The 288,358-nt window shown below is 43.0% G+C and overlaps 3 protein-coding genes across 5 annotated transcripts; 1 reads left to right on the plus strand and 2 right to left on the minus strand.

The window, feature by feature from the left end:
* Nucleotides 1-8,476: 8,476 nt before the first annotated feature.
* On the minus strand, nt 8,477-44,458 carry ZNF475 (zinc finger protein 475). Of its 3 annotated transcripts, XM_025187653.3 has the most exons (6): nt 44,315-44,415; nt 44,084-44,215; nt 34,217-34,331; nt 30,887-31,851; nt 24,618-24,798; nt 8,484-14,073 (listed from the first exon to the last, which is right to left on the minus strand). In XM_025187653.3, exons 4-6 carry the CDS (start codon nt 31,604-31,606, stop codon nt 13,922-13,924), a joined length of 1,053 nt encoding a protein of 350 aa, XP_025043438.2. In that variant the 5' UTR covers nt 31,607-31,851; nt 34,217-34,331; nt 44,084-44,215; nt 44,315-44,415; the 3' UTR covers nt 8,484-13,921. The 3 variants fall into 3 exon arrangements, with proteins under 3 accessions (XP_075788067.1, XP_025043438.2, XP_014431926.2); XM_075931952.2 differs by lacking the exon at nt 44,084-44,215 and having other exon boundaries at nt 8,477-14,073; nt 31,454-31,851; nt 44,315-44,457; XM_014576440.4 differs by lacking the exon at nt 44,084-44,215 and having other exon boundaries at nt 44,315-44,458.
* A 42,155-nt stretch (nt 44,459-86,613) lies between these two features.
* On the plus strand, nt 86,614-102,173 carry LOX (lysyl oxidase). The gene is made up of 7 exons (XM_075931955.2): nt 86,614-87,711; nt 88,127-88,235; nt 89,759-89,896; nt 92,347-92,503; nt 94,795-94,890; nt 94,995-95,110; nt 97,954-102,173. Exons 1-7 carry the CDS (start codon nt 87,051-87,053, stop codon nt 97,958-97,960), a joined length of 1,284 nt encoding a protein of 427 aa, XP_075788070.1. The 5' UTR covers nt 86,614-87,050; the 3' UTR covers nt 97,961-102,173.
* Nucleotides 102,174-106,719: 4,546 nt separating this feature from the next.
* Nucleotides 106,720-220,138, minus strand: SRFBP1 (serum response factor binding protein 1). The gene is made up of 8 exons (XM_006128882.3): nt 219,940-220,138; nt 166,729-166,817; nt 166,071-166,143; nt 131,445-131,516; nt 114,102-114,183; nt 111,356-112,097; nt 110,838-110,875; nt 106,720-107,923 (listed from the first exon to the last, which is right to left on the minus strand). The coding sequence occupies exons 1-8, from the start codon at nt 219,967-219,969 to the stop codon at nt 107,733-107,735; spliced, it is 1,317 nt and encodes a 438-aa protein (XP_006128944.2). The 5' UTR covers nt 219,970-220,138; the 3' UTR covers nt 106,720-107,732.
* Nucleotides 220,139-288,358: the final 68,220 nt, after the last annotated feature.

Here is a 288,358-nt window from a genome sequence, read left to right on the forward strand (position 1 = left end):
CAGTATGTTTAGTATGGAAAATAGAAGATTGAGTGGGGACATGACAACAGTTTCCAAGTACATAAGGTTAACAAGGATGAGAGAGAACAAATGTTCTTCTTAACCTCTGATGATAGGACAAGAATCAGTGGGTTTAAATTGCAGCAATGGAAGTTTATATAGGAGATTAAGAAAAATGTCCTGTCAGGGAGGTTAAGCACTGGAACAAATTGCCAATGGAGGTTGTAGAATCTCCTTCACTGGAGATTTTTAAGAACATGTAGACAAATGCTGGTCAGGGATGGTGCAGATAAAAATTAGTCCTGCCATGAGTGCAGGGGACTGGACTAGATGACCTCTTGATGTCCCTTCCCGGCCTATGCTTCTATGAATTTATGCCTAGAGGGAAGTAGCAGTGCACATGCCCACAGGCAAAGATGACATCTTACTTTAAAAATGTTGGCACCAAGTAAATGTATGCATCTACATATTTCAGAGGGAGTTATATGGGTCACAATGGAGCCAAAACTGGAACATAGTTGCCTAAATTAAGATTTATGCTTGTAAATAACTTTGTGGATCTGGACCTTAGATACTATCATTATGAATGCCATCAGGGCTTCTCATTCTTAAGAATAATCAAAGGATACAATTATTTACTGTGGGAACCTAACACCCTGTTCAAGTGATCACATAGGAGCACAGATGCCAATTCTGTATACTAAAGTATCTATTTAGGTCCCAAACTTGCAATGCTTTGCACATGTGTAGGACCGTACATCCACAGAGAACCAGGATCATTTTAGTAGGGCACTTGAGGGGTACAGGAATCTAACTGCATGCAACTCGTTGCAGAATTAGGCCTTAGTGCTAAAATGTGGGATTTCAACTCATAGTTTGGGCTGTATAGTTTGAAAATTAAGATTACAATTTCTCCCTGCAGGGTCCCATTCAAACAAGCAGTAGAGCTTTGTATTGTGAGGGAGCAGGGTCCAGTGTTGAGAGGACATGATTAGGCAGCATGTAAGTTGGGCTGTGTTGCTGGCTCTAGTATCCACTTGACATGACCTATGGCAAGTCAATTAACTTTTCTGGACCTCAGTTTCCTTCATTTTAAAACAGAGTGAATAAGACGTGCCTGGAAAGGACTATTAACCTAGTGCCATGGTCACCAACAGGTCGATCGCAAGGCCTCGACCAGTTGATCGCGAGGCATCCAGGTTCCCCCCACCTACCCCCGAGAAGCCCCAGTACTTACCGCCAGTGAAAATGGAGGTAGTGCCGGCTTCCCGCGGGTGCACTGAAGTCCCGCAGCTTAGCGCCACTAGCAGGAGTTCTGGAAGTACACTAGCTGCTTTGCCAGGTGCGCTGCGGGAGGGGGCCCTGGCTCTGGAAGAGAAGCATGGTGACTTCCCTGCACCGGTGCAGGAGGCATGAGTTGTCCCCAGGACGGGCGTGCACAGGGTTTTCCTGCGCCGTGAGGGGGGGAGAGGTGTTGGCCCCAGGGCAGGCACAGACAGGGGTTTTGGGCCCGGAGCAGGCGCGCGTGGGGGAGGTCGCCTGAGTTGGCTTCCCTGCTCAGTGGGAGGGGGTGATCAGGCCCGGCAAAGGCACACAATGGGGCTTCCTTCCTTCACGGGGGGGGGGGAAGGAGGGTCGGCCCCAGAGGGAGCGCGGGACTAAGGCTTCCCTCCATGGCTGGTGTAGGGGACTCCCTGCCCCCGAATCTTGTTCCCTTTCCCCTACCCCAAACCTGTCCCCCGCCCTCCTGCCCCCCTGTTCCCTCTCCCCTGGAAGCCTGCCCCCCCCCCCGCAGAAACCAGTTCCCTCTGGCACCCTGTCCACTACTGCAGAAACCTGTCCCCCTGCCTTCCCCACTACAGAAACCTGTCCCCCTGTTCCCCTCTGTAGAAACCTGTCCCCCCTCTCCCCCAGCACCCTGTCCCCTGCTGAAGAAATCTGTCCTTCTAGAACCCTGTTCCCTGCCCCAGAACCCACTAGCACCCCTCCCCAGTACTGTGTCCCCTGTTCCCGACTGATTTTTCTATGGGTCAGTGACCCCGACTCAAGGCAGATTCCCTGCCAGTCTCATAAATAAAGACAATGCAGAAACTTTTTGTGTTCGACATAGTATTTTATTTAAAAATGAAGCCTGGCCAACAAACCCCCAACTGGGGCCAAGCCCCCATCTGGCCACAACCACTCCTGCACTCCCCCTTCCCCAGACCCTAAATCTGAGCCTATCATACACTGGAACCCCCTGCCCTGAGCCCCTCACATATCCCAACCCAAATTCCTGCACCCTCACATCCACAAGCCTGTGTCTTGTTTAGTACCCCACCACTGCCCAGCCTGGAGCACCCTTCCCAAGCCAGTGTCCCCTTCTCCACCTCCTCCTGCATCCAGATTTCCTCCCAGAGCTTGCACCTCTCACCCCTTCCCACATCCAAATCCCTCATTACCACCCATAGGCATGTGCAGCACATTTCATTAGGGTGTGCACTCAAAGAATTTTTTTAAAATGTACTCTTTGACCCCCATTAGCCACACCCCCGACCCCAATTAACCACGCCTCTGGAGGTAATATTTTGGGGGCAATTTGGACACATGACCAGAAATAAAAGGTGTCATGTGACCCCCCCCCCCCCAGGACTTTTCCCACCATCCTCTTACCAACAGGGATTAGTTTGGCCGTCACCAACCCCCGCCCCCATGCAACTATCCTGCAATTCCTTTAACCCAATGTGTGTGACATTAACACGGGGGGTGGAGAGGCTGGGGGAAGTATCCCCTCTAAGAGTTTCCTCCCATGAGCACAATAAATTTTGTGCTGTGCACCAGTACTGAGTTTGTGGCTTGTTTGGATGTGCCACTGTGGCACCCAAGTTATTAATAAGTATCTTATAAACCTCTACCTTTTCCCTCTGCTGCCATATCTCCTCCCCTTGCTCCATCAGCGCCTCTGGCGCCTGCTGCCTCCCACCCCAAACCTCTCCTAACACCTTCCACTACACACCTGCCCTGCCTCTCTCCTCTGGTGCTGGTCCCTCCCCTGCAGGTGTCTGCCCGTCTGCTTCACCCCCAGAATCCCCTGGCACCTGCACCTTCCCTTAGCCCTGCACCTTCCTGGTGCCTCCCCCTTCTCTCACTGTTCCTGCCCCCTTTGCCCTCTTTTTCTCTGATGCCCACCCCCTCACCACCCTCTGCCCCCGTTCCCCTCATTCCCCTGTGCCCTCACACATGCCTTGCTCCATCCCTGCCTTCCTCATGCCCACCCCTTCTTTCAAGCCTTCTCCCGGCACCTCCCCTTCTCCCCTCTAGCCCCCCAAAGCCCTTCCTCTCTCCTCTCCCAGCATCATCCTGTCCCCCCTCCCACTGACACTTCCCCTCCTGCCCTTTTCCTCATTGTCTCCACTTGGCTCCCTGGCATTTGTCTCTCTCCTCACTCTGTCCCTTGGTGCCTTCTCCTTTCTTCTCCTGACCTGCTCACCTCCCCTCAGCACAAGCCCCTTCCTCTCTGACCCTTTCCCCCTATTTTTCCCTCCTCCTTCAGCAGCCGCCAGGAAGGGAGGGTGGGAAGCAGAGCTGGTGGGGGGTCAGGAGCCGCAGGGCTGGCTGTGAGGAAGGGGGGGCTGGGAGAAAGAAGGTGCAGGAAGCAGAGCTGGGGGGGTGTCAAGGAACATGTGGTTGGCAGGGAAGAGGAGGGGGGGCTGAGAGGCTGGAGAGATGGGAAGCATCTCTGAGGGGGCCGGGGGCCGCCGCTCTGCTCCTGACCCCTCCCTCCCTGGACCAGCCACGCTGCCCCCTCCCTAGGCCAGCCTCGTTGCCCTGACCCAGCTGCGCTGCCCCCAACCCTTCGAGCCGGGCCAGGCCAGGCCAGGCCAGCCATATTGCCCCAGACCCCAGGCCAGGCCAGGCCAGACACGCTGTCCCTGCCCCCGACCCCGGCCCTGACCCCGGGTCCCTGATCCCAGCCGCACTGCTCCTATCCCCTGCCCGGAAGCGGGCACAGCCCCCTCCCCCCGCCTTCCCGCCCGGGGATTAAATTTACCTCGCTTGCTGGGGAGGCAGGGTGACGATTCTGCTCCCTCCCGCCTGTTTCCGTGGGGTCCTAATATCTACCAGTTTTAGCCACGCATGCGTGGCAAACGCTGCTCAGTGTCCATTCCCCAGCGCACCAGGGTGGCCCTTTGAAACATTAGGATGTGCCTGGGCACACCTGGCACTCTCCGAGGGCACGCCAGTGTTCCCACCCCAGAGACTATACATCCTGTCTCAATCCAGCGAGGGTCCTGCTAGACTGCAGAAGTTTTTCAGGATTCTGGAGATATCCCAGAAAAACTCTTCTGCATCCAGGGTTGCGTTTGTTCTTTGGCTTTTTTTAGTGGAAGAGCAAACATGATCTTTCAGTCACCCCCTATATTCCTCTTTCCACGAGGAATAAGGGAGCTTCCAGAAGAAGGGTTTATTCCTGACATTTGGTCCAGTCTAGACAGGCCAAATGTTGGAAAAACCTCTTCCTACAGAAGAATTTTTTTTTAAAGCAGCAGTATAAGGATTGGGGATAGCAAGTGATGGAGAGAAGGAGAATAGAGAGGGTGGGGCTTCAAGGAAGAGGAGGGGGTTTCAAGGAAGGGGCGAGGCGGTAGATCTTGGCTTGGTCTGTCATTTAAAAAGTGATCTTGGCTGTAAAAAGGTTGGAGACCACTGATCTAGTGGATGGTCATAAAGCACGTTGAGAGTCTTGAATGGAAGATACTATGGAAGTATTGTTACTAGATACAGACTGTCAGATCTCTTAACAGAGCTATCAAGATTCCAGAGGCTCTCCAGCATCCTTGGTTCTTAATTTCACCCCAAGAGACTCTCCAGTTACTTCAATACCCAGAAGCCTGGAAGAAACTTTCATATTCATTGGGCTCATTTTTTCTCTGTATATCCCTGAGCACAAAAATATACAGAACTTCAGATCACTGCTAAAATTGTCTTCCATAAGTATATGCTGTGTTATATGCTTACTCCTTTTCCTTTGGACTCTCTGACTGGTTAAAAAAATATATCCAGGCCCTACCCATCTTTAAACAAATGATAATACTACAAATAATTAGTGATCAGTTGACTAATCAGGAGACCTTACTCCAGAATCAAACTGAGCTTTTGAAGAATGGTTGATTAATTAAGGACAGAACATGCCTGTTTGAAATCTTATCTGGATGAGAATATTTGCTTAGGCAGGTCAAATGTAAAATCCATTAACAGCAGTACTTCAAGACAAAGCTCTGATCAGAGCTAACTCTGTTAGCCTTCAAAAGGCCATTTAATAAAGAAAAACTGTGGGATGTTTTTCCAGATGTACTGTGCACTTCTGAAATGGAAAGAAACTTCGTCCCAATCCAGGTTAACAAAACAATATGTGGTAACTCCCCCTCCCCCAATATACTTATGGCAAGAAGGATAAAGTGGTGTAAATAACGCCAAACCCTAACACACGGAATTTGCATTATTTTAGTGAATAAAATCACTGTCAGTGTTGAGACTTTTATTTTCCATGTGAGAGATACAGCCACATGTGACTAGAATTATATTTTTCTTAAATCTTCTTAATATTATTGGACGACATGAGTTCAATGATTTCAGAGTACGACAAGTGCCTATATTGCCACCTGCTGGGCTTTGTTGATTCATCAACATCAAAACCAACTGCTGTTTTTCAAACACATGCTGGTTTTGGGTTGGTTTTTTATTCGTTTGTTTTTTTTTAAATACCACTTGCACTTGTCAGTGTTTGGTTTCAGGTTGGCTGTGTCTACATTGGCACCCCTTTCCGGAAAAGGGATGCTAATGAGACACTTCGGAATTGCAAATCCGCGGGGGATTTAAATATCCCCCCGCGGCATTTGCATTTACATGGCTGACGCTTTTTTCCGGCTCGGGGTTTTCGCCGGAGAAAAGTGCCAGTGTAGACGCGATTTTCCGGAAAATAAAGCAGGAATAAGGGATCTCCCGGAAAAGGGCTTATTTTCTGGAAAATCGCGTCTACACTGGCGCTTTTCTCCGGCAAAAACCCCAAGCCGGAAAAAAGCGGTAGCCATGTAAATGCAAATGCTGCGGGGGATATTTAAATCCCCCGTGGATTTGCAATTCCAAAGTGTCTCATTAGCATCCCTTTTCCGGAAAGGGGTGCCAATGTAGACACAGCCGTTGGCTATACCTACATGGATTTTAATTTACCCACAAATTGCTTGCAGTATTTTAAACTTAAACCACAAAAATGTAACCCCTTCTTCATTAAACTAATTTACCTTAAACTATGCTTTTAATTTAGATTTAAGTGAAATATTTTTTTAGGATCCACTTTTGAGGAGTATTATTAGCAACATACCCTGGTAAAAGCTCAAATGGGACAAAGTACAGAAAAGAGGTCACTGAAAAGTGCTGCTTTTCTGCTCCATTGCAATATTCATTAATAGAAGAGACTGCATAATACCAAATATTTTGATTTCCAGCCTTGATCACATTGGGATTTCTAGGCACTGGTGCAGCTACACTAGTGCAAAGTCCTAGAGTAGTTCACATGCTACACTGGTGTAAACCATGATTGGTACCAATGTAGGTCATATTATTTCAAACTGGAATAATCTGAACTAATGCAAGTCTCATCTTGTCTATACTACTAGGTAGATCGATGCCGTAGTGATCAATCCTCCACCATTGGTGGTTGATTTAGCTGGTCTTATCAGCTGATTGCTCTCCCATTGACTCCAGTACTCCATTGGAAGGAGAAGAGTAAGGGAAGTCAGCAGGAGAGTTTCTCCTATCGACCCAGCGCAATGTAGACCCTATAGGAAGTAGATCTAAGCTACATTGACTTGAATTACTCTACTAATGTAACACAAATTGCATAGTTTAGATCAACATTTCACAGTACTGTGTATCCGGCTTACACAAGTGCAGTACATCTGTACTTGGCATTTTCACAAATGCAGCTACATTGGCATAAATACACTTGGGTTAAACATCCACCAACTGACAAGGACTTGGTGAAAGGTAGTACATTTCATACATCCCTTATGTTGTATGTGTTACACTTTACAGTACTTTAGACTTCAAAGTTTACAAGGTTTGGGGATTAGTGAGAAATGACTGAATATTTATATGATTTTGACCTTCAAATGTCAAAGGTATTGTAATAATGGTGGATTAATTCTTCATCATGCCTTTTGACAGGAAACAGGGTTTTTTTTAGATGAACATTTTAATGGAAAAAATATTTTTAATTTTTTTTTCCGAACCTTTAGAGTAAATAAAAAGAGGAAAGAAAATGTTGACACTTACTGCCAATAATTGGGTTGGGTGGGTGGGTGTTTTTTCCCATTTCCTCTCCCCTTATCATCTTTATTTTTGTATACCATTTCACAAATGAAAAAGAGAGCAAAAGGAAAAAATAAGAGAAAAATTAAGAAATCCCCAAAATAACCGCCCCTTAATCTACAATGTTCACTTTTTTGTAGTGTTTGGATTTGGTGCTGATTTTTCATTTTGGTCTTTGAAAAAAAAAAAGAAAAAAAAAAAGACCAGAACATTCAAAAAAGTATCAAAAACTTTGAAAAATACATATGAAAGCATGAAACATATTTTTGTTCAATGTATTGTAGAGTTTGCTTCTGCTTTGAGGGTATTTTAAGTACATGTCCTGTAAGGGTTCAGAATTAGGCCAAAGTGTGTAGAAAGTATAATTTCTACATTGTGATCAGTTTATTTCTGGTCTGTAAGGTATAGAGCAAGCTTACAATGAAATTACCTAACATTGTATAATAAATATTTTTACTCTTTCCATCACAAAGAGCTTCTTCAAGGATTATGAGGGGAATAGATTGCATATAAAATAAAAAGACAAAAAGAAACTATAAGCTTTCTATTTCTATATAAAGTTTATTTACAAATAAATGATTTAGTAATTTTTTGTATATAAAATAAACTGATTTTTGCAGATAAAATGTTTACTAGAAAAGATTTGAAATGAAATAATTTTGGCAAAACATTGATGTGTATATAAAAGTGTTCTTTCCATGTACATGAACAAAATGAATTATTGGACTGCCACATTTTCTCCTTCATAGGCTATTGTCATACGCATCATATATATAGTAGCCCAGTGTCTGAGAGTCTGTAACGAAATGCTGACTGTTCCTTCTAGGTGATGCTGTTGCCGGAAATGCTGGCTGTTCCCTCTGGGTGGCGCTGTTGCCCGAAATACTGGCTGTTTCCTCTGGGCGGCCCGTGCTGCATGGGGAGTGCGGGGCCCAAACGGCCACTTGCGTCGCTCGCTCCCCCGCGGCGGCCTGGCTGAGCGGCGCAGAAGTCAGCCGAGCTCTACGGCGGGAGGCGAAAGGGGGCAGGGCAGTGACATGTGGTGTGACATGTGGTGTGGCCCTGCCCCCTGGCCATGAATGTCACTGCCCCGCCCCCCTTTGCCTCCCGCCATGGCGTTTGGCTGATTTCTGCGCTGCTCAGCCAGGCCGCCGCGTGGGAGCAAGTGGCGCAAGTGACCGTTTGGGCTCCACATCCCTTATGCAGCATGGGCATGACCATTTGGCCATGCAGCATGGCCATTTGGGCTCCGCGGTCTCCTGAGTGAGAGGCAGGAGGGGGAAGAGAAGAGAAAGAGAGAGACAGAGAGAGAGGCAGGAGACGGAGGAGAGCTGAGGGGGGGGGGGAGGCAGTAGGAGCAGGAGAAGAGAGAGAGAGAGAGAGATGGAGCGAGAGACCGGAGGCTCAGGAGAGAAGACCGACATGGAGGGGAGACCTGAAAATCACATTTTATGATGGGCTAATCGGCTAGTTCAGTAAGAAAGTTGAGTACATAGTAAAGAAGTCATGCCCTAGATTGTTTTGATCATTTCCAAAATGAGCTTTGCCCCTAGCATTTGAGAGAGTGAGGGTATGTCTACCCTGCAGAGTTTTTCCAGAAAAACAACTGTTTTTCTGGAAAAACTACCCTTACTTCCACACTGCTATTGCATTCTTTTGTCGGAAAATCAAAAAATGGAGGGGATTTCCGACAGCAGTAAACCTCTTTCTACAAGGAAGGAGCCTTTTTCTGAAAAAGCTTTTTCAGAAAAAGACGTGTGTGGATGCAATAGAGAGGTGTGTGGGGTTTTTTTGTTTTTTGTTTTTTGTTTTTTTTTTTTGTTTTTTGTTTTTTAAAGAAGAGGCCTCCAGGAAAAAGCACAGGTGCCCTGGTGGCCACTCCATCAATAGTAATCACAACTGAAAGGCAAGATACCATCCAATCAATGTGGACGTTATCTTTTGAAAAAGCACATCACTTTTTCATTGTGCTTTTGCTGCATAGACGCTCTCTTTCGAAAAAAGATTTTCCAGAAGATCTCTTTGGGAAAAGCTTCTTCCAAAAGAAGCTTTCAGTCTAGATGTAGCCTTAGAGATCTTGTGCAAGTAAAGTTCTCATAGCTATTAATATCATATAATTAATATAATGTGTCACTCTGAAACTAGACACAAACATTTTAGAAACATTATTCATTTGCAATTGATCTTTTTTTCTTTTCTTGTTAGGCCAATATTGAAGTCCATTCCGCAGAGAATGGAGGATTTACTTGAGTAGTGACTTTGGGATTCCTTTCCCGGAGTGAAGATTTTCATTGCCTGAATGGACATAATGCTCCAGCTCTTGACCTATGTTTTTCAAAATAAGTTTGTTTAAAGGACATTTATTCTCTTTGCATGTTCTGAGACTTGAATGTGGATCAGTAATATTGTAGATTTTCTATAAGCTTTGCCTAATTATGTTTTTAGCTGCAATCAGCTCAGTCATAGCAAACCCAATGGATTTTCTGTGTTTCTTTAAAATGCAGGAAAATATTTTTCCGGTCTTTAGAAAAGTTGTGTGTTGGGTCAGCAGAAATATGGGATTGTTACATTATTTGCTTTTTTGTTTCCTGTTTCCTCTTCTAAAAGAAAGTTGAAAGATGAATTCCAAGCAAATATGGAAAATGCTGGACAGATCACAGCATTGTGCTGCTGAAAAAGGAATTAAATTGAGAAATGAGTTGATGGCATTAATGTAGAGGTCACTGGAAAAGTGCTGACATTAAAGTCGCCACTGCACTTGGCAGAGATCTAGTATCTTTGCTGGCAGTCTCAGCAGAGAGGCCAGTTACAAAGATTAGAGAGTTATCCTCTCCAGCATCACTTTTGAGGCAGATTGCTTGGATTGTTTGAAGAATCCTGCCATGCTACTGCCTATTAGGGATACAAAGGGTTAACCACTGCCTTACTGTTTTGCTTACTGGGGAAGCTTCCCCCCTGCAGCGAGAGTAGGGGGTGCTCCAGCCCAGCTGGGCCCACTGTGACATGCCAATTAGATGATTAAACATATAATTTAACCAGTTAACATTTTAAACGGGAGTTTACATCCCAACTGCCTTTGCTGTACCTCATATATGGATAAAAAGAGGACTGTAGTCTCTAATAATGTCGGTGTGCGCGCACCTGCACACACACACACAGACACGCACATATATAATCAGCAAAAATGGTCAAAAGATCCATGGCATTCCTCACCCATGCCCCTCTCAGATGCTTTCAGTTTCTTTTCTGGGGAATAGACCCTTCCCCATCTATGCCTTTTTATTCTGCTTATCACACTGAGAAAGGGGGGCACAAAGGTAGTTTGAAGACACTTTGCCAGTTCCTCCAGTCCCGATGGTGTTTTGCACAGGGCCAGTCACCAGAGTAAAATAGAATAGCTTTCAGGCTGCCAACAAACTCTGGGAGTGGACCTTACACTTACAGTTGGCTGGGGCATGGGAACATCCTAGCCAAGCCCTCCTTCCTCTTGTTACACTCCCTCCATTAATCCCAGGGAGGAGAGGTGAAATAGCCAGGTCCACTGCTGGGGGAGGGAGAAAGGGGCTTATTTTCCCCAGGGCCTGGCAATTCCCAAGGGCCTGGGGCTCCCAACCACTGCTGCAGGAGCAATGGTGGCTGGAGACCTGAGCCCTTTAATTTGCTGCTGGAAAACCATGCAGTATGCTCTGGGAGACTCTCAGGGCTGACTAGGGGTAGAAGGGCAGCATGGTGTGTTGCAGGCAGCACAGAAGGCAGTCTGCCTCTACCTCCACCCCTTCTGCCTGAGGTCCCACCTCTTTTAGGAGTGTGGAACTACCCCACTGCACCTTGCCCAAGGAACCTGCAAGCCTGTCAGCCCCCCCAGGAAATACAGGTTGAAACTCTCTTAACCAGGATTCTCTGGTCCAGCAACATCCATGATCTGGCAGGGGTGTTGCAGGACCAGAGTTGGAGGACCAGCAGCAAGGATCCGTGCTGGCCCACCCAGCGCATGGCAGCGGGGATGCCCAGCTGGGTTGGAAGACCCTGCGCATTGCTGCCCAGCACGTCTGGGAGCTGCAGTAGCTTGGTGGAACAGAGATCTGCAGCATGCAGCTTCCCGGTGAGTCCCAGAGCTCCATTGTGGCCAGTAGGCTGGGCCACGGAGGCCAGTGGCAGGGGTCCAGAAATGACCTCCCTTGTTCTGGCAAAATCCCTCATCTGGGACCGCACAGATCCCCAGGGTCCCAGACAAGGGACATCCAATCTGTAGGTCTAATGCCACCCAAGAATTCCATACAATGCAGTGGAGATCCTGAAGGGGCTGATTCTGTTGGGTTTATGAAACTTTGCATTGCAGAGCAAGAACTGGCTTCAGGAAGTATGTAACAAGAGATAAAAAAAAACCTTCCCTCCTGGAGATGAAAGGGCTGCTGAGGTGCTTGATAGTTTTGGAAATTATTTTCAGCAAAGAATGCTAATACCTCTCCCAGTTCACATTAACTTTGGATATTCCCTTAGTAGTGGAACAATAATACTATTTCTTGTTGGCTTACATGGCACATTGTGCAGCCTGATAGCTTTGGGGAAGGGGAAAGGTAGTTAAAGCCCATCCGTCATTTCAGAGTACATAAAGACATCCAGTTCCTTACGTCTGATTTTTATAAATGCAACAGTATGTGCAAATACTCTAGGTATAGACATATTTTGTCACAGGATACGCACAACCAGCTTAATGGTATTGAAACTGAAGGTGAAAACTTATAGGTTTCTTTCTGCAGTTCAGGAAGTTTGTCTGATTGCTTAACAACATGCATTGGATTTTGTCATAAATTTCCCAGTAACCTCCCTGGCCACTTAATAAAACACTTTAGAGTAAGGTTTTTAAAAAAGCGCTCTCTGCTGTAATTCTGTTTGAGTGTATATTACTTCCTTCCCATGTTTAACTCTTTCACGGGTGTTCTTTTACTCTGATTCTGCTCTGGAATACAATAGCATTCCTTGAAATGTTGGCTGCAAGAAACATTTCTGGATCTGCCTATATCTTGTGCTGGCTCTTTGATCCTGAACCACTGAAGTCAACGGAAGTGTAGTCATTGACTGCAATAAGCATTATGCCCCTACCACAGACCACCATTATGGTGTGGAATAGGGCAAAACACACCTTCATCTACACTCACATACCCATCCTGTGGTAGATATTGCTGGCCAGCCTCTCCCTTTGCACCTAGCAGCACTTTGTCACCCGATTGGGGATGCTTCCTCCATGGTTGCAATGGATGGGGACAGTAAGTGCCTGTGTTTTTTGGTTCTGATCCAATCCCATTGAAGTCAATGGGTGTCTTTCTCATTGATGGTGGAAGCGTACTTTAGGTTGGGTGCTAAATACTTAGGCCAAGGTAAAATGGGCTAAGTAGCTTTGTCTTACAGTGTCATTTAAAATTGTGGGTTTATGGTAGGCTGCAAACGAGTTCTGTGTTTTTTCCGTTTTAATGGAGAACGGGCTTAATTCAGCATAATATACCCATGTCCTCCAAAGCCATATAAACTACATGAGCCCAAGGTGCTGGAACTGCTGCAGGCCGATTTATTTATTATTCCTAGGAAAAAGAGCAATCTGCTACAAAGGAACCAGCAAAGCTTCAGGAGAGGGAGTAATATTGCTGCTGATGTGAAGGGAGGTTACTGTGTTCTGCTAAACTTTATGCTCAGCCTACAGTTGGCTCCGCTAGCTGGCTCCTGCCCACTAAGACTACTAAGCCTTGTGACTCATCCTTCTTCTGACACCCCTCCACAAGCCACAGCGAGGAAGCTTTATAGTCCCTGTCAGAGCTTAGCTATTTAGTAATTTACATGCATCAGGGAAACACAGCCCATCTACCATCAGTGAACTCATCATTATCTCTATTGATAGATGATGTATTTGGGTGCTTCTCTTCTGATTCCTGGGGTATTTTTCTCTAGAACGAAAGGTAAGCTTTACCTTTTATCTGTCTCTCTTCTATAGGGCCACCCATTGCCACAGTACCTGAACTCCTTCTATGTAAAACCAGAGGCAACTGTGAAGTCCGAAGTGGATTTCATGGAGTGTTTTTTGCAGGCACTACGGAAACTTCCCTTTCAAGCCACTTGCAAATCCCTAGCATAGGTAGTAGGTCAGAGCGGGTGCTGGGGAGCATACCAGTGGCAGGGCTGTACTATTTAGTGCACTATGGCTCATAGTACAGCACAGAGATGCTTCAGTAATTGAGTCCCTCCAGCATCCTGAGAATCGCCCAGGCTTAGGGGGTGAAAGGGTGGCTTAAAGTTACTTTATGGGCACCCCTGAATGTCAGTGGTGAGCTGCACCTCCCAGAGCACAGAAATGATGAGGTATGTCTTCCATTCTTATAATGGGCCTGCTAAAAATCACTGTATTCGGCCTATATTATAGTCAGTGGCTACTGTTAATTTTACCTAGGAGATGATCTGAACATGTTTCTACTACATCACTGTGATTTTACAGAGCCCCTGAGCTATGCCTTTTGCTTCCAAGAACGATTTTATTCCTTTAATGCATTGGCTGGAAGGTGTGTCCTGGGAGGGGGGTGCTTTACTTTGCCGGTTTCGGTTTACAGGACCGCTGGTGGACAATCAGTCTGTCTGGCAGGAAAGTGCGTCCACAAATATCACATGGAACTAACTGACTCTGGGCGCTGTTCCAGGCAGCCTCATTTAGAGAATCAAGATCATAGAAACCTTTGGCTGGAAAATTAAAAAAGAAAGCATCAGTTTTCATTCTGGAGAACCTTATTCAGCTCTTTATGGAAAATATTTTCAGGAAATACCTGTTGACTGAGCCTTTCAGTCTTAACCAAATCAGACTGCTTTCACAAGAAAAAAAATGCCTTGCTTACCGTCCCAAGGGTTGAATAAAGTGAGCTACAAACTCAATCATTCTATATTGTATTAAAGGAGAAAACATAGCACTAAGTGTTATGGTATGCATTCTTAACTAATTATTAACATCTTTGCATACACATTATTATAAGCAAATTTTGCTGTCCTGCTTAATGAATCTGTATTATCTGACCACAGGGATGAGAGGAAATGTATGTTTGATATGTCTCATCTGTGCAATTCTGAGCAAAAGACCCAGTTATTCTCCAATTTAAGTCAATCAGAGTATTACCATTGACTTGAATAGGAGTGAAATTAGCCCAAAAACTCTTATAGACCAAGCCTGCAAGTTTTACTCAAGGAAAGCTTCCACTTAGGTCATTGAGACTGATCCTGCAGTCCTGGCCTACACACGTGTCACATCTTGTTCAACTTTTACTCACAGTAATTTCAGTGTGGAGTTTGCCTGCAGTAAGACTACAGGATCAGACTCCCAAGAGCTAGCTGAGGTGTATTTCAGCTACTTAATTTGAATCATAAAACCTTGTTTTCTGTCACCTTGAAATAAATGATTATTTAAACACATTTCCAAGCAGCACAGCAAGGTTGTTTAACAACTGGTTTAGTCTTTGCATCTAAATCCCATTTGAAGGGCAGGAGGAAAAAAGTAATATGGCTTAATTTCAAATGCATGGGTTTCAACCTAACCAGAAGTTATGACGGATAGTGGCTATAAGGGACTAAATACATTTTGTCTTCAAACTGTGAGCATCAGTCTATTTAGAAAAGGTCCCATGCATTTTTTAAATATTCTATGGTTTCTGTCACTGGCACTGTATGGATCTCTTCATTAAGAGCCTATGCAGTTTTAATATGATTCATATCCAACAGTTCACATAACCACAATAAGCCTTAGATCTCTTACTACGCCTGTTCCTAATGTTCTTTTTGTTAGATGAGCAACCAATTGGTGTTTCTTTCTTTGGCTGAGGCAAAAACTCCTTTCATTTGCAGGAAAAGAATGTGTATTTTCTGTACTTTGGAAAGCGTATTAAATAAAAAGAGAGAGACAAGGAAAGGAGGCGATTTTCTCCATACTGGCATGTGTGCTGCATTCAGAAAATAAAACAAAACAAAATACAAAAATCCAGTAATCAATCCAGTGGTTCTCTCTAGTCATACTTATTTTTAAAAATATGAAACTGAACAACATTTTATTTATACAGATCTCATTTCTGTACCTCTTTTGATTTAGAAAATTGATTGTTCCATTTACTGAAAAGGATTACCCACCCCCACCTTTATAAAGTTCTGACACACATGGTGTATCTATGTAGTTAGGGAGTAGTGAGCATTTCCTGGATGAAAGGAATTGTCTTAGAAAAAAGGACTAAAAAGAAGATAATTTTCTTGGTAACAGGGCAGTGGGGAACACATAGTTTTTGCTCAAACACACAGCAGCTGATACTTAGGACCATATTGTTGAAGCTGTTAAGGGCCTCCACAGGAACTGTGGGCACACAGCACGGCACCTCTCAACACCTTAAAGAGCTGCACAGGAGTGAGGCAATATGTAGATTCATAGCTAGGTTTCACAGCTCTGTAGTGCTGTTTTCTTTAAGAGTAGATAACTTGCTTTCCTCCCACTTCTCAAGACATCTAGTGGCCAGGAATGATGCTGTTCTGCAAAACCTGGAAGACTATCCTTCTTTTACCCACACAGTCCTCCTCTGTCAGATCTAGTTCCTCTCCCCTCCCTCCCCGCATTTTCACTCCCATTATGTGGTAGTAAACGTAGCTATCATAAAAAGAGCTAATGAAATGAAAATGCTTTCTCAGAGCATGGCTTCACTGCAGAATTAATTCAGGTAATCGCCTCTCAGGTTCACCTAGCCTGGGTGAGAGCAGCTACACTGCAAAACTGTACTTGAGTTACTATGTTCTCACTGTTGCTCCACTCACCTGCATGCGTTCCTGAGAGTTCTGGAGGGTGTAACCTATGGTTCATTATGCTGTAATCAGCAGAGTCACTCTCCAGGGGAAAATGAGGAAGGCACTGGAGGATTACTAGCACTTGAATAAGTTAACCTATATTCTCACGGCTAACCAGCTCCAGTGAAAACAGAATCATGGCTGTAACCTCCACCTGGGCATGCCAGCAAACCCAGGCTGAAAGCATCACTGATCATTAGAAAGAGGGTTTCATGTGTGGACAGGAGGGAAGTTACAGGCAACACTCAAATAACAGTGAAAGCTAATATTGCTGTGAAGCAAAAAGCAAGGAATCAGATAGCAACTTCAAGATTAACAAATTTATTAGGGCATAAATATTCATGAGATACAACTCACTTCATCAGAAGCTTGAAGAAAGAGGTAGAGATATATAAATGAGTGTGACATCACTGCTAATTAAATCAGGGTGGATGTGGCTTGCCTCCAGCAGTGAGGAGAGGGTGACAGTATCTGATGGGGAAATTAAAAACTTCAAAAACAGACAGCAAAACAAAACTCCCAAGTTGGAATTCATATGCAAATTTGATACTGCCAGAAGGGATCTGAATAGAGCAGTGGTTCCCAATCCTTTTTTTACACCAGGGACCAGCAAACACATTAATAACCCTTTGGCAGACTGATAACATTTTATTTTCATACTTGCATATTAATTATGCAACTAATGAATATGCAAATATGAAAATAAAATGTTACTGGTCTGCCAAAAGCCCCAAAGCCATTGCAAACTGCTGGCTTCAAGTCCCCCATTCCTCCACACTTTAGAGCCCCCCAAGTACCAGCCTCCTGTTTCAGGCCTCACAGCTTTGCGGCTCCAATCCCCGGTGGCAACTGCCACCTGCCATGCAGCTGCAGCCATGACCCCAGCAGCAGCCACCCCACAACGAAGCCCCATGTCCAGCCCCATCCCCAACCCCATCTGCCACATAGCCCAACCCCCAGGAGAAGCTGGGGCTGGGAACATGGTACCAGCTCCGGTCCCGGTACATGGGGTATTCTGCCCTGTGGGCTAAGCCGAGAGGCAGGGTTGCAGTGCTATTTTTAGTACTGCAGTCCAGCCCCAGAAGCTGCGGGCCCAGCTGCTCCGGGGGGCAGAGCAATGCAGAAAGGGTGGGAGCTAGGAGTGGAGCCACGGTGCTATTTTTAGAGCTGTGCAGCTCCACTGAGGGGGTGGGTGGTGGAACCCTGACCCAAACCCCAAGAGTTCCCATGGCCCAGCAACGGGCCACAGCCTGGTGGTTGGAAACTGCTGGAATAGAGACATGGAAAGGTTCTCTTATTTCAATAAGTAATTTCCCACAGGTATTTCCACCTTCTATCACTGTTGGAGGTGAGCCATGTCCACCCTGATTTAATTAGCACTGATGTTACAGAGATAGGAGTGTATCTCTGCCTTTCTTTCTCTTCAAGCATCTGAGTAAGTGAGTTGTATCTCACAAAAAGCTTATGCTATAATACATTTGTTAGTCTCTAAAGTGCCACCAGACTCCTTACTGTTTTTGCTGAAACAGACTAGCATAGCTACCTCTCTGAAATCTGCCATGAAGATGTACCCACAGAGTAAATATATGGGTCCAATCCTGCAAGGCATTGATTTGGAGAGGTGAAGTGAGGAAAGTCCACACCTTATAGAATTGAGCCCAAAATTACAATAATTGAGTAACTGAGCAGAGATAAACATTTATTTTATATCATAGATAGTATTTTCCACTGCAGTTAGACTTCTATGCATCACAAATAAACATCCCAGTGTGTTAAGCTATTAGGGTTTAGAGACTGTAGAAAGATTGTATCAACTGTCTTATTACATAAGGTATATATAACGAAAAGCAACTTGCTGTACTGTAGTGTTCACAGTAGCTACTTTTAAAATGTGAACACCAACTACTATTTATTACATAGTTAGCATTGAAGCAAAATGCAGGACAATGTAGCACTTTAAAGACTAACAAGATGGTTTATTAGATGATGAGCTTTCGTGGGCCAGACCCACTTCCTCAGATCAAATAGTGGAAGAAAGTAGTCACAACCATATATACCAAAGGATACAATTAAAAAAATGAACAAATATGAAAAGGACAAATCACATTGCAGAACAGAAGGGGGATGCGGGGGGGGGGGGGGGGGGAGGGGGAGGAAGGAAGGTAAGTGTCTGTGAATTGATGATATTAAAGGTAGAGAGAGTGGGATGTTTGTGAGTTAATGGTATTACAGGTGATAATTGGGGAAACTGTCTTGGTAATGGGTGAGATAGTTCAAATTCTTGTTAAGTCCTTGTTGGCAAGTGTCGAATTTTAACATGAATGACAATTCAGAGGATTCCCTTTCAAGTGCAGATGTAAAAGGTCTTTGTAGCAGAATGCAGGTGGCTAAGTCATTTAGAGAGTGTCCTTTCTGGTTAAAGGGGCAAGAAACTGTTTTCTCTTTGTGATCTTGTCTGATATCTGTTTTGTGGGTGACTTAGGTGACTTAGCCACCTGCAATAAATTTTCTAACCTGCTCCATACCACTGGCTACAACAGCAACTGCCTCAACCCACCGGATAATATTGTTAACCTCTCCAGCTACAAACTCAATCCAGCAGAAGAGTCTGTCTTGTCCCGGGGTCTCTCTTTCTGCCCCATGTCCCCCACAAACTGGATACAATTTTGTGGTGACCTTGAGGCTTTTTTTCGCCGCCTCTGTCTCCGAGAATATTTCCAAACCACCACTGAACATCAATCTGACCTACCAGATCCCCCCTACCAACACCAAAGGAAAAATAATTCTATATGGACTCCCCCTGGCGGTCGGAATTACAATCTGGATTTCTATATACACAGCTTCCGCAACAACGCACAGACTGACATTATTCGCAAACGACAACAAGTGACACACAATCTTAGCCGTGCTGAACACCATGCCATCCAGAGTCTCAAAAACAACCTGGACATTGTAATCAAACCAGCTGACAAAAGGGGTGCTGTGGTCATTATGAATAAGGCCGACTATAACCAGGAGGCAACCAGACAACTCTCGAACACCACATTTTACAAACCTCTCCCCTCTGATCCCACCTTGGACTACCAAAAGAAACTACACTGTCTCCTTAAAAGCCTCCCCACAGCTACTTGGGAACAAATCCTCACAGAATCACCTTCTGACCCCCGACCAGGATTGTTCTATCTACTTCCCAAGATCCATAAACCTGGGCACCCCGGACGTCCCATCATCTCTGGTATTGGCACGCTCACTACTGGTCTATCCAGCTATGTAGACACTCTTCTCAAACCCTTTGTAACCACTACCCCCAGCTATCTCCGAGACACTACTGACTTCCTAAGGAAACTACAAAACATCGATAACCTCCCCAATAATACCATCCTTGCCACCATGGATGTAGAAGCTCTATATACCAACATCCCACATGAAGACGGATTACAAGCAATTAGAAACACTATCCCAGAGGACACTACTGCCAACCTGATAGCAGACCTATGTAACTTTGTTCTCACCCACAATTATTTCCAGTTTGAGAACAACTTATACCTCCAGATCAGTGGCACAGCCATGGGTACACGCATGGCCCCACAGTATGCTAACATCTTTATGGCTGACCTAGAACAACGTTTCCTCAACTCCCGTCCCCTTTCACCCCTCCTCTACCTACGGTACATCGATGACATCTTTATGATCTGGACGCATGGCCAAGAAACACTGGAGATATTCCACAGAGATTTCAACAACCTACACCCCACCATCAACCTCAGCCTGGACCATTCTACACGAGAGATCCACTTCCTGGACACCACCGTACAAATCAACAATGGAAAATTAGACACCACTCTCTACAGAAAACCCACCGACTCATACAGTTACCTACATGCATCCAGCTCCCATCCAGAACACACCACGCGATCCATCGTCTATAGCCAAGCCCTTTGATACAACCGCATCTGCTCTAATCCCACTGACAGAGACCAGAAGCTTCAGGATCTCTACCAAGCATTTATAAATCTCAACTACCCACCCAGAGAAATAAAAAAGCAAATTGAAAGAGCCAGACGAATACCTAGAAACCATCTACTTCAAGACAGACCCAAGAAAACCAACAATAGAACACCACTTGTCATCACCTACAACCCCCAACTTAAACCTGTCCAACACATTATCAATAAACTACAGCCTATATTGGAACAGGATACCATACTCAAAGAGGCTCTGGGAGACAGACCCTTAGTCTCTTATAGACAACCACCTAACCTCAAGATGATTCTTACCAACCACCACAGGACATACCACACTAATACCAACCCTGGTACCTTCCCTTGCAACAAACCCCGTTGCCAGCTTTGTCCACATATTCATTCTGCTGATACCATTATTGGACCTAACCAAGTGAGTTATAAGATCAAGAACACATATTCCTGCGCATCCAGAAATATAATCTATGCTATCATGTGCCGAAAGTGTCCGTCTGCTATGTACATTGGACAAACATCTCAGACACTTCGCCAAATGATTAATGCCCACAAAACAGATATCAGACAAGATCACAAAGAGAAAACAGTTTCTTGCCACTTTAACCAGAAAGGACACTCTCTAAATGACTTAGCCACCTGCATTCTGCTACAAAGACCTTTTACATCTGCACTTGAAAGGGAATCCTCTGAACTGTCATTCATGTTAAAATTCGACACTTGCCAACAAGGACTTAACAAGAATTTGAACTATCTCACCCATTACCAAGACAGTTTCCCCAATTATCAGCTGTAATACCATTAACTCACAAACATCCCACTCTCCCTACCTTTAATATCATCAATTCACAGACACTTACCTTCCTTCCTCCCCCTCCCTCCCCCCCGCACCCCTCTTCTGTTCTGCAATGTGATTTGTCCTTTTCATATTTGTTCATTTTTTTAATTGTATCCTTTGGTATATATGGTTGTGACTACTTTCTTCCACTATTTGATCTGAGGAAGTGGGTCTGGCCCACGAAAGCTCATATCTAATAAACCATCTTGTTAGTCTTTAAAGTGCTACATTGTCCTGCATTTTGCTTCAACTACCCCAGACTAACAAGGCTACATTTCTATCACTATAGTTAGCATTGGTATTTCTAGTAGGGTAGGGTTAAAACTCCACTATCCCAGAACCCATTTTGTGATCACCATTGGCAAATGTTAGTTTTTTTCTTAATAGCCAACATTATAGGTGTAAAACCTGGCTGAGGTACCAGTCCCCAAGCTGTTCTTGCCTGTGGATATTCTGTTCTGATGAATGCACATGTGAATGTAACACTAAGTGCCCCAATGTATTCACATCCTACATACTGTAGTAATGCCCTTTGTACAAAATATGCCTTGTGAGGTATCATTTGAAAACTGACTGATCATTTATATTCCTGTGGTGTCCAGTGGGTACTAAAAAGTTATGGAAATATGGTTAGAATTATGACTAAAGAATGTTTAAATCAAATCTGCCAGGAAGAGTTGATAAACAGGTCTATCCTAAACAAAGAAAAGTGCATTTGCCTTGGTTTACATACAAGCAGTAAACAGGATCATCAAGACAGCAGGGGGAAGAGAGGGCAGGAAACCAAACAATTTGCATTTTAGTAAACACAAGTGGGGGAGGAAAGAACATGTAGTTCTTTCTTTCCCCCACCAGATTCTATGTTGCCTTCCTCACAGCTTGAATAAGTTTTACTCTGATAGGTAACCCTCAGAAAAAAATAATTTCAGAGGTTTATTGGCCTATAAAGACAAGTAGTGAACCCCAAATGATAAGCAATTGAATCAACTGATTGTATACAATATTACTGTATTACTACAATGTATAGAGCAAGGTCTTTTCTCAAAGCTAATTACACACTCATGATTTATATGATTGTGAAATGTCTGTTTTAACACTATACGAGGAATTACAGAGACTCACTCAAAATCTGTGCCCAAACAGGGAAAAACAAATTCCTTTCCAGAGAGGAGAGAAGGCAACACCTGTCTCTGATGTATACTTGTTGGAAAACACTTTAACCTGCCCTGGCACTCATTAATGGATCTCCAAGTCATTGCCTTGTTTCAGGCCAATTCCACAAGTCAAATACACAGGGAAGGGTTGGAACTTAACTTCATTTATAAGTTTGATTCTTATCAGAATGGACTGAACAGAGACATTGGCTGGCTTGCCCACTACCTTCCACATCCTAATGACTTAACACACCAACCAAACAATGGATGTGCTAATTGTTCTTATCAGCCTCTTGTAACTGCTTTAACAATCTATTCACTGTCTTTTTTTCTCCTTTTTTCCCTCCTCCTTCTCCCCTTTCCCTTTTTTATTCTTGGATCTGGACTTTTAATACTTCTGTCATCTGATGAAGTGGGTTTTGCCCACGAAAGCTCATGATACCATCGACATGTTTTGTTAGTCTTTAAGGTGCTACTAGACTATTCGTTGTTTTTAAGTTTTTCCTATATAAGTAAGCAAGGTGAAATCAAAACATCACAAGTTTGTGATGTGTCATGTTCCCCATGTAACCGAAGGGGATACTGCAGGTCACAGGGGCCAGTTAAGCTGCAAACTGGAGGATATGTAGACTGAGAGGAAAGCCATAATAAAGGGAAATTTATCTGTTCAGGAAAGGTAGAGCTTTTATAAAGCTGAGGGAGTTGGTAGTAGAAAGGAGGCTGCAGGGAGAAGAGCTGTAGAGATCCAAAATCAACCTTAAGGGCATATTAGAGAAGTATTGAAATGGTAAAGAGGGCCACTGTAGATAGTTATCAAAGCCATGTTAGAGTAAATTATTTGAAATGTAAACCTGTATTGTTAGAGAGTTAAAGAAGATACTAATTGTATTTGTCTGTGTTTACTTTTATCTTGTTAGACATGAACAATGTAACCATATTAGCTTGCGGACGATAAACAGCTGTTCCTATCTTACTTTATTCTATGGATTCAGAGATCAAAGGGAACACTGACATTAAGAAATAGTAACAACAAAATGAAAGTTGTGATGTAACATCATTCTCTTTATGTCTCTTTGAAGTTTGTCACATAACTACCTATGAATTGCTTGAATGCATAATTACCTTATGCTAATGAATGCAGCTACTTGCCCCTCTGTGTCTAGTAAATAGAGATTTATTTCAAAGCACTTGTGCCCAGGGGCAGATGACAGTTTTGCGGGGCCCCGGGCAGCATAAGTCCGTGGGGCCCCCCCTTTGCCACGGCACATGCGCAGCGGCACCACGGCGCATGCACGGGGCTTTTTGAAGCGCGGGGCCCGGGGCGGCTGCTCCGTTCGCCCTGCCCTATATCCGCCCCTGCTGATGCCTATTGCCTATTCTTCATTCAAGGAATGTCTGCAGCGTTATCTGCTGTTAAAAGGCTATCCTAGCCTGCTAGAGGACTGTAAAAGAGCTTTAGGGTTGATCCTTGTCATCCCAGTTCTGCTTAAATTTTGTCAGGGGATACTCAAGCCAAACACTGAGCTCTCCAGGTACCCTGGATTGTCCCTGCGCATTTTTATGGAAGAATTGAGGCAACCTCCATACATATACTGCCTATTGTTAAACTGATTCTGGAATGCGTTTTTGCAAATCAGCAGCTCACCATCTTTGCTATGAAACTGGCCCAAGAACTTTATTAATATCTGTATTTATAATCTTTCAATTGCAGCAACTCTTCTTTACTTTTAAACTAATCTAAAATGTATGTAATAAGAATTGGCCATAAGTGTATATCTGGGTTAAATCTGATATAGTCATTGACCTCATGGTTATGTGTCTGATCTCTTGGGATTAGTAGAACTCTATATATGGTGAATAAGATTTTTTTAAAGCAGACCTTACCATGTTTGACTTGGCTGTCTAGCTGCGAGCTAAAGGCTAGATTGCTTAAGGGGAACTGCATTATAGCTTTTTGGTAAATAGTAAGGTGTTACATAAATTGTTTTGTGACTAGTTTGGTGACTATAATAAGACTAAACCATCAGTTTGGGGGACTGGCCCTATTCTTTGCAGTTTGTCCTAACTGAAAATTCTCAGTGTGGCCCCTCCATTGATCAGTCGCACCTTCACTGGTCTGATTTCACCTCATACCCTATAGCAATTGAACTTACTTTTATTGCTTTTGGATGAGCTGTCTTGATTAGAAAAGTAATCCCAGTGAAGGGCTTACTAAGGAAGTAGATGTCTAGTTTTAGATTCAGAAGAGATTGACACAATGTCCTGTTACATAAGAGGCACAGAGCACCCTTAACTGACACTGATTTGACAAAAGCAAAAATAGACTGCTTAAAACAAATTAAACTGTATCATGAATAGATTGTTTGTTTCATGTAGATCACTTAGCTGTCTTTAAAACTTACATTCGTCTTTTTTTTTTTTTTTTTTTTTTTTTGGTTCACAGTTTACCTTGTAAGGATCTGACTTCTGGCTTTTTAGGTTCAGGTCTTCGTAAATGTTTGGGTAGCATGTCATTCTCATTATGCCATTTTTTCAGACATTGTGGTTCATGGATGCTAATAGATTTAGTTCCAAACTCACGGCCACATATGTAACAAACAACGGTGGGTGGCCGTCTGATCGCTGGTGGCTGCAAACAACAATTACAGTAAAGAAGCATTATTGTTTTCAGAATTCATTTTAGAGAGTAGTATGGAAAATTATATTGGATCTGATCCAAAGTTAATGAAAACCAATGGGAGTCTTTCTATTGTCTTCAGTGGGCTTTGGTTCAGGCCCTAAGAGCCCATAAAGAGCCCTCCTTTCTTAAATGGCCACTTGAGCTGAGAGGTTGAAAATTCACGGATGTTAGTCCATTATTCTATGACTGACTGGTTAGTACATCAAAAGTAAGCACGTGACTAAACAGAAAAAGAGTAGTTTGACTCAGGAGAAAATAAGATCCCTCTAGTGATATAGGGGAGGAACACAAAAGGGTCTACATTGTAGTACATAGCTTTTTCTTTTTAAAAATGTTTTCCCGGAGAAATGATGTGCCCAGATCCACCACACTTTCATTCTGAAGTGACTGACTGTCATTACCATTGGATGGAGACCAGATGAGTGAAGTAATACTTCTTAATGGACCAACTTCTGTTGGTGGAAGGCAGAAGCCTTCAGACTACACAGAACTACCACATTGCAAAAACTTGTCTGTAGATGGCTGCTTGGTGGCTTACGTGACAATGAGTTAGCAAGTCTCTTTGGGTGATGGTGAGTTTTAAAGCCGCTGGTATTTAATTTTCATTTCTATTCCCCCTTAAACTCTCCTGCCCAAATGTCACATCTGGAATGATCATTGTATGGAAGTAAAATATTTTTGGAAATCATCAGATCCCAGTCAAGGAATTTTCCAAGACAGACTAGTCACAGGACAGTGACTAAACAGTCTGCTACTTACTGTTCAAGGTTTTGTTTTTCACTTGTAAAAAAAGTGATCATATTAATGGCCAGTGTCATGAGGAAATATGCCCTCATAAAAATAGCTACAAATTCCTGAAAAAGTTGTTCAGACTTTCTTCCCATGAGTGTCCTTTTTTTACACTGCTCTGACCATGTATTAATTCCAGCTGAGAAATATGGTTTATATATGTGGTAATGAAAACATATTTAATTATTGAACTCAAAGGCTATACATTTGTAGCAATGAACAAAATATGTAATTTCTTTTTCCCAGCCTGTTTGTAGAACATGGTGCTAACTTTAGTGGTATATTTTTGGTTTGTTATGGTGTGTTCAGTATGACTGAATTGCAAACTTCTCCTAAGAGCATAATGATTTATCATCTAGGACTAGAAGAGACAATAATTCCCATTCATAAAATTATCTACCTAACTGAATGTCAGGAGACCAGAATTCTGACCAGCACTGCTCACATATGAACAACAGAGCAGATGAAGACGTATAAAAGATTAAAAGCACAATCAGACTCCAGTAAAGCAGAGTTTTTTCATCCATCCCAACCCATCCGACAGTTAAGGACATTAGCGTAAGGGATGGAAGTCTCTTTTATGAATCTTACTAGTATCAGATTGTCTCTTTGTCACACCCTCTCATAATGACCTCAGTCAGGGATTGGCCATAATGACAGAAATGTTATAGAAAAGAAGCCAGAACTGACTCCTATATTTATCTAGTTGAGTGTAGTGTAGTGTTTGACGGCATAGATAAATACATGTGTAACCATATGGGAATTATCTGAGTTTTCCATTTCACTCTAAAACTTCTGACTCCTTAAAACTCAGAAGTGAAGGGCTCAATGCTTATGTGGAGAGGGGAACCTCCACACCTACCATGCTGATATTTCTTAGTAAAACTAATTCAAATATTTTGTTAATTTGTATCTACCCTTTTGTATTTCCTCCTCTTGTTTTTGTGAACTACCTTCTAACAGTGTCCAAATTGGCTCCTATTGAAATTAATGGAAAGTCTGTCATTGACTTCAACGAGAGCAGATACAGGTTCATGTTGTTTGGAAATCTATGCTATTTGAAAAAGTTCTAATTCTCTGAACCGATTACACTGTTCACCTGATCTTACACAAAACTATGTAAAGATTTTGCTTGTGTACAGCAAGTTTTCAAGACTGGCTCTGTGTTAAGATGCATAAAAAGAGGAGACTAACATTTTTATTTTGTGGGTAAGGTATTACAATAGGAAATAGACAGCAGATGGCAGCACCAGATGCTAGAGATCCAGCTGTAAGGATTCTAGGATTAAAGTCGTCACCATCTGTTGCCAAAGAAAGAAGAAAAAAAACATTTGTAGCACTTAATTAATGTCAATCTGCATAGGAAGTAGCAACCAGGTTTTTTTTTCTAAGAGTAGTGCATTCTCTTTAGTACAGGACTGGATTTAAAGAATATAATTACGTGACTTGCAGTATCTAATGAATCACTATAATCCAATGAAGTCCAAGAAGAAGGATTTCTGAATGGATATAATTCCTGAAAGTCAATTAAGCATACCTTATTGTGTGGTTTATACACAATCAGACTTGATTAATACAGAGTCCATAGTTTCTATTAAAATTCATACTTCGGTTTAAAAAAGCAACTTTGGGCTAACAAACCAGTAATACATTAACTAGCTATCTCCACAACTGGCCAAATGATTTGATTGAGGATTAGAAGAAAATCAGAGCTAACAAAAACAATGGTCCAGATCCTTTGATCCCTGTGGTTGCTTTGGTGGCAAAAGGAAGCCCTAGAGCTGCTTTAACCAGCTGATTCAGGATTTCCCCATGTGGTAGAACCCCCAAGTGGCACAGAATTTGTATAGCTCTCTCTGCCTCACCCTATGATCCAACTACCTTCCTTCATTTCAGTGGCCCTCAGATGCCATAACAGCTCCGTTAGAACTAGGGATGTTAAATATCGGTTAATTCAATAGTCGATTAACCTCATGAATTCTTATCAGTTATTTGACTATTCTATAGTCCCCAGGGGCAAGGCCAAGCAGCCAGTGTACTCTGGCCTCACTCCGGAGTAGCCCCCCACCCACTCTGTGCTACTGCCTCCGTATCAGAGGCAGCAGTGCAAGGTGCCAAGCGGGAAGCTGGTCTGCAAGCGGAGCCAATTTAAAAACCAGCCCCTGTTCAGGGTGGGGATGGGGGGTTGAGCTCCTGGACCCATCAGAAGCCGGAACTGAGATGGGCTGCTTGTCCACCTGGCTCCTAACACATTTTAAATGCAGAGCCACAGTGGGGGTAGGCCTGGACCCAGTACAAGCCAGAACTGAGCTGGGCTGCTGGCCAGCCTTCTAAAAAATGTACTGGCAGGTGGAAGGGGAAAATTAGAGCAGCCCATGAGATTCTTCTCACCAGTTCTGCCCTGGAACTGGGATTTGTAGGTTTATGCACATAGGTGTGTAAAAACACTATACAGCCACCTTTGCCTTTCCCCTCAAGCTGAGCCAAACATAGCTTGGCTACAACCCTGGATGTGGGCCAGTGAGTTCATTTTCTATATTCAGAGTAGAGAATGGGACTTGGAGTTTTGATGGTCTTTGATGATAGATGCTGAGGTAGAGAGGCTCTCATGTATATATAATTACAAAGTAGTCATAAAAGGCCTTGGTTCAGCAAGGTTTTAAACATGTGTTTAACTGACTTGCTGATTCTGGAATGAAATGCCATTTGGATAAACATAAATAGATGCTCTAGGATTATTTCCTCCACCAAGAAGTCTGCTATTAATGTTTTGTGATCTCTCTCCTGTCCATCAAATGACATGCTCTGAAGTAATATTCCTTCAGATGAACAGGACTGGCATGTAGCTCTTTCTACTTTGCATCAGCCAAGCATGATTGCTTGTTGTACTTTCTGACCTACTCCTGCCACCAGTCCAGCACTTTCCTTCTATATAACAAAGCTGTTTGCTATAACTTAATTAGCCATTATTTATTTTTAATAGATTACACATTAGTAAACCCTTGTATAGCTGACAAAGTGAACAATATTTGTAAATATTTGCTGGAAAAAAACAGTGAAAATTAAGCTCCACCGATGTTTCTTGTGTGGTCTTTACGCTGCTCAGAGGATTGGGTTGATGTTCCCATTATGATTCTCTCTCTCTCTCTTTCCACTATTATCTCTGCTTTTAAAGTGCAGGTCTACACAAAAAAGAGGATCTGAAAATGTAAAAATGCAGTGTGTGGTTCCTTGAAGAACTTCCATACTAGATATGTTCAGTTTACCCGTGATGGGATTTATTTTCTAGTGGCTAGCGCTGAGAACTCAGTTTCAGACCTAGAAATCAAGGTAGAGTCTTTCCTCTTGTGCATCATCATGAATATTAGGGCTCCCTGGGACAAATTACACTGTCAGTCATAGGCTATATTGCCTTTGTTAGTGGACTAAATAGGTGTAACTGACTGGAATTAAGTAAACAAGCCTGGTGATGAAACATAAGAAATAATAGAATCCAGATCACATCATCTTGGATGTACTGGCTGTGCAGTATGAAGAGGAGTAAAAAACAATTGTAACATATTTTTGCCAATCTAGTCAGCAGATGTGACTGAATGTACACCACACATCTGTTGAGTAAGAGGATAACAGTTTTACAAAGTCACTTTTCCTGTAGAATCTTTTCTGTGCATGACTATAGTTATGGACTTGTAGTTTTAAAAAAAAATATTTTCTCAATGTTTCTTTAGTAAACATGAAATTATATACAGAGAGCAACTAACTCCTCCCTTCACTCATATAGATTATGATATTATTTAATTGTATAATTGCACTTACATAATGATAAAATGTAATTGCTTGATAATACAATGTAACAATACAAGGTTAATGCATTTTTCTAACACCATAGATTCTCTCTCTCTCTCTCTCTCATATTTTACATTACTTCATATATCCTATGCCTGTGAACATGTGGTGAAGAACCTATTGTAATACTTAGATAAAGGGAATTAGGCCCATCTATCTTCTATGCTTATATAGCTGCTAGTAGTATCTGAGTGACTTTCAATCTTTAATTTATTTGTCCTCACAGCACTCGTGTGAGTTTGAGAAGTATTATTATAGCCTCCTTCACACATACACTGTTTTAAACAGATGGGGAAACTGAGACTCGGAGATAATAAGGCCCAGATTTGTAAAGGTATTTAGATATTATCCCACTCAGCACCACAATGCCTAAGTAACTTTGTTGGCTAAGTCCCATTGTCAAAAGTGACTAAAATGGGACTTAGGCACTGCAATGTTGCTGAGCAGGGCAACAACTAAATATGTCTAAAAATTGGTGCCTATGTGACTTGATATCTTAGGAAATCTGTGGCAGAATAAGGGCATGAATGTGGGGCTCCCAATTGCTAGGTTCATGTGCTAACCACTAGATGCATGTTCCTTTTGTATAGGAATGTGACTCTTAAAATCAAATGAAGTTGGATGCTCAGCACTTCTAAAAATCAAGCTGCACATTTGGGCACCTAATTATGGAACTAGTTGCTTAACTTTAAACGTTTTTTCTAAAATCTAGGTCAAAATAAAGTACCATTCCAAAGCTGGTACAGAAACAAAAAAAATATAGGCTATTTTTTTTTAATGTTCATGTAGCTTCTTACATATAGAACAGGTCCCATTAATCTGGGCTCCTTCATCAAATTAAGTGGAAAAACTATGTAGTCTGTTGACTTATTTCATTGTATTCTGAGTTGCTGACTTTGAGCATGCAAACCCCAATGATTTTATTCATGGATAAGTATAACATTTAAAAAAATCTAAATCTCTGGAATGATTAACGCATAAAGAAACATCATGGTTTGTGTTAATTAAATACAAACATCTGAGGTCTGTTAAACCATACTAGGAAAATGTAAAGTCTGCTTAAGCAGCTTGACATAATCTTTTAATGACCTATAGCACAAAATGGCCTCTTCTGAGGATACATGTCCTCCAGGAACATGAGAAATTATAACTCAAATTTCTCCTTTCAACAAGAAAGATCAAAGAAACAGGGATAAATAGGATTAGAAAAATTTATGCTTCCCTTCTGAATGCATTATCCACCCTTGCTCAACTGGGAAGAGTGTGTGTGGTGCAAAAAAACATATTTGAAAGTAGGCCTTGAAATTTAAGATTTGGTGAAAGTTCACTCATCTCTAGACTCTGGGGTATCTATATCAAAACAATCACGTCTCGGTCAGAGCCCATATGCATAATAATTTACCTTGTCTGGTATGGCTGGAGCAGCCCCACTTTTTTGTTGACCTTTACTAGATTGATCAGTACGTGCTGCAGATACTAGCCCAAAGTTAGGGCCTTTAACAGATTTAGGTGGGTTAATGTTTGAAGGGCCGAGGCCACCATCCTTTGGTCTGCAACTCCTTTGGTGCACTGGGAGGCGATCAGGAAGGAAAGTGCGGCCACAGTTTTCACAGGGCAAGAGCTGAGCTTGAGCACTCTGATAAGCTCCCTCATTCATAGCTTTAGTATCATAGGAGCCACCAATAAGGGACTGAGGTTTAGAAGGCTCTGCTCTTCTGAGATGCTTTGGTAATTTGCCATTTTCAATATGCCACTTCTCTAGGCATTGGGGTTCGTGTATGGCAAGGGATTGTGACCCAAATTCTCTGCCACAGATATAGCACACTTTAAAGCCAGGTCTTTTTGGTGGAATGACTGGTCGAGTCAACTGACTCTGAGACATGTTTGCAGCATTTGACCGTTTTGATATTGTTACAGTGCCTGGTCTCCTTTTCCCAGGACTTGCTTTTACTATGGAATCTAAACTCACTGTTTCTGGCAAAGCTGTGGGAAGATCTGACACACTGGATGTTGCAATCTGTTTTGAAGGCAGGATGGTAGAGAGATTAGCAGGGGCCTTTCCAGTACTTGGCAGAGTTTTATTATGCTTGCTCAAACTCTTTTTCTTTACAGTTGTTTCCATGAAGAATACAATGTTCCATGAATGTTCTCTCTACTTTACTTTACTTGAGGTGGCCTTTTTTTCAATGTGATGCTCATTTTTGTTGACTTTGCTTCTCAGGGCAGAAGTTACCAGCGTGTTTTAAGGGCTGCATTGAGTTGAGGCGTATTTGCAGCAATCCGACAGTGAAGTTTCAGTGTCAAGGGTTTGGATTTTTTTTTTTGCAGTTTTTTCGTTTGCCTTTTTGTTTCTTTGTTTTTTTTATCCTGAAACAAATTATATAAAAAGAAATTTTAATAAACTCTATCTCTTGTAAATGTTGGCAACCTGGGGTAAAGTAGATTCCATTTACCCTATTAAGTTGCTATGTTGTCAAGTCCCATACAAGTAGGCAATGATATATAAGATGGTCAGCCCATAATTTCATCTGCTAAATTATTTTATTTAGAGTTCTGAATTTAAGAATTATATAATTCATGGAGTGCATTTTTCTGGATATCTAATATATAAAGGAGAATATTTGTACGTTTGTGTGCTAATAACTTGGACACTATAAGAGCTACTGCAACCAAACTTTGCATGGGATAACCTTTCATCCAGGAGAAGGTTTTAAGGTACTTTTAGACCCAATCGGGCCTGAGCTCAAGCTGTAAAAATAAAAAAGTAGTCCACAACGCTGCGCTGCAGGGGCTGCCCCGCCCACCCTAGGTCCCATGACCACTACCTGCGGCCCCCAGCGCTGTCCGGGACTCTCCTCCTCCCACCCATGAGGTTACATAAATGACCCTCTTTCCCCCTCCACACTGGCACACAGTGCCCCGACCCCTACACTGCTCAGGCACCCGCTCTGCCCCCCGCAGCACCTGCTGTCCTGGGCACAAGCTGGGGCGCCCCTCCCGCGTGTAACCTCCCCTCCACCCAGAGTTGCACGCTCCCCGCTCCGGGGATGATGCGGACCTACATTTTAATCCCTATAGAAATCAATGCAACTTTTCTACCATTCAAAAAAAAGATAATGGGCTACTGTTTTTCAACATTTTGTTCCTCTGGTTTCCCGAGCAACACTGGGTAACTCCAGCTAATTTTCTATATCTAGAAGCAAAACATGGATTAAAAAGGTTTGTATGAATGACCTCGGATAAATCAAAACTTCTGAGCCTCACAAAACTGTAAATATAACTCAGAATTTGTTACTTTCATTCCTGACCAAAATGATACTTCACGAAATTTCCCAGTGCTAGTGCACAATCATCATCAGCAGAGTCCACCCTTCAGCCCATGACCCTGTATCCCCTGTAGCTCTGTGTAGATTCAGGGAGGAGTGTGGGATTGATTGACAGTTTAGGGAGACATGCATCCTGTCCTCTTCCATTCCATGTAACTTTAAAACGATCTAACTCATTACTAAATTCCTTTTCTGTAGGGCTCCCTCAGTAGTGGGAGGTGTATTTCCTTGAAACATAGCTTACTGGAACCAGGTTCCAGATAATGGAAAGGGGCCCTCAGAATCAAAGCGAGGCACAAAAGCTCTGTTCAGAAGGCTTCCTATGGAAAACTGCCTTCTCTTCTCCAAAGAAACAACGTGAAGTAACTCCATAGGATTTCCCTTATAGATTTTTTTTCTCCTGAAGTTCCTTGTGAAAGGAACAATCTGGCCCTCACTCATTTTCCTCAGAGGTACAAGTTGGTATCTCTCCTGTTTTTATCTTTATTCTCCTGTGAAATAATACTTTATACTTCTATAGCACCTGCAATGAAATGAATCTCAAAGTGCTCTCTCTCTCTGTCTCTCTCTCTCTATATATATATATTTGTTAATACAGCATCCTTGTGCTCCACATGGAATTATTAATCTTATTTTACAGAGAAAGACTTGCACAGAGAATCAAGTTCAGAAGTGCTACAAATGGGTACACTCTATTGACCTAACTACTTATAGCTGATTTGAGTTTAACCCAAAGAGATTAAGTGGCCACACAGCAAGCAGATAGGGTGAGATCAGAACACAAATCTCCTGTTTCACAATCTATTCATCCTGTTGGGCAGTTTGGTCATGAAAGATTACCATACTTTACCCAATTATAATAAACAAACAATAATACTACCAATGACTTTTAAGTTTAATAAACAGAAACTCTAGAAGTCACACTATGTCTGAAACTATGCATATCAGCCAGGAGCAGCCCTAAACGAGCTGCTGGCACTGGTGCCCTAGGCAAAACGCGCAATCGGCGTGCGGTCAGCGCCCCTGCCTCCAAAGCGCTCAATGGCTGTTTATCTTGGAGCCCTAGGCAACTGTGATCGCTTGTATTGACAGGCCACCACTGATAACAACGCAAGGTCAAAGGGTCCTCTCACTTACACTAGTCTGTGAAGTAACTCTGTGGTAGTCAGTAAAATTATATTGATGTAAAGCTAGTAAGCAAGAGGAAAATCAAGCCCCTGCAATCCAAAAGGAACATAAAAATAATGAAAAATTTGACCTGTCATAAAATCAGTTTTGGAAGTCAACCATGGTAGAAATACTATGTTCCTCATCTCAAGAAAGCACAGGAAATATTGACCATTCCATCTGATCTAATATTTGTATTTTATATGTAACATTTAAACTAATGTCTTGCTGTAAATTACTTTTTATCTCCATGACACCATTCTTCTGATTTAGTGTTGACTTGAAGACACATTTATGGACACAGATGTAACAAACTTGAAAATCCAGACAGCATTCTGGCAGATGAAGGTGATTCTGCATGAAAGAAAAGAATGCAAGACTTGTAACTGGTAGACTAGATAAAACCATTAATATGAAGTTTTGAATTAGGTGAATTTCTTCAATTGAACTTTAAATTCACCATCAAACTGGGGAATAAAATTAACAACGAAGTTTGGACTGTAACACTTCTTTGAGCATGCAACAAAAACTACACAGCCTTTGATACAAGATATTAGGCTGTAATTTTAGCAAGGGTTTCTGGGGGCAAATAAATAAAAAATAAACACAACCATATGTTTTGTTCATTTTATTTAATATAGAATGATTGAATACCAATAAAATACAGATTCCTGCTGGAATTGTAATTTTTAATTTAATCACTTATGATACTGCTTGAGTCCAATTTTCAAATATGGTTTCCTAAAAGTGAACTTTCCAGTGAAAGTTTGTGGAAATGGAATTGTAATGACAAAAAACACCTTTTTAAATAATTTGTTCCTGTTAGCAACTCTCCTGTTGTGATGTTGTGTGCTGGATTCTCCTCTAAGTTCCATATCATCAAAAAAAAAAATTGCAAACCGGGTTCTAGTAGCAGGGCCTAATTTGGCTCTCAGCTATGCTTGAGCATGGAAGATTAACTTAATTAATGGGAGTGATATGTAAGCAGGATAAACTTAATTTTTTTTTATCTTAAGTGGAACTTGCAAGTTTTACTTGTAAACTGAATATGCAAGAAACAGAGGCATTAAAAACAAGGAAGAACAAAAAACCAGAGATACATGAGGCTTTTTTATGGAGTCACTGAGTAAAACTACACTGTGTAAGCTACACTGTCAAGCACCCTCAGCATTCCCTATGGTCATGCCTACAAAGCAGGGCTAAAGTCAAATTAAGCTATGCAACTTCAGCTATGTCAATTGTGTAGCTGAAGTTGAAATAGCAGAATTCAGCTTTTGGTGCTGTCTACACAACAGGAAGTTGAAGAACACTCTTCCTTTGACTTCCCTTACTCCTCATGAAATGAGGGTTACCATGAGTTGGAGTAAGAAGTCCTTCATCTCGACATTATTTTGAAATAAAGGATTGTAGTGTAGACATGCACCATGTTATTTTGGAATAACATAGTTATTCCAAAATAATGCTGCTGTGTAGATGTACCCTATATTATCAAGAGTTCAGAGACCTCAGAGCTGCACATGAAATGACTCGTGTGATCAGAATTATTATTAGGATAGCCAAAGACCACATTTGGATACTCAGGTAGACATTTAAATGTATACAACAGGCATGTTCTAAGAAGACAGTTAGATTCTGATGAAATTACCAATTTTCCATGCCTAAGTGCTGATTTGAGCTTTCAGATATAGGTGTGGGTTACCCTGTTTATTAATGTGATCATTTATATTGCAACCATTGCAAAATATATTGCTAACAGTTGGACATAAGAGACCATTCCCTTCTATTATCAATACCAAACACAATAAACATCACAGCAGCTTTTAGAATGCTACTTAGCCTTTATATCTAATTTCATTTTGCTTCACAATTTTATTAACTGGTTGAAAGCTAAGCTTTACTGTCCCAATATTACAGATAGGGAAACCGATGAAAAGATGTTAAGTGACTTGGCCAAAGCTTCAGAGTGTAAGAAGAATAGCCAAGTTTTGAACTGTGTACTTCTAACTACTAGTCTGTGAAAATCAGCAAAATGCCATCTTTGGAAATGCGTCTTCTGCTCCGTCTACATATATAACCAACATAATATTTTATAGCTTTATAGTACTTGACGTTAGATGATCGCAACACCTTTTACAAACATGAATGAACTAAGCTTCATAACAAGCATGTAGGATAAGTAGTTATCCTGTTTAAACAGATGAAGAAACTGAAGCATAGAGAAGTTAAGAGACTAACAGGAGACCTCATTGCATATCTCTGGCAGTGCAGGAATAAAATCTAGCTCTTTCAATTATGTGACCATGCTCCCTCTTAATGACCCTGGAGTCAGGCTTCAGCCAGTCCTGGGAGGGAGCAAACGGAGCCATGTAGTCTAGACACATCCTAGGTGTCCTTGCCATTAACTAGTAACAGAAACACATAAATGACAAAAACCACCATAGAATAACTATTTTTTTAAAACATTACCGTTAGCATTATACAGGGACGTAGTTCAGCCCAGATGTTTCTCACAAACTATTTGCTTGGACTTTTGCTTCAGGCACTTGGGTTTTGCAATTTACTATTTATACTGGCAGTGATATTCACTCCCAAGTGAAAGGTGAAGACAACACTTTTGCATCACTCAAGTCTTTCAGGGTAACTAACGCAGAGCATAGGCCTTCTGCAGGTGTACTGTATATGGATAAATTTAGCACAGATTGTAACCTCTTTGGTGCAGGGACTGTCTTTCAATTGCCTGTTTGTACAATGCAGAGCACACTGGGCCTTAATTGCTACTTTAGGCCTCATGTGGCCAGTGTAAAATACATACAAAGTAATAAAATATGAGTTATCACCAGAGTCATATGTTATTCTTTTTGTTGCCAGCCCCACAAAAAGCTGTCAAGTTGGTTGTACTATCACTGCTGGCATGAATTGTGGCTGTGTATCCCCAGAATATTGTGATCCTTTCTCATTTTGATAAACTCAAATTGGCTTGTTGACAGGTTTGTGGAAAGTGAATATAAGGGAGTGTGAATGCCATCAAAGCAAATCTATAATTTTTATAAGGACAAGTGTCATGAATAACTGTTTTGTATTATGCAGGCAGCTCTTCTGCAAACACAGGAAAGAAAATATGCTGCGTAGCATTCTGAGTTTAACATCATCCTCTCTAAAATTCTAATGTATCATTACTGCTCATATAATGACACTGTAAAGTACAAGATTGTAAAAGCCTGTAATTTCTGAGACTATATTGGTATTGTAGATACATATGCACATTAAAATACATTACTGTGATTTTTTGTGTGCAGTATCAAAGGGTTTCTAGCCAGCATACACCAATTCATCACAATGTGAAACTGTGAATGTCCAATGAAAAAAAAAACTTTCTACCAAGTGATGACCATATAATGGTCTTAAGCAGATTAATTCCAGATACTATAGTAATCAACAATAAACAAGAAGCTTAGTGGTTTTGCAATATGTCTGGTCCTTTTTAGAGAAAGAACTTTCACTATGGAAAACATCTACTTCACTCTCTGCCACTATCTAGCATAGGACAAAAGCTGACTGTATAATGAGTCTCAGGCTCTGTCTAGACTACGGGGTTTGTCTCAGCTGACTGTATAATGAGTCTCCTATGTCTAGACTATCAGGAAATGCATCTGCTCTTCTGCTTTTTTTTGTTGAAGAGCAGACGTGCTCTTTCAGAAGCCCTGTCTTTCTCCTTCTACGAGGAATAAGGGCTCTTCCGAAAGAGGACGTTTTTCCAAAATTTAGACCAGTGTAGATGGGCCAAATTTCAGAAAAGCCTCTTCTGACAAAACTATCAGAAAAAGATATGCAAATTGCAGAGCACAATTTGCATATCTTTTTCTGATAAAACCTTGTATTCTAGACATAGCCTCAGAGGGGTAGCTGTGTTAGTCTGTAACTTTAAAAACAAGTAATCCTGTGGCACCTATGTGGGGAAAACTCATAAGATAAAGTGCATTTTGCCCACAAAAGCTCATGATACGATATATATTTTTGTTAGTTCTAAAATGTCACAGGACTACGTACTATATAATGAGTGTGCAAGCCCCTTCCCTTTCATAAGAATCTGAATTTTCTGGCCTGCACTTCCCTGGGTTTCAATTCTTCACCTCACAAATGACTAGTGTCTGTACATGAGCTGGGGTGCACTCCACAAAAGGTGCACATGGTTCCAGAACATGTGAAATTTGAATTCACTGGCTGACACAGCCTAGCAGTAAGGCTAACTACATGGCCCTTTCAAATAGTGGAATGGGATTCCGAGGAGGAGGTCCTATTGAATACAAGTTGGAAGGTAGCCAAAGCTTTTTAGCAGGACGAAGGGAATGAAAACACTAACCGGTCATGTAGAAGGAAGAGATGCAGCTTTTTGGAGGGTCATGCATAGTGAATGTCAGAAAGTTCAGCTAAGTTTCAGAGGACCTTTGAACCTAGTGAGGTTGTACTCATCACTGATTTTTGTCAGATTGATTATTACATTACCTGAAAGGATTTTAAAGGAACATCAAATACACTGATTCTCACATAAAGAATGTTGGGTGACTCAAGCTATGTTATTATTAAAATGAATCAAACAATAAAAGAAGCTTTAAACAACCTATTAACAATATAACTTATTGTTGGATTTCCAAACTTTATGTTGAAATGCTTACAGAATTATTCCTCCATATGGGGATTTATTCCAGTTGGGGATTACACCATTTGGTCTATACTTCTTCCTGCCAAATTGGCTATTGTTTGTTAGAAAGTACAAAACCCCTTTTCTCTAGCTTAAATCATAAAATGCATTGATTTCATTCAGGTTTTGGAATTAATGTTTGTGTGTAAAAGATCCATCTTTTTTATCTTTTCTAACTGATACAGTATTGGAAACCAGTTATGGTTTGTGATCTAATATAGTTCTATTAGCCAATAATAGAGCCCCCCCTGTAATTCCCACTGAGTGCAGCAATTTTTAAAATAATGAACTGCAGGTTGTCCCCAGTCAAGGAATCTGCCAGACCAGGCGACATCAATACCAGCCCCTCTGCTGCTGTCTGCTGCCATTCTGCTCTGAGCCAGCATTGACTGAGTGAAGACTGGGGGGGTTGGAAGGGACGTTCAGGGGAAGAGACGCTCAGGGGAAGGGTGGCTGCAGAGCCCCATGGCTGGGGGCCAGAGTTCAGTGCCTTGGGAGTACACCAAACCCAAGTGCTCCCAGACAGTGCTCCTAGCCCACAGCCACAGGAGTCTGCAGCTATCCTTCCTTTCCCCGCAAGCGCCTCTCCTCAGTGCCTGCTCAGTTAATGCTGACCCCTCTGCTGCCACTAGCAGCTGAGTGGCGACTGGGGCAAGCACTTGGGGAAGATGCAGTGTGACTATGGTGCACAATACCACACGGCTCTGCAGCCATCTAAGTGCTCTTTCAAAAAAAGGCGCTATGTAATGCAAACTGCTTTTTCGAAAGAAAGCATCCAGACTGCCTGAGTGCTCTCTTTCGAAAAAGTGGCTTGCCTTTTTGAAAGTACTGGTTGTAGTCTAGATGCTTTTTTTCGAAAGAGGCTTTTTCAAAAGTATATTTTGAAAAAGCCTCTTTCGAAAGAGGCTTGCAGTCTAGATGGAGCCATAATGTTGCCAGGAGGTCCGTCACATGAGGAATTAATATTATTATAATTAATTATTCATATTACAGTAGCAATTAGAGGACAAGGACAAGATCAGGGCCCCAAATATGCAGAGCAATATATGAATAGGTAAGAGACAATATCTGCTTTGAAGAGTTTATAATATAAATTGGGGTGGGCAAAATATAGCCTACCAAGCCACTGGATCCAGCCTGCAGGAACCTCAGCCAAGCTTCCTTCCTGCCCTGTTCCCACATGCTTCTCAGAGTAGCTCTCTGAACATTGTGAGCCCAGAGGGAGGGAGGGAGAGGCTTCACATGCTGCTCCCACTCCCAACCCAATCTCACAGCTCCCATTGGCCAGTTTCAACTACACATGGCCCTTGCAGTCAGTGCAGAAGGCTAGAAGGCAGGGATCTGGGCTGAGGAACCTGCTGGGCTGCTGGCTGGGAGCTGCTTAGGTGTCTCTTGCCCACAGCCTGCCACTGGCACCTGAACTCCCTTCCAGACCTTGCACCTCAGTCCTCTGAACTCCCTCCTGCACCCCTGACCAAGGACACAACCACCTCCCAAACTTTGCACCCCTCCTGCATCCCAATCTCTTACCTCAAACTCCCTTCTGCACCCAACTTCCATCATACACCCTGCATCTACTCCATTAATATAATGTGGCCTTTGACCACTTACCAAATTCTTGGAATGCCCCCCCCCCCTAAAAATTATTGCCCACCCCTGCTCTAAACGGACAAAACATACAAAAAGTTGGAGGGGAAAAGCAGTCGAGAGATGTGATTTGCACAAGGTCATACAGTAGATCAGTTGCAGAGTCAGGAATTGGCATATCTAATGATAGAATAACCACCATTTTGGAGTGAGTGTGCCCTGTGACTCACTGAGAAAAGGTAATACAGAGAGTACCCCACAGGACTGATGCCAGGAGACCAGAGACCCACCATGCTCCAAGAGGACAAAGCCAGAGTCCCCAGTGCACCCACGGCAGCTGAAGCCTGGAGCCCTGCCCCCCCTCCTCTGACCCCTAGAATTTTTACAGTATGTTTTGGGAAGAAAGAAAACAGTTGAGTACCCCTGGATTAAATGGTTTTATCCAACATGGCAGTGGCTGTGTTCCAAAATAGGATATCCCTGCTCTTAAAATCAAAGATAATCTGTCTTTAATAGTGTACAGAAACATCAAGCAACAATTTTGGGAAGAAAATGAAGATGAACAGCATATTGATTTGAAGCTTCAGAGGAAATTGAGGCAGGCAGATGTTTACCTGCAGTGTAATATGTCTAGGCCAGAAGATTTAACACCCTATATTTTATTTAAAATGTTGTGATTCTTTATCAATACAAATGGCGCAAAGTGCACTTTCGCATCTCATCTGAACCAACAACAGAGCACTCTCTAAAGCCCTGCTGGGACACTGGTATTATAGAAGGAAGAGTCCTCCCACTATAAGTAAACAGTGTTTAGGAGACTAACATTCAAATATTAATCCAGCCAGGTGCCACATGAACTTTAGCAGGATTGCAGTTCAAGATCATATGGTCATAGATAGCAGATCAGTCATTCATGAGAGGTCCTACCTGGTAAGTAAGTCCTTTAACGCAGGATTTCCTAAAATTTTATTTTTTATTGTTTTTAAAAACTGGGCTTCTGCACCAAGCACAGTGCAGTCTTTTTGCTATGAAGTTGATATTTTTGATGGCTGTGGCAGTGACCAATGTGGGATGCCACAGATTAGCTCTACTGGATTGAGTCCTTACTTGCTCCCTTGTGGCTTGGTGATGTCCCAGTTTTCAACTGTGGACTTTCCTTTCTCCTCATTTTCTTCCTTTCTCTGTGTTTAAAGTTGTTTCATTTATTTATTTACATTATCAAACTTCCTGTTTTATAATTCTTCAGATATAAGGGCTTTTCTAAATTTCAGGAGCCTAAGAAAAACTTACATTTCCTCTTTGCAGTCAAATCGCAGGTCACTGGATTAATGAAAATGCCAATTGGATTAAAAAATTGGTAATTTTCCATTAAAGACAACTATACTAAATTATTTGGGAAACATTCCATCAGATATAATCTTAGAAGGGATTTTTTTTATGTACATCTGGATATATTTAGTGCGCTTAAGGAATTTTAAAACGAGGAGCGCATATATGTACCTTTATTTTTGTTTCTATATTAATCATTTTTGCCTTCTAGAGAAAACTTATCAGCATCTTACATATATACAGCTGATAAACAGAACTGCAAGATCCTTAATATGATCTGGTGCAATCAATTTATGTGTCAGTGATGGCTATCCTTTTATCTACACTCTAGGTAACATTTCTATTTCTAACTTTCAATGTTCACTTGCACACACCACCTAAAGCTTTTTTAAGGATACTTATCCAGGTGAGCTGCACAAAATAAATACACTGCTTTCCCAGTAGGTAAGCCACATGCCTAATTATCACCAATTAAGTAATTTTTTGGGAATAACCACCAAAATCTTCCCCCATCACCACTCAACAAACTGAGAAATCTGTAGGAATCTTTCCCACTGGATTACTTGGGCTTGATATGCTGGGCTGAGGGCTTAATTAATTGATTTTTACAACATTTGTGTGAGTTAGGGAAGTATTATTACCTGAGTCTGAACTTGTGAAACAGAGGCACAGGCTTGACTAAGTGATTCACCCAACGCTACATAACCAGACAGTAGTAGAGATGGGATTAAAACTCAGGTATTCCTAATTGTTGGGCCTACATTCAGTTTGCTATATAACACAGCTTCCTTGAAGATTAGTGAGATGGAGGATCACAAAGTACATTAAAAGATTGTTACAAGGAAGATGGAGAAAAAAATATTCTTCTTAGCTTCTGATGATAGGCTAAGAAGCAATGGGTTTAAACTGCAGTAAGGGTGTTTAAATTGAAAGTTAAGGAATGACCTGGACAAATTGGAGAAATGGTCTGAAGTAAATAGGATGAAGTTTAATAAAGACAAATGCAAAGTGCTCCACTTAGGAAGGAACAATCAGTTTCATACATACAGAATGGGAAGCGACTGTCTGGGAAGGAGTATGGGAGAAAGGGATCTAGGGGTTATAGTGGACCACAAGTTGAATATGAGTCAGCAGTGTGATGCTGTTGCAAAGAAAGCAAACATGATTCTGGGATGCATTAACAGGTGTGTTGTGAGCAAGACACGGGAAGTCATTCTTCCGCTCTACTCTGCGCTGGTTAGGCCTCAGTTGGAGTATTGTGTCCAGTTCTGGGCACCGCATTTCAAGAAAGTTGGAGAAATTGGAGAGGGTCCAGAGAAGAGCAACGAGAATGATTAAAGGTCTAGAGAACATGACCTATGAGGGAAGACTGAAGGAATTGGGTTTGTTTAGTTTAGAAAAGAGAAGATTGAGGGGGGACATAATAGCAGTTTTCAGGTATCTAAAAGAGTGTCATAAGGAGGAGGGAGAAAACTTGTTCATCTTGGCCTCTGAGGATAGAACAAGAAGCAATGGGCTTAAACTGCAGCAAGGGAGGTTTAGGTTGGACATTTGGAAAAAGTTCCTAACTGTCAGGGTAGTCAGACACTGGAATAAATTGTCCAGGGAGGTTGTGGAATCTCCATCTCTGGAGATATTTAAGAGTAGGTTAGATAAATGTCTATCAGGGATGGTCTAGACAGTATTTGGTCCTGCCATGAGGGCAGGGGACTGGACTCGATGACTTCTCGAGGTCCCTTCCAGTCCTAGTATTCTATGATTCTATGAAAACTTCCTAACTGTAAATATGATAAAGCACTGTAATAAATTGCCAAGAAAGGCTCTGAAATCTGTATCTTTGGAGATTATTAAGGGTAAGTTAGACAAATTCCTGTCAGGAATAATACAGGCAGTCCCCAGGTTATGTACAAGATAGGGACTGTAGGTTTGTTCTTAAGTTGAATTTGTATGTAAGTCGGAACTGGTACATATTGTAGGGGAAACTCTAGCCAAACATTTCTCCAGAGCTCAGTTTTATTCTCCCACACCTCACTTCCCTCAGTCCTTTATTCTCAAGCTGAGGTGACTGTTGAGAAAAGCTGCTCCGCGTCTCCCTGGTCTGCTGGGGGGGGGAGGAGTTGCTAGCTTCGCATCTCCCTGGTCTGCTGGGGGGAAGCAGCTAGTGCGGGGTTGCCTCACCCAGTTTGTAAGTAGGGATCCGATGTAAGTCGGATCCATGTAACCCGGGGACTGCCTGTATTTAGTCCTGCCATGAATGTATGGAACTGGGCAAACTGACTTCTCAAAGTCCCTTCCAGTCCTATGATTCTAATGCCCCTTAACTGTCTGCAAGTGTCACAAGCAGGAATGTATTTTTGCTTTGCTCTGTGGGTGATTGGAAACTTCACTCCCCCTCTTCCCCTCCTCCCCTCCCCAGTTTCTCTTGCTGCCTTAAAGAAAGCAGCAGAATTAGCTGAACCAAAGGTCAGAAGGGGCTGGATGAAATACAAACCTTGTAATGAAACAAACCTATCAATGACTTTATTCTAAATACTTATTGTGATTTAAAGGGGCGTGCTGCAAAGTTTGGATCCAGATCCCAACTTTCCCAAGACTAGGAGTTTTCTGATCCTCAGGTTTATCTCTGTAAAAGAGAAAAAACCATGCAACTTAAACAGCAGATTTAGAACACAAAACAAAACACCCTTTTCCTGCTCGGCATGGGTAATTTTTTCACACTTACCTTGTGATTTCAGCACCTAATCCCCCACATACTGATCCCCCCTGTGGGCATTCAGGAACTGGCAAAGAACTAGCAGCAGCACAGCCCCTTCTCTCTTTCTGGGCTTGAAAGGTTAGCATTTTCTGTTGCTATGGTAATGGGAGTTTCCCTTTTGTCTTCCAGAGGTTGCTCAGCAACATGTCAACAAATGTAAATGTACAGAGCTCCTCAGAAGCTCATTGGCCAGCTTTATTGTTTGGCTAAAAAAAAGAACGAGGAGGTGTGTTTAGGAAAAAAGAACAATGGGGAAGTTTTTGCAGTCCCCATAAGCATCATCAGTGGAGTGGGAAGCCATGGAGCAGCAACTGGAATTCCCAGTTTCCCACTTGCTGCTCAGTCACTGACCTAAACCAGGTAAAGAGGAGGGGACAGAACTCTCCCCACTCTGCAAATACTCCATAATCACTGACAGGCATGAAGGAAGAGTGGGGCGGATGCAGGAAGAGCTGCTTTAGGAGAACCCATCCACACCAGCTGTAGTTATAACATGTAGGATGTTAGTGTGTGGTAAGAGATGTAGATGGATATGCTTAAATTATGTAATCAGCCAACAGTGCCTGTGTCATGACTTGTCCTTCTTGGGCACACACATTCTTCAACGCTGATTTGTCTGGGCTGCTAGGACAGCATTTTATCCCTCTAATCTTCTTTATGGGACACTTGCCTATAAATGTTAGGGATCTTGACTGCTTTATCTTGAGAGCCCTGCAGATCTCCTCAAAACCCACTGACTGACTATGCCTCTGATATCTTGGTTTGACAGAACACTAAACTTTTACTTTACCTGAGTAAACATAAAAACAAACATAATCACGGGCATTCAATACTTTGCCAAATAGTTGAAATTTTTCTTTGAAAATAAGGAATTTTCCCCTGCAAAAATAGGTTTATCGCAGTATATGAACAATTATAATAATGCTGAGGGCTTATACATGAGTGCTGAGTGCTATAGTTATTTCCTTACTTTATTAATAAAAAACAAATTTGAAACATTTCAAATAATATTTAATAGATACTATTTGATTAAGATATTTGCAAGAACAATGTTTTGTGTTCTCCTAGGCATTAAACATCTGATGCAAACAAGCCCATGAATCAAAACTGTGTTGAAATGATCCGTGATATGCTGCTAACAAGGAAGCAAAAAGAATAATGAAGTCAGTTTTTACAATATTACCCTCTCTTGCTATGCACCGTGAGTGTGTATAATTACTTAAATTAGAAGAGCAATTACCAATGATAAATTAGAATACCAATTACCAAACCAATTAAAATATTACTTCCCAATTACAGTACCATTAACCAGTCAGAATACCGATTTTAAAATCAACTTCCAATTTGTAATATAAAATAAAAATGAATTATAAGTCAATTATTTCAACTATTATGTCATTTATACATCTAAGCCTTTCAGAATTTTTATTATGATATACATTATGTTGTAATGTAAAAGCTAAGCTGATAAAGTTAAACCATGATTTTTAATTTATCCCAGATAAACATTTTCAAAAGGTTGAAATGAAATGCTGTTTTCCAAAACAAAACTTTTGAATTTTATACCATGGAAAATTTTTTTTTTTTCGGTTCTCATTTTGGAATAAAAAAAAATCAAAATACCTGAATTTCTCATGGAACAAGAATTCTAGATTCCAATCAGCTCTAGAAGTAAGCATTGGATACCCACCTTTGTTACTCCCCTGCAAACACCCCTTATGGCTTATGGTTCTATTCTTTTTCTGTGTGGCATGCAATCTGTGACATTCACATTAAAACAGTTTCAAAGCCTCATTTCCCATATTATAAACAAATGTTGCTGTGCTGATGTTAGAAGAAACGGAGTTTACCTTTACCTTTTTTAATTGAAAATTGTGTGGAACAGTGAAAATGGCAATGAAAGCTGAGGGTACTCAGCACTTTGCAGGTCCCTGGAGAGTTAAAACTCAAAACAAGACTTCCATATTTTCTTTCCAGGGCCATCTCTCCAAATAGCCTTTTTCTGATGGTCGACTTGCATCAAGGCATCCATTCTCTTATTCACATCATAATCCTCTTCCTCCAATGTTGCATAAATACAATTTTAGCTGTGGATAAGGCAATGCTAAATTTTAATTGTAGAGCCAATTATATACAGGTAGTCCCCGAGTTATGAACGCATCAATTTATGACCGTTCGTCCTTATGACCAACCTCCCATTAAGCATGTCCCCAAGTTACGAATGCGCGATCTGTGCTTACGAACAGCGCAATCACATGTAAATGAATGGGGTCCGACTTACGAACAGATCGAGTTACGACCAATTGCTTGATATGTGACTTGTTCGTAAGTTGGGGACTATCTGTTAAAGGTATTTATTATAACTCGCTAAATGAATTTAGGATGGATCACTGATACTGCAAACTCATTGATAAAGAAAACTTTACACATATTTACAACATCTGTAGTGTCCAACCACAACAATCCTGAACTTTGGAATTCATTAGCTCAAAACAACTTTCATGAAGCCACCAATTTATATGGAACAGAAATCACTGTTCTGTGCATGTATTTTATATATTTTTCCTGTAATCCAAAGCATACAGTGAATACTGTAAAAGGACCACTTAATGTCATTTCACATTATGGACCAAGCTATCAGGAGCTATACTATGTTCTCAAAATGCTTCTCTACTTTATTCTTATTATACAATATGCACTGATAACTTATACACATTGGAATAAGACTGACATTTTCTTTGTATTCAAATAGATTAACAAATCATTCTAATCTTAAAATCTTAGTCAACTAATGGAGCAAAATTAGTAATTTATGTTAATTAATGCCTGTATTGTAAATGTTTATAGACATGAGTCCTAGGAATGCAAGTGGTGTCCAGCCCATCAAAGATAATTGATGTCTCATTATATACATTTTGAAGGATCATAATCCCTATTTGTTCCCATAAAGAGGTGCCCTGAAGAGCCTCCAGCAATTACAGGCTATGGATTAAATCCAATATGGCTATTTTACAGATTTGTTTAAGAATTAGGTCCAGATGCCAGTAAATGCATTAGAAACGATGCTATTTTATAATTTCCTTGACTTTAGCTTTCATCAACATGTTGAGGACACTTTTGGAATCATAACATTTAAGAAACTCCTGAGCCAAATTAAAGAGGAAATTCCTATCCTCTGTAACCAAGAGACTAGAAATTGCTTTTGTGAAACTCACTAGTAGAATTTTGAAGAGTACAATGCAAGGCTGCCTCTGTCTGATTGCATGACAAGTGCCTCAGTGTTTTATGCAAAATGCAGGACAATGTAGCACTTTAAAGACTAACAAGATGGTTTATTAGATGATGAGCTTTCGTGGGCCAGACCCACTTCCTCAGATCAAAATGATTTTGATCTGAGGAAGTGGGTCTGGCCCACGAAAGCTCATCATCTAATAAACCATCTTGTTAGTCTTTAAAGTGCTACATTGTCCTGCATTTTGCTTCAACTACCCCAGACTAACACGGCTACATTTCTATCACTAATCTTCAGTGTTTTATAGCTGTTGAAAAGTTATTGCAAGACTAACCCATTTAATTAATTATTTTTCAAAGCAAAACTATTACAGCAAATTTTATGGTAAACATTTTATTAGACTCCTTTAAAAAGTTTGTAGTTAACATCATATGTAATTTACTGTATTTATTATTTCTTTTGATCAAACCAGTGATTGTTATATTTTCTAGCAAGGAGAATCAGGAAGTTTTTTCTGTGTTCACCAATGTATTGTTATCATCATTCTCCTTAGCACGTCCAATGATTGGTGCTATTTTTGGTATTGCTGGAGTAGAGACAACATCCATGTTTTGCCCTCAGATATATACAGTGATGGTCAATAGTATAAAAGCCTAATATAAAAAGTATATTTTCAGCTGCAACTATGAAGTGCAAATGAAGGTCAATACATGCCTAACTGTTTGTAGTACTGAGACCTTATCTATTTCTGGTTGGCAAGGGGGTACCGGAGGGAACCTTTTCCTTTGCTTTAAGGCTCTGAGATATTCATCAATACATTATTTATATGTATGCAGGACAATACTGGTCACAATTAATTGATTTTATAAAAGTATGTATATCTGTCTTTCTGTATAACAATTCACAGTTGCCATGTTTTGAAGTGAAAGCTGATCTAGAGGACCACTTGGGACAAAAAAAAGCTAGAATCATGGAACAATCTTAAAAAGAAGCAAGGACAGGGAAAGGAGAGAGGTCTTTATTTACTAAGACTCCGCTATTTTTACTACTTGTTACTGTTTATTGCCCATGGAGGAAGGCATATTGTAAATATGCGAAGAGAATATTATGTGATGCACCATTCTTGGTTTCTTCATTGCTTCATTCATAACTAGCATTTACCTGGCTTTGCTCAGGTCCTTAAGTAGGGGGCTTGGTTATGTGGGAAAAGGTGCAGGAGTCAGGAATAGGGTAGGAGGAGGGGCTCTGGGCAGGGGAGTATGTGTGTGTCTATGTGTAGTAAAAGGGTGGGGAAAGCAGTGGGGCAGAAGTCCCTTGTCCCCTGAGATTTGTACCAGGCCTGCGTGCTCTCTTCCCCTTCCTGTCCCTGTCAGGGAGTGAAAGCAAAATACACAGCTCATCTGCTCCCTCGGCTTCCCAGCTAGAGAGAGAAATGCAGCAAACTATGCACTTTTCCCTCACGCTATGATGAAGGGGAACAACCAGCAATGTCCCAGTATGAATCTGGGAGGAAAGCTTCAGCCCTCCCTTCTTAAAGGGTACCTGAGGGTTGGGAGGTTCAGGGTTGGGGCAGTCCCAGATGGGAGGGGAGCACCCCCAGCTAGCCCATTTCACCTGACTGGTGATTCTGTCTCTTTTTTTTATATGGTTTTATGAGAAGCAATCCCATTCCAGGCACATCGCATTTGCCTGGCATAACCAAACCTTTGCCTTGTTTTAAGTTATGAAAAGAGGAGGCTATATACTGAATCTAGTAGTCCTAGCTCTTACCATTTATGAGGCGTTCTTGAACAGATACACAAACTTTCTCAAATATATAGTAGATCTGCTCTCCCATTTAGCAATTTATTTATTATGTATTGCACATCATTACTGGACTCAATTGTGTTTAATACAACGATTTTGGATGGATGAATATGTAAGAGTTTGACTTTTCTTGTCATAAAATACAAACCTATACTATAGGCTTGTAGCCTTGAAGGCAATAGTTGTAAGAATTTTCTTTTGCTTCCACTGCCTTATATATGTACCCCTCAGTGCTTTATCCTACAGATTGGAACATAGATACTATTGCAAAAGGTGCATTCAGTGTATTTCGATATACAGAGCTTTATTATTCTCCATTGGAGTTAATGTTGAAGGAGTAGCTGTCATTTACAGAGTAAGGGGAACACATGTCACTGCGGTTGAGTGTACACTGAGTAGGAGTTTAATTACTATTTCTCATGAGGAGTCCGCAGATACAAAAGATCACATTGCTACTAAAAACACAGTTCAAATGTGCACCACCCACATTCTCCTTTGAAACTGGCAAGCTTCCTAGGGAGATGAATGTGGCTGCAGCTGAAGAAACAATAACTTTTCAAACAGTGAAATACTGTCAAGCGTTCCAAGTCCTGGACTTCACCAACCAAATTACACAATACTGTGAATGTGATTCCATTGTTGTGATCAACTGAAAATACCTGGTGCTTATTTTAATCTTTATTTATAATGATACAGTTACACTTATATAGACTCTTGTATCCAAACTGAAGAGTAAGGGTAATAGCTCAGAATACTCATGATTTCAGTCACCAGTAATACAAACACATAACAGCTGGTGGAAGAGAGAAGATGTCATTACCATTGGTATAATTGAGAACAGAATAAAAGAGTAGATTTGAGAAGGAATTAAAATGAAGAGAATCAGAAAAAAAAATGGAGGAAAAAAATGCCAGAGAGGAGGGCTAGAAAAGAAGAGGCCCAGTCTTTAAAAAAGAGTAATAGAAGAATAAGTCACAGTAGGAAGATTGTGAGAAGATGAACTTTGTAGAAATACATCTTTAATGATTTTTTAATTAAACCAGAACTTCTCAGACTTGGCAAGCAAGGGTAAAGCATTACTTATAAGTGACATCCATAAACAAATATTTCTCATCCACTGCCCTGGACATCACTCATAGTGTCAGAACTGCTCATTCCACCATAGTTTAGGCTGTCCTCACCCACGTACTACTCTGAGTTCAGACTCACTTCCCTGGAATGCTGCAGCACTGCACTCTAACCCTCCATTTACTTGGCCTCCAACTACAGCTGTTTAGGCTTGTTGCTCTCCAGAGCAGAGAGCTTTTGCCTGGAAGAATTTCCTCTCACAGACTTCCAGAAACATTCAACAAATTGAATTTCCACAAATTGGAAGCTACTGGACTTATTTTTATGGCAGCCTGAGGATCTTGTGTCCTCAGTCTGCATTCCTTCTAGCTTTCTCAGAGAGGGTGTGTTTGTGCTGCCTGACTTAACCTGCCATTTTACTCCATTTCTCAGTGACTTTCCTCACCAATGCAACTGCCTCTACCTGCAGCCCCTGTTACCAAAAGCCCATCCAAAGTGATGGAATCACTAGAAAAAGATAACTGTGAATTTCCCTTCTCCCAGGTTACTCCATGTTGTCACCATAGCAGTCTGGCCTAGCCTGCTATCTTCTTGGACTAGCTGGCAATTGTTGCAAGGACACTGTAGAAAAGTGATCTAGTAGCCCATACCTTTAGCTTACCAACGTCCACAAACAAATATCTGAAATCTTTGTGGGAGAGGTGCCAATTGTGAGGGCACAAGTGTTGGGGAGGAGTGCTGAGGTTTTTTTTAATATGTGCTCCATTTTGTATCCTCTGCCCTCCATTTTGTGTTCTCTCTTTAAGATGGCAGCTAGCTTCTTGGTCACCATCTCCTGTCAGGAGGAAGGTAGAGGCAGGGGAAACTGGGCACGTGACTCTAATCAGCCCAGCAACCAAAGCATTTATAGGAGGCGCTCACCCTCCCTTCAGGGCTCTCTGCGTGCATGTCAGCAGCACAGCTAAATGGTGCTAGGGTGACAGGTATCAACTGTCAGGCCTTGAAGGCCTCTGAGACAGAAGCCAGTCAGCATTGCTAGGGCAGCAGCCAGCAGACTGCTTGGTCTTTTAGGATGCTTGAGCAAAGCAGTGCTAGGGTGATAGCCAGTAGGCTGTTTGGCCTTTTAGATTGCTTAGGCAGAAGTCAGTTGTATTTTATATCCAGCGTAGTGACTGTTGGCATGGGGTTTAGTTTGTTAGTTTGGGGTTCATAATGAGACGAGTCTTACACGCATGCACACTATCCATTTGGTTGAGGGTCCACATACCACACTCAGGACGGAGTGTCAAGAATAGAAGACTGAAGATCAAGGAAGAGGGCCCCTGTAGCCCGTTCCTGCCTCCGCTGCAGTTTTTCAGTCCGAAGGCATCCACTTACCTTTCCAGCTCCAACGTTGGGATGGTAGTAGGGTTGTTCTGTTACGGGGTTCTGGTTTTTCAGCCTTGATTTTATGACAACTAGATTTAATTTATGTTTGTTCCTTAGATTTATAAATAAACCACTTAGTTTAATTTTCATTTGTCTGTCTTGACTAGATACATGGTGATACAGATACAGAGCAGGTGGAGGACCTGTGTTTAGTAATCAGGACCCAGTCTTGGTCTAACACCAGTGTAATGCCACTGCAATAGAGCTTATCTGGACATGTTGCATTTTAGAATGAGTAATGCTTCCTAAGCACTAGTGCTCCTGTCCATTCCTTCTAGTGTCCCATAATTTCAAACTCTGCTTTGGAAGATGCTATTCTTCTGTTCCTAATATTTTTCAGCTCTAACCAATATCTTTCACTTCATAAGTACCACCACAGGGAGAAAGTCATGGGCATGAACATTATCTACCCATGCTCATTACTCACTCCACAAAAAACACACACATATCTATCGGCCCACATAGGCCCATGTACCACCACTTACTGGGACCTTCTTTTCTGGATTCTACACCCACCCCACCCATACCCTTTCTGGGATAGTAAGAACTCTCCAAATACCCCTGGGTCTCCCAAGACCCAGTTCCTTTTTGAATTTTCATGAGCTATCCCATAACCTCTTTCTTGTTCTCTGAGCCCTCCCTCATAGGCCTTTCGGTGCATCTCTTATTCCATTTTCTGGGCATTTCTGTAAGATACACACACATACAACTCCCTGCCCGATGGCCCTCAGAGTCTCTCTGTTTCATCACCCACCCCATAAGGCTACTATATGGACCTCTTTAGTCCTCTTCTCAGGCCCCCTTATCCCATATACCTGTCATGCTCTCTTTGAGCGGGCCACATCCTCACTGGCCTTTTCCACATAGGCCTGTACTCATTCCATAATTCTTTCACTGCAGTGGCCATGGGCAGGAGTAGGATACCTGCTATGGGAGGCATCTCTGATCTGCAGGGCAGGATGAGAAAGTACAGGAGCAGCACCTTCTTCTTTGTTACAGTCTGTGATTGATCTGGAGGAGGCAGGAGAAATTTGGATGCTGACCAGGTAAAAGGGGTTGGCCAGTCCAGAAGCTGGGAAATGGAAGGGCCCAGGAGAAAGCAGCAAAGAACTTTCAGAGCCTGGAGTGGAACAGCTGCTGCCGAAGGCCAAACTCTAGCAGTTCAAAGTCTGGAGAACTTTAGAAAACTTGGCCCTTTTTTTACATTAGCTGCAGGAGGGGGGAGGTTTTGCAAGCTATGGAACTCATTTGATTCACCCATGACAAAAAGGCTAAAATCACCATAATTCAGTATAGTGATGATGAGATTTATCTTTTACCCAGTTTCTCCTCTGAAGACCTTTTCAGCTATGTCTAAACTTCACTTACATCCACACTATAATCGAGTTCTTTTGAAAAAAAAAATCAAAAGAACAGAGAGGTTTTGCCAACATTTCTGAAAGAGCTCTTTCGGAAAAAGGTGTGTGTGGATGGAGAAGAGGGAGTTCCTTTGAAAGAAGAGGAAGAAAAAGCACAGGTGCCCTGGTGGCCACTCCATCCATAGTAATCACAGCTTAAATGCGAGATAGTGACCATTCAGTGTGGACGCTATCTTTTGAAAAAGCAGATCACTTTTTCGATGCACTTTGGTAGTGTGGATGCTCTCTTTTGGAAGAAGTTTTTTCAGAAGAGCTCTTCCGGAAAAGCTTCTTCTGAAAAAACCCTGCAGTCTAGACATAGCCTCTGGCTGTGTCTAGACTGGCAAGTTTTTCTGCAAAAGCAGTTGCTTTTGCAGAAAAACTTGCCAGCTGTCTACACTGGCTGCTTGAATTTCCGCAAGAACACTGATGATCTCATGTAAGAAATCAGTGCTTCTTGTGGAAATACTATGCTGCTCCCGTTCGGGCAAAAGTCCTTTTGTGCAAAAGCTTTTGCGCAAAAGGGCCAGTGTAGACAGCTCAGATTTGTTTTGCGCAAAAAAGCCCCGATCGCGAAAATGGCGATCGGGGCTTTTTTGCGCAAAAGCGCATCTAGATTGGCCATGGACGCTTTTCTGCAAAAAGTGCTTGTGCAGAAAAGCGTCCGTGCCAATCTAGATGCTCTTTTCCGCAAATGCTTTTAACGGAAAATTTTTCCGTTAAAAGCATTTGCGGAAAATCATGCCAGTCTAGATGTAGCCTCTCTGTCCCCTAGTATTTTCCCACCTCCAATCCCTATCAGTTTTCCTCTTTTCTGTTTTTTGAAGCACTTGCTCTGTTCTTTAAGCCTGGAAGATTTCCACAATCCTCCCATGTCCTACAGAATGCAAATATACTGGGCAAGCACCCAGCACAGACGTTTGCTCATCTGGCCTGCCTTTCTACCATTGTGTGGCTCTGAAGGATTATGCAAGTAAGAGACCAGAGAAATTCATTCAGAAACAGGATCTGGCAATTCCAATCCCACGCTGGACATCACAGAGCCACACAAACAGTCAGAATCCATGATCACATTAAATAAATATTGTCAGGTAAGTTCATTCTCTTTCCTCCATTTGCTTCCTTTCCTCAAGCTCCTTGACCATTGTGACCTTCACTGGCTACTCCAGAGTCCATCAGCACCATTACTAACTTTGGCTATTGCATGCCATGAATTGCTTCTTCCCCCAGCAGTGAAGCACTCATATAAAAAACAAGCACAAGACAGATCAACACTGAAAGGAGCATTCCATTCCATACTGCAGTGTTGGTTCTCTCTACTGAGGGGTAAAGGAAAGGTGGGGAGGTGGGCAGGAATGATGGTATTTCCAAATATTTTCCCCCAAAGCATTGGAAAGAGTTGCAGGAGGGAAACACAAATAGTAGTAATACAGAAACAAAGGATTTAGAACAATATTTTATTCCACTTTGCTGGGGGTTGTTTTTTAGGTCTTGGCTCCAGTCTGCATATATCCCTGTGGACCTATCAACATCTGGTACCTGTAGTACTGTTTGCTGTTCTGAGCAGGAGTTTATAGGTTTCATTTCATGAATCATTCACAAGCTGCATGGATGCCAAAGTTATTTATCTCTTTATCCTTTCCCAGTATTCTTCTCTGTCAGACTACGGCAGAAATGCTGAGCAATACTAATAAGACATGATCTAATACATGATCTAATTCCCTTCTGCATTTCAGTAGTTCCTTCAGGTTCCAAAACAGCCCTGCTACCTGAATTATACATGAATTTATATGAGTGATTAGGGAAAGAGTGATAGCAAAAATATCAGATAGAAACACAAACATACATGGGATTTCTGACACGTAGAATGACAGTGTAAAGTAGGACATCCCCTACTTTCCCACACTTCCAGGTAAGTAAAACTCTAACATCTATTAAATCTTCTGACAGCAAGAAGCACCAAAGCTTTATTCTTCCACTTAACCAACACAGTTTTCCCATGCCCACAAAGTGAAGTTGTGTTTGAATTCTAGTTTATCCATGAGCAGGACTTTGTCACCATCATATTTCTGAAAATAGCAGAAAGCCCAGCATGACTATTAGAAGTTTTCATATAGCTCCTGAAGCAGTGAGTAAAACATTTCCAAACCCAAGCATATTAAAAAATTCCAGACCCAAGTACATTAAAAAGTATATTACTAGATACAAATAACCCCTCAAAGAAAGAACAATTTACATTTGGCATGACATGTGCTATGTAATAAATTCATTTAATCTTGATTTATATGTAATTTGCTATTTACTAAAAGTAACTTTAAAAACAACCAGATTCATTCATCATGACAAGTACTATTTACTAGAACTTTGAAACTGGCTCCATTTGTATGAGGATGGCACAATTTACTGGGGGTTATTACACCTTTGGAAATACATGGTACAACATGTTTCTCATCACTTATCACTGACTCTCATATGCTGGCCATTTTATTTCCCCACAGAGTTATGACATTTATATTGGATATTTTTATTGAGATGAGTGATGCAGCCATAAGGACTAAAACAAGGCTTCTGGGTTATTATTTTTAGAGGACATTGTAATTATTTTTAAATAACATTGTATGGTAAAGTACTTTAAAAAGGGTTATTCTCTATTGTTTGGAAAGCCTTCTTAAGAGCCTGAAAATGAACTCTTTGCCTATAATTTCTTTTTCTTATGGCTCATATTCTTTTTGTTTGTTTCTTTTGGTTTGCTATGTTACTAAAGAAACTTGAAATGTAGAACATAATCTCTTTACTACCAATGTACAAGAATTTTTCAGAGGGTTATATTTTAGGAACAAATGGACTGGCAGTGACCCTCTAAAGGTCCATGTCAGTGTTGATAAAATGCAAGGTAATGTACATTGGAAAACATATTCTTAACTATACATAGAAAATGATGTGGTTTGTGGTGGGACGATTGCTCAACACTGGCCAAAAGGGGGTAAAGCAGGCAGGAGGGAGCCTGTGCAGAGCCCGGGCCAATCAGGGAGAGGGTTTCAAAGAGCCCCTCAGGGTGTAGCTTGCAGGGGCAGCCCTGTATAAAAGGAGCTGCTCAGTACAGAGTTGGCAGTTGAGTCCTGACCAGAGAGGGTGTAGGACTGGTTCCCTCAGAGAAGGCACTTTTGATAGAGCAGTACTGGGCGGGATCAGTGGAGCTAGAGAGGAAAGCTGCTACCTGATACCTGCCAGGCTGCTGGCCTTGCTACTAGGGCCAGGAGCTGCAAAGGGTTATAGGGGAAGTGGCCCAGGAAACAGAGGCAGTGAAGAGGAATGGAGGAGGGCAGGACAAGGCTGCTGCCAGAGGGTACCTGGGTTAGGACGAGGCAAGTTAAATATTGGTTAATTGAATAGTCGAGTAACCTTATGAATTCTTATCGGTTAATTGACTATTCAATAGTTACCGGGGGTGGGGCTGGCAACCAGTGTGCTCCGGCCCCACTCCCGAGGAGCCCCCTGCCACTCCACACTGCTGCTTCTGTATCCCTTCAAGGAGCTTCACTGTGTTTAAGCTATCTCTTTCATATTCACGTTCTCTGCCTGTCAGCAACTTCTTAGAGATATAAGAACATGTCTGCCCAATGGTCTTTCTGACACTGACCTGTGCCAGCTGCTTCAGAGGAAATGAAAAGAACAGGGCAATTTCAAGTGATTCATATGTTGTCTAGACCCCGCTTCTGGCAGTTCAAGGTGTAGAGAAACCCAGAACATGGAGTTTAATCCCTGATCTCGTCTTAGCTAATAGCCATAAATTGACCTATCCTCTATTAAATTGTCTAATTTTTTTTAACCCAGTGTACATTTGGCCTACACAAAATCCCATGCCAATGAGCTCTCTAAGGGTACGTCTAGACTACATGCCACTGTCGCCAGAGGCATGTAGATTAGGCTACCCGACATAGTAAAATGAAGCGGCGATTTAAATAATCGCCGCTTCATTTAAATTTACATGGCTGCCGCGCTGAGCCGACAAACAGCTGATCGGCTCTTTGTTGGCTCAGCGCGATAGTCTGGATGCGCGGGTGTCGACATCAAAGGTATTTGTCGACCACCCAGGTAAACCTCCCGGGATGAGGTTTACCTGGGTGGTCGACAAATACCTTTGATGTCGACACCCGCGCATCCAGACTATCGCGCTGAGCCGACAAACAGCTGATCAGCTGTTTGTCGGCTCAGCGCGGCAGCCATGTAAATTTAAATGAAGCGGCGATTATTTAAATCGCTGCTTCATTTTACTATATCGGGTAGCCTAATCTACATGCCTCTGTCGCCAGAGGCATGTAGTCTAGATGTACCCTAAATTGATGGTGCATTGTTTGAAATACTTCCGTCTGCTTGTTTTTAACCTCCTGCACTAAATTTCATCGAGTGACTTCTGATTCTTTGTGTTATGTGAAAGGGCAGACATCACTTTTCTAATCACTTTCTCCATACCAATAAGGAGCGTATACACTGCTATTGGATGCCCCATAGTTATCTCTTTTTTAAATGAACAGTTGCAGTCTTTTTAATCTCTCCTCATAAGCAAGCTATTCTATACCACTATACATTTTGTTGTCATTCTCTGTGCCTTTTCCATTTCATTCCTATATATTTTAATGGGGCGAGAGGAACTGCACACAGTATTCCGGGTATGGGCAAACTGAACATTTATATAATGGCATTAGGCTGTTTTTTCTTATTATTGAATGGTTCCTTTCCTAATGGTTCCTAACAGTCTCTCATTTTTTTTTTACTGTCCCTGCACAGAGTCTGTTTGTAGAGAACACACTGAAACAACAATAACTGCAAAATCTCTAGAGTTGTAACAGCTAATTTAGACACCATCATTTTGTTTAAGTGGGATTTATTTTTTCATTGTGTATTACTTTGCACTTATCAAAGTTGAATTTAATTAGCCATTTTAGTGAGAGCCCTTTTTAACTCTTCAGTCAGCTTTGGACTTAATTATATTGAGTAATTTTATATTGTCTGCAAATGTTGCCACTTTATCCGTTGTTCTGATCATTTATGAATATGTCAACAGCATGGATGCCAGTTCAAATCTTTGGGAGGAGCCCACTATTTTCTTCTCCACTGTGAAAACTGATCACTTACTCCTAGCCTTTGTTTCCTTTTAACTAGTTTCTGATCAACAAAAGGCCCTGCCCACTTAGCTCATACCTACTGCTGAAAAGAAGAGTACACCAAATCAACTGATCTCCCATATCCATGTTTGTAGACACTTTTAAAGATTCTAGTAGATTGGTGAGGAACGATAAAGCCATATTGTCTCTTATCCAACATACCACGTTCATCTATGTGTCTGATAATTTTGTTCTTTACTAATTTCGACCAAGTTACCTGATACTGAAGTTAGGCTTAGTGACCTGTAATTGCCAGGACAGCCTCTGACGCCTTTTTTAAAAATCAGCATTACTTTAATTAACCCCCCACCTTAGCCAACTTTTACAGAAGCTGATTTGAATGGCAAGTTACATACTAAAGTTAATAGTTCTGCAATTTCATGTTGAGTTTCTTCTGAACTCTTTGAGCACCAGTTGGTCCTATTGACTTACTATTGTTTAATTTATCAGTTTGTTCCAGAACCTCCTCTAGAGCCACCTCAGTCTGTGACAGTTCCTCATAGTTGTTACCTAAAAAGAACATCTCAGATATGGGGCTCACCCCCACATTCTTTGCAGTGAAGAGGAATACAAAGAAATCATTTAGCTTTTCAGATGATCTTGTCTCCTTTGAATGCCCCTTTAGCACCTCCATCATGCCGTGGCCCCCTTACTGTTTGGCAGGCTTCCTGCTTCTGAGGTACTACTCAAAATAATATGTGCTGTTAGATTTTGGTCTTTCAGTCATTACTCTTCATATTCTTTCTTGGTCTGCCTTACTATACTTTTACACATGATCTACCAGAGTTTTTAAAGGATGCCTTTTGCCTCCAACAGTCTCTTTTACTCTGTTTGACCATGGTAGCATTTTTTGCTCTTACTTTTTTTAATTTGGGGTATGGTGTTTAAACAGAGTCTATGCAGTTTGTAACTGTTCCTTTTAATTTCCATTTAACTAGCTTCCTCATTTTTGTGTAGCTCCCCTTTTTGAAATATGAAGATATTTAAGGCTCAGTCTTTTGAAAAATGCTCTTTCAACTTTTTTCTCTATCCCTCTTCTTCCAGAAGAGCATTATGTGAACCCATTGGTCTGGAATGGTGTGAAGACTGAGCAGAAGGGAAATTCATAGAGACGAAAATAAATGTCTCATTTACTGCAATCTTGTGGTCTAAACAGAGGAAACCACAGCCAGATGTCAGTGTTTGTGTGCAGGGAAGGGGGATAACATGAGGACTTTTGCATTCCTGAGATTACAGAGCACTGCAGACATTCAAAGTGTACAACTCTTATCTATGGCAAAGGGAGGCTTTCAGAAGTACAGAAGCTAAGTTTGCACAGTAGGTACCTGTCTGTTACTCATTCTTTCAAATTATATTTAGAGCATCCATCCATTGCTCTGTTTACGTGCCAAACCTGGCAGGAACTTAAATTATCCCTTTCTTTTACCTTTAAGAGTTGTACTCTATTCAGCTGGGGATTGCAGTGTATGGTGTCAGTTCTTGGACTGAAAACAAGCAATCTGCTGTGGATGGTGGTGTTTAAAGAATATCTTATTGAATATAATGCAGTACATCATAGAGAAATCGACATCTGTTCAACATTAAATCTATAATAAACATTCTAAGGAAAGGAATATTGAAGGCAAATACATACTTTAAAGCAAATTTTTGAGCTCTTGGGACTAGTAATCCTTCCAGTAATAGCCCCCTAATGCTTACTGGCTTGGTCTTTACAGAAAGTGCAAGTAACAAAACGCATGGTATCATGATGGTAAGGAAGCATCAGATTCTGCTGTTGGGAAGCTGATGAAAGCTAAAACTTATATATTTAACATACAGACATTATGCGGTTATATGAATACCAACCTTCATATGGTGCAATGAATTCAGAAATAAGGATATCACATTTCATTTCACTTTTTGAAGTATATTGTTGCTTTTATAAAATATGTTATCAGTCTCAAACTGTTTGGTTACATCCAGGCCCAGTGAAGGGGGGAGGGAAGGGGACAACTCCCTGGGGCCTGGCAATTCAAAAGGGTCCGAGGCTCCAGGCAGCTGAGCTCTTTAAATCACTGCCAAAACCTTGCATGACACGCTCTGACCGGCTCTTAGGTCTGACTGGGGGCGGGAAGGGGGGGAGGTACGACCCACTCTGAATGACGCTGAGGGCTGGCTGTGTCTAAATCCATCCCTTCCACCCAAAGCCCTTCCCCATCTGGGAGCACAGAACCACATCCTCCCTTATCCAAGGCCCCTTGGTTACATAAGATATCTTCCAATCAGCAGATTTATTTCATAATACCAGTTTTTCTTGCTGTTTTCCATACTCAATTCTCCTATGCTTAGATAAGGAGGACTGGTAATGGCATATGGATTCTTTAAACCTACAGGCTACAAGTTCAAATCTAATGCAAGCTGGGGCCACTCGAAATTGGTTGCTCTCTCACAGTATCTTGCTGGTCTGTGTGAACTGTGCAATGCCACAATGAGTATGCGCATAACATAAAACTAGTCTCTCCTGTGGCACTAACTGACATGCACATAGGGAGTCACAGAAAGGCTCAAGTGAGTTCACTATGAAGGAAGTATTCATTCACCTCTAGAGATGGTCCCTAAAGGTCAGAGCTGAGGCAAACTGGCTCGGTAGTGAAGGGAAACCTGCTTTGGTATGTGGTGGATCCATTATGTGGATGAAGACAGAACCTCAATTTCAGGGCTCTCTCTCAGTTTTTTACGGTGCTATCTGTTTAGGTTGTACCTCTAAAACCCGGCACTCTCTGATCTGACAACACCTGTCATCTGGCAGGACCATGGATGTTCCTGGACTAGAGATCCCAGGAGCCTAAGGGCAGGAGGGCCAGCTTGGCTGGGGCAACAGGACCGGCAACCCGACCGGGAGCAATTTGAGACCGGAGCCAGAGCCCGGAGGAAACCTCCAGTAGCCTGTGGCAGTGCGGGGCCATGCTGGAGTCTTTCAGCAGCACGGGTTGGCATTGGGCTGGAGCCCTGTAGCAGCTCTGGAGCCTGTGCCAGCGCTCGGGAGTTCTAGGCTGAGGCCAGAGTCCTCCAGCCACATTTTGGAGCATGGGGCTGGGGCAGGAGCCCCGCAGTAGTCCCCTGGAGCACAAGGTCAGAGCACTGCAGCAGCCTCTGGGACTGTTGGGCTGGAGTGGATCCCTGTAGCAGCATGGGGTTGGGGCTGAACCCCTGCAGCAGCCCTCTGGAGTGCAGGGCCAGGGCCCCATGGATGCCCCCGGATACACAGGGCTAGAGCGCAGTAGCAGGAGTCGGAGCCTCTGCTGCCCAGGAAGCTGGCAGCAGCTGGGCAAGTAGCCCAGCCAAGTTGAGAGTGGGGTAAGGGTGAGGCAGAGTGCCTGCTGGGACAGCCTGCTAGCAGCAGGTGATGGGCTTGGGAACCGGTGGCAAGAGACCTCCCCTGGTCTTGCGAATTCTCTCGTTCAGGAGAGGACCAGTCACGTCCCGATGGTGCCAGACCAAGGAGGTCCAACCTGTAATTCCCCTCTCCGAAAGAATCTTTAGACTGAAAGAAATGTTACTTATATCTGCTTAAAAATTAACTTACATTTCTTAAAATAAGTAATTTGTAGAAATATTTAGAAATTCATACTAATGGCTAGATATTAACTAAATTACACAGTATTGCTGCCTAATTAGTTAAAAATCATGAATTATGAAATATTACTTTCAGAACATTGGTTTCTCTTTGAGAGATAGGGCATGTCATCTTCTCCAGGCTCTGATACTTCCCATTCTCTCCCTCTCCTCTCCCCCCCCCCCCACAGAGACACTTTTACCAGCAGTCCTGCTATGACACCTCCTGTTTCTCTTTCTTCAAGCTTGTAATCCTAATTTGCAAGGAGGTAGACATACCGTGGTTGTTCAAGAAGGCCATGTTCTGTCGGACCAGAGAATAAGGCTGTATCCTGATTGGCTGGAGGTTGTTTGCTGTCTGCTTTGGCATTTCCATCTTTAAAGGCAGCTGGATGGAGGGTTTCCCTCCCAATTTTTGTATTTCTGATAATGGTTCTGGGAGGAGCTGTAAGGTATAAGCTGGGCAGGACAATAGGGGGTACTCAAAGTAAAGCGCAACATCAAATAGAATCACTAATACCACCCACTACAGCATTTTACAGGAAGATTCACTTTCAGATCCCCCATCAATCATAAACCAGTGAGGCCGAAGCCAACCCTAACTTGTGAGCACCAACAATATCACAGTACAAAGAAGCATTACTGTACTCCCAAACCTGTTTTCTACAGAGCACACTTGATTTTGCTTCTTATTCCATTTTTTAAATCTTACCAATTAATTTTTGGGTGTGGAACATTGTAGATTATTTTTAATCTTGGTATTCTACAGCTATTGATTTTCATGTCACTGTTATGTTCTCAACAAATCCCAGAAAACTGATTAAGTATGACATAAATGCATGTGGACTATCTGTTTTCCAGTTATCCTACAACCAAATTACTTTGGATAATTACCAAAACAATCTCAACAGCTTTACACATCATGCTGTACAGTGTTTCTGAAAGTGTCCTGCGGAATCACTTGCAGAAACACGTTAACTGGCTACCCCAGTTTGTTTATTTACCGGTGCCGTGGCCACAGAGCCTCGTGGCTCCTATTGGCTCCATTTTGCATTTTGCAGCCAAGAGGAGCATCAGGAAGCAGTGGCCCGGCCTACACCTATTCCCGCGGCTCTCCTTGGCTGCAAAGGATGAAATGGAGCCAGTGGGAGCTGTGAGGCTCCGTGGCCCCGGTACTGGTAAATAAACAAACCGGGGCAGCCAGTTAATGTGTTTGTCAAAGTGATTCCGCGGAACACTTTCAGAAACAGGGCTCTACAACGTCCTATTTAGCTCAACTTATTTTTTTAAGAAATAAAATTTTTGCCCATTTCAAAGCCTCAATAATGTTTTTTAATCTAATTAAGTATGTGTTGGTTTCCAGGATTTCTTTGTCATCAACAGATAAGCAAGGTGTGTTTACAAGCACTTATCTTTACTGAATTTAATGTTGTTGATTTCAGACCAGTTCTCCAATTTGTCAGGGTAATTCTGATTTTCACTTCTATCCGCTGAAGTGCTTGCAACCCCTCCCAATTTGTTATTGTCTACAAACTCTCTACTCCATTGTTCATTAATTAAATTGCTGAATAGTACAGGTTGTACTGGCATCCTTAGGTCTGGCATCCTTAGGACCTGATTGGGCCAGAACCAGGTAATTTGCTGGACCAGAGGAGATCAATGCAGTGGTGGGGGAAGTTCCACTTTCCCCTGGCCCCACAGGGGTTCTGTTTCTCACCAGGCAGCTCCACTGCCACCCAGGACTCTGCTTTCCCCACAGTGCCGGGTGAAGAGAACTCTACTTTCCTACCACGGCTTAGCTGCCACTTGGAGCTCCACTCCCCTGCCAGGACGCCGCTTTACCCACAGTGGCTGGGACTCCACTGTCATCTTGTACTCCACTCTCTGGTGGCTTTGCTGCCACCCGGAGCTCTGTGCTCCCGCTGGTGGCCAGGGGCTCCTCTTTGTCAACAGCAGCTCTGTCACTGGGGACTCCGCTACTGCCCACCGGCACCACACTCCCACCAGCAGCCCTGCTGCCACTTAGCAGTTCTGCACTCCACCACGCAGTTCTGCTGCCACTTGAGGGGCTCTGTGCTCCTTTTAGCATTTCGTCTCCCCTCTCCTCCACCCCAGCATGCCAATATGGCCGAGCCATGCTCATGCCCGCCACCATGACAGGGAGTTATGCTCCCCCTACTCCCCAGGGACTGGTGGCTCCACATTCCCCCCAGCAGCCATTTGTGCATCCTTCTTATAGTAATTTCATTTGAAAAACATTTCCCTAGTTTGCTTATGAGACTGTGTCCTGTCTACTGCTTCCCTCGTCATCTACCAGGCCAATAATCCTGTCAAAAAGGAAATTAGGTTGATTTGACATGATTTTGTTCTTGACAAATCTATGTTGGCTATTATTTCTTAATCTGTTATCTTCTAGATGCCTATAAATTAAATTTTAAATCATTTGATTCCAATTATCTTTCCAAATATTGAAGCTAGGCTGACTGGCCTATAATTCCTTAAGTCCTCTTTGTTCACCTAGTTGCAGGAAATTAGTGTGTATCAGATAATGGGGAGAGGAGCAGACAATAACTGAACGACCATAGATGCTGATATTTAGGAATGAACAGTGTACAGTGGTGGAATATAAAAGATTTGTCAACCTCAGTGGGTTGGACAGTGGTGTGCTCGAAGCAGATCTAACTGAACACTGAATCAACCAAACAGTTGTGGGAGGAGATGATATCCTCTCTATTCCCTAAGAAGTCAGTACCAAAAGGAAAAAGGCCAGATTCTTAAAAGCAGGTCTTCTCTTTATGCTCACAGTTATGTGCAGGTGCACTTTATGTCAGTTGCTACATCTGATTAGTAAGCAAAATGTAGCCAACATGCCAATTATTTGCACTCACAAAACTACATATTTAAAAAGTGTTTATGAGATACTAACAATGATCTTAAATATCATGTCCTGAAAGTATCTCTCCCAGATGTAAAATTATATCAAGTTTTGAATTTTAGAGCCTCCATTCCATCTTGTTTTACCACCATAACTATAACAAACACTCTCCACTGTACGGAGGTTCTTTACAGTGCTATTTCTAGTTTCTACTGCAGCACTGCAAGTTATGTGACTGCCTACAGCAATGATATCCACCCAACCAGTGTTTTTTGGACCCTCCTCCAACCCTAGGAAGAAACATCAAAAGCCTTATTAAACAGCCTAATTAAACAAAAATAAAATCTGTGTAGAAAAATAGAAATGGAAATAACTTCCCTGGATATTTTAAAACTTCCATATTTAGTCCAAGTTTCTATCAAAGTTAGTATAGCCAATATCTTCGTGGAATTCACCAGGAAGAGATTTGAGTCTGTTACCCAGCTCCTGACCCACACCATGTAACCTACTACTTTATACCAATAGGCTGGAGTTTCTGGTCATCATGGTGGTAACCCTAAACAAGACGGTGATTTTCTCTCCAAACCAGGCATAACTGGCTCAGCTTCTGTTTCCAGCACTCTGATGAGAGACTACTCATACATTCTGCTGTTGCCAGGTAGCATGGACCAGCACCTGAAAAATATGCTTACCAAGCAACCCCCTGACTGGGCTAGAGAAAGTGTCAGGGAAATGAGTAACATTCTTAGGAGACCTCAGTCATACATTTCAAACCTGAAAATTACCAGCTGAGACCAGGAGAGGGCAACAAGGACATATAATGTTGATGATGGTTAGGGAAGACTAAGTTACGGAATGGTATGATGGTTTTCCTCTTTTTACTCCAAAGTCAATATTTATTTACCCACCTTATTTGATTCTGATGAGAGAGACTGGTAGACACCAGTAATATATTTGTGACAGCTCTAAATTATCTCAGAAACATATGTGCATGGAAGGAAAGTTTCCAGATAAAACTTGCAATTGTAAACCACTCTCCACCCCCACCCCCATTCAGATTTTTCTGTGGACAGTTTGCTCTTGAGCAGGAGGAAAGCATGTGTTTAATGGGACAGGCTCCCATTATTCCACTGAAATTTACATTAAGTAAAAACTAATAATCATTTCAAGGTGGGACAAGGGTTGCAAAGAACTTCTGTTTTTAGGAATTGCTTTCATAACACTGATGCACATATAAACACTCTCTCTTTTTTCCTGATCTAAGCTTTTATAAATAGCATGTTTACTCCAATTGGGGTTCTCTGAGAGTATTTACCTTTGGGTGAACTCCAGGGGAATAAAAACAATCCACCCATTAACAAAATGGGTACACTATTTGTTAGTGTCCCCCCCCCCCCCTCAGAAAATAAGCACAGTGCTGTTTATGTTTCTTCTAGGACCACTGTAGACATAAACAACAATAAACTGTTCTACTAGATTCAGGCATGTAATTTTCTTTGTTTTCCTTTAAGAGGAAACTCCCTTTAGAAAGACGGGATAACTTAATTTTAAAGACCTTATGATACAAAATAAAGCGAGGTTACTTTGGTTAAAGCAAAAATAACCTTTTCCAAATGCAACTGAATGAGTACATCATTGTCTTCAGGTGTAAATGTGCAGTTTGAAACTCAAGACTGACATTTCCCTTTCAGGAGCTTTTTATAGTTGGAATGGAAATATATTTGGTACATGATCAGGCAAAAACCTGAGTACTGAACTTTTTATTATTACCCTTCCTTCCCCCATAGTCTGGTTGGCATTTATTGGATTCTGTTTTGTCTCAAATGTATTAGTTTAACATTTTATATACATAACATTTGAAGCCCTTCTGAAGAATTCAGAATAACTTCTGTACCAATAGGGGCAAACACATACATATTACTCACATATCTAAGAGTCTGGTGGTTTACCATAGCAAGAAATTCCCCACTGTATATTATGGTTTAACCTCAGTGATGAGAGTTTATTCATGAGTTCAAATGAGCTTAGCTTGCTTTTGCCCAAGGAAATTATTGCTTCACATTTACGGGATTATTTTGTTCACTGCTGGGATATATTGCCATGTATAAAATATGTAAAATATTTCTATTGTATAGTAAAATAATGCTCTCATTTCATAAGAACAGTGACTCATTCATTTTCAGCCTCTCTCTGGTTATTGAATTAAGTCATTCATCTTGCAAGAGCTCAACATTAGCCTCTGTTAGCCAGTACAGGCAGTCCCCGGGTTACGTACAAGATAGGGACTGTAGGTTTGTTCTTAAGTTGAATCTGTATGTAAGTCGGAACTGGCGTCCAGATTCAGCCGCTGCTGAAACTGATCAGTTTCAACAGTGGCTGAATCTGGACGCCAGTTCTGACTTACATACAGATTCAACTTAAGAACCCCAGACATCCCCAAGTCAGCTGCTGCTGAAACTGATCAGCGGCTGATTCCAGGAAGCCCGGGGCAGGGGCTTCCTGTAGTCAGCCACTGGTCATTTTCAGCAGCTGCTGACTAGGGGACACCTGGGGCAGAGCAGCTGGGGTGCTGCTGGGTTGGTCCAGTGGCACCCAGAGCGGCGCTACGGGACCAACCGGCAGCGCCCCAGCTGCTGTACCACAGGCGTCCGGAGCAAAACCGCGGAGCACGGGGGCAGCGGGACAGCCCAGACGCGCCGCGGCTATCCTGCTGCCCTCGGGCTCCGTGGCTTTGCTCTGCTTTGCTCCCGGTCCCCCAGGTCTGCAGACCAGGGGGACGGGGAGCAGAGTAGAGCAGAGCGGCGGAACGCGCGGCCAGCTGACAGCCCAGACGCGTCTGGGCTGTCAGCTGGCCGCGTGCTCCGCTCTGCTTCCCCCCCCCCCATGGTTTGCAGACCAGGGGGAGGGGGAGCAGAGCGGAGCGGAGCAGAGCAGAGCGGCAGAACGCGCGGCCAGCTGACAGCCCAGACGCGTCTGGGCTGTCAGCTGGCTGCGCGTTCCGCCGCTCTGCTCTGCTCCGCTCTGCTCCCCCTCCCCCTGGTCTGCAGAGGGGGGGGGGAGCAGAGCGGAGCGCGCGGCCAGCTGACAGCCCAGACGCGTCTGGGCTGTCAGCTGGCCGCGCGTTCCGCCGCCGCTTTCCTTCCTCTCCCTGGTCTGCTCGAGACCAGGGAGAGGAAGTGCCCCGTTCGTAACTGCGGATCCGACGTAAGTCGGATCCACGTAACTCGGGGACTGCCTGTACCTAAGAATGAGCAACAGCGAATGGATCACGTGATGGTTACCTGTTCTGTTCATTCTCTCTGGGGCATCTGACACTGGCCACTGTTGGAAGACAGGATTCTGGGCTAGATGGAACTTTAGTCTGACCCAATATGGCCATTCTTATGTAAACTGGTTTATTAAATTACTATTTACAATTTGTATAGGAACACTCTATTTATTATTTAAAATAAATTTAATTTATTAAATTATTACTTACTATTTATATAGGGCCAGAAGCTCTAGAGATAAGAATGAAGGCTAATCCCAGTTTGGAATATTTTTAGAGCATAAATAGAACAAAAGTAACCCAAAGATGGTATCTGAGAAGTAACAATCAACTGATGGTTCAAGGGAGAAGAGATGTGTGTCTTATTAGTCTCATGTATGTTTGTATGTTTTTGAAGTAATATGTCTTAATTGGGAATTTAAAGGAAGAGAAAATGGAGGTCAGTTTGAGTCAGGAAGGAGGCTCCAGATGTAAGGGATTGGATGGAAGAATATGGAGAGGACACAAAGGCCTAGTCTACACTAGCCTGCCCCCACATCGATCTGAGATACGCAACTTCAATTACATGAAGACCTTACTATGGGGTCTTCCACACAGTAAGGTCAGCAGGGGCTGCTTTCCTGCTGGAGTATAAGAGTCAATGGGAGAGCACTCGGAGGTCGATCCATCGTGTAGTGCAGATAAACCCAAAGAGTGGGTTAAACTAGCTACTCTGGATGCTCCATGCAAATATAACACAGACAGATCTGTTAGTTTCTCCTCTGTAATTTAAGCATGTCCAGAAAGTCATAATTGGAGAGAGACGAATAAATACAGTGTCCTTCCTATGCCCAATTATCATCAGGCTTCTCTTGAACAAGCAGAGACTTGTGGCAACTGTGCTTTTGTTTTGCAGTGTAGATCTTGACTTTACAGGGTAGGAGCCTGGTTTTTAGCAACAGCATATAGGGCTAGATAATAATCTGTGTTCAGACCATAAACTTCTTGTGGTTAAGAAAATTAAATCTTTTCAACCTTGTAACGGGGTCGTGACTCACTACCTTGGCACCTCCTGCTGATCACTCAGGGAATCAGCTCTTCAGCACTGGAGCGGCTTCTACTGGCTGGTGTTCGCCCTTAGTTATCTGTCTCCCACACTCTGGGGTCCTCCCTCCCAGAGAACCTCAATCCCTTAAACCCACCCTGCCTCACTGACCCCACTACCAGTCATCATCTTGTCCCTGCTTCATTGCAATTTGAAATGGCTACTAATCATTGGCAAGGGTGTGGACCTGTTGCCTTCTTCCACCCTGGCTGCCTCTCCACAGCCTTAGTGCCCTCAAGCCTTGAGAGCAAGGCCTCAGCTTGGGTGTTTACCAGGCCAGAACTCCCCAGCTCTACCTGCCCTTCCCAGCACTACTCTGTCTCAGGAAGCTTATGTAGCTTCCCTGGCAGCCAGACCCCACCTGCTCCACAGCTGGAATAAGAGTGCCTTTACCTCCCCTCCAGGAGCCCCTATTTATACTACCACAGCTGGGCCTTAATTGTCTTCTGCATGTCGCAGCTGTGGGCACCACAATCTCAGCCCTCTCCCAGAGGTGGGTTTAATTCTTGTTAGGCCAGTACAGGGCAGCCACCCCCTCTCAAACCTGCATAGGATTCATTCTGATCACAGTGTTTAGAAACAAATCATACAAAAGATGAAATGCCTAATTATTTCCTTCCCCTTGTCTCCATGACCGTTCCAGTTTGTTTGTGACTATCAGAAGATGGGGTTATTTTGGGTTTATGTTTGGATTTGAGAGCCTCCAGGAAAACTCAGATGCTATAGGAAGTGGTGTTCAGGTATCAGGAACTGGCACTCGTCCCATGGAGGCACCCGAGCACTGCATTGCCTCAGATCACAAAAGCAAAATAAAATAAATATGTCCTCCTCACACTTCAGTGCATCATTCAAAGCTGTCAATTTAACTGCACAGGTCTCCAGAAGGATCTGTGCAGGGAAGTTGCTCTAGTGCAGTGTTTCTCAACCAATGGTATGAGTACCGTTAGAGGTATTTGGAGAAGTGTGGGGAGTACGTCAACACAAGTGAAATTTGGAGAAAACTGAATTTTTGTTTTAAGTTTTACAGTGCTTTATTATTTTTGTACTTTTTACATCCAAAAAATTTAATTGCTCTCCCAGCTGTGATTAAGTTGTTTAAACAAATGTGTTGCAATGGTAGAAAAAAAATTGTGTATCTGAAAACTGTAGGTCCTGGGAGTGTTTCTAATTTTTTTTAAGGGGTACTTTATAAAAAAAAATACAGGACTATGTAGCACTTTAAAGACTAACAAGATGGTTTATTAGATGATGAGCTTTCGTGGGCCAGACCCACTTCCTCAGATCAAATAGTGGAAGAAAATAGTCACAGCCATTTATACCAAAGGATACAATTAAAAAAATGAACACATATGAAAAAGACAAATCACATTTCAGAACAGAAGGGGGATGCAGGGGAGGGGGGGGAAAGGAAGGTGAATGCCTGTGAGTTAATGATATTAGAGGTGGGGAAGGGTAGATGTCTGTGAGTTAATAGTATTAGAGGTGATAATTGGGGAAGCTATCTTTGTAATGGGTAAGATAGCTGGAGTCTTTGTTCAGCCCCCTGCGGAGAATGCCGAATTTTAGTATGAATGCCAGTTCAGAGGATTCTCTTTCAAGTGCAGATTTGAATGTCTTCTGAAGTAGGATGCAGGTGAGTAGGTCATTGAGACAGTGTCCTTTCTGGTTGAAATGGCAAGCAACTGTTTTTTCTTTGGACACTACTGACTTCCTAAGGAAACTACAAAACATCGATAACCTCCCCAATAACACCATCCTTGCCACTATGGATGTAGAAGCACTATACACCAACATCCCACATGAAGACGGATTACAAGCTATTAGAAACACTATCCCAGAGGACACCACTGCCAACCTGATAGCAGACCTATGTAACTTCGTTGTCACCCACAATTATTTCCAGTTTGAGAACAACTTATACCTCCAGATCAGCGGCACAGCCATGGGTACACGCATGGCCCCACAGTATGCTAATATCTTTATGGATGACCTTGAACAATGTTTCCTCAACTCCCGTCCCCTTTTACCCCTTCTCTACTTACGCTACATCGATGACATCTTTATGATCTGGACGCATGGCCAAGAAACACTGGAGACATTCCACAGAGATTTCAACAACCTACACCCCACCATTAACCTCAGCCTGGACCATTCCACACGAGAGATCCATTTCCTGGACACCACAGTACAAATCAACAATGGAAAATTAGACACCACCCTCTACAGAAAACCCACTGACTCATACAGTTACCTACATGCTTCCAGCTCCCATCCAGCACACACCATACGATCCATCATCTATAGCCAAGCCCTTCGATACAACCGCATCTGCTCTAATCACACTGACAGAGACCAGAAACTTCAGGATCTCTACCAAGCATTTATAAACCTCAACTACCCACCCAGAGAAATAAAAAAGCAAATTGAAAGAGCCAAACGAATACCTAGAAACCATCTACTACAAGACAGACCCAAGAAAACCAACAATAGATCACCACTTGTCATCACCTACAGCTCCCAACTTAAACCTGTCCAACACATTATCAATAAATTACAGCCTATACTGGAACAGGACACTAAACTCCAAGAAGCTCTGGGAGACAGACCCATAGTCTCCTATAGACAACCACCTAACCTCAAGATGATTCTTACCAACAACCACAGGACATACCATACTAATACCAACCCTGGTACTTTCCCCTGCAACAAACCCCGTTGCCAGCTTTGTCCACATATTCACTCTGCTGACACCATTATTGGGCCTAACCAAGTGAGTTATAAGATCAAGAACACATATTTCTGCGCCTCCAGAAATATTATCTATGCTATCATGTGACGAAACTGTCCGTCTGCTATGTACATTGGACAAACGTCTCAGACACTTCGCCAAAGAATCAATGCCCACAAAACAGACATTAGACAGGATCACAAAGAAAAAACAGTTGCTTGTCATTTCAACCAGAAAGGACACTGTCTCAATGACCTACTCACCTGCATCCTACTTCAGAAGACATTCAAATCTGCACTTGAAAGAGAATCCTCTGAACTGGCATTCATGCTAAAATTCGACACTCTCCGCGGGGGGCTGAACAAAGACTCCAGCTATCTTACCCATTACAAAGATAGTTTCCCCAATTATCACCTCTAATACTATTAACTCACAGACAACTACCCTTCCCCACCTCTAATATCATTAACTCACAGGCATTCACCTTTCTTTCCCCACCCCCTCCCCTGCATCCCCCTTCTGTTCTGAAATGTGATTTGTCCTTTTCATATGTGTTCATTTTTTTAATTGTATCCTTTGGTATAAATGGCTGTGACTATTTTCTTCCACTATTTGATCTGAGGAAGTGGGTCTGGCCCACGAAAGCTCATCATCTAATGAACCATCTTGTTAGTCTTTAAAGTGCATAGTCCTGTATTTTGTTTCAGCTACGCCAGACTAACACGGCTACATTTCTATCACTATTCTTTATAAAAAAAGGTTGAGAAACACTGCTCTAGTGCCCCAGACAGTGACCTTGTCTACCCTAACCCGCTCCCCCATCAATCTACCCTATGCAACATCAGCTACATAAATAGCATAGCTGAAGTCAACAAATTTACCACAGTGTATTCCACATGGTAAGGTCAGTGGGGGGTAAGGTCCCATTGACTCCATCTACTCTTCTCATCCTGGTAGAGTACTGGAATTGATGGCAGAATTCTTGGAGATCAATTTATTGCATCTAAGCAGGTGCAATAAATCAACCACCATTGGACTGATCACTGCAGTGTCAATCCACTGCATAGTGGAGAGAAGACTAATGAAGTGCATAATCCAAAGTAACAGCAGCACCTGCACTTCACTGTTAAGCCAGTGGCCATCGCACAGAAGTAAGGGCTTTTTCAATAAGGCCCCTATTTAATGAGTGCCTGAAGCAGGTTAGTGCTCCACCTACTTTTTAAATCTACCATCACTCCTGTCCATAGTGGATACCATAGCTGGTGTTAGAGAGCATTGTGCTGCTGCGGGTGATGTATTTTAGATTTGGTACTTTTCATAACAGATGGGATGTTACATTATAATTAGAAGGCACTATTTTTAAAGTCAGGGTAACTATCCATTGGAGAAGTTTACCTAGGGATGTGGTACATTTGCCATAATTTGGAATCTTTAAATCAAGACTGAAACCATTCCAAGAGAGATGTTTTAGCTCAATTAATAATTATAGCTTGATGCTGAAACTCCTGGATGGAATTCTATTATATGTGTTATACAGAAGTTCAAAGCAGATGATCCTTACGGTCTCTTTTGTGGCTAAACTCACCTCCACAAGGAATCCAAGTTTCAGCGGGTGTAACCTCCCCTGAGAGTCTATCTAGAACTGTCCCCAGCAATGTCAGTGAAAAAGTATCCCATTTAAAAAAGTATTCCTATCTAAAACTTTTCTGTAGTGTTGCTTATAAATAGCTGCCATGTTCCACCAGATAAATGTTTGCCTCTCACTTGTTAGTGAAATATACAATATATGGTACAATGAAAGGTGTGATATAAAAGTAAGTTGTTATTGTTTTACACTCTGTAGAATGCTTAATTAGCTGTGTGGTGACAAATGAAGAAGAGAAGAAAGTGGTGTGTGTGTGAGAGAGTATGTCTACACAGCAAAGTTATTTTAAAATAACAGCCGTTATTTCGAAATAACTAACCTAGCGTCTATACAGCCATTCTGTTATTTCAAAATTAAATTGAAATAGCAGAAGGTTTATTTCAAAATTGGTAAACCTCATTCCACGAGGAATAACGCCAAATTCAAAATTGTTATTTCAAAATAAGTGCTGTGTAGACACTTATTTCAAAATAGGGGGCCTTCAGACTTCCCAGGGTGCCCTGGTGGCCACTCTGGCCTCAACCAAGAACACTCCTCTCCCTCCCCAAATCCCCAGAGCCCTTAAAGGGGTTGACTCTGGCCACAATGCCTGTGCCAGCTCCAAGCCTGCCAGCTCAGAGCCAGCAGTCACTGCCCCTGACCCAGTGGCCCCAAAACATGAGCCAGCAAGCCACTGGCAGCCAGCCCTCCATCACTCCCCAGGAGCAGTCTGCCAGTTCCCAGGAGCCTGCCAGGGCCCGGAGAAGGCAGGCACCTTCCTGGTCCAGGGTAGAGATCATGGACCTTATTCAGCTTTGGGGGGGATACTCCCAACGTCCATGATCTCCACACTAGATGGAGGAATGTGGCCGTCTATGGCAGGATAGCTGCCAGCCTGGCCACCACAGGCCACATGCGAACTCAGGAGCAGGTTTGCATGAAAATCAAGTTGATCCGGTGAGACTCCCAACCCTGAGCCCTGAGCTTCTCCTCCCCCTTCTTCCCTTTGCTTCCCCCTTCCAGCTCCCTCCTCCCAGATTTCCCCCTCCCCTCTACCACCCTCTCTCTTCCTCTCTCTGCCTCCTTTCCCCAGTCTCACCAGAGTTTCATTCCCCCCCACCAATTTTGTTAAATACAGAGAGTTTATGTTCATGAAAATACATGTATTTTATTTGACATCAGGAAGGAGGGTTAGGGAGGGGTAAGTGGAAGGACGTGAGGGAGGAATGAGGCACAAACCCCCAGTGGGGCAGACCAGGGAGGCTTTTAGTGCTCCTCAGGGTAGAAGCTCTTCCACAGGGCCTCCTAGATACTGACAGCCCCCCAATGGGCTTCCTGGATGGCAGCCTGCAGAAAGTGCAGCCAGGCTCGCAGCAACGTGTCCAAGAGAAGCACCAGAGTGCCCAGGGGCAGCTCTAGCTCCATGTTGCAGAGTGCTGTGGTGTCCTGAGTGAGGGCAAACAGAGCACGCAGAGACAAAATGCTTGCTGTTCCTCATCGAGGAACATTCCACTTCTAGTACAGATTTAAAACGCAAATCTACAGCTATAATACAAAGTAGGAAAGCAGCAGTACTTCAGGGCTTTTCTATTCCTTTAAAAATAAATCTTAGGTCAACTAGAATGGATTAAAAATTCCACTGAAGTAATTATCATATACAGGGAAAAATTGGTGCAACACAGGTGACTTTCCTGGGGATTATACTAGGAATGAATTTGATCCAAAAGTTTTAATGAGATATTTAGTATAAACACGTTGAATGAGACCCTGTCCTATGTGAGAAACTTCTGTTTAAAGAATTTTGCCCTTTTCTCCAGGAGTCAGGACTTAACTCCTGAAATTTGTGTGTGTCAAAGTTTGTGAAGGTTGTCTGTTTCTCCAAAATGTTCTTTCCTTCCTGATATCCATGTCAGTGTGCCTCCTGTAGGACAGCTACAGACCACCAACCCTGACTCACTCTCGTCAGGGGCACAGCAGAGCAGCAAGATAATGTTAACACACCAAGAATTAACTTTCTGAACTCACTGATTCTTTTAGCTCTCCAGAAGAACTATGCCAGTTACAGAATCCATTGCCCCAGACTTATGTGTGAATCCTGATTCCCATGGAGCCATCAGAAGGGGAAAGAGTAGAATGATAACAAGGGTGGGCACATTCTTCTAGATCATAGCAGTGGAAAAGAAAACTGGCACATTGTGATTGATGAAATAGAATTCTCAGGTAGCTCTTCTGAATGAAAAAGCGTTAAAAAATCAAATATTTTATTGGAGATGGACCCCAGCTACAAACTTTGGATCTGACCAAAGTTTTGCAAACAAAAATGCTAGTGTAGACAAAGCCCTAAATGTCCCCAAAGTTTTAGGGACGTGTGTTCGTGTCTGATCATGTGTGTCTGTGTATTTGATTAAGTTTTGGGTTTTGGTTCAGGCCCATCTATTAACAACTATACTTTGGAATGTTTGCATTATTATACACATCGATATACGAAGGGATCTTTTTTTATAAATGTACAGGTATAAAGACAGAAAATATTATGGTGAAAAACAGAGCAAAGAGAAAACCCCAGGAGACATTCTACTTGAGTCAGAATTGTAGCATGTCTGCTTTGCTAAATAATACACAGTAACTGCATGAAAGACTTTGCATGGCTCTAAAGGACTTAAAATGTTACATTTATTTTAAGTGTTTCTGTAATAGCAAACATATTATGCAGCTAAACAAATAATTGTGTATTCCTTTGTCTTTTAGATAGATTTAAAATCAAATGCAATAATACTGACCTACTATCCCATGACAACTTTCATGCTTATGTCCAGAAGATTGTACTTCAATCCATATCAGAGATTTGTTCCAGGATCTAGTTATCTGTATTTACTGCAAAACGAAAGAATTCAATGATAGTTTTTATATCTGTTAATGAAAATCCTAGTAGATTTTTCTCCTGTTATTTCTAATTGGAAGGATAAATGCATGTTGACTTGACATGCTTTTGATGCCTTTTACAAAGCATGACTTTCAATGTACTTGAGTTATTTTGAATTTTTTAATTCAACCACTTGCTCATTTATGTGGGCAACTGAGAGAGATAAAGTGAAATCTGACAGTTACCCTTAGTTGAAGACAAGAATCTGGCTGGAGATATATTTGAAATGTGTGGCTATATAGAACAAAACCAAATAGTAAAAAAAAGTGTATGTTTGATCATAAACATTGGTGATACCTTGAGGTTTAAGATGATCTCTTTTGCAAGTTTTATTTTTCATGGGTCCTTCGTGACCATGGAATCTGATCCTTGAGCCACAGGCTCATTGGCAGACATAGCAGGTGGTGTGGAAGAAGGGGTTACACCATGATTGCTTCATGACAGTTGTCTTTCCTTTCTTTTCTGGCATTTTTCTGCCAGGCAAGTTTCCACTCTGATAAATCTTTGCCAGTTATCCCTATCTCTCAGGGTGCATCTATACAGTAGGGCTTAACTCAAAATAAGCTATGCAAATTGAGCTACGTCAATTGCGTATGTTATTTTGAAATAGCTTATTTCAAAATAGGGAGTACTTATTTCGAAACACAGCACTCTTCTTCTGACTTCCCTTATTCCCTATATAATTAAGGTTACAGGAGTTGGAGTAAGAAGTCCTCCAGCATGATAGTATTTTGCCACTATTTTCAAATAACTGCCTGATGTGTAGATACGGACTAAGGTTATGTCTACACTACAAAGTTAGTTCGAACTAACGGACGTTAGTTCGAACTAACTTTAATAGGCGCTACACTAGCGCACCGCTAGTTCGAATTTGAATCGAACTAGCGGAGCGCTTAGTTCGAACTAGGTAAACCTCATTTTACGAGGATTAAGCCTAGTTCGAACTAGCTAGTTCGAATTAAGGGGTGTGTAGCCCCTTAATTCGAACTAGTGGGAGGCTAGCCCTCCCCAGGTTTCCCTGGTGGCCACTCTGGCCAACACCAGGGAAACTCTATGCCCCCTTCCCGGCCCCGGACCCCTTAAAGGGGCACGAGCTGGCTACGGTGCCCGTGCCAGGTGCAAGCCTGGCAGCACCCAGCCAGCAGACCCTGCACCTGGCACGGCTCGAGCCACCCACCCAATGTCCCCCAGCCCACCCCCTCTTCCCGGGACCAGGCTGGCGGCTCCCGGGAGCTTGCCCTGGACCGCAAGAGGCAGGCACCTGTCTGGGCTAGTGCGGACATCGTGGACCTCGTCCACGATCTCCGCACTAGGCACAGGAAAGTGGCCGTCTAGGGCAGGAGAGCTGCCAGCCTGGCCACCCAGGAGCAGGTGTGCATGAAAATCAAGGGGGTGCACTGAGACCCCCGACCCTGAGCCCTGAGCTTACAATGGCCGCCCTGGGTCAGACCAAAGGTCCATCTAGCCCAGTAGCCTGTCTGCCGACAGCGGCCAACCCTAGGGACCCTGGAGGGGATGGACCGAAGACAGTGACCAAGCCATTTGTCTCGTGCCATCCCTCTCCAGCCTTCCACAAACTTTGGGCAGGGACACCACTCCTACCCCCTGGCTAAGACTACTCCATGGACCCAACCTCCATGACTTGATCTCACTTCCCTTTAAACTCTGTTCTAGTTGTAGCCTTCACAGCCTCCTGCAGCAAGGAGTTCCGCAGATTAACTATTTGCTTTGTGAAGAACAACTTTCTCTTACTAGTTTCAAGCCTGCTACCCATTCCTTTCCTTTGGTGTCCTCTAGTCCTTCTTTATGGGAACTCAGGAAGAACTTTTCTGAATGCACCCTCTCCACCCAACCCCTGCTTTTAGAGACCTCTATTCTGTCCCCGCTCCATCTCCTCTTTTCTAAGCTGAACAGTCCCAGTCTCTGTAGCCTCTCTTCATCTGGGACCTGTTCCCAACCCCTGATCATGTTAGTTGCCCTCCCCTCTCCCAGCCTTTCTCTTCCCCTCTCCCACCTCCTTTTCCCAGTCTCCCCCAGTTTTGTTCAATAAAGACAGAGTCAATGTTGGAAGAAACGTTATCTTTATTTTGTACATCAATAAGAAGGGGGGCTAGGGAAGGGTAAGTGGAAGGAGGTGAGGGAGGAATGGGGTACGAGCCCCCGATGGGGAGGACTGGGCTGGCTCTGCGGGCTTCTGGGGGTGGAAGCTCTCCTGCAGCCCCCCAATTGCCCCCTCTCCCCAGATGGCAGCCTGCGGCAAGTGCAGCCGGGCTGATGGCCGAGTGGTGTGATGTGCCCAGTGTGGGTACTCCGGGCACTCCAAGCCAGAACTTCTTTGCAAGCGGGGCACCCCTTAGAACTGTGTGTCCGGGGTGGGGGTCGGGACCCTTTAAGCGCAGCCCTCGGCTAGCCTGAGACAGCATCTCCATGCTCTAAGTCCTCCTCTTATGCCCTGCCGGCACTGCTTCCGGCCATCCTTAAGCCCTGTTCAGAGTCCACTCAATGTGGACTTGCTAGTTCGAATTAGCAAAACGCTAATTCGAACTAGTTTTTAGGTCTAGATGCACTAGTTCAAATTAGCTTAGTTCGAATTAACTAATTCGAACTAAGTTAGTTTGAACTAGTGCTGTAGTGTAAACATACCCTAAGATATTTCGGAATAGTGTTGCAGTGTAGACGTACTCTGACTGTGTGGTGTCATACCATATTTCTTGATGCTTATCTTGAGGGTGTCTTTAAAGTGTTTCTTTTGGACTCCCCATTTCCCTTCTCCTTTGGTGGATTGGACATACGCGCATGTAAGGCCTGGGTAAGCATTTGAGTAAGCATATGTTAGACACCTCAGCTGGTGTTGGATAATTGGGGACTCAAAACTGAAGATATTGGCTTCTGTGAAAGCACTATCACTAGTGCGATGATCCTCCCACTTTATGTTGAGGATCTTCCAAAGAAAGTGCTGGATCTGGCGTCCTAGGTTTTTCAGGTGTTTTGGATAGGTCACCCAAGTCTCAGAGTTGTAGAGGAGAGCTGCAGTTAGCACCACTTTACAAACTAAAAGTCTAATGTGTGTTCTGATGTTGTGATTGTTGAACACCTGGCGAGACTGTCTGCCAAAGGCAAGGCTGGCTCAGTGGAGTCTGTGCTGAATCTCAACATCTATATCTGTCCTCTGTGAGAGGTGGTCGCCAAAGTAGGCCAAATACTCTACACTGTCCAGTTTTCCTTTGTCAATGTAAATCTTCCTTGCTGGGACTGATGATTGACCCGGGCCTGGCTGGTGGAAAACTTTTGTTTTTCCGATGTTCAGAGTTAGCCTGAGGCTTTTGTGAGCTTCAGAGAAGCAATTAAGGGCTGTCTGTAGTTCCTCCCTTGAGTGTGCAACTACAGCATAATCTTCTGTTTAGTGGAGATCAGTTATTGTTGCCAACATTACTTTAGTTCGTTACTTTAGATGAGAAAGGTTGAAGAGGCTGCCATCAGTCTGTTAGTGGATGCTAAAGCCCTGTGGCAGATAGTCTTGGGTTAATGTTTTTATAGCTGCTAAGAAAATGGAGAGAAGGGTGGATACCATAAACTGACTTTTTTACACCATTTTGGATGGCAAGAACTCAGAGGTAGAGCCACCAATCATAGAGGAATCTTACAATGGTGATAAATTTGTTTCAGCAGCCAAACTTTGACATAATTTTCCACAGAGCCTCACGGTTGACAGAGTTGAGGTGTTGGTCAGATTGATAAAGGCCATATACAGTTCCCGGTGTTGTTCTTGACATTTTTCCCAGATCTTTTTAGCTGTGAAAATCATGTAGGTGGTGCCTTGTGTTGGTCTGAAGCCACACTGGGTCTCTGGAAGTTCTTCCTCTGTAAGAGGAAGCAGGCAATTCAGTAAGATTCTAGGAAGAATCTTCCCAACAATGGAGAGAAGAGCAATGCCTCAATAGTTGCCACAGTCAGCCTGGCTCCCTTTTGGAAAATGGTGATTTTAGCATTACATCAGTCAGCAGGGATGTCTCTGGTGCACCAAATTTTAAGGAGCAGCAAATAAAGTTTGTTAGTCAGTGGTTCTGTCTTTCCCCACTCCACACATACATTCAGTACTTCAGATGGCATTGCCAACAGGACTTAGTACTTTATTTATTCTTCATTTGTTTAATTGCTTTGCAGATCTCCTCAGGTATCAGTGGGTTGGCAAAGATTTCCCAGACTGGGTACTGATGGTGTTGTTAGTCACTGTTGTTTCTCAATTTAGAAGCTTTTGGTAGTGTTCTTTCCAGTGCTCTTTGATGTATTCGTTATCTTTAAGGGTACTACTACCTTCAGATCTCAAAGATGTGAGACTACATGAGCTTGATCCATACAGGGTCTTTGTCTCACAAAAAACGCTCCTCGTATCATATCTGTCAGCGAATGTTTGGGTTTGTTTTGCAATGTCCTCCCACCATTTGTTTTTGATTTCTCAGATCCTCCCTTAAACTTCAGGTTTGAGTTAATGAAAAGAGCTTATCATTAGTGATGGAAACCAAAAGTATCCATTGTCACTCATTGGCTGCATCTAGACTGGCATGATTTTGCGCAAATACTTTTAACGGAAAAGTTTTTCCGTTAAAAGTATTTCCGCAAAAGCGTGTCTAGATTGGCACAGATGCTTTTGCGCAAAAAGTGCTTTTGCACGAAAGCATCTGTGGCCAGTCTAGACGCAATTTTGCACAAAAAAGCCTCGATCACCATTTTAGCCATCGGGGCTTTTTTGTGCAAAACAGTTCTTCCCTGTCTACACTGGCCCTCTTGAGCAAGTATTCTTGCACAAGAGGGCTTTTTCCTGAGCGGGAGCATGAAAATATTTGCGCAAGAAGCACTGATTTTGTACATTACAGACAGTGCTCTTGCGCAAATTCAAGCGGCCAGTGTAGCCAGCTGGCAAGTTTTTGCACAAAAGCAGCCACTTTTGCGCAAAATCTTGCCAGTCTAGACACACTCCATGTGTAAAACAGCATTTTTCTGGTCTGAGGTAGTGTAGGGTGAAAAATGTGTAGATAGATGACCCAATTACTGAAAAACTTGAATGACAGCTTAGGGAGAAATTTAGGGTTCAGCATAATGAAAGTTTGTCCTTGATAATGCTATAAGAATGCTCCCACCAGTAATACCCATATTTCCCTGATTCTTTGGGCAGAAGCGATTGCTGTCTATATCAATAGGTTAAGTACTAAGGAAGAGGTCATCATCAGTTCAAAGGAAAGCCTCATAAGACATTTTATTACTAAATTCAGATCTCAAATAGAAGTATTCACCTGAGGAAACAGTTTCCCCAATCTTTTGATGAAATCTCACTGTTGTGGAATGAGAAAACAGAGAACCCTCAACTTGGGAATGAAAAGCCATTATAGCCCTAAGTGGACTCTCACAGAACTCATTGATAAAATTGTCATTTTCAATTCCAGGAAACATTCTAAAACAGATGAGACTGAAGAATGGGCAGGTAAAAGATATTGTTGTTCACACTAGTGATTGAAACTTCACTTTTGAAGGTATTTTATGTGGAGGCTTTCCTAGTGTTCAACAATGTTATATATCCACAGTGCAAGTAGTGCCTATTCCTGCAAAACACTGGGAAGCTACATCCAGGGTGTGTCTAGACTACAGATTTTTTGTTTTTCTTTTCTTTCGAAAAAAGTAGCCTTTTTTTGGAAAAACTTCCCCTGTGTCTAGACTGCTGCTGCAGTAAATCGAAAGAACATGGCAGTGTTTTCGATCGCGGAAAACCTCATTTTACAAGGAAGTAAAAAGTGCAAACTATGTACTCTTTCATGATTTTGATAGATTTCTCCTTGATAAACAGAAGCAAGTGAAGGCAGCCATTCGTGTCTGACTTCAGCTCCAGAAGGTTAATGTGTAGTTGACATTTTTGGACCAATCATCTTTCCTGAACAGTATCTGATGCTAAATGTGCCGCCAACGCTCAACAAAAATGCATGTTGTTATGGTGATGGTTGGAGATGACTGGGTAAAGGGTGGTAGAAACGTAGCCATGTTAGTCTGGTGCAGTTGAAACAAAAAACAGGACTGTGTAGCACTTTAAAGACTAACAAGATGGTTTAATAGGTGATGAGCTTTCGTGGGCCAGACCCACTTCCTCAGATCAAATAGTGGAAGAAAATTGTCACAACCATATATACCAAAGGATACAATTAAAAAAATGAACACATATGAAAAGGACAAATCAAATTTCAGAACAGAAGCGGGATGGGGGAGAGGGGAAGAGCGGGAGGTAAATGTCTGTAAGCTAATGATATTAGATTCCTCTGCGGCTTTGCTCCTGTCTCCCTGCTGTGCTGTGCTGTGCTGTGCTGTGCTGTGCACAGCAGGGAGACAGGAGCAAAGCCGCAGAGGCGGAGGACCCCGCCGCCTGTACGGCTTTGCTCCGGGGCAAAGGAGCAAAGCTGCAGAGGCGGCGGGACCTCTGCGCCTCCGTGGCTTTGCTCAGGTCTTCCTGGTCTGCTGGGGGGGAGGGGGCACAGCTAGTGCGCCCCTCCCCCCCAGCAGACCAGGCTTTTGTTGCGGGACGCCTGGGGTAGAGCAGCTTGGGTGCTGCCGGGTTGGTCCTGCGGGGACCTACCCGGCAGTGCCCCAGCTGTTCTGTCCCAGGAGTCCAGATTCAGCCGCTGTTGAAACTGATCAGCGGCTGATTCCAGGAAGCTGGGGGCAGAGCAACTCTGCCTAGGGCTTCCTGTAGTCAGCAGCTGATCAGTTTCAGCAACGGCTGAATCTGGAGCCAGTTCCGACTTACATACAAATTCAACTTAAGAACAAACCTATAGTCCCTATCTTGTACGTAACCCGGGGACTGCCTGTATATGGTTGTGACAATTTTCTTCTACTATTTGATCTGAGGAAGTGGGTCTGGCCCACGAAAGCTCATCACCTATTAAACCATCTTGTTAGTCTTTAAAGTGCTACACAGTCCTGTTTTTTGGGCAAAGGGGACATCTGCACAGACATTGTGAGAATTCTTCCACAAACTGAGTAAATCTCTTATTTGACAACAGACTGACACTTATCAGTCTAGCCAGTGTTTATTCATTGAATAAATTACTCTGAGCCATCACAGAAGCAGCGAAGGCATAACTTTGCATAACATGCTAAAAAGGTACAAGCCATTTGTCACAAGAGTTGGAGACAATTTATCACCAGTCTGTGGGCTTATTTGAATCCTCATGCTCAGATTTGATAAGGAATCTGTCCATGGGAAGGAATCCAGAGTAGCCCCTATGAATTCTATTCTCTGCACAATGATCAATATAGATTTCTTGATTTTGAGCTGAAAATCTAGCCTGAGGAACAGGGACAAACCTGATTATATGGCAGAAAGAACTTCATTGTAAGACCAGCTCTTTATCAGCCATTTACTTGCAAGTGTGTAGATCCCATCATGGCTTTGGAGTCTTTCAACATGTGCAATGATTCATGGGTGTTCTCATCAAAAAGTTTCAAACTATCAAAAGAAAGGTTTGCATTTGTATGTTGGACTTCCTTAGAAACTCACAGAGCTCGAGCCAAAATGCCTATTTCATGACAACTGTCAGGGAGATGGAATGAGCAGCAGTGTCTGGTGCATCCAGGGAGGCTTATAAAGATGTCTTGGCGAGCAGCTGACCCCTGGCTATGATGACTTGGAAATGCAATGGTATTTATTGTTTCTTATAGATCTTTACCCAATTCAGCAAGTTACTTATGCACGTGAGAAATCTCTTTAATTTGAAATGGGACCACTCAGGCTGAAATGTAAGCACATGCTTAAGCAGCTGACTGGATTGGGACCCAGTAAAATACATGAACATTTAAAGAGAAGCAGTATTTAAATATATGAGTAAGGCTAATGTGTTGAATACCTGTTATCGCACTAGATTTTCTGGACAGTTTTTATGCAATTATACTGGGAATTCCAGAGGGTTGGATGGATTAGGAGATTTGTAATGACTATGAAGCTTTTAACTCTGTGCTCCTTGTTCAGAGCCAGTGATGGGCTTTTCAGCAGACTATGAAAACAAGTTAATGATCTTAGTCCTGTTCCTCAAGGATAGGTATGCTATCAATCTTTACGGAGAGAACCTGGGCTGAATGAATATAACTAAAAAACAGAGGCTCTCACTCTCCAAAATTGTTGCCAGCACCTTTCATGACTCATGAGTTCTATAGTCACTAAGAATAGTGCTTTGGAACAAATTATAAACAATGTCTGATAAATGGGCAACACTATTCCCAACTATTGCTTTCTCCAGTTTCATGAAAAACAGTTACGTAATCAGGCAAAGTACAAAAGTTGTGGTCAAAATCCGAGTGCGTGGAAATATTTTCTAATATCACATATTGGGATACAATTTGCTATTCGTAATACTAGTAAGATTTATGGGAAGATTAGAAAGACAGAAACCTCATTTTCCATTTTCCTCTGCCTTAGTCACTGTTCCAGTCAGGACCTAAAGTAGAGGATAAAATTCAGTAATCACACTGAAAAAGGTCTGAAAGACTGAGATGAGCTGTCTTAATGAAAATAAACCTCTGTAAAAGAAACAGGATAGTAGTGGCTTAACAGTAGCTCTCCGGTGCATATCAGGGTAGTGACCATTCAAATATTTTACTATTAGGACCCTATCCTGCAAACACTACCTAGAAAGCATTTTTAAAACTATCATGAGCAGCCTCTTCAGCCAATGGGATGATTTATGAGAGAAAACACTATGCTAGCCAGCCATGGTTGCAGGACTATCATGGAAATTTACAACAAAGAACAACAAAAATCCCCACTGGTGTAGAGGGGCCTATTTTTATCACGATTTAAATTATATTAGCTGGACAGCAATATGCTGAAAAAAAAACAGTCCAGCAGAGAGAGCCTCGTCTGCTCTAAGGCTCCCACCATTTCTAACACCAGTTCCACTGAAATTATTTAGCATTTGTGGCATGGTAAAGGCCTTAGTGCTTCTCTTCTAGCAAAGGGTCCCAGTTCTTGCAAAAGCATGTGCTTTTCATCCACTGACGCCAACAGGACTCCCTCCTAGTAAAGTGTTATACGAAAGTATTGTTTTATTTATTATTAATATTATTACTTGGATGATAACTTAGGTAAGCATCATTGTACTGGAGGGTCAAGACCAATATTTATGTTGAAATTATTATAGTCAGTACTGTATAGAAGGAAACTTTTTATGTCATTTCAAAGAGTAGGTGCAAATTTGTTCAGAACCAACTTTGCATCGCACTGTTAGCAGGCCTGCTATGAAAAGGTGGAACAAATGTAGGAGAATGAAGAGAATCTATTCAACTGGGGCAAGAAATTCCAACGTGGCACTGACCCAGGACTGACAGGGTCACATGAAATCCTCACAAACAAACCAGGGCTGAAGAAGACTGTTCTAATTCTGTCCCATTCCTTTGAAATGATTCATTAGCAAACATTTGCACCTGTAACAGTCACTGAAAACACACCAGTCTGGAGTCTGTCTGTGCTTCATGGATGTTTAGTTACTCCCAGACAGTGAAACAGTCTGATCTGATTTATCCAAACAGTGTTTATACATTTTTTAAAGCAGGAAGGGAAAAAAGTCAAATCAAAACCCTTCCTCTTCTCTCCGCTTTTCCAGGGAAAGCATAGCTTTAGGGGACACTTGCCTTGCCAGGTTTATTTGTTCTGCTGAAGAGCTAAGTCTCTCCCATGTGAAATTACATTTTTCAATGAACACTTACTCTGGGAGGCAAATTTATGGTGCATTTCTCGTGTGACTCATGCAGAAAAACAGAAATGGATAGGCAAGAGTTTATTTGCAGAGGGGTTTACCTCAATTAAAAGGGCATTGAGGATCCTTGACTCTTACTGAAATCCTCAGCAGTGACCATATTGTGGGAGATGTTTTGACCAGAATATTTCCCAGAAACATGTTTCCTCTCTAACTAACCGCTCCCCCCAGTGCTGATGAGCTAATAGCATTTTTCCTTTGCATATTTTGGCATTGCCCCCCGGGCTGGCAGGCTGAGTGTGTCTGAGTGCAGCGAGGTGCCTGCAGGCTCGCCCCAGCTCGAGACGTGCGCGGATCCAGCGCGAGGGGTGTATATATAGGCCGGGCGGGAGCCTTTTGTCTCCTTTGCCCTGCGAGGCGGCGGCGGGGAGGCAGCGGCGGGGCAGATGTGTGGCGCTGTCCGACTTGCACGTCCCTAAGCGCGTTACGTGAGCAAACAGCGGCGCAGCAGCCTGCCAGGCGGGCTTGTGTAACTTTGCAAATGTGCCAGAAAGTTTAAAACCCCTCGGCGCTCCTCCTCCCGCCTGCAGTCCGGACCCCAGCGCGCGGCGGCGGCGAGGCGGATTGTTCGCCGCTGAGCAGCGTCGCGCCCTGCGAGCAGCCCGCGGCCAAGCGGACACGCTCCCCCCCCCCGCCCCCCGCGGAAGGTCTCTGCCCCCCATCCCGCCAGCTGCCCGCGGCGTTCTGCCAGCGACCCGCGCGCCCGAGGCAGGGAAGATGCACGTGGCGGCATCTCTGCTCGCCCCGCTGCAGGTGTGGCTGTACCTGAGCTGCGCCTGGCCCGCCGGCTGCCAGCCCCCGCCGCGCCGCCACCCCCCGGCGCCTGCCGCCTGGAGGCAGAGGATCCAGTGGGAGAACAACGGGCAGGTGTACAGCCTGCTCAGCCTGGCGCCCCAGTACCAGCCGGCCCGGCGCGGCCAGCCCGCGGCCAGCCCCATCCTGCTGCTGCGAAACAACGCCACTGCGCCCCGGGGCGCCGCGCCCGAAGCCAGCGCTGCCCGCCCGCCGGCCGGGACCGCCAGCAGGGGCTCAGGCGCTCGCCACTGGTTTCAGGCCGGCTACCAGCCGCCCGCCGGCGGCTCCGCAGGGCAGAGGACCCAGGGAGCCACAAGCGGCTCAGCCAGGAGCCCTCCTCAAGGGGCGTCTCGGCCCGACGCTCCCCACAGCCCCGGGAGGGGCAACACCACCGGCCCAGGCAGCCCCCCGGCCTTGAGCAATCTCCGAGCCGGGCGGGAAGATGCCATGGTAGGAGACGACCCCTACAACCCCTACAAGTACACGGACGACAACCCCTATTACAACTACTACGACACCTACGAGAGACCCCGCCAGGGCAGCAGGTACAGACCCGGCTACGGCACCGGCTACTTCCAGTATGGTAAGAGCCCCCTTCCCTCCTCCCCCACCCGCCCCCAGCCCGGAGCGGGGCCCTGGAGCCGCGTGGCCCCCGCCGCCAACCCAAACGCCAGCGCAGCACATAGTCAGAGGCTTTGGCAGCGCGCGGCGGTCCCAGCATGCTCTGGGGGAAAGGACGAGCCCTGCCTCACATCAGCCCAGGTCCTAGGCTTTCTAGGGGAGCCTGCTTGGCGAGAGCCCTCCGGCTTCACGAGGCGAGGGGCTGGCTGCAAGCAGGAGGTTGTGTCCGTCGAGCCAGAAGCTTGGCTGTTTTTTGAGACATAACGGGTGGTGGGCAGAATAACCCCTCCTAACGCTTGGGAGTGACACAAAACATTAGCAGCAGGCATGTTCTGGGCTTGATCGTGCTGTTGTGTGGTTGGTCTCATGAACTGCAGGTCTCCCTGACTTAGTCCCGGATCCCTATTACATCCAGGCCTCCACCTATGTCCAACGGGCGTCCATGTACAGCCTGAGATGTGCTGCTGAGGAGAACTGCCTGGCAAGGTAGGCATCTCTGCGGACTTCCCCTTTACATTAGTCTCAGCCAGCCTGGCTCCTTAAGGGCAAGGAAACCAGCAGAGAAAAGGGAAAGATAGAGGGCTTGGTAACAGCGGGTCTAGATTTGTCTCTGGGTGTATAGCCCTGCATTTTTAACAACACACAACAAGAAAGAATAACATACTAGCCCCAGTTTTTAAAAGTGGCAAGAACTTTCGGGTGCCACCCTTTTACAGAGCTTAGACTATTTGAGATGTCTTAAAAGAGCCTGATTTCCAAAGGGTAGGTACTGTGCACTTACTGAAAATTAGGCCCCTTTAAACATCTCTGAAGTTAGGCAGCCAAAATCACTTGTCCCTGATTTTAGCTGGAAACTGATCTTTTCAGCTTCCTCCTCTAATGTAAATAAACCATCTTATTTCATTTTTTTGATGTTGGCAGCTGCTCAGTTGTAAGGGTTACTCAAAACACTGTACTCACTATACCTAGGCACATGCAATACAACAGCACAGACAAATCTAGCAGAAAAATATTGGCAATAATCACTTGTATCTTTGAAAAAATATCTTTACTAGTGAGTTGTCCCTATCCATTTGACAGAGGGATTTTTCCTGTTTTGAATGGAACTGAAATTAACAGTTTTATAACTTGTGTTGTATCTCACAATGCAAAATAACTTTTAGTCACCAGTACCATTAGTTGTAGCATAGTGTAACCACCACCAAGGTGGATTTGAACCTGGGACCTGACTATAGGAGCCTCTACCTGCTGAGCTAAAAGCCAGCTGGCTCCCAGCCCATGCTGTAGAGGTCTCTTGATCTTAACTGTTGCAGTGGTCTAGGTGCCACCTGCTGTACTCAGTACCCACACTAGGTGTGTGGGTTTCAATAGCACTAGGGAATAAAACGTTAGTTTGCTGCAGGAAAGCCAGCAATGGAGCGAAAAGGTTGTTTTGTGCCTCTATCAAAAATAGCCATTTAAAATTGTTCTTGTTGATAAATTGGTAGTTAAAAATCAAGAAGGCCAGATTGGTCCCAATTTTGTCCTGTCTTTATTGTAGCCTTTTAAACTACAATGGAAATAAATTCTACTGTAACCATGAGATCATCCTACAAGATATTTTGTTTTACAGAAACTATTGAAAACAGCTTTTCAAGCCAAACAAGGATTTGTTTACAGCAAGTCGTTGTTAAAGTTATCTTAGGCTCTTTGCTATTGTTAAACACCACTGATTTCCCTAAATATCAAATAATTTCCGAATAGTGCTCATCAGGGATCAGATACTGCTCTTACTGAAATTAGTAGCAAAACTAACACCAACAGAAGATTTGAGAATGTCACTAAAGCCTACATCCAATACCGGAAGCATCTAAACACGTCACAGGGCATTCTTGAGTTTGAAGGTGCCAAATAACTTGCTAGTTATGACATCTAGTCACAGAAGAATGCTAGATCATAAACCAAGCAGCAGCAATTTTGAATATCTGTTTAATATATTGCAAATGTATTTTTTTTGTACATAATTGCAGTTCAGCTTACAGGGCAGATGTCAGAGACTATGATACTCGAGTGCTTCTGAGATTCCCACAAAGAGTGAAAAATCAAGGCACATCGGACTTCCTACCAAGCAGACCCCGATATTCATGGGAGTGGCACAGCTGTCACCAGTGAGTGAAGTGCCCAGTATGGTACCTTTTACTTACCTTGTTCATTTGCCATGTTAATTATAATGTGAGATGTTTTGCTACTGTCTTGGGGAAAACTAGCCATAGGATTTTGCTGGCACCTCCCATTTTATGGTAAAAGTTATGAGGATGAAGATTGAAATGATCAAATGACAATAGTTCATACATACATAAAAATGTAAAAATCTGGAAGCCTATGCAATATCAAACCAATTTAAAATATTTGGTCACATAGCCTATTAAATTCATTTTTGCATAATGCTATTGTTCATTTATACTTACTTAGGTGGAACTAACCAGTGAACTTTAAAAGATAGCTACAATTATAGTTCATTTTTTAATTACACTCACTAAAAAAAAAGGAATATTCAAATTCTAAATGTGTCATTTGGTCCTTTTAAGGGACCCCATTATTTCATGAATCAAGGAATATTGAAAAGAGGAATTGGAATGGTCCTTCATAAGCACTTGTACCTATATGAAGCCTCAGGGTGAAATCTTACTATCATCTTCATTTGAAAAGAATTGGCGTTTTGCATAAAGTGATGCTGCAATAAAGTCATTTACCTCTGATATACAGTGTACCAGTATCACCTTTGCAAGATGAATACTGATAGATATTTGGCAAGAGAAACTTCAGAGAATATTTGCAACAGTTTGCAACCTAATAAAATTGTATATGTGCACTTGTGTCTTTTCCAATCAGCTAGGTGAATGAGTTTGCAATCTTGCACTAAATTTTGATTTCATACCAGATTTGAGATGCTTTCCTAAAGTATGTATTTTCTCCTATTTAAAGTATGATTCTGCAGTTATAAATTCATGATTAATATTAATACAGAGATAATGTGTTCATTCATAAAGTGATGACAGAACACTGAATTCCATCTACTCGCACCACAAAATATGTACCACAAAAGTTGCCATGGGCCTAATTCAAAGCCTTTTACAATTAATTAGTATATTAGTAGAATTTCTCCATTGATTTCAAGGGATTTAGGATCAAGCCTTCTATTCTGCTTCAGTAAGTCCAGTTGTTTATTTCCAATGGAACAAATTACTGTCAATTCAAATGAAGCCTTTTAAAACACAGACCTAGCAAAGCAGTTGTTTTATTCATATTGTACAAGTCTTGGGTATAGTTAAAAAAAACCTCTCACTCTGAGAATGTGTTTTAACTTAAAAAAATTTAATGTGCAGTTGATACTTACAAAAGGTAACAGATTGATAGCACTGAATTTTTTCTATCCACAGACCAAGTAATCCCTTCTCTGCCAATAATAGGCAATAATCATACTGACCAGAGTGCAAGTGTAATTCTTTCAATAGTCATTCAGTTCTTGGACTTTGAATGTGCTGCAAACAAGAATGCCAATTGTGGGGATGGTTTCTATGATGTTGACACTAGTCCATGAACTATACTAATACATTTCTCACAATCAATCTTTGAGTCACCTTGTCAACTAAGTTTTTAGCTTGTGATTGATATTATATAGGTTTGTATTTATTTATTTTACATTAAAAGGTGTTTGAATTGTATTTTATTTAATCTTTTACATATACACAATATGCTAAAATCTTTCATAAGCCGAAATACCAGAATGCTTCACAGACAAGCTGCTGATTTGTTGGCTCTTGCTAGTTTGTTTTCTCCATCTATGTGAGAAAAGTAGAACCATAGAACAAAATGGGTGTGTCACAGCTAGTGTGTGAGACCAGAGAGAGAGAGAGAGAGACACAGTCATACTGACTGAAATAGTGCACACTGTGAAACAAGCACAAATACAATTTGGAAAGAACACCTTAATATCAAATTAGCAAGATTTTGAATTACAGTTTGTATGAATGTCTTACAATCTTTGAATCTTATCAAATCTGTAAGATTAGGGCACAGAGGATGAATCTCTAAGCAGAGTAGATTATTTGCAAATATAAGTATAAAATGTTAGATGTTATGGGGACAATAGAAGTGGAAAAATAACCCACAACACTTCAGCCTATTCCAGAAATAGCAAGCTTGCCTAGAATGTACAGTATGTAAGTATTAGTAGGTAAGGATTCCTAGCCAGACAAACTGTGCCTCAAGGCAAACATTATAAGATGAACCACTCAAATGTGAACAGTTTAAGTGCTTGTTAGTGTTATTGAAAGAGAGAAAACAGGAAATTTGGGGAAAGCAAAGCCAACACAGAGCCATTCCTTTAACAAAATGTGATTTGTTTTTATGAAGTTGTTATTATACAACATCTGAAAACAGAGTAAAAATGGTGCCAGTGAGAAAACATATTAACCGATTAGTATGTAAAAAACCCAACATTTTGCAGGATGTACTATAAAGGTAGATCAGACAGGAAACACGATTAATATTATGATTTAACAATGTTTTGGCAAATATCTGATCTGCTGCTACTAACTGAGCTGTGGTCTAACAGACATTACCACAGCATGGACGAATTCAGCCACTATGACTTGCTGGAAGCAGGCTCACATCGGAGGGTTGCTGAAGGGCACAAAGCAAGCTTTTGTCTTGAAGATACTTCCTGTGATTATGGATACTATAGACGATATGCATGTACAGCACATACACAGGTAAGAGATGATTCAAAATAACCAACAGGGCTATTTTCTTTCTTGCAGTTTGCCTTACTTCAGAGATTTTATCTAACATCATACACCCTAAGTCTCACGTGCCTTAATTAACTATCAGAGAACCACCCCAGGGTAGAGAGAATTTGCTTGTGGCATCAAGCCACATAATTTGGACTCTCCTTCCACTTCAGCCCTCTAAAGGTGTGGTGGTTGGGGCTTTCTTGCATCCTGGCAGACCCCTAGAGCTATTGGCAGCTGATGTACATTAAAACAGTACTCTAGCTACTCTGACTTAGAGTGGGAGACTGGCCATCAGGGGCAGTGAGGAAATATTTTAGAGGTTTCACTCTGGTCTCACCCCAGTTCACATTCTGCTCTCTTTCACTGCATGCAAGGATCAGAGCTCAGAGGCTGAGAGTGCAAGATAGAGTTTCCTTAGTTCCCAATGCTATCAAAGGGGATTAAGTACTCCATAGCATCATGCTCTGTGCATGCATGTAACAAACACTCAAATTAATGGGAGCTGTGTAAACATCACAGACAAACCACATCCCTTTCTGCTGTTTTTAACATACAAAGAGGTAGTAATTTTACCCCTGAGAAATGCCAGATATTTTCCTATGGTTGATGTGTCCATATTTAAATCTTAAATATCATGAATGAGCTACAATATGTAAAGTTTGTAAAGGGTTTTTAAAAATATTCTCTTTTTGGGTAGGTTACAACATTCACCTAACATATATATTTTACAGTTGGAATACTTGTGTCACCAGATTCAAGGCTACGTCAGCATTTTCACTGGAAGCCTATATTTGTAGGGGCTGTAATTGGACTGTAAAACTTTGCTTCAGCCTCAAACTTGGCACACATATTAGAGCATAAGCTGATTACCAGATGGGGTCAGAAGGGAATTCCTGCATGGCTTTGTCTTGCATAGTTAAGTGCCTTATGAGGATTTTTTATTTCGCTAAAGCATCCTAGATTGGCCACTGCTGAGGATACCAGACATGGTGGACTGTTGATACATTCAAGTTGGTGCAATTACTATATTCCTGGCACCAAAGTGGGAGGATTTTTGGATCCAAAGATCAGGAAAACCTTTGGTGCTATTTTGGATACCCTCTGAATTCTTGCAGCCATTTCTGACCTTTCAAAAACTGTAGTTTCTTGAAGAGAAAACACCTATTACGCCATTTTTCTGCAGAAATAAAGCCACAGACCAATTAAATATAAAGATAAGAAGTTTATGGAGTTCAAGAGCTATGCCAAGAGAGTACTTTATTGGCATGCTTTTGCAGAAAAACTTGCCAGTCTAGACACAGCCCTAATGTCCTAACTCAGGGGACAAAGTTATTTCTTGATTTTTTGATATTCAAATACATTTAGAAGGGAAATGATTTAAAGTGGAGCTGGCAGCACAAGAAATAGCAGCTCTCTCTCTCCCCCCTCCCCTTATCCCATCAAAATGGAGATGAATATTTTTTGCTGAATTGGTCCCTTAGAATATAAATCTTAAGCAGCAGCAGCAATCAGAACTTCCTATTCAGACAGAGGGGATCAAAAATGGCTTTTGCAAATAGTATGTGTAGGACTTTATTGGTGTTGTAATATCACATGCAGAACTTTCCATATATCTGCCATATTTTTCAAAATCTCAGTGTTGAACCAAAATTTCAGATGAACTGTACCCAAGCCTCTTGGGTTTGCACATGCAGGATTAAAATACTGCATAATTCCAAATACTAACTGCTTCCTTGTCAGGCTGAAAATACTACAAGAACAGCTTTCCTGGTATTGCAGAAATGCTGGTTCTAGGCAGAACCATAAAGGTGGTTCATTAAAAAAGATAATAGGAAAAACAATAGCCAAAATCTGCACCCAAAACTTGGTGAACTTCAACTGATTGGCTTTTGAGATTCAGAAAGTTTTGGTCAGTTTTTTATCTTTTCTGGAGTGATTCCTTCACTTCATAAATAAGTGATGCTTTAGGCCAGGAATTCTCAATTTTTTTTCAAGACCACCCCAACATGGTATAAAAACTCCATGGCCCAAAGAAAAGTCAATATAACTTCTCTGTCCAAACTAAGTAGTAGTATTTAAAGAAACAAAATCCAGAAAATTCAGATTTAATGCTTATCTCATTCATTGGTGCCTTTCCTCCCTGCCAATTGTATGCTCAAAAGAAACATCATAGTGTTACCTGAATTTCTTGATTTTGGTTAGTTTGTGTCTGTCTTAATGTGGATTTCTGAAAATGTATTATTTAGACTCCTCTGCTTGCACATTTTTAGGGACTGAGCCCTGGCTGTTATGACACCTACAATGCTGATATAGATTGCCAGTGGATTGATATTACAGATGTAAAGCCTGGAAACTACATCCTGAAGGTATGGGGCATATTTTAAGAAACCATAACTGTCAAACCCTTTAAGCTAGCACAGCATGTTATTAATCCAAACCCAGTTGTAAACAGCATTTTTCTTACTTCAAGGTTAGTGTCAACCCCAGCTATTTGGTACCAGAGTCTGATTACTCCAACAACGTAGTACGCTGTGATATCCGCTATACGGGCCATCACGCATATGCCTCTGGCTGTACAATTTCACCGTAAGTACACTGCTTTTGATTTGTCACTATGTTTACATTCATAAAATTAAGATTAGTAAATAGGTTTATGTGGTCTAAGGGTGACTTATTCATTGAGTAAATAATTGCCAAATGATTTCAGGGTATATAGAGATTTTAAAATTGCTACCACTACCTGGATTCCCAGCTGTTTTCTCTGGCTCAAGTCCCTTGTTGAATTTGCAGTCACAGCCTCCTGATGCTTGTCCAGTTGCCGTACAGAGCCTCCACATAAAGCTGTTGAACAGATTGTTTCAGGGATCCCTCAGCACTTTGTTCAAAGCAAAACCAAACCCCACATACATGTATATATGCTCGCTGCTACAGCAAGCTCCCCTCTTCCCCCTCCCATAACAGTTCTTTCAGTGACACCTCATTTACTGTTTTGCTTTAGCTCCTTTAGTGTTTAAGCAATGACTCTTAACTATGTCTGGTCATAAATTGTTTTGTGAAAAGCAAACATATCAGTGTTTCCTTTGTACTTTAGCTTAAAATAGCCTATGAACATTACTCAGAAAAATAAGTACTATATTCCAACATCATCTAGGGGTGTGGGCCTTCCAGTTATTTTAATTCAATATAGGATTACAGAATCACATTATTCATGTGTGACATTTAGTGGTAGGTTTAATCGGACTGGAAATAACAAAGGAGACCATTAATCGTATGTAAAAATCTTGGTGACATTCGTTTTCATTTATTGCTTTGGAATTTAATTAAGTGGTCAATGTGGATTGACATAACTGCAGTAATGGAGTTTTCACACTAATCTCATTTGGGCACTAATTACCATGTCATGGAGTGTGTCACTCGTAGCTGGACTGGCATCTCCTCCTGGTCATTCTGGGATTAGGTTGAGGCTTATGCCTATGTGGTCTGTACCCTCTTACTCCTCTGCAGACCCACAGCATCCTGTTTGTGGCTCAGTCCTCTGGCCATGTCACTATCTGTGTTCCTCCCTTCCTGGGGAAGTTTAATTCCTCAGTTGTCCTACTACTTCCCCAGTGGCAAGTGGAAGGGAATTGGGCCTGCCCTCTACTCTGGGTCTCAGCTCTCTGAATCAGTCACTCACTGCTTTCCTTTGCTTCTACTATTGCAGCATTTCCTCGGGCTACTTCTCTGCAGCCACAGCGTCCTCCTCAGTCTCAGTAGTCCATCCAGAGCTCCTCCAACCTCCCTGGGGTCCTGTTTGCACTGTTCTGTCTGAAGTGCTACATAGTTGCAACTTATTCCACACTAACTTCTCCTTAAGCTCCAGGCAGCTACTGACCCTGCTCTGCTCTAAGGCTTTTTGCTCTAATGGGCCTGCTGGGTCCTGACTGGCCACTCCTCTCAGCCTCTGCTTTTTGCACAGCCTCCCATAGGCTCTTTTAACCTCTTATTGGCCATTGCTGGGCAGACGCCCTGCCAGCATACCAATTATAAGTTTTATCTCAGTTAGAAATTACCACAAAGTCCTTTGTACTGGGAAATCAAACACTCATCAAGAAGGGCTAAAATGATAAACATTTGTTTCACCCCTATGTGAAGACCTAGGTTCATATCAGACCTAGGTCACAACAAAGAATAAGATAGGGCCATCAATGACTGTTAGGCGATGTCTACATGAGAGAGAAGATCAAAGCTGCCACAGTCTAGCTTCTGGGATTCGATTTATCAGGTCTAGTGAAGATACACTAATTCGAACTGAGAAGGCACTCCCGTCACTGCTGGTAGTCATGCTACTCACGAGGAGTTAGGGAAGTCGATGGGAGTACTTACTCCTATCGACCTCCCACTGTGTGGACAGCCCCAAAACACGACTTAACATACTTGACTCCAGCTATGTAATTAACGTAGCTGGAGCTGGGTATCTTAAGTCGACTTTCCTCTTTAGTGTAGACCAGGCCTTAGAGAGGATGGTCAGGGACTCAACCGCATGATCTGGGTGTCCTTAAATTTGACTGCCAGAAGCTGGGACTGGATGACTAGGGACTGATCACTGAATAATTGCCCTGTTCATTCCCTCTGAAGCCTCTGGCATTGGCTACTGTCATATTAAAGGAGACTGGGCTAGATGGACCACTGGTCTCATCTGGTATGGCCATTCATAAAAGCAACAAGTTAAATGCTCTTGACCTGGTCCTTTATTTATCCTCACCATCAGTATTTGTGTTTGTGGGAGAATGAGAAACAGAATAGGTGTGCTACAGGTTATGAAGTTTGGTAAAGCTGTGAAATTACACTTTGATGGCATCTTCCTGCACTAATAATAGCTCTAATCAGAGCTTCCACTAAAGCTAGGTTTAGATTGCAGTGTTTTTCTGCCTTTTTTTTTCCCCTCCAGAAGAGGCTTTTCTGCCATTTGGCCTCATCTAGACGGGGCCAAATGGTAGAAAAGCCTCCTCTTTTGATGGAGCCCTTATGCCTCGTGAAATGAGGTATACAGGGCTCCCTGAAAGAGTGTGTTTGCTCTTCCGCAAAAAAAAGCAGAACAGGAAATGCATTCTTTGGATACGGTGGTATCTGGTATCCTGCAAAACCCCATAGTCTAGACATACCCTGACAGAACTTCTATTCACTTGAATTCAAGATGAGGGAGAGAAACGGTTAACTGGAGAATGTCGATTAGGATTATGTTAGTTGCTTTGTAGCCTCACCTCTTTCAGCTTCATAAATTAACAAAATACTGTAATAATATGTACAAATGTAGAAAGGAAAAAATTCTCTAGCTTCTTTTTTGCTGCATGTTTACAATATATAGCTATTTTAACAGAGGTGGGTTTACTTTGTTTAGTAATCATTTGCTAATTTATATTTTTAACATTTTTCTTTTTTTTTAATAGATACTAAGATGCAAGAAAATGGACGAATCAGTGCCAAAGTTTTGAACTGTAATATCATTCATTATATAAACTTCAGTAGGATATGAACACTTTGCAAAAGGCCAAAAAAAAAAAAAAAAAATTCAACACCAACTTACGTGGTTTTGAGGCATTATGGCTGCTTCATAAAATGTGTAACTGGATTTTTAGCATTCACATTGTGACTTACTTAAAAAAAACTATTGAAACATGTGGGATTGGTGATTCATGCACCGATTTTCAAATTCTAAAGGAAATGAACTCATTCACAGGAACAAAAGGTTTTCTGTATTTTTGTTTTGTTTTAAACTCCACTGGAAATCAGAGTGTAGATAAACAGCAGAGTTTGGTCAGTACACTATCTATGAATGAGCTGGAATCTCTTTAAAGGGCAACAAAAACTTATAGTATTAAATAACATGTAGTGAGTAGTAATAATGTTGGCTAGCTCAATGAATGCCTGATAAAAGACCAGCTTGGAAATGATGCTCCTGCTATTACAGTAAAACTAATTGGATACATTGGATGCAAAGGAGAAAAGTATCCTCAGTTTTTAAGGAATAGTAATATAAAGTGGAAAATATTCATGTATGCATTTAGTTACATTTCATATATGAAATTTGTTTTTTACATTTTTAATATATTACTAGGTAAACCATATTCTCAAGCCATATGCATATTGCAGCTTTGGCCATAAGCCTGTTTTACTTTTGGAGTAGAATTAAAGAACTGAGCCACTTTTCTATGTGAATAGAGATTTTCAAAAGGGGGCTCTTAAAAAGATCTACCAGGAATTCGATGTGAGCAAAATGCACTGGGATGAATACCTGTCCAGTAGAAATAAGGCTTCTGGAAGCCGCATTGGATAGTCCCTACTCATTAGCTGTGAAAAAAAGGCATGAATAGAACAGGTTAACCAATTACAGTAACTGATAGAGGCAATCAGCTCTGAGGCACCACAAACAGAAATAGGCCCAAAAGGCTTATCAGGGTGTTTTTACTGAAAACAGGCCTTTTACTTGTATTCCCATTAATGTTGTTGTACATTCAGTACAGCACTTGATTCTTAATTGCATATTTGGCTATTCAAAGAATGAAGGTTAAAATATTATGTATAGAATAATAGTTGGTGTATGCAATACCAGAAGTACTTTAGTTAGGTCAGTCATGAAATATTCAAAATGAAAAACTTTCAGCCCATATTAACAAGATACATCATGCTGCTTACTGATGGGGGTTCACAAAAATATAATTATTTCATGTATGCAGTGGACCAAGTTGTAAGCTAAAACAGCTGTGATTTTTGCTTTTAAACTGTGAAAATACTTCTCACAACATTGCCCTGATACTTTTTCAGATCACAGATGGTGCAATGCTCAACCATTGGCTCACAACTAAAGCAACAGCCAAAGCTCAAAACCTTTAGTGTTTTAATGGCATATATCTTTATGTATTTGTGTAGCTTGAGGAATATTCAGGAGTTGTTACAACTTTGGGGAACATATTAAGAAATATTTGCCAATACTGCATACAGTAGAACAATGGAAATTTAAATTTTGAATTTGAGGGAGTTATCAGAATAACTTTGAGGACTATGGATCAGTTAGTTATTTCCTACATATCTTTAATTGTTCAAGATTATAAATGTTTGTGTCCAAATCACAACCATATTTTGGTACAACAAACAAACAACTGTAACATCAACACAGTCACAACACACTCATTGAAGACATGGCCTTTATAACTGCCCACTCACCTTTCACTTGTGTGTGCCAGATAGATACAGTTTACATACGCAGGCTCCTAAGTTCTCCATATCCTTCATTTGGTCAATAAATGATCATTTCAGTCAATTACTGAGTGGGTATATAACTCAAGCAGTACATTTTGAAAACTAGACTTGGTACATTTTACAGTAGTAGGGCTCTACACACATCAGCAGTTAAAGTTGTGCCATTATTTCTCATTAAAAAAAGCCCTATTTTCATGAGTTTTATAACTGACTGTATAAATATGTTCCAGACTGAAGTTTGGCTTTTGCAGTCTGAGCTCCAGAACAATTTTTGTAAATGGATTTTTTTTAAAAGGCACACAGACACACACGTGTATGAGTGGACTAACACAGTTACATTTATACCTCCCGTCAAAATTGATTCACACCAGAATTTCTAACCTTGGATGAAGACTGATCCTGCAGCTTGTGTGTGGACAAGTTGTACACATGCAGTTGCCTGGTGGGTACATCTAAACTGCAAAAGCACACCCAGTGCAACAAGCTTCAGAGCCTAGGACTACAAACGCATGCTGATGATACATAGCAAAAAATAGCACTGTTGATGTTTCAGTTTAGGCTAGAGCTCAGGATTTGAAGTCTGGCGTGGGGAGTGAGTCTAAGAGCCCAAGCTGGCATGCCTACACTCCTGTTTTTAACATGATAGAACAAGTCTTGCAAGCCTGGTTCCATAGAGATGGAGTCTGAGAACTCTTCAGGCACAGCACATTTAGGGTCAGGCATTAACCAGGAGCTGTGCAGCCGTGATGTGTGCTGTTCTAAGGGAGTAGTGTTAAGGGTGTTTACTCCATAGATGCACTGAGATCTGTGGGCTTTTGGGGCATCATCTGTAAAGTTGGAGACACGCTCCGTACTCCCACATATAAAGGCAAATTTTATACCTCCCACATGGATGATACCTCAAAACTTGTGGACGTTTAAAAAGGGCGTTTTCAGAGTATCTTTGGCTCTCCTGTAAGAAGACACATTCTGGCCTTTAGTGCAGATACCTGGACTACCAAATGATTCCCTGATTTAACAGTATTTTAAGTACTCATTGACATGATAGATTGATAAGACTCCATAGATGCCATCTTTGGATAAGAGGAAAATGAACACATTAATCTTATAGACTGCGGATTTTCTTTTCTTCAGCTAAATACTGTACACATTTTAAAACATTTGTTTTAAACAATGGGAGAATACATTTGCACAAACACTGTTCAAAGGTACCTGAATAGTCTTGCTTAAATCAGTAAAAGCTAGGAATGTCAGATTTAAATTTGGAAAAATTAATACAATCGGTCCTGAACTTATCCTGCTGAGTTATAATGCAGGAGTACAGAAAAGTTAATTTACAAAGCTTATGAGCTAATGTTACTAAATGCGGGGTTCTGGCTATTATTGTCAAGATTTTGGTCACTGCAGGTTTGACCCAGATATCTTAAGCCTACTTTTTTATGCTGGAATATATTTAAGGGAATGCTTGCTTTTTTGTAGGAAATCTTTATACATTGTTTTGATGTAAGAGTGTATTTTATAAATCAAATTTTATTGTGTAATCATTTTAATAGGCTTTGGGTCTGTTCCTGCAGTCTTTGAAAAGGGAGCTTTGCTCTTGAGCTCAAAGAACATTAGATCAGTCCAAAAGTCTGTAAAATTTCCAAAGTACAGAAATGTTTCTCTTGCTGTTTCAAATTTCCTTTGAAAATGTTAGAGTGCGCATGAAGCAATTACCTCCCACATTTCAGGTCATTAGAGAAATGTTTCATATAAAGAACATTCCCGTGCAATGGACTTATTACAAGATGGCTTTGCTATATTTGTAAAGTCTTGAAATACATGTTTGATAAACAGGTGCACATTTCTAGACAAAAGTATTAAAAGAATGACAGAGTGGTCATCAGTTGATATTTTTAGGTTAGTAAAAGATCTATCCATTTTACGTTGCACACCAAAGTTTACTATGTAATATTGAATGGTGCTTTCACCAAATTTACCTTCATAGTCCTTTTATATATCTGTTTTTTTAGTTGTCTGTTCATACCAGGTTAGCTTCATTCATAAGATATTGAAAGTGGTCTATCCTGTGCCTCATGTTATACCAAATTGTTTTTTCACATTCCCCAGATTTAAAAAGGTGCTAAAATAACTTGAATGAAAAGCAAGAAGTATATGCTTATGGGAGGTTATTTTTGTTTTTAGTATAAATGCTACAAATTCAGTGAAATGCCACTTATTTTTGCAGTTTCCTTCACTGTTTTCAAGAATCTGAATTTTAAAATCTATCTTTATTTGAAGAGCTTTTATTTATAATATTCAGACACTAGCTTTGTATTCTTCATTGCACTTTCATATTCTTGTTTTACATTGCCTGTATTATGGTTGCAAGTTGATGTGAAAATGACTTGAATAAAATGTTTCAAGTGTTCACCTTCTCTGTTCTGCTGAACCCAAGTTAAAGATGGGCTTGATTGATTTGTCACTGAGGTCAACTGGAGTCTCTTCATTGTCTCCAGTGGCATTCAGATGTGGCTATGTATGCGTCAAAATAGGAACGATTAAAGTTTGGCAAAGTTATAAGTAACTGAAAATTGAGTCTTATAATGGGAAGTGTCAGGCAACCAGCAGCAATATCAGCTCTGCCTATAATGCACAAGAATCCAACACAAATACATAGTATGTTTATAAATCTTAGTACTGGACTCCAAATTTACTTCGGTAGATCTTGAAGACTCAGAATACTCTGAAACCCACTTGTTTGAGATGGTCCTCTAACTCATTATAGCAATTCAGCCAGCTGGGATTTGTGAAATATGTGAATGTTTTAATAAGATGCTTTGGCCTGTACTACTGTGTCTTGGATGAAAGTGTCTGCAAAAGAGTGGTGGAAGACTAGGCATTTATTCCTTTACCCACATATGCTTTCTCCTAGTCATAAAAAGGAAGCAGTCAATACTTGTTTGGAAGGCAATGTTAAATTGCAAAGGTCTGAAAAAAATGTACATGTGGGCTGTGTCTACACTGGCATGTTCTTGTATGAAAACGGCCGCTCTTGCGCAAAAACGTGCCACCTGTTTATACTGGCCGCGCGTTCTTGCGCAAGTAAACTGACATTGTACTGTAGAAAATCAGGGCTTCTTGCACGAGAACTCTGACACTCCCTTTCAGGAAGAAGCCCTCTTGCGCAAGAGCTCTTCCAGAAGAGGCATTGTAGACAGGCAACATGAATTTCTTGCCCAAGAAGCCCCAATGGTTACAATGGCCATCAGAGCTTTCTTGCACAAGAGAGCATCTACGCTGCCATGGATGCTCTTGCACAAAAACACATGCCAGTGTAGACACACTCTTGTGGAAGACTTTTTGTGCAAGAACTCTTCCGCAAAAGAGTTCTTGCGCAAGAAGCTACCAATGTAGACGTAGCTGTGGTGATATGTAACTGGGATTTGGAGAAAATAAAGATCTTTTAGTATGTCCACACAGCATTTTGGAGTAAGCCTCGGACATCTGAGCTTGAGTTCCAGCCCAGACTACAGTGTCAAAGTGCTGTCTTTACAGTTATTTTAGAGAGCTAGTGCGAGCCCTACTAGCCTGAGTCTCCTGAATTAAACTGGAAGGCTCACTCGCGCAAAAATGCTTTGTAGTCAGTGGTTCCGGGTATTTTCCCCTCTGCACATATTTTGGAAGTGCCCATCATTCGCTAATGCAAACTAATAAAAAGAAAATTGTTCTTCAAGAAGTATTTCCTGAGCACAGGCTTAGTTCATCTGTAGCAGGAATGGTTTCACAGCATTTCAAAGAAGGTTGTGAACTCAATAAGAAATGGGTAAATCACTCCAACTTTCCCTTCAGTTTGGCCAAAAATTTTAAGAGGAGGCTCCTACAACCACCTCCTAGTAACAAATCTCGTAGGGAAATGCTTGCTGCCAGAACCCAGGTCTAAACCTCCCACGTTCAGAGGCAAAAGCATAAACAAAATGAGGGCCCCATTTGGAATTTGCTCTTCTTGGAAGCCAGTCAAACCCAAAGTCAAGTGACCTGCAGGCCATGATGCAAAATATTTCATATAGGATCTAAAGACATTTTTGTGTTCTAATTTCTGTGTTAAAAGCCCTGATCAGCCACATTATTTATTTGTATAGTAATTGTCAATCTATCTATTTTAAGTATCAAGGAACAAAGAAGTGAATAAGAGACACTTTATATACAGGGATGCTCTGTTACTTGGAGCAGATACGCTTTGTGGAACCACATACCAATAGTATAGTGTATGGTATTTTGTCATTTGACCTAGCTAAAATTTTGATGTGAAGTAAAACAAAATAAGCAGAAACTAAAGCTAAATTACCAGAGTGACACACATGAAAATATGTACTTTACACTAATGCTTAACACAGGAATGGTGTGATCTATCTATCTTATAGCTAGATCGACATTCACACTGTACTAAGGACACAATGTTAGCAAACACCTAATCAGAGCAGCAGAGGAAGTACAGCATGGTCTAGAAACCAGTTTGAAGAATTCATTCCAAAGAACAGATAGCATAAGGAAATGAGTGGGGTTGGATCCTCTAACATTCATGGCTCCGTGTGAGCTAGAGAGTTGTAATGGCAAATCTCTAGCTACCCCGCAGTTGCTTCAGAATTTTAGTTTTTATGGAAATATATTTTTAATCCCATATGGTTTACCTTCCAAATATGAACTAATGTTGTGTTGTCTTCCCAGTTTTGTGCACTGCCTGAATCAATAAACCAAGGCTAAGTCTACACCACATCTCTTGTGGAGGGTGCATTGTTTTAAGCCACAGTAAGGCAGGATGGTCCATGCTGCAGCATATGTCAGTGAAATGCTTGTCAAGGGGAAGGCAGTGAGGAAAGGCTTGTCAGCAGAGAGTCTGACATCAAAGAACAAGTCTGTCGATCCAGGGTTAGCGCTTATAGGTCTAATCCAAAGCCCTTTTAAGTCACTGGGAAGACTCCTCTACATACTCCCTATGATTTGCAATGGAATTTGGATCAGTCTCTAAGTCTCCTAAGATCTTATCTAATTCCAGATCTAAATTTCTGAGACAATATAAATTAAATATGCCTATGGTTGAGTTTTCAAATCTTTAAAATGGGGATACAAATATCAGTATTTCTATAATTTTTTCAAGTAACTAAGTTGGTTGATTTTCTGTCAGTTTTTGTAAAGAACTGTGTGCTCTATTTTCATTTCAAGCTATTGATACATATTGGCAACCTGAAATGCAGTTTGGTGAGTGTCTGATAACATATATCGAGGTTGAAATCTGTGCATAGTACTAAACATCGATTTCATTTTGAACCATACAGCTTGCTACAGCACGTTAGGAGTCTCCAGTCATCTAATGTTCACACCCAAAGATATGAACCTTTCTAGTCTGGCAACATCTGTGGTCCAGCATAATTGTGGCCAAGGCATGGGTGTGGTCAAGTTTCCTGTGGTGCCAAAAGTTTGTTTACAGCCACCAGTCTTCTCTAATGTGCTCTCAGTGTTCTCTAATTTATGCTTGTATGTCTTGTAAGATCCCAGTAAGCAGTGGAAGCGTTGGTAATGCTGCTAGACAATAATGACCTCCTATGGTTCGCAAAATTCTCTGGTTTGGCACCAGTCAGATCCCGAGGGTGCCATACTAGAAAGGTTCAACTTGTGCCAATCATAAATAAACAGAGATATATGTAGGCCCTTACACATTTTTGGATTGATTTGGCCATAGCTTCACTACAGAGTAAAACAGAGATAAAAATCATTTCAACAAAAGGTTTACTTACTTTGTATGTTACTTTCTGACCAGAAACTCCTGTGAACTCAGTGTTAACCTTCAGATAAGTCCACTAGGCTCCTCAGTTTAGCAGAGCTGTTCTCTTGCAGAAATACAAGAAAATAGCTCTCTATAGTACAGTGTCTAGAACATTGGGGCTCCAGTCTGGGTATGGTGTCTAAGCACAAATTAAGTAACAATAACCCATAAGACACTTCAAAGGTAGTAAAAAGGCTCTGTCACTATAACATTGCCCTTCCTCTCTATTCCCCACCCCAAGTCACAACAACTAAGAATCAAAATGTGGAATAATGATTGGATTTCTCTGATCAAGGCCTTCCCGTGAAGATCATGAAGTATTCAAAGGCCATTTTGCAAAAAGGGAGGCTCTGATGTTTGAGATACAACCCCCGCCCCTTCCAAGCACACTTAACATTATACATGATAACTGTAAGAATGCAGGAATACACTTTGTTAACTGCCAAGAAAAACTAAATGATCCTGGCACTCTAAGGACATGTAAAGAGACACTTCAGGATATACAGTTTTAAAAACTAGCTATAATGTATATGCTCTACATTTTTTGTTATGTTTTTAAATACATAAGGTTTTTTTAATTATTTGACCATGCATATCAGTCACTTCTCAAAATTGGAAACTTTCACTTGCCCAGAAAAGATCCAGTGTCTGTGAAGACATTTTTTATAACAGGATAACAAAAAAAAGAAAGAAAAGAAAAAATAGTTTCCTGCTCTCTTCTGAAAACAGGAAAGTTGCACATCAAATATTTGTTTGGACTATCACTAAGCCTAGTGAGACAACGCTATCTTCTTGAATAGTTTATTGAATAAGCTAGTTTCTTGAGAAACTAAGACTAGTTTCTTGTCTAGAATATGTAAAACAGTATTCTGGATATTTCTTTCAAGAGGGCTACTTTTTGTTCAAAAATATGACTCTCCCTGAAGAAAAACACATGTTCAAAATCTAATGAACATAGTTCCTATGTATAGCCACTAGCTGTTTACATAGGACAAAATTACTTTGAGTCTGTTGCTACTGAAGGTGCCTTGAACTCTTCTATTCTGGTATAAAATCCCCACTCCCTAGGCCCCTCCCCCCACATCTACCTACTCACACACACACACACACACACACCACTGTTTCATATAATAAGGAACAAAAACTCAAAATGCCCTGGGCACAAACTTAATTTAATTCCACTTTCCAGATTCTGGTATATAAGACCTGAATAGGATGGGACTAAATCTTTGACTCTGTGCAATTTAAATTAAGTTGGGCACACTGAATGTTCCTTTCAGTACAGGAATGCTCAAGACTGTTTACTTTAGTTATCCACATTTTCTATCTAATCAAGAAAGATGAATATCATTTTTTAGATGGCAAGTTTTTATTGCTACCCAGAGTTTGCCATAAGCACTATTGATCTGCATTTCTGCTTGCTTAATACACTTATGGAATTTACCAAACGTCTTCAGAGTGAAAAGAGCTCTCAACTTCTTCCATCTAAGACAGGGTAAATATTTTGATGATTTTAACATACACTTTAGTGAACTATTTTAATACAGTTTTCTTATGTTGGAGTTTTTATCCTTCCCATCTCTTCAGATATAAAAAAATCTTTAAATAGTTCTTTTGCATTTACTTTATATAATGCAGAACTCCACAGAGGAAGTAAAAGAAAGCAAGTAAAAAAATCCCAACTATTTTAGAGCACAAAACTCCATAAACCCTTAACTTCATTGTGGGTTTCACAGATGGTAGCAGTACAAAACTGAACTCTTAAACATATACTATGTGACACTCCTATTATTCAATTCATACAGCACAAACTGAGCAAATAAAACAATTTGCATTATAAACAAATCTGGATTAGTTTTTTCCTTGCCAAAAATTTTTTAAAACACTACATCACTGATGTCAAAAGATTAGGATACTTTTAGCTTTTTCAAATCATATTTAGATGTTTTTGTAAAGGCACTAGTTCTCAAATACTGTAAAATGTTTAGTTTCCAAACAACTTTGTATTATCTCAATCAAGAAGATAAATATTCTCTTTCCAATCTATAACACCAGGGACACAAAGGTCCACTCAAATCACAAGTTGTTACATCTCAAAAGTAAGTATCCAATTAGAGGGGAATTAGAAGAATCTTTTTTAAAAATGTGAATTTACATTAAAAAAGTTTAGTCATCCTCAAATTTAATCTTTTTTCCCTGGAATGCTGTAATCTGAGACATTTGCTCCCGACGTTTCTTGCTTGCTTCCCAGGAAGGATGAAGTGGTTGCTCCAAATGCTCTTTTTTATTTTCATACTTTATACCTGCAGCTTTAGCAAGTTGTTTTCTCTTTACCTGCAGTTCATATTTTGGAAAACCTGTGAACAAAATACAACATAAAATATCAGATGTACTTATGTCATGAATATACTAGGTAATACATACTCTAAATATCTTAAGATAAGGATAGGCATTTCCTGGAAGCCAATATAGAGTGAGACATAGCATATAATTTCCAATAGCCATGCCTAATGAGACATGCATAATACACTATACACACACACAGAAATATTGCTAAGGAGGAAGGAAGATTGTCCCTTATGCTGGGGCACCTGCCCACACTGGATTCTCAAGAGTTAATAGAGCCCTACGAAGGCTGGGCAGGAGGCAGCCAATCACAGAAGGGCTTGTAGGAGCACTCAATCAGGGCCACCCAGGCCCATAGGAGAAGAGCTTCAGTGCAGACAGCTTCAGTCATCCCCTGGAGTTTGCAGAAGGAGAACTGGCAAACTTGCTGCAGGCAGAGACCTGTGGAACTAAAGGGAGCTCCTGATGGGCTGCAGGGATGTGCAGGCTGAGGCTGTGTGTCAAGGACAAAGAGGGTTCTAGGGCCACAGGGAAGTAGCCTAGGAAAAGATACTGAGAGATTGGAGGGAATGCAGCATGTAGCTGCCATCTATGAGGTCTCTGGGTTGGGACCCAGAATACTGACTAGGCCTGGTTATCCTTCCATCCCCTTGCCACTGATGAAGTAGCCAGACAATTGGCTGCAGAACCACTGGGGAAGTGGCTGGACAATGGAATGTGATACTGTCCCCCAGAAAGGGGGGCACAGACTGCAGCACAGCCAGAGGGCTGTGTCACAAAGAGGACACCATGGTGCTGGAAGTGACATAGGTCCCTGGAACAGAACACCAATGGAACACCACTGGCTAGCAGAGCTCATCCCCAGGACATCTAGCAGGGGGTGTTAAAGTGGTGAGTCATACCCCATTACATCTCTCTTCTCACAAATCAGCAAACTGCCAGTTCATAAACAGCAGATATGGCCAAGATTATATAGTTATGAGGGCAAAAGCACTGGGGTTGCAGTGCAGAAGCTGTAATTTAATTACCATGTGTAAGAGTCATTGTTTAGTATACAACACAGAGATAAGTCACCACACACCCGATTTTTAGAGTAGCACCTTTCATTTTTATCCTTAAGTGCAAAATGTGAGTAAAATATTTAGGTGGCTAAAATAATTTGCTGGGATGAACCACTTGATGAGATAAAAGGTTGTGTTCTGCCACCTTTACTCACACTCAGATTGTACCTTTTCCATGGAGTTAAACTACCTAACATGGGAAAAGGTGGCACAGTACAGTGCTTGCTTTTGATACCCATTTCAAACCATGAAAATATATAGCAAATATAAAGTTTCTACAAATTAAAAGGTTTGAATAGTCAAGGTTTTCACATACAACAATACAGGCAGTCCCCAGGTTACGTACAAGATAGGGACCGTAGGTTTGTTGTTAAGTTGAATTTGTATGTAAGTCGGAACTGACGTCCAGATTCAGCTGCTGTTGAAACTGACCATCAGCGGCTGAATCGGACACGCCTGGGGCAGAGCAGCTGGAGTGCTTCTGGGTTGGTCTGGTAGCGCTGACCCTCGGTGCGGCGGGACCAACCCGGCAGCACCCCAGCTGCTCTTGGGGACGCCAGGGGCAGAGCAGCTGGGGTGCTGCTGGGTTGGTCCCGCAGCGCCGCACCTCAGCGCTGCGGGGACCAACCCGGCAGCACCCCAGCTGCTCTGTCCCAGGTGTCCCAGAGTCAGCCACTGCTGAAACTGATCAGCGGCTGATTCCAGGAAGCCCGGGGCAGAGCAGCTCTGCCTTGGGCTTCCTGTAGTCAGCCGCTGGTCAGTTTCAGCAGTGGCTGACTTGGGGACGCCTGGGACAGAGCAGCTGTGGTGCTGCCGGGTTGGTCCAGTAGCGCCGCACCTCGGCGCTGTGGGACCAACCCAGCAGCCCCCCCAGCTGCTCTACCCCAGGCGTCGGCAAGAAAAGCCTGGTCTGCTGGGGGGGAGGGGGGGCGCACTAGCTGGGCCCCTCCCCCAGCAGACCAGGGAGACGTGGAGTGGCTTTTCTCGCCGCGGAGGACGCGGGCGGCGGGACCGCCAAGACGCACCGCAGTCCCGCCGCCCGCATCCTCTGCGGCGAGAAAAGCCTGGTCTGCTGGGGGGGGGGGGGGGGGGAGGGGGGCGCACCAGCTGCCCCCCCCCCCCCGCTCCAGCAGACCAGGGAGACTCAGAACGGCTTTTCTCGCCACGGAGGATGCGGGCGGCGGGACTGCGGTGCATCTCGGCGGTCCCGCCGCCCGCGTCCTCCGCGGCGAGAAAAACCGCTCCGCGTCTCCCTAGTCTGCTGGGGGGGGGGGGGGGTGCTAGCTCCGCGTCTCCCTGGTCTTCTGGGGCGAAGCGCCCCCCGTGCCACCGGAGGCGGCGACAGTGGGGGAGGCACCCCGCACTAGCTGCGCCCCCTTCCCCCCCCCCGCCCAGTTCGTAACTAGGGGTCCGACTTAAGTCGGACTGACGTAACCCGGGGACTGCCTGTATCTGAATAACTATCACTAAGGACTTGTCTACGTAAACATTTTAGTTTGAGGCAAGACAGAGTGTGACTCTACCTTGCATTAGACTACTGCAGAGTAAGTGTCCACTTAAGACTTGCTGATGCACATTTACAGTTTGATAACATGTTCTCTTCCAGTTCTCTGTGAAATAGGACTAAACTAAAGCACATTAACAAACTGTTAATTTATGTTAAGCAGGTCCACACAGACAGTCTATGATAGGCTACTGGTGGGGTAGATTCCCAACTGCTAATTCTTTTCATGAAGACAATCCCTAAATCAAAACATGAAATAAAACAGATTACCTCACTGTAATTAGCTATACAAAGATAAACAGGTTTTACTTTAGGCATTTTAAGGAATTCAAATGGAGCTGCAGTATCATGGACACATACCTGCTCTTCTGTTTTTGAAAGTCTGATCATTAACATTTCTAAAAAAAAGAAAGAATAGTATTAAAGATCTAAGAAACTATAATAGAAGGTTTAAAAAATATAGCCAACTCCACCATACTTGCTGGATAACATACATGGCCCTAGGATCATACACAACTCTTACTATAGGGTTGACAATGAAGTGAAACTGATGTGAACCAATGCAAAAACTACAAATAATTTATCTTTTTGTATGTAACTGTGATTTTGGTTTTTGGCTCAACTTGAACTTTTGAGATTAGCTTTTATGAAGATCAGGAGAAGTTACATTTTTTAGAGCATCTTTTAAGACTCTGTTAACACTGACATATGAAAAATTTTCCTGAGCCAGGAAGAATTTGAAAAATTCATAATGGTCAAGGAAGAACCAAATTCTCCGAGCAGTGATTGGCTGAAATTCTGTTCAATTGATGAGAAATATTACAAGTCATTAATAATTACTCCACAATTTCTATAACTAACATGGGAAAAAAGGGTACCTCTTCATATTTTTGGATTGCTGATCAGATCTGGACAGAGAATTGCAAAATAGTGATTCCAACTTCATTGCTTTTACACTTGATTTACTTCCTTCTGTATTCATATTCTGCATCATCATCAATTTTGAGTCCTTTGTTTTGTTTAGTAATGCTTTTTTCAGTCTTTTCTTTTCCTTTGCTGGAGAAAGGTCACTATCTGCTACTTTTTTTTTCTTTTTCTTCACTTTGCCAATGAAGAAATCATCATTGCTATCACTATCTTCAGAATCGGATGATTGGTTATAAAATCTCTCTTCGGTGCTATCATCAAAATACTCCTTGTTATCATTTTTTTCCATGTCACTAACATCACTATTTGATTCGTTTGTTATCCTGAACTTGTTTACCCTTGTCAGTTTTTTTCTTTTTGGCCTGTCAATTGTAATTTCTGTTTGATCCTGAACTCCTGTGTGTTTTTCTGAAGCTTGCAATGACAAATCACCCAAAGAATCTGTTCTTTCAATGTCCAACATCTTCTGTTCATCTTCTCTTGTGCAGATTTCTTCATTTTCTATGTTGGTGGCTGTTTTCTCATTTGCCATTGTTTTATCTTCTTGCTGTGTATGTGTTCGGTTATCTACACGGTTATTAGAATGTTGCATCACTTTAGGCTTTTGAGAAAGTTGCTGCTCTGATGAATGCTCATCTGAAGACTGAGTTTTAGATGGCTTCTGTCTTGCCTCCTTAAAGGCTTTTACAGCATCTAGAAAAACAGCAGCAAACAACAGTCATTATGACAGTACATTAATAAAATTATGTTCAAGAGTCTATGAAACAAAGTATGTAAGTAAGATTCACTATACTGAAAAAAAGAGATATTTTTGGTGCCTTCATTATATCATTTACAAATTGAAAGTAGGTGCAGAAAGTGGCTTGAAGTAATGTAAAAGAAGAAAAGTGGGGAAAATCAGAAATGAGAAGTCCTATTGTTGCAAGCATGTAATGAACTTCTGAGTATCAGATAATTTGCATTGCTTTGGGCTCATGTAAAGTGATATTTCAAGTTTGGAAAAACTGCAAACACAAATGTTATATGCACATGTATAACTGCAGGCACCTAACCTTAGTTAATGACCAGCACTGCTATTTCCACCACAACTCTTTTCCCACAAGCTAATTTTTTTCTGAAACATTCACCTTTGGCCTATAATTTTCCATATCTGCTTTCTGTCCAACAGCGAGCACCAAACAACATGCCTCAACCTGCTTTTGTCCTACGTCTACATTGTATATCACTATTGGTGGCGTGTAGGGATTGTGAATGCTGCAGAGTAAAACAAGCTGCACCCACACCATTTTGTTTAGTCAGGCTTGTCAGTTACAGGCTCTGGCAGCAGGGAAAGGCTCCCAAATCTCCCGACTGCCAGAACTTCTCTCCACTGTCGTGAGAAAAAGTTCTGGTGGAAGAAGGAAGCAGGGAAAGGCTCTGGCAGCAGGGACTGCCTTCCCCCTGCCAGAGCCTTTCCTCACAGTGGAGAAAGGCTGAGGCAGCTCTCAGAGCCTCTTCCTGCTGTTGGGGCCTTTTCCCTGTGGAATGGCAGGGTAGAGAAAGCTCTGGCAGCAGGACAATTCACTGAAAAAAACAGCAGTGAGCACAGGAGAGGCATTGCTTACAAGTGCAGCAGAGAGCTGGGTAAGATATTTACTCTAAGGATTCCGACATTTTGTTAATCTACTCACCTAAGCAGTTCTTAGCTGTCTACACTGCTATTTATACCTATGGTAGTTCTCTGAAGTGTATGTGTACCCTTAAAAGAATTTGTTCTGTAGATTTCAGGAAAACTCACTCTTCATCCTTATTTAGTTCTTGACCTCTTGGTATTGAGACTGCCAAAGATGCCAACTATGCCAGTGACTTATGATACGAATACTGAACTAACCACATTTTTTTTACTTTAATTTTAGCCATAATTTTTGATTCATGTATGGATTAGCAGATATCTTTTAAGAGCAACAGAACAACTAGGAAAGTGTGCTTCCAGTGTCTAGTGAATATGCAATATTTTTGGTAGAAACTGTGTGCAAACTGCCTTAGGCTACACTGAAAATCCCAGCCTTAAAATGTCTCCAATATTGAGTCTTTTGCCCTAAATATGTTGCAGCACCAATTTAACTGAGGCTTCTGGATTTTATGAATACTACGATTCCCTTTTTCCTAGCTGCTATGCAACTGACAGTTTTAGAACTTTTAACTAGCTAAGAAGTTAATATTATAAACCTACTTTAGAGGTCTATGACTTCATCTCAGATTGCTCTCTTGAATTTGGTAATATGAGCGTGTAAATTAGGGATGTTAAAATGTGTTTTTTGTTGTTTTTTTTGTAAATGTGTAACTGCTGAAAATTATATGAAAATAATATTACCGTGTTTAAAAGCAGAGACAAATATGGAAACAATTTAATAGTAAGCAAAAAGTGACCAATATATTCAGGCTATAACCAGCCAGTTCATTACTGATATACTATGTATAACATTTTATACTGTTATTTAAAAAAATCAGTTCCTTACAGAAGACAGGGAGCCTCAGTGTTAAGGATATAACCATACCACCTTTAAAATTTGTCTGTGTGGATAATTCAAACATCCCTATTTGAGACCAGGTGTAATCATATTACCTCTTCCAGAACAAGTTTTAGGGATAGGAAAAGACAATGTGAATTTAAACAAATACAGAGATTTGAACAAGATAAGAGTGTCTATTTCATACCTTTAATATCAGCAATTTTTGTCTTCAACAGTGGGTATGTTGCTAGTCTAGCAATTGCTCTGTCAGCTGCAGTGGAATTTGGCTGCATAGAAAAAATATCAAGCAGTTACTAGAAGAATGTTGTATAGTGATATGATGGTTGTATTGGTTTGCCTGACCCATATCATAAGGCACACTAGTGACAGATTATGCACTTTTCAGACTACTAAAAATGAATCAGATCCCAAGATAGCGAACATTTAAATGTTAGCAGGACTGCACACATCACATTTGTCTTAAATTAATAATACTGAACCATCCCAAGGAGTGTGAAAAGTTTGACTATGGGGCTACTGAGAAGAACATCACAAATATGCAACAATGCACTTGCCTTATTTAAAATATGAATGATATTGTGATATTTACTACACACCACACCATAATAACTCGAACTCAGGAACCAATCCCTGCAACAAACCTCGGTGCCAACTCTGCCCACATATATACACCAGCGACACCATCACAGGACCTAACCAGATCTGCCATACTGTCACTAGTACATTCTCCTGCACATCTACCAACATAATATATGCCTTCATGTGCCAACAATGCCCCACTGCTATATACATCGGCCAAACTGGACAGTCCCTACGTAAAAGAATCAATGGACACAAATCTGATATTAGGAATGGCAATATACAAAAACCTGTAGGGGAACACTTCAATTTTCCTGGACACACAATTGCAGATCTAAAAGTAGCCATCCTGCAGCAAAAAAACTTCAGGACCAGACTTCAAAGAGAAACTGCTGAGCTACAGTTCATCTTTAAGTTTGACACAATCAACTCTGGATTAAACAAAGACTGTGAATGGCTTGCTAACTACAAAAGCAGCTTCTGCTCTTTTGGAATTCACACCTCCAGATCAGCTGCTAGAAGTGGGCCTCATCCTCCTTGATTGGATCCACCTCGTCATCTCCAGCCTGATCCTGGCCTGCATATTTATACCTGCCTCTGGATATTTCCACTACATGCATCTGATGAAGTGGGTCTTTGCCCACGAAAGCTTATGCTCCTACACTTCAGTTAGTCTATAAGGTGCCACAGGTCTCCTCGTCACTTTTGTGATATTTATGTTAAGAGTAAACTGTCTATATATTTTCAAAGTTGAATAACGTACTACAATTTTACATTCACAGCATATGAGCTATATTGGTCTACAATAATTAAAAAAGGCCGAAGAGGACTATATACATGAAGCTGGCTTGACTGGAGGGACAATTACTAGTATGTCAGATAACATTGTTTGTCTTCTTTCTTTGGTAGAGCTCTATAGACTACATTTAAGCCATTACTATTATTTCCTGTAGTGCTCAGCATGCAATGGGTGCTTTCCAAATTTGAGACAACACTGCTACAGCCCTGCACAGATACAAAATTTGTATCCACATCCATATCTGTCTCCACAAAAATAAGCTGCTGATATCCGCGGATGCGGATTCCCATAAGAATAAAGTGGATATCCATGGATTTGCAGGGCTCTAAACACTGCTCCTTGTCTACCAGAACTTTCCAGTCTAAAAGACAAATTGATGAAGGGGTAAAGGAGAAACCTACATAGCTAAGTAAGACAGTCAAAGTAACAAATGGCCATGTCTTCATAACTCAGATTGAAAAATACAACACACTTGTGCTTTTAAAATAGAGGTTATGACAATACCATGGATAATAAATAGGAAGAAACTACTTGACTTTTGTAGGAAAAGTTAACTTTCAGGAACATGAAGAAGTCAGCAACTTTGTGGATCAGCGTAAAGAGGGCATTCCAATCACATGGCATGATTTGGATGAAGGAACAGGGATTCATGAGAGAAGCAGGTGGAATGAGGCATCAAGGCTGGCATTATTAATACAACAGTGAAGATGAGGGAAGATGGATAAAGAGAAAGATGCACTCTGTTAAGGTGCAGAGAAAATTACATGTGAATTTGATGCAGCTGAGCAGTGAAAGCCATTGGAGGGATTTAAAGAGCAGGGTAACACTGGTCAGATTGAAAGGTAAGGATGATACAGGGGTTTGTGGTTTTGTATGAAAAGACAGAGGACAATTTGGGTGCCATGGAGGCAAGAGAAAGAATTTATAGAAATTAGCTGGTATCTCTTTCCATTTCTGCACATTACATTATCTTGTGATTTTAAGTTCCTAGTTCTTCATATGTTGGACAATCACAGGCAGTTAGAGAGACTGTTCTTCTCTGAAGACACTTAACACTTTACTGCAAAAGTTTAATGGACAAAACTGCTTGGGAAGGCATCTCTGATCCAGTATGGATTTTGTGGAGTGGAAAAGGGGGAGACACACCAAATCCAGCACAGCTAATTGCCCAGTGTTTATCACCTGGAATGTGGGAGACCCTGGTTCAAGTTTCTGCTGTGCCTTGCTTGGTGCAGGGACCAGAACCTGTCTTTCCCACATTCCAGGTTAGTGTCCTAACCATCAAGCTACTGGTAACACTAGAGTGGGTCTCTCTCCCTCATTCCATATCAGAACGAAAACAAATTTTGAAATCTCTAACCTCCTTGGAAATGTTTTCTGGCCAGCTTTAGGCAAAAAGTTTTCAAAATAATGAGGCCAACTCAACATCTAGTAGAAGACCGTACTATTTAGGTAATATTTCTTTTATGATGAAATGATTTTCTGAGCTTGAAAGTAATCTCCCTTCTCCCTAAGTCACACATATTTTAGGAATCTTTCTTTAGGTCTAGGCGAGCTGGGAAACTGTTCCCTTTCAGACAGTCTACAATGCTCTGAACACTGGCCAGAGGAGATGGCCCAAGAGACATGCATATTCCATCTCCAAGGGGCCTCAGCTGGCTTACACTCCCAGGCTGGTTTGGCCTAGAGAACATGAAGCCTGAATCCAGATCCCATGTGACAATGAAGCATTCGGCTACCAGACTGCTGGGACAGCGTGCTCACATTGCTGAAGATCAAAAGGTATTTTCTTTGGAGATTTTTCTATAGCTGGAAAATGTATTTTTTAAACTTAATTAATATACTTTCCCCCTCCGCTGCTTCCTGTGGGTTTAGAAAGTGTATACCATAAAGTTCACAAAGCAGCAGAAGCTTCTGTGCAACATCTGGTGTTCTTTAATTCAAGTATTTATGGAAATGGTTTATTTGCCAGCTCATATGGAATATTCATTTTTCTTATATAAAAACACCCACAAACACTATCTACATTAGGAGATAGCAGCCATAAACATACAATGTGACATTATTATCTTTAAACACTTCCTATATTTTGACACTGTGGCTTATCCAAGCTTATGGAAAATCAAATTGAATTGAAGAGTTTTCCATCATACGAAATACTGACAGAAAATCTAATTTAGAAGGAAAAATGTTAAATTTACCCACAGAGGAAGAATTACTAAATTTGATTATTTATGCAAATACTGTCTGGAATAGTAAATATTTCTTGTACCACTTTACACTAATGCTTGTTTTTCATGCAAGAGTCTTATAGTATTTTTGAAGGTAGACATTATCCCTATTTTACAGAGAAATTGAAGCATATATTAGCCCCAGAGACTTGCCTGAAGTCATAAAGCAAATCTCTGGCATGCAACAATAAAATTCAGTTTCCCTGGCTGCCTATCAAGAAGCTCAGTTACAAAACCCAATATTTACTTAGATGTGCATGAATAGAAATTTTATTTTTTGGTATTTCTATAGCTGTTGTCTGTCCAATATATAATATGTCAAACGAAAACCTATGCTAAAAGAATGTAAAAAGTTGCTAAGTGAAAAACTATCAGGAAATGCTTAAGGCTAAATGAACATGCAACATTTCTATCTTCATGTGCATATATATATATATTTATGAGACTATGTAACTGCAACACCACATTGACTTCAGCAGAGTTACTTCTGATTTATATCAACATTTGTGAAAGAGAATAAGGCCATAGCTGTTACAGTTGTCATATTTTTTCCAGGTGGTGGTATTGGAGGAACAAGATCCTCGTCCCTCATTCAACATTCAGTGATTTACAACAACATAAAAAGGAATCCATCTGTCACAACTGCCATGTCTGGCTAAGCTTCATGAGTAATATTTTTATGCTGATAGTTTGCAAGTATGAAAATTATTTCCATGTTCAGTCAGCATAATGGCTCTTCAAATTCCGAGCTGGGGATGAGGAGGCAGGCAATAGAAGGGAGAGGTGGACTGCAGCAGCTACAGGATTTCCACTCAGTTGACCCTGCCTCCTCATCTTGCTGTGCAATGTTGGAGCAGCTGCCCAGAGTTAGGGGTAGCATCGAGTATAGGGACAGCATGGAGTGTGGCTGTCATAAGCCTTTGGTAAGTATTGTAGGTGAGTTGTTCCTCCAGCGGCAGCTTCCCATCAATGGGAGTGTGCACATTCAGATGCCTGAGTGAGCAAACAACTCAGCATGAACTTCAGTATATGTCAGAGACTGACCTTAGCATTTTTGAGCAGGCTTATGAAATGTTTTCAGCTGTAGCTGACATCTGTCCACAGGGGAGCTGGAACATTTTTTATAGTGGAGTGCTGATGTTGGAAACCATGCATCTGATGTTTGTTATTGCTACTTCAAGCCAGAGGTGCTGAAGCACCTCTAGTTCAAGCGCCAGTGTCTCTCCACTGTGATCACACTGGCCTAAAGAATTAGTGGAAGATTAGCAAGATGATACTCAGCAATAAAACTAAACTTTACCAAACTATTTCACATAAGACATCAATGCATGCAGGCAATTTTAAAGTCGCCCTTTAGTTACTGACAATTAACATTTTCAAAATAATCTTTATGAAGGTAAAAGCCTAAAGCAGAAGGCTTCAAACATCATTGCACCAAGACCCCTTCTGACAACAAAATTACTACATAACCCCAGTGGGTGGAGAGGGGAGCCTGAACCCAGGCCCACTGCACTGCTTCAGCCCTGGGTTCTAGAAAGTTTTAAGCTGGCCCTAGCAACCCCTTTAAAAAGGGGTGTCAACCTACTTTTAGGTCCTGATCCATAGTTTGAAAACCACTGGCATATAGACTTGCTTTATTTTATTAAAATGAAAGCTGAGATTATTCTTTACAAGGGCCAAAGGCCAATTTTGGTAACCAGGGATTTTCCTGAGTTACCTTCTTCATATCAGCAAACATGCATGCAGAAATTTGGAGAACGAGGTAGCAGTCTGGAGAGTTTCCCTGCTGCTCTTGCTATCCCTGTGACACAGGGAATACAATGCTTAACTCTTCTTTTCTGGCAAAGTTTGGCACTTGGTGCAGGCCTGAATATCCAATTTTCTGAGCACATTTGAGGAGTAAGCATATTCCCCTGTTCCATATGTGTGGTCTGAGAATAAAGCTAACCACTTTCACACATCCTTAGCATTTAGCCCTTTTCCTTGTACAAAGTGAACTATATCCCCCAAATGCTAGGAGGATGTGCATCCTGCCCTCCAACTACATTGCATCCAGACTTGCCTCTACTTTCTCCCCTCAAAAAAGAATGAGTATGCCTGAAAATATAAACCAGCTTCTATCATTGGCGCTCAACCCCTCATCTTTCAACAAGCATACGTACAACAAGCATATGTACAAGACAACTTTCCAAGATGCATCCCCTTCTTTTCTAAGATATATCTATTCCTCTTCCAAAAAGATTTTCAAGAAATGACTCCACTTCCCACCAGAATGTTGCAATTGGTTTTCATGTGAAAGTGGCTTTTATAGATTTTTTTTTTGCAGATTTTGATGGAAAAAATATTCAGTGTATCAACATTTTCAAAATAAAGGGAAAATTCAGAGGCATGAAATCTAATAGGATGAAGTCAGAAAGTTTTTTTCCCCCTCAAAATTTTAAAAACAAACAAACAAACAAACAAACAAACAAACAAACAAACAAACAAACAAAAAATCCCCTCAAATCCTCTTCCCCCAACTCTTAATTGGATTGATATTAATTGAGCTGGTAGTATTAAAAAGACATAATATACTGAATCTGTATAATTGAGGTCTTCCATGAGTCATCAAAGCATTTTACAATCCATAATACATTTAGTAAATAACACATAGTCAATGTAGTTCCACTGAATTAACGTGGCAAAAGTAACTTAGCTATCTAACACCTCTGTGAGCGTGGCAATTATTTTTTAGATTATGAAACAGCCATAAAGATTAAGTGGTCTATCCAGTGACACTGCAGAGATCTATGGCAGAGCTTGGAATAAAAATTAGATCTCCCAAGTGCAAGTTCTGTGCTTGATCTACAAGCCATTATTGTTCTAAACTTCTTCCTTTTGTCCATAAAATCAACACTATACCATGCACATAATCTAAGTTACCTACTCACTCAGAATTTATCTTTCCACCCTAAACTGATACAGCAGTCATGTAGATGTATTTATTCATTAAGAATACATATTGTACAATTCTTTGAAAAGTTAAAGAACTAGGTCACTGCTAAATATGTTTACTAGTTAGCTTTTTCCATGCTGAACAACAAAAAGCACTGGAATGGGTTACCTAGGGAAGTTGTGGAGTCTCCATTCCTAGAGATTTTTAAGTCTCGGCTTGACAAAGCCCTGGATGGGTTGATTTAGTTTGGACTGATCCTGCCTAGGGCAGGGGGCTGGACTTGATGACCTTCTGAGGTCTCTTCCAGCTCTATGGTTCTATGATTCTATGAAAACTTGGGGGGGGGGGGGGGAGAGGGGAGGAAGGGGAAGGAGAGCAAAAGAGATGCTAGTACTTAGAAATCCAGCAATCCATAAAAATGAAATAATTAACAGCGATTGTGCTGCATCAACTCAACAGTGTCAAATAAGAGAGCTTGTAAGTAGATAAGAATCTGTAAAGAATTTTTAGAAAAATCTTACTAAGAAGATGTTACAAAATTGGAAGGAATTCTTGAGTGCAACTATAAACAACTTAGTATAAACTGAATATTTTTTTTAATTATTTCACAGCTGATCTGAAAATATCATTCTGGTTGCTTCATCTTTTCTGGTGAGCAAATTGTGAAAATGGCCTATTGCTGTGCCAATAGTTGATCATATAGCACTAGAAAGTAAAAATGGAGAAAAGCCAAGTTCTACAGAACCAAAGCAGGAAGTTGCTTCCAACAGGGATTTGGATGTCTAAGCATCATGGGAACTGGCCAACCTCAAATAAACTCCAAAAGAAAAGTCTGAAACTAGCACTGTTTCACATTACCACCCATTTTTAATGAAGAACAAAACAGAGGCTGAGGGTAGAACAAATTAGATCATTCAAACTTATGTGTTGCAAGCCAATTTAGAGACAGAATTCTGAAAAAACTTTAAGAGCTAGCAATAATTTGAACGCATCTTGAGTTCTCCGCAGTTTACCACTGACCATATCTCAAAAGCTCTCTGTGAAAGCAGATCGTAGAAATAAGAGAGGAACATACAGAGGATGGTAGGTTACAGGGTTGATCTGTATATTAATAAAACTATATGATGGACCAAGTGGTCCTTGATCAAAATATTAGTTGGAAAGTTCTTTAATTAAAATAATCATAGCTAAAGTTCTATTACAAATTTGGACTGCAGATGGAATGATGAACATACGGATTTCTGGGGATTTAACCTTTGAAGTATTACGTAATTATGTGGCTCTAATGGCTACTTCAAAAATATAACACCTGGAGGTATCCCGAAATAGCTACCCAAAATAGCTACCCTGCGGCCAAGGAACACATCTGCTATTTTGAAATAATTTTTTAAAACAGACGTGCTATTTTGTCATCCCTGTAAACCTCATTCCACGAGGAATAAGGGATGTCTTGAAATAGTGCTTTATTTTGAAATTTGGTGCCATGTAGACATGCCTAATTTTGAAACCGCCTCTTTCAAAATAAAACCGAAATAAGATAAAATGCGCATCTTATTTAGATTTTAGAGTGCAGACGAGGCGTACCCAGACTTGTGACAAGGTGGGAAAAAAAAAATCAGTATTTCTTCAGTTGAAGCTCTGGAGGAAGAATTATGTTAATCTCTCGTGTCAAAAGTGGTAAGGACACACATGGATAAATAACCTACTGGGTATCTGGTATTGTTACAATAAATGTGTTATTTTGAAAGTTGAATGTGCAACTGAAAACAAAAAGATTTCTTGGCATACTAAACTCATGAAAAGTCTGCCCACAATTGAAAACAGATTTTCACTGTATGTATTTAGCCATTTTTCTGAAAGACATACAATGGGAATGGAAATTCAGTTCACTGAAAAACTATAAAGCATTTGAGATAAACATGTACATTAACAATTCACTGGCACTGAAACACAGATTTCCCAGCATTATATGCATTAGGCAATGTATGCATTTAGTAATGATTAACATAGGGCAGAAATGCCCAAACAACACCATGGTTTCCATACACATTGATAAAAAACTTGGAGATTAATTTAGACTCTTCACTCAAAAATCCTATTGCAGGTGATTCTATGTCATGCTGGGAGATGTGTCAGGGACCTTCTAGGCTAGTGAGGTACTATTCCTAAGATATGGTCTACAGGCAGTTTTTATAATGATGTAACCATTTCAGTCGGGGTTGGGAAGGGAGGGAATGACTTTTTTTCCCCACCAAAATCATTAAATTGGTCCCATCCTTCAGTGTAAATTCAGTTAATGCCACCTTCAGGCTGGGTGCTTTCCCAGCGTACCCCCTCATGGTCTGAGGTGGCCCTGCAGACACCATGCCCTGAGTTCTATCTTAGTTCTTCATAATAATTTATATCCAGGCCAGAATATATATAACACAATGCACCCTTGTAGGATCTTATTTAGATTTTCCCAACTGCAGACCACTATACCCCCTTAGGAGCAACCACTCTCCATCATTCAAAAATTGTGCCCATCCTCCTCCTGGATAACAGCAGGTTCTTCTTCCAGGTAGAGGAGCCCCACAACCATCATTCTTGGGCTGTGCTAGTTTTAAGGCTATACCAATAGAGCTCCCAAATGTTTGTACTACTTTAATTATATTCATTTAGAAACTGATAAAGTGGTAAAAAAAACCTGGGTAGACAAGCTGTAAGCATCTCTAAGATCCAGTCTAGAAGGCAAATGAGCTGTCATGAAGAGTTGGTAAAAGACAGACAGTTTTTACACCCAAGTGTAACATTCTTCACGTCTTCGATGGTCATGAAAGCCATCCTTATTTGAAGTTAACATTTCATGTTTGCCATGGAAAATTCTCAGGAAACTGGTTTCATATACCCAGAGTCACTTCAATTTCAAGCAGATTTTAAACACACACACACACACACACACACACACACACACACACACACACACACACCCCCACCCACCCACCCCCTGGAGTGGTGATTCCCTGTACATCATCATCATCTTCAGTTATTTTGTGGTTGAACCTAAATAAACCATTTTATTTAGTTAAGTAATGCATTGTTCCACATGGATTTTGAGTACGCAGATATAATGTAAAGCTGGGGAACATGTTATCTGAAGAGATTTTAAATGCCCCTGATATTTAACACCTAAGCAACTACTGCAATTCAGTTTTCAATTAAAGGGATCCTGACAATTCCTTATTGCACCCTATACAATACATCTGACACAAAGGGAGAAAAAACACTTCCATGAAAGTAATATTTCCTTTTTAGTACTTTCAGCACAAATATACTGCCATAAAGGGCAGAAAAAGGAGAACCTGGACATGGTGTTTTATATCCCACGATGTTAAAGGGGATTGATGCAGAAGGAACATCTCTGGAGCAAAAATAAAATAGGAAAGTCACTACTGCTACTGGGGAAATTTGAATAATTGGAAATTATTAAATTACATTAAATTAATTAGTGACGGAACTGCTATTAGATGTTGCAAATATACACACTATGAAAGCACAGAAGGATGAGCATTATAGGTAGAGTTTCAGATCAGAAACATATTCTGAATAAAATTCTGCCCTTAATATCCTTGTAGAATTTCTATTACTTCATAAGTAAATGTGAAGCTCTAGATAAGACTATAATTTAGGCAATAAAAAGAGTACAGGTTGGACTTCCCTGGTCTAGCACCCTTGGGACCTGAGTGGTCCCAAAGGAGGAAATTTTCGGGATCAAGGGAGGTTAACCTTGGGCTCGCAGGGGGTTCCCCTGGTGCCTGGCCAGTGCACTGCCCACAGCCCAGCCATTGGTGGGGCTCCACTCCTGGCTGCCACTCTACTCAGGCCTGTGAGGCTCCTTTCCTCTGGCTGGTGGGGTTCCCTGCCCTCAGCTGGAAGTGGCTCTGTGCCCCTGGCTGCAGGGTCTCTGCACTCCTACCAGGCACAGCCTCCATGTCCCCAGCCACAGGGTCTCGTTGCCCCCAGCTGGAGGCAACTCTATGTCCCTGACCACAGGGACTTCCCTGCCCCTGGTGGGCAGCATATCCACTCCCACTGCTGGCAATGGCTGCATCCCTGGCTGACAGGGCCTCCGCGCCCTCGGCCACAGAGGCTTTCCTATGCCCGACTGATGGAGCTCTGCTCTTGGCTGCTGGGGCTCTCTATTCGGACCTGCTCTGGATATTGGTCGCTGCTTGGGCTTCCTGCCCGCAGGACACTGGCCGGCAGGGAGCAGGGCTGGCCGGGAGGGAGTCGGGGACAGCGGGGCTGGCCTGGGCGCATGCAGATTCCACGCACAGGCAAGTCTGGCCCCGGAGATTCTATCCCGCCCTGGCCCTGCCCCCCCTACACTGTATGTTGCATACCGCCTGGCTGGTAGACATGCTCATGCAGTGTGAGCATGTCTACCAGCCAGGCATTATGCAACTACATACTGATACTCATGATAATAATAAAACTGATTTATAAAATACTGGACATTTATATTTACATTTATACCAGGAATTTGTTTCGTGGACAAAAAGCTCAAATACAGGACTGTCCGGTTCAAAACCAGACACCTGGCAACCCTATTTTTATGGGTCCCACAAAAACAGCAGCTGCTTTTTGTTTCAAATTTCTTGGCACTGGAATAATAGAAACATTCCTTTTGCCAAATGACCACTAGATATTTATTGATAGAACTGCACAGACTAAGAATTTTTTACACTGGCAAATTTTTGGTGAAAACAGTTTTCCTATAACTAAACAAATACATTCTTAAGTGTAAGACATTAATGACAAGCATACTACACAAATACAAGAGACTAAATAAATTCAACAGCATTTCAATGTTAAACCAGGAAAGGGAGAGGACTATATACAGTAGTTATTTCTCTATGGTTTATGGATTGTGAACAGAACTTTTTCATAAGCAAAGAATGCCAAAAAAAAAAAAAATCTGAGTAATTATCTGGTTATGCTGCTTTTAAAAGCACTAACAACATCATCAGAAGTCTTAGATCACTAACAGGAATCTATCATGTTTCAGGAATGTTTGCTGTAGCTAATAGACTTTATTGGTGAACCCAGGCTGATGGGCATGTGGGGCTTAATGGTACTCCAGTTCCAGGTGACACCCCAGAGGACATCACTATCTTGCTAAATTTTCTTCTTTTTACTGTATGACAAATAGTAATGAATTTACAAGACTGTACTGATGTTCAAGTTTCTTCATTTCATGAACACCATGAGGAAAAAAATTCCAATGAGGGCTACAAATGTTAGATTGTTTAGTTATTCTCTCCCTCCCCCCACATTTATCAGTTGACAAACAAGAATCTATAATTTAGTTAGAAAGTAGTACAACAATCCCAAAATTGAAATGCTAAACATCTTTTCATTCTGGCACATACATTATTATGCTCTCCTTTTTAGTCTCAATAGTAATTTTCACTAGGAAAAAAAAAACTATGAAGAAGTTGGGACTTCTTTCTAAACATGGATTACAGTTTGAAGCATATTGCTCTTCTAGATCTTTTAATTTAAAATTATTAGAGGATTTCCATGTATAGAAAATAATGCCTTAGAATTCAAAGAAAATAATGGGTTGCTAGCAGTCTGTACGGAAGCATTTTTATTTGTGTAATATGTTTGTGATTGGGAAAGGGAAACTAATGACAATTTTTAAAATTTGCTGATACAAAACTGATTCAATTCATAGAAGGAAAACAGGGAGAAGTAGGAGAATATGTGATTTGGCAGATGAGAACATTAAATATAGTTTAATATATATTAATTTTCTTTGACAATATAGAACAACACAATTACGTGCTCTAAAAGATCCTGCAAGCTTGAAGATGTTGGTATCATGTGCAGTCACAGTTACAAAAGCAAATACAGTAAATGTCCGATAATACGGCACCTTTAGGACCCAGGGGGTGCCGAATTATCAGATATGCCAGACTATCGGAAGGGGGGGCTATGAAGGGTCTGGGGTGGAGTGGGGGGGGGGGGGGGGAGATGAGCCCCTCAGACCAACCCGGCAGCACCTCAGCTGCTCTGCCCCAGGCATCCCCAAGTCAGTCGCTGCTGAAACTGACCAGCGGCTGACTCGGGAAAGCTGGGGGCAAAGCAGCTCCAATTGTCTGGCTGCCTGGAGCACTTCCGGGTTCCAGATGGTGCTGGACCATCAGGAGTGCTGGACCATTGGATGCCAGACCACTGGAGTTTTACTGTAGGATGTCTGACTATGTTATAAGTTGACATTGCTGCTTTGGAAGCTTTGGGAATTTCAGGGAATGAACTGAGCCTGGCATCAACCTCAATTTTTTAAATTCTTCAAAGCAACCATGATATTTTATCTCCCTGGTAGATACTCATATGCAAATTGGAAGCCTAACTTGGTCCTGGAACAGCTAACATAGTAATCTTTTGAGACCATGTCTCCCTCAACTTTGCTATTCCTTGCAATTAAAATGGTCTTTTTGATTGCAATCACTTGCACCAGAAACGGAACTATGCCCTTCGGGAAGTCAGATGCTTTGTTTATCTCATTTGCCATGAAAAGAATTAAGATCTCAAAACATCTATGAAAACCATCCACAAGTGGGCTACAGCTGCTATTTCAGAAACCCATAAAACTACAAGTCTTATTTCTCAGAGCACAGAACTCAGATGTTGCATTTAGTTGATGGGTCCCTACGGTCTGCCATTCCCTCAAACAATTATTATTCTGCTCTTCTGCCTCTCTTTTCTGGATAGACTGCTTGGTATTTCCTATCAGTTGACCTCCAGACTACAGAATACTGTGTGTATAGAGTTCTAAAGGAAAGGAATCTGGAGTTACTGCAAACAGGTCTTTTCACAACAGAAGAACTTTTCCCTACCATCTATAAGTTGTTTGTGTTCATTTCTAGTTAGTTCATGGTTCAAGCTGGCACCCTATATATGAGAAACATTCTATTCCATTACCAATCTTCTGACCCATCTAACACACACATTCTTTTCTTCCTTTAAAAAAAAAAAAACAAAAAACAAAACCACACACACACACACACCTCGGAAGCTACACTCCATTTCAGAAGCTTTCTTCTGAGGAAAAAGGATTTGACAAGATATGAGAGCAATATTGTAACTCTACATGTCAAGGCCGTAAAGAACTGGGAGTTATAGCTCTTTATAACAGCAAGAACACAGAATCTTTTTAGACAGTAGAAGCAACTAACAATATGTCTTTCTAGAGTTTGCCCATGGCCTTTGCTGTTAAGTATTAGAGCGGGGCAGGCAATAATTTTTAATGGGGGGGCGGCTACTCCTAGAGTCAAGGGCCGCACTTTTCTATGATATTAATGGAGGAAATTCAGGGTCTGGGATAGAAGTTGGGAGGCAGAAAGGAGTTCAGGATACGGGATTGGGGTGCAGGAGAGGATTTGGGTTCTGGAAAGGAGTTTGGGTGAAGGAGGGGGTTATGACCTGGGGCAAGGAATTAAGGTGCAGGAGGGAGTTTGTGTGCAAGAGTGGATGCTGACCTGTAGGATGGGTGAAGGAGGGGGTGCAGGATCTGGGAGGGAGCTGTGACCAGGGGCAAAGGTGTAGAAGGAGGTGCAAAGGGTTTATGTTGTGAGCTGGGGCAGGAAGTTGCGGGGAGGCAGGAAGTGGAGTGCCACGTATAGGCTCTGGCTGGGAGGCTCTTACCCTAGGCAGCTTCTAGCCAGAAGCCCAATGGGACCCTCAGGCAGGCTCCTTGCCTGCCACGCTCCCACGCTGCTCAAAGTGGCTGGTTGCTGAGGCCAGTGTGTGTGTCTCTGTGCAGCACACTCCATAAAAGGCAGAGGCTCCACAAGCTGCCTGGGCCCTCAAGCATAACTTAGGGTACGTCTAGACTACATGCCTCTGTCACCAGAGGCATGTAGATTAGGCTACCGGACATAGTAAAATGAAGCAGGAGGTTTACCTGGGTGGTCAACAAATACCTTTGATGTCGACACCCGCGCGTCCAGACTATCGCGCTGAGCCGACAAACAGCTGATCAGCTGTTTGTCGGCTCAGCGCGGCAGCCATGTAAATTTAAATGAAGCGGCGATTATTTAAATCGCCACTTCATTTTACTATGTCTGGTAGCCTAATCTACATGCCTCTGGCGACAGAGGCATGTAGTCTAGACGTACCCTTAGGCAGATCCTATTGGCCAGTTTCTGTATTATTTAGAGTCCTTTCTTTGGCTGATAAATATGTTTTTCACAGCACATAAGCAGCACCTAAAAGACAATTTCAATGACCAAAATATTGTGTGTCACTTCTCAGTACTGGCACAGCTGAGCTACAGCTTTATGGAGATATTTTTATCATTTTGTCATCTAACCTGGAGTATATGCTAGAGGTTATTCGGTTGGTAGCACATGTGCAGCTGCATTACTAATGAAAAATGGGTAAGAAATTCCTTCTCATCTTTGGAGTCCCTCCATACCAGGAAACACTCCTATACCCAATTCTATATTCCCTTCATCCCAGCAACCAATCTGCCTCCAGCTCTGCTCCTGCCTAAAAATAATTTTGCTATACAAAGCATTTCCAATCCACTCCTTACCAGCCATCCTCCATCCTTTTGTTTACTCTCTTTTCCAGTCCTAGCATGAAGGAATGGTCAAGAAAACTAGGGTTGACAGGTATCCGGCTTTGGCCTGGTATTGGACAGAGGCCGCAAGTTAAAAAAACCCAGAAAATACCGGACATATAAAATGTTTTTCTCTGACAGAAGGCCGCTTGGGACATTCTTTCCCTGTCACATCTGGCAGGAGTGGGGGGAATTTAAAGGCGCAGTGACTTTTTTTCCCCTCTCAACAAGTTTGGTTCTCCCCTTTTTTCCCCTCTCAACAGCTTTGGTCCCCCCATTTTTTTGCTCAACCATATTCAGTATTTTTTGTGAAATTATCTGGCAACCCTAGAGAAGACAACAGAGAGGAATGCCTACTGGGCTTGTGCTGCTCTAGACCTGCTGAGGCCCTCCTATGGAAGATGCTCTTATATGTTCTTATACTCCACACAATCCGCAGTGTAAAGTCCACTAATATCAGACATCAAAAGAAGAATATGTAATAAATATATAATTATAACTATGTATGTACAGGTTGAAACTCCGTAATCAGGATTGTCCTGATTCGGGAACACCCCTGGTCCGGCATTGTTGGCGTGACCTTGGGGGGTGCACTTATGGGGATAAGCCAGTGGTCAGATAGGGTCAGAAGTGTTGCCAGACTAGGGGACAAGAGAGTGGAGCCCTGGGTAGGGGCAGCAGAGCCGCCAGGAGGAGAGCGGAGCCCCTGGTCGCTAGGGTGGGGAAGGTGGCACCGGGGCTACTGACGGGAGCACAGAGCCCACTTTGGTGGCAGCAGAGCTTCTGGGAGGAGTGCAGAGCTCCTCCAGGCAGCAGCAGTGGAGCCACCAAGTAGAACCATTGGGCAGTAACAGAGCCTCCCAGGTGACAGCGGAGTCAGTTGCTGCTGGTGGGAGCACAGAGCCCTGGGTGGCAGCGAAGCCACTAGTGAGAGAGTGGAGCCCCCATTAGGGGGAGGAGGAACTCCGGGCAGCAGCAGAGCCCCCAGCAGCAGTGGAGCCACGGGGGGAAAAGGCAGAACCCCCATCATACTAACTTCCCCTGGTCTGGGATCACTCAGGTCCTGAGGGTAAACAAGGAAGAGACAGATAGACACACAAAATTTTACCGATTTATTATTGTTTCAATGTCTTCTTGTCACATTCTGTGTCACTCAGTGGGAAAATACCTTTCCCTTTAGGACTCTGTTATTCCTACACTTTCTTTCTTTTCCCTCTCCATTTCTCTCCCATGATCCCTCTGCGTTCACACTCTGAATTTACATCTCAAAAGAATAACCTATTACTATACATTTGATAGTACACTCCTATACATTTGATTTGCTAAAAACAAAACCTATTGAATAATGTTGACAATTAATTATTATCAGGTTGTAGAGGAGACATAACATTAAGGTAAATGGGGACAAGGAGTTCACCTGACAGTTATTCTTTCAGGCTGCCAGTAGACACCATGACATCAGTTACATTCAGTTCACATTTGGACATTTCTCTCTGAAGCCAAATGGGTTAGAAACTTACTTTTTTAAAAAAATGAAAACTTACACTTTTCACAAGCAGGTCATGCAGGCCACAAATATATTATGCAGACCATGACACCCTAATATAGACATTATGTAGGTCAATGATGTGGTTACCTATGACAGATTGGGCCTCTCTGGTCAGGAACCTTCAAGCCCTGATCAGTCCCGAACAAGGGGATTTGCCCGACAAGGCAAGGTCCCTTCCCTAATGCCCGTGCTGCCCCTGAGCTAGGATTTGAGTCCAGCCCTGCTGCTGTCCCAGCCCCCCCCAGGGATCTCTAGCTGACGCCAGCTCAGCTACTGCGGAGGACCAAAGCTCCATGGTCGGGGCTAGAATTCCCTGGCTGTGGAGTTCTGACTCCATTCTGGCACCAGTGGCCATGGAGAACTGCAGTTGCCTGGCTCCCTGGCTAATGAGGCCAGAATGGGGCTGGAGCTCCCCAGCCATTGATGCCAGAGCTCCCCTGTCACTGGGGACAGAGCTCCCCACCACGACACCCACCCCCACAACTTGGGACTCCCGGCTGAGTCACCATCCTCTCTCTCACGCTCCTGCCCCACCACCAGACCTCCCTGTTCATGGGCTCTGTGATCCAAGATCATCTGTGATCTGGATGTTGCCAGGAAAGTCCCAGTTTAGGGATGTACAACCTATGTTGATGGAGAATAGCCTCACGGGCCCCAACAACAAGCTAATCCTGCTAAATTGCTTGTTTGACTAAATACATATATACACATACATGCCCTAATGACAGGGTGTATTCTTTTAATTAAAAATTCAATTCACATACACACAATATGCATACCCATACCCACATTTGCATATGTTCTAAAAACAAAGAAGTCATACCTTTTTGCAGACTTGCTCAAAAGTAATCTCATCCCCAAGAGCAAACTTGGTTACTTGATCTGGTTTTATTTCCTGTGGAAGAAAAATGTTTACACAAGTCTGAAAAGAGTAAGTAATAACAGTACGTGATAATATTTACGCAGAAAATAAATCTTAGAAAGGTTCAGCAAATTTTGCCCACTCCTATTAATTTAAAGGAGACTTTAAAATTAGATTTATTTACTTCCAAAATATTGCCTTGTATATTTACAGCCTAATTTTTTCTAATCTGTGTATTTATATCATTACCCATCACAATAGTATCTGATTATAACTGAAGCCAAAGGAAGGTCTGAGTGAGTTCAGGCTGCAGGGTCAGGATCTTACTTTGAGAAATATTCAATTGCCTGAATTTGTCACTTAAAATAAAGGACTATGGGAGATTTCTAAATGCCCATTTAGTAGAGACTCAGAAGTCTCTCCAGTATATGTATGATTACAGTCCTGTAATTGAAGCGGAAAAGGAACATTTCTTAGCTTCTTTCTTTCTTAGCTTACAGAAGAGGAATTCCAGGTATCATCTATGCAGGATTCTCACTCCAGAAGGGAAAATCCTGCACAAGGGATGTCAATGAGTAGTCGACTAGATGATTAACTGATAAGCCTAAGATTATTGGTTAATCTCGTTGACTACTCACATCACGCCCTCCACATTGCTGCCTCTATTAGAGATGGGAGCTGGGACTCCCCATGGACAAGGGCTGCTATCACCCCGTGCTGCTGCCTCTGTATCAAAGGCAGTAGCACGGGGCGGCAGGTAGCCAGTCTGCGAGGGGAGCTGGTTTTTACATTATGTCTTTGCATGGACCGGCTCCTCCTGCCACCCCGCGCTGCTACCTCTGTATCAGAGGTGGCAGGGGGCTCCCCGAAGTGGGGCCAGGAGTACACATGACTATCAAACAGTCATGTAACCAACAATATTTTGTGCGTTTACATGACTATTCAATATATGATAGCTAACACCCCTATCCTACACAGCAGATATCTTTAGAAAAATATATTTTAAACTAATTAACCACAATTAGAGCAGATGTATCTATTAAAAACACTATTGAATCCCTTACTAATCTTAGCTATTGAATATGAAAATTGCTATTTCAGAGCTTATATTGGCTTAATTTTGGACTTTTTTATGGGAAATGAAGAAAACAAATTACACTATAGAGTGTTAGCCGTGTGTCCGTTTTAAAACAGAATTTGCATGACTAGATTATATGAGGACTAAGCAACTTCATACATATCTATAGTTTTAAAAATTATAATGCAAATCATTTTTAAGACCGATAAAGGAAGATGTTACCAGTTAGGCTCTAAGCTACTTATCTACAGGTCCTGCTTTGTTACTGGTGATACTAATGTTTGAGGAAAATAATTCATAAAACAGATATTCAAGAAGACAGAAAGCTAGGAAGCAATTTAAACAGGACAAGGTAGAGTAAATTAGTCATGTGTTTGCAGTGTGCTATGGCAGCAACGAGACCAATGCAACTGTGGACTGTATAAGCAGGTGCACTGTGTTGCTGAGCAGGCAGATAGCAGACCCTTTGTCCATGTTGTACCCATTGCTGGAACACTGTTTAAATCAGGACACCTCATTAGAAGAAAAATTCCAGCAAAGGAGATAATAACAACCAGCATAATTAGTGGTTTAGAACAGTCGATTTATGCAGAAAGATTAAGAACTCTAGATGCACATTTTGCCATGTGATGACATAACCTACAAATATCTTAAAAGTGTGAACTTGGAGAGGGGCTCATTCTCCTCCTTGCTTACTGTCCAATGAGCATTTCAGTCCTGCTTTACTTTTTCCTAATTTCAGTTTTATATATCTTATCATGCTGCTCCCCATACCTAGTCTGCCTGTGCTCATCTGCCAGCCATTCTCATGCTACTTCCAGAAATCTCTCCTTAAATTAACCTTTCTAGGCAGTTCCTCTTCCTCCTTTATCATTAATAATCGATACACATACTCTTCTCTCACAATACTCTCCTGTGCTCATCTTATTTTGGAATGCATCTTATCTATAGCATCAAGTGCTGAGTAAAACATGTGTGCTTTACAATAATTAGTGAGTAGCAACTGCAGCACAGTAAAGTATAACCAAGAGTAAGGGGATGACATTAAGAAAGGGAAAATATGTTTGATATGAACATTAGGAAGAAACCTCCTGACAGTGAAATCTATTAACTTCTAAAAGCATCGCCCAGAGACACTGGAAGAAACTCAATCACAAATCAACACATTTCAAGTCAGACTGAAAACACACTAATAAATGTACAATAGGAAACTATTTTGCACTGGCAGGTACACAGATTGGAGGCTCTAACAGGTCTTTTCATCCCATGATTCAGTTTTCAGTGACTTTTCAGATATTATACAGAGGAGAAAACTAGATACAATGGGTAAATGATGTAGCCACAATAATTCACGGGGCTAAGAATTCAGAGTTTGACTCCATGAAGAAGCTCCTTCTCTATGCTAAATTATGGAAGCCATTTAATTGAAGCGGTCAAAAAGGCAAATAGGATGCTAGAAATTATTAAGAAAGGGAGAGAAAATAAGACAGAATATCTTACTACCCCTGTATAAAACTATGGTACACCCACATCTTGAATACTGTGTACAGATGTGGTCTCTCCACCTCAAAAAAGATATTTTGGCCTGGGAAAGGGTTCAGAAAAGGGCAACTAAAATGATTAGGGGTTTGGAACGGGTCCCATATGAGGAGAGGTTAAAGCGACTGGGACTTTTCAGTTTAGAAAAGAGGAGACTGAGGGGGGATATGATAGAGGTATATAAAATCATGACTGGTGTGGCGAGGGCGGATAAAGAAAAGTTATTTATTAGTTCCCATAATAGAAGAACTAGAGGACACCAAATGAAATCAATGGGTAGCAGGTTTAAAACTAATAAGTGAAAGTTCTTCTTCACACAGCACATAGTCAACCTGTGGAACTCCTTGCCAGGGGCGCTGTGAAGGCTATAACTATAACAGAGTTTAAAGAGAAGCTAGATAATTTCATGGAGGCTAGGTCCATAAAAGGCTATTAGCCAGGGGATAGAAATGGTGTCCCTGGCCTCTGTTTGTCAGAGGCTGGAAAAGGAGACAAATCACTGGATCGTTGTCTTCGGTCCACCCTCTCTGGGGCACCTGCTGTTGGCAGACAGGCTACTGGGCTAGATGGACCTTTGGTCTGACACAGTACGGCTGTTCTTATGTCCATTTAGAAACCCTCCCCAGATATTTTAAGTGGTGATTTTTGCTTATCCTTGGAATTCAAATACACTAAATGGAGTATAAAGCTATAATGTACATTGCAAAAAGAATCTATACAAGGAATTAATGGTATAATCCTTACAACTATAAAAAATACAAGTAAAAACAGTTTAAAATGAGTTAGAGAGGTATACAGTGCGAGTGGTGCGGAAAGGTTAGCAAAAGTCAACAAAAATGACTAGCAGCACAGATGTTGCAGGCCTCTACCCTTACTCCAGGGGAGCTAGCAGAGTAGGCAGCCTTCACTTACCCCATATTAGTAAGGAGGCGAGAAGGATCAGTAGAGACAAGATTCAGATAAGCCTATGCTGATCTTTTCCACAATCCCCACAAACACATACTCCCTACTACTCCATGGAAGGCCAGAGGTATGGAACTGCAGAAACTACTACAAAAATCTTAATATAATTGTACTAATACGTGCTGGTGTTCCCAGTACTTCTTCCACTTGGTGCTCCAAGAACATAGTTTGACTCTAGTCTTGCTATTCAGGGTCCTTTTATTTGGCATACTGTAAAGCTACACTGAGTTGATCCAATTCAAAGGTAGAGGTGGGCATAGGGAATATTAATACCCAAAGTTAAACAGAAAATCTCTGCCTTCATGTACATGTCAACATGACATTGTACTTACTGTCTCTCACACTAGCTGTTTTGGGATTGGTTTGGTCACTTAGTATGTGCTGCCCAGAGATTAGTTTCTACAGTATATGAATGACTTGTCCTTTACCTCATCTTACGTTCCAGGCCTGCTGGAACATATGGGTTCTTTTCTTTTGGTGTTGACCCTTGCTGCTCGGAAATTTCCTGAACAGCCACTACAACAAGTAAGGCTGGAATACAAGTAAAATTCTTGAACCCCCTGGAGAAAAGCTTGCTACTGTCTATATATCCTCTTGGAAATGGGAGGTACCGACAATGGAATCTACCACAAGTCTTTTGCCATTCTAACAATCCAGTGTGATGCCTACGTAGGGGAAGGGGGATGAACACAGGAGAAGTTCCTATCTTGTCTCCCAGTGGAGAAGGCAAACATTCTTCAAAGGAGGGTCTATAGATTCTGCTGTGCTAGACCACTCCCTCATACTTCTACCTACTTAGGGGAAGTAGATTGTACCTCAACTGCTGTATGTGGCACTGTACTTTTGGTAACTGAAGACTTGTTAAGACTGTTGGCATTGTACCAATCAACAATGGGGATTTTGATTTAGGCCCACAAGCAGATCACTTAGTTTCATGTCATAGGCCATACGGGCAAAACATCCTGTACTGTTGGTTAGTAAAACCCCCCAAAAAACTGGTGCCACTGAATGGCACAGAAATGCACATACAGATCTAGTTAACTGCTTACACTCTTTTCATAACTGTCCTATAAAGATTCAGAGGGGTAGCTGAGTTAATCTGTAACTGGAAAAACTTAAAAAACAACAAATAGTCTTGTAGCACCTTAGACACTAATAAAAGATGTAGATGGTATCATGAGCGTGGGTTGTACCCACAACAGCTCATGATACCTCCTACATATTTTGTTAGTCTCTAAGGTGCTGCAGGACTATTCATTGTTTTCTAAGTTTGTCCTATAAAGAGGCAGAATGTACATTGGCAACCCAACGGGAAAAGTTGCAAGCAGGAATAGATATAGTCCAGTAAAATACTCCTGCTATGGTACACATAAAGGGTTAATATTGTCTATTTAGATCTATAATAGAGACTAGGAACCGTTTAACTGGTTACCTGGTAAGCATCAACCCAATGAGTGATGCTTCCCAGTTAACAGTTAACTGGTACCTGGGAGCAGCCCTGCTAGGACCCCACGTGGGGTCGGGGCTGGCAGGCAGCCCTGCGCAGGGCCAGAAGAACCCCCCAGCCTGCCATGGACAGGTTGGAGCGCTGCCCCACGCTGTAGGCAGGGACTGCTCTGGCAAGGCTGGAGCAACCCCTGTCTGCAGTAGGGGAAGGGGACACTCCAGCCTGGCCACGGAAGGCAGGGCGAGCCTCTCCATCCCAGCTATGCTGTGGCACCCCTTCTTCCCCGCGGCCTATGTCCCTTTTTAATAGGTTAACTGGTTAACCAACTGAACAGGATTTTACATCCTTAACACAGACATTGGTTGGGTTCAATTATTGACTCTATCCCCCCTGCCCCCCCCCCCAATATCCAAACATCTTGGTGTCAGTAACAAGTTTCTTTTGGTCTGCTGATTGCCTGATCAACAGGAGACAGCCAATCTGGTGTTTATATGCAAATTCAATACTATGAACTTAGGACTGAATAAGGATATTAATTGGTTAAGGCACTACAAGGGCTATTTCCCCTCTCTGGATAGTCATATCACTACACTACATGCTGTGAAAGAGCCACTTCCATCCTGATTTCACTGGCCTCATTAACACAATGTATATACCCCTGCCTCTGTAACTTCTACTCCAATTCATTTGATGAAGTGGGTTTTACCCATGAAAACTTATGCCCAAAATAAATCTGTTTGTCTCTAAAGTGCCACAGGACTCATCTTTCTAGAAGAAAAGGAGTGTGAGATATCAGTCTGGGGTGGCATATCTGAAGTAGCAGAGAATATTTTGTTATGGCACAATCTACAGATTAAAATCCTGACGCAGTATTGTGATCCAAATCTACATGTATGTCCACAGATGGTAATCTCATTAAGGATCTACTGTGATAACAAGATAAAACAAACACCTTAACTATTTATGAAAAACTGTTTTACCAGATGCAACATCAACATTGACCTTTTAAAACACTACCAAGTGGTTTATTCAAATAAAATATAGTACACATTTTAAAAAAGAAAATTTGAATCTGATAGTCAAGTGACTCAAAATTCTTACGTTATCTTCAGGATTCTTTTAAAGTTTTACATAATAAGTAACAAGTGGAAAAAGGCAGCAGTAATAGTCTGAAAGATGTACATTAAAATAATGTTCAGTCATGTGATATCAGCCAATTCTCAGCTCTTACTTTAACCAACCGTATATTATTGCAGAATTGGAGCAATGTATAAATAGGAATAGCATTTAGGGGAAAGACAGGAATAAAAATCCAGACTTCAGCAGCTCTGTACTTGCCAAGCTACATATCTATTTTAGTAACGGCCCTGTGACTCCATAGAGGGACAGTAGATTTTAAAATAACCTGGTTTTCATCAATGTCTTTTTTCCCTCATTTAGGAAAACTACTTTCTGCTGGGAAGAATTTAAATTAGCAGTGTACATTTTAATCACTCCTCCAAAGTTCTTATAGGACTCCCGCAACTTTCTCTCTATAGAAATTAACAAACGAAAACCTCTCACAATGGTGAATAAAAGATATTCTTATCAGGGCAATAAGAGAATAACAGTCACCATCCCTTTTTTTCATGTTTGTATAGGGCCCACCAAAATGGGATGCTGGACCATGAACAGGGCTCCCATTAGTACTAATAGCGTTAGTGCATAATATTGAAAGAAGTAACACATTAAGGCAAACTGAAAAGTAACACCGTCTCTGAAGAACATGGGTAGGTGCAGATACTCAATTGCAAAGCTATTCTGCTCATTCCTTTTTCCTCAGCGCAGCCTCCACCATAAAGTTTAAGTATGGAAAGTGAATTTCCTCCGTTGAAGTAAAATGAAACGCACACACCGGTTAATGTCACATGTTTAAAGATGCAAAACTTAACATAAAAGTGGAGTTTTGCGTTGTAATTATACATTTAAACATTGTGATGTAAAAGTCCTAGATACTTGTTATTCCTAGCATAAATAGCAGTTAAGGCTGAACTTTCAACATTGATTTTGCTTTTCCCATAGTTAATGTTGCAAAAAAGTTATTTTCCAGCTCCCTGATTCCCCCACCCCTTTTTAAAAATGTAAATAGAGGGAAAAATGCAATGGAATTGTAAATTAACAATTTGGAATTTAAACGGATAAAGACTTGCATATATCAAAGCACAGGCCACATTCTGTTATTACGATAATCTTTGACCATCCTTTAACCAACTCGTTTATCTTTCAAATCGTAACTTGTTACTCACACTGCATCATGTCTAACCGACTAAATTCTTAAGCGGATGGAAAGATCATATCTTTTTATTTACTTTGCATAATAGCACAAGGAAAGGAAATCTTATACAATGACACAAGCAAATTCCTGCTCTTACAAAATGACCCACAGGCAAATGCACTAAAATCAGATGGGGGTAAATTTTAAAATGCACCAAGTACGTAACATGAAACTCAATGTAGCTATTCTGAGAAGAGAGAATTAGCCAGTCCATCTAGATTTGTAATCCTGACTCATGGGAGCCTGAATATTTCCAGCCTGCTGTTTCAACTGCTAATCTAGTCTGTACAGTAGAACCAACAATTTCCATTGCTACATTGCACAACTTCTCTTTAATTTAAAAACAGCTTTGTTCTCTACAGAAAATGCTCCCATACATTCTTGCTTCCAAAAACTGCTCTATGCTCTTCTCACTTTATAATCCCCTAAAAACCTCCCATTACAAGATCAAATGAAAAGTTGTTGAGTTGGGATATAATGAGGGATGCTGCCTCTCACACATACAGTACTACTCTTTGTCTTCCATGCAGCACATTACGAGCATTCAATCTGAACAGGAATCAGTAGAAACAAGAAAGAAACATCACCAGATTACTTTTGGCATTCATGGAAAACCTGCAAACGGTCACTCAGGAAATGAGAACTGGACTGGTGGGATTGTACTGTTACACAGAACTTTTGGATGCAGAAAGCCAAATTCCTAGAACTGTATGCGGAGTTCATCTCAGCACTACAGTGCAAATATACTAAAATGAGAGTATCCTGACAGTAAAAAGTGTGTGGCAATCCCAATGTGGAAGCTGGCTTCTCCAGACTGCTACCGGTTCAACACAAATCAGTTTAGAGTTGGAAAGTCCATTGTTAAGGTGGTGTTAATGATAGTGTATAGGGACATTAATTACATCCTGCTGTGAAGAACTAACTCTTAGCAATGTGCATAAAATAGTGGATGGCTTTGTGGCAACAGGATTTCCTAACTGCAGCACAACAACAGATGGCACATGCATCCCAATTTTGCCCCCAAGCCATTTTGTAATGGAGTACATCAATAGAAAGGGGTATTTCTATCCTGTGCAGGCACTTTTGGATCCCAGTGGGATTTTCAATGACATAGAATCATAGAATCTTAGAATACTAGGACTGGAAGGGACCTCGAGAGGTCATCGAGTCCAGTCCCCTGCCCTCATGGCAGGACCAAATACTGTCCAGACCATCCCCGATAGACATTTATCTAACCTACTTTTAAATATCTTCACAGATGTAGATTCCACAACCTCCCTGGGCAATTTATTCCAGTGTTTGACTACCCTGATAGTTAGGAACTTTTTCCTAATGTCCAACCTAAACCTCCCTTGCTGCAGTTTAAGCCCATTGCTTCTTGTTCTATCCCGAGGCCAAGATGAACAAGTGTTCTCCCTCCTCCGTATGACACCCTTTTAGATACCTGAAAACTGCTATCATGTCCCCCCTCAATCTTCTCTTTTCTATACTAAACAAACCTAATTCCTTCAAACCCACATGAAGGTGGGGTGGTCTGGGAGGTGCATGACACATGCATCTTTAGTAATGCTGGCCTGTATAGAAAGCTGCAAATAGGGCCTTTATTTTCAGAACATAAGATTCCAATGGGGAATGTTAAAATGTCAACAGTGATCCTGGGAGATCCAGCATACCTCTTACTCCCAAGGCTGATGAAAACTTACAGGGGAAACCTGAACAGCAACAACAGCAAGGAGTGTTTCAAAATTATGCTGAGCAAGTGAAGAGTGACTGTGGAATGTGCATTTGGAAGATTAAAAGTACGCTAGTGCTGTCTTTATGGCAGGCTAGATCTAAATGAGGAAAATATTCCCATGGTCATAGTAGGCTATTGTGTGCAGCCTAATACTTGTGAGGCTAAGGGTGAAAAGTTTCTCCCACAGTGGAGTGCAGAGATGGACTTGCCTGGTGGCTGATTTTGAGCATCCAGATGCCAGAGCTATTAGAGTGCCACAATAGGCAGCTATTCGAATCAGGGAGGTTTTGAGTGACCATTTTGACAATGAGCACAAATAATGTGCCTTTCTCCTCCTTATTTTGTGGAGGTGTTCTGCCACTGTGTATGGCAGAGGAGGGGAACGTAAGGCCGGGGGCCCAAATGTGGTCCTCAGCTTGTCTGGATCCAGCCCCTGAAGGTAAGAGCTTCCCTCCCCAGCGTTAGGAAGACCAAGCTGATGTTCCATCTCCCTCACTACCCCCTGTGGGGCTGGAACACAGAGAATATATTAGCCTGCGTCCCCCTTGGCTCTAATGTGCAAGGGGAATTTGGAGAGTGTCTTTCTCGTTCTCGGTTGGGGGGGCCACGTCAGTGAGGTTTTTTTTCCTTCTCACTTGTATGTGGCCTCTGACTGATTTTTCTGTGGGTCAGCGGCCCCGACCTTTTAAAAAAAAATTCTTCAGGTGTAGGGGATTTCCTGTAGCCCACATCTGCAGAAGCACAAGAAACAATTAACAGAAACATGATTGTTTGTGCACATTCAGCATTGAATTATAGTAATATGCACCTCATTTTAAATACAAATTAGTTTCTCACTGCCTCTTGGCAAGAACATAGCTCAGTGAATGTTCTAAACATGGTGAATTCTTCCGGGGGATGGGAGGGAGCTGAAGATGGGGCAAAGGACCTACAAGGTTTTTTAAGGTCATCACAGAAGGCAACTAAAGACAGTATTGTAAATTCTGCCACCATTTCCCATAAGGGGAAGGGTCATTAAAACAGATATCTCACTCCTGAAGGTAAGGGTGAATCTCTTGCATGTGTATAATTTCAAATCAGGTCCCCCCTACTGTTTGCCTCTGTGCTGCTTTGGACCATGCACAAGTGACTGCTCAGAGGCACAGGAAAGTTTCCTACAATGGGAGAAGGAATAAAGCAGCTCTGCCAAAGACTCTTTGGCAGAGAATTGGCAAGTACCCTGCAGGGAAGTTTCCTAGAGATCTCTCTGGAGGATTCATGGGAAACTTTGGTGTGTATTAACACAGTGTTCCACCAAAATGCTTAGCTGCATAGGGAATGTGAAGCACGAGCAAATACAGCTAATCTTGCATATTTGTCCTTTTACCCACTTCTGTAACATACAAAGGATAGCGCTCTCTCATAACTGAGCAACATCAACTCAAAAGGATCACTTACCAGAGCTCTCCTCTCCTGCATTATGCACTCTACAGTAGGGATGTTAGATACTGGTTTTTTTGGTAATCGTGTAGCTGCAACAAAATGGTCCATGGAGGGCAGGGCCAACTGCCAATGATTTCCCAGTTCCTGGTCTCACTCCCGGGGAGCCCTTGTCACCCCGCGCTGCTGTCTCAGTATCAGAGGCAGCGGTGCAGAGCAGCAGGCAGAGCCAGTCCACGACAGGAGCAGGTTTCTGATATAGACGCAGCAGTGCAGGGCGGAAGCAGCCCCTGTCCGTGGGGGCCCTGAGTTCCCTGTGGACAGAGGCTGCTCCAGTATCCCACGGAGTAGTAGCCTCTGTCCTCAGCGAGCCCAGGCCTGCCACAGACAGAGACTGTTCCACCACAGCCACCCTCATCCCCACACTTCTGCCTCTGATACAGCAGCATGGTGGGGGGAGGGAGAGGTGGTTCCACAGAACCAAAAGCTAGTTCCCAATGTGTATTGGCTCCCATCTGCCCACCCTGTGCTGCTAACTCTGATAGAGAAGCAGTAGTGTAGGGTGCTAGGTGGCTCTGTGGGATCCAGTGTTCATGGGGGGCTCTGTTGGAGGCAGTTCCACAGGTACTGGCTCCCGCCTACACCTACTTGTTTACAGGTCTATATGCTAACATCCCGACTCTACAGTTGGACTGCTGGAACTGGTTAGACCTCTCTGGAGTGTAAAAGAGGTCCTTCTGTGTGCTTCACATCATCCTTCACCTGGACCTCCTCATCCATGACCTGATCCTTGGGAGATGAGTCCACTATCTCCAGCCTCCCTGAATTATCCTCAGGATTCTTGGCGGTGGTGGTGGGGTTGCTACAGGGGATGGTGTTCAGCTCCTTAAAGAAAATTTTTACTACACCTGACTTCACTCCTTTATTGTCACACGGCATTGATGCTTGTCTCATTTATAGCCCTGATCCAATATGTCATGAAAAATCTGACCATAGGTACTGAAGTTCCTACAGTGGGAGCAGAGCTGGGATTGCACAGCCTCCTTCCACAACACCAGCAAATCCAACAACTCAGGTGTGCTCCAAATAGGAGAGGATTTTCTGTATAGTGTCATCGTGGTCAGCTAAGATGATGTGACATGAGTTGTTCATTCTGAGTGACTAGGAAGTGGAATTTTAAAAATTCCTGTGCCTTTAGAGTGCGAAGGGCAAATGACTATGTACCTGGGTGCAAGGCAATGGAGTTTGAACTGCTGGTAACCACTGTCAGCATGGACACCTCCTCAAGGCCATTTACAGCAACATCGCCATGTGCAATGTCTACAGTAACACTCTCAACATAACTTTGCTGCAAAAAGCTCTTGTCAGCAAAGCAATTTTGTTCGTGGAACAAGCATGGTAATGTGTAAACTTCCATGGTTTTGGTCAATGAAAGCTGACTTTTGTTCATAAAATTCTGTAGTGTATAGAAGGGCAAAGCCTCAATGCTCCAGGCTACTAGGCTTTTACATAATCTAGTACACCATCACATTTTTGAGGCAAGTCAATTCATTTCTGCATTTCAGTGTCATCCTTCGTGAAATTGGGGGTGATATTTACTTTACCCTTCCTCAAAGCAGTACTGTACTGCAGAACTAGAGTTTGTAAAGCGCAAAGTACTAATGAGGCTGCTGAGAGACAGAGATGGGAAGTAACACGAGTTCTGGGTTCCTAGCCATGTGTTTATCTTTCTGTGCCAATACTGTTTATTTCTCCCTTACTGTATCCAACCCCTTTAAAGTCCTTGAAAGCTCTTCGAAATAAGAGACTCTTTCATGTAAACACAGTAAAGCAGCAAAGTCTATAGCAGGTGTCCTCAAACTTTTGAGGGTCATACCTCCTCCCCACACCCTTGTCTGTATTCACCCAGAGCTAGGTCCAGAAGCCTTGGTTCCAGTCCAGGAACACAGACATCAACAGCAACTGAGGCTGTGCTTCCTCCCCACCTTCATGCATTTTCCCTGGGTCTTGCCACATCCCCCATCACGTTCCTCCACACCTTTCTGGGTGGCACTCCACGCTTTGTGGACTTCTGGTTTACGGAGCATTTATGATTCCCAGGTTCTAAGATATAGACTCAATAAAGAAAATTCTGCTAGGAAAAAGTCTGAAAACCTTGTCTGAACCAATTTATTTCATACTTTACTTGTTTCTTAGATCTCAGTGAGTAAATGAGTTGATAAACTTAAGTTTATTGGCTAGTCAACTTGACTACTCAACAACTTGTTTCCCCTCCTCCCCCGGTTGCATCTGTATCAGAGGAAGAGGGGTGAAGAGGGTCACAAAAGCAGGTGCCAATGCTAGGGGAGCTGGCTTAAAAGCTGGTACTCCTCAGCATCATCTCTGTGGTGATGTCTCCCAAATCCCACACTGCTGCCTCGCCATGGGCAGAGGCTGCTCCACATCCTGTTCATAGGCAGCTGGGACTGGATGCGAACAAAGGCTGCTCTAGCAGCTGGGAGCCCCATGGACAGGGATGCTGGACCTAGCATGAGCTGAGACTGACTAAGCCCAGCTCAGTCCCTGCTCGCACCAAGTCCAGGAGCTACTCTTGCCGTGGTTCTTCGGTTTCAATGCAGGAGGAGCCTGGCTGTCCGCCTGCCCAGCTCTTACCACATTTAAACTGAAGAGCTGCAGAAGGTGGTAACTCCCAGAGGCTTCCTCCCTTATCGACTTATTGTGTAGTTGATAGAAATTCTATTGGCTACACAATTAGCTATTTACTCGCTTCTTAACATCCCTAAAATGTACCAAATTCCAACCACATTACGTGCCCACAAACTTCTGACAGGACTTTGAAGTGTATGTGTAACAACCACACACACACCAATATACCTCAAATAGACTGAACACATTTTGCTGAAGCTTTCCAAGAAAAATGTCATTCTTAGTCCCAAATCAGTACTGTGTCTATTAAAAACAATGTGTTGTTAATTCCATCTGGAAACCAACAAGGCAGCTATGCAGATAACAGCACAGAGAAGATACATTGCTTAACGAATAGACAAAGATCCTACACCATGTTTAGTGCAGAATGAGATGTAAAGATCTTCAGCAGTATTTGGGGACATTGCATTGCCTTTACTACAGTATTTTGGGGGCAGGAACTCCATATATATTTGCATAGTGTCTAGCATAATAAGGTCCTGAGCCATGGTTGGAGCTCCTCTGTTTGCTAGACTGAAGAGCCCACAATAATAACATGGTTCTGAACCGGGATATAGGATGCCTTGCACACTATCTTCAACCTTTCAATGCCTTAATCAACCAACCAATGGAGGTGCTAATGGTTCTTAATAGCCTCTTCTAACTATCTGAACTATCTACTCACTGTTTCTTCCCCCCCGCCACCTCACCTTCCCTTATTTATTATTGGATCGGGACTTATTATACTCGGGTCATCTGAAGAAGTGGGTTTTGCCCATGAAAGCTCATGATACCATCTACATGTTTTGTTAGTCTTGGTGCTACTAGATTATTTGTTGTTTAACTTTTTCCTGTTACAGACTAACTCGGCTACCCCTCTGAAGCTTTTATAGTTTTATATTGTTTGTCAAATAGCAAATGTCCTGTCCTTTGCAAAATATCATCACCATTTTACACATGGGAAGACAGGTACATAGAAAAGTGATCTCCCCAATGTCATCCAGCAAGCCACTGGAAAAATCCAGGAACAGAACCCAGATTTCCCCAGCTGAAGTGCAGTGTCATATCCCTCATGTAGGAGTAGTCAATAGGTAGATGCCAGACACTTTTGAACAGACCCTGAAATCTTACTTATTATTATTGGGTTTTAAAAATTATTTTCTTTTCTGGAGTCTGGACCTCGACTATATACCTAACCCAAGAAATATGGACTTAGACAAAAAACAATTGGAGTACTACCCCTTTCCTAATGCCACACTGCAACTCCTCACTAAACCCACACAATAGAGGACAGATAACTACTGGAAAAACACCACAAAAAGAGCTCATAGGCTGAAATTCTATACTATCATACACTGAAAATAAGAGTTTTTATCTGGTAGGAATGTAAGTAATTAGAGATAAAGTGTGTTCAAATCGTGTGGAATGAATTGTAATTTAAGTACACTGCCATATAATTGAGACTTAATACCCTTATGACATTGGGAAGTAATTACAGAATCTACATTTTGATAACTGAAAAATACTATATTACCAAGAAGGATTTCACCACAAAAGAAAATGGTTTCTGCAGTTACAGAACATTTTTTTAAGCAATACACAAAAGAAAATATCGTGTATTGTTTAATATGATAATGCAACTTCTTCACATACCTACTACAATTTTTTTTTAAGTTTCATGGGATATAGATTATTTTTACCACATTTAATGTTAGCATATAACTTTTCAAAATGTAAAAAGTTTTAAGCTTTCAATAAAACTGAAAATTAATGTTTCTTTATTCTTGGTAATTTGTCAGATATAAACGAAAGTAGCAACACTTATTCAATGTGCATAATACAATAAAAAGGAGTAGAGAAAGTCAGCAGATGAAAATGATTAATAGAAGCTGAGTAAGAACTAAAAAATGCAAAAGTTCAACCTTAGTTTAGGTGAATGTGTCATTTGATTTTGATGGTAGTTTGTTATTTACCTTTAAAAATGCAGTCCTGACTTAGAATTTACCATTGGAAATGTTTAAAAAAAACCCACCCTTCAAGTTGAGTTGTTTAGGGATCGTTCTTTTATGTCAGGTTTTTGCTGGCAGTAATTTTAAACATTACTAAATGTCTACATACAGTACTGTCTCAGTTTAGATCCAAGTGAAATTATAATTCTAATCCTAAATCTTAATTTGATTGAAATTAAGTTTTATTTACTTTTTCTGTATTAAGAATTTTTTTTAGAGAATGTAAAATAGTAATGATTTCATCCCTATATTTTGAAAAAGTAAAACTACAAAATGTTAATTTAAAATGCTTCCAGGCTTGCACATACTTCGAAATAGCTAAAATTCCTCATTTTAAAATACTAACCTTACTCACTTTATTCTACTGAAAGTTTCCACTAAGTTCTCTAACTAGAAAAATGTTTGGTATATCTGAAAATATAAAACCGTAATAAAAACAACTATTTATTGATTGCTTAAGTCACAAAATAAATACATTTTTAAAGCACAAAGTAGTTAACATGGCTCACTTAAGCTCATGTAAAATACCCAAGCTTTATTTGGCAAGTATAGACTGCTCTCCTCTGCCACGTTTATAAACTAATTTAATATTTCAAGAGGTATGCAAGTCAAATGCCAGCAATTACATCATGCTAAAGAAACTAACATTATGAACTTGGCATTTTAGTTAATGAATTGTTTAATTCTGGAGGTTCCCATCTGACTCAGCGGCCACATTTGGGAGAAAATTTTACTGGCTTCACCATAACAGTCAAACAGCCGTAAGCAAGTCTGTAATTCTGTGGCAATTTCAAAACTAGTAGGTCTAGTTCTTTCAGAACAGCTGTATCAAAGTATTTTGTAAACTACACGGTTAGAAGCATTACCAGAAAAGTTACCCGAAAGGAAATACTGAGCTCATAGCATTATTCAGTAGGGCAAGTATGAAAAACCCAAAATTATAACATTTGAATGTTCCTTTTCCCTAAGCATCTTTTTGGTTTTGAATGTCAGTAGTCACATAAACTAGTGCAATCTGTCATTTCACTATTTGCAATTTGTTACACAATCTTTTTCTGATTATTACCACATTATTTAAGGGTTTTTTTGTTTGCTTATTTTTTGGAAGGGACTATCCTCAGTTTAGGATTGCAGTCCCCAGTGTTCGCTATCTCTGCCAAAGTCATAGGTTGCCAGAGGAACTATTTGTTTTTGAAAAAAAATTAGTGAGAAAAAACTGGTCACCTGCTAGAGGAATACATTGGACCCTGCTGGCAGAAGCCTGCAATTATCTGCTCTTTTCTTTCTTCCTTGTCTTTGCCTCTTCTTCTTCCTTGTACTCTCATCACAACAGCAAGAAGAGTGACAGAGCAGCAGCCTTCTTCTCCACATATCAAGTTTCAGCTTTCCACTTCAAGCCCCAGTAAGTGACTGATAAATTAATGTGACCAATAATGCCCACCCCTAGATCCTCAGATCATCATCACCTACTTCCTAGTTGTAGGAAGAAAAAACATGCCCCCACTCTGCACAAGAATTTGACGCAGCGCATCCCCAGTAGAGCAGATACCCTCAACTTTGACAGGGATGCAATGTGGGTAACTATTCCACAGCTCCTGCTGCCCCTCTGTATTCTGATTATGCTCCCAGTGCCCCATGGGGCTAAGCAGTGCAGCAGATAGTTCTGGGGCTCAGGCGTAGAGGTGGGGGTTTGGGAGGGACTCAGGACAGAAGGTTGGAGGGGGGCTTTAGGGAGAAGGGGAGTGGCCAGTGGCTGCTCTCTAGGGCCAACACCTGCTCCCCAGGGGCAGCAGGAGCACTGCAGGATGGCTGCTCCTAGTGGGTGGCTCGGGCCAAACTGGCCAGCCAGTCGCCAGGGCTGAGGCACTTGCTGTTCCACTATGATCATTTGGGAGTATAACTGTCCCTGATATCACAGTCCTCCCTTTCTATTTGATGAGAAACAATGACATTCCAGGCACATTCCATTGTCCTGGCACAACCTAAAACAAAGGCAGGGTTTGGTTATGATAAAAGGAAGCTGTATGTCAAATTTGGTTGTTCTTGCTCTTACCATTTAGGATAAGTTCTTGAACAGACAAATTCACAGATGGACAGACACACAAATGCTCTCAAATAGTAAACTAGCAGGTAAGGCCCATTGTTAACTGGGCAAAGTCATTTTGCGTAGATTACTCTTATAGGAAAGTTCAATTTAGGAAATAAATAAAATATATCCAATAGATTTTTTTTATTAATGTGCTTCAAAAGGGAAGTAAAACAGTTTTAAATCTGTAGGATTTCAATTTCAAACATTTATTTTACTGATTACCATACATACTAAATTTGAATCAGAAACTCGTAAGCTTCCATTATTCTTTCTATAACTAAATGGAATTATTTTGTGATTTGTAACAGTACACATTTTCTTTGCACAAAAATGACAGTTGAATAGGTGACTAAATTTTAATTGTGTTAGCAAATATTTGTTATGAACTAATAATAGTTGTGACTTTTTTCCGATAAAAAACAAAGATAATTATTTAAATCTTTCACCCAGCATATTCTGGTGTAAAAAGTAGAGTGCATTCAGCTAATTTAAGCGGCAGGATTGTTTATACAAAATTTGGTATCTCTAGGTAACTGCAAAGTATGACTTGATTTTGCACAAAAAAATTCACAAACTCACTCTTCAAAATATATAATAGATTAGTTGAAAGATGGATATTAATTTTTGGGACTAGCAGATTGCATCCTTATGAAACCAGGGGCAATACAGGCACTTAAGCAAGACTCAGAAGGGAATTGGAGTCTCATCTGAAAACCATATTTTTTAAAGGGTGAAAACAACCTCTCTTACAGCCTCATGAAAAATAGAATAGTAAGAAAAATAAATATGCAAGACTCCCAGGGGGAGTTTTATCTGCAAAAAACTTTTTTAAAAAACAGAGCTTGTTGACAATCTGAGATACAGCCTAGTTTCCTTACACTGTCATAAATTCAACAAAAAGCTTCTTCTGTGATCAGTTTTCATTTCATCTCCTCAGCAGTTTTTGTAGGATAAAAGGAAAAAGGCCATTTTTTTTCTATTCAGTTCTCTTGTCAACGGAAAGGCTACATGATGGAGATGATTGTATTAAATGTCACATTTAAGAAATGCGGATCTCTGGCTTTCATGCAATCTAAAGCAATACTGCATTAACAATAATATTCAACATATTCTGAAGCAAAATCATGGCTGATGATCTTAATGAAAAACGATACTACGACACTGACAGCTAGGCCCGCAACTCGGTGTTTTATAGAAATGTTTTTCACCCAAAAATCACAGAATCATAGAATCAATCAAAGAATCCTATGGCTGGAAGAGACCTCAGAAGGTGATCAAGTCCAGCCTCGTGCCCAAAGCAGGACCAACCCTAACTAAATCATCCCAGCCACAGCTTTGTCAACTGGAAACCATTGCTCCTTGTTCAGCCATTGGTCACTACTGAGAACAGCCTCTCACCATCCTCTTTGGAACCTCCCTTCAGGAAGTTGAAGGCTGCTATCAAATTCCCCCTCACTCTTCTCTTCTGCAGACTAAATAAGCCCAAACCCCTCAGCCTCTCCTCATAGATCATGTGCTCCAGCCCCCTAATTATTTTGGTTGCCCTCCGCTGGACCCTCTCCAGTGCATCCACACCCTTTCTATAGTGAGGGGCCCAAAAACAAAACTGGACGCAATACTCCAGATGTGGCCTCACCAGTGCCGAATAAAGGGGAATAATCGCTTCTCTAGATCTCCTGGCAATGCTCTTCCTAATGCAACCTAATATGCCATTAGCCTTCTTGGCTACAAGGGCATACTGTTGACTCAAATCCAGATTTTTATCCACTGTAATCCCCAGGTCCTTTTCTGCTGAACTGCTACTTAGCCCGTTGGTCCCCAGCCTGTAACAATGCTTGGGATTCTTCTGTCCAAGTGCTGGACTCCACACCTGTCCTTGTTGAACCTTGTCAGATTTCTTTTCACCCAATCCTCTAATTTGTCTTGGTCATTCTGGACCGGATCCCTACCCTCCAATGTATCTACCTCTCCCCTACCTTACTGTCATCTGCAAACTTGCTGAGAGTGAAATCCATCCCCTCATCCAGGTCATTAATAAAGATGTTGAACATTCCACTTGAAACTGACCACCAACCAGACACTGAGCTATCCATTGAGCCCAACAATCTAGCAAACTTTCGATCCACCTTATAGTCCATTTATCCAATCCATACTTCCTTAACTTGCTAGCAAGAATATTGTGGGAGACCATATCAAAAGTATCAGGAGGTAGCCATGTTAGTCTGAATCTGCAAAAGTGGCGAGGAGTCTTGAACAGCTTTGCTAAAGTCAAGGTATATCACATCCACTGATTTCCCCATCTCCACAAAGCCAGTTACTTCATCATGGAAGCTAATCAGATTAGTCAGGCATGACCTGCCATTGGTGAATCCATGTTGACTATTCCCAATCACTTTCCTCTCTTCCAAGTGCTTCAGAATGGATTCCTTGAGGATCTTCTCTATGATTTTTCTGGGACTGAGGTAAGGCTGACTGGTCTGTAGTTCCCTGGATTGTCTTTCTTCCCTTTTTAAAAGATGGGCACTACATTTGCTTTTTTCCGATCATCTGGGACCTCTCCCGATCTCCAAGAGTTTCCAAAGATAATGGCCAAAGACTCAGCAATAACATTTGCCAACTCCCTCAGCACTCTCAGATGCATTAAATCCGGACCTATGGATTAGTGTATGTCTAGTTTTTCTTAACAGTTCCTAACTTGTTTTTCCTCCACCGAGGGCTGCCCACCTTCCTCCCATACTTCCAATCAAGTTCCTTCTGTTAAATTTGCTTATAATAAGGCAGGGGTAGCGAATAGGTGGACCATCAGACATTTTTCAGTGGAACAGAGGTGCAGAGCAATGTGTGGGCAGGATATACGGGGTCACATTCACTCCCGCACCCTCTGCCTCCTCCAGATTGCTCCAGATGCCTCTAGAGGGTACGCTGAGATGCAAGGAGAGTACATTCGCCTGGCCAGCCACACTCTTTGAGTGGCCACCCTGCTGCTTCTTCCCATGCTACAGATAATGCCACTGATCAGGGAGAATGCCACTAACCAGGGGAAGTTCTGCCTTCTCATTTATGGGTATTCTGAGAAACTGGGAAGTGGGTACCTGAACCCCCAGAACCTTTCATTTGTGCCCCCACAAATCACAGCTACATATTGCCTCTGAGCTTGGCTTCAGCCCACGTGAAGTACAGGCTGAAATCATGCCAAACAGTGCTTGTGTACTAAGCAGTCCCTCCCTGATGTTCCCCCCACCTCAGTTTCATGCCCTCCACCTCTGAGTGATCCCATAGCACCCCCAAATCTTGATCTCATGCCTAGAGCCCACAAGCAGTCCCCAGATTGCCCCCCATCTCTCTTATGGCCAAGCAGTCCCCAAAGTGCCCCCCTGGCTTCATATTCACCTTCTCTGTGTCCTTTGGGGCCAGCCCTGGAATACTTTCCAGATCCATCTGCCAGCCAGCTGGCCTCTTCCCTCCTCAGTCTGTATCCAGTCACCCACTTGTGCCACATACCAGTCTCCTTCCATTTCCACAGGGCAGCTATCTGGAGTCTCCTTGGCCCCCCTCACAATACAGAACTTGCATCTGCCATTCCGGTTCCCAAAGGAGCATTGTACTGCTATTTGGATCATAGTCCAATAACTTCACCTCCTCGCGCTGAACTCAAAAGTAGTCACACAGTCACACCCTGCATTGCTGCCCATATACATTGCTCTCTCCCGGTGTCCCATCTCTGTCACTTGGTTCAAACGGAGGCATGAAGGAAGCTTTTTTGAGGGGGGCGGGCGAGGGGGAAGAGAGAGAGGGGAAGGGAAGTGGCAACACAAGTGACTCAGACCAGTCCTGTGCATCTCATTTTCAGTTTAGGGAAATAAAGTTGCCTTACTCTCCAGGCATAATGGGTGGAGAGCTAGCAGATTATCAGGAAGCTGAGGTGGGGGGAAATCAGGAGGCCAGGGGAGCAGGACTAGGTGGACCTCTGACTATACCTTGGTCAACAAATGTAGATTGTAACAAAAAATTGACCACCCTTGCAATAACGTTATTTTTATTTTAAAGCATTCTATTACTGGTATCTGCAACCTGGACACTGCAGGTATCAATGTGTATCATGTGTATCAATCCTCATAAGTACCTTTCCTACTAAGCTTGAACAATCAGACATTCAACTGAAAAGAAGGAAATTTGTACCTTTAGGAAAGTAGGCTCACAGCGGGAAATATTATACAAGGAAACTGTGCATGGGTGAAAAATCATGTTGACCACTACACGCAGTCAGTGTAGAAACAAATCTCCAGACCTGTGTGTTTCATCTACTTTAATCTCATCAGTGCAAAGAGAAGGGTGGTGGAAAATGGGGTTTGTTGAAGAGATATGTTTAAATGTTGCCCTCAGCATGATGCAGAGCTTCATGCTCCTTTCTTTGGCCATCTTCTTGATTCTAACCAGCAGTCATTTTGTTGCTGTTCAGTCATGGTCACTGTACAGAGCAAGACCCTGTAGTCCTCTCTCATCTTGCTCATCTCCTTTTACTCCACACATCTAATGTGCAGAATGAGACCCTTGATACCTTTGTCGCCATTCACATTAGAACTGGCATTTCTCAGTGGAGGAGTGAAGAAATGAAATATGCACTTTTGCCACCGTGTTGTGTGAGCACGATGACAAGTGTCCCTAAAGTGAATAGAATATGGGAGTAGTAGGTTTTCAAAATCCTATCATCATCTTCACAACTCAAAATGCAGTATTGTTCACTCTAGGCAATGAACCCCTCCTCTGGTGTTTCGTATTTATGTAAGTATCTCTGCCTCTTTTAGGAAGTGTAACATTCTCTGCACTTTTTCTTTGATGCAACCACTCTAAAAAGAGAAAGACAGGGAGAGCCCTTAACAGTAGCAAAAATGTGTCACAATAGCAATGACAGCCAATTATTAAAAAAGAAAAAAATCATGAAAGTAAGTCACATATTTCAAAGATGTTGTTTGCAAAAAGAGAGTTGGTGCAAAATAAATGAAAGTTTGCCCATGTATTGTACAGTAGCGCTCTTTTGAGCTCTTAGTGGAGAAAGGAGCAGATGTAATGTGACCTATCACATTACACAGGGAATGTGGTAATCAAAGCTCCCTACATTACTGTTTATAAGAAAATACTGAAGTTAAATATACTTTGTCCATGTCTGGACACTGAAGCTGGGGAGAACCTGTTTTAGCTTAGCAAATTAGAATAAGGAACTTAAATAGGTACTTTCACTAGCTGCTGTAAAATTAGACAACCCAAAGAGATGCAGATCCCATTCCAAAACAAAACTTTAACCAATATTGGGTAAATTGAATAACTGGTTCCAAGAAAATTTTATTTAAAAGGAAATTGGTGCAGACATTGGATGTTTTTCTCCCTCTGGCTAAGCTTCATTGGCAGTCCCACCTTTGGTCAACCATACCCATGTTTTTTCAAGTATGACATATTTTAACCTTAAAGGAAAACGACACACATGCTGATATCAGCCAAGAAATACGAAGGACTTCTTAATGTGGACACCTGGTGAGGTATATGAAAAAAAGAGTTCTTAAATTGCAAGTTCCATAATGTTAATGTTAGTTTTGGCCCTTGTGCCCAATAGCTCAGAAATTATTTTGTACTAATGTAATACAGTTAGGACCACATTGTGGCAGCTAGTTTCAGATACACAGAAAAGTGACATCACAAGCATGAGCACTGGAAAAGTGACATCACAAGCATGGAGAAGGGAGGAATAGCATAGCAGTTGTGTGCCACCAGGAATATCTCTATACACCAATTATCTAGTTAAAGACATAAGTAGAAGAGTCAAGTCTGAAAGCTTTAAAATAGCAATAAAATTTTATTTTTTTTTAAGTTTCAGTTTTCGTTCTTGTGTTTTCGTTCATGAGTGGCTATTATTTAGACTCAGCTACTAGGCATGACTAAGAATGCCTTGTAGGGTTGCCAGGTGCCTGGTATTCAACTGGACAGTCTGTTTTTTGGGCCCTCTGTCAGGTAAACAATTCAGAAAATACTGGACATGTGTAATATCCGGTATTTTCTGGTTTTCCAGCTGGGCGCATGACAGAAGCCTGGCGGGGCCAGAGGAGTGGCTGGGAGGTGGGACGCGATCGGCGCTGGGAGCCTCTGGTTGGGTCTGATGTAGGAATGATGCCTTGGGGAGGAGGAGAAGCCCTGTCTGTGCTCCTGAGTGCTGTTCAAGTGCGTTGTGGAGTGGTAGCCAGACTCGTTTGTGCTTCGCCGGGACAGGCAGTGTCCTGGGATCTGCATGTGCCTGGTCAGTTCCGTTCCTTGCTGACCGATTCTCTCCCCCCGCCTCTACTCCCCCCTTCCGGCCAGCCCTGCTCTCCCCGATGCCCCCAGCCAGCCCCACTGCTCCCAACCCCACCCAGCCCTGCTTCCTGTCCCGCCCACTCTCCTCCCGGCCAGCCCCACTCCCCTCCCGGCCGGTCCCTTTCCCCTCCGAATCAAGTGTGTCCGATATTTTTTCTGAAGCTACCTGGTAACCCTAATGCCTTGCACCATTCTGTTGTACCACTATTACGATGCTGTAGATTTTGTTATTCAGAAATGCCCTTGTAGTAAGATGAAGGCCTAAAACACAAGCCTGTGTAGCACAGGTCTGGTCTGAGGCCTAGCTAACAATGGACAAAACATGGCTAACAAAGCAATGCTAAGCTGTGAGCAAGAGGCAGGCCCCTGCTCACAGAAGCTGGCACAAACAGGTCTGAATGTAAAAAACACTAACTGGTAAATAGCCCAGGTGTAGAATACTAACTGGTATTTGGTACAGACTATAAAACAGTAATTGGTACTGGTCATAACTTGAAAGCACATGGCAACACCAGCTCATTAAAAAAGACGTTTGTACCCATACTCCCCACAGATACAGACACAGAGTCAGGAAAGGATCTAAAACGACAGCAAAATGGAAAGAGATGATTTAAACAAATCATGAGGTACGGGTAATTGGTGGTATCTAAGAAGCGTCAGAGGGTAGTAACCTGATGTGTCAGGAGTGATGTGTAACTTTTTGTAACTGTATATAAAGTGGTGTCTTGGCGGGGGAGGGGGGGGAGGAGAGGAGACAGTCTTTGTCTGACATGGGGCACTGGGACCACTCACTGATTGAGTCATTCCATTGTTACAAATTAAATATGCATAGTGGTTTGGTAGAGTCTACTGACAACTATTACTGTACTTAACAATAAACCTCGCTGGGCACCTTCGATCTTCATCTGACTTGTGGTCTTTGTGGGCTGTGTTAATTAACACGTCTGCAGTGTTAATTCTGCTGTGTTAATTAGCATGTAAATCAATACAGCACACAACACTGAGCACACACACAAGGAGCCTTCTGGTTGTTATCACTGACAGAGCCAGAGACCTGTCAAGAACTCATCAGGATGATCCCGCTTGAGTGACAACAACCCTTATGGGGGAAAAGAGAAACCAACATCTCTGGATGTGCCCAGTCATGTGTGGACCATAGTAAAGTCTTTAGAAAACAAACTGTGTTGGGAAGAGTTGAGAAGAGCGGGGGGGGGGGGGGGGGGGGGGAAATCAGAGCTTCATTCTTTAGCTTCCTGGAAGGGTTAGACACAGATTTGATAGAACAGTGGTGACTATGCCCTAGCAGTATGAAACAAACCAGGAGGCAGCTGGACTACACAGGAGCAGAAGAATGGAAATTAACACACATGGACTGAAGAGTAAGGTTACAGCAACCTACTTTTGACCTTTTATATTAGGCTGTCTATCCTGCTCTAATTACTTTAGTAAGTTAACAAAGGCTATCGGATCTTATCAGTGTATGAAGTGTTTTTATAGCCACGTGGGTCACAGGATATTAGGGAGATAACGTGGGTTAGGTAATATCTTTTATTGGATCAGCTTCTGTTAGTGAGAGAGAGAAATTTATGAACTTGCACTGCCCAGACGTTTGGAGGTTGCACTACTTCAAATTAAGGATCTGTGGATAGTTTAAGCAAGTGTATAAACGGAGAATTTAACGTGAAAGGGACGAGAGGAATGGTTTCAGGAGGAAGATGAGTTAAACTGGAAAAATAATCCTAGAATGTTACTGAAAAGATGTATTAAGCTATCTTCTCTGTGAAACTGCAAATATAGGATTGCTCCTTTCAATATTATCTCAAGTGCTTCATCCAGCCTACTTCTACATGATTCTGAGCTCTTCCCAGCTCTTTGGGAGATAAATCTACAGACTCTTACATTTACTCATGTGAATTAGCCCTTGAGTGTCATAGGGACACTCAGGAAAGCTAAGACAAATCAACTTAAGGCAGTGGTCTCCAATCTTTTTACACTCAAGATCACCTTTTTAAAATCTGTGCACTGCCACTCCCCCTCCCCTGGCTGGGGGAACAGCAAAACAGTAACAAATGGAATCCAGCCAGTGGGAACAGTGGAAACCATGCCTGGACCATGTTGCCTGGGAGCGGCAGGGGGCACAAAGGCAAGTAAGTGCCCCCTTCTCCTCATGCCCAAACCCTGTACTCCCATCTCTCTGGTGTTCCCCCACATGCACCATCTCCCTTGGCAAGACACCTTACCCCTAACCTATTTCTGCACCCTCCCTTGCTCCTGTACCCTCCGCCCTGGCCAGACACCCTATCCCCAGCCAGACACCCTATCCCCAGCCTGCTTCTGCACCCTCCCCCTGCCAGACACCCTACTCCCAGCCTACGTCTGAAACTTACCTCCCACCTGATCTTGCACCGTCAACCCTCCTATACCTTATCTTCCCACCCAGATCCTGTACCCCCATTCCTATCCCACTCACTAGCAGCCCTGTCCTACACAATGAACTCATTTTTTACTCCACCCCAGAGGATGTGGGGAGCGGGTCCACAAAATCCACTAACCCCAGAAGAGTTAATCTGGCCCATGAGAAGCCCTGAACCTCAGTCCTCCCTGTCCTTCCCCTCCCCTCCCCTCCCCTCCCACATGGAGCTGGAGCACTAGGCAAGTGAGATGTCTCACTTAGGGGGCACATCAGTGAGGATTGTGTGGTCCCCGACTGATTTTTCTGAGAGTCAGTGGCCCCTGACCCAAAAAAGATTTCCCACCCCTGCCATAAATAAAACAATGTTGAAACCGTTTCTGTTGGACATAAATTAGTATTACGCTTTATTTAAAATGATGTTTGGTAAACTAATGAGAGAAAATTAAAACACGTAATCTGTTTAATAATTTCAATTAATATTTCCTTTCTTACTGGTCACATTAAACCAGTCTCTCTAGCTGCAGCACTAGCAAAATGGCTCAGGTGTAATTATTATAATTAATAGCGAGTTTCAATTAGCACAGGCCAGGGCAAAATACGGCCCGTGGGAAGCCACTGAATCCAGGCCGTGGGGAGCCCCAGGAATGCTCCCCAGCTTGCCCTACAGCCCCACACACTATGCAGAAATGCGGCTGGCAGGGCTCCATTTCTGTTTTAAAACTGGAGGGGAGGGGAGAAGTTTTAGGAGTCACCCTGCCCCCAGCACATTCCCATTGGCCAGTTTCTGCTGAATATTGGAATAACAGGCAGCTAAGAAGAATCACACCCCTTTCCTGGGTTTAGTTATTCATGGTGTACATGGCCAGGCAAGCAGGCTGGCAGGCTAGGAAACATTTTAAGCTCTGCAGGAAGGCAGGCTAGTTTGGCAGTTGGCAAGTAAGTCTCTTGGCCACAGCCTGCTTCTGGCGCCCCAGCCCCACCCCAACTCTCTGCCCCGGTCATGATCATGAGGGTTAGCCAGCAGCCTGGGAACTAAGGGGTTAACCTTACCTAAGTCACGTAGATTCAGCCAATAGGAATGTAGATAGGAATTTCAAACTAGGACAAAGGAATGTTTGGTTTCTCCCTCCTTTGTACTGGAGAGTTTCTCTCCATCTACTGAGGAGGACAGACAGAATGTCTCCCTCCTAGAATAGACTCTTCACTCTTCTGTAAGTAGGGTAAAGTTTAGATAAATCCATTAGACTCATAGACTTTAAGGTCAGAAGGGACCATTATGATCATCTAGTCTGACCCCCTCAACAGTGCAGGCCACAGAATCTCACCCGCCCCTCCCAGAATAAGCCTCTCACCTATATCTCAGATATTGAAGCCTTCAAATACTTCGAAGACCCCAAGATGCAGAGAATCCTCTAGCTGTGATCTGTACCCCATACTACAGAGGAAGGCGAAAAACCTCCAGGGCCTCTGCCAATCTACCCTGGAGGAAAATTCCTTCCTGACCCCAAATATGGCGATCAGCTAAACCCTGAGCATGTGGGCAAGACTCACCAGCCAGACACCCAGAAAGTTCTCTAGAGTAACTCCTATCATCCCTTCATTGACCTATTCACACTGATAATGAATGGTCAATTAGTTACCAAGATCATGTTATCTCATCAAACCATCCCCTTCATAAACACATCTAGTTTAATCTTGAAACCAGATAGATCTTTTGCCCCCACTACTTCCCTTGGAAGGCCGTTCCAGAACCTCACTCCTTTAATGGTTAGAAACCTTCGTCTAATCTCAACTCTAAACTTCCTACTAGCCAGCTTATATCCATTTGTTCTTGTGTACACATTGGTATTAAGCTTAAATAATTCCTCTCCCTCCCTGGTATTTATCCCTCTAATATATTTAAAGAGTGCAATCATGTCCCCCCTCAGCCTTCTTTTGGTTAATGTAAACAAACCAAGGTCCTTGAGTCTCCTTTCGTAAGACAGGTTTTCCATTCCTCGGATCATCCTAGTAGCCCTTCTTTGTACCTGTTCCAGTTTGAATTCATCCTTCTTAAACATGGGAGACCAGAACTGCACACAGTATTCCAAATGGGGTCTCACCAATGCCTTGTATAATGGCACTAACACCTCTTTATCCCTACTGGAAATACCTCGCCTAATACATCTCAAGATCGTATTAGCCTTTTTCACGGCCATGTCACAATGGCGGCTCATAGTCATTCTATAATCAACCAGGACTCCGAGGTCCTTCTCCTCCTCCATTACTTCCAACTGATGTGTCCCCAGCTTATAACTAAAATTCTTATTAATCCCTAAATGCATAACCTTACACTTCTCACTATTAAATTTCATCCTACTGCTATCACTCCAATTTACAAGATCATCCTGATCTTCCTGTATGATATCCCGATCCTTTTCTGAATTGGCAATAGCTCCCAACTTTGTGTCATCCCCAAATTTTATTAGGACACTTCCACTTTTGGTGCCAAGATCAGCAATAAAAAGATTAAATAAAATTGGCCCCAAAACTGATCCCTGAGGAACTCCGCTAGTAACCTTCCTCCAACCCGACAGTTCACCTTTCAATATGACCCGCTGTAGTCTCCCCTTTAACCAGTTGCTTATCCACCTCTCAACTTTCATATTAATCCCTATCTTTTCCAATTTAACCAATAATTCCCCATGTGGTACTGTATGAAATGCCTTACTAAAGTTGAGGTAGATTAGATCCACTGCATTTCCTTTATCTAAAAAATCTGTTACTTTCTCAAAAAAGGAGATCAGGTTGGTTTGGCACGATCTACCTTTTGTAAAACCATGTTGTAATTTGTCCCAATTGCCATTAGCCTCAATGTCTCTAACTACTTTCTCCTTAAAAATTTTTTCCAGGATCTTACATACTACAGATGCCCTATAGTTACCCAGGTCACTTTTTTTCCCCTTTCTTAAAAATAGGAACTATATTAGCAATTCTCCAGTCAAATGGTACAACCCCTGAGTTTAGAGATTTATTAAAAATTTTTGCTAATGGGTTTGCAAGTTCATGTGCCAGTTCCTTTAATATTCTTGGATGAAGATTATCTGGGCCCCCCGATTTACTCCCATTAAGCTGTTCAAGTTTGGCTTTTACCTCGGATATGGTAATATCTACCTCCATATCTTTAGTCACATTTGTTAAGTTACCATTATCCCTAAGCTCTTCATTAGCCTCATTAAAGACTGAAGCAAAGTATTTGTTCAAATATTGGGCCACTCCTAGATTATCCTTAACCTCCACTCCATCCTTAGTAATTAGCGGTCCTACTACTACTTTTTTGGTTTTTTTTCTATTTATATGGCTATAAAACCTTTTACTATTGGTTTTAATTCCCTTTGCAAGGTCCAACTCTACCTGACTTTTAGCCTCTCTCACTTTGTCCCTACATGCTCTAACCTCAATAAGGTAGCTTTCTTTACTGATTCCTCACATTTTCCACTCCTTATATGCTTTCTGCTTTTTCTTAATCACCTCTCTGAGATGCTTGCTCATCCAGCTTGGTCTAACACACCTGCCTATAATTTTTTTCCCTTTTCTAGGGATACAGGCTTCTGACAGCTTCTGTAGCTTTAACTTAAAATAATTCCAGGCCTCCTCCAGTTTAAGATCCATAATTTCTTTAGTCCAATCAACTTCCCTAACTAATTTCCTTAATTTATTAAAGTTAGCCCTTTTGAAATCAAAAACCCTAGTCTCAGATTTATTTTTGTTTATCCTTCCATTTAATTTGAACTGAATTAGCTCATGATCACTCGAGCCAAGGTTGTCTTCTACAACCATTGTATCTATGAGGTCCTCGCTACTCACCAAAACCAAATCTAAAATAGCATCCCCCCTTGTTGGTTCAGCAACTACTTGATGAAGGAATTCATCAGCTATCACATCAAGGAAAATCTGAGCCCTATTATTATTACTAGCACTTGTTCTCCAGTCTATATCTGGAAAGTTGAAATCTCCCATGATTATGCAGTTTCCATTTACTTCATTAAAAACATTAAAGAGGTCTCTATCCATATCCAAATTGGATCCTGGTGGTCTATAACACACCCCAAGCACTATCCCAAGGGAGGATCTGATAGTTTTCTTCCCCAGTGTGATTTTTGCCCAAACAGACTCTGTCTTCTCCATTCCATCACTTTTTATTTCTTTACAATCTACCTCATCTTTGATATACAATGCGACTCCACCACCTATACCCTTATTTCTGTCTTTCCTAAACAGCACATACCCTTCAATACCTGTACTCCAGTCATGCCTAGTATTCCACCATGTTTCTGTTATTCCTATTAGGTTTTATTGTTTTATGGTTTGGGAAATGGGATCTGAGGTCTGTGCATTTAAAAATGCTTTTTGGTCTCTTTTGTAACTAAGCTCCTGTCCCAAGGTGGGTTTCTCCTCCATGAGTATATTACTTTGTTACTTTTCCATCTAGTCATGGTGCTTGCAACAGGAATATTGTACTGATAATAAAAGTTCTTTTTCTTTTTTTTTCGTAACCTGGTATTGGTTAATGTGTGTGTCCTGGTTTGTACTTTAGGGGTGAGATTTCCCAAGTGATCTCTCCCCTGATTTTCTTATCTGTACTTGGGCGGTGGCAGCGGCATTTTATCTCCAACATCTAGGTTAAGTTTTATACCAAAGCCTGGTTGATAAGGTTTTGGGGTACTTTTGCTGGCCCTCACTCCTGCATTTATTGTGCCAGAATAGGGAAGGAGTCATGATATGCCTCTTCTCCTGGGCTTAGTTATTCATGATGCACATGGCCAGGCAAGCAGGCTGGCTGGTTGGCAAACATTTTAAGCTCTGCAGGCAGGCAAGTTTGGCAGCTGGCAGGTAAATCTCTAGTTCACTGCCTGCTTTTCTGGCACCCCAGCCCTTTCCCACCCCAACTCTCTGCCCTCCCCCCCCACTCAACATACCCAAACTCTCTGTCCGCCCCTCTTACACCCACATCCCCTCCCAGATCTGGTACCCCAATCTTCTGCGCCAGATCACAATACCCTCCTACCTTAGGTCGCATTCCAAACCTCTGCACTCCAGCCCACCTGCTTCATCCCAACTCCCTCCCAGACTCCAGTTTCCCTCCTGCACCCCAATCCCTTACCCCAAGTTCCCTTCTGCACCCAATCTCCATCCCAGACCCTGCATTTCCTCCATTAATATAATAGAAGAGTGCGGCCCTTGACCACTTTCCAAAATCTTGGAGTGGCCCACCCATCTAGGGTTGCCAAGTGTCCCATTTTGAACTGGAAAGTTCAGTATTTGAGCTTTCTGTCCAAGAAACAAATTGAGACACTACCCCACCCCCCAGCCTGCCCTACTCTACCTGACCCCCCCTCCCAGTCAGCCACATACCCCACTGGCTTGTTCCTCTCCGGCCAGCCCCGCTCCCCCCCAACCCCTTCTCAGCCAGCTCCACTCCCACCAACCTCACCCCTGCCAGCCCTGCTTCCCGCTGGCCAGTTCCCCCCCCCCCCCAATCTCTCCCGGCCAGCCACGCTCCCCCTGACCTCCTTCCAGCCAGCTCCGCTCCCCTCCCAGCTGGTCCCCGTCCCGGATATGAGATCAAGTGTGTCTGGTATTTTTTGAAGCCATCTGGTAACCCTACCCCTGCTTTAGCAGCTGGTTGTCTGTGGTAAGTTTTGTATTTGGCTATGGGGCAAAAAGTTTGAGAATCACTAGTCTATACCTTTAGATATAGATGAACCTTTGCAAGTCTGATATTGTGACATGGCTTTTTCTTAAGCTTTTTTTATGCATCCTGGCTCTAAGTCTCTACACAACTCTTTCCAACAGCCATGAAAGTATTATTTCATACTAACTTTATGGAATATTTGACCCCTAATATGAAGCAAAATATACAGCACATTTTTGTTGGAAACGTATGCTGTGAGACAAAAGAAAACTAAAGCAAAACAGCAACAAGGAATATTAGTCATTGCTCTTGCCCAATACAATTATTTACAATGATGTTGATTGAAACCTAGGCTACAGAAGCTGAAAGGATCAAACAAAAAAGTAGCTACTGTTACAAGAATTCATATTATAAGTATTATAGGAAAAAATACTCATTTTTCGAAAAAGCAATAAAAACACCAAACCAAACCAAGAAAACAATGCAAAGAGTAAGATTTGTTTTGCTTCTGAGGATTCTGTATATCAAAGTATGTCAACACTACAAAGCTTACTGTTTGTCAGCACTTGTGTAAACAAAAAGCTTCCACCCTCTAGTGAGCAGCATTTGCTTTGTTGGCAGGAAAGGACTCCTTCAGACAGAGCACTATTTACACTAGTAGTTGCTGCAGCGAAGATGCAAAATTGTGTCGCTCAGTTGCCAGTGTAGACAGCAGCACAAAGTGGCAGCGGCCCCTATCCAGGGAGGTCTGAGCTTCCGGGCCAGGTGTGAGCCAGAACTGACCCGGGCTGCCTGCCTGCCTGGCTCCTAATAGACTTTAAATGCAGAGCTGCAGCAGGGGTAGGTCCTGGATCTGGTGCAAGCAGGGACTAACCTGGGCTGCTGGCCAGTTAAAAAATGTACTGGCAGGGGAGAGGGGGAAATGCATGTAGTCTATAGCATTTTACTTATCTGTTAATCGACTACACTATTACATCCCTACTAGCAGTGGAACTCTCACATTTCCCTTTAGGCCATGTATATACTACAGAGAAAGGTCAGCTTAAGGTATGCAATTCCAGTACATAAAGAAAGCTCCATACCTTAAGTCAAACTTTGGCTCTATCCTCACAGTAGGAGGTTGATGGGAGAAATGGTCCTGTTGGCTTCCCTTACTTTTCACAGATGCAGGAGTAGCAGCCACTGATGGAGCACCCTCCAAGTTTGATTTAGTTGGTTTTAACTAGACCTACTAAATCGAATGCCAGAAGATTGATTGCCACAGTGTTATCTTCCCACAAGTTTAGACATGACCTTACTGATGAAGGGGAAAACTTTACCCTTCTGTTATAATTCCTTTACATTCTCCAGATAAGTTTAGGATAAGAATACTAAATCAGTTTTAAAAAGGAGTGCTTGTTAACTAAAGGTACCTAATATAGGATAGTAAGTATCTAACAATGTCACAGCAAATCACACGATGCGCAAATGTGACTATTTACTTTTTTAGCAGATATGTTAAATGAAATACTAACTTCTATTAAAAAAGCTTTAGAAATTGAGAGGCCTATTTTCTGATTAATTTAACATTTAAATAGTCCACCATATAAAGAAATGTAGATTATTAAATAATACACTTTTTAAAAAATAGGATAAATAACTCTGCATAAGAAAAAAACAGAATCCTTTTGGACAATATTGTCAAATAAGGCAAAGACTATTTTAAAAATATTTCTGTCTTTCCAGTTTGTCTTCTTTTATTTCTATAAAGTTAATCTCTTAGGACGTGTCTACATTGCAGCGCTAACTTGCAATAAGGTATGCAATTTGAGCTACACAAATTGTGTACCTTATTTCAAATTTCTTTCAAGATAGTTTAAATTTCAAAATAGACCGCTATTCTTACAAGTTCCTTAATCTTTGTGGAATGAGGTTTATCAGGATGTCGGAAGAGCGTGGCCCCCATTTCAAAATAATGAGCGCAGTGTCAAGATGCGGAAAACACTATTTGAGGATACTGGAAGCATCTAGAAATAGTGCTGTACTGTAGACTGTATCCTTAGAGGAAAGGCTACCAAGGATTATACTGTTCTTTTTTTCTTTCTTTTGTGAATGTTTTATACAGTTTTGGCAAAATGAAGTCAGAAGAATCCAAAAACACTGTTCTATTCCAAAACCTCTGAAAACTCCTGCAAACAATTAACCCAGTTTTTGCATCCACGTAGCTGGAATTTCTAACCACTGTCATCTCCCACATAAAACACATTCCTAATTCCAGTGCTTGAGAAATGCAACAACTCTAAAACACATTCCACTATTATTTACAGTGATTATTTGGACTTTGATTCTCCAATATTACCAAAAAAAGCAAAATATATAAGCATCAGGAACAAATGCTGTTCCAAACCACAGCCATATAACTTATCCTATCAAGAAATTTTCTGCAATTAAAAAAAGTTCTTATCTATAAGCCATTAGCAAAATATCCTCAGGTTTCAACACACACATCATTATTTTCCTATATGACTGTTTATATGTGATTTTTTTAAAAAAGTTAAGTCTCTGTAACATGACACAATATTTGTTATTCTTTAGGTATGGGATAACACCATCCTCAACACAGTACATTGGTTGTATAATTAGTGCTTTGTCTGATATATTATTTTATTTGATATTACATTTCTGAACAGATGCAAGTTTAGTTTGGCAAGTCTCAGTCAAATTAGCTTAACACCTTGACAGGCACTGCCACAAACATGGAAATATGCAAATATTCCCATTAGGTAAGTCTCTTGAAATCACGTTCCAAGAAAATAGGCCAGATTTTTGTTAATATACTAAGTGACACTAAATATTGGCTGTGTATGTATATATATATATATATATATAAACAGACATTACCTTCATTGCGTGGATTTCTTCTAATAATCTCTCTGCTCGCCTTTGATTTTTTAATACCACCTCTTCTGAACCCCTGTAGATAAAGTTCTTGTTTAACTTGACAACACACAGTTTTGCAATAAATTCCCAACAAAAAAGTTACTATTTGTAGCAGCTCAGACTATAAAAATCAATATGAACAATTTTATTGTTCACATTTTATGTGAAATGTAACTAGACACAAAGAAACATATCAATGTGTCTGCAATTTAAAAAATGAAATTAACACACAGAAAAGAAGACAATTTTTAAAATGTGAAGGCAATCTGCTTTGGGAAATTGTCTTTAGGTACATGCTATCTTAGACTTTATTAAAGTTAAATGCTGACAAATCTATAAATGAGATTTACTATTACACACTTAACAGTACATGTTCATAAAGTTCAGTTCAAGACCAATCTCATTCTAAAAATATACTGTGTTCTTAATAAAAGTATTTAGATCTATTCAAAACTACCCTATAAATGTACTACCCTGTTATCCACCTCAAATATGTAGTGTGTTAAATAATGTTATGCAGACACATTTTTCCCCTCACAACAATCTATTCAATATTTTATAAGTCATTTAGAAGAAATGCAGCATTAAAAATTTAAGGACTATTAATATTAAAGCTCACTTTTTTAACTTAAGTTTTGCAATGTGTCTGGTGAGTCTCCGAATGGTAAGAACTCTGGCCTTCTTCACTTCTTTTCTCATCTTCACAACCTATTTGAAAGGAAGACAATATGTTAGAAAGCTACCTATCCTTGTGGACAGAAACAAACGTATCTGTTATGCCTTAGTTTTTTTCAAATTGATTCAATAAACAGAAAAATACAGGTTGTACCTCCCTTAACTGGGATTCTCTAGTCCAGGAACATCCATGGTCCGGCAAGACCACAGATGTTCCTGGACCACAGAGTCCAGGTATAAAGTGGTCAGCCGCAGGGCAGCAGCAGTGGGTGCAACTCAGCCAGGAGCCCCATGGTCAAGAGGGGGGCACAGCAGGGAGTTCTGGCCCCTGCTGCCAGGCAGTAGTGGGGGGTCGGCAGTAGTCACAGAGCCCCGGCAGCTGCAGAAGCCATAGAGCTCCACCCTGGGGAGCCATGACTGAGCAAGTAGCAGCAGAGTTTGGTTGGAGTTCTAGCCGGGGGCAGCACAGGCCACGATGGGAGGGACCTCTCCTCATTCGGCAAATCCTCTGTTCAGGACCAGTCTGGTCACAAGAGAGCCAGACAAGAGTGGTATGCTGAAAATATGCTTTACTCTTCTGTTTAACAAACATCTTAGTTCAAATGAATTCGGATTCCTGTTAAGTTCAAACTGCTTCCATAAACATCAGAGGAGGAAAACAAACCAATAGTCTAAAAATGTGTCTGAGGTCTGAACAGGAACTAGACATGAAAAAGCCAAGGGCATCACTACCCAGCCATGTTTTAATATTATTCTTAGAACTTCACTGGCCTAAAAAAGTTTGAACAACCTACATTTTTTTTTTTTTTTAACTCATCCATTTTGTATTCCCACCCTCATTGAAAATGCACCTGTATTGGTCCATTAAAACATGATACAGAACAAAACTTTGTTTAACAATTTAAATGTTCTTTAAAAAGCTGTGAAAATGAAAACTTATTCATTCTTCAATAATAGACTGACTGTCAAATGTCATTTTAAGTTCTACAAGAACAAACAAATGAAACCACATTGTTATATACGGGCTGTTATTACATTTAATTTTATTTCCACCCCACAGAATTATACTTGCAAGTTTTAAGTTTATAGACTTACATCAATATATATTTAATCCTACTTTGTTTGCTTTCATTTCTCCCCAGCCAACCTCACAGAAATATATCTATCTTCTAGAATATATAAAAGAGAATGTTTGTGCTTTAATAACTTGGACACTATAAGACCTACCGCAACCAAACTTTGCATGGGATAACCTTTCATCCAGGAAAGGGTTTTAAAGAGATGAGAGACCAATGCCTCTCCCCGGGGCTGCATGGAGCTTGTCAGTGTAGGGAGAAGTAGCTTACCGGGGGAAGCGGCGGGGATAGTTGCTCACTAAGGCCGGTAGAGGGATAACCTGTCATCCAGGAGAAGGTTTTAAGGTACTGTGGGAGAGAAGAAATGAGAGACCAACACCTCTCACCAGGGCTGCAAGGAGCTTGGTAGTGCGGGAAGAAGCGGCTTCCCAGGGGAAGTGGTGGAGACAGTTACTCACAAAGGCCGGTAGAGGGACAAAGAAGCCGAGAGCGGGTTCAGGCACCGGCGGCAGGCATGCTGCTCCCCCCCCCCCCCCCCGGCTCAACTTTCCTGAGCAATGCTGGGTAACTCCTGCTAGTTTAAAAATATAGCATGAACAACAATAATTGGTAAATCCATCAAGTTATCTGGGATCTTTTTTCATGAACTTTCCCCAGGGCCAAACTTATTGCAACTAGATATTTCAAGCTGAAGTGCAGCATAACAATAGTAGCATCTCACTTCTGAATGACGACCTGTCCGTTTGTGTACATTAATACTGTGAAGGAATTTAAAACTATTTACCAGCCAATATATTATTTTTCCAAATACACTTTCTAAAACTTTTCTTTTTGGAGTGATTTACCATCATTAATAGTAAAACAATGTTAAAACCTACACAGTGGAGAAAAAGAACAAAAATTGAACTGCTTTTTATAAAATGTGTAGTAAATTTCTAGCAAAACCTTTAACATTTACTTCTGGACAGAAAATTTGTACTGTATGCCAAGTTGCCATGTCCTTCTTAAAATTTCACAGAGCAAGTGTGGGGAACCCAAGGCCCCTGGCTTGCCTGGATCTGGCCTCCAAGGCTCAGGGCTCCCCCCAGCACTGGGGAGGCAGTGTGGGCTCTCCAGCCATCCCGCCACCCTACCACAGAGCTGGAGAACCCAAAATCTACTAGCCTGGGCCCCTAGGCTGACATATACAAGAGAAATGTGGGGTGTATTTCTGTTTCTTAGTCTGGGGCCACGTCAGTAAGGGTTTTGTTGTTGTTTTGTTTTTCCTTCTCACTTGGGTGCAGCCCCCAACTGATTTTATTGTGGGTCAGCAGCCCCAGACCTAAAAAAGATTTGCCACCCCTGCCATTGAGGATTTTTTTTTATTGTACCCCTAGTTTTTATTTTAGTTTCTTACTACAGGCAAAATTTTAAATACTTGCACACTTCCCATGCATATCCACATCAAAAAGATGTAAAAACCTGGGGGAGACCCTAAATGGTCCAAATAGCTTGTGGCATTGGGTATGCATCAAACTGAAACAGAATAAACTTTACAGATCTATGCAAGTTTTCTGCCCAGTGCAAGTGATATCATGTGAAGTTGCAGAAGCAACCAATAGCATAGTTGAGGTACTTTACCTCCCCTGTGTGCTTATCATGTTCAGTGGAATATAATTGTTCTCAGAGAATTAAATGGGACAATATTCACAAGTCTTGAGGTTCTACTTGTCATTCACAGCAGCCATTTAGTTATAGGCTCTAATAAGCATAGGGTCTTCTCTTCATTGATAGATACATTCTGTGTCATGAGCCAAAGCTCCCTAAATTTGGCAACAGCAATCCTCTGGCTACCACTGCTATTTGCAAACTGTATGAATGACCTGTGAATCCTTCACCTCCCCTAATGACCTTCACAGGTCATTTGCATAATTCCCCAAATACAGCTAGACCCACCATTTTGGGACCTTCTCCAGGTGCTACAATGGAGTCAGCACCACATCCATTTTTCTTAGCTTGTAGATAATTTCCCACAGGTCTTGATAATCCCAGGATTGGACAACAAGGGTAGAGCCATAGGTCATCCCACTGTTAGCCATAATCATCCGCCGAGGTAGACCTCCACATCAGTTTGAATGCACAGCAAGAAGATTGTCTCCCCTGGGGTGCCTTCTTCCTCAGGGTCTGGCTACAGAGAGGCCAACAGACCTTGCACTTCTGTCCCATTGATCCATACAGGGACTGTTAATTTAGTAGGTCCTCTCTTCCACACTTGACTGTCTGCTGGTTATACCTAGGGATACTCACATTCCATACAGGATTACTCTCTTTGGTTGCCACATAAGAAAGAGCCCACCATGTTTTGGTCTCATCTGCTACCAACCTTGCCTCTTAGTAGTCTATATACATACTATTCCCTCACCCTCCAAAGGCCCTTTACTATCCTGTTATTGATTTGGCCAAATAATTCATTCTGGTGAAATGCTGATAATGTCCTTTATGAAGAGAGGGTGTTCTATTATACTGAGCTTCACATCAGATTGGATTGGCTTGGCTTCTCACTTCCAGGTTTTCCCCTGCCATCATCTCTGAAGATTCTCAGAAGCTGTACTGCTTCTGTTAAAGACTTTGGAAGGTGACTTAGTAACTGGGGCTCCAGTGGGGAGTAGTCATACAAACTGCACAAAACAGCACTAACTTGGCTACTTGAGCATCAGTCCACTCCTCCAGCCTTAACCTTCACGAGCAATGATCTTTCAGATTTTGGACCATCATCAGTGGATGGACCAGATACATTTCCATCCAGCAGTGGCAACATTCTCTCTTTTCACAGAGATCAAGAAAGTCCAGGTGACAACCTCAACCACTACAGGCAGGCCCCGACTTACACGTCTCTGACTTATGTTGGATCCGCACTTACGAACGGGGCTTTTCTCGCCCGGAGCTTACGGGCGACAGGTCGCTACCCGTGTCCTCCGGGGCAAGAAAAGCTTCTCCCGGTCTCCCTGGTCTTCTGGGGGGGGGGGGTCCAGCAAAGCCGCTGGACCCCCCCCCCCCCCCCAGCAGACCAGCGACACCCGAGCAAAGCCACCGTCTGGGCGGCTTTGCTCATTTGCTCCTGTCCCCCTGGTCTGCTGGGGGGGGGGGTCCAGCAAAGCCGCTGGACCCCCCCAGCAGACCAGGGGGACAGGAGCAAAGCCACATGGGCGGCGGGGTCCCTTCGCCTGTGCGGCTTTGCTCGGGTCTCCCTGGTCTGCTTTGGGGGGAGGGGGCGCAGTTAGTGCGTCCCCCCCCAGCAGACCAGGCTTTTGTTGTGGGACGCCTCGGGTAGAGCAGCTGGGGTGCTGCCGGGTTGGTCCTGTGGGAACCTACCAGGCAGCGCCCCAGCTGTTCTGTCCCAGGCTCCAGATTCAGCAGCTGTTGAAACTGATCAGGTTGATTCCAGGAAGCTGGGGGCAGAGCAACTCTGCCTCTGGCTTCCTGTAGTCAGCCCCTGGTCAGTTTCAGTGGCAGCAGCTGAATCTGAAGCCAGTTCCAATTTACATACAAATTCAACTTAAGAACAAACCTATAGTCCCTATCTTGTACATAACCCGGGGACTGCCTGTATATAACTCTTTATAGCTACACAGGGACAAGTCCTCAGTAGGCTGCCTGGACTAGGTCAGTGAGGAGGCAGGACCCAATGATCTCAAGACCCTTAGGAGATCAATGTCACTCACTCAAAGGTGATTAAGAAAGCCTCAGGATCATTGGCAGATCCCACCTTATTCAGCTATCGGCAGTGACTCATTACCGCAGCGCCTATCACAGGGCAGACTGTCAAAAAGGGAAGACATCACAAACTGGTGCTATGCTCTATAATCAGATTTCAGCAACCCAGAAACACAGTCCCCTTGGGCTTTCCAGTCTATCTTGTTATCGCAGGCAAATTGGACTAAAGTTCACAAAATACTCAAGTTATACCGGAGTCCCAGGGGACAAGTTACATATCTCAGATCGCACTGCCAAAAGACAACACTTGTAACCAAATCCTTAATAAACTATATTAAGGCTTACTAACTAGGAAAAGGAAATGAGAGAGTTATTTACAGGTTAAAGCAAGCCAGACCTCCTGAACAGGAAGGGGGCTTGATTCCCATGCCTAGGTTCATAAGTCCAGAGCAAACATTTTCAAAGCCATAAAGCAAAACACACATATTTCCTTATAGCATGACAGACATTACAAGGGAGATTATGAAATACTTGTAAATTGTTGTATACATTAGAGTCTAAACACGTTCTGACAAAACACTAATGCCTATTCTGAACACCATCATACATGTGAGATGGTTTGACTTCCAGTTATGAATTTATCAAAGCTCAGCTGATGCCTACAAACTTGGCATGAGCTGCCCCTGGTCTACCAGAATCACAAAGAACAGTGACGAAAGCACGGTCCTGGACTCTGGCTCAGTCATCAGACATCCCATCATCAGCCCATGCCAGCCACAGCTCCAATAGAAGTTGATACAGCAGGTTTTGTTGCAAGTCTTTCTGTTGGTTCACCATCTCACATAGAAACTGCTCTTTGTTGGGTTGTCTAAAGCTATTGTTGACTGATACACAGTTGCTGCTGGGATGGCGGTTGCTGGGTTGTCTGTTGTGTATAGCTCTGTCACTCATTCATATCATTGCTCTGGACCAATTCTGCTTGGATTCACCCTCTTCTTGTGTATGGACTTTAAATTTCCCTCTAACATACCTTAGTGTTAAGAGTTAAAAAATTTACATCTACATTCTCTTGTGTCCCCTTAGCTAAAAGGAGGGCACTGTCATTTCTTGCATCCCAGAGCATATCACTCTGGCTGTGCCACAGAGTCTTTGCAGGGGGTTAAAATGATTCAAACAAAAAGTGAATATGTTTCTGCAGCCCACGAGAAGGGCCCTGAACTTTCAGGAAGCCAAAGGGAGGAGGGGGAATGCATCAGCAGAAAGCCAGCTCAGACCCCCCCACACACTTGGGACAAGCCAGCAGGCAGGCTGTGTGGTTCCCACCACCACAACTGGCAGCACAGTGAAGCTAGAGTGGCTTCCAGCTGTTAGCTCAGCACCATGGCTGGTACATTCCTGTGGCCCGGGGCAGGAGTGTGCAGAGCTGTCTATATGACCATTAGGGGCAGCTGTTCTGGGCCCTGCACTTTGGGACACCTCGCAGTGGCCGCCCCAACAATCCTATGGCTAGGATAAGGCCCTCTTACTCAGGTTAGCGCCTAGGGCCCTGGGTGGGCTGGGGCTGCCAGCACAAGTTAGGCCATCTTCCAGGCCAGCCCAGTTGCTCCGCTTCCCTGCCACTTCTGCAAATGCAGTGAAAGCAGGGGCAAACCCCTCCTGTCACTCCAAGCCAGGCCCCCCCGTAATCCTTGAGGCCACATATGTTGGGGGAGGGGGCTGGAGGCAAGGGGTGCAACGGAGGAAGGGACAGGGCAGAACAGAGCTGGAATCGGGGAAAGAAAAAACACTACCCTACCCTAGGGCCACAGGGTCTCACATTCCAGCTGCATGCCGGCTAGATCGAGCAACTGCTTGGGCTGTAGATGGCCCGCGGGCCGTGAGTTTGAGACCCTTGAGTTAAAGATAGAATAAAAGATTGTGTTCTGATTAAAACAGAAGTGATAAAATGATAAAATTGGTCAAATGATAAAATGGGTCAAATGTGTCAAGTGGGTTTTCATTGACTGTGTACTCAATTTGCTACATTCACAATGTGAAGCACATTTTTCTCACAATACATTTCATAAATTTAAATTTAGTAATAGCAGTTCTAATGCAGGAACATCTGTATACCACACCACATGCTGAATAAACTATAGGCTCTTAAAAGCTTTACCACAAAACTAAAGCGTGTTTGCATCTTGAAATCAACTGGTCATGAATGTGAAGCCTAGGCAGGCTGCAATAATTTACTATTCAGATATTTTCATGCCAGCAAACATCCTTCATCCCAAAACTGTACAAACAGGAAGTCTGTCTTTAAAAAAAATCTTGCAAAGTTTTACTTTTTGAAAATAAACACTGAAGACAAATGTAAACTACTGATGTGATAGGTAATAATTACTTAGAGCATCTTTTGCTTGCCCCTAAAAAGGAAAAATGTGCAAAAAGGACTTGATGTATTTAAATAACTACAGAGAAAACTATTTCTTTGGAGTTCATGACATTGCACATTTAGCTCTGTTTTGACAACTGCAGTTCATACAGTTGAATACACACTGGAAAAAATTTAAGCTCAAGATCATTCAAAACTTCTTAAACTAAGGGGAAAAAATGAATATGTCTTATTTCACAGGGAACTTTAATAGCTGTTTAACATTGCAGAAAACAATCCACACTATAATAAAAAAGCCCAAGATTATTCTTTGAATAAAGCGTACACTAATTTTAAAAAAGCACAGCTAGTCATTACATACCCAAACATATACATTTAGTTTCCTCTCCAACATGCTTTGTAATGTATTTTTCTGGGAACATTTAATGCAGATGGAGCATGTTTTTAGAGAACAACTGCACCAGAAAGCAACTTCTTCAGCTGTCAGCCAATTAAAGTATTCTAGCTGGATGACTGCAAGCTAGCAGGAAGAAAAGTATCCACTCTCTACATAATTTGAAATTCTGTGTCTGCTAATCTGTGGCTATTTCTTTCCCAGTTGGATGGTATGTGTGAACTGGGCTCTTGGAAGTCCTCCTGAAATTATTCTTGTGAAAATGACCAGCTCTTTGATGCAGAGGCTTGTCTTTATTATCTCTGTTTGTACAGATCCTGTCTGTGGGTTCTCAATGCTACAAATAATAATAAAGGATAATGTTCAGTGAGTTGCAACATCCAAAATTGGAATAGATGTTTCTTCCTTGGCTGACCGCTCAGTTGGGAAACTTTTGGGGGTTTGTTTACATAGGGGCTATAGCCAAGCAGACAGTCAAGTAGAGTAGGAACTGGAAGCCCTTTACAATGAAACCTCTAAATGACTGGGGTATGAGGTAGGCCCATGACCATGTATCAGAGCTCTCCCAAATTAGTAGCCTCAAACTTGGTGACAGGGGAGTTCCCTCCACACAGCTATAAAAATACAAACAAAAATCAGAAGAAACGAATTACAGCCCAGAAGCAAACCTCAAACCAAATAATTTCCTCTGTCAATAGCAGTCCTGGAAAATTACATTCTAGAGTGTCTGGAAGTCCACAGACTATGTTGCTACAAATGGAAAGAATGACCAAGAATTGTTTGCAATGCAGGATGGGAGTGGTTGGGCTTTCCTTCCTCCAAGATAGCACTGTCATGTGGTGTTGTCTAGTTGACTTAGATATACAAAACTAAAACTTGAGAATTCACCGAGGGGAGGGGGAGGTGGAAGAGAAGGGGGAGCAATTTTAGTGTCTAAAAACACAAACACCAGCGTAGCAGAAGACATGTTCCATGGAAATCTTGCCAGAAATAATGGCATGAAACTTGCGCCAACGAACAAAACATAGGGCACAGCTATGATAGCTTCAAGCCTCCAGGGGCTGGAGAGGACTCTGGCATAATCTAGAATCATAGAGTACTAGGACTGGAAGGACCTCAAGAGGTCATCAAGTCCAGTTTCCTGCCCCCATAGCAGGACCCAGTACTGTCTAGACCATCCCTGATAGACATTTATCTAACCTATTCTTAAATATCTCCACAGATGGAGATTCTAAAACCTCCCTGGGCAATTTATTCCAGTGTTTAACGACCCTGACAGTTAGGAACTTTTTCCTAACATTCAACCTAAACCTCCCTTGCTGCAGTTTAAGCCCATTACTTCTTGTTCTATCCTCAGAGGCCAAGATGAACAAATTTTCTCCCTCCTCCTTATGACACTCTTTTAGATACCTGAAAACTGCTATCATGTCCCCCCTCAATCTTTTCTTTTCTAAACTAAACAAAACCAGTTCTTTCAGCCTTCCTTTATGGGTCATGTTCCCTAGACCTTTAATCATTCTTATTGCTCTTCTCTGGACCCTCTCCAATTTCTCCACATCTTCCTTGAAATGCAGTGCCCAGAGCTGGACATAATACTCCAACTGAGGCCTAACCAGCGCAGAGTAGAGCGGAAGAATGACTTCTTGTGTCTTGCTCACAAAACGCCTGTTAATGCATCCCAGAATCATGTTTGCTTTTTTTGCAACAGCATCACACTGCTGACTCGTATTCAGTTTGTGGTCCACTATAACCACTAGATCCCTTTCTGCTGTACTCTTCCTAGACAGTCGCTTCCCATTCTGTATGTGTAAAACTGATTGTTCCTTCTTAAGTGAAGCACTTTGCATTTGTCTTTATTAAACTTCATCCTGTTTACCTCAGACCATTTCTCCAATTTGTCCAGATTATTTTGAATTATGACCCTATCCTCCAGATTAGTCACAACCCCTTGGTATCATCTGCCAACTTAATAAGTGTACTTTCTATACCAATATATAATCGTTGATGAAGATATTGAACAGAGTCGGTCCCAAAACAGACCCCTGCGGAACCTCACTTGTTATGCCTTTCCAGCAGGATTGTGAACCATTAATAACTACTCTCTGGGTATGTCTAGACTACAGGGTTTTGTCGACACAGATACTGTTGACAAAGCTTCTGTCGACAAAGAGTGTCTAGGCTACATCCAGTTCTGTCGACAAAGCAAAATGCTTTGTCGACTTAGCAGTGTGGACACAAAGGACAGTGTAGATGCAATAATGCCTTCTATCGACAGAACTCTGTCGATATAAGGCGTTATTCCTCATAGAATGAGGTTTACATACGTCGACATAACTCAAAGGCAGTGTAGACGCAGGTATAGTTTTGTCAACAAGAGTCCACTTTTGTCGACAAAACCCTGTAGTCTAGACACACCCTCTGAGTATGGTTATCCAGCCAGTTATGCACCCACCTTATAGTAGCCCCATCTAAGTTATATTTGCCTAGTTTATTGATAAGAATATCATGCGAGACTGTATCAAACGCCTTACTAAAGTCTAGGTATACCACATCCACCTCTTCTCCCTTATCCACAAGACTCATTATCCTATCAAAGAAAGCTATCAGATCCGTTTGACATGATTTGTTCTTTACAAATACATGCTGGCTGTTCCCTATCACCTTGCCACCTTCCGAGTATTTACAGAGGATTTCCTTAATTACCTGCTCCATAATAATTATAACATCTTGCACTTCTAGAGTATATTCCCTTTGTAAAGTGCTTTTCTATCTTCTAACACAGATGAAGTAATTCTGAACACCACTGTAGATAAATACCCCTAATTTTGAAGATGAAAGAACTTTGGAGGTATAAAAATTATGGTTTCTCAGTAATTCTTTGAAACAGCTGGGATAAAATCAATTTTACTGGGCTCCTATAGTCCTGTGTTTAAATCACTGGAGTATATTTCTTTTCTACAGAAAGAAGAAACATTGGAAAAGAAAACATAGCAGAATAAGTAATTTACTTTAGATTTATTTTGCATTTCCAATCATTATAAGATGCTTAATAGTATCATAAATTTAATCACTACTGTAGCTTTATTATACTGAAAGATTAAAATGGTCAACACAGCTCCACAGTTATGATGCCAGCCTGAGAAAAATCTATTTTGTAGTGTCATTAATGGATAATGGAACTCTATCAGAGAATGTGAAATGTATGACAGGTTGACTTGCATTTAGTAGTTCCTCAGAAGTGCTGATGCCCACCATGTGACAGGGAAAAAAAAACTAGACAGTTCAGTCATGCTTAGTCCTACAAGTTTTCATCTAGTGTGCTTCTGCAAATATTGTATACATTTTTTTTTCAGAATAAAAAAGTGTGCTTAATGGTATTCTAATCCCAAACAAAGTACTTTTATATCTCTCTGCCAATTTCAATGATCAGATAACAATAGGGAGAAACAAACAATTCTCTACAACTATACTGGGTAGCTATGGGATTACTCACATACTTAAGATGAGGAATATGCTAAACTTTTTGCTGAATTGGGGTCTTGGTGCTTAAAGTCTCTCAGTGCATCAAGATCTGCCTCCCTTTTTCCTTCTACTACACACCCTATACAGGCAGTCCCCGAGTTACACGGATCCGACTTATGTTGGATCCGCAGTTACGAACGGGGTTTGCTCCGCGTCTCCCTGGTCTGCAGCAGACCAGGGAGACGGGGGAGCAAAGCCTCTGAGGACGCCGGCAGCGGGACAGCCGCGGCGCGTCTGGGCTGTCCCGCTGCCCACGTGCTCTGCGGCTTTGCTCCCCATCTCCCTGGTCTGTTGGGGGGGGGGGGGGCGTACTAGCTGCGCCCCCACCCAGCAGACTAGGGAGACACCGCCCGGGTCCTCCGCGGCTTTGCTCCGCGTCTCCAGACACGCCGCGGCTGTCCCGCTGCCGGCGTCCTCAGAGGCTTTGCTCTCCGTCTCCCTGGTCTGCTGGGGAGGGGGGCCCAGCTAGTACATGTTCTCTCCCCCCTTCCCCACAGCAGACCAGGCTTTTCTCCGGACGCCTGTGGTAGAGCAGCTGGGGCGCTGCTGGGTTGGTCCAGTAGCGCCGAGGAGCGGCGCTACTGGAGCAACCCAGAAGCACCCCAGCTGCTCTGCCCCAGGCGTCCCCAAGTCAGCTGCTGCTGAAACTGACCAGCGCTGACTACAGGAAGCCCGAGGCAGAGTTGCTCTGCCCCAGGCTTCCTGGAATCAGCTGTTAATCAGTTTCAGCAGCAGCTGACTTGGGGATGCCTGGGGTTCTTAAGTTGAATCTGTATGTAAGTCGGAACTGGCATCCAGATTCAGCCTATTGAAACTGATCAGCGGCTGATTCCAGGAAGCCCAGGGCAGAGCAACTCTGCCTCGGGCTTCCTGTAGTCAGCCGCTGGTCAGTTTCAGCAGCGGCTGAATCTGGACGCCAGTTCTGACTTACATACAGATTCAACTTAAGAACAAACCTACAGTCCCTATCATATACGTAACTCGGGGACTGCCTGTATTTCATCCATATTTTGACATTCTATACTGGGGTGGCCAACCCACGGCTCTTCTCCCTCAAAAGTGTGGCTCACAAAGCCAATCCTTTGTCCACTCCTGCCCCCCAACGGCTCCCAGCTTTCACCGGGGTGATTTAAAAATGGCACCCAAGATGGCAGGCAAAAAGCCTAAGCTTATTTCTTAAAGGGGCAGCCTCCTGTCCCCCCCCCTCGACAATTCTGGTCTGCGGTTCTTTGCATTTTTCCCGCCGCTGTTTTGGCTCTCTTTGTTAAAAGGGTTGGCCACCCCTGTTCTATACCTTGGGGAAGCACTCTGTATTCCCGTACTCCTCATTTGTATACAACTGTGATATTGCATATAAGAATGACATATGATATATCAGGGGAAAGGTTAAGATTTGCTGAAAGTCATTTCTCTAACCGTACATGTATATCATCAATGCATATGCCATTTTAAGAATTATGTTGTATGTTTTTTCCTAAAATATGCTAGGATACCCAGATACTAGCGCTACAGAGAAAATGACAAGGAAGGTAATCAACATCCAGGTGGGTGCTGTTAAACATTGTCCAGCAAGGGAGCCACAATTCAATATCTGACATGTATGAAGCCACACCAAGGGAATTTCTCGAGTTTGGTTAGGGACTTACCAATGCCCACCAGACATGCCTGGACTTGTACTTTTCAAACACATGAACTAAGAGTATAAAAATGAAAACCGAGACCCCATATTTGCCCTTTCTACTTACCTACCTATGTTGCAAGCAATCAGGACACTGAGAAGACTGGCCCAAATTTCAAGGGTAAAATCTGTGTAGTATGGATTGCAATATCCATCCAGTAGGGTGAGAAAAACTGCTTGATTTAGTTGTTTCCACGTCTAATAGGGTTAAGAGTTTAGACAGTTTATATTTTTATAAATATACTGATTTTTTGCCTATCACTTAATATATCTTAAAATCCATCTTTTAGTCAAATTTATTTTACTGTTTATCTTTCAGCTAGTGTGTGGTAAATCTACTTAGGTTTTGCAAGGGCTGTGTATATCCATTTTCCATTGATTAAGTGGTGAACCAGTTAATAAATTAGACAGTATGGGTGTGTCTAGACTACATGGCTCCATCAACGGAGCCATGTAGGTGAGTTTACTAGACACAGCAAATGAAGCGGCAATTTAAATAATCACCACTTCATTTACATCAAAATGGCCGCCGTGCTGTGCCACTCAGCTGATTAGACTACTGCGCTGTGCTGACAATCAGCTGAGTGGCACAGCGTGGTATTGATGTAAATGAAGTGGTGACTATTTAAATCACCGCTTCATTTTGCTATGTCTCGTAAACTCATCTATATGGCTCCGTCGACGGAGCCATGTAGTCTAGACACACCCTATTTTCCTGAGGTACAGTACTGAGAGTGGGGGATTTGCCTTTTTGTGTGATTCACAAGTGGCTCTGGGAACATTCATGCAATCTAGCTGATTGTGGAATCGCCACAAGCAGTTGTACTGAATGATAACCACACTCGAAGGAGTTGTTGCTAGTCATTAGCAAGGCACTGAGAGAAACAGCTCTCTCAGTCTTGGATAAGAGGGCATGAAGTTCCCATAACCCCTGAAGTTCCCTGAGGGAGCCCTTCACCTATATACAACTTCTATCACCAAACACCCTTCTGTATTGTCCAAAGTCTGCAAGAGGAAAACCCCATTTTTGTAAGCCTCATAAGACCTGTTAGGACTATCTAACCTTACACCTCCCACCCAATTTAAATAAATTCTCTCTCTCTCAAACTGAAAAGTTTACTTCAGTAGAGTTCACCACATTCCATCCCCATCAAAAGTTGATTTAAAAAAACCCTACAACTTCGAAGAAAATATAAATATTAAACCCAGTTAATGAACAAGGGATTTAGTCTCTTTTCTGCCATATAATTCTTCACCTCTATTATTTTCTCTCATGCTACCATTTAATATTTGCCATAAGTGCTATGGGTAAAAGTCAGACAGTTAATCTTTTTCCTTCATGCCTAATTGTATGTGATAATACATATATGTGATATATATATATATATATAGCCATCTTACTCAAATCCTATCAATTAGGAGGATCCTCTAAATGATGTATCATTTTCATTAGGAAGCTTGGGAGAATTCTTTAAACTTCTTGCACAGTGTGTTGTCCCTAGGCCTACTAGTTTCTTCGGACAACCACAAAATAAAAACAGCTTTATCAGCTTTCCCCTGAAGTAGAAGTAGAGTCATTAAACTTGCTCTTGGAGATCAGAGCTGAGGATTCTGATGTTACTCACCATTATCTCTTAGTTAATGTGACTGAACTTAGTAGTATGTTTACCAAAACTGGCCTCTACTCAAAACTGCTACTCCTATCAATTTAACAGAGAAGAAGAAAGTTTCATTGCATGCAGCACACACACTCCCCTATTTTTTTAGTTATTTAAGACTGAGCCAGACCCCCTCCATGCTGTATGAAATTGTCTTACGTATACAAATATGCATAATTCGAAGATGTGTTGGACAAAATAAAATTGATAGTTTACATGAGGTAACGTTACAATCTGCTGGATCTGTATATCTTATTTTGGTGTGAGTATCATTTTCGTACGTAAAGTTAGAAATATCGGGTACAGAATGGTTGATGCTTTTAAATGTACAAATGAAGGCCATCAATGGTGTTTCCAATGCTTGGACACACGAATGTCTGGGTAATCAACTTAATGACCTGAACAGCCTGGTGTTTGTCTCTTAAGGTTCAGCAGTGGTTGGTCATAGAAAAATCACATGACCAAACTAACTTCTATTGATATATTAGTTTACCAGCTAATTTTCCTTGGAGGGGGACAGGGGATGGGTAATCTAGAAACAAAGAATTCCCACCCAAAGGGAAGTCTATTTAAACTGGAAAGCCGGCAGTCTCTTCTGTCTTTGGCTGGCATGACACACCCAAGAGAATAAATAGAGACGCCACGGAAATAAGATCTTTCCTGGATGAGAGGCTTTTTGCACAAACCAGCACAGTTTTAGGCTAAGTTTGCAATAAGCTTTAGTGTGTTAGAATTAGCTATGCATTTCTTTAATTTTAAATTTGTAGTTTACTTTGCTCTGTTTTCACTTGCAACCACTTAAATCCTACTCTTTGTACTTAATAAAATTACTTTTATTTACTAAAAAGCCCAGTGTAAATAATTGTTGCCTGGGGGAGCCATCAGTGTGTACAACCTCCTTTATTGTTACAGGGGGCTTCCCGAATGGTTTATTTGGGTTTCTGATCCCATTTGAGGGTTGGTTTCCTGGATGCTGTGCATGAAACTGCATTCTTCTCAGAGCTGAAGTACAGGCAGTCCCCGGGTTACGTACAAGATAGGGACTGTAGGTTTGTTCTTAAGTTGAATCTGTATGTAAGTCGGAACTGGCGTCCAGATTCAGCCACTGTTGAAACTGATCAGTTTCAGCAGCGGCTGAATCTGGACGCCAGTTCCGACTTACATACAGATTCAACTTAAGAACCCCAGGCATCCCCAAGTCAGCTGCTGCTGAAACTGATCAGCGGCTGACTTGGGGACGCCTGGGGCAGAGCAGCTGGGGTGCTGCTGGGTTGGTCCAGTAGCGCCGCCGCTGGACCAACCCAGCAGCACCCAAGCTGCTCTGCTCCAGGTGTCCTGATTCAGCCGCTGCTGAAACTGACCAGCAGTAGCTGAATCAGGACGCCTGGGGCAGAGCAGATGGGGTGCTGCCGGGTTGGTCCAGTAGTGCCCAGAGCGGCGCTACGGGACCAACTGGCAGCACCCCAGCTGCTGTACCACATGCATCCGGAGCAAAGCCATGGAGCACGGGGGCAGCGGGACAGCCGAGACGCGCCGTGGCTGTCCTGCTGCCCTCGGACTCCGCGGCTTTGCTCTGCTTTGCTCCCTGTCCCCCTGGTCTGCAGACCAGGGGGACGGGGAGCAAAGCGGCGGATCACGCGGGCAGCCCAGACGTGTCTGGGCTGCCCGCGTGCTCCGCGGCTTTGCTCGGCTTTGCTCCCAGAGCAGACCAGGGGGACGGGGAGCAAAGCAGAGCAAAGCTGCGGAGCACGCGGGCAGCGGACAGCCCAGACGCGTCTGGGCTGCCCGCTGCCCGCGTGTTCCGCCGCTTTGCTTCCTCTCCCTGGTCTGCTGGAGACCAGGGAGAGGGCCCCGTTCATAACTGCGAATCCAACGTAAGTCGGATCCGCGTAACTCGGGGACTGCCTGTAGTGATGCTGTGTCTGCATTGCTCTTTAGGGGGAGGTGGTGAGAGGAAGGATGGGTAGTGATCCCAGCTCTGTGCCTTAGCTGGGAGAGACCAGAAGTTCTGGTCTATCAGGACAGGATGATGAAAAGCCCCAGAAAGCAAGAAGGCAAGTATCAGTGGCTTTATCAGCACACAAAGAAGCTGCCCCAATGAGACTGCTCCCTATCACAGAGACATTGCCTATACAATTTAAACAAAGTGGCCAATTTCCACAAAAGATGCCTTGCTGGTTTTCTGATGGGAAATGGGGAAGTGCAGGGTAAGAGACCAAAAAAAATCTTTTATTATTGGCTTCCACTTGCCTGGCTGACACATAGGGACATAGAGGGAACCAATATATTAGCTCCATATATGCACAATTGGCAACTGAATCTTTAAAAAAAAGACATTCATAAATAAAATTCAAATTAATATAGAAGGCCAATGCTAAAAGAGATTTGTCCTTACTCTCTCTTCCCATGAGGCTTTTTTTTTTTTAAAAAAGCAGACAAATTTTAAGGATTTCAAAATGTAATGAAAATGTCCTTAAAATAATATTATGTTAAAAATGTTATAGTTGGCTGCATTTGGGGCTTGTTTTAAAGTTTGCAGAGGGAGCACATCTATAAATGAAGTAAATGTGCAGCCAATTTTTTTTTTTCCAATTTAGAAGAACACGACTAAAGATTTCGGAGAAACATCAAAAAAGGTAGGTACCTGTCTATATTTTCAACTAGAGTGTGAGCAGACTGCCAAAGAATGCATCCTGCAATGGTTAACAATCCAGTTGGTTAAGTGACAAAATAAGCAATGTTCACATATTCTCCCAAGAGTAGCTTGATATATACTGTTCTAAAATATTGAAATACTGTACTAAATGATCTGGGTAAGATTCCAAACAAACTTTATTAAATCAGAGCTTTTTATTCTCTTGTTGTGTGCAAGCAACAGCTAATTTTGCATGCAAGCAGTGTTCCCTCTAAAATTTTCCATCTATGAGTAGAGTGAGTTTTGTCTCGTATGCCAAAATTGAGGTCACATGTGCTTGTTTGCATCCACCTGTAGCATTGCTCTGAGACTAAGAGATAAAGGAGATATGGATGGGTCAACCTGTCACAGTGTGAGCACCATAGCGAGAATCCGTGCCACTTTTGGAGGTATGGAATGCTCTGTGCCCTACTATGGAACAGGACTCCCTGCACTTGCTGTGAGCACTCTAGCTCTTGCGTAGAAAACCATTAAGGAATCAGGCTTTCAGGTTCAGAATGTGGACATTGGGATGGCTGATCAAGCTTCCGGGTTGGAAAAGGAGATCCGTAGTGTGTGATAAGGGAACGGACGGAGTGTGAGACATCTTGAGTAAAAAGGGGAACCAAGGTTACCATGGCCAAAATGGGGCTATTAGTATTAAGTGTAATTTGTGTGTCTGTGTGTTGAGAATAACCTTGTTGAGAAGAAGTGTGGGGAGAAAAGGTGTAAAGGAGAGGAGATGGCCAACTGATCAGGAACATGTCTCCCAGGGAACTCTTCCCTGTAGTGGCTCGAACAAAAACTAAGACACTTTTTGTTGTGCTGGGTGACAAAAAGGGTCGTTGCTCGAAGACCCACAGCAGGATATCTTGATTTAGCTGCCACTTGTGTTTGGTGGGCAACACCATGGTATTGAAGTTGCCAGGAAGGTGAAGCTTGATTATTTGGAGAACCCATTTATCAGAGGTTATTTGTTGCCAGTTGTTAAAAAATGCTAGAAACAGTTTGCATGGCAACAGAGGCATTGCAACGGACAAAAAGTTTTCTTGACCCTCGACATATGGACCAAATTTCCTTATTGAGTTGCTGCAACTGCTGCAGGTTATTAGAGGGTTGAGGACGTCATTGGCCCCTGCCTCTATTATGGTTCTGATGATGCTGATTTTGTTTGCTGTACTGTTGCATGTACTTGGGGAGAGAGAGGGGAAAGTGTATCTCACAGTCTAGGGCAGGGGTCTCCAAACTACGGCCCGGGAGCCGGATGCGGCCCGCGAGGCCCTCTCATCCGGCCCGTGGAGACCTTTTTGGATTCAAAGGCAGAAGAAGTGAGATTGTTTCAAAACCCATTTGAAGCAGATGTGGCCAGTTGCCCAGATGAACTGCAGCTGGAAGTCATTGAGTTGCAAGCAAATGACCTCCTTAGGGACAAGTTCAAAATAGGACTGGTGGGTTTTTACCAGTTTTTGCCCAAGGAAGACTTTCCTAATGTCAAAACTTTTGCATCAAGGTACCTTTTAATCTTTGGAACATACCTGTGTGAACAAACATTTTCAAGAATGAAATACGTGAAGAACAATTTGAGAACAAACTTGTCCGATGATAATCTCAGGTCACTGTTGATGTTAGGGACAACAAATCTAAAGCCAGAAATGTCTGCTATTTTGGCATCCAGGAAACAATTTCACCATTCACACTAATACAGGTGTTCATGTGTAGTGTATGAATGTGTTATTAAATAATAACTGAATAAAATAATATTAAATAAATAATTAAAAACAACATCCATGTTTTGATTGTTTTTTATTTGGACCTCAAGTGTGTAGTCGGCCCCCGAACTGCTGTTTGATAGTTAATGCGGCCCTCGGGCTGAAAAGTTTGGAGACCCCTGGTCTAGGGTATGGCTAGTCATACTGTCTGTATTGTTGTCTTCTAGGTGCTGAATTGCATATGCTCAGGTTCGAGCATTGCTCTAGAGCAGGCTACTCAACATGTGGCCCACAGGTGGGATCCTTTAAACATGGCCTCCACTGGGAACATGCTCCACAATGGCGAGGCGTCTCATAAGTGTGGTTGAACACTGAAAAACCAAGTGGACAGGCTGGCTAGAACAGATGGGTACAGGGAGTCAGCATTTCAAGCCCCCAGGAGGTGGTGCCAGGAGTGCCAGGGCATTATGGGAAGTGCTGGCTGCTTAGCTTTGTGGGCAGAGCCGAAAAGGTGCTGACTGGCTCACACAGGCCATGCTGGGTTCGACACTGCAGTTGGGCAGCCCTGCCTCCATCTCACACGGAGCCACAGACTCCTGCATGGGGAGGTCAGCCCTGCTGGGAATCCAGGATGGGGTTCCCAGGCACCTGATCTTTTTTCCTCATGGCCGGCCTGACTCACCCAGCTCCGCCGCCCACTGCATGTTGGAGCACTCTGGCTTGGAAACTTTTTTTTTTTTTTTTTTAAAGAGTAAAATCACTCCAGGAAACGTACAACCTGAAGCTTCAAGCTAAACACCCAAAACACTGCTATACAATTTTCTTTTTAATAAGAAGCATTAAAAATGGCAACAAAGAAGAGATGCTTGTTGGATGAACACAGGGTTTTCAACCCTGTTTGGGAGATGGAGTTTGCTTTTGCAGAGATAAATGGAAAACCAATGTGTCTTCTTTGTCAAAAGACTATCGCTGTGTTAAAGAAAACAAACCTGCAACAGCACCATTAATCTTTTCACCTTGGCTGCATATAGACTGGCAAGTTTTTCCACAAAAGCAATTGCTTTTGCGGAAAAGCTTGCCAGCTGTCTACACTGGCCACTTGAATTTGCGCAAGAACACTGACGATCTCATGTAAGCTTGTCAGTGTTCTTTCACAAATATTATGCTGCTCCCGTTCGGGAAAAAGCCCTCTTGCGCATATTGCCAGTGTAGACAGCTAAAAACTTTTGCGCAAAAAAGCCCCGACAGCGAAAATGGCGATCAGGGCTTTCTTGCACAAAACCGCGTCTAGATTGGCATGGACACTTTTCTGCAAAAAGTGCTTTTGCACAAAAAGCGTCCGTGCCAATCTAGACGCTCTTTTCCGCAAATGCTTTTAACGGAAAAGCTTTTCTGTTAAAAGCATTTGTGGAAAATCATGCCAGTCTAGATGCAGCCCCTGAGTTCAAAGACTTGTATCCACCTGACAGCAATTTAAGAAAAACTAAGGTAAGTTCCCTACTGGAAGATTTCCGTACTCAACAAGATATGTTCCGTTCGCAAGTTAAAGACAACAATGCCATTACAGAAGCCTCCTTCAAAATGGCTTGGCACATAGCTTAAATCAAAAAGACCTTTTACCAAAGGTGAATTGATGAAGCAGTGCTTCTCGGACAGCAGCAAATCACTTTTTGCAGAATTTAACAAGAAATAAATATCAAAACTGCAAGTGTCTGATTCAACTGTAGTAAGACGAATTGGAAGCATTTCAGGTGATCGGTTTTCTAAATTGCTAGAAGACATTGAAAGCACTGAGTATTTCAGTCTGGCAGTGGATGAATCTACTGATCGTTTAGACATATCTCAGTTCATAATCTGTGTGCGTTTTTTCAATGTCAAAAAGTATGTCGAATAAATGCTACCTCTGCCACCTTTGATGGGTCAAACTAGGAGAAAGGAGGCTTATTCTGTGCTGATGCATTTTTTTGAAGGAATAGGAAAATGCATTGATTTGAAGACGCTTACTTCAGTAACAACTGATGGCGCGCCCCACATGGTTGGAAAAGAGAAGACTAATTTCTTTGCTGAAGAAAAAAATCCAGTTTCCAGATTTCTTTTCATAGTATTGCTTTCTGCACCAAGAACAGTTATGCAACAAACTGAAAAGAGGATTTCTCAAGAGCACAATAGATAGTGTCACAAAAATCATCAACTTTATTGTTGCAAATGTCTTGAAACAGACAATGTCAAGCTTTAGTTGAGGAGTACAAAACACAGTATGGTGACTCGGCAATGTTTGCAGAAGTTAAATAGCTGAGTCGAGGCAACGTGTTAAATTGGTTTATGAAGCTACTGCCTGCTGCATGAGTGTTTCTGGAGAAAAAGGATTGCCAGGATTTACTGTCGTGTTTAGACAAAGAGACTTTCCAGCTAAATGTGGCTTCTCTCACTCATCTGACTTAAATGCATTCAATCTTAAACTTCAAGGCAAAGAAAAAAAACCTGCTTTCTCTGACGTGCGATGTTTCTGCATTTGAAATAAAACTGGCCCTTTCCGCAGATCAGTTTCATGAGAAAAACTTGACTCGCTTTCCCATCCTGAACTCGAAAGTGACACAGCTGAGTGAACATGCCTCTTTTTTGCCTATTTTTTTAATGGAGTACATCTCAGACCTGAAAACTGAATTTACTTCTAGTTTTCTAGATGTTTTCTAAACTGTTCTTGAATTTACTGAACATCCATGTTCCGTTGAGGTAAAGGCAGTCTCACTTTCAGCAGTGAGATTTGGTATGTAGAGGGCTACATCTCAAAGGGAGATGATAGGACTGCAAAACAATAGTATTCTAAAAGCAAGGCATAAGGAAGAGGACACTGAAATATTTTGGATGACATATGTACAAGACGATATGTACCCTGAATTACTGAAATGTGCCAAAAAAAAGTGCTAACTTGCTTTGGGTCTACATTGTCTGTGAAAGTTCATTCTCTTCTATGGGAATGATTAAGTCAAAACTGTGCATCTCTCTTACTGACAGACATCTCATTGACTGTCTCCATGCTGACTGTCCCCATGGAATACAAGCCTGATGTGAAACAGCTGGGCTACGTCTACACTGGCCCCAAATTCCGGAAAAGGGATGCAAATCAGGTAAGTCAGAATAGGGAAATCCACGGGGGATTTAAATATCCCCCGCGGATTTAAATAAACATGTCCGCCGCTTTTTTTCCGGCACCATAAGCATTGGAGAGGAGCATTTAGGTGCCAGAGCATCCTGAGGTAGAGAAGAAGCTCACTTTTTTGCAGGCTTTTTATCTTTTTACACTTGCAGTTTCTCAGACTATGGTCCTGGGTCTGAGGTAGGTCTTAATGATTTTTCAAGCAGTATAAGCTTGAAGCATGGGTCTCTGTAGCTTCATGCGAGGAGGACATTTTTGAGAAACATCTGCCTTGCTGAGGCAGTGGACACATTGTATGTGTCCATCAGACACCAGCATGGTGTCTTTGCACATAGTGCTTAAAATTGAGGGAACCAGGCATACTGCTAATTAACAAAAGGGGGAAGTGAGATGAAAAAACTTTTTTTTTAAATGATGAACTAGAAATCGCTAACAAAGTAACTATCTAAATATTGAGTAAGAAATGGGGTTTACTTATTTAATAACGGGAACAAGGTAAGGAACACTGCCAAGCTCCATCTCTGGCCAGAGACAGTAGAGAAGGAACTAATATGAGGGGGGCTCACACATGAATAATGCCTGCACAGCACAAGTATATGGCTAGAGGCATACACTTGCGTGGCACTAGGGACACTGCTCTGAAGACTCCAACCGACGGCGTGGCAGTGGTGCACCGATCTGATGTGCAGCACTTATGGGGGCAGCTCCCAAAGAATAACACTGTTAATTCTGTAGTATGATAAGTACTTTTAGTTGTGAGGACAAAGTAATTGTAATGTCTTACTGTAAATTATACCAAATACAGTAAAACTCCAATAGTCCAACATCCAATTGTACGGCACTCCCAATAGTCCGGCATCAAAATGGCAATAGCCTAGTGAGTGAGCTTCGGCAAAAAAAACGAGTCACAAGGCAGCAGCTGAACCAGGAGAAACCGGACGGGACCGAGTCAGTCTGCCACTGGCATTGTGACGTTAGACAGTGCTTGTGCTACAATAAAAAGGGTTAAAAACACTTTATATACAGTATATACAGTGTGTGTGTGTGTGTGTGTGTGTGTGTGTGTGTGTGAGTGAGTGAGTGACACACCAGTTTATAGTACCTCCTGATAGTCCGGCATATCTGATAATCTGGCACAATTTAGGTCCTAAAGGTTCCAGATAATTGGAAGTCTACGGTATCAGTAAATACATTTTTTAAAAGTACATCTAGGACCAAACATTTTTCTCAAAAAAAAAAAAAAATAGAGGAAGGTATCACACTGTGGGAGCAGGAGAAAGGTGCAAGAATCAGATTTATAAATTGGGAATCACACAATTGTACCAAAAATCATAACTTCACGGTCTCTGCATATTTTGTGGACCCCGCCTCTTCAATTTCACACCATAACAAGCCCTGAGGTAGAACTGGAATATAGGAAGAAATATTAAGTATCTTCTCTCCATTTCTTCCTTTCCACACGGGGAACATTTAATTTAATTTTTCATGAAACATGCAAATGTGAATATTCATAAAACAAACCATCAAGGGTACGCCTGCATTGGAGCTGGGAGGTATAAATTCCATCTCAATGAGACATACCTTAGTTAACTCTAATTGAGCTAGAGCACTAACAATAGAGTGCTGCCATGGCTACACCAGGGGATAGCTGTGCCAAGTGCATACTTATAATCTTGGATGGGATTGTGCTCAAGCCGTTTCTTCCACTCACACCACCACAGCTACACTTCTGTTTTTAGCATGCTAACAAATGCATTTGGAAACCAGCTGCTAGTGGAATCCTCTGCCCCTGCACAGAACCTGGTCTAACTTGTGCCAGTCAGCTAGCCAACTGCCTTTGTATGAGACCCACGTGAACCAAATACACCAACTCTACATCTGCTGAGGAGCTCCCTGGGGTAACTCCTATGGGTGATGCACAGGAGAAGTAATAAGGCAGTGAATCTGCTCCAAAATATAGATGGTACCTTCTTGACCTTTTTGAAACAGTATATTTGGCCCTCAGGTTCCAAAGATTGGACACCGCTGCTATAACAGAAATAGAAAATTACTAAACATGAAGGCTGTGTCTACACTGGGCCACTTATTCCGGAAAAGCAGCCGCTTTTCCGGAATAAGCTGCGAGCTGTCTACACTGGCCCCTTGAATTTCCGGAAAAGCACTGACGATCTACTATAAAATTGTCAGTGTTTTTCCGGAAAAACTATGCTGCTCCCGCTCGGGCAAAAGTCCTTTTTCCGGAAAACTGTTCCGGAAAAGGGCCAGTGTAGACAGCCCAGTAGTCTTTTCCGGAAAAAAGCCCCGATCGCAAAAATGACGATCGGGGCTTTTTTCCGGAAAAGCACGTCTACATTAGCCGTGGACGCTTTTCCAGAAAAAGGGCTTTTCCGGGAAAGCATCCTGCCAATGTAGATACTCTTTTTCTGGAAATACTTATAACGGAAAACTGTTCCGTTTTAAGCATTTCCGGAAAAGGGTGCCAGTGTAGACGTAGCCGAATACTACGTTCATATAACTTTAGACACAAATGGAAATTCTGAGTTGTGTGTGAAATGCCATGCTAACAGTCCTCATCATTTTGTTAACTTTGACAATTTCAAAATCTCTGATACCTAGGGAGAACAAAGGAAGCTAAACATCAAATTTCAGCCCTACCATTTTGTAGAGTTATGGAACACCAAAATGAAACAATAGTTTAGTTTCAGTTACCTAAAGTCAGCTTCCAGCCACAAAGTAACCATGGCAGCATAATTTTCCAACTGTTCATTTCTGGCACTATCTAGCAACGGATAGTTTTCAAATTCAACACACCTTCAATTAGTCACTTAATATTCAGAAGTAACAACAGTTCATAACCTTTGGAGTGAATCATCCAAAAGAAAGCTTTTAGAAGTACTTTGCAGTATTTCTCTCCATCTGGGATTTCAACCCAAAAGATGATTTTAGCAAGTCTTAAGGAAAAAAAAACCCTACTATGTGCCAATTTTTCAGTCTTTTTTTGTTTTGTTTTATATTCACTGACTACAAAGTACATACAACATGCCAACATTAGCAACATCAAGTTGTCTCCAGAAATTTAAGATAATTTGAAAAAAGTATATACGAAACTTCAATATATAAGCAGTTTTACACGAAAAGAGGACTAGGTAGGCAACACATAACACATCCATATGGGAACATGAACTCAAAACTTAAGTAAGTTCACATAGTCAGAATCCACATGGGGGAGTGGCACCACAGTACTTTTGTGTGCGCTGCTATTTACACTGTCTGGACCAGAGGGAAGCAAGGGCATGCCCCTGGATTCAGTTGCGACATTAAGACCCTTGTTTGTGTACCAGCAAGGAGCAGACTGTAGCATGCATTACTTCTTTAAATCTTTTAGCAACAGGTTAGTATTATAGTCTCAGCACTGTCTTTTCAATCATCTACCATGTATAGGCTTCATAGAACCAGTGGGATTGCATCCATTGTACATCTGGCGTAGCACTGTACTGCACAAGTATAGTTATGCTGCATTTTTGGTACCCATTAGCGATGTTAGAGTGTAACTGACTAAAGACAATATATCTCTTTAATAAGATCACTTCTTATTCCTGTAAAGTGTTTCAGGAAATTTGAGCGAAAGAACAGCTAATCCAAAAGTTAAAAGTGTTGTATTGTTTGTACAGTTAGATTTATATTGGTTAAGAAGCCTAACATCAAATGAAAGAAAGGTAACCTGCAAATAAAATGTATTTCTTTTAACATGGCCTTGTACCTAAATATGCTTTTTATGATGCAAGTTGGAGGGTAATCAGATATTTTGTTTGCATATATTTCTTTTCCCATACACACTGAATTGTCTTGGTTCTTTTAATGGAAAAACAAGTCTGCTCTTCCCTGATTAATGGTGAATAGTTTACAATCTATTGATTACAGTGCAGGCAATTTTACTAGTCCTAAAGCCAACATTTAGTCTTCCAATGGTAAACAAGATCTGAATTTCTAATATTTAAGAACAAGACAGGAAGTTTCCTTGAGTGGGGGGAAAAAACCCATCCACCAAAACCTCGGTTATTCTTCATATACAGTATAATAAAGCAGCAAAAGACAGTGGAGTAACCATCTCCCTTTTTCAGGATGTGTTCAAGTAAGCAACTTAATTTATATTACATCAGCTCTCACAAAAATCAATTATAAAATTTGTAGTAACCTATTTTGTTCAATTACCAGAAAACCATAAACCATAAACGTTGTTAGGACTTTCCCTAATGCAACTGGACACTTTTGTTTTCAGACTGTGCCGATTTAAAGAGCATTTTTAACACATCTGAATCAATAATAAATGGATATTTAGAAGTCCATTTGAAAACACCAAAATATAGAAACAAAGTAATAAATTCAGCAGTGTAAGTTATATTTGGATTTGCATAATAACGATGACCATCCTGCTTAAACACTGCTAGTCAACATAAAAGAAAAGGCTAAAACAAGATACAAAATAAGAGTAGGGAGAAAGGGGCCTGATATACCTTCATGATGGATGTTTTTGGTACCACTCAGCAGCACCCCAGCTGCTCTGCCCCAGGCGTCCTCAAGTCAGCCGCTGCTGAAACTGACCAGCGGCTGACTACAGGAAGCCCGAGGCAGAGTTGCTCTGCCCCGGGCTTCCTGGAATCAGCTGCTGATCAGATTCAACAGCAGCTGAATCTGGACTCCTGGGACAGAGCAGCTGGGGCGCTGCTGGGTAGGTCTCCGCAGCGCCGCATCTTAGCGCTGCGGGGACCAATTCGGCAGCTCCCCAGCTGCTCTGCCCCAGGCGTCCTCAAGTCAGCTGCTGCTGAAACTTATCAGCGGCTGATTCCAGGAAGCCCGGGGCAGAGCAACTCTGCCTCGGGCTTCCTGTAAGTCAGCCGCTGGTCAGTTTCAGCAGCGGCTGACTTGAGGACGCCTGGGGCAGAGCAGCTGGGGTGCTGCCGGGTTGTTCCAGTAGCGCCAAGGAGCAGCGCTGCGGGACTAACCGGCAGCGCCCCAGCTGCTCTGCCCCAGGAGTCCCGAGAAAAGCCTGGTCTGCTGGGAGGGGGAGGGGCGCACTAGGCCCTCCCCCCCAGCAGACCATGGAGATGCGGGCTGCGGGACCGAGACGTGCCGCAATCCCGCCGCCCGGGTCCTCCGCGGCTTTGCTCCGCGTCTCCCTGGTCTGCTGGGACCCCACCCCCAGCAGACCAGGGAGACACGGAGCAGCTTTTCTCGCCCCGAAGGACAAGGGCGGCGGACCTCGGCGCGTCTGGGCGGTCCCGCCGCCCGCATCCTCCAGGGCGAGAAAAGCCCGGTTCATCAGTGCGGATCCAACATAAGTCGGATCCGCATAACTCGGGGACTGCCTGTATTTATGCATACATGGGGCCAGGCCCTATCAGGGGAGGGAGGAGACGGACAGGTGGGCCTCAGGAGACAAAGAGGCCTCAAATATTTATATTTCCATTTATTACACACCTTGCAGTTATAACAGACAAAACAAATGAAGCTATATATACCTGCAAAAAAATGATTTAAATCATTCTGGGACCTTGGGCCTTTGCCAATTTCAGTCACATCTGAGTTTTCATCTGCATGACTGGAGATTAGCATTGCTTCTGTGATTAGTGATTCTATGTTATGAAATGCAGTTTACAATCTTTGCACAGTTCAGAGGTTTTGAAAGTCATAATTAATTATGTTGCTGTAAAGCCGTGTTTATCACCGGGTCAATCGCGATCGAGGCCTCGACCAGTCAATCGCAAGGCATTCGGGCCCCCCCGATTTTCCCCCCCACTCCCAAGAAGCCCCACTACCTACCTCCAGCGACAATGGAGGTACTACCAGCTTCCCGCAGAGAGGACGGAAGTCCTGCAGCTTTGTGCCACTTCCAGGGGTTCTGGAAGTGCACTGGCTGCTCCCCTCCCTCAGGTTTGTGGCGTGCCGGGCGTGCTGCGGGAGGGGGTGTCGGCTCCGGAGGAGGAGGGCAGGGGTTTCCCTACGCTACGTGGGAGGGAGGGGGGTCGGCCCCAGGGGAGGCGCGCACGGGGGTTTCCCTGCTCCGCAGGAGAGGTGAGTTGGGCCTGGAGGAGGCAAGTACAGGCTTCCCTCAGATGGGGGGGGGGGGGGGGAGGAATCCTGGAAGGAGGTGGGTGCAGGAGACTCTCTACCGTCCCCGCACCCTGTTCCCTCTCCCCTGCCTCATTCCCTCTCCCCACTCCCAAGCCATAGAACTCTGTCCCCACTCCCCTGTCTCCAGCCACAGAACTCTGTCCCCACTGGCACCTGTCCCCTGTCGAGACACCCACTAGCACCCTTTCCCAGTACTATGTCCCCTGTTCCCACCAACACGGTTGGGGCCACATTAGTGAAGCCGGGGACGGAGGGTTGAAGGAGGGTTTTTTTTTTGGCATTTCACTTGTGTGGCCCCAACTGACTTTTCTGTGGGTCAGTGACCCCTGACTCAAGGCAGGTTCCTTGCCCTTCTCAGAAATAAAGACAATGCAGAAACTTTTTGTGTTTGACATGGTATTTTATTTAAAAATGAAGCCTGGCCAACAAACCCCCAATTGGGGCCAAGCCCCCATCTGGCCACAACATCATAACACTTCTGCACTCTCCTTTCCCCCAGGCCCTACATCTGAGACTATCATACACTGGAACCCCCTGCCCTGAGCCCCTCACGTACCCCAATCCAAATTCCTGAACCCTCATATCCAGAAGTCTGGGGCTTGCTTAGTACCCTAACCCTTCATCTGACCCCAACACTGCCTGGCCTGGAGGTCCCTCCCCGCACCAGCGTTCCCTTATCCACCTCCTCCTGCATCTAGATTTCCTCCCAGAGCTTGCACTTCTCACCCCTTCCTATACCCAAATCCCTCATTCCCACCCCAGAGCCTACACATCCTGTCTCCACCCAGCGAGGGTACGGCTAGACTGCAGGAGTTTTTCAGGATTCCGGAGATATCCCAGAAAAACTCTTCTGTATCCAGGGATGCATTTGTTCTTCCGCTTCTTTTAGTGGAAGAGCGAACATGATCTTTCAGTTACCCCATATTCCTCTTTCCACGAGGAATAAGGGGGCTTCCAAAAGAAGTGTTTTTTCTAACATTTGGTCCAGTCTAGACAGGCCAAATGTTGGAAAAACCTCTTCCTACAGAAGAATTTGGGGGAAAAAGCTACAGTATAAGGGTTGGGAATAGCAAGTGATGGAGAGGAGGAGAATAGAGGGGGCAGGGCTTCAAGGAAGTGGGGGGGGGCAGTAGATCTCGGCTTGTTCTGTCATTTAAAAAGTGATCTTGGGTGTAAAAAGGTTGGAGACCACTGCTGTAATGTGACTTTGCTTGGTCTGAGGAGGAGTTTAACCTTTAAATTAGATGTTTGATCTTGCCGTGAGATCAGGGGACTGCACTTGATGATCTCTCGAAGTCCTTTCCAGTTCTAATATTCTATGATTCTATGGTTTATCTCCGCATAAGAGGTTTTTGTATTCCTGGGTGGTTTTGTATGTCTTCGTATACAATAACCATATCATGCTCAGCTGTAAGCTACCTCTTCATCCAGTTTTAGATTCACCTTTAAAGGCTTCTTTGTGATAAACTTTATTTCTAATCTGACAATTGTTCCGTGTTCATATTCATAATAATGCACCAGTTATTAGATGAATTTAACAACAGGAACATGTTAGAAGACGAAATTTCAAGACTTTGAAGTAAGGCTATAAGGGTCATAGTAAATAACACTTCCAAAACCATTATAATATTTATTGCGAAGTATATACAAATACATTTTTGTATAATTTATTGTGTTTTACTGTGTTTAAAAAAAACTTTATAAAAATGAAGGGAAGATTTGAAAGTGGTGCAAGTAAGAGATAGCGAAAGCAACAGAGTGAAGCAGCAGTTAAGAGTTTAAAGCCAATAACATCTTTTATTGTAGAAGACGCCTCAACCATTAGAGGGTGACTTTATTGACAGTGACATTTTCAGTTCTGATGATGAAAACTTTGTACCCACAAATGATGTTTCAATGCCACTGCCTCAAAAAGAGGAGGTAATTAATCGAGACACAGAAATGCCAAAAGTAGCGGCAGATGCAGAATCTAAGCTTGATTTAGAGCCTGTTCAGACAGAAAATGAAGACCTCGGAGATGCTGCACAACAAGAGCAAGAACTTTTGCCTAGCACACCAGTGATATCAGCACCTGATGTTGGACTTCTCAATAAGAACAATTTTGCTCAATTGTAGTCATTTCTCAAAGATAGTTGTTTTCAGATTCCAAGTAAAATATCAAAAAAATGCTGAAAATCATGCTTTTCCTACTCATTTGCTGTCAAAAACCTCTTACAAATGGAGAGATCTACACAAGAGACTGGCTCTGCTGGAGTATGGTAAAATGGGCTCTGTACTGTGTACCATCTTTCATTTTTAACAGTAATACTCCAAATGTATCAGTATTGTCTGACCATCCATTTGGAGCATCAGTTGAGGCTGAAGGAAGTTGAAAGACCCAATACCTGCACATGAAATTTCAGTATCACATAAAGATAACTATGTTACATGGAAATCAGCTAGTAGAGCAGCACTGACAGTTTATTTGAAAACTTAGTCCTGAGTGAAATAAACACAGAAACTGGTAACTAGAAAAAACTCCTTGAGCACATATTGAATGCAATTCTTTTTCTTTCTGAATGGGAATTGGCTTTGTTTCAACAAAGGTACAACAATGAAATTTTAAGAGATCTCTGAGATAAGTTTGTCTTCCTGAAACATACATTCCACCAACTTTAAATTGGACTGCGAGACAACAGAACTGCTTCTAGAAATAATCGATCTCGGCCTGTCGACTGTATTTCCTAATATCACAATTGCATTACATATTTTTGTCAGTCTCCCTGCACCAATGGCTTCAGGTGAATACACATTCAACATGTTAAAACAAATAAAGAACTATCATCATTCTACAATGGGACAAGAGCATTTGAATGACCTTGCAATTCTTAACATTAACACTGATGTTGCACGTAAACTAGATTTTTCTTCAATTATAAACTCCACATACCCAAAAGCTCTGCCTCCCTGCCTCCCCCTCCCCCCGCCACTGCATCCATATATGCAAGAGCTCTCAGTGGTCAGAAACCCACAGCCCCTTATTTGTCCACTCAGCCATTTTTCTGAATGAAAGATACTTTAAATCACCGAATGAGCAGTTGGCCAATTCACACTTTCTCCTCACTCAAACCCAGTCTCAGACCTCACTCTCCCTCCTGCACCCCAATCCCTTTTCCCCCATCTCCCTTCTACACCCAACCTCCATCCCAGACGCCAAATTTCCTCCATTAATATCATGGGTGTAAAAAGTACAAAAAATAATAAAGCACTGCAAAACTTAAAACAAAAATTCAGTTTTCTTCAAATTTCAGTTTTGTTGACATACTCCCCAAACTTCTCTCAAGTACCGCTGAGGGTACTCGTACCACTGATTGAGAAACACTGGACTAGATCATGACAATCTTCTGGTCTTGGAATCTACGATTAATAATTACTCATGCATGAGTAGTTTCTCTTATGATTTAGAGAGGAATTAGTTTCAAGAGATTATAAACCGTGTAAGATACTGAAGATACTATAAAAGGATAGTTTTCTGTGAGGAGAAACTCCAACTGAAAAAATATAGCTTAGCAATTGCTGTAATCTGCACAGATTCTCCCTTTAGCAGAATTAAGAAAGAGAGTGGTTGGCTTTAAGAAGCCCTTGCAGGGTGCACAGAACACTAATGTAGCACAAAGCTCTGGGAATATCAGTATTTTTAGAAGTCTCTGGTCTTGGGTAACATTGTCTACATCAGAAAAGCATGCTTGGGTAGCATTGTCTACATTCATTTTACCCTCTTTTTAGCTCCTATACTTGAGAAAATCTTGTGTGTAACCAAGAAAAATGATCAAGCAATTTTAACTGGAGCAAAATAATGGAAATATGTATGAAGGTATACAGAATATCTTACACCTGAAAGGAAAGATCAAAACCATTATAAAATTGATCAGTGTATTCTACAGTATATAAATGTGAATATAATTTCCTTTGAGTAAAAAAAAGCATTAGTTTTCAAGTATTTACTAATATTTTAATACCATTTCCTTCTGTTTCCACTTCAGCAAATCATTTTCTCGTCTCATTTTCCACCAAGTCTGTTGAAGAAAATGTCAAATTTACAGTCCCAACATGCTAGACTACCTCTTAACAGATGCAAGACCTATTCCAAAATAAACCTTATGATATCTACAGAGATGCAACACTTAGGGGACAACATGAAGTCCTCTTCATATTTTCCACAGGATCTGTCATAAAAAAAATTGGCTAGATCTAAATTTAGTTGAAGAAATAGTATCTTTGGTCTTCTTTCCCCTATTGAGAAATATAAGCTCTATGGTAATTGACTGTTTCGATCTATTAAGCCAATGAACCTAACATCATTAAAAAATACATCTATGTACTCTAGATATTAACACTTTAACAGCAACCAGGGAATATCACACACAGGAAGCAAAGATAGATGCACAGAGGTGAACAAACAACACATTTCACTCAAATGAGGAAAACTGAGGCTCAGGGAGTGTCAGCCGACGGTCAGGGCAGTGAGTCCCTTATGACCGGCTGAAGTTCTTTTAAATTGTGCTTGGTTCTGTTACAGCAACTGAAGGAGTCAGGTTAAAGCTTAAACAGTTACTATTTTATTGTTACAGGGTAAACTTAGTTGTTAAATGCTACTGCTGTGTTACAGATAACACAGCCACTACAAAGGACAGGACAGAAATTACACTAATAAGTCACTTACAGGTACCATGAAACCCTTTTGGTTCTCTGAGCTCTTATTAAATGCATGCAAAATAGACACATAGCAGGTATATATTCTCACCCCTGCGTTCCAGACTTGGCGTGGCCAGCGTCTTTCTCTCAATCCCTCGGGAAGAAGTAGGGCGAGGTTGGGCGTCCCACAGACCTCGGGAGACAATCAATACCTGCCAGCAGGTATAGATGATTGGAGCTCAAATGGGGTGGGCGGCTGAACCTCTTTTATACCCCTTGGGTCATGTAGGCTTCTTCCTGGGCTCAAGTGGCCAATTAGGAAAAATGGCTTTGAATGCCAAGTTTCCCACGAAGGGTGACAATGGGCACCTCTGGTATGTGATGGGCGAAGATTCCTCTCCTGGGACAGTGCAGGCGTGTCAATTACTGGTACTAGCCATCAGGGCGACGGGAGGCCCCGGGTCGTCGCTAGCCCATTTACTGTCTGGTTTCTGTTTATGGTAGCTGGCTACAGGGAGTAGGACTGGATTCTTCTATTCGGATATTAAAACAGAATCAAAGCTACAAAAAGCTCTGAAGCTGACCAACACCTTGGTTTTAAATAGTGTTTTCCAGAGGAAGGTAGCATGAAACAAAGATTTACCACTGCACTGGGTGACACAAGCTGGTACTTGTGGAACAAAGAACTAGGATATTGAGAAAGAACACACAAAAGGAAGAAATGAAATCAGAAATATGGTAAATTTCTTTGCAAAGTGCATTTGTGCATTTTTCCTCATCTGGTCTATCTGTTCCAAAACATTCCTGTCTTTATTTCATATACAAGTTTCTCAGATTTGCTTCAGTCCTTTTCATATTTTATTTGGAGAGGGTTATACCTCGCCTTTGCCTGGGACTACTCTAGATGCCAAAAGTAGAAGAGGGCTTTGTGCTACCCACAAACATGCTTTAGTATTATTGGCCAGCCAGACTGTGAAACATAGCCGCATGGATAATTTCTCTGGTAGCTAATCTTTATATCCCTCAAGAAAAAGCACCTCTCAGAGTACTGCTATCATTTCTGTGTATTTGCCTCCTTCAATAAGAAATCTTTGCCCTACCTGGTGTTACAGATTAAGAAAGACTCAACACGGGTTTAACAAAGTTTGACATTACACCTTGTTTGAAATTTTAAAAAGGGAACAGTAATTTGCCTTCTACACACAAATGCTTTCTGCAAGGAAAAAAAAGATATTGGGGTTGAAGCCAGGGGAGAGGATAAAAAAAAAGGAATAAAGGGCTTCGACTATCACTACCAGATGTTTGATTGGCAGTGTACTTATGTATAAAGCGCTTACCTGCGTAGTTAATCCCTCCAGACAGCCATAAGGCCCCCAACCTAAATAAGATGGCACATATCACTGCCACCATCTTAAGTGCTACTTATTACTCCCCTGGAAGTTTTCAGCAAGCCTGTTTTTATGTTTTAGCAACTCTCACACTGGTAATCCCATTTACTAAAATACATCTTTGTCACAATACATCTTTTCTACATCCCCAACCATCTCTACTCCTGTCCCTTCCCCATCACCAACACACCACCTACTCTCCCATCTTCCCCCTCTATTATTTTAGTTTTCTCCAATTCTTTCTCTTCTACACACCTTTTTACCTCATTACCCTCTCACTTCCATCTTTAGCGTTAGAGATATTTGAACAAATACTGACTCTACCTTCATTCCCCTCCTCTCCCACTAAAACTTTCATTTTATGATACAGGCTCTAGGCCATTGCCAAATACTGTTTTCAGAGTTGTTCTCCTTAAAAACTCTGGCAATAGTACTGACCTTCCACTTTCTCATTCCACCTGACTTCAGTTACCCCTTTCCTTCCTCATAAAGCAGTACAGATTGGACCTCCCTCATATAACACCCTTGGGACTTAATCGATCCCAAACGAGGGATTTTGCCGTATCATGGGAAGTCGATTTTGGCCCCTCTGCTGATGGACTCCGGGCTCTCCCAAGGTCCATCAGCAGATGAAGCAGGGCTCCCTTCCAGGCTCCATGCCCCTACCCGATTACTTTGCCAACCTGGCCACCAGGCTGGCTCTGTACCCCTGGCCGAGCTCTCCTGTTGGCTCTGCCACAAGGCAGTCTCTGCTTACCCGGCTGGACTCTCCCCCGGCCCAGCTGCACTGCCGGGTTCAGCTCCAGTCCCAGCCTCTTCTCAGCAGACTTTTTCAGTCCTGTTTTCCATCACTAATCTGGATTCTTCTCTCATGCTCCTTTCCAGACTCATCACTTCAACCTCTTTTTCAGTCTCTCTTATGCTGCACACATGATGGGTCTCGTTTGATCTTTTTCTCTTGACCTGGTATTCATCCAGAACTACTCTCATTGCACTCTCTCAATGAATTACTCTAATCAATCATCTCCCCATGCTAAAATATGTGTCAAGTCTCTGAGCAATGTTCTCCTAAACCAGAGGTCCCAAAACTGTGGGGCCTTAAGGGAGGTAGGATGAATATTTGGAGGGAAAAGGGGGTTAGGGACTGGACAGCTCCCACAGGGAAAAAAGAAGGCGCATCAACCACTGCCCTAGTTACCAGTTCTGCACCCTACACTCACTGCCCAGTATTCCTTGTAAGCTATGTGTTTGTACAGCCACTCAGATATTCTAAAACCACCCAGCTGATTAGCAGAGCACCCACAGCTACGTTTTTTTCCCCACACATGCCTCAGTGCACATACAAATTCATTCTGCACATGGATGGAAAAGATTAGAGGGAACATTGCCACTGCCCTTGCTGCCAGGCCTGCCCCTATTTGTGACCTAATTTTGCCCTAAGCTGCATGGCCCTATAGCCATGCAGGTGCTATTCAGCCCTGCACAGAGGTTCAGGGCTGCAGCAAGGAAAGATTTCTCTGGCCAAGCCTCCTGCCACTGTCAACAGAGGGGAACCTCTCCCCGCAGGCCCAAGTGCTGAGCTGCTGCTACCAGGTGAAAGGGGCCTCTCTTTGCCAATCCCAGCAGAGAGCTCCCCAGGTAAACCCAAGCCCCAACCTCATGTCCCACCTTGAACCTCCCCAACCTGGAGCACCCTCTTTCACTCCAAATCCCACACACCGAGCCTGAAGTCCCTTCCCAAACCTGAAACCCCCTCCTGCACCACAAATCCCTCATCCCCAGCTCCACCCCAGAGCCTGTACCACTAGCAGCATCACAGCCTCACAGGCAATTAATTATCCCTGCCTAGTCAGTCAGCTCTATGCAAAAAGCCTGAAGCTGTGCTACTGCAAAGCTTAGAGGGAATGCTGGCTGTATCACCAGCCTCTTCCCCCTTACTCCTGCCTGTATCCCACTGCCAAAGTCACATCTCCGCTCCTGGCTCATGGGAGATGGGGAGAGGTAAACATTTTCAGGACCACTGTTCTAAGCTCTCACAAAGTAGGACACTGGATACCGTCATAAAAGTGATGCTGAAAAAGGAGACATGAATGTTGCCTGAAAATGGCTTCCCCAAATACCAAGAGAAGCTCTACTATAGGCTACTCTTCAAAAATAATAAATTGATAAATCACAGAAGTTTCAAATGTATTTTCAAATATATATTTCTCTTATTGGTGACCATCTGAGAACAATGGTATTTCAAATTTGATAACTATTCCATGAGATTGTTTAGTGCGGACTCATGTTAAATGTCTCATTGGCATTAGAGGAAGGATTTTTTTGTTTTTGGTGCAAGGCTTCTTTTAAAAAAAACATGTGGTATGTCAGCTTCCAATACCCAACTGAATGAATGAAAACAGAGTTCTGTATCTCAGACAGCAAATTAAGTTAGTGAAGCACACTGCTTAGATAATCCTGGTTTACATTGTGGTAACTAGGAGATTTTAGGGTCAAATTGTCCAGTGATTTCAATGGAAATACTCTAAGAATGATTATTCAAATCCTATGCCAGATATGATATTAGCCTTTTAATTAAATATTAGAACTATAAAATGGAAAACCATGACTCCTTAAGGCGGCAGACATTTACAGAAAAAAGTATATAAATGGGAGCAGAAATCTTGCATTTCAAAGCTATGCAAAATTTATCTAGTTTAAGTGTGAGTTTAAATACACAAACTGTATTGAAGTGAACAGTGCTGTTTTAATACTATCAACATAAGCAGACACATTGGAGTATTTTCCCCAATTATAGCAGATGTTGCAGTTTAGTCTAAAAAAGACTCAATTTACTCGATAGTTCTTTGATCCTAGACTAGGGCAAAAAGCAAAGCTCACTGAAGTCAACACAAGTTTCAGTGAACTTATGAGGATTATCTGGCAACTTCTGTATTAGGAGAAATCAGAATGTGAAAGCTCCTACTCCATAACCAGAGCCAAATTCAGTGGAAATTCATCAACACTGTACCAATTAAGAGGCAGTCATCACCTATTTCTCACTCTTAGTTTTACAGAAAAAAGACCCCAGAAGAATTTCCATTCTAATTAGGAAAGAAACTCTGTAGCTTAACCCCTCCTTCTTCCCACAACCCCCCTTCATTTTTCTTCATGAATTTGTGAATGTTAAGCCTGTAACGCAGATTAACAATTCAAAAGCTGAACACAGAGGGAAGTCTACATTATGCCTATAGCAGCAAGCCATTACTTTAAGTATGTTGCTTTTTCCTCCCCCCTTTCAAAGCATTTATCCTTTATGCATGCGTATATGCTAGTAAATTAGTACTGGTAAATTACATTATATGCCATATTCTATGTACTGCTGCTAAAAATAAAAACTACAGCAGCTTCTCATGACTGCACATGCATGTTTTTTTCATTATTATACACTGCCATACCAAGGAACCACAGATGTTTTATTTTATGGGAGCACCTAACTAGCCTACGTGGCCTACCACACACACTTTTATATAAACTACTGAAAGCTAAGCAAAACTTTCAGTTTTGACCTCAAGTACAGTAGTTAGATATTGTTTGTGTATAATTTAGTTGGCAGCAAAGACTGGATTGCTTTATGCGTTTAATTGCTTTTGCAATCCGCAAAAAGAAAATCTGTATGATCTGCTGATCACGGTTTGCCGTTAATACAATGTAACTGATGATGTGGCATCTCTAGGAACTTTAAAAACAGCTGCTGGAAGAGTTCCTAGAAAAAGTACTGTTCCTCTGAATTCTCTCTCACATGGTATAAATTTGGAAAATTTCATAAGCTTTAAAGAAACCTTTTCCTTAGGACATCTACATGGTTTGTACAAGAATGTCAATAATTTAACATTCGAATCATTTTAAGCAGTACGTAAGACCAAACCATCAACTTTTTCCTTCCAGAACTGTTGTGTGGAGGATCTAAAAGGAACACAGACAAAACAAAAAGCTTTGTTATTTCAATAGAGCGAGGTAAATGGTTGCCAAGCATTTCAGAGGTTAAAGAATATGTATTTTTTTCTTCTTAACATCTTACACATTTCTAACACATGCCTTCAAAGCAAAATTATATATGAAGTTTTAGTTAGCGAGTCCTTTATATGTATCAGCACAAGTTGGCAGATGCATGAAAAATACATTTGGTAAAGAGATGGAATTTGAAACTGCCAGTAAATTTCCTTTAATGATTTCTCATGTCTTACTCAGCCTTCTATATAGAGACAGGGTTACTTTGAAAAAGGCTAATGTTCATGTTTTTCCATTAATTGATAAAAATTCCTTAGCAATGTGATTAAAGAAATGTAATATAGGAAAACCACAAGCTGCATATAAAATTACATAAGTGGCAATAGCAACTTGGTGCTATATTTTAACCAATTAATTTATTTTTAAATACACATAAGATTCTGTACAGCAACACTTGATCTATGGCCTCAAAGGAACCAAACCATTTTAAAAGGGAAATTTTAAATGGCCTCAACTAGGTATGTTAAATTGCGAGTAATTGACTTTTCAAATAGTTGATAGGGCGCCTCCACCTTTGAAGCGTAGAAACAGTCCTAGGGCTGTTAATATACTTTAAAGGTGAAACCTCTGCTTGGAGCCTGAGATCAGCTGGGGGCTCCCCACTGACCCCTGGCTCAATGTGGCACTGCCGCTTTGAAACAGCACTGGCAGTCTGGCGTCAGGCTCCTTAAGGCATTTCAAAGCAGCAGCACCACATGGAGCCCAGGATCAGCTGGGGACTCCCCCAATGGCCCCAGGCTCCAAGTAATGCTGCCACTTTGAAGTACTCCCTTCTCCCTCCCCCCCACTCCAGTTGCTACCTCTTTCTGGAAGAGGCAGCAAAGGAGGGTGGAACAACTAGTCGACTATCCAATTAGCATTTGCTTATCGAATAGTCGACTAGTCCTTCACATCCCTAGTCCCAACCAATATCTGCTGCTCGACAACATTTTTATTTTGGACCTGGAAGATGGAAGGAATGCAAGCCCAAACTGCTAAAGTTAGTTTTTGCTCTATCCCTCTCAATACTCTTCCCGTAACGGTGTGAACAGGAAAAAGAGAGTTAAGAAACAGATTCTTCAGTGGCAATAACTAGGGATGTAAAATCCTGGTTAACCAGTTAAACCTTAAGTTTAACCTATTAAGCAGGATTCTGTTCCTGCCCCCCAACAGCATGCCATTGCCATCCTCTGGCATAGGGAGGGGGAGCCTCCCATCTGGGGAAGGGTAAGTTCTGCTCCTGCCCCCCCTACGGGTAAGCTAGCAGTTCAGCATGTGCGTGTGTGTGGTGGTGGGGGAGGGAGTATATTTCTGCTCCTGCTCCCCCTTCTTCAGCCTGCCATTGCTGACTTCCTCCCGAGTGTGTGGGGGGTGGGGAAGGAGGAAGAAGAGGAGGAGTAGCTTCTGTTCTTGTCTCCCAGACCAGTTACCTGTTCATATCCCTAGCAATAACTTATCTGAAATAATTCTCCTTCCCAAATGCTTTATCTAGTGGCTCTCAAACGTCAGAAGTTCAAAATATTATCTACCAAAGAACCGCTCATCCTACCGTAAATTTACAGCCTAAATCCAACATGTTGGCAACATCAACACACCTTTATTACATTAAAAAGTATTATTGGTGAGAAAACAAATTAAAACAATATTTTTTAAATTCAGCAATACAGCTGCAGGCTAATTGGATTTTGTCCGTTCCGTTAAGTATCTATTCCTTTCCCTGGATGATGAAACTAAGTACAATAGTACTTATTAGTACCAGATCTCCTCATTACCCGCCAATTCTAATCTCGTAACCACTTGAGATCAGGTAACTTCAGGTCAGAGTCAATTCCCTATGATGTCTTGTATCTTCCAGTATGGATCTCATCACAAATGAATTTACTTAAAAGAATCAGCCGTTGTAGACAGAGCAATTGCACAGAGTATAGATATATCCCTAGTTACCCAACCCCCCCCTAAATCCTAATTCACATGTCACTGCTTGAAGACTAACACTTAACCATTTTGAAGATGAAGAGAAAACACTATGCAGATCAGTGTCAACAAGTGGTTCCCATTTGTTCAGTTTGTACTGGGATCCATTGGATTGGCATCAATAGTGTTAACTGCATAGTCAAGTAAAATAATTACAAACAGCAAAATATAAAGTCTAACAGGTAAATAAACAACTTTTTTGTATTTAATAATTTAAAACATTTTAGAAACGAATCTACATAGCTTTGGACTATGCAAGTCAAATAGCTCAAGCTTCGATTGGCTCATATGTCCCTCTCATATTTTCCCCATTCTTCCTTAAGATTCTACCCTCTTCTTTAATGAGGCTGATCATACATGTTTTTCTCATTATACAGAAGCCAGTATCTCCAGAGAAACATACCATGAAGGAATGTGCTTGGCCATTCAATTTACAAGTTGAGAAACAACACTTCTAGAGCAAAAGAAGGGGGGGGGGGGGGAAGAATTCTGCAACTGATTTTCTATTTACTTCTCTCATCTTAGTTGTGGAAATTTTCTGACGACGACTATCTGGCCAATTACTAAAAAATAATACTAATTCATGCTACAAAGCACAACATACATAGCAGCCTCCCCATGAATAATAAAATGGGCATCATGATGAATGCTCATGTATACAAAATTGATTACAGTAAAACTCCGATGGTCCGGCATCTGATGGTCCGGCACCATCAGGAACCCGGAAGTGCTCCCGGCAGCCGGACCATTGGAGCTGCTCTGCCACCAGCTTCCCCAATTCAGACGCTGCTAAACTGACCAGCGGCTGAATCGGGGAAGCTGGGGGCAGAGCAGCTGGGGTGCTGCCGGGTAGGTCCCTAGCGCTGCCCCTCGGAGCTGCGAGACCAACCCGGCAGCACCCCAGCTGTCCCCAAGTCAGCGGCTGCTGAAACTGACCAGCGGCTGACTCCAGGAAGCCCGGGGCAGAGCAGCTCTGCCTTGGGCTTCCTGGAGTCAGCCGCTGATCAGTATCAGCAGCAGCAGCTGACTTGGGGACACCTGGGGTAGAGCAGCTGGGGTGCTGCCGGGTTGGTCCAGTAGCGCCGCTCCTCGGCGCTGTGGGACCAACCCAGTTGCCCCCCAGATGCTCTGCCCCAGGTGTCCCCAAGAGCAGCTGGGGTGCTGCCAGGTTGGTCTTGCCACGCCAAGGGTCGGCGCTACCGGACCAACCCGGCAGCACTCCAGCTGCTCTGCTGCAGGCGTCCCCGATTCAGCCGCTGCTGAAACTGACCAGCAGCGGCTGAATCAGGGACGTCTGGGGCAAAGCCGGACTATCGAAAGGGGGGCTATGAGGGGTTTGGGGTAGCATTCCCCCACCCCACCCCAGATCCCTCATAGCCCCCCCTTCCGATAGTCCAGCATATCTGATAATCCAGCACCCCATGGGTCCTAAAGGTGCCGGATTATTGGAAGTTTACTGTATTTTCTTTTGTTTTCCCCAAACCACAGTATCAGTTTCACAAAGCCTTACTTAGTGATGGATCACCACTGCCAGTTCTGTGGGAATTTAATTCAAATTATAAAATGACACCTTGTTACAACTGCACTTCAACATGTACATAAGTGAATGATTTATTGATTCATGTATTTGTTTTGATTTTTGTCTTTTTGCTACCTCAGTTGTTTGACCATGCATTCATCAAATTTCCAAAACCTAGAAAACCGATTTTAAAAGAAAAGGACCAAATACTGTGCTTTGAGTTTCTGCTGCTGTTCAGTTCTGAGATAGCAGAATGCTGCCTAAAAACTTTAGTTATGATGAATAAATTCAAATCTTAATTGTATATTTTTGAACAGTAATCTCTTTCACTCTTGTACTCCTCTACATCACAGCTGAAATCCCCAGCTTTTTCGTATTAAATGTATATATGACATACATCTCTGTAAAGTGGTCATTGACAGGAGTAGTTGCTGATTATATGCTGCCACCTAGCAAAATTTACTTTCAGCAGTATTTACTTTACTCACCTATTCACACTTTCTAACAGCATACTATTGTAGATGAGTGATTCCCAACTTAGGGTCATAACCCAGTATCGGGTTGCACTACATGGGACACTGGGTCAGAGCTCTGCCAGGTTGGGGGGGAGTTCCCCAGCTGCCTCCAATGTGCTTGGCAGTAGGGGACTCTAAAAAGAAATAATTATTGGGTCACAAGCATAAATGATTTTTCCCAATAATATCACAAGGGAAAAAAAAGTCTGAAAACCACTATTGTAGACTATATATTAAAACTGTAGAAGATTTTTATAAATAGAAATGCTTCCGGTGTACTGCACATTTTATAATCTTTTTTCCTTCATTCTTTATTCCTAGAAATACGTTCATACAAAAAAATCCCGTTTTCATGTAACTTCATAGTCATCAATTCATAAGTAGATAAGCATAAGGTATTATTTCAATATAAAATATAATCACTTTAATACTATACATAAGGGAAATATGGGGAGGGGGATAGTGATGTTAAATTTTGATTAATTAGCTAATCGAATAGTTGATGGGATTTCCATTGATTATTTGATTAGTTGATAAGGGCTAGCGTGTTCCGCCTTTGAAATGTACTGTGCATTTCAAAGACTGAAATGCTGCATGGAGCCCAGGGCCAGTGTGGGACTCCCCACAGCCTCTGACTCCACATGCCATTCCAGCTTTGAAATGTACAAGAGCCCTAGTTGGAACTCTTGTACATTTCAAAGTTCGAATGTTACCACTGCACCCCTGCCCCTTCCCATGAAGCTGGGGGAACCAGCTTTTAAGCCGGCTCCCCCTAGCACCTCCTCTTCTTTCCCTCTCTTACTGCCTCTGTGATAGTGGTAGCAAAAGGGAAAGCGACTAGTTGACTAGTGTGTCAACTATCCAATAAGCTATTGCTTATTGGATAGTCAACTAGCTGATTAGTTGCTTACATCCCTAGAGGGGGAAGAGAGAATTGTGGCCTACTGAATGTAAATACTGGAAGCATATTTGTCAGCTGTGGATGTAAGAATGTATAAGATGAAAGATTTCCCTTTCTCCCCTTAAATTATTTTTGTATGTATTCTTATCACTTCTTTTCTCTCAGGGAAAAAACAGCATGAGTGGGTAACATGCACATCTTTGTGCTACAGATGAAAAAAGCATTTTAGTAAAGTGGCAATGTAGACCTAGCCTGAGCTACAACTTTCTGGCTCAGGAGTGTGAAAAAACACCTACCCTCCTCCCCAAGCACAGCATATTATAGTGCTGTAAAGTACCAGTATAAATGAGCTCCCAGCGCTGTTTGCTACTCCCTTTGTGGAGGTGATTTATATAGAGCAGTGTTTCCCAACTGGTGCTCCGGTGAACCCTGGGGTTCTGCGAAGCAAAACTAGGGGTTCCGCAAGGAGCTGGCACTCCCCTGCCCCCTCTGAAAGAGAGAGAGCCGGCTTGGATGCCACAGTGGCACATCCAAACAAACCACATGAACTCAGTACTAGTGCACAACACAAAATTCATTTTGCTCATGCGAGGAAACTCTTAGGCTATGTCTACACTGGCGGTTTCTTGTGCAAGAACACATCCATGCTGCCATGTGCGAGCTGTGCTTTTGCACAAGAGCATCTATGGCAATGTGGATGCTCTCTTGCCCAAGAAAGTGCCGATGGCCATTTTAGCCATAGGGCTTTCTTGTGCAAGAACAGTTGCACAAAAGGGCTTATTCCTGAGCAGGAGCATCATAGTTCTTGCGCAAGAAACACTGATTTCATAAATGAGAACGTCAGTGTACTTGCGCAAGAACACACGGCCAGTGTAGACAGGAAGCAAGTTTTTGCACAAGAGCGGCCGCTTTGGTGCAAGATCGCGCCAGTGTAGACACAGCCAAGGGGATGGAGGGAGGCAGGCAGGGGCAGGGAATCAGCACTGGCTCAGCATGTCTGCATGGTTTGGGGGAAGGTGCAGGGAAATTGAGCTCATCTGGGATGCAGAGTGGGGAGATCTGGGGAACTGGGCTGGACTGCGGGGAGGGGGTGTGTGTGTGGAGCTCAGAGCTCAGTTTGGCTGCAGGAGGAGGGAGGTTCTGGGAACCCGGGCTAGACTCAAGGGGAGGAAGGGGCAGGGAATCAGCACTTGGCTCAGCAGTTTTGCAGGGCTTGGGGGAGGTGTAGGAAAACATGGCTCAGCAGTTCTGTGGGGGAGGCATGCAGGGAACCAGTGCAGGGCTCAGAAGGGCTGAGGTGGATGGGGGAGGGCATATGGAACAGATGGGCAGCTCAGCTGGGCTCTGAGGGCTGCAGGGAACTGGTGCTGTGCCCCCTTGGATTGTGGGGGATGGTTTTGGGGGAGGTGCAGGGAACCAGCAGGGGTGGGCAGCTCTGCTGGGTTGCAGGGGTTAGAGGTGCAAAGAAGCCTAGTGGCGAGGAAGCGGGGGGGGGGGGGGGGGGGAGGCAGGAATCAGGAGCCCTGAAATGACCTCCCCTGGTCCAAAAATCCCTCATCTGGGACCAGTCAGGTCCAGAGGGTGCCAGATCAGGGAGGTCCAACTCGTACCCAAGTCCACTCCTTGCACCCTCCCTCGTAGCCAGACACCCTACCCCCAATCTGCTCCTGCTCCCTCCCCCTGGCCAGACACCCTACATCCAGCCTGCTTCTGCACCCTACCTACCACCCAGACCTTGCCCCCATCTCCCTCTCAGATCCTGCACCCCATCCCTATCCCGTTCCTTGGCAGCCCTGCCATCCACCCTAGCACCTAGCACCACCCTGTCCCTGGCCCAAGCAGCCTTCCTCTCACCCCAGGACTCAGAACCGCCCCAGGCCCGGCCCCAGCACCCTGCCATCCACGCTAGCACCCAGCAGCGCCCTGTTCCTTGTCCCAGCACCCTGCCAGTCACCCTAGTGTCCAGCAGGACCATGTCCCTGACCCCAGTACTCCGCCACCTTGCCCCAGCACCTCATCACCTGATCCAGCATCCTTCCACCCAGCAGCACCCTCTCCGGAGCCCCAGCACCCACTAGCACTCTGTCCCCTACTTCCACCAGCACATTTGGGACCACATTAGTGAGGCTTGGGGGTCTTTGGAGGGTTGTTGGGGTTTTTTTGCATCTCATTTGTGTGGCCCCAACAGACTTCTCTGTGGGTCAATGACCCTTGACTCAAAACAGGTTCCTCGCCACTTTTTGAGTTTGACATAATATTTTATGTCAAAATATGTCAAAAACCCTAAAAATGAAGCCTGGCCAACAAGCCCCCAATTGGGGCCAAACCCCCATCTCACTGCAGCATCATAACATTCCTGCACAACCTGACCCCAAATCTGAGCCTATCATACACTGGACTGGACCCCCCTGTCCTGAGCCTCTTACATCCCCAAACTCCTACATCCCCATGTCCTCAGTCTTCTGCCACAACACTCCTGCACCATCCACACATCACAAATCTGTGCCCTGAACCTGTCATACTCACAACCTTCTTGCCCTGAGTCCCTCACATACCCAGCCCAAACTCCAGCACCCTCACATCCACAAGCCCATGGCTTGCTCAGCACCTCAACCTTCCACCTGAGCCCAACACTCCCGAGCGTGGAGCCCCCTCCCGAAGCCAACATCCCCTTCTCCTGCATCCAAATTCCCTCCCAGAGCTTGTACTTCTCACCCCTTCCCACACCCAAATCCCTCATTCCCACTCCAGACCTCCTGTCTCAACCTAGTGAGAGTGTATAAGGACTGGGGATGGCAAGTGATGGAGAGGAGGGGAACAGAGCAGATGAGGCCTCAAGGAAGCGGGGTGGGGGTCTTGGGGAAGGAATGTGATTTTCATGCATTTGGTGGGTCCCTCTGCCCCCCCCCCCTTTTCTTTTGTTTTTGCTTGACAAACCTAGGGGTTCCTTGAAATTCTGAAAAGCTGAAAAGGGTTCCTCGACCAAATAAAATTGGGAAACACTGACATAGAGCACTGGGAGAGTTGCATAAACAAAACCTTATTATTGCTATTTTTACTTCTCAAAAGCCGCTTCTCTCATCTTTCCACTTTGCTCCAATTTTCTACCTTCTTCCCTTCCCCTTTACTCCACTGTGGTACATGACAATAAAAATTCAACAACTGAACCTATTCAAATGCACATTGTATATTATAGCTTGCACAGATAACAATGGGGTTTAAGCAGCCCATTAGGGTAATCATCAGAATACAGAAATAGGATTTAAAAAGAAAGCAGTACCTTTGTTGGAGAGCTAAGCACATTGATGAATTAAGATATGGTCTTGCTGTTATTTCTGCCCACTAACCACTTATTCAGGAAAGATGCTTATTAGTGTTTTTAACATTAAACTCATTCTTAAATGCCTTTTTGATTCAGGGACAATTTTCTGCTGACCGACTGCAAGTGAACATTCAAATTTATGAACATAGCTGTATGAATTATACAGAAGACGGCAACTTTTAAATATGAATTAGTTTCCAAGCTAGTTTTGAAACTCTAATTCCATAGTATACTTCAAAGTATACTAAAAGATTGCTGAACAAATTATCTGCCACAAGTCATACCCACATGGAAGGATAACTCCATTCTCTCAAAGCATGGCTTTCCTTTCATATGTAGGAAACAAAGAAGTTAAATATTTGTTGAATTATATCTTTAAAAACTCATAAAATATTGGCATGAATAGGGATGTTAATGTGTACTCGTTTACATGACTAACTAAGCCGATAATCCTAATGGTTACATGTACCCCTCTTTGCTGCCTCTGCATCAGAGGCAGCGGGGCGGGAATGGAAGGAAAGATGGGAGATGGCACCTGGAGTGTGGAGATCTGGCTTTTAAGTTCCCCATGCCAGCTCGCATGGAGCCGCCTGCCCCTGCCAGCTGATGCTCGGAGGAGCTGGTGCTCACAGAGCCACCAGCGTCCCCCACCTGTTCCCCCTCACCGTGCTGCTTCTTCTGAGAGGCGGCAGTACTGGGGGGGGGGGGGGGCGAGGAAGGGGAGGCATGGGGCTGGCAAGAGCCGGTACATGCTTCTAACCAGATTCCCATGCACATAAAGAAAATCACTAGGTCAAATTAAGTGATCCTTTGAACTTGAATATAGGGTACAGTGCTTTGAACGTGAACTAGCTTGTCCATCAGGGCAGTGCTCAAGTGTTGTGCAGTGTGACTGCTCTTACTTTTAGCTAGGATAACTTGGGAGTTATTGATCCACGAATATGTCTACACTATGCAGCTTTTAGTGAAAAGACAATGTCGACACCACCCTGTCGCTAAAACTTAGCTTGCATGACTGCTGTTTGTTGGCACTTTTGCAGCTAAAGTATTTCCCCTACAATTGGCTTTTGTTTTGTCAACAGAAGTGTGCTTTTGCTAACAAATAACTCACTTTTGCACTTGCCACAACAAAATTTTGTCACTCATGATAGAGCAAAGGACGGCGTTAAGCACTCATGAATAACAAAACTTTTGCTCATCAAGTGCAAGTGTAAACATAATCCTAGTGTAGATAATGAAGACTATAGCTAGAGTTGGCAACATGTTTTCATTGCACTGTTAATCAATAACATCAGGCAATGCATGAAGAAAAAAATTCAATTACAACTCAGAATACAAAGTGTATTGTGCTCACTTCGTATTTTTTATTTAAAATATTTGCACTGTAAAAAGATAAATAAAAGAACATGTTCCACTTTTAAACATTACCATAAACTCTACAAGCATAGGATTTGTAAAAACTTTGTTATAATACAAATTGGATGTTCACAATATAGGACTGGGTTTCCAAAATAAAAAAGCCATTGGAGAAAAGAAGTTAGGAAACTTTTCTGCTTGCAAAAAGAATATTTAAAACACTGGCTAGCATTAGTACTCAGATCATTTCCATAACTAGAGCATGGGGGGGAGGGGGAAATAAAAAAGCTAGGTGACATTTTCTCTTACTATTCCCAAAAATCCATGGAACTATGTCAACAATTATAAATTGCTAGTTAAATAACTGAGGGGCAACATAGGTAAATGAGTGGGTGCAAGATCGTCTTGGTTACGACAGTGTCTTGGAATAGAGTAATTTTGCTTGCGTACCTAGAACTTTTGGGATTTGCTGATTGAACAGCACTTTGATTAGATGCAGAGGAAGCACATAACTCTCACAGTGTTGTGTGCAATCAGCAATTCACCTCACTCCAAGTTATGGATGTAAAAGACCATTTAATTGGTTAATCAGTTAAACATATTAGTTCAACTGGTTAAGCAATGTAAAGGGGGGGGCCTGCTATACCCACAGCTGAGCTGAAGAAGCACCCCCCCACCACCACCAAAGGCAAGGACTGCCCCAGCCCCGCCAGAGCAGGCCCTGCCTGTGGTGTGCCCAAGCCTGCTGCCATCAGAGGTTGCGCAGGCTGGTACACCAGAGAAGCCCCTGTCCGCAATAGACTTCCCATGGGGATGGACCATTCCCCTGCACACCAGTAGGCAGGGAGCTGTCCCAGCACCCACTGGTTAACCTTAATCAGTAAGCCACTCACATCCCTACTATACATGCCTTTGCTTTAAGTGCGTGTCATTTTTGTGATACCAACAGGTAAAAAGCTATGTGGATGAAAATCAGGGAAACGTGGCAACACTGTGTGTCGGCAATGATAAACAACATATCTTGTGAGCCACACATAAGATCCCAATGGGCTGCAGGCTGCTTACCATTGACTTACCTAAATATGACATTTAATGTTCCTCTTTACAGCCATAGAAAGTGTAAATTTCTAGAGCAAAAAGTTAAACATCTCATCTGCAGTATTTCAATTTGTAGATCTGTAATTGGTTTAGATCTTAAAAGAGGACAGGCAAACACTGGATGTTCAGGCAATGAAAACAAACTAGTCCAATTCTGTCTATTTCTACTGTCCCTTGAACATAAGAGAGTGTATCATCTAGTCAACTGCAACTGCCCATATAATTTTTCAGTTTTGTCTCCCAGAAAATAGATTTTATCTATATAGCTAGAGGGGCAGAAGGAAGAGGTGAGGACACATTTGGCAGGCTCTTGGGCAACGCAGGGGGAGGGGAAGCTAGCTCTGCACTCCAGGAAGGAGCAGGACTGAGGGCAGCCAGCCCTCACTGCCGCCTGGAGTGTACCATACTGTGTCCCCGATCCTCCCTCCCCCTGGCAGCCCTCAGAGCCTCTTGGCACTCTAGTGGTGATTTAAAGGGCCCAGGGTTCCGGCCACCTCTACTGCTGCAATAGCTGTGCTGGAAGCCTTGATCCCTTTTGAATCACCATGCCCTGGGGCAACTGCCCCCTTTGCCACTCTCCATCAGAGGAGCTGAATATAGTTAATTTTAAATTTTAGTGAGCATCAATAGTCTTTAAGGATACTTGCTTGACTAGAATTCAGTTTAGATTTTCTGCTAAAGTGACTGAAACAATGCACATACTGAAATGGACAATAATAAAGCTGTGCTCTTTGCCTATAAGATTAATTTCTTTAAAAAAATAGAACAGACCACATTTCATTTTAAGAAGTTCAGCATCCATTTACCATTTGACTTTTACAGATTCCTGAAAAAAGTCCTTTCAAACATAGTATGCAGGTAACACATGAGATTACTGGATGATAGCTGTTCATCAATGTTTTATACAACTGCCACCACGCTGCAGAACCCAGACTGTTCGTCCTTATTACCTCATAGCAAGATCAAGAATTGTGGGTGATCTAGCAAGCCTTCTGTCTTAGTAAGAAAAACATGCTGGCGCTAACTGGGTGACAGCATCCTCTTACTCCAACCTAGACTATCAGCCACAATTCACAAATTTCTCAGGTCACCGACAGCCCTTACTTTGCTTTTCCAGGCAAGATTTATAACTCAGTTTCTGAACCCCAGGAAGAGCATTCTCCTGTGATACCCAGTCCATCACTGGACACACAATAATTATCAAGACCACTATCTCCAAAGAAATAGGGTACACACCAGTTTAGTTGAGTCAACAAAGACATCACACATTAAGCAAAGTACTGAGATCTAGTCAAGATAAAACAAAGACATTTATTAATAAAATACAGATTTACTGAGTAAAAATAGTGAAAACAGATTATTACAAACAAGGCAAATGTATACAATGCTTCTGAGAGACTAAAAAACGTTTAGTCTGTTAGGTTTGTAGTCAGTGTTAAGTTTCTCACCTACAGCAACTTCTTACTGTAACCAGCACCTTCCACACCAGGGTCCAACACTCATGGATACAAAAGACACCATCCTCTTTGTGCTCTCAGGTCAGATCTACTTTATAATCTTAGATTAGTATATGCCACTCAGGGTTGTGAAAAATCCACACCCCAGAATGTCACTAATTTTGAACTAACCCTTAACGTAGCTAGTGTCAATGTCAATGGAAGGTTTTCTCCTGTGGGCATAAGGGATGTTAAGTCCCATTCAAAAAACTTAAAAAACAACAAATAGTCTAGCAGCACCTTAATACTTTATTTTGGAACTAGACCTTTAATAACTCCATTCATCAGAAGAAGTGGATGTACCCATGAAAACTCATACCACCATCTACATCAAGGCTACTCAACTTTGGAAGCCCTGAGAGATAACAGTAATACTCACAGCATATGTCTAGGGCCGCAACTTAAGTGTGGTTGCATGTACATGCAAATATATATGCAAATATATTATTTTGCACTGACACACATCAGCACAAAGATTAGGGCAAAACTACACAGCACGCAGACCCCATTTCAGTCCTGCTGATTTTAATAAAATGCCATATTTACCTGATTTCCACCTATACAGGCAGTCCCCGAGTTACGCGGATCCGACTTACGTCGGATCCGCAGTTACGAACGGGGCACTTCCTCTCCCTGGTCTCGAGCAGACCAGGGAGAGGAAGCAAAGCGGCGGCGGAACGCGCGGCCAGCTGACAGCCCAGACGCGTCTGGGCTGTCAGCTGGCCGCGCGCTCCGCTCTGCTCCCCCCCCCCTGCAGACCAGGGGGAGGGGGAGCAGAGCGGAGCAGAGCAGAGCGGCGGAAAGCGCAGCCAGCTGACAGCCCAGACGCTTCTGGGCTGTCAGCTGGCCGCGCGTTCTGCCGCTCTGCTCTGCTCCGCTCCCCCTCCCCCTGGTCTGCAGACCAGGGGGGAGGGGGAGCAGAGCGGAGCACGCGGCCAGCTGACAGCCCAGCAGCGGCTGAATCTGGACGCCAGTTCCGACTTACATACAGATTCAACTTAAGAACAAACCTACAGTCCCTATCTTGTACGTAACCCGGGGACTGCCTGTATGACAGCACTTTTAATAAGCAATGACAATCCAGGAATTTGACTGCTAAAATGCATATTAACAGAAGATCATTATATTGACTCATCATTGTGGAGCGTGTTCCCAGTGGAGGCCATGTAAAAAGGGTCCCATCCATAGGCCGCATATTGAGCTCTGCGTAAACCCAAACTTCACTGCAGACCGCAAACGGGCAGCCTACGGGCCATGAGTTGAGTAGCCCTGAGCTACACGTTTTGATAGTTTTTAAAGTTCCAGTTACAGACTAATTCAGCTACCCCTCTGAAGCTTTTGAAAATCCCATTTAATTAATGAACTAGTTAAATGTTATGTTTAACCAGTTAACCAATTCAACAGAAGCAACTGGGTTGAGCTCTTTCCCCGCCCACCAGTCATATTTCAGCTGGGCCGCAGGGCTGGAGCACCCCCTGCACGTGGCAGATCCTGGAGCGCTGGAGCAGCCTCCTACCCACTGCGGATGAGAGACTACTCCAGTCACCACTGGTTAACCAATAAACATCACCCATTAAGGTTAACCATTCACATTCCTAGCATAGCTACCATCTCTCAAGGAGATGGTGGAATTTCTCTGACAGCTCTCCCATGGGCATAGGAGTGTCCTCACTTGAGAGCACCTGCACCGCTGCAGCATTTTAAGTGTAGACTAAGAATGTTAAAATGTTATTATCTGGCAATTCATACAGTTGATACACTTTGTATCAACTATACAATTAGTTGATAAGCGCTGTTGTGCAGAGCCACAGCATGGGTAGATCCAAGAGCCAAATCCAGCCGGGAATGAACAGTCCTGATTCCTGCCAGCTCCGAAACCACCCATGCTACAGCTCTGCATTTTAAATGTAGTAAGAGCCACTGGGCTCTTACTACATTTAAAATGCAGAGGCACAGCCATCAGTGCTAACCAGGACTGTTTGGCTAGCTCCTGTTTGCAGAGTCCAGGGCTGGCCATGGGCAAGGGTTGCAAAGGCAGCAGCTCCTGTCTGCTGGGAGGGAGGGGCACACAGCTCCCTGCTGGGACCCCTGCACAAAAGGACTGTTTTGTTGTTGCTGCTGCAGCAGCAGCATCCCTCGGGCCCCCCCACTACCTGAGAAAGTGACAAGTTGAGGGGAAAGAAGTGACTAGGAGAGTCGCTGCTCAACTATCCATAAACATTTGCTTCTCAGAGTGTCGACTAGTCACTAACATCCCTAGTGTAGACCTGCCCTCTTTGATGGAGCCCCCAAAACTCTTTTTCCTTCACTTTTTATTTCCTCAGAATGTACTCCTTTTTTGTTCCCAGGATGAACTATGAAATCCTACAATAGCCTAGCAACTCCCTCCCCCAACCCAGAATCCTCTTTTGGGTCCAGCCCTCTCTGGTGACAAAACTATGACTGTTTAGGCATAAAAACTGAAACCGTGGAATTGACCATTTTAAAGCTTATGCTCATGAAACTGACCAAAATGGACAGTGACTTTGGTAGGGCCACTACTCAGAACCACTCTCCTTGCCATGGGCCTCATCGCTGAGCTACCGGGGCCCCGTCTGCCTGGCACTGGTCAGGCCCAGAGGGGACACAAGATGCCTGATCCCAAGGCTCCCCTGAAATAGCAAACAAACCAAAAGCTCAGGAAACGACTCCGCCGCCCCCAGCCTGGGACCCCCCACCCCGGACCGCCCGGGCCCTCCGAGCGAGAGCCGCCCCCGGCCCCGGTTCTGGGCCCCGGGAGGGAGCAGCCCGGGAACGGGGGGCGCGTGCGGACTCACCTCATTGTTGAGATTCAGCACCTGCGCCATGGCCGCCTGCACCTCGGCCCCGGCCCCCGCTGCGCCGCAGCAGCCCACGCGGCCCCGGCGTAAAAAAGCGCAGCTCCGCAACCCGCACGCTGGTTCCCAAGACAAGCGCCAAGCGAAACTACGCGCGTGCGCAGCTCTGGGCGTTGCGAAGACGCTCTAGGCAGCGTCTCAATGGTGAGGGACACTCTAGGCTACGGCTACTCGCTGGTGTGGGCGGACTCAATGGATCCAGGTACTCCTGAGCGGGGCGAAGTTGTTCGGGACGCTGCGCCCGGGGCGAGATGGTCGCGGTGCAAAGCGCTGGGGGGGAGGGGAGAACTTTCCCTTTTGTTGTTCAGTGACTTCAGCTTGTGGCTGTGCCAGGACTTTTTCTACGTTGCTGGCTGAATAACGGAGCCCTGTGACCCAGCGCAGAGCCGCTGAGGAGCCCCTAAGCGCACACACACACCCAGATCCTGCACCCACACACCGTGTGTGTGTGTGTGTGTGTGTGTGTGTGTTGGGGGCGGGAAGGGGTGTGTGTGCGCGCACATAGCACCTCGCCCCAAGCTGCTACTGATAGCACAGCGCGCAGTTCTGTACAAGCCACACTTTATATCCGAGGTCCCTTGTCTAACGAGTTTTCACAAATGACAACAATTGCAAACGACAATTGCATCTCAGAGCCGCCCACTGCTCTACTGTGTCTGAGTTTCATCATGCTCCACGGGACCTAAGGGTTGTTTTTTTTTTTTTTAACCAGATACGGAATTGCAATATTCCGCTTTTAGCTATGCTACAGTATTTTTGATAGTACTTACCTCGAAATCGGAAAGAAATGTGGTACCGTGTGGAAAGGAATTTGAATAAAGGAAGAATTACTTTTGGTTTAAATTTATATGTAAAGAGACTTCCTCACTGCAAAGTAGCAGTGGGCACAACTGAAAATACAGCTAATTTAAACTACACAAGAAATCTGTTTTTAGTAACAGACATATTTGCCGTTCATGAAATGAGCTGAATGCATATTTTTAAAAAATGTGCAAAGATCAAACATGGAAAGTTTCAGCTTAAGAGGAGAAAGTTATGAGGGAGTGCAGAGAAAAAGTTTCAGTGTATGGTATTTCAATGAGATTACTCACATACTTACAGGCAAGCTGATACTTAAGTCTTTTTTTTTCTTTTTTTTTTAACCAGTAATGCCTCAAAATAAATATGTACAGGTATGATATGGATGATATATGCAGGTAGTGAAACAATGTTCTCAATAAATTCAGTCATTAATAGAAATCTAGGCTGCAGATGGGAATCCTATTAAGTCTTTCCCACTAGGTGGATTACATCCACAGTTTGATGGCAGTTGCTGCCATTGTGAGGCTAACATAGCAATAATAAAAAAGTAATAAGTACATAATGTGCAGAGCGGCAAGGTTCTTGACAATTGTTTATGCTAACGCTGCAAAACAAATATAACTTCCTCTAGACAACCTAATTCAAGATCTACTTGTATTGGAAAGCAAAATATGGGATGTGCAGTAATTAAGCCACTTATGACTTCAAATTTGTAAAGATTTACATACATGTTTAATGTTTATGCACTCTGAATAGCTTCAATGAAGTTAGTCTAAGCAGCCCATGTGTACTGTGGGGTTGCCAACCCTCCTGGTTTCCCTGGGAGTCTCCTAGAATTGGGCTCCATCTTCCAGAGGCTACTGAAGCCAAACTGGGAGATTTTTAGGCTGCTTTTAAGTCTGTGGTACAGCAGGGCTAAGGCAGGGTCCCTGCCTGTCCTGGCCCTGCACTCTTTCCAGAAGGTCCCTGGTGGGGGAGGGAATGATCTCCTTTGCCCTCAGTCTGGCTCTGTAGCTCTCATTGGCCAGGATGTGTAGCGATGCCTACAGGTAAGGACAGCATGTGGAGACCCCTTGTCTCTCTGCCTATGAGCTGGACATGCCAGTCATGTCTAGAAGTGACAAAGGGCCAAGGCAGGCAGGGAGCCTTCCTTAACCTGGCTGCATCACTGAATGAGAGTCACCCAAGGTAAATGCCACCGAGATGGGGCCTTCAGCCCCTCTGTCACACCAACCCTCTTCTCTAGCCCAGAGCCCCCTCTTTTATCCAAAGTCTCACCCAGAGCTCATACCCCCTCATGCACCTCAACTCAGCCTGGAGCCCATTTCTGATACCCCACATTCCTTGGTCCCAGACCAGAGCTTGTACCCCTCCCTCACCCCAACCCCCTGCCTCAGCCTAGTGAAAGTGAGTGAGGGTGGGGGAGAATGAGCAGTGGGAGAAGGGGGGATGGAGTGGGTATGCTGGGGCAAGGGTGTATGAGTTTATGTGATTAGCTAGTTGGCAACCCTAATTTTCAAGATTGAGGTTTAAACTATTTATCAAGGTTTAGTTGAAAGATGGCTTTTCCTTTACTTCCGATTTATTGTGTCATATGAATTGCCATCTGATTTTAAAATGCAATCTTTAGCCACTTTATATATTTCCTATGTTATTCTAGCACATTACAGGTTTCACTGCCACAGCTGAAAATCAGTTTTATTATTAGAGATTTCTACACTTCAATCTGTTGCACTACTCATGAGTATATAGGATTATATGCAAGTAGACTTGAAGAAATAATTCCAAATACAATGACTACAGAAATTATTGTTTAAACATATTATCAGTTCTAGGCAATTATTTTGGTTACATGCCAATAATTATTTGGCCCCTGGATGGCACTATTGCCCTAAGAATTATTTGATTTGGAAGGCTGATGATAAGGAATCAAATCTAAAACTGAAATACATATACTTCAGGATCTAACATTTAGATTTACTTATATTTTGTTTTTTTTTCATTGCTAGCTGCTGGCCAGACATACCCTCTAAAGGTTCATCAACACAGTAGGGCTTAGCTCAACTTGTGTAGCTTATTTTGCGTTATATCAATTGTATAGCTTATTTTGAAATTGGGAGCATCTACACAGCACTTATTTTGAAATAGAGCACTCTTCCTCCAACTTTCCTTACTCCTCATACAATGAGGGTTGCTGGAGTAAGAGTAAGAAGTCCTCCAGCTTGACAGTATTTTGACATTATTTCAAAATAACTTCCTGCTGTATATACACAGACTAAATTATTTTGAAATAATGTTGCTGTGTAGTTGTATCGTATCATAAGAGAATTGCAGATGTACCAGACTGGGCTGTGATTTTTATCATGGCTTACAAACTCAGTAGAGCCAGGCTAAGACAATACTTGCATGGAAAACCTCCAAGTTGAATTCAAGATGCTGCAAGATGTAGTACTGGTGGTTTAGCATCTCTCTCTTCCATCTGTATGAAAACCAACTGTAATGGAGAAGAACCAGAACCTGTTGTGAGGAGTTAGGATGTTGAGGACTAGTCGATTCCCCACCACCCCCTTGCTGCCTCTATATGAGAGAGGCAGTAAGGAGGTGGTGGTGGTGGGGGGGGGGGGGAATTAACTAGTCAACTCGACTATCCAATAAGCATTTGCTTATCGGATAGTCGACTAGTCCTTAACATCCTTACTCCATCAGTTGTGTGGCGCTGCCCCTTTGAAACACCACCACAGCATTTGCGTGGAGCCCGGATCAATTGGGGAGTCCCCAGCTGATCCCGGGTTCTGGGGAAATGCTGTGCTGGATTCCCCAGCTAACCTGAGCTCTGCATGGAATTTCAAAGCGGCAGCACAGCATGGAGCCCAGGGTCAGCAGGGGACCCCAGGCTCCATGAGGGTGCTTCCACTTTGAAATACACAAGAGCCACCACTGGGGACTCTTGTTCATTTCAAAGCTGGCACCCGTGTACAGCCCAGAGTCAGTGGGACTTCCTGCTGGCCCCGGACTGCATGCGGAGTTCCACATTCGTCCTTTGAAATGTACAAGAGCCCCAGCCGGGGATCCTGTACATTTCAAAGGAAGAAAGTGGAAGTGCCTATCAACTATTCGGGTTGGAAATTCTATCGACTACTCAATTAGTAAACTACTTGATATTTAACATCTTTAGTGAGGAGAGGAAAAATAAGACAAATACTAATATTGTATCGCAATAAAGGCATACCAGTCACTTAGAAATAAAAATGTCAAGTGTTGGCCCCAGGGAATTTGCACTATAGTACTATGGACAGCACCAAAACAAAAAGCCCGGCCTATATAAGTTTAATGCCAAATTCACAAATTGAAGTGCAAAAATCAGAAATGAAAATAAGGTACTCAAGTCTCATTTTCGCAAGGACCACTTTGCATTGATGTGAATTTTAAAGAGATCTTAAGGTAAGTGGAATTCACAATTTGCATCTTACCATTTTTAAAGCCCCAGTCTGCTGCCAAAACATGGTGTGCAAGTGAGAATCAAGCCCCTAGTCTCTACAGCAATATCAGATTAGCAGCCGTCATAGTTACAGAACTAATTTCACCTCTGTCCCCCTTTTGGTCTCTGAGTGTACCTATTTCAAGTCTTTGACCTCTTAACCCTGCCCGTCTTGGGGTGGAATATCACAATATGGCCGTTCACAAACCAGGTTGTAGGTACGCTACCCTCTATGTATTAACCAGTTGTGACCATACAGATCTGATTGGGTTTTGAGCACTTGTGTTTCCTCCCTTCAGGAATATGTAACCAATGATACTGATCAATAGCTTTCTTAAAATACTATTTTAATTTAGTCACCTGTTGGAACTAAGTGTTTGAGGGGGAAAAAAGTTTTAAAACAACAAACAGCCTATATATATATATATATAATAAAAAGTCTCATCTCATATTATGTTGAGCCACAAGCAAAATTACATAGGAAGTTAGGTACAGGAACAGAGCTTACCCAGCTACCATTCTTCTACCAAGAACAAATTCTCCTTTGTGTCTTTATGTGTCTCCTTCCCCGTAGGGAAAATTGGGCTTATGGAAGCTCCACCTATCCCAGTAGGTGGCAGGACCAATTTACTATTATTCAGTAGTGTCTTTATTTCATGCCACAGGTGTGAAGTCTAGTGTTGCCTGCGAGAGTTTGTCTCAGTCTGGTGCATCTAAGATGGCTTATCTAGGCTGCTCCATTACTAGGGTAGTTAGACCCAATCAGTTTTAGTTGTATGGCCTAATTATTGTGTACCTGCCACAGAGGAGGGTATTGAAACTGTCTATTCCCCATTGTTAGACCAATACACTATCTTAAAAGTCAGCCAACAAATAATATTTTAGGAGACAGACTGAAATAGTCATTTAATACAGATTCTTGTTGTGATCTATTATCACATACAGGCAGTCCCCGACTTACGCGGATCCGACTTATGTTGGATCCGCACTTACGAATGGGGCTTTTCTCGCCCCAGAGCTCACGGGCGGCGGGTCGCCACCCGTGTCCTCCGGGGTGAGAAAAGCTTCTCCCAGTCTCCCTGGTCTGCTGGGGGGGTCCAGCAAATCCACTGGACCCCCCCCAGCAGACCAGGGACACCCGAGCAAAGCCGCCGCCTGGGCAGCTTTGCTCCCGGGCAAATGAGCAAAGCCGCCCAGGCAGCGGCTTTGCTCTGGTGTCCCTGGTCTGCTGGGGGGGGGTCCAGCGGCTTTGCTGGACCCCCCCAGCAGACCAGGGGGACAGGAGCAAAGCCGCGGAGCACGCCCGCAGCGGGACAGCCCAGGCGCGCTTGGGCTGTCCCGCTGAGGGCATGCTCCGCAGCTTTGCTCCTGTCCCCCTGGTCTGCTGGGGGCGGGGGGTGCAGCTAGTGCCCCCCCAGCAGACCAGGCTTTTCTTGCCTACCCCTGGGGTAGAGCATCTGGGGGCTGCCGGGTTGGTCCCGCAGCGCCGCTCCGGACCAACCCGGCAGCACCCTAGCTGCTCTGCCCCAGGCGTCCTGATTCAGCCGCTGCTGGTCAGTTTCAGCAGCGGCTGACTTGGGGACACCTGGGGCAGAGCAGCTGGGGTGCTGCTGGGTTGCTCCAGTAGCGCCGAGGAGCCACGCTACTGGAGCAACCCAGCAGCACCCCAGCTGCTCTGCCCCAGGTGTCCCCAAGTCAGCCGCTGCTGAAACTGACCAGCAGCTGACTACAGGAAGTCCGAGGCAGAGTTGCTCTGCCCCAGGCTTCCTGGAATCAGCCGCTGATCAGCTTCAGCAGCAGCTGACTTGGGGACGCCTGGGTTTCTTAAGTTGAATCTGTATGTAAGTCAGAACTGGCATTCAGATTCAGCCGCGGTTGAAACTGATCAGTTTCAGCAACGGCTGATGCCAGTTCCGACTTGCATACAGATTCAACTTAAGAACAAACCTACAGTCCCTATCTTGTACGTAACCCAGGGACTGCCTGTGTTCATTGTGCCAGAGGGCGGATTTGGACCTGGGACCTGTGGAGCTTAGTGTAGGAGCTGCAACAGTTGAGCTATAAATATGCCGACCGTATGGCCCAGAAAATCTGGTACAGTCCTGACTTTTAATGTCCTGTCCTGGTGTCCCACGCAGTTCTGAAATGTCCTGGAGAAAGTCCCTAGGCTCCAACCGCAGCTAGAAGTGGCTGCACAGCTGATTCTCCTCCCCATCCTCCAGCTAGGGGAATGTAGGCATCAAGGACACTTTCCAGGCTTTCCCTGTGGCTGGGGATCCAGCCAAAAGCAGCAGCGGGAGACATTGCCTGTGTTGGGAGCGTGCGGAAAACAAGTAAAGCAGCTGGGCTGGGTGGATAAGCAGCATGCGGCTGAGCCAAGGTGGGGGGGGGGGCAAAGAGCAGCCCAGCTGGGCAGGGGGTGGGGCCAAACAGTGGCCCAGATGCCCTGGATGGGGGCGAGGGGGTGCTGCTGAAAAGCAGCCTGGCTGGGGGGGGGGTCAAAGAGCACCCCGTGGCCCAGCAGGTTTGGGAGAAAGGGGGTGCCAGGAAGCCCAGTATGGGGGGGGGCGTAAGCAGGGGGCCTGAAATGACCTCCCCTTATCTGAAAAAATCCCTCATCTAGCACCAGTCAGGTCCAGAGCATGCTGGACCGGGGAGGTCCAACCCCTACCACCCAAGTATGCTTCTGCACCCTCCCTTTTGGCCAGACATCTACCCCCAATCTGCTCCTGCACACTTCTCTTTGGCCAAAGACCCTCCCTTTTGGCCAGGAACCCTATCCACAGTCTGCTCCTGCATCCACCGTTGCTCCTTTACCCTCCCTCCTGGCCATATACTGCACCCTCCCTTGCTCTTGCTCCCTCCCCCTGGCCAGACACCCTACTCCCAGCCTCGCAATCTCTCCCTCTTCTGCCCCCTACCTCCCTCCCAGATCCTGCACCCCATCCCTAACCCACTCTCTGGTAGCTCTGTCACACACACTGAATCCTTCATTTTTGTCCCTGGGCAGGGGGAGGGGCTCCTTAAAATCCACCAGAAAAGTAAATCTGACCTATGGAAGATTTGAACCTCAGTCCTCCCTGTCCCTTCCCCTCATCCCTTGAGGCTGGAATGCCAGAGGTGTGAGGTGTCTTAGTTGAGGGTCACCTCAGTGAGGGTTGGGGGTTTTAGGAATTCTTTTGCTTCTCACTTGTGTGATCCTCAACTGATTTTTCTGTAGAGCAAGGGCTCCTGACCCAAAAATGTTTCCTATCCCTGCCATAAATAAAGAAAACATTGAAACCTTTTGTGTTGGACATAAATTAATATTTTATTTTATTTAAAATGAAGTTTGATTAACATGAGAGAGTTAAAATGCTTAATCTGTTTAATAATTAAATACATAAATTAAACCATTCTCCCTGGCTACAGCACTAGAAAAATGGCTCAGGTGTAATTATGTAATTAATGGTGAGTTTCCATTAGCAACTTGTGGTTCGCGGAAAAGTTTACATTGAGCCAGGTGGTCTTTAGGCCAACAAGGTTCAGAATCACTGAAATAGAGATACCTTTGGCCTCTCCTCCCGAGAGACCGGCCAAGTCTCTCCGTTGCTCCAGAAGAGCCCACAGAGAGATCGGGTCTGTTACCTCAGTGGTGAAATCACCGTGTCACTCCCGTATGGATGACAGACAGACTTTTTGTGAGTTTCCTCATCTGAGGAAAATAACATGTTAGGATGCCACGTGAAAACAGTGCAGCCACAGAGGCAGGCTCTATCACCTCTCTCCAGAGAGGGTTGTCATGACTTGTGTATCTGGGTGAAGAAGCCCTTTGTGAGTTCTGTGAAGAGGTGAGATGTTTTGACTTCCAGCTTCAAGGGATTCGTTCTTCTGTCTTTGGGCTGCACGTTGCTTAGGCTTGAATGGAGTTAGCTGTTACAGCACATTTCTGAGTTATTCTGACACACACAGTGAAAACCTGTGCTAAAGACCCCACATCTAGTGAGAGAAAGCTCTGCTGTCAGAAGAAGTAAATTCAAAGTCTCTCCAATTTTCTTCAAAGATCACCTCTAACAGGCAGTGGGGCTTTGACTGATTGGTCCCTTATATGTTTGAAGGGTGACTAAAATATTAACGGGATTTTCTTGGGTAATATCAACAGACTGCTTAGGGCCCAATTCTAGCTTAAAATTTAAATTGGATCAAGTGCTTTGTAAGCAGGTTGGAAAGTGGTCTCATTTGGCAGTTATTATTAGGTATTATTTACATAATATAGGCATTGACATCATGGTATTGACGTATACATTTCTCAGTATCTTTACAGATAAAATAGCCCAGCCCCATTGATCTCCATGGGAAATATAAATTGCAAGCAGTGGTGGTGAGGGTTAGTGGCATGGTTTTCTCCACCCTGAAACTGTCATGGTTAGTTCAATATTGTCATTCTTGCTTGTGGAAATGGAGGACACTTGATAATTTTGCAGTAACTTGAAAACATGCAGTTGCAGTACATCTCATTAGGCATGTAAATTCCCATTCATCAGTTAACCAGTTAATGTTAGGTCACAATGGGACTGCCACCTGTTCCCAGCCCCTTCCGGACTAGTCCCGGTCCACAGCAAGCTGGACTCCCCATGGTGAGAGACTGTTCCGGACACTGACACAGTCCTGACCTGTGGGGGCCCCCGGGTTCCCAAGAGACAGGGGTTGCTCCAGACAAGAGGCTGCAGCAGGTGGGGAGCTGCTCCATCCCCTTCTGATTACCAGTTAATTGGAACTGTAAGCATCATCCATTAAGAGGACTAAAATAAGTTGTTCCATGAAATTGTGGGATAGTTCTGGATGACTTTCAGGCCCTGGGTCAAATGGGGCTGCATCTATGCTGCAAAGTAATAGGTCTAGGATCCTGGATCTCATCTTGAATTGAGGTTGGAGTTCTTGCACTGCAGTGTCATGGGGACCCTAGGTCTGGACCCTGGGTTAATGCAATTGGAGTATAATTGCATGGGGGAGGCTCCTGTGGGGCCCAAATCCATCCCTATTGGTAGAGGATGGTGGGAGGACTTCTTAGAGGGGTCACAACACCCTTTACTTCCAGTCATGTGTTCATCTTGACTCCGGAAATACTACCCCAGGGGTGGGACTTCCTGTGGCAGGTGGGTGGTGTTTAAGGGGTATGGGGCATGGCTAGTGGTTTCAAGGAACATAGCTAAGATGACCCCATTTTGGGTTCAGAAAATATGCTCACCATAGCTATAAAGCTTGCTGGCTCCCAGCTTAGGCTGTAGAACTCCCTTGTTCTTGTCTCTTATTGTAAGTGGTCTAAGTGCCACCACAATTTCATGGGACAGTGAACCACACTAGGTGTATGGGTTACATATATACATTGGTTTTCCTTCAAAAAGTGACAATAAATAGGTTGTCGACGTTCTGCTTCATTTCCCTTTGAGTTTTTGTGAACTAAACTCTTAACTGCTGAAACTGCACAAACTAAAACTACAGATTGAATCTCTCTAGTCTGGCACCCTTGGGGAATAACGGTGCTAAACCATAGAGTTTGTCCAACCATGGGAGGTCAGTATTTTCTAACAGCATTACCAGGGCTCGCCAAACCGCAGTGAGCCTCGCTCACCAGCCGCGCTGTCTAGCGATCTGCGCATGCGCAGCTCGCCCGAACCTGGCTCTTCCAGGTTGCAATCTACTCGCCCTAGGCATCTCAGAAGACATTTAGGAGTAAATTAAAGCACAGAACGCTGAGAGGCAGGACTGATGGCTGTAAAACTTTGAGGCTGTGGGAAACTTGGCCACACCCATGATAGCTAGTCAAATGTCCACTTAACATTGTCAGACCACAAATGTTGCTGGACTAGACAGCGCCTGACTAGAACATCTAGCAAATTATTATAATACATATTTATAACACTTTCTATGTTCTAGCTCCTTTTTGGCAAAGACTAATATATTAAACTCCAAGTACTTAGAACATAGCTTGTATTCCCTTTGCTGAACATACTCACTTTTTTCCCCTCTCAAAAGCCTACACATTTTCACCTTGAGCAGTAGAGTTTCTTAGTTTTTTACCTTGGAAGCAGGCTTTTGATCCGAGAGCTCAGGACTGTGAAGAACTTTAAAGTTTAAAAGTAAAATGTTAAAATACAGAAAGTTGTCAAATGCTGCGGGTCACCACTACAAAGGAAGAGCAAAACTTGAAGCTGCTTGATAGGAAGCATATTCTATTAATAGATCCCAATGAAAGCCTTATAGAAAGGGAATTTCAATATTTCAGATTAGAGATAATAAAAACAAAAAGTACAGGTTAAAGTCTCTGTATTTTCATGAAAGAAAAGTGAGGGCATTTTACTAACATTTCTAAGACAGTAACTAAGAGGCTAGGAGAATGATCTTCATAGTAACATATTGAATAGATATGAGTGGGACAAGATTACATACTTCAGGTTCAAATAAGACAGTTTTGTAATGCTGGGCAACAACAGATGGGTCTGTAGAAAGAGAGATATCTGAGAGTTATTTATTTATATAGTAGCTGAACTTGTGCTTGCAGGTGAGATTACTCAGAGGTAAGGTGTAGCAGGAAAAGAAAAGGGTGCTTTCATGGGACCAGAACAGAGCTTTCATGGGACCAGACTGAAATCTGGAGAGGGAGGAGGAGAATACTCTGAAAGTCATGATAGCATGATTAGAGAAGTAGGAAGAGAACCAGGAGAGGATAATCATTAAAGCCAAGAGTAGCCAAGACGTCATCAAGAAGAGCTTACAGTTTGAGGATGATCATGATGTAGTGACTCTGAACTTTGGTAAGGAAGAAGTAATTAGAATTTTAGTGTGAGATGTTTCAATGAAATGCAAGGGAAAGAAACCAAACTGAAGGAAATTGGGGGTGACAGTTCAGAGACAAGTGGGATTGAAAATGTTTTTTTAAGTAGGGGAATCAAGAGCAGGCTTTTATTGTGAGGAGACAGCCTCACTCTCCTCTAGTGCTAAGGAGAAAGGCAAAGGAAGGATAAGAATGGGGGCAAGGAAAAGCAGAGAACAGGAAGGGGTCATTGGGGCAAGTGGAAAGATTAGAGGATTAGGGCACATAAGAAACTTCTGCATGTATGACAGGGCAGAACTTAAAAGTTAAAAAATAAAGCCAACTGTTCATGTTTAAAATATAGAGCAAAGCTTATTGTACTCTAATTCAGGTGATTTTTGTTTTATAAATTGAATTTTGCAGTGCACATTTCTTGTACAGGCAGTCCCCGGGTTACATGGATCCGACTTACATCGGATCCCTACTTACAAACGGGGTGAGGCAACTCCGCACTAGCTGCTTTTCCCCCCAGCAGACCAGGGAGACGCGAAGCTAGCGCCCCACCCAGCAGACCAGGGAGATGCGGGGCGGCTTCTCTCAGCAGACACCTCAGCTTGAGAATAAAGGACTGAGGGAAGTGAGGTGTGGGAGAATAAAACAGCTCTGGAGAAATGTTTGGCTAGAGTGTACCAGTTCCGACTTACATACAGATTCAACTAAGAACAAACCTACAGTCCCTATCTTGTACGTAACCCGGGGACTGCCTGTATAGGCCAGGTCTAAATCTGGAAGGCTGTGTCTACATTGGCATCCCTTTCCGGAAAAGGGATGCTAATGAGACACTTCGGAATTGCAAATCCACGGGGGATTTAAATATCCCCCGCGGTATTTGCATTTACATGGCTGCCGCTTTTTTCCGGCTTGGGGTTTGTGCCGGAGAAAAGCGTAAGTCTAGACGCGATTCTCCGGAAAATAAGCCCTTTTCCGGAGGATCCCTTATTCCTACTTGAAAGTAGGAATAAGGGATCCTCCGGAAAAGGGCTTATTTTCCGGAGAATCGTGTCTAGACTGGCACTTTTCTCCGGCACAAACCCCAAGCCGGAAGAAAGCAGCAGCCATGTAAATGCAAATTCTGCGGGGGATATTTAAATCCCCCGTGGATTTGCAATTCCGAAGTGTCTTATTAGCATCCCTTTTCCGGAAAGGGATGCCAATGTAGACACAGCCTAGCTGTGAAGAAAACCTCAGACATGTACAATATGTAAATAAAGTTGTAATAGCTGAGTCTGAAACAATAGCTCTAAGAGATGTAATTTACCTCATACTTCTCCTTCAAGGGTACCCAATGATGATAATCTAAATATCAGCAGAATTATTCCATTGTGCAAATCTGCATTTCCCTCTGCATTCTTACAAGATTGTTCATGAAATCTACTGTTAATGTCACCTTGTTCTGATACCAAGAGAAATGGGTTATAGAAGATCCCACTATTTATTTGCATGAGCCCTAGTTACCTTCTTACTTACACACCAAGACTCCATTGTTGTAAGTTCTATACAAAGACAGAACTAAAGATGGTTCCTGTCCCAAATCACTTACAAGCTAACTGTTTTTTGTCAATGAAGATGTTAAGCCCTGCACTTGAGCAGTTCTGCACTGAGGGAGAACAAAATACAATGAATTCAACAGGACCCGTGGGCACCCACAGAGAGCAGGAGTTTGAACTTGAGCTGTCTAGTGAATCATGGAGAGCCTGTTCAATTTTGCACATCTGCAAATCTAGTGTAAGTGGTGCTTCACTATGGTGATTCATATGGGCAGACCTTATTTATGACTGGAGTTTAGAAGAGTACCACCACCTATGTTCTTTCAATTTGATTTCTGTGCTCTGACATCTTTTTTTTTTTTTAAAGTCATGTCCTTTTATTGTAAAGGTAGTGAGCAATGTAAACTGATGGTTAGGCTTATAAATTGACCGTTATTCTTCTTACAAGCCACTGATTATTCACAGTTGCTTTCACACATAATCACAGTCCCTCTGCTGCTCTGCTCTTCTGAAAATAACTCAATATTAGCTAGAAATATCAGAGCAGCCTTTTCCCTATCCAGCCCCTCCCTATGGACAAGCACCCCTCACTCCCGCCCCACAGGGGAAATAGCGTGCAGGGACAGCACAGAGCCAGAGAGGTGCAGGGAACAGTGGAGAGGGAGGGGACGGGGACAGCGGTGGCGCGGGGAACGGGAGGCACAGAGCCGCAGGGATGGGGGGGGGGGAGCAGTGCGCGGGGTGCGGTGGAGACACAGGCAATGAGACGCGGGGAACGGGAGGAGAAGAGGGATCGGGGTCTCGGGGCAGTGCAGGGAACAGGCAGCACAGAGCTGGGGGGGGCAGGGATCGGGGGGTGCGGGGTGCAAGGGTGGCGCAGAGCCAGAGGGAGAGCAGGGAATCGGGGTGGAGGGGCGGCGTGGGGAATGGCGGCGGCAGCCAGATGTGGCGCGGGCCGGGAGCGGTCTCTCGCCAGCGGGGGGCTGGGGCTGTGGCAGGACTGGAGCTGGCGGGTGGGGCCTGGCTGCCGCGGCCCTTTAAAATCCTCTGCCGGCGCCCCGCCTCCTTGCGCCGCAGCTGCACGCGGGCAGCCCGGCGCTGAGAATCGCCGCAGTTCCCCCTCCCCGGCAGCGCTCTGCTCCTCCCGGCCGGCGGGTCGGATGGGGCCGCGTTGCCCGTAGTGCGGGCTTCGGCCAGCCCGTTACAACGGCCCACCGGGCCAGTCCGCTCCTGCACTCCACAGCTGGCAAAATCTACTCGCCGCGGGCGAGTATTTGTCCAGCCCTGTGCATTAGATACTGGATCTCTGTCAGTTACATTCCTTCTAGATGCCCAGAATTTCTTAGCAGACGTAATCAGCAGGCAAGGCTATACAGAAAATGAGAGAGCTACACATCTATATCCTGACTAAGATATTTACTCAGTAATGAACATCTCAATGGGATCTTTTCATGTCCCAAACAAATAGGAAATGTCCCTTGTACAGCTCCAAAGGAGCTATGTGTCATGGCTCTCAAGGCATTGCTCTTCTGTTGTGCATATAGAGGTCAACAGTCACAGTTTGTTGCACACCGTGCACCTTAGTCCAGATATTGTATGTGCACCCACATGTGGAATACAGATAGGGACTACACATCTAATATATAAAAGACAATGTTTGTATGTTTGTGCACTAATAACTTGGACACTATAAGAGCTACTGGAACCAAACTCTGCATGGGATAACCTTTTATCCAGGAGAAGGTTTTAAGGTACTGTGGGAGGGAAGAGATGAGAGACGGATGCCTCTCCCCAGGGCTGCATGGAGCTTGGCAGTGTGGGGAGAAGTGGCTTCCTGGGGGTAGCGGCGGGGACAGTCACTCACTAAGGCTGGCAGAGGGACAAGGAAGCAGAGGGTGGGCTAGGGCACCAGCGGCAGGTGCATGGCTTCCTTCCCCCTCCTTCCCCTCAGGCTCCTCACCTCAGTTATATTATTTGTCCTGAGCAATGCCGGGTAACTCTAGCTAGTTTCCAATAATTTCCAGTCACAGTTAAGTAACATTCATTTCTAATTTAATACTCAAGTAATTTTACTGACTCTCATCCTTCCAGCACCCATCTTACCCAGATGTTTTTGGATCAAAGATCTCCTGATGATATCAATCCATCTTCCTATCAGGAGCCACACCTTTCTAGATTTCCTTACTCAAGAACGGCAAAGAATCAGATACCCTATTCATACCCACTACTACTAACTCTGGTATTTGCATGGTCATTAGAACTGGAATGGTCTTACTTGGCACCTGTCCAAGCTATTCTTACTGAAAATAGGAAGAGCTCAGTTAGAATATGCTAGCCAGCCAAATGGAGAGGCTTTTCTATCTGACCTCAGCATCAGCAGCTGTTTCCAAATTCTGCAAGCATCCCAGTTGTTTTGCATTAACTACAGTTTTTAAAACAATTCTTCCTTCACTGAAGAGCCATCTAACAGAGATCATTTTCTTCCATTCTCCAGTAGATGGATGTTTAATCTTTCCTCTCCCCACACAGTGAATTTTATGGAAGGCTTTTCTGCCAATTGTCAAACCTTCACCTCAATCTCATACCATCAGCACTCAGCAGGCTACAAACTGAACCCTTGGCAACAGGCTCCATGTCCCACCTATCTGTGAGGACTATGCAGCACTTTAAAGACTAACAAGATGGTTTATTAGGTGATGAGCTTTTGTGGGCCAGACCATATGGTCATGCCAATTCTCTTCCAGAATTTGATCTGAGGAAGTGGGTCTGGGCCACGAAAGCTCATCACCTAATAAACCATCTTGTTAATCTTTAAAGTGCTGCATAGTCCTTTCTTTTGTTTCAGCAAGATCAGACTGACACGGCTACATCTGTATTATTATTCACCTATCTGTGAAAGTCACATTCTTAGTAGCTATTACCTCAGCCAGAAGTGGGAGTAAGGTGGGAGCCCTCAAAGTAGATCCACCATATACTGTTTTTCTTGTAGAAAAGGTCTTTTTTTCTAATCCTAATTTTTTTCCCAAGATTATTTTGGAATTCCATGTCAATCAAGCTGTCCACTTAGATGTTTTCTTCCTGAAACCCTATGCCTCTGCTGCGGAGAGGAAATTTCATTCCCTTGAAGTCAGATGCAAATTAGCATTCTATCTGCAGAGGAATAAATCTATCAGAAAAATTGCTTAGGCTATTTCTTGCCATAATAAAAACATCATAAGGACAAGCTATAACCTTTCAGAGAATCAGAAAATGGGTTTCTGGTTGCATCATTGCATGCTATCAATTAGTCCCTATCCCTCCACCTGGAGAGGCAAGGAAACACTCCACAAGAGTACAACTGCCTCTGCAGCATCACTGCAGTATTATTATTTGATATAGGCAAACCAGCAACCTGAAGTTCCATTCATATATTCACAAAACATTATGTGTTAGCTCAAGTCTCTGTTTCTTGCTGGCTTCCTCTCATCCTCATGTAGTCTGAATACTGCTTATCAGGCATACACACATGTTGAATACACATGGGGACTAGCACGTGAAGAAGAAATGAAGGTTACTTACTTATAACTGGAAGTTCTTTAAGATGTTGGACACTCTCTGTGTTCTACTACCCATGCACCATCCTTTCCTATGTTGATCCTTCTAGATTTATGGTAAGAGGAACTGAAGAGATGTTAGCCCACACCGCTTCTTGTCCCCTTCATCTGGAGTGCAAAGAGAGCTACTGGGCTTATAAAGGGCCAACAGACACTATTTGTAACAATTTCTGGACTAGGGTGCATGATGCACCCACATGTGGAATACAGATAGGGACTGCACATTTCCAATAATTTAATATTTGAGTAATTATACTGACTCCTGTAAATTAATTTTCATTAATTGTAGAAACAAATGTTCTATTTCCCACTTTTACTTATATCTTGGAGGTTGTTTGTTTTTTCAGTACTGGACAATGCTGCAAGAATTATTAAGTAGGAAGTTTCTTGTAAAGAAGTAATTCTCTTATCATTCTGGACTTCGGTTTTCTCACTTATCAACACTTTCCCCATTTCTTATAATGGGGTCTTGTATTGGGGACTTTGCTGCCACAGGCTTCCCTAACTGCGGAGCAAGGTGGCTGTTGATGGCACCCATATCCCCATTTGGGCCCTGATCACCGGGCATCCAAATACATCAACCAGAGTGGGTACTTTTTGGTGGCCTTTCAGGTCCTTGTCAACCACCAAGGCCAGTTCACAGACATGTACATTGGCTTGTTGGGTAAGGCACGTGGAAGCCTATTCCAGAAGCTGCACACTGGCGACTCTTTCCCTGACCACGTCATCAGGGTCGGGGACATGGACATGCCAGTTTGTATTGTGGGGGACGCAGCCTACCTCTGCTTCCCAGGCTAATGAAGCCCTATGCTGGACACCTGGACCAAAGTAAGGGATGCTTCAACGCCAGGCTCATCAGGGCCTGAATTGTTGTTGAGGGTGCCTTCAGGTGTCTCAAGGGGAGGTTCCATTGTCTCCTCACCTGGCTGAATCTTGGTGAGCTGAACATCCCCCAGGTAACGGAGGCGTGTTGTGTCCTTCACTCTATGTGTAAAAGCAAAGGGGAGACATTCCTGCCAGGGTGGTGGACAGAGGCCAAACAGATCAACAGGGCCTTTAAGCAGCTACACATGGCTGGTATCTGGCAGGCCCATCAGGGGGCTGTGCATATGTGTGAGGCCCTGAGGGAGAGTTTCACACAAGGACACCAGTGACACTACACCCTTGGCCTCCCCACAAAGTGGCTTCTGCATTGCCCCTCTTTGCCTTTCCTCCCACACCTTCCCTTCCCCTGCCCCCCTTTCCTCTTCTCCTCCTCCTCCCCTTCACTGAACAGAAAATAAACTACAGTTTTTGTTTGGAACAATAAACTCTGTTTTTTAATTGAGATGAATGTAACTGGGAAGGGATTTGGGAAAGAGCCTGGAGGGAAGGAGGTGAAAGGGGAAAGAGAGAGGGAGGAGAGGCTCAGGGGTGGGACTGGGATGGTGCCTGCATTGGGTGGTCCCACTGCCTCTTGTGCAGGGCCCTCAGCAGCCATGGAGGAGCTAGAAGGAGAAGCTGGAGGGGCATGAGCTGGTGCAGGAGCAGCCACCAGGAGGTTGTGGAGGGCCACACAGATGCTTCAGCCCTGCTGCAGCAGCTCCTGCCAGGTGTTGTGGTGCAGCTGGAAGTCTGCAGTCCAGCGAGTCCATGGAATGCTACAGGGGTCACAGGGCAGTGATATGTTCCCTCTGGAGGTCCTTGTGGTCTTTCCTACACTGGTGGGTCACAGAGGGTTGGGAGGATGGCCTGGGAGGTGTCGACTGGTCCAGCTGTGGAGAGCAAAGAGAAGGGCAGTTATCCTGGGAGACACCGTTCGTGAAGCCTAGCCCTCATTTCTGAGCTGAGACAAAAAGGCCACGGGTCAGACAAAGGCAATGTGCTTTAGACAGTGGGCCCTTTCCTGCAGGGACACAGATGTACCTGGGGGGAACCTGACTACCCCCACATCCCGGGGACAAGCAGGCTTGAGAAGGTGCCAGCCAGACTGGGAACCTGCAGTTGGGAGGGAGGCTTTGGAGCGGCTGGCCTTCCTTCCATGCCGTGCACACTCCGGGTCCAGCTGTGTCAGCATTCCACAGAGAGGGGACCACAGAGTTTTGATGAGTGCAGACAGACTGGCCACAGGGCATTTTTGGGAAGGGCTGGAAGCCTCTTATTTCTAAAAAACTCTGTCCTGTCTACATATGACCTGTTCTGAAACAGCTATTTTGGAATAGCTGTTATCCTTGTATAATGAGGGTTACAGATTTCAGAATGTGACCTCCATTATTTTGAAATAATTTAGAAATAATAGGCTTGGTGTGTAGATGCTCACAAAGTTATTTTGGAATAACTTCCATTATTCCAAAATAACATTACTGTGTAGACATAACCTAAGTGACTTGCCGAAGGTTTCTTGAATTAACAACGAAAGCAGCTATGGAACTTTTTTCTCTCCTTTTTCAGTCTTGTGCTCTATGTATTGGATTAGCAATTATGTGTATTGTAGATAATTGCACTCTCAGATAACCTTGTTTTTTAGCAGAAATTAAGCTACAATACAGTCTCAGAGTTACAAACTCCACAGATTCTGACTTACTGATAAACAACACACCTCATTTGGAACAGGAAGTATGCATCAGGCAGCAGCAGAATAATAATAATAAAAAAAACCTTCAGCAAAATAAAGCATAGCACTGTATTAAATGTAAACTATTACAAAAGTTTTTTTTTTTAAAGAGAGACATGCCAGGGTAAGGATGATTTCTTCTGCAGAGTAAACTTTAAAATCTGTATCAAGTCACTGTTTAGTTGCAACATTTTCAAAGAACTACCATAACATTTAGTTCGGTAATGCACATTTGAGTTACAAACATATTTGAGATGTTTCTGAGGGTTTACTCCTATATTATGTTTATCATTATAAAGTTGGTACTTAAGCTTATTACTTTTGTTCTTTTTTGGACTTGACGGTGGAGAGGTAAACTCTGTGCAATCCTTGTTGAAATGCTGGGTCTCCAGATCCTCTTCTATTCAGAGAGGGATGCTGAAGAAAACTCTAGCCCACTCAAAAGATACAGGCATGCCAGGTAGTATTTATCCAAGAGTATATTTATACTGCAATTTAAAAATAAAACATGTGCTGAGTCTTGGAACCCAGTTGAGCTGGGCTCACAGGATTCTAGCTGTAGAACTAAGAACAGTAGTGTAGACATCCAGTCTAGTGGGTAGTCACAGAGCCTGAGTCCTAATACATTTGTGGGGTCTCAGAGCTTGGACTCTCACCCAGACCAAACATCTGTGCTGCTATTTTTAGCCCCACAAGCCTGAGCCAACTGACTTAGGCCAGCCATGGATCTTTTATTGCTGTGTAGGTAGACCCTAGATGGCAATATTTCCCCATTTGTAACCATTGACTCCGGTATAACAGAAGATAACTTCATAAAAGTGATTTCACCAGGTAGTCAGGAACCTCACTGTTAATGCAGTCATGTCATTTCACTATCTTTCACTGCAACACTGTCCTCACACTAGGTTGATGGCTTAGAGCTGCTTATCAGTGACTTTAGCTGTGATGATCATAGAGAGAACAAGGATTCTCAACTGAGGCTAATTAGCTCTGTCTTTAAACAGAGGGTCAGATGGTTTCCAAGTCCTTTCAAGCAGGCCCACACTACCTCTAAGAACTTATCTTCACTCTCCTCCCCCCCACAAATTTTCACTTTGCTTTCTGATTGCTGCTCTGTGCTTTTCAAGGCTCACAACTGGGTGAATCCTCTCAACCAGGACACATTCTGTATGGTTCTGTTGCCATTCATTCATACAATAAGGACAACATCTCATTCAACAGTAGAGTGAATTTTTAACTCAAAGCAGCTAAAATTGATCATTTTGGCAAACTAGGTCTGCCTGGTGGTCAGAGTAAGGATGGCTACGCAAATACAGTCTGCTCCTGAAATCTTTCCCCTCCCACTATATGACTTGATGTTGTGAACATTTCATTCAGCCCCTGCTTACATATGATATAGTCAAAAGTGTTTGGTTTATTTTTAATGCAGAATTCCGGTAGCTAAAAATCCGTTCATTATCAAGAGCTCTAGAAGTGTCAATGGTAATTAAAACACTCCAAAATGTGTTTCTGGTGAACTGTTGATCAGATACAGGCCCATACCTGGGAGAAGGGAGAGGAGGGCTTTCTGAAGGTTACAAATGCGCACCTCCATGGTTCCCAAAGTGAGCATGCTCTGGCTGACCGAGGGTAGGCGGGAATGGCACACTGCCTAAGTCTCCCTCTCCCATGCTCTGGCAAGCCAAGGGAAGGCTGGGGCTGATTTCCTCCCCCGGCCCCCCGCTCACCACACTAACACAGGAATAAAGCCAGGCGTAGGGCGGGGGCATGCTTACTTGGGGGAATATGGGCATGTGTTCACACCCTTGTGGTCCACATTTACAAAAAAGCATGCCCCCTCCCTGCCACAGAAATTCCTGTGTACAGGCCTGAGATGGATTTTTAGACTGCCTGGCCGAGCAAAAAGCATCTAGTTTTACTGTATCAGTGGCCACATCTTGCTGCTTTACAATACAAAGAACCTTGATTTTGTTAATAGAGCTGCTTGTGTGAGTAAGACGACCAGAGTTTGGCCTTATGCCTTTACTATGAGTTGTTTCTTTCTTAAAAATAATAAAATGGAATAACCAAAACAGTTAGCAACTTAAGATGGGGAATAAATCACTAAAGAGGGGTGGAGCACAAAGAAAAGGGAACAAAATGCATGTTTTTTTCTTTGGATTTTTTTTAAAAAAAGGAGAAATATAGTTTAAAGCTGACCTATTACAATGTTGCATTATGCAACCACCAATTCAGGTAGATGTGGGTAGAAAATCTCCTCAGTTTTTAATATCACTGAACAATCCCTTCAGACTTCACTCAGTTGTCAAATCTTATGACTGTACCAAGTCATAAATTTTGCCTCTGCCTTTGGCCAGCAACTAATCATCTTGACTTCCACTAACACAACCTGGAAGCAAGCAAGTGTGGGAAGGAAGTAGTTGTTGATTAAAGGAGACTTCTGAGGTGTTCATAACTGTAGGTCTCACATTTCTTCGCATTACTTTGCTGGGATCCCTATGAATAAAGAAAACTAAAATCCTACTGGACTACATTGGAAGGCTTGACATTGCTGAAAGGGACAGCTTTCTAAAAGTTCACTCTCTTCTAAAGTTCACAACATTCAAGGGAATTCTCTCTTCATGTTTCTTTACATATTCAAGGGGACTCTTGACAGTTGAGGAAGGATCTTTCTTGCAGTCTTGTGTCATTGAGTTGACTTCTTGGAATGAAGGCAAAACATCTTATTTCAAATATATTCATGTTAAGTTTTCTTTAAAAATATAGACACTTGTGCTTCAGTGGCAGCTCTTGCTGTCTTGCAGTTTGCTTATGAGTTTTGGACCTGAGATCTACAAAGTAGATTCAGCATATTCTGAAGTTAAATTTCGGATCTTTGCTATTGTATGAATAGTCAACTGGTCAGTAGTGTCTTCACATGCAATACTTTTATTATTTTTTGAAGTAGTTTTCATTGTGCTGAGCATAAGGCCTGATTCTAGAAATAGGCCATGATTAAGAAAGAGCTTCTAAACAAGCTAGAGATGAATAGTCTAAATAAATCTAAGGTGAGAGCACAACTGGCTGGAAAAGCATATCCGTAACTATCAATGGCTCTCAATCATGAGGGCATGTCAAGTGAGGTCCCACAGTGTTCAGTTCTATTTAATATTTCCACAAATTATTTGGACAACAGCATGCCATGTACACTTATTATGCTTGCAGACAATACTGATATGGGAGGGGTTGCAAGCACTCTGCAAGACCGGATTAACGTTCAAAATGATCTTGACAAACTGGAGAAATGGTCTGAAGTATGTAGGTTAAACACATTAAGGGCAAATACAAAGAGAGGACTAATCAGCTGCACAATTACAAAATGAGAAATGACTACCTAGGAAAGAGTACAGCAGAAAAAAGTATGTGGGGGTTATAGTAGATCACAAACTAAATATGGGTCTACACTGTACAGTAAAACCTGTGTTATCCAGCACACCCAGGAATTAGAGCATGCCAGCAACCTAAAAATTCTGGTTATCTGGGTGGGGAGGAGGCACAGGAGCCATGTGGGGGCTGGGATGCAGCCTGGTGTGGGGGGTGGGTGGAAGCTGAGGGGTGGGAGGCAGAGATGGCACGGGTGGCCTGCCATGGGGGGCGGGAGCCACGCTGGGGGGTGGCTGGCCTGCTGGGGCTGCCAGGAGCCGCGGGGGGAGCCAAGATGCTTATTGCTTGCTTCTGGCTGCCGTTTGCCCCTCCCCCAGGTGTGTGCTGCACGGTCGTCTGAGTTGCATCCCGGCACTTAAAGGGCCAGTGTCCATTGTTTTTGTTTTGTTTTGCTTTTCTCAGCATCAGAAATTTTCCAGTTTCTACAGTTTTCCGGATGCTTACATTCCGGATAGCACTGGTTTTACTGTAATACTATTTCAAAAAAAGAAAAAAGCAAACACAATTCTGGGGTGTATTAGCAGAAGTGATGTAAGTAAAAATTCAAGTAGTAATTTTTTCATTCTGCTTAGCACTGATGGTGCCTTGACTGGAGTAGTGAGTCCAATGCTGGATACTACTTTTTGGGAAAGATATGGATTAACTGAAAGTCTCAGATGAGAGCAACACAATGATTAAAGGGCTAGAAACATAATCTATGAAGGAAGTTTGAAAAAAAATGGCATTGTTTAGTCTGGAGAAGAGAGATTCATGCATAACTACTTTTTGTAGGCAAAACCTTGCTGCCTGGTATATTACTAGCTACTATGAGACATGTGGCTGACTTTCAGTGGGACTCCTTCAGACGGTATGCTCCAAGCCAGGTGTTTGAAGGATTGGGCTTATAGCAACTATGAATGTGGTTTAGTACTTTAATACATGTCTCTGTGTCAATTTAATGGAAAACTTAAGTTTAAATATTTTTATAAAGCAAAAAGATCAAGGGCTAGAGTTTTAAAACTGAACAGATTCAGTATGCCGTCTTCTATGGAGGAAAGTTGCAGTCTTTATTTCTGTTAACTGCTACTATCCAGGCTGAACATGAATAGACCAACAGCTACATGATGCCACACAATCTAGAAAAAAAGTGAGGGATGGAATTAGAGTGATAGTACTGGTACTCTGCAAAATCATCAGGGTGATTATGGCTGCAATCTCCTACAGGGAACTCCACAGTGGTGTTACAATGCTGTCATTGCTAAGGGTTGTTCTTCTGGGTTCTGTGGCAAAAGGACTTGATAGAAAGTAGCTGAGGGCAAAATTACAATGTCAAATCTCAGCTGCTCAAGGTAGTTAATGTCTTAAAAAGTTTAAAAATTACTCTGAAATAAAGGATTCTTGCATATTTCAAAGCAAGTGATAATCAATATTCAGTGTAGAAGATAGGTATAATCCAGTGTTTCTCAACCAATGAATGTGACTATGCTCCCTTTATTATTTGGCATGATGGAAAGCAGGAGGGTTGGGTGGGTTGGCATGAAAATATAGCTGCATGGAATTTTCCTCAAGGCCACAAAGCCATCCACAGCCCCTTCTTACTTTCAGGTATTAGCAAAACATGACAATAGCACATGACCTGCTTGAACTGGAGTACAGCCATTTTGTATGGCATATTCCCCTCTCAAACTGGTACAACTTAAACGCATTTGTTGCCCTAACTGTGCTAAGAGCATCATTCTCTTGTCCTGCACATTCTATGAACCCCATTAAGAGGGGAACTTAGGCTTGGCTAGCAGAAAGATAATGGTACTGCCACATGTAGAGGAATTACTAGGCATGCAGATCAGGCTGCATGAGAAGACCTTGTCCAAAATGGAGCTGGGAGTGGCAATATTCTCAGTCTCCCATTTAATGATAGTGCAGATCCACCAGTGGCAAAAGAGTAGTCCTAGTACAGACAAGGTTTTTGTGATCATTAGAGAGCTCAATACTATACCATTTGGTTTTAATCTGAGCTAGATTTAATATAATCATCACAGTAGTGGCCACAGAAGTGATTTTGTGTGGAATCCTCCTCTCTGGAGATATTTAAGGGTAGGTTAGATAGACATCTATCAGGGATGGTCTAGACAGTGCTTGGTCCTGCCATGAGAGCAGGGGACTGGACTTGATGATCTCTTGAGGTCCCTTCCAGTTCTAGCATTCTGTGATTCTTGCCACAGCTGAACTAGTGATGGGAAAAGCTTCTGATTAGTACATTATTAACCTGTATTCAACCATAAACACTAGCACTAGTTAGAAACAGCATATTTGTTTTACTTTTTGGTTTTATAAATTAATCTCTGGCTATCTATGATCACAATATAACAAAGAACCTGAAGTAGTTTCAAATTTTTGCATTACTTTATTAGAAATAGTTCAGCATTTTATCATACAATTTGATAAGTTATTAAACCATAGTGAGTAGGTCAATTTAGGATTCAAAATAACTGTTAAATTGAGATTAAAAATTATTTTTTTCCAAGAGTGTTTTACTAGGGCAGTTAACCAGTAGTATTAATTTCTCTCATCACACTAATATGGCTTCTTAAGCATTCATTCACTCATCATTCTGAGCATTCAACATGCTAAAATAACTGGCTAATGGGAAATAAAATATTAGTTTTCCCTCCTAACATCTGTTTCTTATTTAAAGAGTCAGATTCCACTCCATCTCTTCCCTGAATTTTCCTAGGCCTCATTGTTGGATTGCCAACAGAAAAAAGTTAAAAGATGCTTCTGCTCCAGTGAATTCATTAGTAGTTTTGTATGTCAGATTGTAGGTTTGGGCTTACAGGCAGTCCCCGAGTTACGCGGATCCGACTTATGTGGGCCCTTCCTCTCCCTGGTCTCCAGCAGACCAGGGAGAGGAAGCAAAGCAGCGAAACACGCGGGCAGCGGACAGGGCTGTCTGCTGCCCACGCGCTCTGCGGCTTGGCTCTGGTTTGGCCCTCCCCCCCCCCGGTCTGCAGACGGGGGGGGGGCAAAGCAGAGCCAAGCCGCGGAGCACGCGGGCAGCGGACAGCCCAGATGCGTCTGGGCTGTCCGCTACCCGCGTGTTCCGCTGCTTGGCTCCCCGTCCCCCTGGTCTGCAGACCAGGGGGACGGGGAACAAAGCAGAGCAAAGCCACGGAGCCCGAGGGCAGCAGGACAGCCACGGCGCGTCTGGGCTGTCCCGCTGCCCCCGTGCGCCGCGGCTTTGCTCCAGACACCTGTGGTACAGCAGCTGGGGCGCTGCCAGTTGGTCCCGTAGCGCCGCTCTGGGCGCTACTGGACCAACCGGGCAGCACCCAAGCTGCTCTGCCCCAGGCGTCCTGATTCAGCCGCTGCTGGTCAGTTTCAGCAGCGGCTGAATCAGGACGCCTGGGGCAGAGCAGCTGTGGTGCTGCTGGGTTGCTCCAGTAGCGCCGAGGAGCCGCGCTACTGGAGCAACCCAGCAGCACCCCAGCTACTCTGCCCCAGGCGTCCCCAAGTCAGCCGCTGCTGAAACTGACCAGCGGCTGACTACAGGAAGCCCGAGGCAGAGTTGCTCTGCCCCAGGCTTCCTAGAATCAGCCACTGATCAGTTTCAGCAGCAGCTGACTTGGGGATGCCAGAGTTTCTTAAGTTGAATCTGTATGTAAGTCAGAACTGGCATCCAGATTCAGCTGCGGTTGAAACTGATCAGTTTCAGCAGCGGCTGACGCCAGTTCCGACTTACATACAGATTCAACTTAAGAACAAACCTACAGTCCCTATCTTGTACGTAACCCGGGGACTGCCAGTATTTTACATTTTTTAAAATGTCCAGTTGAAAAATGCCTCTGCCCTTATTCTGCACTTTTGAAAACTTTTCTAGTCTTTTATTCAAACCCTGTGGTCAGAAGCTCTAGGAATACCGTTGATGGTGAATTCTGAATGTCTAAAGGATGCCTCAGAGGTACCTGACCTCTGCCTTTGGCTTCAGTGATGTAGTCTAGAGCAATTCCTGCAGCTTTATCTCTGGTTTCACTTAAATGTAACTGAAGTTGATATAGGTTGCACCTCCCAACACTGAAATTCCTTGGTTTGGCAACATCCATGGTCCAGGAGGATGAGAACCCTAGTAGCCGAGTGGCAGATGGGCAATCCAGGAGGGCTGGGCTGAAGCAGCAGGGCTAGGGCTGGCAGCAGCCCCCAACAGTTTGCAGCACCAGGATTGAGTCAGGGCAGCTCCTGACAGTACAGGATCAGGCCAGCAACAGACTGTGGCCATGTGAGGCCTGAGCCAGAGCCTGTGGACTGCAGGGCAGGAGCCTGTGCTCTAGTCAGCTCAGAGCAGTGGGACTGGGGCTAGGGCTGGTGGCAGCGATAGCAGCCCACAACAGTGTGGGGCTGAAGCCCCAGACAGTCTGTGGAAGTGGGGCCAGAGCCTGTGGGCTCCTACTGGGATAGGACCCATGCCCGAGCCCTTGGCAGCCTCCGGCAACATGACTAGGGCCAGAGCTAACCCCTGCAAGCCCGCGGCAGTATGGGTCCAGAACCTGTGGCAGCCCATGGCAGTGTGGGCTGCTGGAGCCTGGTAGGCAATCCGGCCAGGGCAGGGGCAGCAGGGCCAGCAATCCAGTAGGCAGCTTGGCAGGGGCTGGAGGTAGTCCTCCTGCTAGTTCCCCCGCTTCACCCCTCCCATCTGGCAGTGTCCAGCTGAGGGCTGTGGCAGGGGACCATCTCTGGTCTGGCAAATTTCCTTGTTCGGGATGGGTCAGTTTCCGAATATGCCAGATAAGAGATGCCCAACCTGCATCAGATTCAATATGTAGAATCCTGGTCAAATAGAGTATCACTGGAAGAGCTGTGAGTATACAGCATTTCTTAAGATCACCCAATAGTCAGGCCCTATCAGAGAGGGGAGCCAGGGGGGCCATTTAGCCCAGGCCTCAGGAGACAGAGGCCTCAAATTTTGACATTTTTCTACCAAGTCATTTCCATTTATTATACACATTTCAGTTATAACAGACAACAAAATAAGCTATATACACCCACAAAAATTGATTTAAATCACTGTGGGACCTTGGGCCTTTACCAATTTTTAGGTCACATCTGAGTTTTCATATGCATGACTGGAGATTGGTGTTACTTCTGTGATTAATGGTTCTGTGATATGAAACACTGTTCACAGTCTTTGCATAGTGTAGAGGTTTTGAATGTCATAATTAATTTTGTTTCTATAAAGTGATTTTGCTCAGTCTGAGGGTGAGTAACCTTTAAACTAGATATTTATCTCTGCATAGGAGATTTTAGTATTCCTGTTTTTTCTTATGAGTCTTCGTATGCAATAACCATATCAGGCTCAGCTGTAAGCTTCCTCTGTGTCCAGTTTTAGATCCACACGTAAAGGCTTTTTTGTGATAATCAACTTTTAATTCTAGTTGTTTAATAAATTTTGTATCTAATCTGGCAATTGCCCTGTGTTTATATTCATAATAGTGCACCAATTACTAGAGGAATTTAGTAATGGGAATATGTTAGCAGATGAAATTTCAAGACTTTGAAATAAGACTAGTAGGGCCATAGTAAACAAACCCCCCAAACCATTATTATATAATATTCATTGCACAGTATAAACAATTAAAATTTTTATAACCAATAGTCTTTAGTGAATTATTAATTTGTGTGTTACTGTGTTTTAAAAGAACCTCTTTATAAAAATGAAGCAAAGATTTGAAAGTGGTGCAAGAGATAGCGAAAGCAACAGAGTGAAGCAGCAGTTAAGAGTTTAAAGTCAATAATACAATTTACTGTAGAAAAGACTCCTCAGCCATTAGACGGTGGCCATATTGGCAGTGACACTTCCAGTTCTGATGATGAAACTTTGTACCCACAAATTACATTTCAATGCCCCTGCCTCAAAATGAGGAGGTCATTAATAAAGACAGAAATGCCAACAGTAGCGACAGATGCAGAATCTAAGCTCAATTTAGAGACTGTGCAGGTAGAAAATGAAGACCTTGGAGATACTGTACAGCAAGAACTAGAACTTATGACTAGCGCATAACAACAGTGGCATCAGAACCTGATATTGTTCTTGTCAAGAAGTCCAATGTTGCTCAAATGCAGTCATTTCTTAAAGTTACTTATTTTCAGATTCCAGGTAATATAGTGAAAGATGCTGAAAATCATGCCTTTCCCACTCATCTGCTGAAAAAAATCCTCTTCCAAATGGAGTGATCTACACAAGAGAGACTGGCTCTGCTAGAGTATAGAAAGGAGGGTCTGTACTGTGTGCCATGTTTCATTTCTAACAGTAATACTTCAAATGTATCAGTACTGTCTGATCGATCAGGTTGGAGCATCAGTAGAAGTTGGAGGAAGTTGAAAGACCAAATACCTGCATATGAAACTTCAGCATTGCATAAAAATAATTGTGTTACATGGAAATCAGCTAGTAGAGCAGCACTAGCTGACAGTTCAATTGAAAACTTACTCCTGAATAAAATAAACACAAACTGGGCACTGGAAAAAACTTCTTGAGTGCATATGGAATGTCATTCTTTTTCTTTCTGAACTGAATTGACTTTGTTTGGTTTCAGTCAATATATTATTGACCCTACAAATGGAAGCTTTCTTGGTATACTTGAGCTTCTTAGCAGTATAATCCACTTTCATCAGGCCATGGTAAGCATGTTTGTGAATCAAAAGAGAGCAGAAAACTCATGCAAGTCCATTATCTGTCTATCACAATACAAAAACGAGTTTATTGAGCTGTGTGGGACATTTGTGCAAACAAAAATTCTTTAAGAGTTATGACATGCAAAGTACTTTTCCATTTTTATTGATGCAACTGCAGATGGGTCTCAAAAAGAGCAGACGGCCATGGTTCAATACGTTAAAATTGCAGGAAGTTCAAAGGATTCAATTGAAGAATGATTCATTTTGTTCGATAACATCACCAAAACCAAAACAAACAAAAAAACCAACCCTGGAAAAGAAACTGCCAGTCGTGTATTAGAAATTCTAGAAGGCTCCAAATTAATTTTCGGTCTGCATTGGACAAGCCTATGACAATGGATCCAATATGGCTGGGAAGTACAACAGGTAAAATTGTGGCGGGGATCCTCAGGAAATGCATTTTGAAGCACTTGGAAGAGGGGAAAGTGATCAGGAATAGTCAACATGGATTCATGAAGACAAGTCATGCCTGACCAATCTGATTAGCTTCTATGATGAGGTAACTGGCTCTGTGGATATGGGAAAGTCAGTGGATGTGATATACCTTGACTTTAGCAAAGCTTTTGATGCAGTCTCCCACAATATTCTTGCCAGCAAGTTAAGGGAATATGGATTGGATAAATGGACTGTAAGGTAGATAGACAGTTGGCAAGACTGTCAGGCCCAACAGGTAGTGATCAACAGCTCGACGTCAGGTTGGCAATTGGTTTCTAGTGGAGTGCCCCAAGGATCTGTTCTAGGACAAGTTTTGTTCAACATAGAAACATCTTCATTAATGACCTGGATGAGGGGATGGATTGCACCCTCAACAAGTTCGCAGATGACACTAAGCTATGGGGAGAGGTAGATACACTGGACGGCACGGATAGGTTCAAGAGTGACCTAGACAGATTAGAGGATTGGGCCAAAAGAAATCTGATAAGTTTCAACAAGGACAAGTGTAGAGTCCTGCACTTAGGATGGAAGAATCCCAAGCATTGTTACAAGCTGGGGACCGAATGGCTAAGTAGCAGTTTTTCAGAAAAGGATCTGGGGATTACAGTGGATGAGAAGCTGAATATGAGTCAACAGTGTGCCCTTGTAGCCAAGAAAGCTAATGGTATATTAGGGTGCATTAGGAGGAGCATTGCCAGCAGATCCAGAGAAGTAATCATTCCACGAGGCATAATGGGGCGATCGACAAGGGCTTTCCTTGTTGATCGCAGAGCATCCAGACTACTGCACTGTGCCGCCAAACAGCTGATCGGCACAGCGCAGCAACCATTTTGATGTAAATGAAGCGGCGATTATTTAAATCTCCACTTCATTTTCCTATGTCTAGAAACCTAATCTACATGGCTCTGTTGACAGAGCCATGTAGTCTAGACATACCTTCTGAGTCCAAATCAGTAGCACAGGGTATAGACATTTCTTATGAGTTTTCCACTAATCACAGCCTAACATCTCAATCTGATGCAGAAGGGCACTATTGAGTCAATGAGTTCTGTTTTTATTTTTTTTCTTATTATTGACACCATTAAATATGGTCTTACATGTCAACTTGAGTCACTGTAACACTTTTGTACCCTTTTTGGATTCCTTTGGAAGTTCAGAGAACTCAATGATGAAGATCTATATTCAGCGGCTGAACAGTTTCAGCAAAGGTACAACAATGAAATTTCAAGAGCTCCCTGTGATGAGATTGTCTTCCTGAAATGTATACATTCCACCAACTTTAAATTGGACTGCAAGCCAAAAGAACTGCTTCAACAAATATTCAATCTCATCCTGTCAACTGTATTTTGTAATACCACAAATGCATTACATATTTTTGTCAGTCTCCCTGTATCAGTGGCTTCAGGCGAATACACATTCAATGTGTTAAAACAAATAAAGCACTATCATCATTCTACAGTGGGACAAGAGTGTTTGGATGGACTTGCAGTGCTTAACGTTAACAGTGATGCTGAACATAAATTAGATTTTTCTTCCATTATAAATGATCTGACCATAACAAAGCCAGAAAAGCATAAAACGAAGAGTTTTGCTTGCAAAGGAAACTCACAATTAAAGATACATTTTTAATATTCATGCTATTGAGATTATTATTAACAATTAAGTCATTATACCAAGTGTTCATTTTTGTATATTTTATGGTTTTAATATTACCCTGTGGATGAGAAGTTACATATATCAGGGACCTGGGGGTGGGCTGGGGCTTCTAATGTCCAAGTGGCCCAGACCTCTATCATCGTCTAAGAGGGCCTGCCAGTAGTAAAGGGTAAAAACAGGAGGAAATAACTATATATTGCTAATGATAAGATAGACACATATAGCAACTAAAAGCAAGAAAAGACAGAAAAACTAACTTGCATTCCAAGATGTGAAGATAATTAGAAAGAAAGACAGCTTCTGCACCACAGAAGTTAGTGACAGCTTCAGTGACTGAACTACCAGAAATTAGGATAATTTACTATAATTATTGTGGAAAATAAGTTTTGTTTAGAGGTGAATTCACAGGCAGTATGCAAGACACAATATAATGAAAATAATTGATTTATAAAGCTAGAATCTCTGGTACTCTACAAAGAGCAATGAGGTCAGATGCTCAGCTGGTGCAAACTGGATTAGCTTCTTTGAAATCAACTGGTACAAGTCAATGCATCATTTTTAGTATGATGGTTCTTGGGGTTAATTGGGTGTTATCTCCATGACACTGCTGTCTGTAAGTGATCCAAGCACTTTCTTGTGGACTATGCCAGCCTTTACTTTGATTTGCCTATTAACATGGGGACAGCTCAAACTCCGAAACCATATGAAATGTTCGTTGGAAGTGGCCATCCCATTCACCACTAAACACTCATACTAATACCAGGTCTGCTGTCCACAAGGGAACAGTGAACACACTAGCTTAAACAATTCCATTCAGGATCTACTCATTGACCATAGCACTGACATATTTATAGTGAAAGCAATTATGCATTGATTACCAAAGATGCAAGATTCCAGAGATAGTAAAAAAATCATGGAAACAAAAGGGTTACATATAAAACAAAATCATAGCATCCTCTTTAGAGACTAAACTTCTGTCTAAAATTTACTAACTTCTAATGTTTTCTATAGAATTTCAGCTGGGGCAGGTTTTGATGCCTTAAACTTTACCACCAAATTACTTCTTCAGTGCATGAAAAATGGTGTCTCTTACCTTCTCTTTCACTGCCTGTATACAAAGTCAGGATAATCATAGAACTAGAAGGGACCTCAGGAGGTCATCAAGTCCAGTCCCCTGCCTTCACTGCAGGACCAAGCACTGTCTACAGGTGTCACTCTCACCTGCTCTTAAATGTCTCCAGTCATGGAGATTCCACAGCCCCCCTGGGCAATTTATTCCAGTGCTTAACTACCCTGACAGTTAGGAAGTCCAACCTATACCTCCCTTGCTGCAATTTAAGCTCATTGCTTCTTATCCTATCCTCTGAGGCCAAGGAGGACTATTTCTCTCTCTCCTCCTTGTAACACCCTTTTAGACACGACACTTGAAAACTGCTATCATGTCTCCTCTCAGTCTTCTCTTTTCTAAATTAAACAAGCCCAATTCTTTCAGTCTTCCCTCATAGCTCAAGTTCTCTAGACCTTTAATCATTCTTGTTGCTCTTTGGACCTTCTCCAATTTCTCCACATCTTTTTTGAAATGTGGTTCCCAGAACTGGACACAATACTCCAACTGGAGCCTTATCAGCGCAGAGTAGAGCGGAAGAATGACTTCTTGTGTCTTGCTCCCTACACTCCTGTTAATGCATCCCAGAATCATGTTTGCTTTTTTTGCAACAGTGTCACACTGTTGACTCATATTTAACTTGTGGTCCACTATGATCCCTAAATCCTTTTAATCAGTACTCCTCATCTGTGTCTTATTCTCCAGTGTGCTGCCTCCCTCTTGATTTCACATCTTGCCATTGACTTTGTACATAAATGGAGTTACCATTGTGTTGACTTACAATACTTGGTTTACATGTTGATGGAGACAAGTGAATCAGCTTCTTTTGTCCTCCAGAAAACTTGTTTGTCAATTCAGCCTTGATACCTTTTAGGAACATATTCTTAGTATTCATACCTAATTTGTATATACATTTCACAATACTATTAATGACTAGTCTGACCTTGTTTCTCACTTAAGGTCTCACAATTTTCAGTGAATCAAAATGTACATAAAAGAATTGAGATAGTTTTGGAGTCCTCTTACTGGATGACTTGGAAGGATTCCTGAATCATATCTAGTAAATAGCTGCTTCTTGGATCTGTATGTCAGCAGTCTAGTAAGTAACCTTTGTCCAAGTCTTTTTCCCAGCTACGACCAGTGCCAATGACAGACAAATCACAGGGATTTTCAGGGGTGAAAGAAACTTAAATATCTTACAGGTACTCCACCCTCCTTCGAGGGGGAACTCAGAGCTGGGGGTAGTGGGGTTGCAATAGAAAAGTACCTGTAATATTTAAGGGTGTGGAGGAGTGCAAGGGGCTGCTGTTTGTGGGTGCAGAAGTTAGGACAGGAGGTTGGGAGTGGAAGTGGAGAGAGTGTGGGGAACCAAGGACCAGGTTACCTTATCTAGCTGTTGGACAGGTCCCTGCCACTTCCACAAGGGAGGTGTGGGCTGGCTGTGTGGGGGCACTGCTTCAGGTAAACTGGCAGCAGTGCAAGAGACCCTTTAGTCTGCCACTCCTTTCCCTGGCTTCTTCCCAGGTGCCACTGGCAACAGCACATGCCACCAACAGCACATACCCTACCTGGTGTCCATTGAGGGGCAGCAAGAAAGGCATGGTCACACCAGTAGCCTGGTTGGGAACATGCATGCCTTTCCTACAGCATGCTCCCATCCAGCCCCTTTAGCCTGCCTGCTTTACCAGGCTGCATGTGCTAGGTTGCCAGTACCAGCTTGCTGTAGGAGCCTGGCTGGATGAAAGAGCACACTGAAAGCCTCACTGGACGCCAGCTGCCTCTCAGTGGAGTGCCCCAGCCTACTATTGCGGGAGTGGTGCATTGTGGCACACCACCTTCCTTTCACCTCTGGATTTAATGAAACCATTAAAACATTAGCCAAAATCATATTCTCGCACAAACCACATTTCAAATTGGTAGCTGAAGCATTAAACTTTTAAACTTTGTTTTGCTTGGAGTGAATGGTTTTTAACAAATGACGCTAAAGTACCATATAACTGATTCTTGATTAACCTTGTCCCCTTTGCATAAAATCATTGGGTAGTCTTCCGAATTTTTTCAGTATGAATTATTCATTATTTTCTTCCAAATATCACACAGGCAGAGTTCAGAAGAATTAAAAGGTTCAGTTTACATTTAGTATTTTTTTTTCAAGCACCTTTTCACCAGAAATTAGAACATACACGAGGAGGACCATTTGAGCACTTGGTATGACTAAGTGCCTGGGATGGACCTCATTGAGAATGCCACACTCAGGGCAGACCGCAAGAAATGGGACACACAATTCTTCCAAACTGGTGGTTAATTCCATAACTAGAAACACCAGTATCAAAAGAGCTTCTGCAGTGCCACTGTGAATAACAAGATGCCAAATACAATTTTCTTTGCGCATTCCAGCCTTGCCTGTTGTCTAGGCAAACAGGTCTTATATAGTGAGGGTTTACTGAAAACCTAATGCACCATATGTAAGGTTCTACTAATCTGAAAGGATCAGACACTTATCCGGAGGTCAATATGTATCTCAGATCATATCCAAAAAAACTCACTGAGTTATTGAATGGTTAAAGGATTATATACATTACAAATGCTTGCAACACCTTTTATTAAATTTGTAGTAGAGTTTACTGGCTTGCAAAACTTTCTCTGGGATCACCCCAAAGCTTAGAATCCAAATACAACTCAGATGTAAGCCAGATTCTTTCCATACGTTTCCCAGGGTATTTCAAATAACTACATGGAAAATTTTAGTCCCATGGCTTACACTTTTCCAGTTTAATATGCAATAGACTATAGATGACAGACTGGAAGTTTTAAAGCTGAAGCAGGCTGTTAAGTGTTTTGAGCACAGAATACGATTTGAGGAGTCTATTTTGTCTAAGACACACTGATTCACCTCTTTGAAGTTAACATTCAATTTCCTATGCATACACAGGTAATCTAGTTACTCATTTGCATCAGGCAATTAGCCAGTCCTTCATTTAAAATAGAGATAAGATTAAAACAATGTAGATGCTGTAGGAAACTAATTAGCTCACATCTTTGATCTTAACGTTAGCTGAACAGTCACATACATAAAGTAAGGCAATTAAAACATGAAAAGGATTAAAAGCTAATTTGATTACACTGGTAAACATCTAACAGGATACAGGTGTACAACTTCTCCCCTTGATTTCTATTTCAACATATGATTGCTGGTCCAATACATCTCTTTGAATTTCATATGCAAGTGAATTGTCATGATAATTGTAATACTTCTTGTTTACTTTTCTGTGTCATACACAGGTTAGCTTGGAAAAACTTAAAAAAAACCCCAACAACGAATAGTCTAGCAGCACCTTAAAGACTAACAAAATATGTAAATAGTATTAAGAACTTTCATAGGCTCAACCCACTTCTTCAGATAACTGGAGTATTGAAAGTTCAGATCCAACAATAAATAAGGGAAGGGTGAGGGGAAGAAAGGTGAAAAAGAAAAAAAATTAGTGGATTAGATTGTTCAAGTTACAAGAAACTGATAAGAACAATTTGAACCTCTTTAAGTACCCATTGTTTGGTTGGTTAAGTCATTAGAATGTGGAAGGTAATGTCCTAGCCAGCCAATATCTTTATTCATTCCTTTCTGATAGGTATCAAACTTGAAGTTAAGTTCCAACCCTTCCCTGTGTATTTAGCTTGTGGAATTAGCCTGAAACAACACGGTGACTTTGAGATCTATTAATGAGTGTCCAAGTAGGGTAAGTGTTCTCTGACAGGTGTCTGTGTGTCCATTAATACTTTCCCTTAGAGACTGTTGAGTCTGGCCAATATACATTGCAGAGGGGCGTTGCTGGCAGTTGATGGCATAGATCACATTAGTGGATGTGCAATTAAATGAGCCCCTGATGTAGTGGCTGATGTGGTTGGGTCCAATGATGAAATTGATAGTGTAAATGTGTAGACAGAGTTGGCACTGGGGCTGATTGTAGTGATGGGTTCCTGGATGATTATGATGGAGATGTGTTGCATGGTTGTGTGAAAAGAATTTGTTTGATGTTTGGGGGTTGTCTATAGGCGAAGGTTGGCCTTTCCTTCTAGGTCTGTGAGAGTGAGGGATCATTTTCCAGAATAGATTGTTGATAATGCATTGCAGGGGTTTAAGTTCTGTACTATAGGTGATGAGAAGTGGAATTCTGCTGTTTTCTCTTCTTGGCCTGTCTTGAAGTAGTTCATGTCTGGATACTCGATCTGTTTTTTCACTTCTCCAGGTGAGTATTTCAGTTTTAAGAATGCTCTATATAGATCCCGTTGGTGTTTGTCTCTGTCCATGGGATTAGAGCAAATCTGATTGTACCTTAGGGCTTGGCTGTAAACAAGAGATTGAGAAATGTGTCTTGGATGGAAGTTAGACACATGAATGTGAGTGTAGCAGTTGGTAGGTTTCTGATATGAGGTTGTGGAAATGTGTCCATCATGTAATTGTACTGTAGTGACAAGGAAGTGGATCTCTCATGTGGACTGGCCTAGGCTGAGGATGATGGTGGGGTGGAAGTTGTTAAAATCCCTGTGAAATTCTTAAGGAGTCTCTTTCCTGTGGGTCCATATGATGATGTCATCAATGTAGTGTAAGTAGAGTAAGGGTACTAGAGGGCGAGAGCTGAGGAAACATTGTTCAAGGTGATCCATAAAGATGTTGGCATGTTGTGGGGTCATGCAGATGCCCATGGCTGTGCCGCTGACATGAAGATACAAATTGTCTCCGAATCAAAAATAGTTGTGGGTGAGGACAAAGTTGCAGAGCTCTGTAACCAGGTGTGTAGTGGTGTCATCAGGTATAGTGTTGCTGCCACTATCACACATGGATGAACAGACAACCTACAGGAAGCACATGGATGTGCTCTAGTTTTACATATAAAATGAGGGATAATGTCTTAAAGATATATGTGCTAAATAATCTGCTGTATTGCTCACCGCTGTTATCTACAACCAGAACTACATTTTTTTCTTTGTGTAGTAATTGGCTGCAATGCCATACAAGGGCTGGATCAGGTTTATATCATGTAACAATTTGTGCATACATTTCTAATTCTATAGTTCCAATTCAACATTCACTGTGGTATAGAAATCAGTATTATGTGTAGAGCTGGCAGTGAAACTAATTTTTAATTCTTCAGTTTTGAGGCTTTTGGAAATACTTTTCATCCTGAATCAGGACAAAAATCTTTACTCTGGAACTGAAATTCTGAAGTATTTCATTTAGAAACACCAAAAACGTGACATTTGTGGAACAAAATATACCCTCCTTGCTCTGGAGCTGGAGATCCTGAAAGCCTGGGAGCTGCCTGAGGTCCATCAGAAGTCTGTGGAATTAGAATAACTTCTGCAAATTTTTGCTTGTACTGAACTGGCAAATTCCAAAGAAAAAGGATTTCACTGGAATTTTTTTTGACCTGCTACAATTGTTGGTAGCTCCCACTGCATAGTGCAATACAATGGATTGTTGAACTGATTTAAAATAATAGTTTGACCAGTTAAACAATAAAATATTCCAATTTGATTCAAGCTAGCCCAAAATAAAATATTTCTTTAGGATTTTCCCCTAATGAAAAATTGAAGTTTTTTTCAGTAAAATCATTCTAGTGAAAAAGTCCTGGCCATCTCGAATATTAATGTTAATTATTGAATACTCTGTCTTCCTGTCCCCCAGTACACATGTGGAACCAGAACAGAACTACTGATATTTTTTTCCCACTGGTCTCCTAGCCTGAAGAATTAGAAGAAGGATTACAGAAATTTGGTAGTTTAATAGAACAAAAATAATTTTCTGGTCAAGATTAGTAAATGATATGTTGCCTAACAGAGTATCATAATTGCTCGGGGGGAGGGGAGAGCTGAGAAAGCTGCTCATGCCATGAACAGGGTGAATGCTATTATCAGAAAAGTATGGAATTGTAGTGTTTTGTTCACATTCTATATTATATGAGAGTGATTTTTTTTTAAACAAATCATTTTCTAACATTCAGCAATGATGTTCTATGTTGCTAATCCCAAACCTTAAAAAATAATGAAACTGGTTCCAAGCAATCATGATCGGCTTAAAATATTCCAATTTAAAATTAACTGGGTGCTTCTCATTTGCCTCGTGATTCTATAGCATTTAGGGGGTCAAATCTTATTTCTGTGATTGTGTGTGCTACAAACTTTAAAAACCAAACAGATTGCCAAGTATTTTCATGCAATACCCTGATTCCTGCAGCTGAGGCTTTTAGAACAATAAACATTGCAAGATTCGATCCCAAATGTTGGCAAAACTGGAATTAACTGTATACAAAACTGCACACAAAATTGTTCCTCAAGTGTCTCTCTCTCTCTCTCTCTCTCTCTTCTTTTGTTTCATTCTAGAGGTAGGGAACATTTTTTGGGTTGGGGGTTGCTGACCCACATTCCCTTCACATACCAGAGCCTATAGGACCCAGATCAGAACAATTTGGCTGTGTCTACACTGGCCCCTTCTTCGGAATAGCCATGCTAATTTAGAACTTTGGAATAAGGAAATCCATGGGGGATTTAAATATCCCCCACGGGATTTAAATAAGCATGGCCGCCGCTTTTTTCCCGGCTTGGGGAAAAGCCAGAAAAGAGCGTCCAGACTGGCGCGATCCTCCGGAATAAAGCCCTTGAAAGTAGGAATAAGAGATCCTCTGGAATAGGGCTTTATTCCGGAGGATCTCTTATTCCTACTTTCAAGGGCTTTATTCCGGAGGATCGCGCCAGCCGAGAAAGAGTGTCCAGACTGGCGCGATCCTCCGGAATAGGGCTTTATTCCGGAGGATCGCGCCAGTCTGGACACTCTTTCTCGGCTTTTCCCCAAGCCGGAAAAAATGCGGCGGCCATGTTTATTTAAATCCCGTGGGGGATATTTAAATCCCCCGCGGATTTCCCTATTCCAAAGTTCTAAATTAGCATGGCTATTCCGAAGAAGGGGCCAGTGTAGACGTAGCCTTTGTGTGTACCAGCCTGGTCAGGAGGCTTGGGGGAGACCTCCAAGCTTCTGGAAACAGATCCAGGCAAGCCAGGGGCCACATTCAGCCCTGGGGTCTTAGGTTCCTCATCCTGCTCTAGAGCTTCTCCAGAATTAGAGCCAGTCAGAAATTGCAGACAGTTTTGCAGTTGAAAATGCTGAGTCAGCTAAATCAAGACTATAGGGGAAAGGGCTGGCTTTTAGGAAACACCAGTGCAAATTAAAACAAAATTCAGAATCGTCAAAATGTCCTTTTGGAAACCTATCCAAATTTAAAAGAAATGAAATTATGAAATCATTATAACATCCTATATTTCCTAAGTTCAAAGTATTTTTGCATTATTGATTCATGAACACTTTCAGAACTGATTTTTTTGTCCTACTTTGAGAACATGAACATTTTTCAAATCCTCATGGGACCAACCCTCCCTCCCCCTGAAAAAAACAGCAACAGTTTTTTGGTCATCTCTACCCAGAGCTTTCTTCAAGCCCTTTCTGTCTGCCTTCACACTCTGGAGCTTTCTTCCAATAATACTTCCTTATAAGTTTTGCTGACAGCTGTGTTAGCAAATGGCAATTGTAAATACACTTCTGAAGCTGTTTTCAAGCTGAAACTGAAATGGCTTCCCTGTTAACCAGCAATTCTAGGTTACACCCCTAGAGTTGTCAGGTGTCCAGTATTCTACCGGACAGTCCGGTATTTGTGCTCTTTATCTGGTTAAAAAAAAAATCGGAGAATACCGGACATGTGGACTCCCAGCCACTCTCCCCACCCCGTCAGGCTTTTGCGCAATTACAGGTTCCCAACGCCAATGGCGGCACCGCCTTTCAGCCACTCTCCTGCCCACACCAGTCTTCCATTCAGTGCGCAGCTGGAAAAATCAGAGAATACCGGACATTGCATATATCCAGTATTCTCTGATTATTTTTTTTTTACTGTACAAAGAGCACAAATACTGGACTGTCCGGTAGAATACCGGACACCTGGCAACCCTAGGGATGTAATCTAGAATTTCTGGTTAACAGGGAAGCCATTTCAGTTGCGATCGCTGCTCTTGGTGCCCCAGAACAGGGCGGGGAGGAGGGGGGACTTATTATTCCATGTCTTCTTCTTTTTTTTTTTTTTTTTTTCCAGAAAGCCTGGGGGAGAAGTGAGTTCTGACAGTTTTCTACTTAAAAGCAAAATGCTGATGTGCCAATTCAGACACCACAGAGGCTGGCAGAGAATGGTTCATTCCTCAACACTTTTAAATGCTAACTCTAAAAGAAGTGTGAACATCTCATAATCCATTTCAGCCTCAAAGTGCTAGTTCAATAATAATGGTACCTCTAAAGTGCCTCCCAACAAGGATCTGAAATCACTTGACAAACACTGATTAATAAAGTTTCAGGAGTGCTCTGTGAGTTAGCAAGGTTTTATTATCCCCGTTTTACAGATGGGGATTCTGATACAATATCAAATGACCTGCTCACATTAACACAGGAAATCTGTAGTAGCTCAGAATAGAATCCTAACTTTGTTGCTTCCAGGTCTGTTCCACTGACCCTCTTGACACATTCAAGGAGCAGAAGGCACTATTCAGGGTTCTCTGTTCAGTGTCCCCTTCAGGTTCCCGCATTTTGAACCTGTGACCTGCACTCCTAACCTTGTTTTTCATTAGTTGTCCTAAGGAATCAATTGAAACCCAGGTCCAGTGGTCTCTCTCACAAAGCATGGGGAGGGGCCTTTAGAAGTGGGCAGCTTGGGCCTGCACACCTGTCATGATTTCAGATAGACTCTTCAGGTTCCCTTTTATTGATCATTTAACCTTAACACCTATTCCTGTTATATTATTGGTTATTTCCTCCTGTAAATATTTGATTTCCTGGACTTTGTGGATCCTTCCCAAAGGATGAAGGAGGATCTTTTAGATGTGGGCCGGCTTTCACGCATCCCCTTCCTGGAATTCAACAGGACTCCCAGGTGTGCGCCTTAACTTCAAAATTGTCTTTCCTCTTAAGGCATTAGGAATATTGAAAGCAGAGTTTTATTTTCTGTTGGGTTTGTTTATTAATGTGAATCCAAGCAAGCAGAAGGGGTGGCATGCTTTCGCTCCCAATTTCAAGTTGCTTCCAGAGTTGCCTCACATCTGATATTGCCTCCAAATATAAGAAGAGAAATATGGGGAACATGAAATATAAACAAAAACAAATGACTGTAACTCAGTCCCTAGTGTGTTTAGCTATATCTGCTTGGAAACTTCTAGTGTATATAGCACCTGGGAAAACATCATGATGCTCAAACTCTGGTAATTACAACATTGCAGAAACAAGCAGTATACCTCACTGAGCCCACTGTTCCACACACAGGAAGCCCTGTTAAGTGGTGTAATGTAATGTTATCAGACTTCTACATCTTGCAAACCTGGGTTTGTTAGATTCTGGAGTAGTCTAGCAGTATTCCCAAGGAGCATCACTTCACATCTGCTCAAGACGTTGTATAATAGATTCCAGCTGCTGCCAAGCAGTCCTTGTCTTTCGGAAATATAATCTCACTACATTTATTTGTAGTACAAAAGTTTCCCCTCTAAACTTTGCCACCATCTTTTTCAGGTCTTCTGTTATGCTGTAAGTCAGATTATGGGCCTGTGGTTTAAAATTACATGGGAAATGGCAAGTATTAGAAGAGGTTCTGTGTTGTAGCAAGAGCCACTGAAAGAATTTTGTCACAGAATTCCGCCTAGACTTGTTGAGAAGGTCATGCTGGCAAGAAAATCTACTATATAAGGGTACGTCTACACTACAGCGCTAGTTCGAACTAACTTAGTTCGAATTAGTTAATTCGAACTAAGCTAGTTCGAACTAACGCGTCTAAAACTAAAAACTAGTTCGAACTAGCGTTTTGCTAGTTCGAACTAGCAAGTCCACATTGAGTGGACTCTGAACAGGGCTTAAGGATGGCCGGAAGCAGTGCCGGCAGGGCATAAAAGGAGGACTTAGAGCATGGAGATGCTGTCTCAGGCTAGCCGAGGGCTGCTCTTAAAGGGTCCCGACCCCCACCCCGGACACACAGTTCTAAGGGGTGCCCCGCTTGCAAAGAAGTTCTGGCTTGGAGTGCCCTGAGTGCCCACACTGGGCACATCACACCACTCGGCCATCAGCCCAGCTGCACTTGCCGCAGGCTGCCATCTGGGGAGAGGGAGTAATTGGGGGGCTGCAGGAGAACTTCCACCCCCAGAAGCCCGCAGAGCCAGCCCAGTCCTCCCCATCGGGGGCTCGTACCCCATTCCTCCCTCACCTCCTTCCACTTACCCTTCCTTAGCCCCCCTTCTTATTGATGTACAAAATAAAGATAACGTTTCTTCCAACATTGACTCTGTCTTTATTGAAAAAAAACTGGGGGAGACTGGGAAAAGGAGGTGGGAGAGGGGAAGAGAAAGGCTGGGAGAGGGGAGGGCAACTAACATGATCAGGGGTTGGGAACAGGTCCCAGATGAAGAGAGGCTACAGAGACTGGGACTGTTCAGCTTAGAAAAGAGGAGACGGAGGGGGGACAGGATAGAGGTCTCTAAAAGCAGGGGTTGGGTGGAGAGGGTGCATTCAGAAAAGTTCTTCCTGAGTTCCCATAAAGAAGGACTAGAGGACACCAAAGGAAAGGAATGGGTAGCAGGCTTGAAACTAGTAAGAGAAAGTTGTTCTTCTTCACAAAGCAAATAGTTAACCTGTGGAACTCCTTGCTGCAGGAGGCTGTGAAGGCTAGAACTAGAACAGAGTTTAAAGGGAAGTGAGATCAAGTCATGGAGGTTGGGTCCATGGAGTCCTATTAGCCAGAGGGTAGGAGTGGTGTCCCTGCCCAAAGTTTGTGGAAGGCTGGAGAGGGATGGCACGAGACAAATGGCTTGGTCATTGTCTTTGGTCCATCCCCTTCAGGGTCCCTAGGGTTGGCCGCTGTTGGCAGACAGGCTACTGGGCTAGATGGACCTTTGGTCTGACCCAGTACGGCCATTGTAAGCTCAGGGCTCAGTGTCGGGGGTCTCAGTGGACCCCCTTGATTTTCATGCACACCTGGTCCTGGGTGGCCAGGCTGGCAGCTCTCCTGCCCTAGACGGCCACTTTCCTGTGCCTAGTGCGGAGATCGTGGACGAGGTCCACGATGTCCGCACTAGCCCAGGAAGGTGCCCGCCTCTTGCGGTCCAGGGCAAACTCCCGGGAGCCGCCAGCCTGGTCCCGGCAAGAGGGGGTGGGCTGGGGGGCATCGGGTGGGTGGCTCTGTGCCGTGCCAGGTGCAGGGTCTGCTAGCTGGGTGCTGGCAGGCTTGCACCTGGCACGGGCACCGTAGCCAGCCCGTGCCCCTTTAAGGGGTCCGGGGCCGGGAGGGGGGCATAGAGTTTCCCTGGTGTTGGCCAGAGTGGCCACCAGGGAAACCTGGGGAGGGCTAGCCTCCCACTAGTTCGAACTAAAGGGCTACACAGCCCTTAGTTCGAACTAGCTAGTTCGAACTAGGCGTTAGTCCTCGTAAAATGAGGATTACCTAGTTCGAACTAAGCGCTCCGCTAGTTCGATTCAAATTCGAACTAGCGGAGCGCTAGTGTAGCGCCTATTAAAGTTAGTTCGAACTAACGTCCGTTAGTTCGAACTAACTTTGTAGTGTAGACATACCCTAACTGAGAGAGTTTGTCTGTCTATTTGTTCAAGAGCTCCTCCTGAATGGTAAGAGCTAGGACCACCAAACTCAGTATATAGCTTCCCCTTATCATAACTTAAAGCAAGGTCAGGGTTTAGTTGTGCTAGGAAAACGGGATGTGCCTGGAATAGGATTGCCACTTATAAAACCATACAGAAAAGAGACAGAATCACCATGAAAGTGAAAAGGGCTGGCTGCAAGGGGGATGGGGGAGGGGGCTGGCTCCCACTTCCAGGACTGCCCCAGCCCTGAGACTTCTATCCCCCAGGAACCCCTTAGAGAGAGTGGGGAAGGATGAAGCTCCCTTCCCACAGTCATATGGGGACGTTGCTGGCTGTTCCGCTTCATCAGGGAGTGAGGGGAAAGTGCACAGTTTGCTAAATTCCTTACTCTATCTGGGGAGTGCAGGGGGCAGATGAACCTGTACCTGCCCCAGCCTGGGGACATGCAACCCTCCCCTCGAGCTGAATAGCCATGGAGAGGCCCAAGCTGCTCAGGTCAGAGAGGTCTGGGGTAGTCCCCAGGGCAGCCTGCATTCTGAACCCCCTAATCTTGAGGCCTACCCCAAAGCAATGATTTAAATTAAGATTGTACATATGCATTTTATTTTTTTTAAAAAAGAATTGAGTGAAGGAACCTAGCAATGCTGGGCAAATCTAATAACAGCATAAGAATGGCCTCACTGGGTCAGACAAAAGATCTATCTAGCTCGGTATCCTGTTTTCCAAAAGTGGCCAATGCCAGGTGCCCCAGGGTGAATGAACAGAACAGGTAAATGGGCATATCTGGTTACCCATTCCCAGCTTGTGGCAAGGCTGTTGAAAGGAAGGACTTTAAACTTCCAACCACACCCTGGTTCAGTTATGTTCTCCCTTAGGGAAGGAGTGGTCAAGCTAAGCCCTTGTGTCACCAAGCTATAGGGAATCACTGGGCCCTTTCGCCCCATCTGCAGCCAATAGAACAAAAGGTTTATATTCACAGGGATGCAGTATAGAACAGACTTGTTGGCACAGGAGCTAGAAGCAGTCAGTACAGTCCATCCTTGGGAGAGGGGGACCGAGAGCCAGGGCCCTGGGCCCCCTCCCTGTATCCTAAGCCAGCTGAGGCTACCTCACACTCAACAACTAGTCCCAGCCCTGCAGGCAGCTGTGCCTCTCCCTATGTCCAGCGTCCCAGGCAAAAGATGTCAGCTGGCTGCACCCCTCCCAGGCTCAGCTTATGGAGAATGTTGGCCATTGGGTATATGCAGGGCTGCGGCAGCCTCTCCTCAGTGAGAGTTGCACCCAAAATTCCCATCCCCATCCGGGCTCTGCTGGAGTGCCTAGGGGAACTGAGGCACAGAGAGTTATAGAACAGTGCAGGGCAGTAGAAATCACATGCAACATAACAAAACAAGTAGTGTACATACAATCCCCTCTTCATCACACCTTGTCATGCTGGGGTGCCCAGAATGACTGCTGTTGTACTCCATTTGCTCAGAGAACTAAGGGACTTTGTCTCTTACTGTGCTTCAGAAGGAAGACAGTTAAGGTCTCCCTCCTTTTATGTACCTGAAATTTATGCACATACAAGATGGTTCCCTAAAATTGAATTTCTTTGTCAACTCCTTCCAGTTTGTGCATAAACCCACAAATGTAGCTTTAAATTGGTGATTATTTTCATATCAAAGTTATTTTTTGGGGAAAAATATCTTCCAGTGGGATGCTTCTTTTAAAGCTATGTAGTATGTTACAAATTTACAATGTCCCATGGGCTAAAAACTGCAGGCAGAAGAAGCCTATTTGCTTAACTCATGGAGTTGATGTACTACTACTATGAGTCTGATTCCTCTGTTACGGAGTTTTTTGTTCTGCTCAGGACAGTCAGCTAGTACAGATCTCTGGGATATGGGTGACCTGAGGTCTGTCAGAAGATCATCAGGTTCCCCTGTCTCTGGGCCACCAGGCTCCCGGTTCTGCGATCAACCTTGGGACTGCTGGAACTGAGCTGCCCCGGGTTACTTGGCTCCACTGCCCCAGGGTTGTGAGGGTTCCACAGCTAGCCCCGGGGCTGCTGGGACTTTGTGGACAGCCTCAGGGTTGCCAGGGCTCCACTGCTCTGAGCCAGGGCTCTTTGGTCCGGCAACATCTGTGATCCTTCTGGAGCACCAGACCATGAGGTTCAATGTGTAGTAAAGATTTTGACTCCTGCTGAAGGAAGAAACTCTTTGGGTCTTTCATAGGAAGAAGGCAGGATCCTCAAAGTCAGAGGGCTTCATTTTTCCTCAGATTCCAAGTGAGTAGTTTTCTCCAAGTAGAATATTCTGGAAGGAAGAGCAGTTCCATCTTCCAGTTAATGCTTGGCTGACTCTCTGCACTTTATGTTATTGTATCAGTCAATTAAATCATCCCAGGTAGGGTGGATTCATCTAGGGATCATGCAGATATATAGTGCCTTCTGTTGCAGTGTAGCATGTATCAAACATGACTGACAGAGAAGAGTCTCAGGCAAGCAGGTCATGCATTATTGAGACTATTTTTAGCTTTAACATGTTCTCACTCTCTTTCAGTCCTACCTCATTCTGTCAAAGGTGGGCTTACATGTAGTTAGGGAAAAAGTGTGTCTGTGTGGGGTGGATTCAGAGTGGCTGCCTCTTGTACAGAGGGTAGAAGTGGCAGATGACCCTGCTTTGGGGCTTACTCTAAAAAGGACTGCTCTATGCAGCTTTATATTGAAGTGCAAAAAATCAGTGATTAATTGAGACAGGTCTCCTTTCATATGCTTGAATGTGAATGTTTGAATCCCTTTCCACATTTGAATATTTATATAAAATCATAACATTTTGAAAAAATCAGACATTTAAAAAATAGAGGAGACACATTCTTTTGAAGCCAAAAAATTGTTTGTTAGCATGTGCTGCAGTGTTAAAATATAGGTAAGGCACAATCATATCACAAGATGTCAGAATGACTATATTTTCAGTTATGGCTATTTATTGTATGCTGCGAATATGTGAGAGACCTGATTGGAAATGGCATATGATCTCATGACTACCAAAAAATTAAGCTGACTTGCTGCTATGTTAAAAATCCAATAGTGAATACATGGGAACTTCTCCCACTATTTCAGTCATCATGTATCTGGTGTCTTGCTTCAAGTCTTTTGAGACAGGTACCTTGGAAGAAATGTGTTATACACGTGATAACTTGTAGGAAGGAAAATACTCAGAGTTACATTTCAACACTGTTTAAAGGCAGAATTATGATTTCAAAATAAAGCCATCAATCCACATGGCCATATGCTGTATTGGTTGCCTCACAGATTCAATTGGATTAGTTTGACCTATCATTTCATGGTGGTCAAAAACTCCACGGCTTTAGGCCTAAGCCACATTCTGGCAGAGATAAAAACATGCAGGTTTGTGCAAAAATTCACAGGCAAGGAATTTTAGTGTTAGTGACTGAGTGTGTAAGTCTAAATTGCATCATTATAAGACTTACGAAGTTTCATAGTTTTGTAGATCTGAGTTTGGGTGCCAACTCATCCAGTCTTCCTGCCTGGAGGTAAACCTAGCTGACATTAGCTAAAGAGAAGGTGGCTGTTGTATTGGTCATACTATTAAACTTTGTCTAGTGAGTCAATGTATTGATTTCAATTGGATTTAGAAGACTTAGAGTGTGTCTAGACTACATGGTTTTGTCGACAGAAGTGGGATTTTGTAAACAAAACAGTAGTGTAAGCTGCATCTACACTACTGTCGCGTTCTGTCGACAGTAATTAGACAGAATGCAGCAGTTTTGTCAACGCCGGTAAACCTCATTATAGGAGGCATAACGCCTTTGTTGACAGAGTTCTGTCAACAAAAAGAGCAGTCTGGATGTGGGGGATTCTTTTACCGACAGAAAAAAACCTCCAAGGAAACCCCCTGTTGGACAGTCCTCCTTCAGGGAAAACCTCTTGTTCCTGTCTGTAGCCATGTTTTAAAGGCGCAGACACCCCTGGCAGGCATTGTGACAGGAAGCTGGCCACAGACCAACATAATCAGCATACGGCTCTCCCAGTTTCACTTGTACGTGGACATGTGTGCAGCTCCAGAGCCACGAGGCCCCCGAGGACCTTTGAGGGAGCCAGCCCAGGTTCCCTTAGGCAAGAAAAAGAGAGCCCCAGCCTACTCTGGGCCAGAGGTCCTGCCACTGCTCGAACTGTGGGGGGAGGAGGAAGCGGTCCAGGTTCTGCACACCTGGCGCAGGAACGCCAGCATCTATGGCCGCATGACTCAGGGGCTTGCTGATAAAGGGCACCACCCCAGGATACTACAACAGGTCCAGGCCAAAGTTAAAGAGCTTTGGCAAGGCTACGTGAAGGCCCGAGAGCAGAGCTCAGCATCAGGTGCAGCCCCGGTGCACTACGCCTATTATAACGAACTGAACCACATCCTGGGAGGCCGGGAACCTATGTCTGCACTGGTGCTCGTGCAGACAGGGTTGCACACACCGGTGCAGCAGGACCGGCAGGAGATCTCCAGGGAAGATGTGGAGGAGGAGGAGGAGCAGACGGAGGACATCCTCACCCTGACTCTGCATCCTATCCTGGAGACCCAGGAAGCCTCGTAGGCATTCTCCGATGCTGGCGAAGGAACATCAGGTGAGTATAGTCAGGGTCACAGACAAAGAATGGGGGAGGTGGGAGCAGCGAGGATGAAGAGCAATGTGCACATCTTGGTCCTCCTGGACAGCTTGCATCTCTCTATGCATGTGCAAGCAGGCGGGCAAGTGGTGGGCATATGGGTGGGGGCCATGGGAGATCCAAGGTGCTGCAGGTCCCTGTCCCTCTGTGGCTGCACACTTACCTGGCCTGGACAGCCATGGTGGAGGGGGGGAGGAAATGTAGGGGGTGGAGGCGGACATTGCCCTAGCCCCTGTGCGGCCAAGGCAGCTGGCAGGGCCAGACATGGCCTAACAGTAACAACATTCCCATCCCTTGTTGTAAGGACTTGTGTGTGAATTCCCAACACTGATCGGTTCTCCCTCTTCTCCTCCACAGCCGGACCTGCTGCTGCTGACTGCTGGGCAACACCTGTGCCACCACCCACCCAGTCCTATAGCACTCGCAGGCATTGGAGGGCCTATAAATGGCCTCTTGCGGAGGCATGTGGAGGCGATGGAGAAAATTAAGGGAACCATGGCAAGAATGCAGAAGACCATGGCCAAAAGGACCAGGGAGGAGGCTCTCTGGCATACTCGCCTGCTTGACGATTTCCTACCGCAGTGGAGCACAATGTATGCCACCTTCCGGAAGGCCCTGGCTGTGCCAGGTCCTCTCCCCCTGGGGACTCCTCCTGCCCATCCAGCTCCAGCCCCTTCTGACCCTCCTTCCTCTCCCTCAGCCCCTGCCACTCCTCCAGCCCTGGCCCTCCTCCCACTAGAGCAGAGCCATCTGCAGCCCCGACTCGAGCCCGAGGATGGCAGGGTCCACGGACAAGAGGTGGCAAAGCCTTGCGGCTCAGGCGATACCGCCATTACCCATAAGCTGTCTGCCCTCCCTCCCTCCCTCCCTCACTCCAGGATGACATCCCCCCTCCTACCGCAATTATAAACACAGGTTAATAGTTTTAAAAAAAAAAGTTTATTTTTTAACAGTTGTTGAACAATTCTATTTTTTATAACAGTTCTAAATTCTAATGTTACTTGTTAATAAACATGATATTTTTCATATTTAACATGGTATGTTCGGAGGTTGATGCAGGAATGGATTGTGGGAGGGAAGGTTTTGGGATGGGGGCGGGAGGTCCAGGCCCACAGGCCCCATTGGGGAGACCTTGGGGAGTCATTGGGCTCCAGCTGAGAAGTGCTCATGCAGAGCCTCCCGGATGCGAACCCTCACCTGATAGGCTTGGCGAATGGCAGCTGTCCAAGGCTGCGCAAACTGCCTCCCCTCCATTCAGCCATTGGCCTCCAGCCTGGGAGGAAGGCCTCCCCTTTGCTCTCCACCAAGTTGTGGAGGATGCAACATGCTGCCACCACCTCTGGAATATTGTGTTCCCCCATGTCAAGGCGATTGAGCAGGCACCTAAACTTCCCCTTCAGCCGGCCAAATGCACATTTCACTTGTAAACATGTGTGCGTCAGGTATGCGTTAAAGACTTCCCTGCTTGGGTTCAGATGCCTTCTGTATGGCTTCATGAGCCAGGGCATGAGGGGGTACACCACATTGGCCACAATGCAAACCGGCATCTCCACGTTCCCAACAGCAAAGGTTCGCTGGGGAATGAAGGTTCCAGCCTGCAGCCTTTCGTAAAGGTGCGAATTCCGGAAGATCCGAGCATCATATGCCCAGCCCGACCACCCTACACAAATGTCCATGAATAGTCCACGGTGGTCAACCAGGGCTTGCAGCACAATGGAGAAGTACCCTTTTCGGTTAATATAACGGGCTGCTCGATGGAGCAGTGCACGGATGGGAATGTGAGTTCCATCACGTGCTCCTCTGCAGTTTGGGAATCCCAGCCCAGCAAAACCGGCCATGATGCTATCTAGGTCTCCGAGGCAGACAATCCGGTTCAGCAACTCTGAGTTGCTGGCCCTCACCACCTGCAGAAATAGACACATACAAACACACACAATATGAAGTTAGAGGGGTTGCCCAAGTCCTTGGGAGGTACCCCACTGCCTTCCCCCCAAGACCCCGGGAGTCCCCCACCCCCCAGTGATTGCTCCCAGCAATACGGTGGAGTGAGGCCAAGATCCCTCTACCACTTCCCCTCCATTGCCCTCCCCCCGCCCTGTCCTGTTACAGTCCTCCTACTCCTCATGGACTGCCCCCCCCATCAACATGGTGCCAACAATAGATCTCCCCACACCAAACTGGTGTCCCACTGACTGGTAGCTGTCAGGAGGGGCCAGCTTCCAGAGGGCAATAACTACCCTCTTCTCCAGCGGATGGCAGGGCGCAGGTGGGTGTCCTGTTATTGCAGGGCAGGGGCAAGCCAGGTACTGAGCTCCAGGAAGGTGGACTTCCGCATCCTGAAGTTTTGGATCCAAGTCTGGTCATCCCACTGCTCCATTACGAGCCGATCCCACCAGTCTGTACTTGTCTCCAGCCTCCAAAATCACCTCTCCTGGAAAAAGTTCGGAGGCAAGAACAGTGCTGCTGCATCCTGAAGTAGGGGCTCCAGCCTGGGTATAGGATCTGGACCGGGCATTAATAGCATGAAAGTCTTATGCAGTTGCAGCAGCATTTGAAGCACTGTGGAGTGGGGCCAGCATCTTCCCGGGGCAGCTCTGGCTCCATGGCAAACAAAGGGATCAGAAAAACCTTCCCAAAAAACCCGCAAAACCCAAACTGCTGTGCTGTCCCAGGAAGCAGGGCGCTTACAGCAAGCACTGCAGAACCTTTGTTGTCCCTCTAGGAGGTAAGCAAGGCAGCTGAAGCAGCAGAGCAATGGCTGGTCAGGGGCATTCCTTTTAGTACTCATCTCTGCAAAGGCTACACTCAGGCTGGAGCCCCTACTTCAGGATGCAGCAGCACTGTTCTTGCCTCTGAACTTTTTCCAGGAGAGGCGATTTTGGAGGCTGGAGACAAGTACAGACTGGTGGGACCAGCTCATAATGGAGTACATGCTGACCCTGTGACCTGGCAGAAGCAGTTCCAGGTGCCGCTTTCTGTCGACAGAGCATCCGGCAGTCTGGACACTCTTTATCGACAAAGTGAATAGCTTTGTCTATCTGCTTGATTCAGTCTAGATGCTCTTTGTAGACAGAAGTTTTGTCAACGGAATCTGTCAACAAAACTTCTGTTGACAAAAGCCTGTAGTCTAGATGTACCCTAAATGTTTGTACAAAGCTGCCCTTTACATGATGAATACCATGTTAAGTGGAGGATTTTCTTTTAAGTAGCTGGGCACATCACATAAAGTTTGGTCCCTACACTCTTCTGTTCAACTGGCTTTATTTATTATGTGAGAGCTGCTGCCAAAAAGATACAAAGCAAAACATTACCTGTTATAAAATAAACTAGAGCTTAAATGCCTTTATGGATGCCCTTTGGTGGAACAAAATAGAAATGACCTGGGGAAAGGTTCTCCACTATTAAAAGAAAAACAAAGATGTATTCTGGAACATTTCCTCTTTGAGTTTGCTTTGAGAGGAATCAAGAGTTAATATATAAAGCCCCAATAAATGTACTGGAGAAAGTGCAAAGGATGTGAGGCTAAAGTAAATACAAATGACATCAATTTGTATCAATTTACTATTTTTCTGATCTTCTTTAGATGCACATGAAAGGAAGAAATTAGAATAATTTGAGGTGAAGTCAGAAATTATATTGAAGGGCAATGTAAAAATATGAAATTGTTGAAGAATTAAACGTAACTTTCCCATGAGGGAAGACATAACTAAATTACACTAGCTTCATGGATGGCAAAGCATAGGTAATAAAGGAGCTACACTGAAACAAATTAACATCAAAATGAATAAATGCCTATACCCTTTGGAATTGATGATGTGAAAGAAAAGGAATAGACATTTGTGGGCCAACAGAGTAGATTTTTAAGCTTGCCTAATGTGATTTAGTTTTTAGAAGATTAGAAAGAAAGGAGCAAGGTAATAATATTAATTAAAAAAGGGCAAAGGGGAAACATATTTTTTTCTATCAGAAGTAGCAGAGCTGTCGCCTTGCTATAGTTAGTGTCAATACCAGCTTTCTGTTTAAAAAATAACTCTAAGTGCTCTAAAATCTATATGGTTATTCAGATTCCCTTGAAATGTGGGGTGCCTCATGGGAAAGCAGGATTCTGTTAGTGACCCAAATTCAGGCTCTTTTGACCAAGGGGTTTCGAAGATACTGTCCCCTCCCTATATCTCTGCAAAACAGCTTTTCTTGTAGTTGAAATTCTGGCAAATTTTTGCAACAGACGGATCAAACCAGGGTTCAGATCACCGCACCCGGATCTTCAAAGCACAAAGATTATGCTGAATAGAGTACATTTTACTTCTGGTCATCACTGATTTTCACTTTTGGGGGTTAAACTCGTTTAATGTAGGTTGATATCATCTGCCTAATTTCTCGTGTTTCGGATGAGTCAAGCATTCTTTTCCAACATCCAAAAACTGCAGTTCATGTATATTTTATTTGGATCTTTAGAAGGCCAGCAGAATTTATTAGCCTAAAATGTCAGATAGCTGGTCTTTTTGTGAATAGCCTAAATATCCTTTTTGATTTTTTTTTCTATTGTGGAAAACTGCAAATAGAGCCTGGTTCAAGGCACACTGAAGTTATGACTCTTTCCACTGACTATAATGAGCTTTTGATTAAGCTCATAGTGTATACTTAAATAACAGATCTGAATCTAAGCCTGTATATCCAAAATCGGGGATTAGATTTGAATCCCAATTTTTCACATTTTAATAAAACCAAAATCTCAGACCAAACACTCCTGAGCTTGCAGATTCAAAATCCAAATCTGAACCTTCCCAGCATTTGGGAGTCCAAATTTGGTGACAGAACATGGCCTACTTTAGATACAGGTTTCAGATGTAAATTTAGGTGTAAATCCCAGATTGAGATCATTCCATCTCCATTAAACTGTGGCTGCGTCTAGATTGGCATGATTTTCCGAAAATGCTTTTAACGGAAAACTTTTCAGTTAAAAGCATTTTCGGAACAGAGCGTCTAGATTGGCACGGATGCTTTTCCGCAAAGCAAAGCTTTGCGCAAAAGGGACTTTTGCCTGAATGGGAGCAGAATAGTATTTCCGCAAGAAGCACTGATTTCTTACAGTAGGAAGTCAGCGCTTTTGTGGCAATTCAAGTGGCCAGTGTAGACAGCTGGCAAGTTTTTCCGGAAAAGCGGATTTTCCGGAAAAACTGGCCAGTCTAGACACAGCCTATGTGTTTATACATTTAGAGATGCTGTTGCTGCTGTTTATATGGTTCTTTCGTTTTGTTTTTGACACTTAAATATCTAATTTTTCATGCTTTTTTCTAAATGTCTTCTTCCCTGCCAATCATGCATCTTTTTAGTCCTGATATTGAATGCAAAGTCCTTTGTATTGAGAAAACCTGACTTTTCCATATTAAACATGGAACTTTGCAATTGGTCTTTATTGAATGTCATCTTGTTGATTTTCAGACCAATTCTCCAATAGTCAAGGTTCTTTAGAATAGTGTTTCTCAACCAGTGGTATGAGTAGCCTTAGGGGTACTCAAGAGAAGTCTGGGGGGTACGTCAACACAACTGAAATTTGGAGAGAACTGAATTTTTATTTTAAGTTTTACAGCCCTTTATTTTTGTACTTTTTACACCCAAAAATTTCATCCCCCACCCAGTTACAATTAAGTTGTTTAAACAAATGTGTTGCAATAGTAGAACAAAAATTGTGTGTCTGAAAACTGTAGGTACTGGGTGTACTTATAAATTTTAAAAAAAGGGGTACTTTATAAAAAAAAGTTGAGAAACACTGCTTTAGAACTCTAATCCTACTCTCCAAAGTGCTTGCAACCCTTCCTACAAAATATATATAAGCATTCATAACACCTCCGCCATATTCATAAGCATACTCTTCACTCCATTATCCATCTCGTTAACAAAAATATTGAAGGTGTGATAGATTCTGCAGACCTCACACAAAACCAGAGCAAGATATTAGCTCTCTAATATCCTGGGACAAACATGTATGCACTGCTTATAAAGCTAACTTGTACATTATTCTCACAAACCCTTGTGTACTTTCATTATGATTCAGATATTTACACAAAGCATTATGTCAAGTCACTTTAATGGACTTTGTTTCTGCTGTATTTTGAAGTTTATTAACAGATAGGGTTCATTAGCATCGTAACTCAGCATGATTGAACACTGAATAATGCATAAATGTTGCACATCAGTAGATCTATTGTCCTTTAGCTTCACTAGCAAGGGATATATTGATAAATTCAAGGAGGTTTTTGTGCAAGTGCACACTTTATGAAATTAGAGAGATTTTGGGGCATAAGAGGGGCAAGAACAAAAAAGAAATAAATACCGTGTCTCAGCAACACACCTTGGGATCTGCGTCCCTGAATTGGTCTTCCTCAATTCTGTATGTCTTGAAAAAAAGTTCAAACTACTTTTTCTGCACATGAGCCTGGCCTGGCTGGGGTCAAAGCAAAAGAGCTGGAATATCCTTAGCGTTGGAAAGAAGGAAGGTGGGATGCTCAGGCAGAACAAATAGCAAGTGGATAGTCCTGGAAAAGCTTGCCTTGTTTGTCGCTTGAAGCAGGAAGCCAATCCTACAAGGGATTTTTGCGTGCCCATGCTCCCTTTTTATTCAGCATAACTGAGCTCATTTGGAACTGCTGCTGCAAGATGCTGAGTAACTCCCAGTGATCCTAAGTGTCTTCAGCTCCCACTGTCATGGGTGAAAATGGAGTGTGTCCAGTACGTCCCAGAGTTGCTGCAAACTGCCTAGTGCCAGTAGAACAGGTCTAATTTGTTCTTATGGATGGGTACAAAGAACAGCAGAATATCCCCTAATACAGTTGAGAGTGAAGAGCAATAATATGTATGCTTTGTGAAAGATCAGAAACAGCCACTATATCCTTGGCTACTGAAATGAAAGCAGAATGTCTTAAACTGTACTTAAGGGAGACTCATGGAGAGCATTTATGTAGTCAGTGTTCAATCACCTTAACAGACTTAGGGTACGTCTAGACTACCGCGTTTTGTCGACGGAAGTTTTGTCGACAGATACTGTCGACAAAACTTCCGTCGACAATTTGCGTCCAGACACATGGAGTTCTGTCGACAAAGCAAGCCGCTTTGTCGACAGAACTCCGTAGTCTGGACGCAGTGTTACAGGCAATAACACCTTCTGTCGACAGAGTTCTGTCGACAGAAAGTGTTATGCCTCGTAAAATGAGGTATACCAGCGTCGACAAAACCGCGGAGTTCTGTCGACATTATGTCGACAGAACTCCGCGGTAGTGTAGATGCTGGTATTGTTTTGTCGACAAAAGTCCACTTTTGTTGACAAAACTAGGTAGTCTAGACACACCCTTACAGTGCTAATAAGGGTGCACATTTTGTTAATAAACTTCAACAGCCATCATCAACAAAGCTGATTAACATGGCTTATCTTCAGATAGCATTTGTGTAAATTTGTGGGTCATAATTAAGGACCCCTAAGGGTTATAAGAATAACAATATATTTGTCAGCTTTGGCTAGAAAATGGCCTTTTTTCCAAAATGATTTATTTCCGCTTACATTCCATGGATTATTAAGGACTCTAGCTACTTTTAGATTTAACTGGTTTAGAAATGTTCTTATGTTGCACCATTCTTATTTTATGTATTTCCCATTCAAACATATGGACAATATGAAAATATTTACATTACTATAGACTAAAAGATTTCAAATCTGTGGAATCATCTACTATGATATAGTGGACAGGGACTAAACAAGAATTTTTTTTTTTTGTGAAGACATGGAAGATGACTGTCTGCTGCCACCAAATGTTTAATGAATAAGTTAAAAATCCAGGACAGTACTTTAGAATGCATCCTCTTAAGGAAAATGTGTTGTAATACTGCTTCTTGAAGTAACACCACTTTTTGGTATTTAACACTTTGTAATGGTTTCAACACATTATCTTTTGTCATTTAACTACACCACTCAATAAAATGGTAAAGAATATAACTGGTTTTGCAAATCCTCCTGTTGTTAAAGTTATAAAACTGGCAATCCTAAGAAACACTGTACCTGAAAAACATCCATAGGTACAGCATATACAGAAAGGGCACGTATACACTACATGAAAGATTGATGCTGCCACAGTTGGTCTTCTGGGGTTCGATTTAGCGGGTGTAGTCTAGATGTGCTAGACTGAACTCAAAAGGTGCCCCCATCGGCACCAGTACTCCTACTTCTTGCAAGGAGTAAGGGAAGCCAATGGGAGTGTTTGCTTCCATTGACCTCCACAGTGTGGATGGGGATTTAAGATAAGTCCCCACTTGTGCAGCGGGGAACTATTTAATGTAATGGTAACAGAATCAACCCTTTGCGTATCTTACTTCAACCTTTCCTTGTAATGTAGACCAGGCCTACCAGAGTACGTTTTCTCACATAGTATGCTCTTGAGGTGCATCAAGCCTAGACTAGAGGCTTGTTTGACTATAACAGTTTTAGTGGCACTGAATTAAAGCATCTCTTTTATCATAATAGGAAGCATTTTATGCAAATATAATTCCTATTTCAATTAGAGGTAAACTGAACTTAAATTCTGTATCCAAATACTCTCAAGTTATAGAAAAGTTTGATTTTGAACCCCATTCTGCTGCACTTATTCACAGTTACTTTATGAATAGTCCCACTGAACTATATGAGACAACTTGTGGAGCCGGGAACTATTCAATGTAATGGTATCAGAATCAACCCTTTGTGGATTAGATTAATCTTAAATCATACTTCATGATACAGATCTCATTAATGCTTATAAGTTACCCTCAACATTTCAGGGAATGAAACCAGTAGACTGGGATCCTTATATTTACCCTAAAACCATTCACGAATTGCAGTTATGGAATAATCTGTTCTTGAAGGATTTCATCTTATTTATAAATGTGTGAGCTGAATATATTATTTTTTCCCAGAGCTGAGATAATCCAGACTTGTGTGTCTCCCTTAGTAAGCAAAATTTCATGCAACTTTGCAGATTTACTTTCTTAAGAGTGATGCTTTTAGTGTGTGTCAAGGACTATGAATTTTTCATTACGTGTGTCCTGGGACATGTTAAAATCATTACAGGGTGGAAGACTTGACTCCTACTCAGCAAGGGTATGTCTACACTACCCCTAGTTCGAACTAGGGGGGTAATGTATGCATACCGAACTTGCTAATGAAGCCCGGCCCCGCCATTTTTAAAAGCCGGCTAGTGCGAACCCCGTGCCGCGCGGCTACACGCGGCACAGACTAGATAGTTCGGATTAGGCTTCCTAATCCGAACTATCTGTACACCTCGTTCCACGGAAGCCTAATCCGAACTATCTAGTCCGTGCCGCGTGTAGCCGCGCGACACGGGGTTCGCACTAGCCGGCTTTTAAAAATGGCGGCGCCGGCTTTATGCTAATGAAGCCCGGGAAATTCAAATCCCGGGCTTCATTAGCAAGTTCGGTATGCATACATTACCCCCCTAGTTTGAACTAGGGTGGTAGTGTAGACATACCCCAAAGCACTTAAACACACACTAACTTCCACTGAAGACAAGCACATGCTTAAGTGCTTTGCTAAACAGGGATGGGATTGCTCATATAATGTATATTAAGCACATGCTTATATGCTTTGCTAAATCAAGGCCATGCAATGTACTGTCCTAATATGGAGAAAACTTCCACAAGAAGCAGCATACCTCCATCATCTGAAAGTAGTGGGGCCAGCACCATGACCCTGCTACCAATGATCTAGTGAGTAACCCTGCTTCCCAAGATTCCAGATTATTACTGAATCATTCAGCACATTTACAGGAATGAGAGAAGGAATTGTGAGAAGCTGTATAAGCTAGAAATATATTTAACCTCAATTTCATAAACATTTTTTTTAAAAATGGTCTCTTCCTGCAATTATATATACTTGAATGGCTTCCAGACAACCTCCGTCTGGGATCCATATCTTCTTACAATTTCAATTACAATTTCAGCACTGATAGTTAAAGAATAGAGGGGAAACGGCTGTTTAATGTTGCTTATATTGCTACTCCTGCTACTTAGCCAAGGAACTAATAACTATCCTCTGGGGAAAATGGTTGGCAGCTGGTTCATAGGATGAATGAAAGGGCAACGTACAACCTTGAATCCTACCTATCTTATTAATAAGGTTTTTTCATACATATTTGTTGTTTACTATTCCTTATGTCAGACCTCTGCTACCTTTGCATAAGTTTTATTTATGGTACCAATTCCCTAGTCATTATTTATCTACGGTAACAAAAAAAAAAAAATCACAAGGAAATAGAGGTACCATATGAAGTGATGAATGACTTAGGTAATTGTATTTATATTATATATAGCACCCAATGTCTCTGCAGTACTTGCATCTAATTAATCTAAGCAATAAGATGTTGCCCCAAAAGGGCCAAAGTAAATGCTAAGTCACAAGCTGATCAGCCTGATAACTATAAGAGCACTCCACAATCATGAAGCAGTGAAGCTGAAAACTTTTCCATCCCATACTGTTTAAAAATGCAATTTAGAGACTTATAGCAACTTGGCATCAAAATATAGTATGTATAGGAAAAGTTAGATGTATGAAGATGACTCCACTTCTATTTTTATTGTCATTGAAGGAGATTTCTTTCCAGCTGAGAATGAGAGAGAAGAAAACAACCTAGCATGACAGTTCAGTTGGCTCTGCTATATGCTGGCATAGTAGCTAAACTTTACTAGGAATAGATGAGAAAAGATTTGTGATTTTTAAACTGTGATGCTCTCACTGATTCCTGAAAATGTGAAAGACAGTTGGCCTGATTCTGATCTCATTTCTTCCATGGAAAACAGGGGCAACACCCTGAAGCTAGTAGAGTTTCACACCAGCTTTATAGTATACTATGAGATTAGAATCAGGTCCCAAGTATTTATGTCACTAAAATGTAGAATGTGGGTGGGAAGACCAAAAACATTAAAGATTCTTGGACTGATCTCAAGTCCACATAGCAAAAGCGAGGATATACAATGGTGATAATGTCAATTACAGAAGAGTCCAAACTGAAATCTCAGTTCTAAACATGCTGAATTTTGAACCAGTGACAGGGTGCTAAGCAGGACTGCAGAATAAGTGCCCCTTCTCAGACCCATTCAGGTGAATAAAATGTAGCTAGCTGGAAAGAACTTGCTTTAATTGGGGAATGAGATCCAGTTGTCAGCCCAGGGCTATAGGAGAGGCCGGAAGGAAGGCTGGGAGGATGGTAGGATGGAGGAGAGCAAGGGAGCGTGGGCAGGGAAAAAGCCCTTCCTACCTGAGTTCAGACACAAGGAACCCAGAGCTGTGTGTGGTGGGAACACAAACTTATAAAGAAAAGCACTAGTGGTTACTGAACCCCAGTGTCTCCTAGGCTTAGGGAGGTTGTGGAATCTCCATCTCTGGAGATATTTAAGAACAGGTTAGATACACATCTATCAGAGATGGTCTAGATAGTACTGGGTCCTGTCATGAATGCAGGGGACTGGACTTGATGACCTCTCGAGGTCCCTTCCATTTCTAGTGTTCTATGATTCTATGTCTACACAGCAGAGATATTTCAGGATATCAAGGTGTCCCGAAATAGCTACCCCGTGTCTTAGAAATGCACCTGTTGTTTTGAAATATTTTTCAAAATAACAGGCTCACTATTTCACCATCCCTGTAAATCCCATTGCACGAGGATTAAGGGATGGCTTGAAACAGCGCATAATTTTGAAATTTGGCACTGTGTAGACAATGCCAAATTTCAAAATAGCCTATTTTGAAATAGACTCAAAAATAGCCTAATGCAAATTGCATATCTTATTTTGAGTTTAGGATGCTGTGTATACACACACCCCTAGGCTATGTCTAGACTGCAAGCCTCTTTCGAAAGAGACTTTTTCGAAAGATACTTTCGAAAAAGCCTCTTTCAAAAAAGCGCGTCTAGACTACAATACGCGGATTGGAAAATCGATCCGCTTTTTTGAAAAAGAGCGTCCTGACTGCTGGATGCTCTTTCGAAATTAAAAGCTACCCAGAACTGCTTCTGCCAGGGCATGGGGGCAGCATTTCCTTCCGGGGGCTGCTGCCTGCCCTTTGCAGAGACGCGTGGTTAAAGGGACGCCCCTGAACACCCGTTGCTCTGCTTCTGCAGCTGCCTTTACTGTCCCCGTAGGAGGTAAGCAAGGCATTGCAGTGCTGGTTTGGAGTGCTCAGCTTCCTGGGACACCCCAGCAGGTTTTTTGTGTGGAGGTTTTTCTGTTTTAGACCCATTTTTTTTGGCATGGAGCCAGAGCTGCCCCTGGGCAGGCAATGGCCCCACGCCATCATACTGCAAGTGTTGCTGCATCTGCATGACACAGTCATGAGGCTACTTCCCCATCTGGACCCAGACCAGAGGTACAAAGGGATCGTCCGTCATGCAGCCCCACTGCCCTTGCCTCCGAACTTCTTTGTGGACAGGCGTTTTTGGAGGCTTGACACCAGCTCTGACTGGTGGGACCAGCTCGTTATGCAGCTCTGGGATGACCAAGAGTGGCTACGCAACTTCCAGATGCGAAAGACCACTTTCCAGGAGCTGTATACCTGGCTCGCCCCTGCTCTGCAACGGCAAGACACCCACCTGCGGCCCGCTATCCCCGTGGAAAAGAGGGTCGCCATTGCCCTCTGGAAGCTGGCAACCCCCGACAGCTACCGCTCCGTGGGACACCAATTTGGAGTGGGCAGGTCTACTGTTGGATACATCCTGATGGAGGTAAGTCATTGTCTGGGGACAGTCACAGTTTGGGGTGGGGGGAAGGGAGACTGTCAGGAAGGGCAAAGTGGAGTGTGAGTGAGAGGGAGCTCCTCCACTCACCCTGAACTGCTGGGGGGGGGAGTTCTGAGGAGGGGATTCCCGGGGTGTTTGAGAAGGAAGGTGGGTGGTGGGTTCTCCTCCTAAGAGATAAGGCACCCCTTCTAACATTTTGTTGTCTGTCTCGTTCTGCAGGTGGTAAGGGCCATCAATTCGGAGCTGCTCAACAGGCTCATCTGTCTAGCGGATCTGGACAGCGTCATGGCCGGCTTTGCTGCCCTTGGCTTCCCGAATTGTGGAGGCGCGCTCGATGGGACACACATTCCAATCCATGCACCGCCCCATCGAGCAGCCCAATTCATTAACAGAAAGGGCTACTTTTCTATGGTCCTCCAGGCCCTGGTCAACCATCGTGGCCAGTTTTCTGACATTTGTGTTGGGTGGTCAGGGTGGGCACATGATGCCCGCATCTTCAGGAACTCGTACCTCTACCGGAGGCTTCAGGCAGGAACATTTTTCCTGCATCACAACTTTGCGGTTGGGGATGTGCACATGCCGGTGTGCATAGTGGGTGATGCCGCCTACCCCCTGATGCCGTGGCTGATGAAACCCTACACCGGCCACCTGGATGCGAGCAAGAAGCAGTTTAATGCTCACCTTAACCGGGCTCGCAACCAGGTGGAATGTGCGTTCGGACGTTTAAAAGGCAGATTCCGGTGCTTGCTCACACGCCTAGACATGGTGGAGAGCAACATCCCTGAGGTGGTGGCCGCGTGTTACATTCTCCATAACCTGGTGGAGGGGAAAGGGGAGGCCTTCCTACCAGGGTGGGGTACAGGTGCTGATGGTCAGGAGAGGCACTTTGCCCAGCCCCGGACAGCTGCCATCCGCCAGGCTCACCGGTCTGCTGTTTGCATACGGGAGGCCCTACGGGAGCAATTCTCAATTGGAGGCCACTGACTCTACTGAGGGGCTTCTGCCTGGGGACTGGGCCCTGGCCCAAAAGAAGCTTCCCTCCACAACCCATCTCCTGACCCTGTTTGGAGAAATAATAAACACCAGGGTTTGTCTCAAAATAATAATTTCTATTTTTTTAAATATCACTCACTGGAAAATAGTATAACTGTTGCAAACATAAAAAAGCTTTTGTTCATTTTTGATGTAGAAAATATACTTTCATGCCAAACTATGTACAATAAACATTTTGTTGAACACTTTCCTTGTCATTTAACTGGGGTGATGGGGGTGCTTGAAACCTGGAGGGGGGAAGGGGACTTGAAACCTGGAGGGGGGAAGGGGATCAGGTTGCACGGTGCTTGCCTGATCTCAGTCTCCTGCTTGGGCCTCGTGTTCGGGGTCCACCATGGCCACGGGATCGGGTGGTGCACCTGTCGGTTGGCTGGATAACAGCGGGTAGGTGCTCTTGGGACTGGGAGGCCTGAGGGAGAGGAGAGCCAGGGGGAGAGAGGGGCTGGGGAACTGGAGGGGCTGGGGGAGAGGGAGGTCCAAGGGGGGAAAGGGATGCTGCTGTGGAAGGGGGGGTTCGGTGGGGCAAGGTCATGGGGTGCTGGAGGAGCAGGACTAGGCACAGGAGCAGGCAAGCCGCAGACCTCCCTGAGAGTGGCACTCAGGGACGTGCGCTGCTGGACCAGCTCCTCCATCAGCCAGTCATGCCACCGATCCTCTGCCTCCGCCCTCTCTCGCAGGATGGTGTTGAGCTCCTGCACGGCCTCCACATGCTGCCTCAGGATGTCCGCATACACACGCCTGTGTCTGCGGCTCCCATGTCCCCGAGATGGAGGTGGGGCTGGGGTGCTGCGGCCCTCTTGCACGGCTTGTCCGGCTGTGGAGGAAAAGAGGAAGACACAACCAGTCCTAAAAAACTGGACTATGTAGCACTTAAAATACTAACAGGATGGTGTATTAGGGGATGAGCTTTCGTGGGCCAGACCCACTTCCTCAGATCAGAGTAACATGGCTACATTTCTGTCACAATCAGTCATGTGTGCAACAGCTGTCCAAAAGGGCATGCCCTCTCCTTGAGACAGGGGAATCAGGCATTCTGAAGGTAACATCGTGTGTGACCTGGGCATCAGCCTGAGCATTACAGGTTTCCCTTGTGCATCACCCACTGTGCACCCACCTACCTCCCCCTCCCCTGGGTGTTACACAACCTCACTGCACTCACCTGCTGCTTCATCTCCGGTGTCAGATGACACCTGGGAGGCCTCTGGGGTCTGTGTGACTGGCTCCAGGGTGAGGGTCACCGTCTCCTCACTGTCCTCCTCTGGCACCATGTCCTCCAGACTGCTCTGGGTCCTGCTCTGGTGCGTCCACCACAGGGTCCGCCAAGCTTGACTGCACGAGACGCCATGGTGTGCGTGCTTCACCACCACCCAGGATCTGGTCCAGCTCAGTATAATAAGGGCAGGAGTGGAGGGTTGCCCCAGAACGGGAGCTATTCTCCCTGGCCTTCACATACCCTTGGCACAGCTCCTTAACTTTGGAGCGCACCTGGTCCTGGGTGCAGGGGTAGTGTCCTTTCTGGGCCAGGGCCTCTGCCATGTGGCCATAAATGTCCACATTTCGCCGCCGGCTTTTTAGGGCTTGTAAGGCCTCCTCCTCTCCCCAGAGCTCAAGAAGATTCTTGAGCTCTGGCCCAGACCATGATGGTGCCTGGCATTTGGAGACCCTGGTTGGGTCCCCAGAAGGCTCTCTAGAAGGGCCAGGAGGGTCTTGGGGCTGGGACATGCTGCACTTCACCAGCTGTGAGCTCTGGCTGCTTTGCTGCCGCAAGTGGCTGTGAGGGTGCCTGTCCCTTTAAGAAATGGCTGCAGACAGGAACCAGAGACATGCAAGGCATGCCCCAGATTGTCCACCAGGGCTTCTTCCTGGAGGCCATTATTTTTGAAAAAATGGCCTCCCCGCGTCCACACTCACCTATTTTCGACGGATCTCCGTCGAAAAAGGCGTTCTTCCTCGTGCAATGAGGTTTACCGCTGTCGAAAGAAAAGCCACCTTCTTTCGATTTAATTTTGAAAGAACGCGGCTGTAGTCTAGATGCAGGTGAAGTTTTTTCGAAAAAAGGCTACTTTTTTCGAAAAAAAACCCTGAGTCTGGACACAGCCCTAGTGTCTTTGTGAGCCTCGTAGAGACAGAAGCCAGGAGGGCTAGCTGTGCTCAGTTACAGAGCCATATCCATATACTGCAGCTGCTCTCACTCCTTAAGTAGGTTGCATCTGAGATGTGGAGTTGAAAGGCTCAGGTACTTCTACACAGAAAAGCCAAACCAAAGCAATCTGTAGCAGCAACTCTCAGCACATGGCTAAACTGTCCCAGGTTGCCACTATGGGGCTAAGAGTAGCAGCTAAGATGTTCCTGCTCAGTCTCTAGGACTCATCGGTCAGTTGACCCAGCCTCTGAGACTGGCTGCTACTGGTTATTTTTGTTTTGCCATTTAGGCATACCCTACAGACCTTGCTTCAGGACCAGTGTCAATTCATTTCTCTGGGCTGTGCACTTTGTTTCACAGAAACTGCTCCGTTGCCTCAAATGCCAACTTCCCAAGACAAGGGAGCAGGGGCAGAGAGAGAGAGAGAGAGAGAGAGAGAGAGAGAACTAATACTTAAATATCTGATGGGATAGGCTAAGCTAAAAGCTACAAATAAAACCAAAACTATTTGCTGCATGTTTTTAAAGTGAGTGGGAAAATGACTGTAGTTGAGAAGCAGCCTTTTCCTACAGCTGCTTATTGTGGAGAATTTAAATCTTTAGCAAACCAAATACTTGACACTGGCCTATTCTGCTTTTAGGAGTGGTGCCAGTTACTTCAAGACTGATTGGACCAAGGCTGCAGGCTGTTGATTCTTCCTGTACACTTGTGTCTTGAAAAAATATTTTACTCTAAATCATAACTTGGCAAATGTTTTTCCCCTTAAGCAAACTGAATTCAAGGAACTGGTACCTTTTCATGTTGCTGCTTTGGAAGGTGAACACAGCCATCAGAGTTCATGTTGCAAAATTGGGTGACAGAAATGTTCCTCACAGAGACAGTGGATGCGGAGATGCTAAAGAGTGGCTATCATGAACATTGTTGTCTTTGCACATATGGTATATATTCATTTAAACTTGTTACGCTCAAGATGGAGAAATACCAGTCTATATCTAACATCCCCATTGGGCTTTATGCAGCCTAAGGACATAGTATACCTAAATGACAAGTAATAGAGATGTAGCCATGTTAGTCTGTTCTTGCTGAAACAAAAGACAGGACTATGCAGCACTTTAAAGACTAACAAGATGGTTTAGTAGGTGATGAGCTTTTATGGGGGGTCTGGCCAATGAAAGCTCATCACTTAATAAACCATCTTGTTAGTCTTTAAAGTGCTGCATAGTCCTGTCTTTTGTTTCTAAATGACAAGTCACAGTCTCCTTCTCAAAATGTCAAGCTGTATGCACCTGTTTGCTGTGAATAAGGTGGCAGCTATTTAAAAAAGAATCTCAAGCAAGTCAAATAAGGTTGGCAAAAAAAAAAAGAAGTGATAAATTGATGGTTGTATTTTAAATGCCAAAGAATGAAGAAAATTTGCTTGCATGCCTACTTGAATAGTCAACATTTGGAAAAAAAAAGAAAAGAAAAAAGGAGCCATTGGTTTTTGTACCATCCAGTGACCTCTAAATATTTAGGCATTGGGACCTTTGAATGAAAAATCTGCTATTTAGTCACAGTCCTGCCTAGAGGGTTGTGGGGAGTATTGGGATGCATTTTGCCAGAAAGGAGACCTCTTCTACAACTCCCCATTTGTGCAGGCAGAGAGCTGTCTATGATACTTCCATTCTTCTTTACTCCAGCCTTCTCTTCCCTGATGTTTGATACTCCTATTCATGATGTCATGTCTAAAATATGGATTTTAAACTCTTTACCATCTCTTGAGAAACACCCATCCCACTAATATTGCAGGTGCTATATTAGTAGATAATGAAGTGTCCACAAGGATGTAAACAAAAAGCAGCCCTGCTGATTTCTTTTGACTTCATTAGCAACACAGTGGAGAAAGTCAATATTTGATAAAAAGTAAAGGACAAACTTGATGAAAAGGAAAATTATATTCTAAACTTTTGAGAAAATTACAAGCAATGAATGTAAATATCTTTTTGAAAAGACTAAAAATAGCAGGTTGTCTCTCTAGCTGTTCCTTTTTTGACCACAGAACTTCAGAAGAGAGGTTATAGAAAATGTGTACTAAAGCTGAGAAGAATGATCCTATGAGAAACAAAATTACAATGAAACTTTGAAATATTTATATAAATAATAATAATATAAAAACATGAATAAATCAATTTAATGCCAGCAGGAGGTACGATACCTGGATTTGATTGCCAGGATATAAATCAGGCAGACGGAAAATTTGAACCTAGGCCTCCTATTTTCTGGGTGAATTTTCTAATCATTGGGGAAAAAATTCTAAAGGGGGTCTGCAACCTTCCCTCTTCTGTCTGTTTTTGGTGGTGGTATTGATTGGATAGAAAAAGTCTAAGGTGGTTTCTGAGCATATCTTCTAGATTGGGTCCTGCAGGTGAGATAGAGAAGGGAATATTTGCAATGTAAATCCTACCAGGGATTAGATGCGAGTTCCGTGCTGAGCTCATGGAGGTGTCAGGACTGAGAGAGATGTGCCTGTGTCCAGTGGCAGAAATGTAGGCTCCTCAAAGACTTTATTAGTAGAAGCTTGGGTACCTTAGGAATTGGGATGATTATAGGCAACAGCTAAGGGGTGGTGGTGGTGGGGGGGGGTGATTTGAGAATGTACGTTTTGGATGTAAGTGTCTAAAGTACCTTCCCTCTTGTGAATCCCACCCTCAGTTCTTTCATAAATAAATCTATTGCATTCTTCTTTCCTAGCTCACTCCCATCCACTATGTTGTTAAACTCAAAGCACAAAGCTGTTGTCAGAATATTCAAATGGTGAATATAAAAAAAGAGCCCCAACCCAGTAAATTAGTTCAGAACTAAACAGAGGCTCAGTTGGGTACATGCCTGGAGACTTGTGAGAGAACATAATAACCTTGTATCAGTTTACAGCCTCCATAGAAATGAAACCTAATTTGAAATTAAAATGCTTCTCTTGCTCCTATGCAACATTTTTTCTTAATTATTGATTTCTGCTACAATGAGTATGGGAGTTAAATTAGTTTTCTATGAATACTGAAGTTCAGTTTTCTTCTATCCTTGAAGTGGTATAAGAATCTGATGTGATTAACAAACAGGTCAAGGAGAAGAGGGAAAAAAACAAATGTTAAGAGTTTAACTATAGTTTAACTATAACTAACATTATAATGCAGGAGTTCCAGCACAGATGTTGTATTATTTGAAAATGAATATAACAATTAATATATATCTCAATGTGATCAAGGGCTACTGTACAGAAAATCCTTTCCTTGAAGTTTTATGGTTACTAAAAACTGTTTTCCAAATTGAACCATTTTTCCTATGATTATTTATATAATGTTCCTACTAGAGTATTGCCTCTGCTGCTTCCTAACTTTTGATATATGTGTAATTGCAAATGACAAACTATTGTATTATACAACTGAAGATACGAGAGCATTCATGAGAATTTGCAATTTTGCTGATTAATAAACGAGGCATTAATTGAAAAAAAGGAATTCTGGATGAGTAAATCAAAAACAAACTTCAAGAATCAGAAAAACCCTTTTGTTTGTCTTACAATATGCATGTAATAAAAATTCTTTAATACTGTGCATTAGTGACCTCAGTAGATGCCCAGATTGGCTTTTCAAGAACACCTGTGGGATTTAGGAGCATATAATACATTGACAGTTAATGAGATTTGTGTTCTTAACTCACTTAGATGCTTCTGAAAATCTCACCCCATTTGATGGAGAATTGTGAATCTGAGTTACTGTATTTTTTTTGTTTAAAAATGTGTACTTAGCTGTGCTTGCAAACTGAACATTTCAGCAACAAATGGATATTTAAATAACTATATGCCCAATTCTCATGTCAGAATGCCTGATTTCTTCATGTAGTTTTGGTTACTGCCTGCACAAATGAAAGCATAATAATGTGCATGAATTTTTACATTCA

The sequence above is a fragment of the Pelodiscus sinensis genome, chromosome 6 (assembly GCF_052426305.1).
Source record: "Pelodiscus sinensis isolate ZL-2025 chromosome 6, ASM5242630v1, whole genome shotgun sequence".
In the NCBI taxonomy this organism is placed as follows: domain Eukaryota; kingdom Metazoa; phylum Chordata; order Testudines; family Trionychidae; genus Pelodiscus; species Pelodiscus sinensis.

What these genes read in the sequence shown, in the direction of transcription:
- LOX (XM_075931955.2), top strand. Translation starts at nt 87,051, where the DNA reads ATGCACGTGGCGGCATCTCTGCTCGCCCCGCTGCAGGTGTGGCTGTAC. An exon ending in GAGTGGCACAGCTGTCACCA is followed by an intron (nt 89,897 to 92,346) that starts GTGAGTGAAGTG and finishes GTGGTCTAACAG; the next exon opens with ACATTACCACAGCATGGACG. An exon ending in CATGTACAGCACATACACAG is followed by an intron (nt 92,504 to 94,794) that starts GTAAGAGATGAT and finishes GCACATTTTTAG; the next exon opens with GGACTGAGCCCTGGCTGTTA.
- SRFBP1 (XM_006128882.3), bottom strand. Translation starts at nt 219,969, where the DNA reads ATGGCGCAGGTGCTGAATCTCAACAATGAG. An exon ending in TGCTGAATCTCAACAATGAG is followed by an intron (nt 166,818 to 219,939) that starts GTGAGTCCGCAC and finishes CCTTTCAAATAG; the next exon opens with GTTGTGAAGATGAGAAAAGA. An exon ending in CAATCCAAAAATATGAAGAG is followed by an intron (nt 110,876 to 111,355) that starts GTACCCTTTTTT and finishes TCTTTTTTTTAG; the next exon opens with AAATGTTAATGATCAGACTT.
- ZNF475 (XM_014576440.4), bottom strand. Translation starts at nt 31,606, where the DNA reads ATGGAAACAACTGTAAAGAAAAAGAGTTTGAGCAAGCATAATAAAACT. An exon ending in CTCCAGCCATACCAGACAAG is followed by an intron (nt 24,799 to 30,886) that starts GTAAATTATTAT and finishes TGTTGTTTGCAG; the next exon opens with CCACCAGCGATCAGACGGCC. An exon ending in AGAAGTCAGATCCTTACAAG is followed by an intron (nt 14,074 to 24,617) that starts GTAAACTGTGAA and finishes TTAATTTTCCAG; the next exon opens with CCAAAGGTTTCTATGATCTT.